The sequence below is a fragment of the Pinus tabuliformis genome, chromosome 5_1 (genome assembly GCF_031772625.1).
Source record: "Pinus tabuliformis cultivar Carrire ecotype Pingquan chromosome 5_1, CPIR1, whole genome shotgun sequence".
In the NCBI taxonomy this organism is placed as follows: Eukaryota; Viridiplantae; Streptophyta; class Pinopsida; order Pinales; family Pinaceae; genus Pinus; species Pinus tabuliformis.
Genome location: NC_142305.1, coordinates 745,537,818 through 745,826,175, shown reverse-complemented (window position 1 = coordinate 745,826,175; position 288,358 = coordinate 745,537,818). Strand labels below are relative to the sequence as shown.

The window sequence follows — 288,358 nt, the reverse complement described above, 5'->3', positions numbered from 1 at the left end:
CGACTCCTTGCACCGAGTTTGTTTCTCTATTCCTTGGCTATCAAGGCATAATAGGTGGAACCAAAAACCGTAATATTCCTCACCAAACAAATGTGGCCATACCAAATTTCATGGCGAGTCTTGTTTTTTATAGCATTATATGGACACATATTCTTTATATACACAACACATAGAACCGCATCAACTCAAAACATCAATTTAACATTCTTGAAAAACATCATGGAAGGTACCATATTTAAGATTGTCCTATTCATTCTTTCAGCGACTTCGTTTTGTTGGGGATTATAAGGCACAATTGTTTGACATTTGATCGCATGCTGGCGAAGATAGTTTTCATATTCATTTGAAGTGTATTCTTTTCCATTATCAGTGCGAATAGAGCTAATATGAGATTGTGCATCATTTTCAATGCATGCATGAAAGTTCTCAAATGTTTCAAAAGCATCAGATTTGTTCTTCAATAAATAAACCCAACACATTTTGGTGTAGTAATCAATAAATGTCATCATATATTTATTACCATTTGCAGAAGGAACAAGCATTGGGCCACATAAATCGATATGAATGAGTTCAATTTTTCTGTGTGCTATAGAATGAGAATAATGAAATGATTGTTTGTTGTGCTTTCCTAAGATACAAGCATCACATTGCTTATGCTTCCTAGGAATTGTAGGCAAACCAGTAGCACAATTTTTATTCAACAAATGAAGGTTGTCATAGTTCAAGTGTCCAAATATAGCATGCCATAAAATACTTGATGGAAATGTACCTTCATCATAGTGATAACTGTATGAGAATTTCTATGCATGAGAAAAGGTTCCTTGTAGCTTCAAAAGTAGTTCTTGTTCTATCCCCGTCATGACAAGTGAGTGATCTGATGTTTTTCTGACCTCAACCTTGCCATCAAATATATGAATGGAGTTCCCTTGCTGGTGGATGTGGACCAAAGACAACAAGTTTCTCCTCAACTCCGGGAGATATAGAACATCATGCAGAAGAAAGTATGGAAGACCGGGTAGTTTGAGCCTGATGATGTCAAGCCATGATGGCTTGAGTTTTGAATTGTCTGCAAATTATACTACTCCATCAACATTGCCAGTGAATTCTTCAAAGAAATGTCTCTTGAAATTCATTTGGCAAGTTGTTCCTGAATCAAGCAACCAATCATCTTTCCATGAAGAAAGTGAATCATTGAATAAGTCTTCAATTACTCCAATGTTGCAATGTGCTACAACATAATGAGAGGACTCAGGTGCCTTACCTTTTCCCTTTGTCACTTGTTTTACCTTTCCCTTCATTTCTTTCTACTCAATTTGGTCCCAGGGAAACTTACAAGTGGAAGCATCATGTCCATCTCTATTTCATCGTATGCAATGAAGTTCATAATTTTCTCCTTGGAACTGTTTACCCCCCTACCTATAAAATTCCTCCTTCATCTTCCTCTTCGGCCACCTCTTCGTCTAGAAGAATATTGTGCATGATTCTTCTCCTTTTGTGTAAGGAATACATGTTCTTTAGTGGACTAAGGAGCTGTCTTCTTCCCAAAATCCTTCTCTCTTTCAACAAACTTCTTCTCAAGGGAGTAAAAGGTAATCACCTTAAGGTTTCCACTTGTTTGCATGACTCAAGATAATGTGAATAGGTGGGATATAGTGCCTTGACATAAGCTATAAGAGGAATATCTATCTCAACACAAGTGGCTTTTATATCATCCATAATGGATCTTACTTCTGATGCTAAGGCAAGAGGGTCATCATTTTTCAACTCAATACTAAACAACTTAATCATCAATTGAACAACTTCAAGTTTAGAGTGTGAGTCATACAATTCCTTCAATTTATTTAAAGCTTCAAAGAAATTTGAATATGGTGAAATATGTTGGCTCACCTTTTCATTTACTGACGATGAAATCAAGGCACAGGCCTTGTTGTTCTTATTGTCCCAAATGATAAGCTCCTTATCTGAAGTGGGATTTTCTGGTGCTTTGTCTCCTTCTCCTTCGCAAACCCATTTCCACAACTCATTGAAAATGAGGGTGTATTTAATTTTCCGGGACCACTCAGGGTAGTTCTCCTTGCCAGTGAGAACTAATCCCATAATAGATATGAGTGAATGCATCATTTGTAATAAAGATGATTGAATATGTCTTCAAAAAAAATATCAATTAAATATGAGGCTCTCAAATATACCTCCATAGTGCTCACATTACCCTACTATATCTTATGTTTTTTATAAAGTAAAGGAGCACATATATACCATAGTCTTCATTAAAGTACCAAAATTTAAAAAACCCTCACTTTATATAGCATGTCACTTCACCTCTTAATATATATTAATGTGCCACTATTTAAAAAAATCTCCTTTATATATTATGTGCCCATCACTCTTTAATATAAATTAATGTGCCACCATCTAAATGATATGTACATCACATATTAATACCATCATGAACTCAACACACTTATAAATTGGCAGCCGTAAGACCTTTTAAAAAACTCAACGAACACTAATTCAACATATTAATTTCATATGCCATCCACACCATATACCATACGACCCCTTTTATAAAAACTCGACGAACACATATGAAACAACCTTCAAAACATCATAGCCCTTCAAAACAACTCAACACCCAATGCAAAAATTCATATGAAACATTCAATTAATACAACTCTTCAATCAATGAAGTTCAACACACGAATTACATACCAGTTCAAATCAGTCGCATCATTAATGGATCTTCAACGGAACACTTCATTCATAGGAGTGGTGTAAATATCAGTCTTCAAAAAAATTGTTAAATGCACAACAACATGTGAACATTGCACATACCAATAAAAAACATAGACTCACTCCTCAAAAGGCATCGATTAAATTTTTTTGATGGAGTTTAACACACCGTTTGCAATTCCTCAACACTCACAGTCCTTCAGAAAAGTTCCAATGTTCAGAGCAACGTACAAATCAAATTGTTCAATGCAAAAGGCAAATAATGCTCTATCCAAACACATAGAAAATAGGGACAAAGGATAGAATATTATAGGAAATAATGGTAGGAATAGAAGTCACAGGAGAAGGAGGATGTTAAAATGGGGCTAGCTCTGATACCATGTCAAGTCAGGAGGTAACTCCACGAATTTGAATTGTATTTTGCATTAAGATGGAACATGAATATATAGATGGAGAGTGATACTATTATGTTTCATCTCCCAATGTATCTTCGTCTTCCAATTATCTTTATTTTCCTATTTAAAATATTTACATGGATTTACCTAATCCCAAAGATTAGGTGTCAACATAAAAAATAGCAGAAAATTAATACTATTTTGCTACAAGGGATTTCCAGAAACTATAGATTTGTGAACTAGTAGACCAGTCCAAGTAGCTCAATGATGAATATTATTTTTCAAATATTTTCTAAGGATGTATCATACTTGTGAATCTGTAAATAACCTATAAAACAACTCACTTCAATCATTTAACCAATGTAACCTACAACAAAAGAAGCATGAATAGTAAACGCAGAAATAAGAAATGCAAGTGAAAAAGACATTCAAAGGAAATAAAGAAATTGTACAAGAGGGTTTTGAGGCTCTTGATATGGGCAAGCCTAAGGAAACTCAGATTCCTATGGAGGAAATCAATATTTAGAAGCTAAAAATGGGAGCGAACTTCATTATTTGAATCAATCCAATTACATCCCTGCTAGAAATGAAAGTGGAGCTATTAAATATAAAGTTTTCTCCACAAAAATACTAAGAAATACATTCCCTTAGAGGCCAATTCGAATTGTTACTTATACAAAATTATGAGGAAGCATTATCATTGAGAGGAGGAAGGTTTCCCCTCTAAAATCCCTCAAATAGTGGATCTGGTTCTCAACACTAGGAATCTGCATTAAATGAGAGGGAGCAAATTCTTAGATTTTATCAATCACTCAAACTCCATAATTTGTGAAATAATTTCATAATATGTTGTTCATTTATTATCCAATCTTGATCCATCCTGTAGTAGGGATCAACTCGCTATATTATCTCATTCAAAATTTATTCCATATTCTCTCAATACTCTGCAAAAATAAATAATATTAGGCACATAATATGCAATTATCTCAAAACCTTCTTAAGAACATATTAAATCTAAAAAAAGAGAGGTTTAATATAGCCTTTATGTGCCTAAGAAAGGTTAGACGAGCCTTAATTTTTGCCTAATTTGGAGGCTCATCATACCCCTACTGAAATTGTTGCTCATCGTTTGAGCAACCTATTCATCCTCCTTTCCCTGTGGTTCTTCATGTATGCTAGCCGATTTCATTGTCTGTTTGTTGGTCCACGTGTTTCTCCTCCCGCTTCTCTTCTTGCTACTCTTATATTTGCATTTCTTCCCTTATCTCAGTTTCCCATGGAACTTATAATGCAGGTTTAGGTTTCTTCTTTATCTCATGTGATTCTTCAATTGTAATGGTTTCTATTTTTGAGGGAAGAACCTTGCTTTTGGTTTGTATTCTTGGTATTCCTCTGACACTTCTCCTTTCAAAAAGAAGAATTCTTGGTATCCATTACCCCATTAATAATTTCATTCACATTGAAGTCCAAGCGTCTTACTGCTGATACAAATTATTGGTCATGGCATATCATACTATCCATCAAATTCTTATGAACACCCTTGACTAGCAATCTGAATTCTCTTTCCTCATTAAATTATGGAATTGAAAACACTTAATAGATAGCTCTTTCTTCTTACATAGGGAGAAATGATGGTCAATAAACTAAATCAAAAGAAAGGAATGATGTGATGACCAACTTACTAACTTGGATACCTTTCACCCTTGGAGAATTTACCATTATACAACCCAGACTATCTGTAGCAAATCCTTTGTAGCTTTGTTGTGTTTATTTGTACCTTGTAGCAATTAATTAATCATTATCCAATGCCCTAGTACATTTTTTTTTGTAGCCCTTTGTTAACTTCATGTGGCACTCTGTCTATCTCCTTTAGTAGCTTTGTTCCTTCCTGTAGCAACTCTCTTTTCTCCTGTATAATTTCTGGTACTCATGTAGCAACCAACCTAAATCTTGTAGAAGCTATTCTTTGCATGCCAAGAGGTGGTGGCTCCACCTTTTTATTCTTTTATTTTTTATTGATTTTTTCATCATTTTTCCTTTTTTCAAAATTCTCTCTATTTTTTTCATTTCATAAAAAATAAACTCAAAGTGATTTGACTTAACTGAGTTGACCCTCACCTACCCCTTCTCACTCCTTGTACTACATCACAACTAAATGATTAACTTTCTCAAGTCCTCTTCACTTATGTCTTGTCCTCTTCCTCATGTGCGGGTGTCTTGGTGTAAAAGTGAAGTTAACTACTAGATAAGGCCGAGGCTTCTTTGCTACTAAGTTTGGCTATAAAAAAACATTTTCCTTCATACACTTACAACATTTTTTTTGAGCTAAAATAAGTCTGTAGGAGAGGTCTTGAGAATTGCATACCTGGGCCTTACCTTTGATGTATTTTTGTAGGTGATATTGGGGTTGTTGATATGACTGTTGAAGCTACCTTTGGTGGTTCTAAAGATTCTAGTGATGATCCTTTGATGGTTGTATGCTACTTCTAAACAAAAGTAATGGCTGATTTGTTGGCTGCTTGAGGTTTCATCTTCTTATGCTCATTTCTCCATGCATTGACTTTGCTCTGAATTTTTTTCTCTTGAAATGTGCTTGATTGATTGTAGCTGTCACTGTAGGTCTAGTTGATGGTGGATCAAGCTGTTGTTTTTGGAGATGATCAATGACCCTATAGTATCCTTGAAAAAGTTTTGTGCCTGCACAAGATCAAGGAGATGATCCCTCAATGCTTCATGTTGGTCAATTCTTCATTCTAGTGCTTCCAAGTGCTTTTGATTGTGGTTCTAGAGGGTTTGTGCAGACTGCTACAAGACTGAAGTCTTTCCAGTAGAAGTCACATAAACCTACATATGATCATAATAACCTTGACAAAATGCATCCAAAAACTATGATAATTCATGTTAAACTCATGGACAAGGATTAGAAGCTTTGGTTGTGGTGAAAATTGTGGGAGAAGGGGTGAAAAATAGGTATTTTTGATGGACAAAGATGATTATTTGAGTGGAGAAGTGGCTAAATGGTGTGGAAAATGGGTGATGGTAATGTGGTAGACTTATTTCATCATTCCCCTAAGGAAAAAATAGGATCTGACCCCTCTCTCTATGTTGATCACACTCCTGTAGCAATTCTGGTCACTCTTGTAGCAGTTTTGGAATGCTCCTGTAGAAAAAAATATTTTATCCATATCTCTCAAACGGTAAATTGGATTAACTTGAAATTTGGTGAGAATGTTTCCATCATCTGTATGCATCTCCCTAAAACATTTCTTGTCCGATGGATGCATGAATCTTGAGAAAAATTAAAAAAGGTTGTAGGTGATGGAGACCAATTTATCGAAAAGTGTGCCATAGAATTTGTTGAAATTCCTTGAGCATGTTACCATCATCCATATGCATCTCCCCATGAAATATATCAGCCAATGGATGAAAGGTTTTGGAGATATGGTAAAAACAATTTCCGCCCTGTGTATTTTGGCCTCCTATGGCAAAACCAAACCTTCTTGTAACATTTTAGGACAACGAGGGAAATGAATGGGAATGTCTTGGAAATGATGGGTGAATGTTGGAAATGGATGAGGGTGATGGATTGGCATGACCTTGGCCCTGTTGGAGCATCTGGGCAAAGGAGGAGAAATCCTATGTTTGACTTCCATTGACTAGGTTTTTCATTAATTTTTTCTTTTGGTGCTAAATTGTTCTTGTTGCTTGCAAAGGTTGAAGAGAACCTACATTCATCAGAGAGAGATAAATGGAGAAAATCATTTTTTTTCCTTTTCATTTTTCATTATTATTATTATTATTATTATTTATTTTTTTCCCTAGGCCTATTAGCTACCTCCATGAGGTTTTCAACTAGTAGGTTTGCCTAGGCGCCTCAAAGGAGGTTTTCACCTATGATATTTTCATTTTTTTTTTCTTTCCAACCCACTAATCCCCTCAAGGAGGTTTTCAATCAGTGAGCCAATCTCAGGCGCCTCAAAAGAGGTTTTCACTTGAGATTTTATTCCTTTCCTTTTTTTCTCTCTTTTTTCCATTTTTTATTTCTTTTTTCTATCCTACTCTACTTGAAAAAACAAAATCCCTTTCAAGTGTAGGAATACTTCCAAAGTAGCCATGTGCATAAAAAGATGACATATAAACTCATGTATAGGCTTGAAACATATTCTTTGACATGTACCTGAACGTGAGAGACCAAATACTTTGATTGAGATGAGATCAAGAATTTTTTAAGAAGAGTGTGTTGCTGCAAATTAATGATTATCTAGAACCATATTTCAATATAGTGATGCCCCTGGTCCACTTGCACATTTGGATTTGTTTCTATTTCCTCTTCTACCATGACATTCAAATCTTCTTATTTTTTCCGATTAGTCTTTTAAACACATAAATAATCCGATGATAAGCATAACATCAATTCTTAATCCTCAGGCTCCAATGGTTGCTCTTCATTGAATGTGGTCCATGATTCCTTGGTATTCTCTAGATCTTGTTCTTCAATGACATCAAGAGAATCTCTTTGTTGCAATATACTTCCATATATATGTTTAATATCATTAACATCAAGAGGAGTTGTTTGGAAGTATTGTACCTCAACATTGTAACTGGGTTGAGTTACTTTGTTGTTTGGATTCAGAAATGTTGGCACATGTAGTTGAGTGAGAGTGGATATTTGAGGTGGATGTGGTTGGAGTTATGGTTGTGGTGGAGGTGGATGGTAGGGATAACATGGATTTGGGTATAGAGGATATTGAGGAAAATAGTGAGGATATTGTGGATTTCTCCCATAAGGTTCTTTCTAACCTTGTTACCAAGATTGTAGAAATTTTGAATAATTTAACACATATTCAATGGAGATTATCCTGATCATGTACTAATGCGGAAAACATACACAATACATAAGCTCCTCTACGTTGATCAAGAATATAGCAGCATCAATAACAATAAAACATCAAGAGCATTCACACATTAACACAGTATGTATCACGGGGAAAGCATCTCGCTAAAAACCCCACACTATCTGTATATTAATGATTGAGTCATGTAACATTACACAGCATAATACTTCTCACAAGTATCTCCACCTCTGTTACACACAATACAGCTCAGATCTGATCTCCAAATCTCTTCCACTGCTTGCCTGCCTCCACTGCTCAATACCTGCTCAAGAACTGATGAGAATTGCTTCCCAAACTCGATTTTCACCTGCAAAATAGTCACTCACTCTTTGTGGACGTGAGAAAAGGCTAAAATGCGGGCCAAATACGTGAGCAAACTCATTGGCATACTCAATCCTTTGATTGTGCAAGATCTGGTGCACAACTATAGTCACAACTGATAGCAATCTGATTCTCTACCACCTGTCCCTGTTGAACTGAACATGCACTGACATGCAACTGAGTTAACTGATGTATTCTTTAGTTGTATTATGAGTTAATAATTAGTTTAACAACTCATCATTAGTCTATCTGCAGTTAGACTAACTACAACCAGTTTAACTAAGTTAAACTGAACACAACTCCATCAACTGTACCTCCAGTCCACTAAACTCAACTCACTTGAGTTCTAACTGAAGTCATGCATGCAACAACTCAACTGACTCATAAGAAAAACGAATTTCCTTCTAACAGCTGCATGTGCCACTTCCGTAGCTCAAACTGAAGTGCTCCAAGATAATAAGATTAAGTTTATAGTCCAAATATTATTGTGAGATAATAATATTTGACTTTTCTATTTTTGACAGCCAGTCTAAAAATAGACTTGATCACTCACACTGTGATCACTCACACTTTCATCAAAAATAGAAGTCCATCTATTTTCCCAACTTGATCAATCATCCATAAACATAAACATGATCCATATGTCTAAAAATAGACATAGTCTAAAAATAGACTTGCGCCAAAAATAGCCTGCGGGCCCACTTAGTGAAGGCGACTCTTTTCACTAAGCTCCATCATCTTGTTGCAATCTCAACAAAGATTGGTTTTGGGTTGAGATGGCCAAGGTTTCCAAGGAAAGGGTGTGTTTCAATTACTTTGACATGGATGTGCATAACCTTGAAATTATGAATTAGGTTCTTGCATCATACCAAGTTGACTAGGCTTTCATGGTCTTCTTTGAGCTACATAACATAGTTTCTTTGGTGATTGACTTGCTCCATTGTCCTCTTGGTAAACTTCCTTCAACCTCAGTAATGATGGGAAATATTTAGTAGCATGTATTTTGCATCGATAAGACAAATATCAACATCCTCGTTTTTCTCATTTTGCATTCTTAACATTTCTATGTGTTCACTTAGATTTCCAAGAATTTGTGTTTTAAAGTTATCAAGCAAATTTCCAAGTTCATCTTGGCTTACTGATCTTGATGTTGATTTACTTACCCTTGCCCTTCCTCTTGAGATGTGCTTGCATGTGTCACAAATTTTTTCAAATGATAATTGGTATACATCACCTCTACTCATGAGATCAAGGAGATGAATCCACTCATCTCGAATTGTTCTAATTCAGAGGGTTTTTATTGTGTTAGATCCTAAATGATGTAGTTTTTCCCTCTTAACATTATAAATAAATATGTCTATTAGATCTTCAAGGCTCTCATCTTATTTTTGATTCATTCTAAATATTTCTTTTTTAGGATCATGATATTTATATTTTTCATATCATCCCATGATCTTATTGAATTAGTCCCTAAATTCATGATCCATTTAAGAACTTTATCCTTCAATGTTTTTGGAAACAATCTCAATTTTTGAGTGTTTAGTAATTAACCATAATATCTAGAAAGAATTTTAAATTCAAAGAGAAATTTTTGTGGATCCTCTGACCTCATACCATGGAAGTTGGGAAGGAAACATGGAGGGATGTCTTCATATAAACATTTCCATTAGTACCTTGAATGGGAAATCCAAGAGGATCTTCTTCATTGTCATCGTCTCCATCCATTTATTCTACCTTCTCTGCCACCTCTTCTTCTTCTACCTGCAAAAGTGGATGGTGATGTGGTTCTTACTACACCACGTCATCAAATGGGGGGGTTTGGTGTCAGAGAAGTAATTTTTTATGTTTTTATAAAAAAATGAATAAAAATGGTAATGCAATGCAATTTTATGAAATGAAATATGCCTAATGCAATTTTTGTTTTTGCAGAAATGGATCAACTAGGCAAGAAAACAATGCATACTTTGACACCTCCCCAACAATGATACCAAAAAGTTATGAGCCTCAGTATTGCAACAAGAGTGCTGCAACTCCCAAGGCTACCAACTTAAATGATCAAATTAGGGTTCATTCAAACTTAATAGGGGTCGACACTATATGTGCAACATGCAATGTGCCCTCCTTTCGTTGGTATGATGCAATTAAGTGAATGCCATGAAATCCAAACCTAAAATAATTGCATAATGGAAATTTTACTCTATTTGAAGAAAGGAAACGTAATTACTTTTGTAGAGAGGAAATCCTAGTAATTTTGTAGAAAGAAAATGCTATTCTACTTTGCATGAATGAAAATGTTCATCCTATTTGCAGAAATGTAAACATTAACCTATTTGCAGAGTGTAAATGGTGCATCAAAAGGAATCCTAGTCTATGCAGTAAAAATATCAATTTTGGAAATGTAAACCATAGATTAAGGTGTATGAAACAAAATGGAATCATTCTTCGATCACTTCATTCAATATTGATTTTGTCAAAATATTTCATCAGGTGCTTCATAAACTAATCATTGTTGGGAAAAATGGTGAGAGGGTGAGGGGGAGGGGGGTGAGTGAATCATTATTTTAACTTTCAATATTATGATTTTCCTTTTCAAACAGTATACACTACTTTACTGAAACCAACCAGCGTATGTCCGCAACTATAAAGAATGAAACCAACGTATGTTCGCAACTATAAAGAATGAAACCAACATATATGTAATAAACAACTAATTCATTGTCTTAAATCAGAGTGTGATGCATTAAGCAGTAAATAGATGCAGTAAGAACATAATAAATCAACACACATGAACACCAAGATTTTTCAGGTGGAAACCCAATGTGGGAAAAAACCACCATTGTTGTCATCTTAGTCTTCAATCTTCTTATAATAAAAAGTGTTTACAAATTTTGTACTGGTGCAAACTTTTCTAGTATGCAGGAATCTACCTACTGAAGGCTACAACCTTCTCTCATTTTCCAGCTTCTACTGGAAGGGATCTCCAACCCCCTAACTCTTGTACTGGCTGATATGTTTACCAGTATGTAGGCGCCAACCTATAGAAGGCTACTACCTTCACTCTTCCTCCAGGGACCACATTTCATAAATTTTCAGACTGGATACTCCTGGTACACAACAACACAATATGAAGGCCACATTTCATCAAATTTTCATACCGGACCCATCAGTAACATTGAAGCTCAAAATAAATCACCACTGCAATACAACCATCAAATTACCAATTAGTAAATCTGAGCAATCAGATCACCGTCACCATGACACAGAGCCAAACCCAGAACACTACATCCACAACCAGAACCAACTGCAACCTCAAAATTCATATGTCAAAATGTAGACACTACTTCAATGAAGCCAACCTACATGTATACGCTACTTCATTAACCCAAACTACGTATACCTCTAAAGATACTGAATCATAAAACCTTTGAACCCCAAACCATACCTATCAATGACATTCTGAATATCTACTGTTAATTTACAGATTTCTAAATAGATAGCAGCAAAGATCACCCTTCTCACTTAATTAATCAATCAATCAGACTCAATCTCCTTATACAGTCAGGTATACTTTCAGATCTAATGAAGACATCATTAATAGACAAAAGTAAAACAACATCACTGATAAGATAGATCAATCATCTCTGAACAACAGGATTTTCTTTTGCATACGCTACTTGGAAGTTCCGAACCAACATGTATACGCGCCTTCACTAACGCGAACCAACATATATATATGCAAATAATAACTTATAACTTCACAACTATTTCAGACTTCAGACAAAGCTAGATCATAACATTTAAAGAATAAAACTTGCGTTAGCATTCAGATCTAGCCCATCCATTATCAGATCATACAATAAGTCATTTCAGGTCTCATGAACCTGATCCAACATTGTATCAAAAGGTGCACAAGATATTTCAGATCATATCATAACCATAGCCCTTACAACATAAGATATACTTCAGATAGAAGTATTCATGAAAAAACCCTTTCACTTGCACACTTAGCCCTTTGATCTTCTCCTCCTTATATAGTTTTAGCCTTTCTCAATACCTCGGACCAAAACAACACTTAGAACATGTGGTATTCTTAGAAGAGATCAAATAACCATTACTCCCCTCAATATTGTGGGCTAATACCATGTCATGGACCCTTGGTATTCATTAATATTAATTTTACTTAATTTTCCATCCCATACATGCTTTTCCTCTTGTGAAAGTGTGTGCATACATATACGCTCCTTTTGTTCTGTGAACCCGCTTGTATATGCTACTTGGACTAGGTGAACCTACATATACAACTTAAAATAAATTAAAACGTTCTTTTTCTACAATTTCTTAATCCTTTGTCCCATCATCCCGTTCTTCTATACCATTACCCTGTTACCTCTGAATTGACATGTTACAAAATGAGTTGCTCTTTATCTTATCTGAACTAACCTGTGAGAATGTTTCCATCAATGACAACACCTGTACCATAATGCCAACAATCTCCCCCTTTTGACTTGATGGAAACCATATTGGTGTTGATTGCTTCAAGCTGTAGAACCTGTTGGATATATCAAGCAACACCCAGATATTCTTCATCACTATTAGACAAGCCATCACTATCTTCAAGAGTATAATAACTTCTTCTATTAACAAATTATTTTCTATTACCTTTTGCAGACTCCTTTCCCTTTTCATGATTATCTTTATAAGAACATTTACCTGCATAATGGCCAACTCTACCACAAGAAAAACATTTGAATGGAAGCTTACCTCTGAATCTTCTGGAACCTTGTTGAAGCTTCTTTACAAAGTTTATCTCATCTTCTTCTTAAATATATCCTGATCCCTTGAGATCTTCCTTTTCTTTTCCCTTTGCTGAAGCTTTGAAAGCGACTTGTCTAATAACTGGTGGACCTCCTTTCCTCATGTGAAAGGCATTTAAAATTCCATGAAGTTGAACAACAGTAATAGATTGAAGATCCTGCTTCTCTTTTATGGCAGATATTTTTGACACAAATTTAGAAGACATAGATCTCAAAATTTTCTCTACTAAAGCAGCCTCCTTTGTTTCTTCACACAGATTCTTCATACAATTTAAAATCTCATCTACTCGTTAAAAGTAACTAGAAATAATTTCATCACTACGCATCTTGAGAGTTTCATACTAAATTATGAGAGTTTGGAGCTTAGCATATTTTACTTGGGAGTCTCCTTTGCAGCTCTGAATGATTTTGTCCCATATTTCTTTGGTTGTGTTGAGATGCATGACTTTGATGAATTCTAATTCTGATAGACTTCCTAATAACGCATTGATGACTTTGGCATTATTTTCATAAGATTTATTTTCTGCTGCATCTGTGGGGACTGCTGCTGGATATTGGTATCCTCCTTCCACAATTTCCAAACATCAGCTCCAAGTGACAGAAGATAGGCTCTGGTTCTTGTCTTCCAATATTCTAAGTTATTTCCGTTGAAGATTGATGGTCTAATAGATCCCATGCCTTCATGATTGTTCTGAAGGACCTGCTCTGATACCAATTGTTGGGAAAAATGCTGGGGGGGGGGGCGGTGAATCAATATTTTAACTTTTAGTATTATGATTTTCCTTTTCAAACAATATACACTACTTTACTGAAACCAACCAGCATATGTCCACGACTATAAAGAATGAAACCAACGTATATGTAATAAACAACTAATTCATTGTCTTAAATCAGAGTGTGATGCATTAAGCAGTAAATAGATGCAGTAAGAACATAATAAATCAACACACATAAGCATCACACATGAACACCAGGATTTTTCAGGTGGAAACCCAATGTGGGAAAAAACCATCGCTGTTGTCGTCTCAGCCTTCAATCTTCTTATAATAAAAAGTGTTTACAAATTTTGTAATGGTGCAGACTTTTCCAGTACGCGGACATCTACTTGTTGAAGGCTACAACCTTCTCTCGTTTTCTAGCTTCTACTGGAAGGGAGCTTCAACTCTCTAGCTCTTGTACTAGTTGAAATGTTTATCAGTACATAGGCGCTAGCCTAGAAAAGGCTACTACCTTCACTCTTCCTCAAGGGACCATGTTTCATAAATTTTCACACTAGATACTCCTGGTACACAACAACACAATATGAAGGCCACGTTTCATCAAATTTTCATACTAGACCCATTAGTAACGTTGAAGCTCAAAATAAATCACCACTACAATTCAACCATCGAATCACCAATCAGTCAATCTGAGCAATAAGATCACTATCACTAGAACATAGAGCTGAACCCAGAACACTGCATCAACAACCAGAACCAACTGCAACCTCAAAATTCATATGTCAGAATGTATACGCTACTTAGTGAAGCCAACGTGCATGTATACGCTACTTCATTTAACCCAACCTGTGTATACCTCTAAAGATACTGAATCATAGAACATTTTAACCACAAATTTTACCTATCAGTGACATTCTGAAGATCTACAGTCAATTTACAGAGTTCTAAACAGATAGAAGCAAAGATCACCCTTCTCATTTAATCAATTAATCAATCAGAGTCAATCTCTTTATACAGTCAGTTCTTCTTTCAGATCTAATGAAGACATCATTAGAAGACAATAGCAAAACAAAAACATTGATAAGATAGATCAATCATCTCTGAACAACAGGATTTTCTTATGCATAAGCTACTTGGAAGTGCTGAACCAAAGTGTATACACGCCTTCACCAAGGTGAACCAGCATATATATCTGCAAATAATAACTTATATCTTCGCAGCTATTTCAGACTTTAGACATACCCAGATCATAACATTTAAAGAATAAAACATGTGTTAGAATTCAGATCTAGCCCATCTATTATCAACTCATACAATGAAAAGTCATTTCAGGTCTCATGAACCTAATCCAACATTGTATCAAAAGGTGCACAAGATATTTCAGATCATATCATAACCATAACCCTTACAACATAAGATATACTTCAAATAGAAATATTCATGAAAAAAACCTTTCACTTGCATACTTAGCCCTTTGACATTCTCCTCCTTATATAGTTTTAGCCTTTCTCAATACCTCGAACCAAAACAACACTTAGAACCTGTGGTATTCTTGGACGAGAACAAATAACCATTACTCTACTCAATATTGTGGTCTAATACCATGGTATGGACCCTTGGTATTCATTAATCTTAATTTTCCTTGATTTTCGATCCCATATGCGCTTTTCCTCTTGTGAAAGTGCATGCATACATATACGCTCTTTTTGTTCCGTGAACCCGCTTGTATACACTACTTGGACTAGATGAACCACTGAACCCGCGTATACAACTTAAAATAACTTAAAACATTTATTTCTTCAATTGATTAATCCTTTGTCCCATCATCCTGTTCTTTTGTACCATTACCCTGTTACCTCTGAATTGACCTGTTACAAAGTGGGTATCCCTTTATCAAATTTGAACTGACCTGTGAGAGGGTTGCCATCAAGGACAATACATGTACCATAATGCCAACAATTTCCCCCTTTGGACTTGATGGAAACCATATTGGTGTTAATTGCTTCAAGTTGTAGAACCTGTGATATATATATATATATATATATATATATATATATCAAGCAACACTAAGATATTATCCCCCTTTGACATCAAGGGCAAAGGGAAAACCAAGATATTCTCCCTCTTTGAGATGCACTATGCTGTCCATGCTCCCCCTGAGTACATGCAGAGTTTGCAGAGATAATTTTCAAAAGAATAGCATGACTCTATAACTCAACTAAGTGAGTATGACCTCCCTATCACCAATGACTCATACATACATCAATCACCCAACCAAGTGGGGATATACCAAATGTTCATACATGACTGAAAAATTGCAATTATTACATCATCCTTCCCATGCATAGTGGGGTTACAAATTACATCATATGTCCAAAAGGACTCATTAATAGACTATGACAGACAGAGACATATAATTACACCATAGGTCTTTACATGACCTTTACATCAAATGATGTGAATATCTGAGACCATAGCTGAATTCAACAACCATGATGCCAACAATGTATAATGTTTTTGAAGGCTAATGCTCCCCCTAAACCTGTGCTACCTGTGCATTGTCAACAAATCATTTATCAAGGCATATTCATTGGTCAAATAAACGAACATGAACAAACCATATCAGCAGACTGTAACCATCAATATCAAACTGAACACCCATGCCAAAAACTAATTTTGAGTCTGAAACATTGTTTTTTAATCAGAAAAACATATATGCTCTTGCAGCCACATAAACTAGCGTATATACACGAATCTGCTTCATGAAACCTGAGTATATGAAACATTCATCTGAAAACTGGATTTAACAACAAGATGATGCAAAAACTACTCCCAATTTTTGTCTGAGATATTCAAATGTTTTTCTGGGAAGGGGTTTGGTAAATATATCAACAAGATGTTCTTTGGAGGGAACATACTCCAATTTAACCTTATGTTCAATAACTTGTTCTCATAGAAAGTGGTACTTAATGGTTATGTGCTTGGTCTTGGAATGCATGACTGGATTTTTCGAAATACTAATGGCACTTGAATTGTCACATAGAATGGAGATGGGTGGAGAACATGTGATTTGAATATCTTGAAATGTTTGCATCATCCAAAGTAGTTGTGTGCAGCAAGATGCAATAGCCAAATATTCTGCTTCAGCTATAGATAAGGCAATCAAACTTTGTTTCTTGCTGAAACAAGACACTAATCGTGATCCCATATAGAATGCATCTCCACTAGTTCTTTTTCAATCATCAACATTTCCTGCCCAATCCGCATCTGTATATGCATGAAGAGTGACATCTGTATCTTTAGGATACCATAGACCAAAGTCTTGAGTTCCTTGGAGATATATGAATATTATTTTTGCAGCCTAAAGATGTGATTCCTTTGGATTGGCTTGGAACCTTCCAACAATTCCTACTTCATGTATGATATCTGGTCTGGTACATGTTGGATAAATATTAAAGTATACTTCCAATCATAGATCTGTACGCTGGTTGATTCATTGTAGGAGATTCATCGTTAGAACTAAGACTACATCCTGTTACCATTGGGGTACATATTGGTTTGGAATCTTCCATTATGTAGTTCTTCAGAATTTGCATGAGATATTTAGTTTGTGAAAGAAAAATGCCATCTTTTGTTTGTTGTACTTGTAGACCAAGAAAATAAGTTAGTTCACCAAGTAAAGACATTTCAAATTCTTGCTGCATAACAAAAGCAAAGTTATGACTCATAGATTCTTCATTGCTGCCAAAGATGACATCATCAACATAAACAACAATAATTCACAGTTTATCATTCTCAATTTTTGTATATAAGTTGTTGTCTGCAGATCCTTTTGTGAAACCTTGTTGTTGAAGATATTTGTCAAGATGATAATACCAAGCCCTTGGAGCTTGTTTCAGTCCATATAGAGCCTTTTTGAGCTTGCATACAAGCTTTGCATCATGTCCTAAAATGAATCCTTCTAGTTGTTCAATATCAACTTCTTCTTCTAAATCTCCATTAAGAAATGCAGATTTTACATCCATTTGATATACTTTGAATTTTCGAAAACTTGAAAGAGAAATAAACATTCTTATGGAACAATGTAAACTTTGAAACGTGAACTATAAACTCAAAACGAGACTCTCGTCAAAAACCCCGAAAAAACATGAAAAACAATGCTAAAAACGAAAAGTGTGTACACTGGAACGATGTTTTTTTTTTTAGGGTCAATTTTGAATATGTTTTAAAAATGATAGTAAAAGCGATTTTTTTGTGCAAAAAACACCCTAAAAATGAAAAGTGTTGATACTGGAACGATGAACTTTTTTTATGGTCAATTTTCAACATTTTTAAAAAATGCCAGTAAAACCGAATTTTTATGTGCAAAAAACACCCTGAAAATGAAGAGTGTTGATACTGAAACAATGAATTTTTATTTTTTTTAGTGTAAATTTTCAACATTTTAAAAATAATGGTGTAAAAGATTTTATCATAACTCTAAAAGACATTAAAATTTCAAAAGAATAATGAAAACATAAAATTTACAATAAAAACAAAAATTAAAACAATGAAAAAAAAAGTTAAAAAAATAACAAAACATAAATAAAAATATATATTAAAAACAAAACATAAAATTAAAAAAAAAAAAATCAATCATAAAAATGTTAAAAAAAATTAACCTATAAAAGATAAGAATTAAAAAATTAAAGAAATATAAAGAAATAAATAATAATAAAAACATATTTAAAAAAAAAAATAACAATTTTTTTAATCTCGTAAACCATAAAAAAATTTGGGAAAAAATAACAAAATTTAAAAAAACTATAAAATTAAGTAAAAATAGGAAATTTTTAAATAGCATTAACAAAAACTAAAAAAAAATAAAAATTAAAAACAAACTAAAAAAAAAAATTAACAAAAACAATGTAATTTTTTTTTTTTTTAATTACTAAAATTAAGATTAAAAATATTAAGAAAAACCCTTAAAAGACAAAAATATGCTGAAATTAAAAAGAAAAATCCAAAAAACAATTAAAATTTTAAAAAACATACATATTTTCAAATATATATATATATATATATATATATATATATATATATTCTTGTTAAAAAAAAACATTTTAAATTTTATATTAAAAAATTTAAATTTAAATTTAAAATTTAGATTTGACATCAATTTACCAAAAAAAAAACCTTTTAAAATTAAGAAAAGCCAAATCTATTTTTTATTTTTTTTAAAACAACATTTAAAATATTTAAAAATATATATATTTTACAAATATATATAACATTAAAAAAACATTCAATTTATTTTTTAAATACAATTAACATATTTAACAAAATTGATTTTTTTATTAAAAAAACAATTTTATTGGTCACCGCCTGGCCGCCCGTGGGGGCGCGGCCTTGGGCGACGGAGCTGTTCTCGGAATCGGATAGTCACCTCCTCAGGCGGTCCTGCGGTGGCTATCTGATTCTCGGCCATCGCCCGTGGGGGTGCGACCCTACACGGCAGAGCTGCAAGCAGCTCCGCTGTCCAGGGACACGCCCCCACGGGCGACCAGGCGGTGGCTATCCAATTCCAAGAATTGGATAGCCACCCCCACAGGTGACCAGGAGGTGATTATCCGATTCTGAGAATCGGATGGCCACCCCCATGGGCGGTCAGGTGGTGGCTATCCGATTCTGAGAATCAGACAGCTACCACCCGGCCCCCTTTGGGGGCATGGCTCTGGTCAGTTCATGACCGCCCATGGGGGTGGCTATCCTATTTTCGGAATCGGATAGCCACCACCCAGCCGCTTGTGGGGCTGCGAACCTGGGCAACGGAGCTGCATGCATAAATATTTTTTAAAGTTTTAATCTTAAATATATGTTTTTTAAAAGTTTTAAATGTTTTTTTTATTTTTTAAAAATCGAAAATATATGGTTATATATATATATATATATTTATATTTATATTTATATTTTTAATTGGTTTTTTTTTTTTTGGGTAAGTTTTTGTTTATGTTTTAATAAAATTTTCTATTTTATAGTTTTTAATTTTAATTTTAATTTTAATTTTTTTCCAATTTTTTTTATTTTTTATTTTTTAATGGTTTAGGAGATTATTATTATTATTATTATTATTTTGTCTCTTATATACACACACATACACACACACACACACATATATATATATATATTATTTTATTTTATTATTAATTAATTAATTTTATTTTATTTTTATTTTTTATGTCAAAAAAATTTGACATAACAATTTTTAAAGTGTAAAAAAATGTAACATTTAAAAAAAAATCCAGTTAATACATTAAAAAATGTAAAGTGTAAAAAATTGTTAAATTTAGAAAATGATTATTTACATTTCATACATTAAAAAATTTAAAGTAAAAAACTAGGTCTTTTAAAAAAAGGGTCTGATGCAGAATCACCACTTTTTAAAATCAACATGCAAATCACTAACATTCTAAAATGTAATGTACATAAAAATTTTAAAGTGCCAAAAACTATGTTCTAAAAAAATATGTGTATTCTGCGTCGCTCCTTTTCAAAATCGGGTCACTTTTTTGCTATCTCTACGAAACGGTTAACAATATCAATGCCCATTTCAAATTTTACATTGTTATGGCTTCAAGTCTGGCAACAGGTGCAAAATTTTCTTCAAAGTCTATACCTTCTTATTGAGCATACCCTTTACAAACAAGTCTTGCTTTGTTTCTAATAACCTCTCCATTTTCATTCAACTTATTCTTGAATATCCATTTTGTTCCTATAACATTTTTATCATGAGGTCTAGGAACTAATTCCCAAGTATCATTATTTTCAATTTGGTCAAGTTTTTCATCCATGGACTTAACCCAACATTCACCTTTGTTAGCTCCATTAACATTATGTGGTTCTATGGAGGATTGTAATGCTAGATAACTAGAAGCTCCTACAACAATTCTTCTTGCCTGTACTCCATACCCTTTTTCTCCTAGAATTTGAGATTCTGGATGATTCTTTTGAACATACTTGGATGGAGCCTTTTGCATGTCAGTTGTATATTCTTCCGATGCTTCATTGGTTTCTTCCTCTATATCATTTCGATTTGATACGGGAAAGCATTCACCGTCTTCATCATTATCATCTTCCTTTGTTGATTTCACCTGTTCTGGATTTCTACATGCTTCATCGATTACAACATCAATGCATTCAACAATTTTTTGAAGTCTCTTATTATAACATTTGTATCCCTTACTTCTAGATGAATAACTAAGAAGTATTTCTTCGTCTGGTCTGGGTTCAAACTTACCAAGTTTTTCATCAGTCTTTTTGATGAAACATTTGCTTCCAAAAAATCTGAAGTGTTTTACAGTAGGAGGCTTACCATACCAAAGTTCATATGGAGTTTTATCACTATTGACACAAACATGATATTTGTTGAGAATATTTAATGCAGTATGAGCATCTTCACCCCAGAAGGTGTCAGGAGTTCCAGATTCATCAAGCATATCTCGAGCCATTTGTTGAACTGTTCTATTCATTCTTTCCACCACACCATTTTGTTGAGAAGTTCTGGCAATAGAGAACTGTCTTTTTATTCCATGTTGTTCACATAATTCAAAATTCTCATCTGATATGAATTCTCCTCCCCAATCAGATCTGAGAGATTTGATTTTTAGATCTAATTTGTTTTCAACTAAAGCTTTGATAATTTTAAACTTTTCAAATGCTTCATCTTTATGCTTTAGTAAACCAATCTAGCACATTCTAGAAATATCATCAAGGAATAAAATGTGGTATTCTTCTCCACGAGGTCACTTTTTCCTTGTTGGCCCACACAAATCAGTATGAATGAGCTTAAGAGGCTTACTTGTTTTTTTTTTCTAAATTAGGCTAATTCTATTAAGTAAGGAAACTATCATACACAGAGGCCGAAGCTTGTACGTAGCTATGCCAGAAGAGAGGCATCAACCAACAAAAAAAAAAACTAGAATTGAACTGCCCAGAAGGGAAACAAGTTCTTAACCCAAGGTTTTCAAAAATATAGTTTTGCTTCCCACGCAGGGGAAACCAGCAAATGAACAAGTTTTGCATCATTGTATCTAAAAAACTAAAAAAGGAAAACCCATATGAAGAGCTTAAAGTGGTAGTGTTCCCCCAAAAAACCATTGAAAGTCAGAAACTGAAACACAAGTCCCAGTGAACCTAAGACACGTGGTGGTTGAGCGGCAGTTTACCAGGCAGGCACATGGCACATTGAAGGTCCGCAAGGTGGCAATCCAAGTGATGATCACAAATCATCGAGGTGGCGGTTAGGGACGTGGTGGCGACAGAGGCTGCTCCTCCTCAATGAAACATCTGTAATCTTCCATGGCGCCACTTGCCAGTGGTTGAGCTTCCGTGTCACCTGCCTGCGTCTCTGGTTGCTCTTCCTCGATGATGCAGTAGTAATCATTGATGACCCAGTTCATCTTCTGAGCCGGTTCCATTTCCTTCCTTGCGCGTCTGGTTGGCAGTTCTGAGCTTCGTTCCCCTGCACCCTGAAGACTGGACTGAGCCAATTCTATTTTGGCCTTGGGTTGGCTGCTTCCCGCAGTGGTGCAACCTCCCACTGAAATGCTAGAGAGCCTCATGGCTTTTGTGCAGCCCTCACCCATTGCTCTGTGATCCTCAGGAGCGGTAATTCGAGCGCCAACCTCAGAGTCTTGAGCCTCTAGATTTTGCTTCTCCTCATGAAAACTGATGGTAATGGTTGCAATGATGAGGCGCTGGTTCAGGGCAGAGCGAAAGGTAAATTGAGCATTTTGGGAGTGTGGTAGAGGAGTTGTCGGAGTGCTACTGGGAGAAGGGCCGGAGGTGGAGGGAGGCGTAGCAGAGGCCCCCAAATGGAAGCGTCCTCTGCCACTGCGAGTATTGGGGTAGCGGCTCGTGTGCTGCTCAGCATGGAGGAGGTGGTCTCCGAAGCTGGCGAGTGCCTGGAGCGGGTCAGGCTACCTCTGTTCCCACCCCTACGGCTGCGCATCCTATGGCGCACCATGCTTTCGGCACTAGAAGGCGGGTTGTGGTCCAAATTGGGCTCAGAGGGCTGCAGCGTTGCAGTGGAGCGGACAGGCAAATCAACAGAAGGATGAGCTACCAGGGCCGAGGGGATGTGAATTTGCAGATTCAAGTTGTGGTTAGAATGAATGCCCGAACCAAAGTCGATGTAGCAATAAAGATAGCATCGTCTACCAGTGGTTGTGCGGGAGTTGGGCGCCACCACTGCATGAGGGCAGAGGCATTGCAGGGGCTGAGGTTGCAGAGGAGGAATTGCAGGAGCGACAGAGGTATTTTCCCAAGAGCCCATCGTCGCTTTGAGTCGAGGTTGAGGTCGGTTATCAGGGTGGCAGCAGTATTCATTCAAGGTGCATTCATTGTTGTAGTTAATGCCATCTTTGAATTTCTGTGTTGCCTTGTGGGAGGCCATGTGTGTTCTCCACATGCCAACCCAGTTGGCAGCCACCTTAGCGACCGCCATTTCCACCCGCATCCAGGGCAAGAGGCTTACTTGTTGATCCTTCTTTGGCATTGAATTGAACTATGTTTTCTTACCGAATTGACATGGTTTGCAGATGGTATTTTCTGGGATGATGATATCTCGAATGTCACGAACCACCTTGAGTCTGTATGTTTTTCTTATTTGAGAAAAGCTTAGATGCCCCAATCTTCTGTGCCATAACCAGTTCTCTTCTGTTTTTCTTAGATAGCATTGTTCTTGACCTCCTTTTAGTATATATAGATTTCTTGGAGTTCTTGTACCTTTGATTATGGCCTTTCCTGTGTCAAGCTCACGAAACACACATTCTTTTGATCAAAACACAACTTCATTTCCTTGATCACACATTTGATTAACACTCAACAAGTTATGCTTTAAACCATCAACATACATAACACTTCCATCTTTAACCTTTTCTTTTAAATAAACAGAACCCTTACCCTTAATGACAGCTGGTGTGTCATTTCCAAAAGAGACATTCTTTTCCTTTTCTAAAGCTTTGTAAGAAAGGAGTTTATCTTTATCACCTGTCATGTGTTTAGAGCATCCGCTATCAATGTACCACTGATTTTCTTGTCCTTCTGCAAATAGATCTATGCCACATCTTTTTGACTGAAATTCCTTCCTTTTCCATACCTTGGAATTTGATGATGTTTTTTCCTTTTGAATTGTTGGCCGAAATTTTCTCCTGCATTCAGATTTTTCATGACCAAAGCTATTGTAAAATGAAAATTCCATTTCATTTTCAAGAGGAAAAAAGTTATTATAAGAGCTTTTCTTGTTTCCTATCACACTCCTTTCTTTTCTTGCTTCTCTAGTCATGATAGTCTTGTAAGAAACACATTGAGCAACTTTATGACCAAAGTTATGGCATGAAAAACATTGTCCAATAAAGAAGAAGTTTTTGTAATCATAAAATATTTTGGTGTTGTTCACCTTTTGATTGGTGCTTTTATTGATGTTCACCCCTGGAGTAAAATGAGAATGATTTACCTAGGGAGTACCTTTAGGCTTTTGCCGAGGATTGATGCATTGTTCACTGGTTTTTGTTGCGTCAAGATAGATTCTGGTGTTAACTGAAGGATTTTCTGGTCGATGTGTCCCCAGTGTATCCAAGACCACTGTTTATAAGCGGAGAACATTGAATCTTAATGATTCCATCTAAGGTTTCTAATCCTTTAGCAATTCTAAGATTAAGAGATTTTGTCTTCTAAAGTTCTTTTCTTAGACCCACTACTTCACATTCTTATTTTTCATTGTGCTTTTCTCTTGCAATGAGTTGATGTGTCAAAGTGTTTATGACCATATTATTTTCTTCCAAATAGGTTTTAAGTTGAGTGATTTCATCAAGAAAATCTTTCTCTTCTAAGGCATCCATAAAATCATCATTGTCATAAGTCATGAGTGGTTTAAAATCTTGTTCAGATTCATCTTTATCACTACTAGACAAGCCATCACTATCTTCATGTGTAGAAATTTTGAATAATATGACACTTATTCATAGAGATTATCTTGATTATACACTATTGCGGAATGCATGCATAATACATAACCTCCTCTACGTTGATCATCAATTTGCAGTATTCAGAAACAATCGCATGCACACATTGAAGTATCAATCACACATATCAACACAATATATCACGGGGAAAGCATACAGCTGAAAACCCCCAACTATCTGTATATTATATTGATTGAGAACATGTAACAATACATAGTACAATACTCCTCACAAGTACTTAGTACTATCTCCACCTGTTACACACAAACTAGCTCAGATCTGAAGCCTCAAATCTCCTCCACTATTTGCCTGCCTCCACTGCGCAATCCTGCATGAGAATAATGATGAATGGCTGAACCAAAATCGTATTTCCTTGGCTGAACCACGCAATCCTCATTTGCATTACTCAATCCATGCATGTGCACAATCTCATGCACAACTATAGTCACAACTGATAGCAATCTCAACCTCTAACACCTGTGTCCACTGAACTGTCCATGCACTGAGTTAACTGATGTATTCTTTAGTTGCTTTATGAGTTAATAATTAGTGAATTAATTAATAATTAATTCACACAACTCATCACTAGTGTATTCTTTATTTAGAATAAAATACAACTAGTTCAACCAAGTCAAACTGAACACAACTCCATCAACTCCTCAATCAACTCTGTCACATGGAATAAGTCGATCTTGCGGACAAGATAGACCTTCCTAGAATCTAAATAAGACCTAATGACAAGCAAACCAACCAGACACTATCTTTCTCTAAATATGCTTTTATAAACAATAGCAAACAAGTGTTTTTAGGGCCTACCTTAGGTCCAACGCTAGCTTGTGGATGCCCTCGCTCCTTCGATCCAAATGAGCTCCTTTTCGTGAATCTGCAAACACAAACAAGGCAAACAAATTAAATAGCACCTGAAAAGCCAATTGCATAAAACATATTTAACATGAAAGTCAAGGAGTCCATGAAACAAATAACATAAGATACTTGTTGAGAAAAATGAGTTTGATTGTATTAATTCAAAAGAAAAAGAACTTTACAACCTTTGCCTTGACGCTGTACAAGCTCCTCCCAGGGTCCAGCAAGAAGTCTCCTCTACTTTGACAAGTTTCACTCACTCCCGAATGAGGCCAAAAAGATGTGTGATCTCTCCTCTTAAGCTCAACTAGGAAGTCTTGATTTCACCAGCATTTACCCTCAAAAATGTTCAGCTTCTAACCTCTCCAGCAACCAGCCCAATGCCTGTATTTATAGTGCAATGGAGGGAGGTTACTAGGTCCTCCTTCAAAGGGATAAAGCCCTCCTTCAAAGGGATAGCTCCTCTCATCAAGGGATTAGCTCCTTCTCTTTTGGGATGCATGAACCACCTCAGAGCGAACAATCCACGTCAAAATTCCTTCTAGAAACCTCTAGAATTAACCCAAAGTGAGTTTTTTAAGATAAAACTTGCGCCTTTTGACTTTCACAGGGGTCCGCACCTACACCGTTAGGGACAGAGCGGGCAGGTCCGTAGTTTTTGTACACATAAGGTGCGGGACCGCAGGTGACCATGAGAGAAAGTGCGGAACCAGAGTTACATTGATTTTTAATGTCTTTCTCTCATTTCCAGAGCTTGATTTGAAGAGCTGAGGTCTAAGACTTGCTTAGGAGGACAGTACAAGTGATGATAGACTCATACTGACTGCAAATAATCATGGTGACGATATTTTTGTGTAACAGATTGCCCCCTAAAGTGCGAAGTCTGTAGTAGATGAGGATTTCTTATCATTTAGGAAGAGTGAAGTACTTTATCATTTCGAGGATCATCTTGTGGAGAACCCGGTTGGAACCTGTAAAAACATTCAATGCAAAATATATATATGAGATCATATCATCGTTGAGGTAGGCATTCCCATGCTCAGATCAAAACTTACTAGAAAAACTAACTACTGCTCTGATACAGGAATGATCTTGTAAAACATCACAAGTATAGACTCATGTGGACACAGTATGGGCGCAGCCATCTGTTTATGAATAGTCCATCATATAATGAATACAAAATTCCTCGTAGCCTGGATTGTGGAAACTAGATCCAGGGTCTTCATTTCTACTTCCCGAAAGAGTACGATTCTATCCATGCGAATGAATGTATTGATGTCGAACATGGTAGAAACCACTTGATTACCAGTCAATGATGTAAACTGTTAACAAGTGTGAGAGAAACCACTAGTGATGTCAATGGCTCTCAAAGTACCCAGTACAATCCATGAGATGCGAATAAATGTGTTGATGTCGAGCATGTCACGGAATCCTTTGATCGCAAGTCAATGATGTAAACTGTTGTCAAAGGTGAGAAACCTGTCATTGATGCATGCAGATCTCAAGGTACTGACGATTCCTAGATCATCTTTCTAGATAATGAGCTGATGTCGATAGAAAGCGATCTGTCGTAGGCAAGCCCACAACACGAAATCATAGATCAAGTTGAAGAAATTTAGTTGCAAGAACTGACTCAGGGATGGTCAAGATGGATGACAGATATTTTGCAGATGAATGGCTTATTGGCAGTGACCTCTTGAACACATAATGACATGACAGATGGTTTGATGACAATTGACCCAAAGTTAATACCCAGAAACCGGCTGAAGACTTTCAATGTGGTTTGATCAACTGTTAGGCAAAGGATTTCCCAACCCAGGTGAATAAAAGTGTCGTGTTCAAGAGTGGTTACAAAGTATGACAAACAGGCTCATTTTTCTCTCTTTTCCCCCACCATTTCTGGCAAGTACCTCTTTATTTTTGACAAGCTTGAGGAGGATAACATTTGCTTGATTATAAGCTCATCCTTCGGACGAGTCCAACTTAGTTTAAATTCGAACCCTAAGAAGGAGTGGTTCGTTCCTGTTTGTAATTGAACAGGTCCTTTACTGTGAAATTTTAACGAGTCCAGTATAGGAGAAACTCGGCGTTTTTCAATTTTAGAGAATCTGAAAAAACTTAAGAAGACTCCATTGCGGGCCTGTGGACCCCGACTTTTTCTCCATTGGGAAAAAGCTCGGGGTCCGCACCTTCCGTGTAGAAAAAGTGCGGTCCCACGCACTGTGTCTAACCCGGAGGGTGCGTACCCCGCCGCAAGGGTTTTGAACCCAAAAATTCTAAAAAATGGACCAGCCAAAATATTTTCTAGCAATTTAATTAATCTTTATACTTGATGCAGAGAGTACATCATGCTAGATTGGCGTGAACGAGAGCATGAGGACGTGGATGCTGCCGCATGGAATCATCAGCCTTCACTTGATGCTTTGAGGGCGTGCGGATTGTACAAATTCTGGGCCATTCCTGGCATGAGGGCTCAAGTGGATTTCTTACAGTGGCTGGTTGACAGATGGAGCATACAGGACCAGTGCTTCTTCATTGGCGGCCACCAGCTCGAAATCGAGTCGGCGGACATTTATTTCTTGACTGGTTTGCCTAAGAGAGGTGAAGACTTGACTCTGCACGGGACTAGGCCAGGTGGCCAGTCTGTCGATAGCCTCCGGCTAGAGTACTGCAACAGCCAGGCTAGAGACAAAGGGATAGACATAAATACCATATCCCTTCCTGAACTCATGGTGATTGCATTTACTTTCACCAGACTTTGCGGAGCTGCCGCATTACATATTGCCACCGGATCCCAGATGCGTATGGCAGTTGATTGCTTTCGAGGCACCATCTTCAACTGGTGCGATGCTGTGTTGGCCAATGTGAAAGGCCAACTGACCAGGGCCAAGAACGGGTGACTAAAGACCTTTGGTTGTGGGGCTTTGGTCGTGAGTTTTGGCCTGGAGAGGGTTCCTATGCTGATCCCACAACACCTTACTGTTGGAGCTGGGCTTCCTCGAGAGCCCAAACTAATGCGATGGGTCGCAGTCATGGCCCGTCACCCGGACGAGAGGACAGAGGTTGCTTGATTCAAACCTGAGTATTTCCAATGGCTGGAAAACCAGGTCTTTTCCATTAAGGACTTCCCTTACACTGGGATAGATTTTCTTGGTGACCCAGACATGGCTCTTCCACCAGGAGAGCAGTGGGACGAGTTAGGTAAAATCCTTTCCAACATTTTTCCTATTTTTATTTTTTTATTTTTCCATCGTCTCAAAACTGATAGTAAAAATTTTAAAATGCAGATGTGGGTCCACAGCGACCAGCCGCTCTCCGGCCTTTCAAGGGGAGGCAACCAGTTGCACCCGCGCCAGCCCCACAGGACGAATCAGCAGAGCTTTTGGCCGAGTTGGAGGGTCATCTCGAGCGCTTGACAGGAGATATTCCTGAGACCACTATAGATGACATTCCTCTTCGACTTCAGCGCTATGTGATTGGAGTCCCGGGACCTTTTAGGAGGTTCCTTTGCAAGGTGGCCTGTGTAGTGGTTTCTTATAGAGATCATCACCAGTGATAGGATGATCGCCTATTGTGGGCACATGTGACATTTTTGTTTTTTGTACTTATCATTTTTGCCGATCATAAGGTGTTTTTCAACGTATGATCGAAGACGATGTATTTTTTGACACACTCCATATATATATATCACTATTACCTGCTTATCTTGTTAATCATGTTATGGAATGATTTTAAATTTACATGTATGATTATTGCAAATGTCTATTTAACATTCGAGAAGCAATTGCATCTGCTAATGCATTTAAAGACCTTGGAATATGCTGATATTCAATATAATCAAACTCACGTTCCAAGAGACGCACTCTCAAAATAATCTTAATAACACTGGATTTCTAATGGCATACACTCTATTAAGTTGTAATACAACGAGTTCAGAATCTAACCTTACTATCAAACTCCGAATCCCAAATGAAATAGATTCAGACAATAACTCAATCACTGCACTGTACTCAGCAATGTTGTTCGTTGTTTGACCGAGGCTTACCCCATGCATAGATACTAACTCGTCAGAGGGCGAATAGATAACCCAAGCTGCGGAAGAGATGTTCCGTGTATTACGACAAGCACCATCAGCAAAACCAATGTATGTTTGGAGAGGCATCGACATCTGCAATATCAAGAGTAAAACCAAGATAAGCAGGAATAATGACGAAAAAACACTCTCTAAGCTAAGCACACTGTTTAAACTAAAACACACCAGCTAGAAAGAAAAACTATCCTAACTAAAAATCTCCATACCCATTCTTTTAAGCATAATACCTCTTCAAGTAAAGGCCATTTCTCGGTTTACCCAAAGAGTCCCCATCAAAGTCTACCAATTCATAAGCCCCTTTGGCTAGCTTTCGCTTGACAACATAGGGACCATGCCACATAGGAACGAATTTTCTAGCGCCTAATTTATCATTAGCTTGATCATAAACTAAGACTAGATCTCCTTCCGAAAAATTTCGAGGGGTCACATTTCGATCATACTGAGCTTTCATCCGTTTTGCGTGAGTCTCGATCGCCAATGCAGCGTCACGTCGATTCTCATCTAATTGAGCCAAGTATAACAAACGCTTTTCCTCTTCGGAAGTGGATGGAAGTAAGTCGATGGCCATTTGCAGTGACGAGATTTCGCATTCAATGGGTAACACAACTTCCAAACCATAGACTAGTTGGAAAGGAGTGAACCCTGTTGATGTTTTTACTGAAGTTCGGTACGTCCAAAGCACTGAAAATAGCATGTTGTGCCAATTCGACCGATGAATCCCAATGATTCGTCGGATCATGATAACTAAAACTTTGTTGATGGACTCAACCAGACCATTCGCTTGTGATAATAAGGGTTTGAACTATCATGATGTAAACCAAGCTGGCCTGTAAGTTCGGTCATCATAACGTTTCGAAAATGACGCCCATGATCAGTTATTATCGCTTGCGGGACACCAAACCTAGCAATTATATGATTGAACACGAAAATTGCAGTGTCTTGCCGCCTGCCTCGAATGTAGGCATCGCCTCGGCCCACTTAGTAAAATAATCTACCGCAAGGATGATATACGCATGCCCCCTGGCCGAGTGAGGGTTACATGTAATAAAATTGATACCCCATTTGGCAAAAGGACCAACGACAATTATAGGGTGGAGAGGAGCAGGTGGAGCGCGCATCTTACGATCAAAAATCTGGCAGTTGTGGCAATTTCAGACCGTTGTAATACAATCTTTAAATAAAGACGGTCAAAAGTAGCCAGCGCGCAATATCTTTTGGGCTGTGGAAAACCCAGACATATGACCGCCACACGCTCCAGAGTGACAGTCATTTAGAACCCTTTCAGCTTCCTCGTGAGTTAAGAAATGTCGAAAAACAAAATCCGCCCCATGGCGATAAAGAGTATCTCCAATAATTCTGAATTGTTGGGACTGGAATCGAGTTTTCCGACGTTCTGACCTTGAAATTTCTGGCCGAAAGGATTGGGTCTGGAGATAAACGATGATATCCCCATACCACGGATCTAAAGTGCTGATTAGAAACAAGGATTCGTCCGCAATGGGCTCCTCCGCCACAGTTTCTGTGTCAGCACGCGGGAAGTCACACATTAACTCCGCAAAAACTAAAGATTTCTTAGACTTAGATTTCTCAAATTCCAAGTCGAACTCTTGCAGGATAACGATCCATTTAGAGTACTTGCCCCCTAGCAATTGCTTGGTCAAAATGTAGATCATAGGGTTGCAATCCGAAATTACCGTAGTTTTACGTAGTAGAATGTAGTGACGAAAACGTTGGACAGCTTGGACGGTTGCCAATGCCAATTTCTCCACATGTGAGTATTTTAGCTCAGTTGGATTTAACGTTCGACTAAGGTAATATATCACATGTTTAGTTCCTGATTCATCTTCCTGAACTAGGACCATTCCAATGGTGGAATGAGAAGCGGCGAGATACAAGAAGTAATCTTGGTTGTAGTTGGGAGGATGCAACAACGGTGCATGGGTCAACGCGTGTTTGAGTGCATCAAAAGATTTCTGAGCTATCTCATCCCAATAGAATGGAGTGTTCTGTTTCAACAACCGGGTAAAACCCTTTGTAACCTCGGCATAGTTAGGAATGAATCGTCGTAAAAAGTTTGCTTTCCCCTGCAAACTTTGGAGTTGGCGAAGACTCGAAGGAGGAGGCAATTTGATGATAGCTTCGACCTTTAAGGGATCAACGCGAATGCCGGCTTTCGAAACTACAAATCCCAACAATCGACCCGTTTCTATACAGAAGACACATTTGTGTGGGTTCAACCGAATATGATAATGCCTACACCTCATAAAGATTTCTCGTAAATGGACAAGGTGATCAGCTCGATGTAATGAATGAGCAGGCAAGCCATCGAGATAGGGTTGCACAATGTGCTTGATCTCATGAAACGCATAAGACATCGCCCTTTGAAAAGTTGCTCTGGCATTCTTAAGCCCAAAAGGTAATTTGCAATAAGCAAATGTCCCCCATGGACAAATGAAAGCCGTTTTTGGTTGATCGGTAGGTAGAATGTTGATTTGATTGTATCTGGAAAAACCGTCCATAAAGGAGAATATTTCGCTGTCGGCACAATCATCAATGATTTGATCGATATAGGGAGTTGGATAATTGTCCTTTGGACAGGCTCGATTAATGTCCCTATAGTCGATGCATATTCTTATTGTTCCCTGCTTTTTGTTAACCGGAACAATATTCGATACCCAATCTGTTAACGGGATCGGATAAATGAAACCTGCTTTCAACAGTTTTTCAACTTCTGCTTTAATTGCAGCAGCTTTTCGCTGGTGAATCTGACGCAAACGTTGCCGAACGGGTTTACCGTCCGGGTAAGTTTTGATCTCATGAACAACAATCGCGGGATCAATTCCTGGCATTTCTTCATAGGACCAGGCAAACACGTCGCGGAATTCTTGAAATAGGGCCTTATATAATTGAATTTTGTCATCTGTACACAAGGCACTTATATGAATGTTCTCAACAATTCTGGGCTTAACCGAAATGTCAATAGGAATAGTTCGAGAGATGTTTCCCAAATTTAACTCTGAATCAGGATGTTTCATTGGATTCTGAGGTTCCTTAACATATTCAGTTTTAAAAATTGATGAGAAATCATTTTCAAAACGATCATCCTCAGGTAAAAATGAAGATTTGTGATGGAGATCTTCCCATGGTAAATCATCTACACATAGGATTTCACGAATTTGCTCATCAGAGCGAACAAGTTCAGAAAACGTAGTTAAATCCGAGGCTGATGTGAAAAGTTATTCCTCACAGACCACATTCATTAAGTCATTTTCGGTTGAAAACAGGTCGGCAAATGACTGCACGGCTTCATAGGCCATTTAATATGGACTCAAAGGCATGGAATTACCAAATGAGTCTATCTCAGATTCAGAAGGAACGATCCAAGGATCATCATAAATAATGGTGTCTGATGTAATCAAATGAATGGTTGCAAATGAAGATGATGCGTTGATTGGAGGAAAAGGAAAAGTTCCCAGTAAACCGACATCTTTAACTAATCCTACTCCAAAATCCTTATATGGGATAGTCATTTTACCAACATGCCGAATACTTTCCGAAGAGGCTGGGTCGGATGAAAAGTAAGCCAGCTGGTCTATTGTTACAATCTTTCCATTGTGGGGAAACTTTATTACTCAAAAGACCGATGAAACGACCGCTGTCATAGCGTAAGACCAACTTCGACCCAAGAGAAGGTTGTAGTCTAGAGGGGCATCAACCACCTCCACATCTAGACTGACGGATTTTCCTTCAACCCCTATAGGAAAATCCTGTAGAATGCCAAAAGGATGAAACCCACGGCCATCAAAGGCCTTTAGAATCGTCGGGGATTGATTTAGTGAAGGAGAACCAAGCGATCTCCAACACTGTATCGACATAATACACGTTGAGGCTCCCTCATCAATTACAGTCCGATGAATAGGCCTGTTTTTTACTATCACTCGAATCTGGAAAGCCATTTGATGAGGCAAACGTGGTGTACTATTTTCTAGATCGAAAATTATTAGGTTCGGGTCCTGAACATCAACAGCTCCTATAGTCGACAAAAGTAACTTACGTTGTGCTGGGCATGATTGCAGCACTTCCAAAGCCGACATTGCTGAGGGTGAAACAGCTAAATCCTCAACAATGTTATAATTCTGATCCGCTGTCGCATGTGGATTGAAAGCTGACTTTCGAAGTATACCCTTGGCGGGCGGTTTGATTACCAAGTCTGGATTAGGTTTCTCGATCTGTAGTGGATCAGAACCGGGAGCTGAGGTTGATGGATTAGAATGAGAAGATTTTGCTTCTTTACCATCAACAGGACTCTTACTACCATAATCTTGCGATCGAGTCGCAATCCTAACATGGGACATCATCAGTATGGGTTCTTCATTGGTACTCGAGGATGAACCTATCATCTTACTGTCTTGAGCCGGAAAAGGATCCTTCAAAACAGCAGGAGTTTGGGAACCCTTGACAATCTTCGCAACCTCTGCACGATGAGGGCAGTCTCTTGTAAAATGTTCATCGTCACAAATGAGACAAGGATAACGAGGTTTGCACTTTTCGTCATTGGATTCCGCCTTTTCAGGTTTCTCCTTTAAACTTTTGTCCGTTTTATTCTTCTTCTTTCCTTTCTTCCTCCCACCGGATTTTGATTTGGCTATAGATGACTCTACAACGTGAATATCGGCGGAAATCTCTGCAGAAGAATCTCCTGTTGGGGAATCAGGCAAGGTTATGATAGGGGAAGAATTCTTGGAAGACTTCTTCTTACTTTTAGTGTTAACTGTGCCAATCATACCATCAGCGGCATGAGATCCCGAAGGAGCTGCAGCGATTTGATTTTGCTTGGGAAGATCGGGGATTTTTTCATGTAACGTACCCGACTGAGTATAGACCAAGTCAAGGTACTATGCTTGAGCATTGACTTTCTCCTCAGTAACCACTCCGGCTTTAGCAACATCTTCAGTGATCTTTGGCAACAAAGATTTTACAAACCACTCAGCCAAGATTTGATCTGGAATAAATACCTTCACTAAATGATGTCGACGTCTCCACTCATTAATATGATCTGAAATGTACGATGATGTCGATTGTTTTAACGAAGTTAACAATTATGTGCCATTGTCATATCGGACTGGCAACTGAAAATGAGTTAAAAACGAGGTAGCTAACTGACTAAAATTATAAAAAGTGCCTCGCGGTAACTCAATGTACCACTTGGTCGCGAGACCAATTAGAGTGCGCTGGAAAAGTCTAAGACAGATTGAATCATCTGTGATGGAGTTAGACGCACACCAGAGGTGGTAATTCATCACATGGTTCGACGGGTCCTCTCCTGATTTACCTTCGAACTTGGGAATGTCACTGGGCAACTTATTCAGCATTGGCGGCCAAAACGGAAGATAATTAATGGGATCGTTCGTTAGGCGCGACAAGTCAGGTAAGTCCAAAGTTGCGATAAACGGTAACTGCCAATTAGTATCCCTAAAACTCTGGGTCATGAGACCAGCCCCAGGAGGAGGATATCCGGGATAACTAGGAATAGGAATCGCGTTCGGGATATTGTATCCTCCCAGAAAACCATGATTAACCGGACCGTACTGGGGTTGTTGAGGTTGTTGATAAGTGTACCCAGGATACGGTTGATACTGATAAACTGGCTGCTGGACAGCAAGACCGAATTGGTATTGTCCCTGGTACGGTTGATAGGTGAATTGTGGTTGACTTGTGACAACCGTTCTTAAACTAGGTTGTCCTACAGGCATCTGAACTGAAGTTTGAATCGTAGATCCAAACGGTGGTAAAGATGTCTGAGGAGTAGATACATGAATAGTAGAAATCGGAGTTGTCGATACTCCAGAAGTAGGTGGGGTAGATTGAACAGATGTAGCGGCAGTTGTAGCAGTCGTTTTAAGCGAAGTACGAGGCGTACTAGGCCCATGCTGAGAAACTACCGAAGGTACAGAAATTTGAATGTTAGACTGGACTGGTTGCTGGGGTGTACCAGAAACTAAGGGTTGTCCAGTTTGAGATGACAACTGTACACTTGGCTGCAACACCTGTTGGGTTTGCGATGGATCCCACACTATATTCATTCCGGGGTACTGACCCATAACTGGTTGAGAATACTGAGGACCATAACCGGGTTGAGGGTAGGATTGATAATTGAAAGGTACATTTCCTGTTCCTTGAACATATGTTTGACCTTGGGATGGTTGGAAACCTTGGTTCGAGTATTGACCTTGGGGTTGATACCCTTGAGGCACATACTGATACTGGGGTTGACCTTGAGGTATAAATTGATACTGGGATTGACCTTGGGGTACATATTGAGTCTGGGGTTGACCTTGAGGAACGTACTATCCCATAGGTATGTACTGTCCTTGAGTTTGCCCCCCAGATGCAAATTGTGTACCTTGAGGTTGCCCCCCAGGCGTTAATTGAGGCTGCCCACCAGGCGGTAACTGGCCACCTTGAGGTTGAGGATTGGGAATAGAACCTGACATCATAATAATGTCTTCTACGCTCAACGACTTTGTACCATTGCTTCTAGTTAATAACCCTTGCTCAATGGGTTGAGGAGATGCTCCCAAAAAAGTACCAGAAAGAGACTGATACCCAGAGGGAACAGAAGGACCGCCGTACAAAAAATATTCGGGTGATTGAGTAAACATGGACGACTGTCCTGACATATTTACGGGAGTATAAAAACCTCTAGGTGTTGAGTGCTAAGGAGCACGAGGTGGTGAAAAACTTAACCCTGAGTTTTCTAAATAATTAGTCAAAGAAAGATACCAAGAACTACTCCTAGGTGGACTGTAAAAAATTGATTCACGCTCCCTTAGTTCGATAATAGGTTGATTTTCAGGGATAGGGATGCCTACTTCTTCTTCTTCCGGAGCAAGTTCTTCAATAGAAATAAGTCCAGAAGGAAGATCTTGAGTGATTACTCTTTCTACCCTAGGTGAACCAGGACCACTAAAAGTTGGAGAAACAAACCCCGATGTCGGAGTAGCAGCAAATTCACTTTCAGGCTCGGATATTTCAGGTTCTTCACCTATATCACTCGTAGATGAAAAGCTACCAGCGATTTTGGAGACAGACACTAACTGTGGATTATATTCTGCTAGTGGCGTTTGAAAATCAGGATGTACTATCAAAGAAGATTCTCCTTCTTCCGGTGACCCAACTCTACTGTCTCTAGGAGTTACGAGGACTTTTAAGCCTTCAAGTTGGCTTGGTACTTCCTCAGGAGGTTGGCCCCGAAGTCTACGGGACTTCCTCAGTAACTCAGCCACGTTTATAATCTCAGGAGACTGGCCCCGAAGTCTATGGGACTGTCTTGGTAATTCAGCCATAGTTAAATACTTTTAACTACTTCACACGCAAACAAAGTAAAATCTCAATAAAAAGAAACTAAGGTCTCTAAAGAACCAAACAAATTTGAATGACACGCCTAAAGAATCTAGGAGATCAAACACACACAAACAGTAACTTTCCGGACCGAAAACACTAGTTGGTGATGAAATCCAACGTCGCAAAGTTCAGTATAGAAATGGCGGTTGGAACAGTTACCCCGACAACTTGCTTAATGAATAGATTGGCACAAGTTCCTCCACTTAACCGTCTCGAGTGAAGTGAACTCCCCAGAAAATCCAAGTGAGTCTAGCCGACGTCTGCTCCAGGTACAGTGGGATCTTCCCACCACTGTCACCTCAGGAAGAGTCCAAGAATATGGCCACTAAGGTTACCAATTGAGAAAAATACACCTGGGGGAACAGTCTATGATCCGATACGCACGCAAGGGCAGAGTAGCAAGCTCAATCCCCTTGAAGGCTCCTTGACATAATCCAAGGTTTACCAACAAGTGACCCCAGGCTCCTCGACAATGGTTAATCCGAGGTTTACCATTTTTAATACGTGAATATCTGGCGTCGTTCCCAATGAGGAAGGATTGATTCCCACACTGGTTCGGACACGATCTCGTGCTTCTCCTCTAAGAGGATCTTTCCCAGAGCATAAATGCAACAATTGGATTTCTTCCCTACCACAAGATACAACTACTTGTTTGTTTTTACTGTCTTGGAGAGTTAATTACTCTCCTACTCCAAGACACTAGCCTAAGCTAAGTTGGTGTATCAGAGCCCTAGAAATAAAAATGTTACTAGGTGAATTTTACTTTAAGCATTAATTTTAGTGGTTTTTGTTTAAGTCCAAAGGTGCGGAGATGAAACTCGTGGTATGAAGACTCGACTCAAAATCACTAAAAATGCACCTAAGATGATCTAAACAATCTTATTCTCTTCGATGAACTTATAAACTAAGAAAGAGTTTGAGAATGCAAATACTTTGTAAACACAAATCTTTCTCAATTAAACAAATTAAAAGAAGAGCTTTTCCTTTCCAAAGCACTCAAAACGAGACAACTAATTATTTCACAAAAATTTCCCTTTTTCGTTTCAAAGCATTCAATCACTACAAAAACAAACTTTTTTCAAAAGAGATTTTTTTTATATTTTGTAAATAAAGCACTCAAAACTATGCAAATGACTAACTTTGAGAGCTACAAATTATAAAAAACCTATTTGAAGTCAAAGCCTACTAAAAGTCCTTTTTAAGGATGTTTTAGTCAGCTAGATGCAAGCTAAGGACTAATTTATGCAGAATCACAAATTAGTCAAGAACAACCAATTTCGTTTTCTTTTTGAAAATGAAAATCCAAACTCTCAAACACAAGCTTTTCGAAGTTTTGTAAAGAGAAAACTCAAAGCGGATTCCTCAAACAAGGGGAGATTTCATTAATGGTCAGACTCATAAGAACGCTGGTAGACACTAAGGTGATCTGAAGTCCCTACAGCCTCTAAGCTCAGAGCCACTACACAACCAAAACGAAAAACAAACCCAACAAGCAAAACTCCTAGGAATTTCACCTAAAACCCTAACACTAACGAAATCAATCCAAGGAAAGCTTCTGACAAGTTATATGCAGGTCTGGGCAGTGGATAACAATTTCTAAAGACAAACTAAGCTGACTGATAGAGGAAATTTTAGGGTTTTCAAAATTTTGACAGGGTCCGCAGGCCCACATTTGGCACAGGTGCGGTTCCGCTCTGTGCTAAAAGCCAAGCTGTGGGTAAGTACGCACTGTGTCAAACGGCTAGGGTGCGGTCCTCTCCCAAAGCTATGAAAAACGAAAAATAACCCTGGATCTACAAACTCTACCCAATTTTCCACACAACAAGCCAAAAACAGAAACAAAAATAAAGTTTCTCAGGTCAAAGTAAAAACAAGGAAAACAATCAAGTCCCCAGTGGAGTTGCCATTTTGTCACACGGAATAAGTCGATCTTGCGGACAAGATAGACCTTCCTAGAATCTAAAGAAGACCTAATGACAAGCAAACCAAACAAACACTATCTTTCTCTAAATATGCTTTTATAAACAATAGCAAACAAGTGTTTTTAGGGCCTACCTTAGGTCCAACGCTAGCTTGTGGATGCCCTCGCTCCTTCGATCCAAATGAGCTCCTTTTCATGAATCTGCAAACACAAACAAGGCAAACAAATTAAATAGCACCTGAAAAGCCAATTGCATAAAACATATTTAACATGAAAGTCAAGGAGTCCATGAAACAAATAACATAAGATACTTGTTGAGAAAAATGAGTTTGATTGTATTAATTCAAAAGAAGAAGAACTTTACAACCTTTGCCTTGACGCTGTACAAGCTCCTCCCAGGGTCCAGAAAGAAGTCTCCTCTACTTTGACAAGTTTCACTCACTCCCGAATGAGGCCAAAAAGATGTGTGATCTCTCCTCTTAAGCTCAACTAGGAAGTCTTGATTTCACCAACATTTACCCTAAAAAATGTTCAGCTTCTAACCTCTCCAGCAACCAGCCCAATGCCTGTATTTATAGTGCAATGGAGGGAGGTTACTAGGTCCTCCTTCAAAGGGATAAAGCCCTCCTTCAAAGGGATAGCTCCTCTCATCAAGGGATTAGCTCCTTCTCTTTTGGGATGCATGAACCACCTCAGAGCGAACAATCCACGTCAAAATTCCTTCTAGAAACCTCTAGAATTAACCCAAAGTGAGTTTTTTAAGATAAAACTTGCGCCTTTTGACTTTCACAGGGGTCCGCACCTACACCGTTAGGGACAGAGCGGGCAGGTCCGTAGTTTTTGTACACATAAGGTGCGGGACCGCAGGTGACCATGAGAGAAGGTGCGGAACCAGAGTTACCTTGATTTTTAATGTCTTTCTCTCATTTCCAAAGCTTGATTTGAAGAGCTGAGGTCTGAGACTTGCTTAGGAGGACAGTACAAGTGATGATAGACTCATACTGACTGCAAATAATCATGGTGACGATATTTTTGTGTAACAAACTCCACCAAACTCAACCACTTGAGTTCTAACTGAAGTCCACCATGCAATAGCTCAACTGACTCATAAGAAAAGCGTATTTCCTTCTGACAGCTGCATGTGCCACATCTATAGCTCAAACTAAAGTGCTCCAAGAGGATAAGATAATGTTTATAGTCCAGATATTATTATGAGCTAATAATATTCGACTGTTCTATTTTTAGCCTGGCAGTCTAAAAATAGAAACCGCCCAGATGTCTAAAAATAGAAGTCCATCTATTTTTACCAACATGACCAATCATCCACAAATAGCATCCTGCAACTCATAGACCATGATCCATATGTCTAAAAATAGACATAGTCTAAAAATAGACTTTTAGCCAAAAATAGCATGCAGGCCCACTTAGTGAAGGCACTCCTTTCCACTAAGCTCCATCATCTTGTTGCATTTTCAACACTCCCTCTCAACAAGATATGGATTATCTGCAACCCTTATCCTGCAACTCTGGAATGTTCTGCATGCAACACATTTTCCCGGTCCACTTGCTCCAACAACACTTGGAACAAAAACACTCCCAGCTGACCACTCTGTTGGGCTAGGAACATACTTTGATGCTGAAGCTCTACCTGCTACTGACAAGTGCTCCCTCTCTGACATCTACACTAATGCAACATCTCCATGCATCTTGCACCATTGCACACTTCTTTGTGCCACCTAGCACTGTGCAAAACAATTGTGCCTCTCGCATTGCTACAGCTTGCTAGCTATGCGCTGTCCTGGGATTCCCTACACTTTCGCTCTCTCTGTCGCTCCATCCGCATCTGTCTCTACCCAATCAGTCAGTTCCTACTACTCCACATCGAGGCTCCCGTAGCAAGGTCTCATCCAAGAGGTTGGGTACCTCAAGGATCCTGCCCCTCCTCCTTGGGACGATCAATCCACATCACCCCACCTCCTACCTGGAGGTATGGCTGCATGCGATCCCTCAGCCCACCTGGCTCGAAGTTTCCCCCTACTGGAGGTCTCTACATGAGTAGATGTCTCTAATCGATCTCCTCTCAGCTTCCCTTGTTGTGGCTACTCCACAACCTCCTGAAGCTACTGCACCAATCATGGCTCCTCCACAATCGTCTGAGACTTCTTCTGGCTCTGTATGTTGAGAGGTAATATACGCTCCCTCTCAACCACCAAGTCTCCATCAGTTGCCTCGCTGCTCAAGGCTTTGCATGCATCTTGAACCTCAAGAGCATACAGGTTCTTGACCCGTGAACCAATCTGCTTCACTTGTCTAGTGATGATGTGTCCAAGGAAAACCTTTCCCTTACTGAAGACTACATCATAGCCTCTGTCTTCCAGCATCGCGATCGACACCAAGTTTCTCTTCAGTCCTAGTACATACTTGGCATCGGTCAAGGTAAGGCGAGCTCCATGCTCCCTCTAAAAAATAACCGTGCCTACACCTAAGACATTATACTTCCAATCATTACCCATCACTATGAGTATTTGGAGATCTTTCTCCTCCAAAGTACTGAACAAACTCTTGTCATCGGTCATGTGGAAAGAAGCTCCACTGTCAAGAAACCAACCACTTCCCACCATGGATGAAACCATGCATGCGAAGAGTGTGAAATCCAACTCAAACTGTGAAGCAAGTGCCTCACCTTCAGATCCTTCCCCGGATCCCTTCTTGGATTTCCTCTGTGGACAATTTGAAGCATAATGGCCCACCTCATGACAACGAAAGCATCACACTTTCGATTTGTCAACTTTCTTCCCATCATTGGAAGATCTGGATTTGAAAAGAGAACCCTTCTCCTTCCCCTTCTTTGCTTTGGCAGCTAAAGCACAATTTTCTTCTTCAGATGCCTTTGATGAAGATCTGTCCCTGTTATTCTGCCTAATCTCCTCTTGCACAAGATCCGACCAAAGTCTCTCCCATCCTAGCAATTTCTCCTGACCATTGACAAAGTCTTGATAGCAATGCCAACTCTTCGAAAGACCAAGGAGAGTCAAGCTCACCAAGTCCTCATCATCGACAGTCACCCCCACACTTCCCTGCTCATCCTGGCATTGGGTGAACTTCATGAGATACTTGGGCATACTGTCTCCATTCTCCATTGCCAAAGATGATATCATCAAAATAAACAACAATAATTAGCAGTTTATCATTCTCAATTTTTTTTATATAAGTTGTTGTCTGTAGATCCTTTTGTGAAACCTTGTTGTTGAAGATATTTTTCAAGATGATAATACCAAGCCTTGGAGCTTGTTTCAGTCTATATAGAGACTTTTGAGGTTGCATACAAGTTTTTATAATTTCCTAAAATGAATCCTTCTGGTTTTTCAATATAAACTTCTTCTTCTAAATCTCCATTAAGAAATGCAGATTTTACATCCATTTGATACACTTTGAATTTTCGAAAACTTGAAAGAGAAAGAAACATTCTTATGGCTTCAAGTCTGGAAACATGTGCAAAAGTTTCTTCAAATTCTATACCTTCTTGTTAAGCATACCCTTTGCAAACAAGTCTTGCTTTATTTCTAATAACCTCTCCATTTTCATTCAACTTATTCTTGAATATCCATTTTGTTCCTATAACATTTTTATCATGAGGTCTAGGAACAAATTCCCAAGTATCATTCTTTTCAATTTGGTCAAGTTCTTCATCCATGGAATTAACCCAACATTCATATTTGCTAGCTTCATTAACATTATGTGGTTCTATGTAGGATAGTAATGCTAGATAGCTAGAAGCTCCTACAAGAGTTCTTCTTGTATGTGCTCCAGACCCTTTTTCTCCTAGAATTTGAGATTCTGGATGATTCTTTTGAAAATACCTGGATGGAGCCTTTTCCCTATCAGTTGTATCTTATTTTGATGCTTCATTGGTTTCTTCCTCTATATCATTTCGATTTGATACAGGAAATTATTTATCGTCTTCATCATTATCATCTTCCTTTGCTGATTTCACCTGTTCTATATTTCTGCATGCTTCATCGATTACAACACCAATGCATTCAACAATTTTTTGAAGTCTCTTATTATAACATTTGTATCCCTTACTTCTATATGAATAACCAAGAAGTATTCCTTTGTCCGCTCTGGGTTCAAACTTACCAAGTTTTTCATCAGTCTTTTTGTTGAAACATTTGCTTCCAAAAACTCTGAAGTGTGTTATAGCAGGAGGCTTACCATACCAAAGTTCATATAGAGTTTGATCACTATTTACATGAACATGAGCTTTGTTGAGAATATTTGTTGTAGTATAAGAAGCTTCACCCTAGAAGGTGCCAGGAGTTCCAGATTCATCAAGCATAACTAGAGCCATTTGTTGAATTTTTCTATTCATTCTTTCCACCACCACATTTTGTTGAGGAGTTTTGGCAACAGAGAATTGTCTTTTTATTCCACGTTGTTAAAAAAATTCAAAAAATTCATGTGATATGAATTCTCCTTCCCGATCAGATCTGAGAGATTTGATTTTTATATCTAATTCATTTTCAACTAAAGCTTTGAAGACTTTAAACTTTTCAAATGATTCATCTTTATGCTTTAGTAAACCAATCCAACAAATTCTAGAAAAATCATCAATGAATATAATGTAGTATTATTCTCCACGAGGTGACTTTTTCCTTGTTGGCTGACACAAATCAGTATGAATGAGTTCAAGAGGCTTACTTTCGTATCCTTCATTGGAATTGAATTGAACTCTAGTTTTCTTATCGATTGACATGGTTTGCAGATGGTATTTTCTGGGATGATGATATCTGGAAGATCACGAACCACCTTGTGCCTGCATGTTTTTCTTATTTGAGAAACGCTTAGATGCCCCAATCTTCTGTGCCATAACCAGTTCTCTTTTGTTTTTCTTATATAACATTGTTCTTGACCTCCTTTTAGTATATATAGATTGCTTGGAGTCTTGTACCTTTGATTATGGTATTTCCTGTGTCAAGCTAACAAACCATACAGGCTTTTGATCGAAACACAACTTCATTTCATTGATCACACATTTGACTAACACTCTTCAAGTTATGTTTTAAACCATCAACGTACATAACGCTTCCAACTTTAAACTTTTCTTTTAAATAAACATAACCCTTACCCTTAATGACAACGAGTGTGTCATTTCCAAAAGAGACATTCTTTTCCTTTTCTAAAGCTTTGTAAGAAAGGAGTTTATCTTTATCACCTATCATGTGTTTAGAGCATCCACTATCAATGTACCACTGATTTTCTTGTCCTTTTGCAAATAGAGCTATGCCACATCTTTCTGACTGAAATTCCTTCCTTTTCCATACCTTGGAATTTGATGATGTTTGTTCCTTTTGAATTGTTGGCCGAAATTTGCTCCTGCATTCAGATTCTTCATGACCAAAGTTATTGCAAAATGAACATTCCATTTCATTTTCAAGAGGAGAAAAGTTATTATAAGAGATTTTCTTGATTCCTGTCACACTCCTTTGTTTTCTTGCTTCTCTAGTCATGATAGTCTTGTAAGCAACACATTGAGCAGCTTTATGACCAAAGTTATGGCATGAAAAACATTGTCCATTAAAGAAGAAGTTTCTGTGATCATAAAATATTTTGGTGTTGTTCACCTTTTGATTGGTGCTTCTATTGATGTTCACCCTTGGAGTAAAATGAGAATTATTTACCTGGGGAGTACCTTTAGGCTTTTGCCGGGGATTGATGCATTGTCCATTGGTTTTTGCTACATCAAGATAGTTTCTGCTGCTGACTGAAGGCTTTTTTGGTGGGGATGTTTCTCCAGTGTATCCAAGACTAGTCTTTATAAGCAGAGAACGTTGAACCTTGATGATTTCATCTAAGGTTTCTGATCCTTTAGCAAATCTAAGATTAAGAGATTTTGTCTTCTCAAGTTCTTTTCTTAGACCCACTACTTCACATTCTAATTTTTCATTGTGCTTTTCTCTTTCATTGAGTTGATGTGTCAAAGTGTCTATGACTATATTATTTTCTTCCAAACAGATTTTAAGTTGAGTGATTTCTTCAATAAAATCTTCCTCTTCTAAGGCATCCATAAAATCATCATTGTCATAAGCCATGAGTAGTTTAAAATATTGTTCAGATTCATCTTCATCACTATTAGACAAGCCATCACTATCTTCATGAGTATAATAACTTCTTCTATTAACAAACTATTTTCTATTACCTTTTGCAGACTCCTTTCCTTTTTCATGATTAACTTTATGAGAACATTTAGCAGTATAATGGCCAGCTCTACCACAAGAAAAAAATTTGAATAGAAGCTTACCTCTAAATCTTCTAGGACCCCGTTGAAGCTTCATTACAAAGTTTACCTCATATTCTTCTGAAATATATCCTGTTTCCTTGAGATCTTCCTTTTATTTTCCCTTTTCTGAACCTTTGAAAGCAAATTATCTAATATTTGATGGACCTCCTTTCTTCACTTCAAAGGCAATTAAAATTCCATGAAGTTGAACAATAATAATAGATTGAAGATCCTATTTCTCTTCTATGGCATATACTTTTGACTCAAATTTAGAAGACATAGATCTCAAAATTTTCTCTACTAAAGTAGCCTCCTTTATTTCTTCACCCAGATTCTTCATACAATTTACAATCTCATCTACTCGTAAAACATAACTAGCAATACTTTCATCACTATGCATCTTGAGAGTTTCATACTGAATTTTGAGAGTTTGGAGCTTAACACGTTTTACCTGGGAGTCTCCTTCGTAGCTCTGAATGATTTTGTCCCATATTTCTTTGGCTGTGTTGAGCTACATGACTTTGACGAATTCTGATTCTGATAGACTTCCCAATAACACATTGACAACTTTGGCATTGTTTTCATAAGCTTTCTTTTCTACTGGATATGTGGGTACTGCAGCTGGATATTGGTATCCTCCTTCCACAATTTCCCAAACATCAGTGCTAAGTGACTAAAGATAGGCTCTGGTTCTTATCTTCCAATATGCTAAGTTATTTCCATTGAAGATTGGTGGTCTGATAGATCCCATGCCTTCGTGATTGTTCATCTTGAGAGATCTCCCTTCAAGCGATCAAGCTTCTTCTAAAGGACCTGCTCTGATACCAATTGTTGGGAAAAATGCTGAGAGTGGGGGGGGGGGGGGATGAATCAGTATTTTATCTTTCACTAGTATAGTTTTCCTTTTCAAACAATATACGCTACTTTACTGAAACCAACCAGCGTATGTCGACGACTATAAAGAATGAAACCAATGTATATGTAATAAACAAATAATTCATTGTCTTAAATCAGAGTGTGATGCATTAAGCTGGAAACAGATGCAGTAAGAATAGAATAAATCAACACACATGAACACCAGGATTTTTCAGGTGGAAACTCAATGTGGGAAAAAACCATCGTTGTTGTCGTCTTAGTCTTCAATCTTCTTATAATAAAAAGTGTTTACAAATTTTGTACTGGTGCAGACTTTTCCAGTATGCAGACATCTACCTGCTGAAGGCTACAACCTTCTCTCATTTTCTAGCTTATAATAGAAGGGGGATTCAACCCCCTAGCTCTTATATTGGCTGATATGTTTACCAGTACGTAGGCGCCAACCTATAGAAGGCTACTACCTTCACTCTTCCTCCAGGGAGCACGTTTCATAAATTTTCAGACTGGATACTCCTAGTACACAACAACACAATATGAAGGCCATGTTTAATCAAATTTTCATACTGGACCCATTAGTAACATTGAAGCTCAAAATCAATCACCACTGCAATACAACCATCAAATCACTAATCAGTCAATCTGAGCAATCAGATCACTGTCACCAAAACATAGAGTTGAACCCAGAACACTGCATCAACAACTAGAACCAATTGCAACCTCAAAATTCATATGTCAAAATGTATAGGCTACTTCAGTGAAGCCAACCTACATGTATACACTACTTCATTTAACCCAACTTGAGTATACCTCTAAAGATACTAAATCATAAAAACTCTGAACCAAAAACTATACCTATCAGTGACATTATGAATATCTACTATCAATTTACAAAGTTCTAAACATACAGCAACAAATATCACCCTTCTCACTTATTAAATCAATTAATCAGAATCAATCTCCTTATACAATTAGTTTTACTTTCAGATCTAATGAATACATCATTGAGAGACATCAGTGAAACAACAACGTTGATAAGATAGATCAATCATCTCTAAACAACATGATTTTATTCTGCATACACTACTTGGAAGTGTCAAACCAGCGTGTATACGTGCCTTCACCAAGGCGAACCAGTGTATATATCTGCAAATAATAACTTAATAAGTTCACAGCTATTTTAGACTTCATACATTCCCAGATCATAACATTTAAAGAATAAAACATGCATTAGCATTCATATCTAGCCCATCCATTATGAGATCATACAATGGTAAGTCATTTCAGGTCTCATGAACCTGATCCAACATTGTATCAAAAGGTGCACAAGATGTTTCAGATCCTATCATAACCATAGCCCTTACAACATAAGATATACTTCAGATAAAAGTATTCATGAAAAAACCATTTCACTTTCACACTTAGCCCTTTGATCTTCTCCTCCTTATATAGTTTTATCCTTTCTCAATACCTTGGACCAAAACATTACTTAGAACTTGTGGTATTCTTGGATGAGATCAAATAACCATTACTCCGCTCAATATTGTGGGCTAATACCATGGTATGGACCCTTAGTATTCATTAATCTTAATTTTCCTTAATTTTCCATCCCATACTCGATTTTCCTCTTGTGAAAGTGCGTGCATACATATACACTCTTTTTGTTCTGCGAGCCCGCTTGTATAGGCTACTTGGACTAGGTGAACCCGCGTATACAACTTAAAATAACTTAAAACATTCTTTTTCTTAAATTCCTTAATCCTTTGTCCCATAATCTTGTTCTTCTATACCATTACCCCGTTACCTCTGAATTGACTTGTTACAAAGTGAGTTGCCCTTTACGAAATCTGAATTATGCTCTTTGCGTCATGAATCTGTCCACTAACAAAAACTGTAGAGGTGAAATGCAATGGATAAGAGGAAAGGATTAAGAGGTTTTTGGTCTTACGGGGTCATGGTTTTGGAGCCTAGGGGCCATTATTCAAGCCTAAGAGACCAAAACCAAGCTTTTGAAGCTGAACTAGTCAAGTTTACACATGCTAAAGGAGTCTTATTGGAGGCACTACAAGAGGCTTTGTTTTGCTATAGGAGTGAGATAACTTGTCGAATTCCCAAGTAAATAAAATGAAAAGGAGATGGGAATTTTTTTATTATTAAATGGGATGTCCTAGGACTCCGTTCCAAGTGGAATCACTCCAAAATACCCTTGTTAACATGTCCTAAAAAATAGCATAAAATTACTATAAATATAAGAAATTCAAGAACTCTTGAGCTAGTTAACCTACCAAATGCCTCACCATATCAAGTGAAAATTCTATGGGGTATTTTTTTTTATTAACTTGAATGTTTTTATGATCTAATACAAGTGGAATCAACTCAAATGAAGATCATTAACATGTTCTAAAAAATAGCATAAACTTGCTACTATTTTGCTACAAGAGATTTTCAGAAATTCTAGATTTGTGAACTCAGAGACCAATCCAAGTAGCTCAATGACGAATATGAATTTTAAAAGAGATTATAAGGATCCACCATGCTTGCGAATCTGTAAATAACCTGCAAAACAACTCACTTCAATCATTTAACCAATGTAACCTACAACAAAAGAAACATGAACAGTAAGTGCAGAAATAAGAAATGCAAGTGAAAAAGACATTCAAAGGAAATAAATAAATTGTACAAGAGGGATCTGAGGCACTTGGGATGGCGAAGCCCAAGGAAACTCAGAGTCGTGTGGAGGAAACGAATCTTTAGAAGCTAAAAATGGCAACAAACTTCATTATTTGAATCAATCCAAGTACATCCCTGCTAGAAATGAAAGTGAAGGTACTAAATAACAAGTTTTCTTCACAAGAAGACTAAGAAATAAATTCCCTTAGAGTCCAATTCGAATTGGTACTTATACAAAATGATTAGGAAGCATTCTCCTTGAAATGAGGAAGCTTTCCCCTCCAAAATCCCTCAAATAGTGGATTTGGTTCTCAACACTAAGAATCTGCATTAAATGACAGGGAACACATTCCTAGATTTTCTCAATCACTGGAACTCCAGAATTTGTGCAATAATTTCATAATATCTTGGTCATTTATTATCAAATTTTGATCCACCTTGTAACAGGGAGCAAGTCCCTATATTATCTCATTCCTAATTTACTCTATATTCTGCAAAAATAAATGATATTAGGCACATAATATGCAATTATCTCTAAACCTTCCTAATAACATATTAAATGAAAAAAATCATTATTAAGAGTAGAAGGAGAGGTTTAATATAGCCTTCATGTGCATAATAAAGGCTAGATGTTGGTGGAGTCTAGCTCACCGCACCTGTGTGCAAACGTCATTGTGTGAAGCAAGCAATGTGGAGAAAGCATGGGTTTAGACAAAAGAGTGGGAAAAATGAGAACCCCACTTAATTAGCTATAGAGACACATTATATATGACTAAAGTATTAACAACAATTGTATAAGTCCGCTTGCTTCGGTGGTATTTCAAACAACAAATATTTATTATTTAATAATAAAATATTGGCAATAAAAGTATTTAGTACCAAGTGCGGCGATTCGCACATTGAAAGCTTCCTTCACACAATGGAATTTCTCCACACTTCTGCACATACGCTAATTTGAAACGTATTTGAACATATGAACATATGCATCCTTTACAATTGAAATATTGTCAATAATATAACCATAAGCCTCTAATGCAAATTACAGATATCCACTCAATGAAGGCTTCAAATATTCCTTCGTACAATGAATCAATTAAACAACAATACTAATTTACAACTAAAATATTATCATTAATATAGCAAATATGGATTATGTTTTGATACTAAAACATTAGCAATGAAAGCATTCAATGCCAAATGCAAAGATCCACACAATGAAAGCCTAAAAGCTTCCTCTGCACATCCCATAAATAATGTTTCTATTTAATGAGATGTCATTTACTTAAATAGGAGTAGTATACACATTTTACAATTAAAATGTTATCAATAATATGTGCATAAACAATGTTATTATTTGCACAATACAAACTCGAAAGCTTCTTCCACACAAGGAACATTTTCCGCACTTTTACATGTCCTAAAAACAAAGCTTTTGCTCAATGAAATGTAATGGTTTTGTACACAACTTTTTGTGCACTTCACACAACTTTTACTCACGTGACTACTGATATGCAATATCTATAACTAAAATATTAGAAATAAAAGTATCCACACAAAAAACACTTTCGCACAAGAGCATAAACAAATGGATATTCGTAATATTATTTACAATAAAATTATTATCAATAATATAAACATAAACAATGTTATTATCTACACAATGAAAACTTGTAAGATAATGGTCATTCTCCACACTTTTGCATGTCCTATAAACAATCCTTCTGCTCAATCAAATATGATTTTTTACACAAGTTTGTGTGCACTCCGTACAAATTTTACTCAACTGACTACTAATATGCATTATTTATAGCTAAAATATTAGCAGTTAGTGAAAATTCTGGAGATCCACACAAAAAACACTTCCACACAAGAGACTAAACAAGCAGATGTTCGATATTCAAAATATTAGCAACAACTTCGTATACATCAACCATTTACTAAAATAACAACTCACTCTAGTGGAGTATCCACATATAACATGTATGGAAGAAGTTGTGGAAACATCGTTGTGTGGACAAAATAGTGTGGAACAAGCATGCGTTCAGACAAAAATGTGGACGATATGCAGACTTCTCAGTGCAACAGAGTTATGTGTCCAGATATAGCGTGTACAAAAGAAGTTGTGCAGTCATTGTTGTGCAGAGCAAGCAGTGCAAAACAAACATGGGTTGAGACAAAAATGTGGATGAAATACAAACATCTTTGCACAATAGAGTTCTTCCACACTTCCACACATATGCCTAATTTGAAAGATATATGGAAATGCGAAAAAATATTCATAAATACAAAAATAAGCATAATTTACACTTAAAATATCACCAATAATATTACATAAGTCAATTTCTTAATAAAATATTAGCAATAAAAGTCTTTAATGACAATGTAGATAACTTATCCCAATGTAGATAACTTCCCCTATGCGAAAAACTTTATACAAAAGAATCAATTAAATAATAATAGAGGCAAGGATGCAGTTATTCCCCTTGTTTTTTAATGATTAATGCATAATATAGATCCTAAGACTTACTATCAGAAAAATTACAACTAATATTGAAAATCTCCTTAATATAGATTAAATATTTCTAATAATACAATTAATAGTCTTTTTATGTTAAATATTAATTTATAATCGATGATATACATATTATCAATATGTAATTATTTATTTTAAGATAATATTTGGTACTTTTAGATTTAATTAGCTAATATTCTCTTTTCTAATATAGCAATAATATTTACATCTTAAAATTCCAAGAGTAAGGATGGAGGCGATGGAGACTGCACAAGAGGGTTACGGTTAGGGTTTTTGATTTTCTGTGGCTAACCATGGACGGCCGTTGAACCTGCTCTGTCGCTATCTTTTGTGTCTCCGTTACTGCATACTACCTGCTGCGGTTTCTCTCCATCGGGGGTTTTTGACCTGTTCGTGTTACTCGGGGGTTTATTCGCTGTTCCATTACCGACCGTCTCTATCCGCGGTCTGCACCTATATCCTGGCTATCCGGTCCGAGGTTTTTGGTATCTTCTCCATTTTCTCCTGCAGTTACGAGGTGCCCTCCGTTCCAAGGAGCAGCTGTCGACATGGAGGATATTGATGCCGTGGACTATTCTGAAGACCCGCTGGAGGGGGTATCCATCTGGTGTTCCTCATTTCCCACGTCGGCTGGACTGTTCAGCTCTAGCTACTCTTTGGCTGAACCCTCCCGGACTCATCCTGTGGTCCTGCCGGACGACCCTCCTACCTGGCCATCGTTATCTACACCCCCAGCCTCCCCGTCATCCCTCGGTTTCGTTTCCGCCTGCCTAAACCCTAACCCTGGTTTAGACCCTCTTACCACAGGCTCCCAAACCCGGATTCCTCCACCGGTGACCGGGGGAACAGTTGTTTTGAACCTACAGACCTCTTTTGCTCCTCCTTCTGGCTGTTTTTCTGCCGTCCCGCCTCTTACCAGTACTTTACCTTATTCGGCTGACGGTCTCCCCCCTCCTCGTCAAACCCTTTCCCTCCCCTTGTTTCTTCGGACCCTCCTCCGAGCCGGGTACAACATCCGCCTCCCCCTCAAGGGACCAAGAAGAAGTACAAGTGCTACAAATCTAAGGTGGACGACATTTTCCTACGACTAGAAGAGGACATTCAGTGGGGAGAAACTATGGATTTCGCTGACAGAGTCTTGGTCGGTCGCATCAGGGGACGGAACTACACGGCCGCCCATTTGAAGGCCTGGGCAGCAGAGGTTTGGGGTCACCATCTGGTTGACATCCCCTTCGTGCAGACTTTTGTGAGGGGATGGTTCACTTTGAGATTCGCTCGTGCCGACCACACAAATTGGGTTTTATCCTCCTACTGGCACTTTGAGCATGCCCCAGTTCTGCTGAAACGTTGGATGCCATGCTTCGATCCGGAGACTGAACAGATTGGTATAGGATCAGTGTGGATTCGGCTCCTGGGTCTCCCATTACAATATTAGCCTGAAGACATATTCAGATGGATCGGCAACGCTATTGGCACCTACATGGAGTACGACAAGTCCTATCTTTACACGGGTATGATGGCATATGCTTGCATCCTTATTAATCTTGACACAAGAGGAGGGCTTCAAGAATTCATCACTATACAGTGGAGGGACACATCCCGCAAGCAACTTATCGACTACGAAGGCATCCCGTATCGCTGCCGCAGATGCCACAAAGTAGGGCACTTGTACAAGGACTGCCCACTCTTGCAAAAGAATAGGGGCTTTGATCAGAGACTGGAGACTGAGCAGATGGGAGGAAGCCCTACTCAGCACAAGGAAGACACTGTACCAGAAAATGCAGGGGAACCTCGGAGATCCCCTGACAAAGTAGCATCGGACAAGTGACCAGCGGACTCCATCCCTTCCTCGCCTCCTCCTCCAACAAGCTCTGGTCCAGCAAAGGAGATCACCTCGACTGCGGGTATGTTATTCCCTGCCTCTCCTCCTGTATCTGGCTTACCTACAGTTTTTGCATCTCATACTTGCATGGGTACTTCCCCCCCTTTCTTCCACCCTCAGACACTTTAGCTCTCCCGAGATCCCTGGGCTTTATCCCTCCCTCCTCCCTCTTTTGCTCCCTCCCCCTTCCCTCCCCCATTCCTTCCCCCAGCATCCCCTCCCTGATTTCAACCTCCATCCCTTCTATCCCCCCTCTCTCCCCCTATAACCCCCCGGTACCCTCTCCGCTCCAGAACAAAGGATAAGGGATTAGATGTGATTGGTCTGGACCCTGTTTTTCCCCCGGCCTCCCTTAAATCATCTAGGGAATGCCCCTCTCAGCTAACAAAAGCCAAACACGCCACGGGTGAAGAAGTTGCCCTTGGGCGGCAGCAAACCATTGACAGGGCCTTTAGAGCAAGGAACGGCCCTCTGCCTCACCCTACATGAAATTATTATCATTCAATTGCAGAGGGGTTGCTAGCCCCCCCAAAAAACTATCCCTCAGAATATTGCTCACATCGACCGAGTTAGATGTCATTTTCTTACAAGAAACCCTTTGCTCGGTTTCTTCCCTCATTCCTACTCTTAACTCATGGCTTTCGAATTGGACCTTCCATGCTATGGATGCGTCCGGGAGATCGGGCAGTACTGCTATAGGTTTCTGTAACAAGTCTATGGAGCTCAGGAACTTATGGGGAGGCAGATGTTTCATTGGTATAGACATATACACCCACTCTCTTGGAACTGAAATCTGTATCATGAACGTATATGGCCCTTGCGTGGATAGGGAAACATTTTGGAGGACCCTTCTCAACTCTGAACTGTTACAGGTAGATAACATCATCCTGGGAGGAGATTTGAACTTCTCGTTGAGATACTGTGAATCCTGGGGTCACTCGGCCTAGGTTGACAACCTATCCGACACGATCTCTACCTTACTCGAAGAGCATCAGTGGGTAGACATTCCTTTTGTCAGAGTCCAGTATACTTGGACTAACAATCGAAGTGGCAATCACAGTCTTGCTAGAAGGCTAGACATATTTCTTATCAAATAAGCCTTCTTAACCCTTCATCCTCGCATTAGGCAGTGGGTTGGTACTGGCGGCATATCTGACCATCAACCTATATTTTTGGAACTGTCAGATAACATTTAGAGGATTAAAAGCCCCTTCAAATTCAATGCCTCCTGGCTCAAGGATCCCTCCTATTTGAAACTGGTATCTGAATATTGGAAAACCAATCCTATCTTGGAATGGGAGGATCATACTGCTAGTTTTATAAGGAAGTTGACAGAACTTAAGAGGATCACTAGAAATTGGGCACACCAGAAATGGATAAACGATGATAATATTTTGAAGGAAGCAGAACGAGCCATAGCCTTATATGAGGACTCATCCAATGGTACCTTCTTATCACAGGCAAACAAGGACCTATACACTTCCCTAGTCTCAAAGCGTTCCCAAATCCTGAAGGAAAGAGAGGAGAGCTGGCATCTAAGAAGCAGGGCAATCTGGCTCACTGAAGGTGACAACAACACTAAGTTCTATCATAAATTTTCCAATGGAAGGAAAGCCATTAATACTATTTGGGAACTTCAAAATGAACAGGGCCAAGTGGTATCTACTCAGCAGGATTTGGCTAGATTAAATGAGCACTTCAAGACCATCTACAAGGAGCCTAGAGAAGTGAAAATTTTGGAAATAATGCGGGTTGTAGAACTCTTCCCCAGGTTCGTGCAACAGGAGGACTCAGAGAACCTGATGATGGTAGTGATGAAGGAAGAGCTTGAAGCTACCATAAAATGGTTCAAGAAAGATAAGAGCCCTGGACCTGACGGGTGGACCATCGAATTCTATATTGCATTCTTTGATATCCTAGGGGATGACTTACTCAAGATTGTGGAGGACTGTAGAAGAAGTGGCAATATTCCCTCGGCCATCAAATCCACCTTCATTTCCCTCATTCTAAAATATGATTCCCCTTCCTCCTTCAATGATTTCAGACCCATCTCCCTTTGTAACTGTCTGTATAAGATTATTGCTAAGATTATCGCAAATCGCCTAAAGCCAATTCTGTCTAGACATATATCTCCTGAGAAATTTGCTTTTCTACAGCATCGACAGATACATGAGGCGATTGCCACTGCTCAGGAACTCCTTCACACTCTGCAGACGAAGAAGCAGAAAGGCATGATCTTGAAAGTGGACCTCTCGAAGGCTTTTGATAGAGCAAATTGGCTCTATATCAGATTATTATTGACTCATCTGGGGTTCCCCTATGCATACATCAAATGGATCATGAGCTGCATCAAGGATGTATCTTACAATGTCTTACTAAATGGGGAAGCCACACCTTTCTTCCTATCCGAGAGAGGACTCAGGCAGGGATGCCCTCTATCCCCTCTTCTATTTTTACTTATAATGGAAGGTTTAAGTAGATCCATCATTACTGCCCGCAACAGAAATTAATTGGTTGATCAAGATTTCGGAGAACTTATATCTGACCCTTCTATTGTTTGTTGATGACGTTCTTATTTTCTTAAATGGAAACATTAGAGACTCCACGGTTTTACAAAATATATTCAAACTCTTTCAGCAGGCAACTGGGATGATAGTTAATGAAGGAAAATCTACAATTACCATTTTTGGATGCTCTCAGCATGAGACCATCTACACTACCTAGCACTTCCCCTTTTCCGCTCTCAATTTGGAAGACGGGCTTAAATACCTAGGCTTCCGGCTAAAGCCCCTTGGATATAGGATTGCAGACTGGACGTGGCTTATTGTGAAAGTGGAAAAATGCTTACAGATCTGGTACCACAAATATCTTTCCCGTGCCGGTAGATTAGTACTCATAAAGGCGGTAATCGAGGCCACGCCTGTGTTCTGGATGACTCTAGCATGGATACCGAAAGGCATACTGAACAGACTCCAAAGTATATGCTGTAGATTTTTATGGAAGGGTAACCAACCGGGGAAAATCTTTGCTTGGGTCAAATGGGATAGAATTGCAATACCAAAACGATGGGGAGGATGGGGCATCAAAAGGCTTGATCTGTTTTCGAAAGCTCTGGCAGCAAAACTTGGCTGGCAACTCATCACCACCAACAGTCTCTGGTCTCGGGTTGCACAAGAAAAATACATCTGGCCCATGAACTTGATGGATTGGTTTAGACAGACACATCACACAAACAACAACATCTCCAACATTTGGAAGGCGATGATGAATGCACTACCTCTACTGCGACAAGGTATCACATGGAGAATTAATGAAGGAAATGCAGTTTGTATAGGCACGGATCCATGGGTGGGCTGTGGTAATGCTCACAGATTGCCAGCTGACTTGATCAGGTTCCTAAACAGCAGGGGCATCATCCACATTAAGCACATAGGAGATCGAAATAATTCTACCTTTCTTCAGCAGGCTTGGAAATCGGCTCATGACTTGGACATCCCCGAGCAATGGCGACTTGACTGGCAGCAATACATTGAAGCTCTCACTCAGGCGCATATTCGCCTGACAGATGAACTAGACGAGATTGTATGGGCATTCGCAAAGAACGGAACATACTCCCCTAAAGAAGGATACATCAGACTCATGGATCCCTTTAAACCTCAGACCATCGACCCGAGCTGGAGATCACTTTGGAAACTCAAGGCTGCCCCTCGTACCCGCCTATTACTGTGGAACATACTTTTTGACAAGATCCCTACAGGTTCCAATCTGATGAAAAGATCCTTTCATGGGCCTTTTCGGTGTCATCTTTCTTGACTTAATGAAGAGAATACCGAACACCTCTTCTTAAGTTTCCCATCCTCTAAAGAGTATTGGAACTGTATCACTGCACACTACCCATCCCTAAATGCCTGGCACGGTCACAACATTCAGGATGCTTGGAATTCTTGGTGCCATGTCCACAAAGGAAAAGCCAGGAACATGCCCCTTCTAGCATGCTGGGCTATATGGATTGCTAGAAACCACTCCATATTCAACCTCAAAGACCCCCATTGGCCTTCTATTCTGCTTCATACCATCGCTGATTATGATCTCCTTCCTGAGGACGATAACGTAGCCCCTCCACACACCATCATACCTGAAATCATAGACAAATCTAAACCGTGGGCATATTTTGATGGTTTTGCACAGGAGGCAGGATGTGGTGGAGGAGCCATACTTTTCCTGAGTGATACACACAGATACAAAATCCAAATTAACCTGGGCAGGGGGACTAACAATTTTGCTGAACTCTGTACAGCAAAACATCTCATATATTTCGCCTTAGAACAACATTGCAGTCATCTTCAGTTGTTTGGTGATTCCAAAATTGCGTGTAACTGGCTCAACAATGCATCTCATTGTAATGCATTTACTTTGCAGCATATTCTTGGAGAAGCTCAAAGATTGATATCCTCGTTTGACTCCTTTGTCTGTCGACATATTTATAGGGAACAAAACACGGAGGCAGATCAACTTTCAAAAGAGGCAGCACATTTACAGGACAATGACTGGCTAATACTGGACGAAATCGATGGTTCCTACCATCAATACTACCACAGACCTTTTGTAGAACATGGAAAAATTGGGCTATAAGCGCAATATTTTCTGAGCTCATTGTATACATTATGTTTTCTTATATTTACTTTAATGGTTTGTATATATGACAGTTTTGGTTTTGGTACATAGTATATCTCTCTCTGTGTAGAGACGATACAATTTTGGACTTTTTTCTCTCTTCCTGTTGAGGGAAGCTTAGACACAATATGGTTGATATTAGACTCCCTGCGTGGAGTAATAGTGATTAGCGGTTAAGCTTTCATATCTTTATCTGGACAGTTTCGTGTACCTTGACAGGCAATCTTGCCTCCATATGCATATGCCTCGGCATCTACAAAATGTAATTTCTTATATATTAATAGAAATTACGAGTTTTTTCCATGGGAAAAAAAAATATTTACATCTTAAAATATAAATTAAATAAATAAATACTAGAAAATTCGCTTTGAAATATAATATAATTTGTTATATTTGTGTTATTTTATATTTTTAATGTTAGTTTTTAAATTTATGTACATTATTATATTATTCGTATATCATTAAGTTAGTTATATTTATATCTATTCTAATGTTCATTTCCAAAATATATGTAATTTTGTTGATTTTTTTTTGTAGATTTTTATTTTTATTTTTAATGATCTCGATATTTAAATATATTATTAACTAATTTAGAAATTAATTTTGTGAATGTTATTATTTAATTAAATTTGATTTTCTAATGGATCAATTTGATTTTTCCATAGGATTTTTTGGAGGATTTATATATTGTTTATTTCTCTAGTTAGATCAAAGTCTCTATCTATGTTCTGATGATGAACCAAATTGGGTGGTTTAAAACATAGACTCAAAAAAAAGTGTTGTGATTAATCTGAAAGAAACAATTATAAAAAATTCTTTCATCTCAATTATAGACATTTTATTTTTTTCCATTAAAAATAGTATTATTATTATTATTATTATTAATGCTGTTATTTATTATAATTTTGTTTTGAATTTAAATTAAAGATAGTCATTTTTTATTACAATTATAAATGGAAATTTAAATAATTTCACTATGTATAATAAAGACATAGATTTTGAATTAAATTTTATATAAAAGAGATAAACATAAATCTTGTGAATTGTGATTGTCTATATATAACCCATGGACATGAATTTATGGATCATATTTTTGTATATTACATAACAACACAAGTATGAAATATATTAGGAAGGCATTGATATGGCAATTTCCTAAAATCAAAACCAAAACCAATTAGAAGGACATCCTTTCATTATTGGAATATTTTTACAAAGTTTCGTGCACTTTGTGTTTATATGAAAACTATTTAAGTTGTTCAAACCACTCATCCAAAAGAGGAATTTTGGATTTTTTTTTTTTGGAATTTCATAATAAGACCATAGGCAACTTAATTGAAATCGTTCCCCGAATAATAGAACATGAGATGAGCAAAGAAAACTTAGCCTCGATGATAAGCAACCCTCATATATTAATATTGCACAAACATTGTTACATATGCATACAACATAGAAAAGGAAAAGGTGAGCTCCCTACTATTTAAATATATTCAAAGACAAAAAAAAATAGCAATAAGACTGCTAATATTTACATTTTGTGATCCAGAGAAGAGGCAATCAAACACTAAGTTGGATACTAGAGATTATTCCTTCCTTCCATTCATGTCCATTGATATTTAGCCAGTGATTAACCAACTAGCTAAGTGAATGAGATATGAAAGATAACTTTTTTGTGTCTCTGCTCTACTTGTTTTATATTTCTTTGATTGCATTTACAAAGATGAATATTCGGCTTTATTTTCTATTTGCTCATGGAAGAAGTATCTTCATGAAGACTTGAGAATAGTCTTAGTTGCTATAATGAAATAAGTTAAACCAATAACTACCAATCAAAGTACACACAACACAACATCAACATTCATATAAATGAATTGGAGCATGATACTTTTTTAACAACTAGATTTCTGGGAATTTATGCCCTTTGTAATAATGTGCAGGATCTTTCCAGAAAATGTAGAATGTTTGAAACAACTCGTAATTATATATGTAACTATATGTAATATCAAGGTTTTAATAAGATTAAAAATATTAATAATTTTATCTATAGAGATGTTGATTTATAAAAAAATAAATAATATTATTAAGAACAAATATAAATCTATCTTAAGAAACTTCAAAAGTATATCACAATGTTTGTAGAGAGGATTTAACAAAATTAATATATTAGACTTCAAAATAGTAAGCAATGTGTATCATCCAAACTCCAGAAATATATCATAGAGTTTGTGAATAAGATCAAGCAAATTTTCAATATAATGTAAACTTCTCCCATATCATTATATATTTCTTAGAATTAAACAAATATTTTTATATAATACATAATTCTCCAAACCTTCAGACGAATTAAGATCCCACTACAAACCTGTTTGAGGCCAAGACAACAATTTACAGCTGCATTGACTTCTTATGTACATTACATAATTAGAATAACACATTGGTGTTTATAGAATTCTATATCACCTCCTCTGGATATTTTGCAGAGCAGCGGGAAGATGGGTTGTGTAGGCTTTAACACTTTACATGTTCTTAATTTTTTTTTCCACTCCACACATATACGCGGTATTTTCTCGTCTGCCTAGAAATATCTGAGAGTAGAGACATAGACATTGTCCGGGTAATCGACGAAACCAAAGTAAGAAGGTGAAGTTCTTGTGTTTGTGTTAGGGGAGGAGACATGCTAAAAAATCTAGTCATCTAAGGAATGGTGTGGCCCGATTGCAGATGTCTTTGTGATCCCCAGATGATTTTGACGGATTAGATGCCCCTCGGTGGCGACTCCTCAAACCACAGGTCAAACATAGAAGATCACAAACAACTTGACAAACAAAAAAAATATAAAAATATATAAAACATTCATAATAAATAACAAAATTATTCTTTCGAAAAAAATAACAAAATTACTATTATATTTTAATTAAATGAAAAATAAATGAAAACAAAAAAATCCAAAAAAATAATTAATATATAAATAAATAAAATATTAAATTTAAATCTAAACAAAAAAAAATATTATAATCATAATATTTATATAACTTACCATGTAAATATAAATATTTTTAAAATAATCAAATCATAATTTTATAAATTTTGAATTTTAAATTTTACTAAGCTAAATTAAAATATAATTAACTTAAATATATTTTAAATAATTAAAAATTAATATTTCAAAATATTTTATCCCTTAAATCCTTGAAAGAAGAGTTAACATAAACTAATGATTTGAATAAAAATTATGGAGTGTTCCTGCCTCGCTGCCACCTACAGATAGCGTCGGCCCAAGATCCTCCTTAGCTGCGAAAATCAGAACTTTCAACTCTCTGGTTTCCTCGATGCCTAAGTTTCAAAAGTAAGGCCCTTCACGCTTTGTGAAAAAGGTAGATGATATTCTAAAGATTGAGATCCATCCCCGCAAGCCCTTTCTAGTGCATTTCATCTCCCCAACCACGACCTCATCGGTTAGTTCATGGGTCTTTGGCCCTCTCTACTCTAGGTCTAGACTTGGGTAGAGAAAAAATGGAAGACCCTAATCAAAGGAGAAGTGATGTCGTCTTTCTGCAGTAAGGGTTTTTTCACCTTTTACTTTGAGAATAGATCATATCATGATTTGGTTTTCAGAAATGATCCTTACTTCATGGGTGCCCAAGGGCTCTATTTGGATAGGTGGAGCCCAAGTTTCAACTCAGAATGCAATGCCCCTTCTTTTTTTCCTGTCTAGGTGAAATTACCATACCTCCCCCTCCACTGCTGGAATGACACAACCTTTCTTTTGATAGAGAACTCACTAAGAAAGTACATTGAATGTGCATAGCCAAAGGATGGACTCTTTTCTTGTGCAAGGATATGTGTGGAACTAGATCTAGAAAAAATATTACCTACTATTGTCAATCTCTATGTGGAAAGATGGTCTAGTGTCCAGGAAGTGGACTATGACCAACTCCTCTTCAAATGCAAAATCTTCCATGAATATGGGAACTTTTCCGAGGGTTTCCCTAAATCCCAAGCCAACATGTTGAAACAACAAGGGGATTCAAATGAGCATTGGCATCAAGTTAAACGATGAAAGGGTAACTCCAAACAAAATAATGTGCTTACTGTCAATGCTTCTGACCCCCCCACTTCAATCAAGGGATCAAGTCAAAGAAACCTAGATCCCCCTCTGAGCACCTCTAGCCAAAGTGGGGGTACTGGTTTGGCCGACAAATGCCTGTTGCCCTTGCAGGTGTCCTGGTCGAAGGAGAATCTTCCCAACTATCCCATGGAAAAGAACTTTGAGATATTGGGGAAGAAAAGAAAGCATCACCTCTGTAACAACAGAAAGAGAACCCTCCAACCATCGTACTACATAGTAGTATAGAAGATTATTTAGAGGAAGAGGAGGATGAAGAATATTTCTTAACCTCCAAAGAAATGACTGGACCAACAATAAACACAAGCTTAGTAGACAAAAAATTAGAGAATGCAAGGGCTAAAGAGAGTGCGAGAAAGGTTCGAAGATCAGGTCGCAAATCCAATGAGGAGATGAGGCTTGAGCAAACTGAAAAAGACAAAGAGTTGGGGTTTCAACACACCATTCCTTGGCAATTAGAAGATCATGGGGTCAAAGGAGGAAAGAAAGGAAATATAGAAGGTCTTGGTAAAGGGACATCCTCTATAAAAAGTAAATAATCAATATCATCTCCTGGAACTATAGGGGACTTGGTTCAGGAAAAAGAAATATGGAAATGAAATCATTAATCCAAAAGGAAAGACCATCTACCACCCTTCTCCAGGAGACTAAGCTAGGAGAGGTAGAACTCTCCTCCACTCAATGAAAAATTTGGGGCAAAAGTCACATGGTAGTGGTAAGCTCACGAGGCGCTTTGGGAGGCCTTTGCACATTGTGGAATCTAGCCTAGGTGCAACTAGTAAGATCTACAAAGACAACCCATTGGATAAAAACTGCCTTTAAATTTTTAGAGTTTCATTAGATCTTCACTATTTTCAATGTATATATGCCATCCCATTTTCAAGAAAAGTAGGAGTGTTGGATGTCCCTTGCGGAGTTGCAAAAATTTGAGTATCGATGCAACTACATCCTAGGCAGGGACTTCAACACTTATCTTGGCCAAATGGAGAAACACAAGGGCTCTGCTGTTCCTGATGCTTCCCAAGAAGATTTGGAGGACTTAATGCTAACCCTTAGCCTTTTTGATGTAAAGCCTCGTAAATTCCTCTACACTTGGAACAATAAATGCTCAGGTCCTAGTCATATTATTGATTGTCTTGATTGTTTCTTGGCCTCTGATAGCCTCCTCTCTTTGAAATTGTGTCTTAAAACTTTATCCTCCCTTGGTGTGGCTCAAGTCACCGCCCCATTTTCCTCCTCCTCTCATCCTCCCAAAATTTGGGCCGTGTTCCCTTCAGGTTCTCCCCCCTCTGGCTGAACTCTATACGGTTCTCTGATTTTGTCTCAAACTCGTGGTCTCAATGGGTGGAGGGAAACTTGATTTCTATTTGGGAAACAAAAATCAAACACCTTAAAGGTGAATTTCGAAAATGGATCAAGGAGAACAAATTGGAAAGGCAGTATCATATAAGGGACATGGAGCAACAACTAGCATCTATTCAGGAAAAAATAGAGATTCCCCCGGTCACTCAGGCAGAGTTCAAAAAAGAATTCGAGACCTTTAAGGCACTCCACACAATCCTCAGAAGAGAAGAAAAGTATTGGCGGCTAAAATCAATAAATACTTCGCTTTTAGCTAGGGATCGGAACACAAAATTCTTTTATAAGCTCACAAAGTTTAGATAAAGTGAAAACAACATCTCCTAGATTAAACATAGGGGGGAAACCATCTCAGAGTTTGAGGACATCAAGGACTCTGCAATCCAACACTTCGAGGCTCTATACCAAGAGGAATTTGTAGTTGACCAAGAAAGTGAGGAGTATACGTTTGAGCATGTTCCCTCCCTTGTCTCTAAGCCAGTGGATGCTCTCCTTACTACCCCTCTATCCACTGAAGTGATTAGAACTGTAGTTTTCTCCTCTCTTCTAAACAAAGCCTTGGTTCCAGACGGTTTCACAACTAGTTTTTATCATCACTTCTGGGACTTGATAAACAAATATATTGGAATGATAGGATATTCCTTCAAATTATTCATCATGGGGGGAGGAATCAACTGTTCCTTCTTAGCCTTAATCCCCAAAGAATCAAACTCCTCCTCCTTTTCCATATTCCGCCCTATATCTCTTTGCGATGTCTCTTATAAGATCATCTCGAAGCTCCTTGCCTCCAAGCTAAAAAAAATCTTTCCGCATTTGATCTCTAGAAATCATGGTGGCTTTGTTCCAGGAAGGAAAATATTTGATAATATAGTTATGATTCAGGAAGTTATTGACTCAAGTTGGAAAATAGGGAATCAAGGGACGATAATTAAGCTGGATATGGAAAATTCTTTTGACAAGGTAAGGCACAACCTTCTCCTAAAGGTATTGAATAAAATGGGGTTTGATGCAACCTTTATAAAATGGATTGCACTATGAATTTTGTCCCCATGGATTGCCCATATGGTCAATGAAAGAGTGGCGGGATTCTTCAAAGCATCAAGAGGATTAAGGTAGGGTTTTTCTCTCTCTCCCTTCTTTTAAATCTTGATGGAAGATTTGCTAAGTAAAAGACTAGAACATGAAAGAGAATCCTCTAGATTCCCAGGTATCAGATTCAAGACGGGGATCAAAAGCATCAATCACAATTAGTTTGTAGATGACACCATCTTATTAGGAGGGGCATATGTGGTAATTTTTAAGCGATTTAAATCTAATCTGGATATTTTTCTTAGGGCCTCTAGAGGGTCCACAAATGATAGTAAAAGTCATGTATTCACTTGGAATATCACGCCATAGAAAACTAAGAAGATAGAATAGATTTTGGGTTTCAAGATTGTTTGAGACTAGAAGGACTTCAAATACCTTGGTATTCCAATATACTTAAGGGGAACAACTCCCAAATCCTGGAAAAGTGTCTTGGATAAAAGAAAAAACAAAATAGTGAATTGGGGAGGGATATGGTGAATAGTGAATAGTGCGGGCATGACCATTTTGGTGAAATCGGTCTTATCGACCATTCCACTCTATCAGTCCTTCATTCTCTAGACCCCTAAGTATGTTATACATCAACTTGGTATATACATCTGGAAATTATTATGGCAGGTAGGGTAGCGGGAAAATAAAAAATATCCATTAGTGAACTGGAAGACTATAAGAGTGCCAAAACAACGTGGGGGGCTAGGAATTTGTGACCTCACACTAGTCAATACTGATATGGGCGCCAAGCTTTATTGGAAGCTTAAGACTCAGCGAGACCAGTGCTAGGTGTAGGTTATGAGAGTAAAACATATGCATCAATATAATAGTAGAGAGACTCACAATGACTCAATCCAAGGCTCTCCCATTTGGAAGCACCTTTAATCCTCCTCATCTCTCATCTTGAACAATCTCTGCAAAATCCCGGGGAATGGAAGCACAATTAACATTTGGGTAGAGCCGATCTTGGAGCACCCCCATTTGGGTTTGGACCCTTCAATTTCCCCTCTAAAGGACCACTTATCGCAGGTTGTCATTGTTTTCTTGGGTTAGATCTCTAGTTGGAATAGGCAGGGCCTCTAGACAAGATGGAAATTGGAAGACATCTCAGCACATTTGGCCCCATTTTTGGGTATTTTGAAACTTAAATTAAGTGGCTGTGTCCCCATTTCTCAATCTACCATAGACCTATGTGGATGGAAAATTTCCTCCTTCTCAGTCAAGGAAGGCTACTCTCAACTTCTCTTTAGTGCGCAAATCGCCCCAAAATATATGATATGGAACAAAATCTGGAGTACAAATGCAATTCCCAAGGTTAAATTTTTATGTTGGTTTCTCTCTCGTAAAAGAAATCTCACTACAGAGAAACTCTAAAAGAGGGGAATTGCAGGACCTTCCACGTGTCCCATTTGTGAGAACTCAGAGGAAAGCATTTCCCATCTCTTTCTCTTGTGCTCATTCTCCAAATCCTTTTGGTCCCTAACTCTTGGTCCCCTTTTCCTTAGAACTAGGTGGTCTTCTAATCTTAAATACTTCTTTGCCTGTTGGCCCAAATTCTATGTAGGCTCCCTTTAGGCCAAAATCTCCTTTAAATAAATTTGGATCGAATCCCTAAATATGTTTGTTGGCATATTTGGTTATCTCGAAATAAGGAGATCTTTCATTCATCATGTCCTCCAACTAGGATCACTGCCCTAAAATATCTCTCGCCCTATTTTAAGTTCCTCCATCCTTTTTTCGATCCTTCTCTTGATTCGGTACAATTGACCTGGCTCAAGCCTTAGACCATGCCCACCCCTTCCCATCCCCTTGTGAGCCATCCTTCTCCTTACCCTCTTTGGACTCTTCGCCTTACTCCAAACAAGTTTGTTGAATGGAAGTAGAGATATCAATCATGTATTCTCCAATTTGACAGTGCCTAAAAAATAAACCCAAGGGTGGTAGGAATGGGAGGGATTCTCTCTAATCCCGAAGGAATAGTTATCAAACAGTATGCTTGTGGCTTGGGAAAGAAGTCCAATAACTAAGCTGAAGCTTATGGCCTCTATCGAGGGCTCCTTTTGGCCCACCAAAGGGGGAGTTACAAATGTCACAATTTTGGGAGATTCCTTCTTGGTCATAAAGCACAGGTGCTCCAACTCTCCTTCCCAAAACAACAAGTTAAATCAACTGCTTTAACGAGCTCATGGAATTATCCCTTTCTTTTTGAACTTTCAATTTTACCATATTTTAAGAGAATTAAAATTTGAGGCATATTTACAAACTAAAAAGGATTTCCAATTGATTGAAGGACAAATGATTTTCAATAGAACCTATGGTTTTTTACTCATCCCTTAGTTTCATTATGCAAGTGTCCCTTATACACCCCCCCCCCCCCCCCGTCTTTTGCTATAATCATGCACATAGAATTTAACCCCTCCTCTATACCATACACCCCCACCATGGTCCCATCGATTCCCCCCACCAACTCTTGTGGACTCTCCACTCTGACACCTAACAATGTTTGAGGGCTCATATTGTATTTCTGTTGATGAGAGGCAATATGAATACATGCCAAGTGACGTCTCCTATGATGAATGACCCAATAAGCATGGGAGCTCTCTTATTCGTCTCTCATATTGTAGGTTCTTACAAGTATTTTCAAGCATTCCCCATGTGAGGTTCCTCTACGAGCGAGCCACATTTAATCCTCTTGGTTCAAATCGGATAGTTCAACTACTCGAAGGCAAGGATGTATGAAGTGAGGGTAAATTCGGGTTATAGATTAATCATGGAGCCACCATGGGATCCTTGGGGCATGCAACCCACTCCTCTGTATCGCGCAAGGCTCCTATATCGCTTATTCTATATAACGTGGAGGTATTGAATTTCTTTATACTGTTGTAGACAAAGTTTGGCTCCTTTTGGGAGGCCTGGGTAGTCCCTGATTGGTCACGACTATTTCACAGGACTCTGCACTGGAATTTGATTGGGGTTGTTCTTCTACCCATCCTTGGGTGTCACTGCATTTGGTGAAGCTTTCCCAGCTGGTCTTGGCTTGTCACGCAATTGGTGAAGCGGTTAGAAGCTGGTTAGCAGCAGTCCAAAAGTCCTCTACAATGGTGTCAAGTTCCTAGGGCTTTCATCGTCCCCACTTGACTTTTGAAATCATCAAAATTATGGTGACATGAGAACACTTATGTGCTTTCCTTTCGATCATAGAAATAAAATAGTAAAGAATATCAACTAATCTCTTATTTTTTTAAGGTCCATGTACTATATTGGTCTTAGTGGATGTTAAAAATCATCATCATCATCATAAATTAATAGCGTGTAGTCTAAATAATAGACGAAATGACCTTTTTCTTAACACTTTTTTTGGTCAATTTGATCCAAAATCTGGTAGAGATTTTTAAAAATCATAAGCTTAAGTTATTTAATCTACAATCCTCAAGTTCCTTAGAGTCTTTTAGGGTGTTGAACCCTTTTATGCATTCAAAAGTGAATTTTAGACAATAAGAAATCACAATGTTCCTAAAAAGTGTATTGTCGAATTTCGACCCAAAAGCCATTTCTTCTATGGTGTAGTCTAACTTATAGATGAAATGACCTTTCTTCACAACAATTTTCTAGTTAATTTTAATCAAAATCAAACACAAATTTAAAAGAAGTTGAGTTTAAGTTCTTTAATCTATAGAATTCATGTGCCATAGGGGTTTTCTAGGGTGTTGAATCCATTTATGTATCCAAAAATGCATTTTAAATAATCAAAAATCACAATCTTAATTGAGATTGTATCGCTAGATTCCGGTGAAAAGCCCATTTCATATATAAGTTAGACTACGTCTTTCATTTATTAGTTAGACTATGCCAAATTATATATATATGTCGGGGGGGGGGGGCACAACTGGGCTAGTTTCATACTTGCCTGACACCAAGTCGATTGAAAATGCTACCACTATAATGTCTTGGTTCTTATATATGCTCCTTGCCCTATGGTAGGCACAAGTGAATGGAGGGGATTTGGACCTCAAACCTCCTCGCACATAACACTTCATTTGCACGCCCATCTCCATTTGAACTCGCTTCAGAAACTAACATTAAAATGGAAATATTATTTTTAGACTCATTAAGTTTGTATATGTTAAAATATATATTATAGAAATATGAAGATATCTTTAAATATATAACACCAAAAGTAAAGGCACTAAATATCGCCTCGCTAACACTAGAAATTTTGAGTATATATATATATATATATATATATATATATATATATATATATATATATATATATATATATATAGTGTGGTTCATGAACATCCTAGTTAGTGAGTGGTCGCTACGTCCACGGAAAAATTTGGGCTAATCGCCCCTTGGCCCACTGGCAAGACCTAACCCCAAGGGCTTTCAGGCAGAATCGACCCTGTAACCTCCTGATGGCGAGGCACAGTTTTTGACCAACTGAGCTAACCCTTGGGGCTTATATATATATATATATATATATATATATATATATATATTAGAAAATATATTAATATTTTAAAGAGAGAAAGTAATTTTTAAATAAATTTTGAAAAATGTTTATGCTCATAAATATGTTTATTTTGGAATAGGGCCTCTAAAATTTTAATTTAATTATTGATAGTTATTAGGTGGATGGTAGGGATTTAACCTCCATAGAATATTGTAAAATATTCTTAGTAGTATACACAAATCAAAGGTTGAAATTAATTTTCAAAGTAGTTATGCCTTTTTTCCCCTTTTAATTAAATTTATTAAATAAAAAATGTCATATGAACAAGTTCCATATAAAATGAGTTATGGTTTTTTGGGGATGTGTTATTGATTTGCCACGGTATTGGCCCAAAAAACCTATTTATAGATTAAGAATCTCCATAATAAAGTGGAAGTGTGTTGAGAAGTGTAGCAAGAAAGGCTCAATTTGGCTTAGCCTTGGTGAAATTGAGAAAATTGGAAATTTCCACATCAACAGACAACTTGGAGTAAATGAATTAAGGTGACATGGCTCTCGTCACTCAGATAGTTCATTAAATTCAAGTTAGAGGGCTTGGAGTTCAAGTATGCATGTGTGATTGCTAGTTCACAACAATCAAGTTTAGCTATTTCCAGTTGTACTAAATTAAACTAGTTCTAACAGTTAATAGAACTAGTTGGAGGTCAGTTGTGCAGTGGGAGAACAATCTTACTCAAAGATCATCTAGTTAACTGATTAATCAACTAAAAATATCTCATGCATGCAAGGAATTTGAATTGATCAGTTGTGGTGTAGATTCCAAGGCATTGTAACATCAATTGTAAACTAGTGATGAGTGTACAAGTGTTGCACGCAATCAATGATCAATCCTTGGGAATTGCACAATGAATTTGGAGGAATTTCCTAAGGAATAGGGGCTAATTTCCTCAAGATTTGAGCAAGGAAATAGGGGCCTTGGTGAGAAAATATTTGGCTAAGTGTTTTCAAGAGCTTGTTCATTGACTAGGAGAACAATTATTATTTTGCAGGTTGAGCTCAAAGTTGGAGCTAAAAATTGTAATAGTGTCTCAATTCATTGATTAATGAAACATGCTTGAGGTATTTTTTCGAGTTGGGTTCTCGTAGGAATCACTATGTATTTTTTGTTTTTCTCATTGCATTTCTATGCATGTTTTTCTAAATTTTGAATTTCATTCCGTAGATCAGTACAATAGAATTGTGTCTCTTGATTTTAGAGCAAGATTCACATTAGAACAAGAATTTTGAAGTTGTTCCTTAGGAGGTTCTAATTTGTAGCTTCAGTATAGCAAAATTTCTTCAAAGTTGGGAGAATGGCTTTCAATGGACAAAGATTAGAGTATACCTTGGAGGGCAGGCCAAATTTCATTTCTTGGAAGGGTCGCATGGAGGCGCAACTTGATGATAATGGGTTGCTAGATTATGTCAAGACAAACATTCCAAAACCATGATTAGTTGATGCCCAAAACCTAGCCCAATGGAGGAAAGGTTTAGCCAAGGTGAGGAGAATAATCTTGGAGGGAGTGAGAGACCACATTGTCTCAAATATAAATGGAAAAGATACACCATTTTCCATGTAGAAGGAACTGATTGAGCTATTCGAAAATAACAATGACCATAGAAAATTGCCTTGAAAGACGAACTTCGAAACATTAAGAATAAAAAAATGCTAGTATTCCACAATATCTCACCAGATTTACACAAGTTCAGGATAAGATTAGAGGGGTTGGTGTAATGTTGCAGAAGATGCCTTGGTGATCCTAGCTCTTCTAGGCCTTCCAAAATACTGGAACAACTACCAAGACTCTGTGAATGAAAGGGGAAAATTATTGAATTGGGAACACTTATGGTCTGATTTGGCACAAGAAGAAATCAAGCGAAATACTAGAGATGGAGGTTCATCCAAGGGATAGGATGAAGATAATTTTGCATTGGTTGTGAAGGGAAAGAAGGGAACAAGGAAAAAATCTCAAACCAAACCATATTCCAGCCAGGGGGGGAGAATGACTTGTCCAAAATAAAATGCTTCAGCTGTCATGAATTTGGGCATTATACTAAAAAGTGTCCACACAAAAAGTCTAGCAATAAGAACTTAAGAGGAGTAGCAAGTGAATAATTGGCTTCACAATTTGAGTTAGACTTCAGCCTGATCACATGCATGGCCAACGTTGTGATGGGAAGTATGTGGTAATTGGACTCAGGTGCATCGTTCCACATGACAGGGTGTAGAGAGTTTTTTAGTTACCTAAAGCCGAAATATCTTCAGATACATTTTGATATTGGGGATGACGAAAGGTAAAATTATACCGGGATTGGTACAGTAACCTTTAAGAGGGAGTCAAGATCCCCTCTTCACCTCAAAGATGTCATGTTTGTACCAGGCCTGAAGAAGAACCTCATCTCCATAGAAGTTTTGGAATATTGTGGCTATGATGTTATTTTCAGTAAAGGGGAAGCCTTTATAAGACACATAGCTATTGGGCAGGTGAAGATCGAGTTTCATGTGAAGAACCTATACAAACTTGATGTGGAATATTGTGCTAAATTAAGTAGTAAAGTAGAGAAAGTGCAGAGTCAAGATGTTGGTGAACTCTGGCATAGAAGACTTGGTCATTTGCACCATGACGCCCTTAAAATTATGCAGCAAATAATGATCCAAGTGGATATTGGTGGCCACCTGCCAATTCCACTTGGACCCCCACCATTGCATCTTTCAGTTTTTTAGTTTCCTTAATTGTAGCACAGTTTACTATTTTTAGCAGTTTTTTCGGGTCCTAAACTTCCGAGCCATTTTGAGGCCCTAAACGAATTTTTTTGGAAATCTACCGTCAACAGTTTTTTGTCTAAAATCGTATTTTCCGTTGTATTCCTCGGAGAGATCTTTCCAATGGGTTATCATGCGTGTCAAACGGAGATAATATGACCAAGTCGTGACCCCGGGAAGTTGGTTGTCCAAATCACCCCAATAGGGCCCATAAACTCATGGTGTTACATCTCCTCGAGTTAGGGTTTTGGTTGTAACTTTAGGGTTTGCTCTTATTGTTCAATAATAAAAAGGCCCTTGAGCCTCATTGTAAGGTAGTTCAGAGGCATGTAGCCTCCACATCACTTCTTAGAGATAAGCTACCATTGCCCTAGCTGGTTTATTTCCATTTCTGTTTGTCAGCATATTTCAGTATTTTACATTAATAAAATGAAGTATTATTTCCACTGCATCTTTGTGTTTATGGTTATCTCTGTAATTTGTTGCGTTCTTATTTAAATCTGGATCAGTGGTATCAAAGCGGTCTACTTTTTTTTCTTTGTTTTTCTTTGCATGTCCCCAACGAGGTTAGGATATAAGGAGTTAGGGCTTGAACTGGTCGAACCTTTGCAAGACCAACCTCGTAAATCTCGATGACCTCCCATGGCAGATGAAAAGAAAGATGAGGGGGTAGGAGATCCTATCAAAATCTTGCTCGAAGAAGCCCTCGAGCGATAAAGGAACACGATGATGGACAGCTTTGCCCAGATCCTTTAGCGGCTACCGAGGGGCGACGCATCGGCTTCCAACAGCTACTCTGGAAATGCCACACCGTTTAAGGTACAAGTTAATTTTGAAATCCCCATATTCGAGGGTCAGATAGACACAGATGTCGTCGATAAATGGTTAAATCTGCTAGAGGGTTATTTTTTTGTTCATGATTTTTCTAGTCGGGAAAAGATTATTTTCGCTCTTCTCAAAGCAACCCCCCACGTCAAGGACTGGTGGGAAACCTACTGCGAGAAAAATGATGAAAGTACAGGCTCACTATTTTCAGCCGTACCCACTTGGAATTCATTCTGGGATGCCATCAAGGAGCAGTACTACCCTGTCGGAAGCTATGAGGATCAATACATAAAGTGGACCACGCTGCGGCAGGGAAAGGACCACGACGTGTCGGAGTTTACCAATATTTTCCATACCCTTCACACAAATTTGGGTATCAAGGATTCAGAGCAGCATTTGGTACTCAAATATCGTGGTTGCCTACACAAGTACATCCAGGAAGAAATATAATTCCTGAACATCTCGCTCGGCACGGCATACCGATACGCTGTCAAGGTCGAGCAAAAGTTTAAATAGCAGAAGTGAGACGTTGGATCTACGAATCCAAAGCAAGGGAAAGGTGCCCCCAAATCGTAGAACAAAGGACAAAGCCAAGGTGGGGCAGCCCAGGACAACCCTCCAAAGCTGCAAGCAAAGAACAGTGTTGCGAAGTCGAAAAAGGACACATGAAAGTGGTGTGAGTTCCATAAGAGCTCCACTCACAACACAAGTGAGTGTTAGGCCAAGTAGTCATTGGTGGCCGACCTAAAGGTTTTAGAATCAAATGCATGTTCTGACTTTGAGTCAGAACCCAACAAGGGGAATGACAAAGGGAAGTAGATTATCGATGCAGAGCCCAATGCCATCGTTGCCACCATGAAGATCCAGAGGAGGAGGAGCGTCTCTTCCACTCCCAAATGTGGGTAAAGGGATCCCCACTACAATTCATTGTCGACAACAGGAGCCAAAAGAACCTCATTTCGGCAGAGGTCGTGAAGCGGCTGGGCTTACCGACCACAGCACATCGACAAACGTACACCATTGGGTGGCTTCACCAAGGACAGGATCTTCACGTGAGCCAGCAGTGTCACCTTCCATACAACATCAAGCCCTTCACGGATGAGGTATTATGTGACATTGCTCCCCTTGAAGTTTGTGATGTATTATTAGGACAACCATACTTGTGGAAGCAACAAGCTATGTATGAATCAAGGCCCCGTGCTGTTATTGTTACTTTGGGAAATAATTTGTACAGGATATCGGAGGTAGCACCGCCTACTTCCATCTCTTTGGTTACTGCAAAACAATGCAGTAAGCTCATTTCCAAAACTAGTAAATTTGTTTTCCTGATGATACGCCCTCAAGGAAAGAAGAAGACGGTGGCCACGACCTCCAGATAGGGCTCCTTCGCACGACAACTATAGATGGACAAGTTCCTGGAGGAGTACGAGGACATCTTCACCTCCCCCGCAGGGGTTTCTTTGCACTATCAGGTCAAGCATTCCATTGATCTGACCCCAGGTGTGCCGCTGCCCAATGGACCAATCTATCTGCGCTCCGCTATGGAGAACGGTGAAATCAAGAGGTAGATTCAAAAGCTATTGCAGAAAGGTCACATCTGTCCAAGTTCATCGCCCTGTGGGAGCCCGATCGTGTTGGTACATAAGAAGGATGGGACTTGGATAATTTGTATTGACTATCGGGCGCTAAACAAGATCACTGTTCATAATAGGTACCCGATCCCATGGATTGATGACCTCCTGGACCAACTAAAGGGGAAAAAATATTTCAGCAAGATCGATTTGAAGTCACGATATCACCAGGTACCAATCGAAACCTCTGATGTGTGGAAGACTGCCTTCAAAGCCAAGGAGGGCCTTTTCGAATGGTTGGTTATGCATTTTGGATTGACGAATGCTCTTGCAACCTTCATGAGGCTAATGGATGACATCTTGCAACCATTCACCAACTCATTTGTAGTCGTATACATGGATGACATCCTGATATTCAGCCAGAGTTTGGAAGAGCAACTCCACCACATCCGATAGGTTCTCGAAACACTGCGGCAACACAAGTTATGTGCCAATTTGGAGAAATGCACTTTTAGCATGACCTAGGTTCAGTATCTAGGATACATTATTGATGAACAGGGGGTGCATGTGGATCTAGCAAAGGTCCAATTCATTCGAGATTGGCCATCTCCATCCACTCTGACAGAGCTTCGCATCTTTCTAGGTCTTGCCAACTTCTACTGCAGGTTCGTGTTGGGATTTTATCATGTCACTTGGCCCTTCAATCAAGTCATCAAGGGAGGAGCGAAAGCAAAATTCTTTTGGTCTGAATCTCAATAGAAGGCATTCACAGAGTTGAAAGGTCGCCTTTGCTCGGCACCAATGCTCACATTACCAGACTTGCAACAACCATTTGAGGTTGAGACAGATGCCTCTGACTATGCTATTAGGGCAGTCCTTACACAACACGGGCATCCAATGGCATATCACAGTGAGACACTTGTTGGTACCATTTCATTGCCATCCTTTTCTTCTAGAAACACCATCATTTTTCTATATTTTTCTTCTATAAACCCCTCATATCCATCGAAATTGATTAATCAATAGCATTATAGTTGTTAGTTTACATTAAAGTTAATTTGTGAATTTTTATGTTAAAAATTAGGAATTTTCAACAAAAAGATTATAGGATGTCATGACTTCCTGTAAATGGTTTATGATGTGACACGTGGCATGATAGGCAAGTCAAAGCAATGGATAGGAACGTGATCTGGAATGTACATGCATGGTGAAAAATCGATTCAACAACAAATCTAACGCTCCTGGATATGCGTTCAATGCTGGTCAAACCCAGCCCTTTTGGTCACAAAGGCAGAAAAAAGCCATGGTTTCCCAAACTGATTTCGTTTTGCTTTTGGAAATCGGTTTAGATTAGAAAGGACAAAAATCACTCTTTTGTAAAAGCAGAAACATCTGCTTAATGTATGTACATTCGATTTAGATAGGAGACAAGCAGATAAAGACTGCGTATTGTATTGTTTCAAAAAAACGATTATTATCTCTGTGTATTGTTCCAGAACGCTGCTCTTGTATGTGATTTCAATCTTCAGAACTTAATTACAGCCATCGTTTTACCATTATAGTGCTTATGCGTTAATATTCTCATCGCTTGAAGTTTCTTAAGTGTGCCAGTGAAGCGTGGACGGGCCCTACGTGGAATTGGTATACTTTTATTTTCATTTCCATAGCGTTTTGAATTTGAATAATGTGCATAGTGTTTAATGTTATTTCCATGTCTATGAGTTTATCGATTTGATTAGAAGTTCTTGCAAATGATATTCATGGTGATAGCTTGAAGATCTGATTGTTAGATCATTGAACAATATCTTGTAAAAGATTTGATCGATCATTAGATTTCAAAGCATCTCCGTAGACTCTGTTTCCATGCATTTAAAATTCAGTGTCCTTTTGATTTTCATGAATGCTTAGTGTGTTAGCTAGAAAGAGCTTTTGTGCATAACATCCTTGTAAGAGGGTTGAAAACTCAGTCTAGCAATACGCTGTATCTTTAGGACAGTTAGATAAACTCGATGATCTAAGTGCTAAAGTGTGAGAGGAAACATATTTTAACCTCCTGTAAAGGAGTGATGTAGCCTGTCACAGTAAAAACTTAGTTTGGTAGACGAGATCCTTTTAGGTCTATAGACTTTAGACACGTGCCTCTAAGTTTACCTACCTTGGTTGATAATAAATCTAGTCTAATCTAGCACCCTAGATTGGCCACTACATTTTGGCGTCGTTGCCAGGGAGGCGCAGCTAGAGGATTTCTAAAAACAAATAAAATAAAATAAAATAAACAAAAACAAGCAAAAACATAGATTTAATTTTAATTCATCATTTTAGAAGTCATGTTTACTTATGCCTAGATCTAGAGATAATAAAGGTAGATTCATAAAAACCCCCCATCCAAAAACTAACCTACCATCAGGAGCAGACCCTTTAGGAAAAGTTGAACACACAACATCAGCTGAGGAAGTCACCATACAAAAATTAGAGGATAAACAGAAATCAGGGCAAAGACTCACACTCATCGAGAGGCAAATTCTATTAGCACACAAATCATAGAAGAAACATTTCCCTGAATCCTCTATAAAAGGAGAAAGTAGCACAGTAACTCAACAATCTTTCCTTGAACTTCTCTTTGAAACAAGTGACACTGAACAAGAAATTAAATCAACAGAGGAACCTATCAAAATGGCTGAAGAAGGACATGGATTAGAAAGAGGACCACCAAATCAAGGTCAAAAGGAAGAGTCAACCTTTAAATTTCCTATTCAAGAACCAGAAGAGGATGACGAAATAAAAATGAAAAACATACCTCCATCTGTGCTACCAAAATTTTATGGCATGGCTTCAGAAGACCCAGATTCATTCTTGTTTGAGTTTGACATTGTATGTCGAACATATGGTTACACAGATGATGCCCATAGGCTTAGACTCTTCCCAGCAACATTAAAAGCATCAGCATTAAGATGGTTCATGGGGCTTGGTGAACATGCAATAACTGATTGGGATGGCATGAGAAGAATATTCCTAAAGAAATACCAACCTTATTGTAGATCGAAATATTCCAAAGATGATATCTTTAGGATGAACCAAAAAGAGGATGAAAATTTAGAGGAGTACTTAGAGCAGTTTGTTTACAATTTACAAAAATCAAAACACAGAACCATGCCTCTTGATCTGATCCGAACAATATTTTTGAAGGGAATTCGAGAGGAATACTTAGATGATCTTAATTTGATGGGAAAATGTGATATTTCCACTTTACCTTTTGAAGAAATTGCTGAGTTATGTGAAAAGTATTCTAGGAGCGAAGCCAAAATTGGAAAAAGAACCATATCATCCAAAGCCACAAAATCTGCTTCAACAAGTGTCACAAGAGCTGAAATAGGAAACCTGTTAGAGGAATTCAAAACAGATCTATTGAGTACCTTGGAACTCAAATTGACATTCTCAAAGCTAAGAAAAGACAAGAAGAGGAAGATCAAATGATGGCTGTCTTTTGTCCAAAATGTCGGAAGAAACATGCCTTAAAAGACTTCCCATTAGAAAACATTCAAGTTTGTGCCTTTTGTACTGAAAATCATGATATATTTCATTGCTCTAAAGTCAAGATTTTGCAGAATTGTAATGTGGCAGCTAACACAGATATGGAAAATGTGTATTTCATGGGCGCAAAGAGACCATGGCAGCCAAAACCTGCACCTCAAGGTATGTTCCCAAACCAGAATTTGCAATTTCCTGCACATGATCAGATGTATGCTTAGAATTCGTTGAATGTACCCATGCCATGGCAGCACCAAAATTACCCACAACAACAATGGAGACCATCTCATCAGTACTCTCAACAATATCAACCATATCCTCAACCATACCAACCATATTCGCATCCATATCAACAATATCATCAGTCATATTCGCCATATCTTCAACCATATCAGCAATATCCTCAGCAGCAAGTTGTTTACCCACATCAACCCCAACCCACTCAACAAGCATTACCTGCTCCTCCACCAATAAATCCACCATAATTACAACTTCCATCTAACCCACAACCTCCTAGACCAACTCAAATCCCTGCTCAACCTGTACCAAATCCAAATAACAGAGCAGAGAGACCAGCTTACAATGTAGATGAGGGACCCTCATATCCCACATTACCCTTGCAAAATATCAATTTAAGGTCTGGTAAGATACTGCATAAAGAATCTCTAGCAGCTGATAAACAAGAAGAAAACAAAGAAAATGAAAATGAAACTCCAATTCAAAGGAAACAAAATGATGACATCAAAAATAAACAAATGCAACCGTTGCATCCACCACCTTTTCCAGATAGATTGGTCCAAGCAAAACTTCCCATGTCTATACCACAGTTTGATGTTTTAGATGAGCTAAAGAATGTCTATATAAAAATTCCACTACTACAAGCCATAAAATACATTCCCATATATACTAAAGCCATCAAAGAACTGTGCCTTAAAAAGCCTACTAGGAAAAGAGTTGATCCACAAACCATTCATGTTATTGGACATTTAGCTAGCCTTATGACAAACACCATTTCAATGGAAAAGTATGTTGATCCTGGTATTACCAGAGTCACTACAATCATTAACAACATATATATTCCAAACACCTTAATTGACCTTGGGGCCGCAATAAATGTGATGACTCTTGAAACGATGAAAACACTCCAACTCACAAACTTGCAGCACACAACAATTGTTCTAGAACTCGCTGATAGGTCTAAAGTGATTCCTGAAGGGATTTTGGAGGACATAATTGTTTCACTGGACTCTTGGGAGTATCCAGTGGACTTTTTAGTTCTTCAGCCAAAATCCAATTTAGGAGGACACCCTATCATCCTTGGTAGACCATGGTTAGCAACTACTGATGCATTCATAGGTTGTCGATCGAGTAATATGATCATTTCACGAGGAACTGAAAGAAAACAAATCACTCTTTACCCATCAGCACAATCACCAGCAGTAGCACACAATTTATGGCTTGACGATAAATACAATGACAAGGAAGAAGTTCAATCTGTTTTCAGCATCAACCAAATCTATGATTTTCAAGAACATAATAATGATGATCTGGTAGAATTGTTCCTTTCTCAACCTGATGTTTCTGAAGAATTGAGAAATGACCAATATCATGCTGTAGATGAACTTTTGGCACAAAATTTTCAGGAAACAATGCACCATTCAATCTTTGCAAACAACATTTCAGAACATTTTTCCCATCCAATCTATCACAAACACACAAAGCAAGACCATAGAGATTAGTCCAGAAAAACTTTGAATATTAGCACTCACCTAGACTTATCTCATGAAGAAAAATTGATTCAATTATTGAGAAAATACCAGAAAGCATTTGCTTGGGACTACACCGATATGCACGGAATTCACCCTGAAACATGCACTCACCATATTTATACGGATAGTAATATCAAACCAGTGAGGCAACCGCAAAGACGAATGAATCCCATGCTTCAGGATATTGTTAGAGAGGAATTACAAAAACTGTTGAAAGTCAATTTTATCTATCCTATCTCTGACAGTCAGTCGGTATCCCCATTGGTAGTAGTGCCCAAGAAAAATGGTAAGTGGCGGATTTGTGTTGATTACATACAATTGAACAAAGCAACCCTCAAAGATTATTTCCCACTACCATTTATTGACCAAGTGCTAGACACATTAGCTGGGAAATCATCATTCTCTTTTCTTGATGGTTTCAGTGGCTACAACCAGATCAGGATAGCCTTAGAGGACCAGGACAAAACCACTTTTACTTGTCCTTGGGGCACTTATGCTTATAATGTTTTACCATTTGGACTTTGCAATGCTCCAACTACATTTCAGAGAGTTGTATTAGCTATTTTGCTGATTTAGTTCATGATTGTGTTGAAGTTTACATGGATGATTTTTCAGTGTATGGTAATTCATTTGAGCATGCATTAGAGAATCTTGAAAAAGTTTTGAAGAGATGTATTGAAGCTAATTTGTCCCTGAGCAATGAAAAGTGTTTTATGATGTTAAATGAAGGGATAGTATTAGGCCACTATATTTCTTTTCAAGGCATTAAAGTTGATCCATCAAAAATCCAGATCATTGTCAATTTGCCAATTCCGAAGAATCAAAAATAGGTAAGAAGTTTCCTTGGGTATGCAAGCTATTACAGAAGGTTTATTGAACATTTTAGTAAAATAGCTTCACCTCTGTTTAAACTTCTAGCAAAAGATACACCTTTCAACTGGAATGAGAATTGTCAGCAAGCATTTGAAACGCTCAAAGAAAAGTTATCAACCACACCAGTCTTAAAAGGACCTAACTGGAACCTACCATTTAACATCTTTACAGATGCATCTGATACTGCAGTAGGTGCCTCACTAGGCCAAAAAGAGGAGTCTTTTCGTTATGCCATCTATTTCATTAGTAAAAATCTAACACCTACAGAACTAAACTACACAGTCACTGAAAAAGAAATGCTTGCAATCATACATGCTGTGAATAAATTCCGACATTATATAACTAGTTATGAGGGTTTTGTACATACTGACCATTCTACCATTAAGTATTTAATGAATAAACCAGTAACTAATGGCAGAGTTACCAGATGGTTGTTATTATTACAGGAATTTAATATCACAGTGTTAGATAGACCAGGTAAGGAGAATCAGGTGGCAAATTTTCTTTCTAGACTGCAAAATCCAGGTGAGGTTGTTCCGATTGAAGATTCTTTTCCAGATGAAAATTTATTTGCAATTTCAATAGTGAATCCTTGGTATGCTGACTTGGCCAACTATTTGTCCACAGGAAGAACACCTCCATATTTTACTCCAAAGGAAAAGAAGAGGCTAATCAAACAAAGTGCTCGATACTCATGGGTTAATGGAGATTTATTTTACACTGGTTATGATATGATTATTAGACGATGTGTAAGAAATGATGAAATAATTGATATTTTAAAATCTTTCCATGATGAACCGTGTGGTGGGCATTTTGCAGCTAAAAGAACAGCATTCAAGATTCTTAGTCTTGGATACTACTGGCCATCTATTTTTAAGGATTCCAATAAGTATGTGAAGAGCTGTGATAGCTGTCAAAGAATGGGTGGGCCAACAGCTACAGATGAAATGCCACTTCAGCCTCAAGTACACTTAGAGCCATTTGAAAAATGGGCTCTTGATTTCATGGGACCCATCAATCCAACTTCTAAAGGTAAAAAGTACATCTTAGTATGTACTGATTACGTAACAAAATGGGTTGAAGCCAAAGCACTAGTTCGAGCAACTGAACAAACAGTGGTAAACTTCCTTTTTGAAGAGATTTTTGTAAGGTATGGAGTACCAAGGGAGATAGTGACTGATCAAGGTACTCAGTTTACTTCAAAGCTAGTTAAAGACATCACAAAAAAATATCAAATCAAGCACAGAAAAAGTACACCTTACCATCCACAGGGCAATGGCCAGGTGGAATCCACAAATAAAACTTTGGAAGGAATTATCACTAAGACCGTAGCAATGAACAGAAAAAATTGGGAAGAGAAGCTCAAAGATGCACTCTGGGCTTATAGAATCACGTGGAAGAACACTACAGGATTTACACCATATCAGTTGGTGTACGGCAAAGAGGTAATGCTTCCTATTGAATTTCAAATACACACTTATAAGATGGCTGCAGATTTAGGAATTGATCTTAATGAAGCCCAACAAGAGAGGATTCAGCAATTGAACCAACTAGATGAAATGAGGCAGCAAGCAGAGGAGACAACACTCCTAATGCAGAAACAAAGGAAGCAGTGGCATGATGCACACATCAAAAAGAAACAGTTTAAAGAAGGAGACTGGGCTTTACTCTTTGACTCTAAATTCAGAGATCATAAAACCAAATTAACCACACATTGGATGGGCCCATATGAAATAGTTCAAGTTTATGAAAATGGATCAGTCAAACTTATTACTATTGATGGAGAAGGCCACCCCTTTCTTGTCAATGGCCATTGGTTGAAACTTTACCATAAGCCCATCAGCAAGGAGAATTTTCTTCAAATTGTATCTCAGCAAAGGGAGGTTGAGATATTGCAGCCTTCAGCTGTGATATCTCTACCTTAGTTCATTTCATTTCAATTTTAAAAATAAAATAAAATTAAAAAATATATATATATATATAAAAATTTAAAAAAATTAATAATGGGTTAGATGTGAAAACCAGACTCTGGCACACCCTAACCCAAAATTCTTACTTGAAAACCAATTCTTTGGCTAGTAAGAATTCCTTGTTCTATTTGTTTACTGTTTGGTTCATCACTTCAATAATGACTTGAGGACAAGTCAAAGCTTTAGTGGGGGAGAAGCATCAGCATTTTTGTCTTCCTTATCCCATCTCCTCATTGTAAATTTCCAAAGAGTTTGTTTCAGCACTTCAGTATTTCAATAAAGAAGTTGTTTTTGTCTTTGTTCTAATCAGAGGGACCTGTTCAAAGTGTAAATGCAGTGGGACCTGTTCAGAAGATTATGTTACCAGCACTAATATTAGAGGGACTTGTTCAACAAACATCAAAGGGACCTGTTAAAGACTGCTATCTCAAGCTACTTCAGCAAAGCTTCAACAAGGTTTCAACAGAATTTCAAAGGTTGCTTATCACCGAGGCTCCATCAACACCAAAGATCAAGAAAGTTGCACACACATATTTCTTTTCCAGATTTCAAAGAAGCTGCACACACATAGTCCTTTTCCAGATTTCAAAGAAGTTGCACAAACGTTCTCCAGATCTTAGAGGGACCTGTTGTATCCAAATTCATCTCAGAAGGGACCTGTTATGGACAATGAAGATTAGTCATATCTGAACAATAAAGATCAGTCCTACCTATGCATGCCAACTCAACTCTTGATCAACCAATAAAGTGTAATGTATTGTTGTAATTTTTATTTTTAACATTTAAATTCTTGGATTATTTTAGTGTTAAATGTGATGACTATGATTGCTTATGATCAATTTCAAAAACACCCCTATACCCATCACCCTTGTCATATTCCTAACTACTATCATTTCCCAACACACTCTAGCCTATCACTATACTCCTCCTACGATTTTTAAATCTTCTCCTACACCACCCTTCAAAACTTGTTATTAACTCCTTATTCTTGAATCGGCCATCCAACCTTATTATCGGTCCAACATTCTCCTAATTGGCCAAGTACCAATGAGCAAGGGACATGTGGTGAATCATTGGAGAACCAAGTGTTCAATGATTTCATTCATTGTTTTTTTTTTTTGAATCGGCCAAGTTATAACATGATCGTTCGACCCAAGTCGACTCATGCAAACAACTATCCGTTATCATCACTCCAGCACTCCATATATGCTTACGATGTTCTCATGATGGTACCTATACAACCCAGTACAGCTACTCCTCTGTCTTTGTAATATGAATACGCTCTGTCATTATCATTATAGTGAATTGGGTCAAGTCGGTTGTTAAAGTTCCATTTCATTCTCAGTTTGTAAAAAGGGCGTTCCATACTAGTAATTCAAACGCTGTGATTTCAAAGAAGGCTGAGAACAACAAGTGCTACGAAGGGAGAGCATAGTAATTGGGCTCACGGGTTTCCACCTCCGCCATAATTCAAGGACATTCATCCGGTCGCTTCCTAATCCATTGAAGAAGCTGACCCCGAGAACAGAGGGCGTTACTAGGTCGGTTGAGTGGAGCGAAAAACAAAGGTAATAAATCAAGAGACCCTTGTTGAATTATTAAGCATAAACGAGGAGGGTTAGAACAGGAGTTTCTTTGTCAAAATGACTAATAGAGCAGAGCCTAATACATTTGATAGTTCCCAGTATCATGATGAATGTATTACAATTTTAAGGGAAAAGCAATGGCTACCCTTCTTGGAGAAGTTTAATGGGAACAATGAAGAAGTAACTAAGCAGTTTGAATTTACATTTAATGGAGAGAAAGCATTAATAGGCAACTTCTCTCTTAGGATTTCAGAAGACACCATATCACAATCCTTGGGGATCAGCCCAGAAGGAGAAAAATATTTCAAAACAAAAAAATTCAAGGAAAAATCATGGACCCAATTCATGTCTAGGTCGAGGGTTTCATCTGTTAACTGGAAAAAGGGTGTCCCTAGGAGCTGATTGATGCACCCATGGGATGAAATGGTGTATATTATTCAAAAATTTGTTACGTGTGAGGGTCGTTACAACATAGTCTATTTATATCACATCAAACTCCTGTTGCACCTAAAAGGGCAATGCACCATCAATTTACCTTACTTGCTCTTACAGAGTTTGACTAAGATGTCAAAAACTATTCAAAAGCAAAAGGGTAATGAAGATAAAAGTTTATGTCATTTTGGGTTAATTAGCATTCTAATTGAATTTGAAGTGCAAAAGAAGGGAAAAACATGGAAGTAATTTATGGTTGCCAATCAAATCAAAGATGGAGAAGATGAACAGGAATAGAAAGAGCACTCAGGATTTATGCTTGATATTGATGAGGAAATCCCTATGCGCAAGACAAGCAATGTCCCTCCACCTAGCAGTAGTGTAAGGACGAGAAAGATGAGGCAAGACGCTGCCCAAAAAATTGAACAAGACAAGATTTTCACTACATATAAAAGAAGATCAAGGAGAAGACAAAAGACCCAGACACAAGAAGATCAACCAGAGTCAAATGCACATGCACCGATGGACATTGAGAGCAGTGCTCATTCACAACCTAGACCGGAAGCTGAAATGGAAGTTGAGAGCAACAACAGACAAGGGAAAGAGTCACCACCTGCAAACAAGAAACAAAGGAGGTTAGAAAAACAAATTGAAAAGTTAAAAGAATAACTGATGGAGGCCAACATGCTAGAGAAGGTCATCAAGAAGGAGAATGAAATGTTGAGAGCTCAAAGCAAGGAGACTCAGCAGAAAAATGAGAAGCTGAAGGAGCAAATCAAAGAACTCGAGGCTGAACAAACTGACATTTGCAAGTGGGCAACCAAATGGTATACTCAAAAGAAAGCTCTCAAAGAGAAATACAAAAATTTGAAACATAAGCTCCACGTTCAGAAGAATGCCCAAGCTCAGAAGAATATAGATGCATTGTTACAAGCGGCAGAGGCATAGGCAGGAACAGAGTATAAAGGAAGTACATCAGGATTAGCATGAGGACATTCTAAATCATCGAGCTTGGGGGAGATGTTGGTACCATTTCATTGCCATTCTTTTCTTCTAGAAACACCATCATTTGTCTATCTTTTTCTTCTATAAACCGCTCATATCCATCGAAATTGATTAATCAATAGCATTATAGTTGTTAGTTTACATTAAAGTTAATTTGTGAATTTTTATGTTAAAAATTAGGAATTTTCAACAAAAAGATTACAGGATGTCATGACTTCTTGTAAATGGTTTATGATGTGACACGTGGAATGACAGGCAAGTCAAAGCAATGGATAGGAACGTGATCTGGAATGTACATGCATGGTGAAAAATCGATTCAACAGAAAATCTAATGCTCCTGGATATGCATTCAATGCTGGTCAAACCCAGCCCTTTTGGTCACAAAGGCAGCAAAAAGCCATGGTTTCCCAAACTGATTTCATTTTGCTTTTGGAAATCAGTTTAGATTAGAAAGGACAAAAATCACTCTTTTGTAAAAGCAGAAACATCTGCTTAATGTATGTACATTCGATTTAGATAGGAGACAAGCAGATAAAGACTGTGTATTGTATTGTTTCAAAAAAACGATTATTATCTCTGTGTATTGTTCCAGAACACTGCTCTTGTATGTGATTTCAATCTTCAGAACTTAATTACAGTCATCGTTTTACCATTACAGTGCTTATGAGTTAATATTCTCATCGCTTGAAGTTTCTTAAGTGTGCCAGTGAAGCGTGGACGGGCCCTACGTGGAATTGGTATACTTTTATTTTCATTTCCATAGCGTTTTGAATTTGAATAATGTGCATAGTGTTTAATGTTATTTCCATGTTTGTGAGTTTATCGATTTGATTAGAAATTCTTGCAAATGATATTCATGGTGATAGCTTGAAGATTTGATTGTTAGATCATTGAAAAATATCTTGTAAAAGATTTGATCGATTATTAGATTTCAAAGCATCTTCGTAGACTCTGTTTCCATGCATTTAAAATTCAGTGTGCTTTTGATTTTCATGAATGCTTAGTGTGTTAGCTAGAAAGAGCTTTTTTGCATAACATCCTTGTAAGAGGGTTGAAAACTCAGTCCAGCAATACGCTGTATCTTTAGGACAGTTAGATAAACTAGATTATCTGAGTGCTAAAGTGTGAGAGGAAACATATTTTAACCTCCTGTAAATGAGTGCTGTAGCCTGTCACAGTAAACACTTAGTTAGGTAGACGAGATCCTTTTAGGTCTATAGACTTTAGACACGTGCCTCTAAGTTTACCTACCTTGGTTGATAATAAATCTAGTCTAATCTAGCACCCTAGATTGGCCACTACAACACTTTCAGGCACAGTTCGAAAGTATCCCACTCATAACAAAGAGATGTATTCCAATGTGCAGGCTTGTCGACAATGGAAGCATTACATTTTAGGGAAGGAAACAGTCATCCACATAGACCACCGACCCTTGCAGTTCATACAGACCCAAGGGAAATTTCAGAATGATCACCATCAGAAGTGGTCCACATACCTGCAACAGTTCCATTTTAATATCAAGTATAAGAAGGGAAACACCAATAATGTTGCAGATTGCCTTAGTCAACCACCGATCATGGCGTTAACCACCCTGCTCAACTCTTGTTGGCACGAGACTTCTGATTGGCCACTTCTCTACAAAAGCGACCCAGAATTCGACCACACATACCAGACACTCTTGGAGGGTCAGCATGTTCCAGATTTTCACCTCGAGGATGCCCTGTTATGCCACTTGGGTCACCTTTGTGTTCCTTCAAGCGAGTGTGCCAAGATGATTTGGGAAGCACACTACAGTCGAGCTGTTGGGCAGGTGGTAGTATTTCAGAAGTATTGCTATTGGCCGAATCTTCAACAGGATGTCAGGAAGTACAACAGATCATGCATTGCCTGCACCATTGCCAAACCGACCATTAAGAAGCAAGGCCTCTATACCCCGCTGCCTACCCCTAGTCGACCTTGGGAACCCATCTCCATGGATTACATGTCAGGCCTTCCTTCCACTAAGCATGTAAATGACTGTGTTTTTGTGGTCGTCGACAGGTTCTAAAAGATGGCCATTATGGCGGCCTGCAAGAAGAATATCACAACAGAAGCCACTGCTAAACTCTTATTTGAACGAGTGTGGGTACACTTTGGGATCGCACAGTCTATCATCTCAAATCAGGACAATAGGTTCCTCAATACATTTTGGTCCAATCTCTGGTCGATGCTGGACACCAAACTCACTAAGTCCACAACCTTCCATCCTCAAATTGATGGCCAGATAGAGGTTGTCAACAGGATGATCATACACATTCTGCGGATGTACAACTCAACACATCCACGCACATGGGATGAGAACCTCCCCTATGTTCAACACAGCTACAACCGAGCTCTCCACAACTCGACTAGCCACAACCCTTTTCAGGTGGGCTTGGGATTCTAGCCACTATGTCCCATTGATGTGGCCATGCCATTTGAAGCTACTCATGTAGATTCGGCTCATGTCCAGTTCGAAACAGATAAGGAAAACAGCTTCATTGAGCACATCCAACATATTCGCCAACAGGTCCATGGAATTCTGGAGAAATCAAATGCCAAGTACAAGCAGCGACATGATCAACATCGGGTGCCACACAAGTTTCAGGTGGGCGACAAAGTCTGGTTGCATTTGCAAAAGGAACACCTTACTGGAGCCTATCAGAAACTCAGACCACTCCGATATGGTCCTTACACCATTACCAAGGTTGTGGGAGACAATGCATTTGAGCTCAGCATTCCCCCATTCCTTGGCCTGCACGTAGTGTTCAATGTGGACCGCCTTCGGTCATAGTTTCCACCATTACTAGACACATTCGACATTGCAGAACAGCTCACACCCACAGAGTTAAATCAGATTGCATGGAATAAGCTGCAACTGATCGGATCATGGACACACAGATCAAGCACACTCGCCAGCAGAATATCCAACTATATCGAGTTGTCAAAGCAGGCCAACTCCTTCACCAGGGCAAGTGGCTCACCAGGGACCAAGTTCAGCAGAAGTTTCCTCATCTCATGGAGGAACTCAATGGAATGGGGACCATTGCTTCCTAAGGGGGGAGGAATGATCTAGGTGGATATTGGTGGCCAACCACCAATTCCACTTGGACCCCCACTATTGCTTCTTTCCATTTTTTAGTTTCCTTAATTATAGCACAGTTTACTATTTTTAGCAGTTTTTTCGGGTCCTAAACTCCTGGAGCCATTTTGAGGCCCTAAATGATGTTTTTTTGGAAATCTGTCTAAAATCATCTTTGTAGTCGTAGTCCTTGGAGAGATCTTTCCAACGGGTTATCATGTGCGTCAAACGGAGATAATATGACCAAGTCGCGACCCCGGGAAGTTGGCTATCCAACTCACCTCAACGGGGCCCATAAACTCTTGGTGTTACATCTCCCCAGGTTAGGGTTTTGGTTGTTTAGGGTTTGCTCTTATTGTTCAATAATAAAAAGGCCCTTGAGACTCATTGCAAGGCATTTCAGGGGCATGTAGCCGCCACATCTCTTCTCATAGATAAGCTACCATCGCCCTAGTTGGTTTATTTACATTTCTGTTTGTCAGCATATTTTAGTATTTTACATTAATGAAATGAAGTATTATTTCCACTGCACCTTTGTGTTTATGGTTATCTTTGTAATTCGTTGCGTTCCTATTTAAATCCGTATCAAATAACCAATGGCCTCCCTAAAGGATCACTTGAGCAACATCATGTTCTCAAGGGTTGTACCATGGGGAAGTATGTAAAATCCACATACCATGATCAAAACAACAAAGCAAATGTAGTCTTGGAGAGAGTCCTCTCTGATGTTTGTGGAAACTTCTTGACAACCTCCACAGCCAAAAATAAATGCTATGTTATTTTTATTGATGATTTCTCAAGAAAGTGTTGGATCTTCCTCACGTGAAGAAGGATGAGATATTCTCAAAATTTGTAGAATTCAAGGCACTAGTTGAGAAAGAGACAAACAAGAAGGTGAAGGATCCCATGAGAAAAAATGGAGGTGTGTATGTTTCAAATGACTTCAAGGAATTTTTTGCCAAAGAAGGATTCGAAGAGAGATGACAAATCCCTAGAACCCACAACAAAATGGGGTAGCCGAGAGAAAGAATTGGAGCATTTTGGGAGCTGCGAGAGTTATGCTACTTGACGAAGGCCTGCCACTACATTTGTGGGAAGAGACATGTAACACAACATTATACTTGCAAAACCAGAGTCCTCATCATATTCTTGGTATGATTCAATGGAGGAAGCATTCTTGTGGAGAAAGCCGAATGTGTCTCACTTCAAAATTTTTGGAGCCTCTGTTTACTACGATGTCTCCTAAGATTCAAGGAAGAAACTTGAGCGAGCAACAAAGTTGGGAGTTTTTTTGGGTTACATCAAAACTCCACACAATTATTAGGTGTACTTACCTTCCCTCATAATGATAGTTGTGCAAAGGGATGTAAATTTTGATGAGGAAAAAGCAATGAGATGCTACCTTGAAAGGGAGCTTCAATTCCCACTAGAAGAGGAGATTTTAGCTCCAAAGGAGGAGCATCAAAAAGTTGTGGAGCAACCAAAAATGGAGGATTAGAGAGGAGGCAAAGTGGAGACATCCACTAAATTAGAACCATCCAGAGAAGGTAGAAATAGAACTAGGCAAGATGAAATACTGGTGCAGGATTCGATGGAGAATGTGGAAGCTCCTTCAAATTTGCACAAGCAAAGGAGGTAACTTGAGAGGTACACTAGCTACATGGCTCTAATGATTGAGATTGTAAAGACTAAGGCATCCTATTTTGACTAAGAAGTTGAGGAACCAATTTGGTTTGATGAAATGGTGGAAGAATATGAATCCATCATAAATAAAAATGTTTGGGAAGTGGTTTCCCAAGACTGGCAGAAAAATCATTTGTGGGTTCGAAATGGATCTTCAAAGTTAAGCATGCAGTAGATGGAAGCATAGAGAAGTATAAGGCCAGATTTGTGGCCAAAGGATTCTCTCAAGTTGAGGGAATTTACTATGAGGAAAAATTTGTTACCATAGCAAGGTATTCATCCATTAGATCAATTCTTGCACTGGTTTCTCAGATGGGGTGGACAATCCACCATATCGATGTAAAAGCAACATTTCTCAATGGTGTTATTGAGGAGGAAGTGTCCATAGAGAAACCATAAGGTTTTGAGACATTTGATCATGAGTCTCATATATGTAGACTCATACAAGCATTATACAGTCTCAAACAAGCACCTCGAGCTTGGTACACTCGGATTGATAATTATCTCACTGAATTGGGCTTCACCAAAAGTGAAGCAGATGCAAACCTATATCATATTTTGGTATAAGGTAAATGGTTTATCATTGTTTTATATGTTGATGTTTAATATTGATAGGTGATGAGCAGTTGATTAACTCTTTCATGGAGGACCTTAAAAGGAATTTTGAGATGAAAGACATGGGCCTTATGCACTACTTCCTCAGGTTGGAAGTATGGCAAGGTTTTGTGTCTCAAGATAAGTATGCCACCACGATACTGCAGAGATTTTGCATGGAGAGTCGTAAGCCCATGGAGACACCTATAATGATCAACTAGAGGAAGGAGAATTCCACTTCAGGTGAATAGGTTGACACTACCATTTACAAGAAGTTATTGGGTTCACTGATGTATCATATGAACACATGACACGATATGTGCTATGCAATCAATCAATTGATCCAAGCTATGGTTAGGCTGACCAAACTATATTTGAAGCCAACAAATCATGTTTTACGGTACCTCAGAGGCACTAACCAGCATGGACTATGGTACAGACAGATAGAGGGAGTGAAGCTGCATGACTTTACAAATGGATATTGGGCAGGGAGTCCATTCGACTGCAAGAGTACATAAGGTGCAATTTTCAGTGTTGGGTCCTGTTGATGGTGCTGGACCCACCAACATTCAAGGGGTATCCTTGATATGAAGTCACAATTAGACCTCACACTGCTTGGAGTAGGAGCCCCATCTAGAATATGGGTTGCCGAAATAATGAGATTTAGTGTTATGCCTTGGTTGTGATAATGCATAGAATAATGTATTCACAACTTTGGTAAAACAAGTATATAGCTTTGTGAAGGGTCAAGTGGAATGCATAATAGTTTCTAAAAAAATGAGCGGAAAGTGAGTGTTCCCCTTAGAATCTTGTACTAGTACGCAGCTTGAAAGGAACACACGAGCATAAAAGGCATGACAAGTTAGCCTGCAAAATAGTTCACAAGTTAACCATGATAGAACTATACAATAGCATGCATTCAACAAGATTCATACTAATGCAAACAAAATAGTTCATAAGTGTTAGCGTAAATGAACTAACATATATTGCAAACATAACAAGAATAGTCCTATAATTAATTTCATGTTAAAATTAATTATATTATATCAAAACAAAATAAAGATTTAAAAACTCATTAATATTATATATTAAAACAAATTAATTGTTAAAAATTAAAAATAAAAATTAATATTAAATTATATAAAAATAAAAATTAAATATAAATTATATAAAAATAAAAATTAAATGTAATAATATTAATCTCATATTAATTAGTATTATATATTAAATCAAATTAATATTAATAATATAATTAATATTAATAATAATTCAATTAATATATTGAGAAATAATAATATAATTAAACAATTAACTAATTAATAATAATAATTAATATAATTAATTTTATATTAATAATAATATAATTAATAATTAATTTTATTAATAATAATTAATCTTATTAATATTAATTAATTTATTAGTAATAATACAATTAATAATAATTAATTAATATTAATTATATATTAATAATATATACTATTAATATTAATTATATATCAATAATATAATTAATGTAACTAATTAATTAGTTATTAATTAATTAATAATTAAGATTAATAAATTAAAAATTCCCTAGGTTAATATCAAATTAATTAATATAATAAGAATATAATGAACATAATTAATTAATAATTAATATTAATAATAATAAAAATTTAAATAAATTACTTAGAATTAATTTCTCCCTAGTTTCATAATTAATTCCATTTTAATTTAAAATTCCCTTAGGTAATAATCAATTTCATTTTAAGTTAATATTAATTTCATGTTAAAATTAGTTATATTATATCAAAACTAAATAAAATTTAAAACCATTAATATTATATATTAAAACAAATCAATTGGTAAAAATTAAATTATATAAAAATAAAAATTAAATATAATAAAAATTATTAATTCAGCCGACAGTAGGTTATTCCAATTGTTTCTTCCTCATCACTATTTATTATTACTTCTTAGCTGCTCTTCTGTCATCATCATTCTCTTATCCTGAAGATGGATCCCATTTGGGATTCGAAACGTCGGTACAAAAATACAAAAACTGTGGACTCTCCGATCAATAATTCAAAAGATTCAAGCCACAGATCTCTGAAATCCATAGTCCTACTATATTCACAATTTATGCATGAAAACATGTTGACTCTGAGCTTTTATTAAAGTGAAAGTCCCAAGGATTCATATAGAATTGACGAACCACTAGTCCTAATAGTGGAACATGAAGCCAACACTTGCTTCTCCAAATAAAGATACGCCTTCTATGTTATTGATCTGAATGGGAAAATTAGTTTTGCTATGCTAAATTCCTCTTCAGAATATGTAAAAGTGCTTAAGGATTCATGAGGTTAATTGCAAGTTTTAACATGAGTTTTTGAGTGTTTTTATGTAAATTTCATGTACAAATTAACATAAACAAATGAATGAACAACACCATATAATAGACATGAACATCATCAAAATAATATCACAACAACACATGATGAAGGAGTTCACCCCGCCTGGGCTACGTTTCCTTGGTCCAGCTTGCAATGGCTTGGCCCTCTCTATTATGCTCAAAATTGTGAATACATGAGTTTACAAAACCCATATAGCTCTAAATCTTGTTTCAATGGCTCCAGAATGCCCAAAAATGGTTGTCTAGGCTCTTTCTGCGCCTGATTTGGTCAAAAACTGAAGAAGTTATGGATTCCCCAAGTCTTTTTGCTAATCACACCTCAGTTTCCCAAAAATTCGGCACCATCCTACAAATTTGCCCCCAATTCCACTAACCGAGTGCTGATTTTGCTGAATACCTGGCTAATTGTCGGAAGGATTTAATGCCCTATAAGGCCTTAAATTTGAAAAATTTCGGCCACATGGGGGCCACGTGCCTGGGTCTAAGGCCAACAGCCTTCTCTCGCCGACCAAGCCCCCACTCTGCTCCACCATGCTTGCATGGGGTGGCATGTGCCCAAGGGCTGGTCCCCGTGGCTAGCCCTTTCCCTAGAATGTGCCAAACTTGAGTTTTAAATATATGCGAAACCATATTATAATAAGAACTAAATGATGGTGTATTGGCAAGGGCTTGGACTTGTTGCTTGGAGGTCGCGGGTTCGACCCCCGTCCATTGCTGCTCGGACCTTAACCCGATTTTTGGTGGCCCTTGGGCTGCCATTTGGCGGCCGCTAGCTAGATCACGTGGCAACCTGTGGTTGGCCACCAACCAACCAATGAAACTCGTCCAAACTGCACCAATAACATCGTGCCACTTAGCACCACACCATTCACCCGAGGTCAACAATCACTTGCACAGTCACCCTACCATGTAGGCATGTGCAGTTAGCGCCATGTTAGCAGTACGGACTGTTGGCTGGGTTGTCTGCATTTTTTGTTAAAAATCACTTGTTTAGAAAAACAAACAGAACATGTTTCTAGGAGCATTCGGAGTCTGTTTCTCACGAAATGAGTTGCATCGGATTCGGGATGACAAGCAATACGTGGTCGTTTTGGTTTCACATCGATCCAATAACTTTGAATTTTAAGCAAATTTTTGAGCACCTGATCAACTATGGAGAAGCCAAGGCTCAAACACTCCTAAGATTTTTCTCCTAAGCCAAACGCCAGGCCAAAATTCATTTACATGTCTAACGAAGGTATATTTATAACAAAAGGGGTGACTATTCATCTCCCTTTGTGACTCTTTGACTTCCCTCAGGACTGTTTGACTTCCTTCAACCATGACCTTTGGACTTCATTTCAAAATGAATCTTCACATTCCAAAATTGACACTTGGAATTTCACTTACAATTAATTACAAAAAATATTACAATATCTCTCATACCCATGTAAGACAAAGTTGGGTAGAGTCAATAAAACAACCTAATGAGACAAAAACAAGTTAAGCTTGAGTTTGGGGAAACTCTAGCTCATTCACCTCAACTTGTAGCTCCTCGATGTAGAAATTCCCACTCAACAGATTATGCAATATACTAAAGCAAAATATAAGATCTTTTTCTACAACAAACTTGCTGAAGCTTAATCAAATTGAGCAAGATCAAATAGAAAACATATAATAGATTAAGAGAAATCAATCACACATGAACACAGAAGAATACTCTGGGGAAAGCCTCAGCTAAAAACTCTTATCTCTGTATTATCATACAAGTGGAAATATGTTCATATTACAGAAAGAATCAACTCACAAGCTATCCTGCTCTTAGTACAATCGAACAATACAACTCACAGACTAAATAGACACAAGATATGCCTTCCCTCAGCCCTCCAAGCCTCCTATTTCCTTACGCAGTTTTCCTTGGGGTCCAATGTTGCCACATGTGTGAATTGGCCTCATCACACACTCACCAAACCCAAAAGAAACTGTGCAATCTCCAAGGAATGAATTCCTTCTGCATGCAAGAGATATCCTCCAATGAATATTCCTGCAACTGATAGTACACTGTCCCATCATCTGATCTCAACTGGGTCTCTATCTGAAAGTTTGACATGCATGAGTTATTTATGAGAGAATATTCAGTTATCTGAAGTGCGGCAATTACATGCATGCATGCATTAACTGTTGGGCCTCCAAATTAGCATACATTTTCACTCCATTTTCACCTTTATCGTCATTTTGTCACCTCATTTCATCACATTATCATTACATAACCCTATATTTCCATTACCATATGGGTTTACATTTTCATTTTCCAAAGTTATTAATTTCAAGTATTTAAAGTGAATTTATGATTAAAAGTTAGAAAAATAGCATGTATTTGCTTATACCTAAAGGTGGAATGAGTTTGGTGACATGTGTAGGTGATTTGGAAGGTTCCAAGATACTCTTATGTGGCCTCAAAGACTCAAATTCGAATTCTCTTGAAGATTTGAAGGAGATTTAGGATAGGGGTCAAGCATATCTCATGGAGAAAAATCATGGATAAAGGAATATGCGTCTCATATTGGTTGTAATCATATGAGGGATTAGCGGATCCCCATTAATGAGTTAGTTGCTTAAATTTTTGTATAAATAGGAGCACCTCCTCCATTCCAAGGAGGGACTCTTGGAGCATGTATCCAACTTATGATGGAATAGAATAAAGCTTCATTTTACATAAATTTCCATTCTATAGTTTTAGATATAAATTGTCTTAATGTAGTATATGGAATAGCTTGTCACTTTGTTCTTAAGAGAATTGAGCTCACTCTGAAAAGATCAAAGAAACATTTTATTTCATAATAGATCTTATTTCATTTAGTTGCCTAGATGTTTGAGGATTTGTTTGTGATTGATGAATGGGTTTTAAATTAAAATCTTATCAGCATATGAGGAGACAACCAAGGGTCTAAGTTAGGCTCCCTCTCTATTTGATTTGCATGATAAATTGAAATTCATTCTTTTGCTTTTAAGTTTCAAGTTATTTCATTTCTTATGCTTATGAATGAATCTTAGTTTAGTTTGGATCAGTATACGAGGGGACAATCAAGGGACTAAGTTAGTCTCTCTCTCTATTTGAATCTGAACAACAATTAAAATTCATTCTCTTGTCTTTATTTCAAGTTTTTGGTTTTATGTAATCAATGATTTCTTTTCAATCTATAATATTGTAGGGAAGGACAACCAGGACCTCCTCAATTAGGAGCCTCTTCCCTTGCATATTATATTGAATAAAAAAATCATTTAGTTAAACATAGAGTTAGTTGCCTACTCCTGCATATATTTTGCTGGCATCATCACAAGCTTACGAGTATCCCTGGTTGATAATTTAATGAAAGCAATTTAAGCAATTAAATTGCCCAACATTTTGGCGCCATTGCCGGGGATGGTGCCAAGGGATTAGGCATTAGGAATTTAATTCAGTACCAATATTTTTCTTTGGAAAAACTAACTCATGTTGAAAGGATGATTTGGTGATAGCAAGATCTTAGTAACATGGGGAAGTATACATAGGGGTTAGCTTTGAATCTCATTTTTAGCTGCATATATAAATCATGATAAATAGGATGCATATATTTCAATCAATATTTTCACTATAAGGGTGTTGAACTAATCCATCCATTTATGGACAGGAGATCTAAAATGATGTTCAAGCATTTGGAGGAGTCAAGAGAATGAGGACTACATTGAAGATTGGTTTCAAAAGGTGACTAGGCCACAACATTCTTCCATTCTTCAACGAATCCTAACATTTAATCCAAATGTGCAATTGATCTCTCATATCCTTGTAAACATTCAGGTATATTTTTCAAATTTGGATGTGAACATACTAGAGACTTTGATCCGTAAATGGCTTCATTGGAAATACTCCTACATTTGAAAATAAAAATAAAAATTTCTTTCTCAAAAGGGAGTAGGATAGAATAGGAAAATAAAACCAAGCTTGGAAAGTTTTTTAAAGTTTTTGATTTTAAAATTTGATTTCATTTATTTCTTGGAAATTTTGGTGGTGCAGTAAGAGCCACCTCATTCACTAACCATTGGCAGGAAGATCTACAATCAAAGAGATATTTGTGAAGAAGGAAAACAAGTGGAGTTTAGAGCGCTAAAATTTGAGGTTTGAGATTAATTCTTACTATGTTTTTCAAATTCAAAATTTCAAATGTATAAATAATTGTCAAAAACTCTGAAGTATGCTCTATTCTTGCGCCTTGTGCGACCTAGAAGATCAGAAAGGAAATTGATTAAGTTATCTTTGAAATTTTGCAATAATAAAAAAAACCATAAATTTGAAAAAATGACTAGGAAATCTAAATTCACTATTTATTCTAAAATTGATTTAAATTTTGATCTTCAAATTTCAAACAAAATTTTCTTAAATCCATTTTTATTTACTTTTGTATTAAAAAAAAACCAAATAAAAAAACAAAAATAAAACAATTAAAAAACAAAATTCAATTAAAAAAAAAAAAAAACAAAAAACAAAAAACAAAAACAAACCAATAATAATTAAAAAAATTAAAATAAACAAGAACAATCAAAACAACAACGGCAACATTAATAAAAACAACAATTCATATAAAATAACATTAAACAACACCTTCCCATAAAAGGACCATGAACGAATGGATGATTAATTTCAATGGTGTTCGAGAGTTCGTACAGTGAAATAAAGAAACTTCAATCTAGTTCGGCCTTCCACCCTCTTTTAACCTGCAAGAGAAAAAAAACAAAAATAAAAAGCTGGGACACACAAGTCTGATCACGACTTGTTTATTGATAAACTTTGTGTCAATTTCGCAAATGGTTATGCATTTGGGGCAAGTGAAAGAGTCTGATTTAAAAAAAATTGAGAGGGCTCAGAACGAACGATCGAGAATAAAATTTTGTGAGGGTTGAATTTGCACAGGCCAAGAACGAATCAAGCCGCAACTGAAATGAGGTAAGAACATGAAATGACGAACCTGACTTTTCATGCTTCGGTGTTGTTTTAAAACTGCAAATAAAAAAATTGATGATTTCCCTACAGATCTAGCTCTTGCTCGAAATTTCTGATTTGAAGAATGAGGATGTCATATTTGAAGAATGGAAAGACAGTGTCAGTTATATAGATCTGTTTTATTTGGGAAAAACAATGTGTTTGAATAAAAAGAAATTGCAATGGCATATTAATCGCTTGACATGTTGCTTAGCAATTATTATTTTTATTTTTCAGTTTAGATTGTGTGGTAGAAATCCAGTGGAAATCTCCAATAATCTAAATCTTGTAACAAATACATCATGATCCTATTGCATGCGTTGATGGAGGAGAATCTTCAACGGATCATAACTCATTTAAAGAAATGTTCGGACTCGATGCTAGTAGTATTAATCACGCCTCTTGAGCAGTGATCAACGTGGGAAGTTGAAGAAATATTTAATAGTGGAGGATTTTGTGCTAAGCTCCAGCAAAACCCATAACTTACGCATCAAATCCCTTGAATTGTGCCGTAAACTCCAGTGAAAGAAAACATCGATCCCCAACAATCTAAAAAAATGATTTTGAAAATCAAACCCCGGGATTTGTTATAAGACTCTAGTTCCAGATTTATTTTGCTTAAAATTCTCTGCCACTTGTAAGAATTAGCAACTTCGCGAAATGCCAAGGTAATATGGAGCGCCACTAAAACAGTCCACGAGTCCAGCAGGTAGCCAGGTAAATGCCGAAAAATCACCATGATTCCAGAAGTTTATAAATGCAAGGTTTAGATAAACAAACAGTGAAGTTAATAGAACTAAGCATAAACGTTCATACATTGCCGATAAAGGGTCTGTTCATAAAGTGTTAATTGCATAAACTAAGGTTTTGAATAAGAATGGAGCACGTAATTTGTGTAAAACAAACAGTTAATTACACCTGTGCGTACAATCAGGCAGTTCGATCAAATCCTAGTTTGATGCATGAAAATGGGTAAATGAAACAGAGTATTTGGGTCTGTCTTGTGTGTTTTTAATACACAAATAGAGTAGGGGTTTGTATGAGCTATTGAACGATGAACAGAGGAGTTTTTTTTTTTTTTACAACCAGGGCAGAGTTGAAAACTAAAAAATTTCGGTTATATACAGTGCTGAAGATTAGGCTTGCATGATGATAACAGGTAACAGGTACAGAAGTCGATGTTATCACAAACTGAATGAAAAATCTTATGCCATGGCTCAGCCAAAGAAGATTGACAAGATTTTTTTAGATGCAGGAAGGGCGCAATCCTACAGCCTAGAAACCTCTTGACAAATTTAATAGCAATTTTGGCCTGAATACTCTTCCCCCGCCCTCCCGAAATAATAAAGTTGTTAATTTATCTAGTTTTTCTTTTTCCCCTTCTATTTTTAGTCTTTTAGGCAAAGGTTTAAACTTTGCCCTTGCCCCTAGGAAAATCCCGGTGGATGACATCATTTGCGGCGTGGAGTACGGGATTAGAGATCTTCCTGATAATATCAAGGACACTATTAGGCAAGATTGTGCCGTTGTCCTTAGAAAGGCTAAGCCCCCTCGGAAAAACCTCAGCAATGAGGAAATCAGAGCCCTTAAGTCCTTAAACCAGAACAAAGATATCGTGGTTCTGAGGGCTGACAAAGGAGGGGCCGCGGTCATACTTAACAGGGAAGATTATCGTATGAAGATGTTAGATCACCTTCACAATAGTGGCAGTTATAAAAAACTGCCCAAGAACCCTCTTAAGAAGGTTTCTAGGACTGTGGCTCGTGCTATCAAGTCCAGCAGCTCGGTGAGTTCCCTTTGCCATAAACTCATTGAGAGCAGTCCTATTACTCCTAGGATCTATGGGTTGCCGAAAATTCACAAAGAAGGGGTCCCTCTGAGGCCTATCGTCAACACCATTGGTGGTCCGACCTACCTTCTTGCTAAGTTCCTTGCCCTTAAGCTTAAACCCCTAGTTGGCTGTACGGAGTCCTTCGTAAAAGACTCTGCATCCTTCATTAATGAGCTTAAGGACATTAAGCTGGATTCTGAGGACATTCTCGTCAGCTTTGATGTGGTCTCCCTTTATACTTGCATCCCTATAAAGGAAGCCTTAGAAGTAATCTATCGTCTAACAGATCCTGATACCGCGTATCTAGTTGAGATCTGTCTCACTTCCACTTTCTTCTGTTTCGAGGGTGAGTTCTTTGAGCAGACCTGCGGTGTTGCCATGGGCTCCCCCCTTTCCCCTGTTGTTGCGAATCTTTTTATGGAAGATTTCGAAGCCAAAGCTTTAGCCTCAGCTCGTCTCCTTCCCAAGCTATGGAAAAGGTATGTTGATGACACTAATGTCATCTGGTCCCATGGCCAAAAGGAACTGGATCTCTTCTTCGATCACCTCAACTGTCAGTCCTCTGCCATTAAGTTCACCATGGAAAAAGAGGTGAATGGTTGCCTCCCTTTCCTGGATATTCTTTTATCTAAGAATAAGGATGGTTCTCTCTCCCACTTGGTTTTCCGGAAGAAAACCCATACTGAACAGTATCTTCATGCCAATTCCCATCATTTCCCTGCTCAAAAGTTGGGTGTTCTTAACACCCTCGCTACTCGGGCCCTTAGGATTTCTGATCATGAGAGCTTTGATAAGGAAAAATCCCATCTCCTTAATGTCTTTGTTGAGAATGGCTATAGTAGGCGCCTTGGTCAGAAGGCTTTCCTTAAAGCCTCTAAAAATGTGTCTATTAGAAAAGATCTAAAGGAGCGGCGTCTAGGGGTCAATCTTCCCTATGTCCAAGGAACCACGGACAAGATTGCTCGGATCCTTAGGAGGTATGATATTCCTTCAACCTTTAGGCCCCTCAACACCATTCGTAAATCCCTCCGATTGGTGAAAGATCCCGTTGACCCTAAGGACATGAAGGGTGTCTACTTGATCCCTTGTTCGTGCGGGACCCCCTATATCGGGGAAACAGGGCGCTCCATCCATCAGAGGATCAGCGAACATGCAGCGGACCTAAGACATGGGAGAACCAAGTCTTCCGCGTTAGCAGAGCATGCGGAAAAGACCAAGCATCAGGTGTGTATAGAGGAGGCCAAGGTTATTGCCAAAGTTGCTCATTTTCATCATCGTAAATTCAGGGAAGCTATTGAGATTGAAAGAAGACCTAACAATCTCAATAGAGATGATGGCTGGAAGATCAGTAGCTGTTGGATCCCTGCCCTTTCTTCCTAGTCTTTATTTTCCTTTCCCCCCCCTATTCCTTTCGTCCTCTCATTATTTTTTGCTCTCTGGTCTCTTATGGTCTTTTACCTATCCTTCTCCGTCTTTTCAATTTGTGTGGGTTTTTTTATTATTATTATTTTTTATTTATTTATTTTTTTTTTTTTTTTTTTTTTTTTTTTTTTTTTTTTTCATTAGTCTTTTTATTTTATCTTTCATCTTTATTTTATTTTTATTTATTTATTTATTTATTTTTATTTTATTTATTATTTATTCATTTATTCATTTTATTTTATATTATTTTTATTTGTTTATTCTTATTCTTATTATTATTATGTAGTTAATCCTTATTTATTTATTTATTTATTATTATTATTATTATCTAATTTTTTAAATTAAATTAAATTTATTTATTTATTATTATTATCATTTATTTATTTATTTATTTTTATTATTCTTATTATTATTATTAGTTTATTAATTTATTAATTTATTTTTCTATTTATGTATTGTTTTTATTTACGTGCATTTTATTTATTTAATTTATTCTCTATTATTTGTGTTCCACTATTTATCTAGTCTAACTAACTATTATATTAAATTTCTTCCGTTTAACTAAATCCCATTAACTTATAATTTTTAATTTTTAATGTTACCTTTTAACTAACTTAAACACCGATCAAATTATTTTTATATATATTTTTGGTATATCTTAAAGGTATGGTCACCGAATTAACTAACTTCCTTTAAATTATTAAAAATGGTGTTTTGACTTTGATCCCTAGGTCAAAATTAGCCGTTGGTCAAGTTAGCCGTTGGAGGCTCTGCACAGACTATTTAACATGCAAAGCTAGATCTGTTTTCTTCAACTCGTCCTGACGATGAACCACACTGGTTGGTTCGAAACGCGTCGACAATGATTTTCTGAATGTGATTTACGCCGAAATTTCTTCTGATAATTTGTTATGGATCACAGAAGCCTCAATTCAACCAAATTTCACTGTTTCACCCAAATTTCAAATAAGCACAACTTTCTCATATGACATCGGATTTCAACGATTCAAGCGTCGTTGGAAAGATCTCGGCGAGATATACACAATGAGAAATCTTTCAAAATAGTTTGAAATAGTTCAAGAATTAATAAATTGCTGACAAGACATAACAGGAAAAATGAGGCACTAGTTTCGAGACAAGTAAAAATTCTTTTGGTTTTTCTATCAAGAATTTGTTTCATTAGTAACAATTCTTAGTTTTTTTGTAAATGTCATATATAGAGAGATTTATCACCTCTCTATTATGATAAACTTACATTTCATTGCAGAAAAATTACTAAGTTTTTGCAGGTTCGAGGAAGATAAACAAAGGACCACAAGCAAACAGTGTCTTTTAAAGACCCCATTTCAAGCATGAGGACATGCTTTTGGGTAAGCCAAGGGGAAGAATGTCATCATATCCATCACATCAACCTCTCAAAGATGACATTTCTTTCACAAGAAAATTATCAAAGCAGCAACAAAGATGAAACATCAATGCATGAACACATGATGTCAGATCAGATCTATCACTTGCAAGCCTTTCAGATGCCAATGTCTCCATTGCATCCATGCTTCTTCAGTTAATAAACATTCACCTCATTTCCCTTTACATTTGCCATTATATTTCTACTCCTTTTCAGTAAATAAAAACTTCATTGCATTCCCACTTCTTTAGTCAATAAATTTTCCATTCCATTTTCCTTTTCATGTTTTCAAATAAAACCTTGATCCATTGTTCATTTTCCTTCACAGTCATTTTCCTGTCTCTTTCACTAACCTGTAGCCCATGAATAAATTCATTCAGCTCCCTTACAAAGCTGAGTCACCCCATTTTCCTTTTCTTCCAAATAAACCCTGCTTCAATGCAAATTTTCCATCTATGGTCCTTCAAAATCATTATTCCATACTCGTATTAGATGATGGAGGATTCCTTAAGGCCTCCCTTCTAACAAGTCTTGACCCATCGACCTAAACACCTTATCTGGGATAAAGACTAGAGTCATTATTAGTACCTTGAGGCTTCTATGCCTTAATGACAAGCTCTCTCGCCAGCAATCATGGAAATACACCAATGTCCCTTGATCTTTGGATCTTGCAAGTGGCTCGACATCAACTCATCTATTCGCACTTCGCAAGATGTACTTAGGTACCTTGGCACTCATTGACATTAATGGTGAGTTTGCCTCACATTGGTTAACAACATTCATCAATGGTCGGTAATCCAATGACTTCTTTCCATGTTTGACATCGACACATTTATTCACATGGAAAGAATTGTGCCACAATATACTATATGATTCAGTAGCAGATTCAGCAGTAATAAAGGATCCACATTTACGACTTTATCCATCATGTATGCAACCAAGACACAAATCACATTATTGTATTCTTCATTCCATGATTCAGCAGCAAGAGCTACACTTTTCTACATATACACAGTTTGTCCACTTAGGTAAGTAAAGGTATGTTCTTTTCTAGCTTTTTATCATACAATTCCTTTAATACTAAAATTATAATTTTTGGAAAATGTTTCACCATGTTCATATACACATTCATACTCCATTATCACCTTCCATATGTCATATATGTCCTTTCTACACATATCATCCTAACCAACATACTTTCTCCAAACAATTACTATTACATTATGATTCAAACGTTACATGTTTTACAAATAATGATCGAAGAATGAATGGTTGATTAAATGTTTTCAAAGTCTTTTGATGCAACATAAAAACAATGAAAGTATTGTTACACAAGAACCAATACTAATCAAATTTTGGTTGTCACACAAGAACCAACTAAAATAATATGTTGCAATCAAATGTTTTTCAAGAAAGAAGACTTTGCAAAAAGGAACAAAGTTGTCAAAAAGAAAATCATGTGAAGTTAAAAAAATCAATATCAGCCAAAGTTCATGTAAAAACAAGACAATTTAAAAGATCAAATCATGATCAATGTAATAGATTGCATGAGGACATGCAATAACTTAAGTTGGGGGGTATGTTGGGTCACCAAATTAGCATACATTTTCACTCCATTTTCACCTTTATCCTCATTTTGTCACCTCATTTCATCACATTATCATTACATAACCCTATATTTCCATTACCATATGGGTTTATATTTTCATTTTCCAAAGTTATTAATTTCAAGTATTTAAAGTGAATTTATGATTAAAAGTTAGAAAAATAACATGTATTTGCTTATACCTAAAGGTGGAATGAGTTTGGTGACATGTGTAGGTGATTTGGAAGGTTCCAAGATACTCCTATATGGCCTCCAAGACTCAAATTCGAATTCTCTTGAAGATTTGAAGGAGATTTGGGATAGGGGTCAAGCATATCTCATGGAGAAAAATCATGGATAAAGGAATATGTGTCTCATATTGGTTGTAACCATATGAGGGATTAGTGGATCCCCATTAATGAGTTAGTTGCTTAAATTTTTGTATAAATAGGAGCACCTCCTCCATTCCAAGGAGGGACTCTTGGAGCGTGTATCCAACTTATGATGAAATAGAATAAAGCTTCATTTTACATAAATTTCCATTCTATAGTTTTAGATATAAATTGTCTTAATGTAGTATATGGAATAGCTTGTCACTTTGTTCTTAAGAGAATTGAGCTCACTCTGAAAAGATCAAAGAAACATTTTATTTCATAATAGATCTTATTTCATTTAGTTGCTTAGATGTTTGAGGATTTGTTTGTGATTGATGAATGGGTTTCAAATTAAAATATTATCAGCATATGAGGAGACAACCAAGGTTCTAAGTTAGGCTCCCTCTCTATTTGATTTGCATGATAAATTGAAATTCATTATTTTGCTTTTAAGTTTCAAGTTATTTCATTTCTTATGCTTATGAATGAATCTTAGTTTATTTTGGATCGGTATACGAGGGGACAATCAAGGGACTAAGTTAGTCTCTCTTTCTATTTGAATCTGAACAACAATTAAAATTCATTCTCTTGTCTTTATTTCAAGTTTCAGGTTTTATGTAATCAATGATTTCTTTTCAGTCTATAATACTATAGGGAAGGACAACCAGGACCTCCTCAATTAGGAGCCCCTTCCCTTGCATATTATATTGAATAAAAAAATCATTTAGTTAAACATAGAGTTAGTTGCCTACTCCTGCATATATTTTGTTGGCATCATCACAAGCTTATGAGTATCCCTCGTTGACAATTTAATGAAAGCAATTTAAGCAATTAAATTGCCCAACATTAACTAACTGGACTCACAATTAGTTCAACAAACTATTTGAACTTATCTAACTGGACTTAACTCAGTTAATTGAGCTAACTAATTACAACTCAAATTACAACTCATCCTTATCTCTTTAACTAAGGGATAAATTCCTCAATCAATGGGATAACTGTTGCATGTCCTCACATAGACTTCATGTTTGATTTTCTCCAACTAATTAATTCAAGATGAATCAATTAATTATTACTCAAACAGCTGCTAAGAACAAATTCGAATTTTACTTCTCAATTTTAGTTCAGGGACTAACTAAAATAGGAAGGTATCCTGAAATGCTATTTACAGCAGTGTTAATTTTAGCACTTCTATTTTTAGCATTTCTTGTTGCTATTTTCAACACTCCCTCTCAACAAGTAAGGGATTATCAGTAACCCCAATCATGTCTCTGTGGAACTCGAACTTGCATTTTGACAATGCCTTATTCAAAATATCTGCATCCTGTTCCTCAGTTGAAACATACAGCAACAACATGATCCTCTTGACCACACAGTCTCGAAGATGGTGACACCGGATATCAATGTGCTTTGACCTGTCATGAAAAACTGGATTCTCAGAGAGTTTGATACAACTCTGATTATTGCAGTAGATCACAGTTGGATCCATCTTCTAACCAAACAATCCCACTAGAATCTTCCACATCCAAATGGCCTCACATGCAGCTTGACTAGCAGCCATGTATTCAGCCTCTGCTAAGCTAAGTGCAACTGATCTATGTTTCCTGCTATACCAGGAAACTACAGCTGAACCAAGGTTGAAGATTCCTCCAGAAGTGCTCTTCTGGTCTAATGGACTCCCTGCCCAATTTGCATCTATGAAGCCCTGAAGCTTCACTCCCTTTGTTCGTCTGTACCACAAGCCATACTGAGATGTGCCTCTGAGGTATCTCAGCACATGCTTCGCTGCCTTCCAAAATAGCTTGGTTTGCTGAACCATAGCTTGACTCAGCTGGTTCACCGCAAAGCATAAGTCTGGTTGTGTGTTCACCAAATACATAAGTGAACCCACAAGCTGCCGATAAACAGTAGCAGCTACTACCTCACCTCAAGTAGCATCCTCCTTCCTCCAATTCCCAGCTAGAGGAGTCTGCATGGGCTTGCACTTATCCATGTGGAACCACCTAAGTAACTCATTGGCATACTTTCCTTGATACACAAAAACTTCCCCATCTTTCTGCCACACCTCCATGCCTAGAAAGTAGTGCATAAAACCCATGTCTTTCATTTTGAACTCTCTTGCAAGGTCCTCCTTGCAAGACTGGATCAGCTGATCATCACTTGTCAAAATTATATCATCGACATAAAGAACAATGATCAATGGCTTACCTTCTACCATGATGTGGTAAAGGTTTGCATCTGCTTCACTCTTGGTGAAACCCAAACTGGTGAAATAGCTGTCGATCCTGTTGTACCAAGCACAGGGTGCTTGCTTCAGCCCATATAAAGCCCTCTTGAGTTGGCACACATGTGACTCACGATCGAAGTTCTCAAAACCTTCTGGTTGCTCAATGTACACCTCCTCCTCAATCTTCCCATTGAGGAATGTTGTCTTCACGTCCATATGATGGATCTTCCAACCCATCTGAGCTGATAGTGCCAACATCAATCTGATAGATGAGTACCTTGCTACAGGAGCAAAGGTCTCATCGTAGTCGATCCCCTCAACCTGTGAGAAACCACGGGCAACAAACCTTGCCTTATGTTTCTCAACACTGCCATCAGCTGCCTGCTTTACCTTGTAAAGCCATCTGGAACTCACCACTGACTTGTCCTAAGGTCTTGGGACAACATCCCAAACACAGTTCCGAATGATGGAGTCGTACTCCTCCACCATTGCATCAACCCAAACTAGTTGCTACACTGCCTCCTCGAATGAAGAAGGCTTAGACTCTACACACTCCCCAACCAAGGCCATGTAACCAGTGTACCACTCGGGCGACCTCCTCTGTCTGCGCTGAGAAGATGGTTGTCCATATTCTCTTGCACATCCAGCATCAACTTGTTAGCTTCCCTTGAGCGTTTCCACCCATCTCTGGAAGATTCAACATGAGTGGATGTCTCCACTCCCGAATCCTCTGCATGAAGCTGCTCCGCATCAATCTGAGGCTCCTCCTCCTTAGGAACTGAAAGTTCCTCCTCTGCATGCAACTTGAGCTCCCTCTCAAGTGATACTCGCATGCTTTCTGCTCGTCAAACTTCATATCTATGCATGCCACTGTCCTCTGACTGGTAGGTAGGAACACTTGATATTTGTGGGGTGTATCTGTGTACCCCACAAGTATTCCCAACTCAGCTGTTGGATCTAGCTTCTTCCGGGCATCTTTGGTCACATGGAAATAAACGAATGATCCAAAGATTCGGAAGTGACTCACATCTAGTCGCTTCCCAAAAAATGCCTCCATAGGTGTATTCATTCCCAATATACGGTGCGGGCTTCTCTTCTGCAAGTATACTGCTGTATTGCAGGCCTGAGCCCACAAATGTAGTGGTAGGCTTTGGTCATGCAACATCACTCGAGCTGCTCCCACAATCGATATGTTCTTCCTTTCGGCCACCCCATTCTGCTGTGGGTTATGGGGTGTCGTCAACTCCTGTTTAATTCCTTCTGCAGCGTAGAAGTCCTTAAATTGTTGGGAGACATACTCTCCACCATTGTCGCTACACAAGGCTTTTATTTTCTTTCCATATTCTCTCTGCCAAGGCTTTAAACTCACAAAACCTCAAGAAGGTTTGATCGTTCTTTTGCATAAAGTAGATCCAACATCTACGAGAAAAATCATCAATAAAAATAACATAGTGCCTTTGTTTAGCAGTGGAGGCTGTAGAGAATGGTCCACAAACATCTGTGTGAACTTGTTCCAGGATTGCTCCAGCTCTACTGTCTCAATCCAGAAAGGAGATTTCGCATACTTACCCAAGGTACAACCTTTGCATGTATTCGTTTGCTCCAGTTTTCTCTTGGGAAGTCTGGTAGAAATCTGTTGCATGATCTTTAGGGCTCCATGGTGTAAGTGGCCCAATATTCTATGCCATAGCTCGCCAACATCTTGGCTCTATACCATCTCAGCTTTGGAACTCAATGCAGCACAATCATCTACCTCCAGCTTGTAGAGATTCTTTACTCGAATCTCGATTTGCTTGGTCTATCCAGTGCCGATATGCCTCAGGGATACCTTTCCTTTACTAAAGACTACATCATAGCCTTTATCTTCTAGCGTTGCAACTGACACAAGATTCTTCTTCAAACCTGGTACATACTTTACGTTAGTCAGGGTGAGAGGAGCTCCATGCTCCCTCTGAAACACAACCATACCTTCACATGAAACATGGTACTTTCCATCATTTCCCATCTCGATCCGCATCTGGAGATCCTTCTCCTCCAAGGTAATGAAAAGATTCTTGTCGCCGGACATGTGGAAAGTGGCTCCACTGTCCAGGTACCAAACACATCCCACCATGGATGAAACCATGCATGCGATAAGAGAGAAATCCAACTCAAACTGTGAGGCCAGTGCCTCACCATTAGATCCCTTCGAGGATCCCTTCTTGGATTTCTTCTGTGGACAATTCGTAGCATAATGGCCCACTTCATGACAATGAAGGCATCGCACTTTAGATTTGTCAAACTTCTTCCCACCATGGTAAGAACTGGATTTGGAATGGGACGCCTTCCCTTTCCCCTTCCTCGCCTTACTCGCTAAGGCTATATTTTCCTCATCATCTTTCTTTGATGAGAATCCATCTCTGGTGCTTCTTCTTATCTCCTCCTGCATTAGATCCGACCAAAGTCGTTCCCAATCTAGCAGTTTCTCTCTTCCATTAATCGAGTCTTGGTAGCTATGCCAGCTCTTAGGAAGACCGAGGAGTGCAAGACTCACCATGTCATCATCGGCTGTCATGATCCCTACACTTCCAAGCTCATCCCTGCAGGTGGTGAGCTTGTTCAGATATGTAGAGATCATGTCGCCCTTTTCACACTTGATTTTCTGAAACTTGTATTTCAGCGCCAGCTTCCTCTAATCGATGTTGTTCTGATATATATCTTTCAATGTTTTCCACATCAAAAACTATGTCTCCTTCCCATGGAGGCTCAAGACAATGTGGTCTCGAACTCCCTCTAGGAGGATTCTCCTTGCTCTAGCCACACATTTCTTCCATTCCGCCAATTCTGTAGCATTAGCTATTGCCAGCTTGGGGACTTCTTGATCAATGAAGTCCTTTAGACCGTTGTCCTCTAATACTGCTTCCATGTGATCCTTCCAGGCTATATAATTTGAGCTACCATCAAGGGCATACTCGAGTCTTAAACCGCTGAATGCCATTAGTGAAATTGAGATGTGATAAGAACTCAATTTCTATAATCAAGAACTTGAAACTTTGAACTTCTCCCTTCTTGTACATTGTTCTTCACTTTGATCACCTTTGCTCTGATACCATGTATAAATTCCCACTGTAGATCAACAGATTATGCAATATACTAAAGCAAAATACAAGATCTACTTCTACAACAAACTTGTGGAAGCTTAATCGAATTGAGCAAGATCAAATAGAACACATATAACAGATGGAGAGAAATCAATCACACATGAACACAAAAGAATACTTTAGGGAAAGCCTCAGCTAAAAACCCTGATCTCTGTATTATCATACAAGTGGAAATATGTTCAGATTACACAAAGAATCAACTCACAAGCTATCCTGCTCTCAGTATAATCGAACAATACAGCTCACAGACTGAATAGATACAAGATATGCCTTCCCTCAGCCCTCCAAGCCTCCTATTTCCCTGCACATTTTTCCTTGGGGTCCAATGTTGCCACCTGTGTGAATTGGCCTCATCACACTCTCACCAAACCCAAAAGTAATTGTGCAATCTCCAAGGAATGAATTCCTTCTGCATGCAAGAGATATCCTCCAAGGAATATTCCTGCAACTGATAGTACACTCTCCCATCATCTGATCTCAACTGGGTCTCTGTCTAAACTGACATGCATGAGTTATTTATGAGAGAATATTCAGTTATCTGAAGTGTAGCAGTTACATGCATGCATGCATTAACTAACAAAACTCACAATTAGTTCAACAAACTATTTGAACTAATCTAACTGGACTTAACTTAGTTAACTGAGCTAACTAATTACAATTCAAATTAAAACTCATCCTTATCTCTTTAACTAATGGATAAATTCCTCAATCAATGGGATAACTATTACATGTCCTCACATAGACTCCATGTTTGATTTTCTCCAACTAATTAACTCAAGATGAATTAATTAATTATTAATCAAATAACTACTAAGAACAAATTCGAATTTTACTTCTCAATTTTAGTTCAGGGACTAACTAAAATAGGAAGGTATCCCGAAATGCTATTTATAGCAGTGCTAATTTTAGCACTTCTATTTTCAGCATTTCTTGTTGCTATTTTCAACACTTGGTCACATAGTGGTGCCAAGCCTTGTATTGTGCAATGACTTCCCCAAATTGTGTGATGGGATTAAGATGGAAGAAAACTCTAGACTCCATTGCATCTAGGTAGACTGATTTGGAACTGGTTTGAATTTCCTTCTTCAACAGGAGCAACATGGTGTTGATCTGTACAACGCCACCAATGTACTTCTGCATATTGTCCCTGTTCAACTCCAAATCTTACTTGGTGGCGATCTATCTGAGTTGGTCCAAGTACTTTTCAACCTCCTGTCGGACTTGATTCCTGCATTTGGCTTCATTGGGTGTGCCAACTGAATGGATCTTATGTGATTTTCCCATTAAATCCATGCTATTGTATAATCATGCATATAAGGCCTACATGTTTGCGATGAAGGAGGTGAGTTGTTTGCTACATTTTATGATCATATAAACTTGTGCTTTCTCCAACTCTGCCTGTTGCCTTGTTTTATTTTCCAATTCGAATGGTGCCCCTTTGTGTTTCATTGACCGTTCATGCATGACAACGATGGATGTATGGATAACCTTGAGGGCTTTAGCATTATCCTTGCACTTCTGCTGCAGGTCGTGCAAGTTTAAAATTGTATTACGCACGGTGACAAGATCCTCATAAAGGTTCTGCATGGTTTCTCCCAATGTCGATACTTCGTCAAGTATGGACACCTTAAGATATTCCAGATATACCTATGCAGGACCTGCTTTACAGACCTCTTCTTGGAGCTGCTCAATTTGTTGCCTTGCATGTTGCGAGTTCTTTGCCATCAATCTATTCTTGGCCATGAGATACTCTGTGTTTGACTTGGTAGACTCTGCGAAGGCCAAGTTGGAGGCAACAATGGCCTTTGTATTTCTCCTGGTATCCATTACAATCACCCTTTCTCTAATGAATGCAGGACATGTAATAGCGTCTGGAAAATGTTTCTTTCTTGCTTCTACAATCTTCTTATGAAGCTCATCATAAGTTTGATTGTACATATCCATGACCATACCATCATCAAGAGGAACAATTTCCTCTTCTTCGCTTGGAGCTTGCTCTGCTATCGGAGGAGGGGGAGACTGAATGGTGACCTACTGAGTGCTCGACATAAGATCAACATCTTGGTTTAGCGGCTCTGATTCCACCTCCATGTCTTGAATCACAATCAGTTCTTTAAATTCTTGAGCAAATTCCTTCTCCTACAACTGTTTTCTCTCCTCTTCTAGTAGTCGGTTTTACTCTTGTTCTTCAGCCTGTTTTCGTGCTACTTCTTCTTCTTCTATTCTCCGCCTTTCTTCTTCTTCTTGTTTCTGCCTTTCTTCTTCCAATATTTTCTTCTCTTGTTCTTCCCTCTGCTTCATCTCTTCTTCCTACTTCCTCTATTTCCTCCTCTTTTCTTCTTCTATGTCCACTTTCAGGATGATTGGATCTAATTTCATCTTGCAGCTCTGCTCTTCCACTGGACTATGTGCAACTTTCCTCTTGCCCTTTTCACGCATTGGATTGTGCCTTTCTATTGGTTCTTCCACTAGAGTGACATTTTTCCGAGGATTAACCTATGATGTTCCTGAGAAGCTAACTGATTCGCGGACTTGGAGGCATTATAACGATTCTTCATCTCTTCCTCCTCGGGCCTGTAAAATGTCATTCTTGGCCATTGGAAATGAATCATCGCACAGTGTTATTTGCAAATATTCGTATGGTCATACCGATAAAAGTCCAAACGACCAAATGAAAATTTCTCTATCTCTTTGCCTTCGGTATCTATAACCTTCAAATTCTTGATCTCGTACAATCCAATTTGTAAAGGAAGAACGGGTCAAGGTGCCTTCTTCTTCCTATGCAAAACTCTTGATAACCTTGTGGAGAGATGATAAGAAAATTATTGCATGACCAACTTGTCGGTGGCATACCTCGACAGAATATGTGGAGGCTTATGACCACCAAACACACTGAGGAAAGTGCCATCCAATGAGGCAAACCAATCTGCTAACTCTAACACTGCTTCCATTTCCCCACGGGACATGCAAGGTGGCTCTTCCTAAAATATTAACCCATACAGTGGAATGAGGAAGTGATCAGTAAGATTTTCCATTACTCCCTTATAACCGCACTCTGAAAGAAGCTTGTAGAAAATGTGCACAATAGGTTATTTTTGTGACCAGGTCCAACTCATGCCAGGAAAAGAGTTCTAAGAAAAGATTTCATCCAGCAAGTAGGAAGACATGTACAAGGTGGACTTCTTACCCTTGGGAGGGTTTTTAACATTATTTACATGGGTCCTCAATTGTTGAGCCAACAAATCCGACCAACTAGTTGAATGGTTTTCCTTCATTCACAACTTGATTGAACAAGAACACCCATCCTTCTAGAAAGGTCTCAGTACTGCTTTGGCCATAGATATGACAACATAAGATTATCAAGTATTGATAAGCCTTCCTAAAAGATTTGGTCTTGTAAGATTTTCCGAGTGTTTGGCGGAATTTGGAAGGATCTTTCATCCAAATTTTAACAATATCCTTTGTGTTCAAGTAGGTGGTGACCGCATAAAAGTGGGAATCCATGTAACATTATGGCAACGACAAATGATACATACTCTAAAAATCATGTGCCATAAAGGATGCAAGCCTTTTTCCACTGGCATTGCTAAGATTCATGGTCTTGTTATCCGTATATGACATTATCCAGCTGACAATGTCTGCACATGGAAAAATCGGGTACTTGCATGCAATCTTGTGTAATCCTGACTTTTGGACATTGATGTACACCTGTCAGTATTCAAGATATGCTTTGAAGCTCTTTGTTGAGAATACCTCATTCACCTTATGCCATGTAATGTCTGACTCTTTTTCTATCAAAAATTGAGTGTCTGAGAAAACTAGAAAATTCACTGGAGTACTCTCAACTTCCTCCCCGTGCTGCTCTCTATAGTGTCCTTTGAGATAGATCTCTTGGGAGCCATAGTGATAGTAACTAATCAAGAGAAGTGCTAAAAAACGGTAGTACCTATAAGAGAAAAATTCACTCATGGAAAACATAAGTTAGCTCAAGCAAACTGACTCTCAAAGCAAGATCAAGGCAACAACCATGAGAATAAGAGGGAAAAATGCACAATTCTTGTAATGAGGGAAGAGACTGGCCTCATTAACTATGTATTGTGTAGTCTCAGCAGTCAAGGGAGAGGCTTGAGGCTTGAGACTGCACAATGCACAATCTTAGCCTGGGCAACCTAAGGGAGACACTGCACATTGCGCAATCTCAGTGGCCAAGGATGCAGCCTGAGCCTTGGAACTGCAGAATGCATAGTTGGGAAAGTCAAGGATTGCACATAGCAAAGTCTCAAAGGCCAAGCATGCAACTTGAGCCTTGGAGTTGCGCAATACCCAGTTGATCATGGCAACTGTTGGCCAAGTTAATGGAAGATCTGCTCGGGAAGAGGATGGGAAATTGATAGATCTGAGTGATGGTGCAAGTAAGAGAGACAATCAAACTAAGAGAAAGATATATCAGTCAAAATCAGGTGCAAAATTTCAACATGCAAAAGGAAAAACAACATGCACAAGGAGTTGCCGAAACGATGACCACTAATGGGTAAAAAAAGAAGCTAATGCGACATTTGTAAAAAGTGAACGATGGAACGAACAAACACTTGTACAAGCTAATATAAGATAAAATTCCAACAACTATGAAGAGAATCAAGTGAAACAACATTCATAGAAGTGAAACAACAAAAAGCGACAGAAAAAGTGACAAAATAAAAACTCACCTAGAAAAGCACTGCAAACTACACCGAAGGTTCCTTGATCTCCTTGGGAAAGCTAGAGCTCCAAGATCGAGTGTGAAAATGAGCTCTAGTGGAATCTATTATATAGATCTAGGTTGGTTAGTGTTTCTGACGCACATGCCTAAAATCAAGAAAAAAGTGCCACTTGTTTGAAAGTCATAAATAATAGCTTAGTGGATTGAACTAGACATCAATTGGGAAACTCCTATTTTTTAGGGATGTGAACTCTACTTTTTCACACTAGCAAAGGAAATTATGCAATTCCCAGGCTCAAGGGGTTGGGCAATTCCTTGCCTTAATGATTTGCATAGTTTCTGAGGGGTGGGATAGCTTTACGCAATTTCTAAGCTCAAGGTCAGGCTGCCCTCCAGGATTGTGAAATTTTTGAGCTGAAGGTTGGCCTACCTCTCTGGATTGCACAATTTAGTTCCTCAAGGCTGGATTTGCTCCCAAGATTGTGCAATTTATGAAGGGAAGACCGACAAGGATGTAAAGTCAAGGTAAGAGATAACTTGTGTTTGAAAAGATTTCGGTCAGGATCAAAACAAGGCATCAAAACCACTGCATGAAATGTATGTCTTTAAGATATCATGAATACTTGAAGACAACGAATGATGAGCTCCTGTGGACAGAAGGGAGGCTCCAAAATCTAAGAATGGGAAAAAATTTGGAGGGTGATTGTAGCAACTACAACAGGTCCACAAAAATTTCCTAGTATAACAAGAAGCAAAGGTTTGTGGTGCTCAATTCAGCAGAAGTTGAATACATGGCTGCAAGTCAAGTAACATGTGAGGCAATCTGGATGAGAGAGATACTTGTGGGACTGTTTGGTTAAGAGATGCATCCAACTGTGATCTATTGTGATAATTAGAGTTTCATTAAGCTCTCTGAGAATCTAGTATTTCACAATCAATCCAAGCATATAGATATTTGGTATCATCATTTACGACACTGTCTGCGGAGAAGGATAATGTTGCTACAATACATTCTGGTTGAGGAACAAGATGCTGATATCTTGACAAAGGGTTTGTCAAGTGGGAGTTTTGAATTCCATAGGTACAGGATAAGGGTGGTTGCTAATTCCTTTCTTGCTAAGAGTGAGTGTTGAGAAGTGTAGCAAGAAAGGCTCAATTTGGCTTAGCCTTGGTCAAATAGAGAAAATTTGACCTTTCCACATCAGTAGACAACTTGGAGGTAAGTAATTGAGGTGACATGGCTCTTTTCACTGAGTTAGCTGAATAAATTTGAGTTAGAGGGCTTGGAGTTCATTTATGCATTGTGATTGCTAATTCATAGCAATCCAGTTCAATTATTTCCAATTGTACTCAATTAAACTAGTTCTAACAGTCAATAGAACTAGTTGGAGGTCAGTTGTGCAGTGGGACAACAGTGTAACTCAGAGATCACCTAATTAACTGATCCATTAGCCAAAAAGAGCTGATACATGCAAGGAATTCGAATTGCTCCACTGTGGTGGAGATTCCAAGGCAATGTAAGATCATTTGTAAACTAGTGTTGAGTGTACAGGTGTTGCATGCAATCAATGATCAATCCTTGGGAATTGCGCAATCAATTTGGAGGACATTCCTAAAGAATAGTGGTTAATTTCCTCAGGATTTATGCAAGGAAATAGGGTCCTTGGGAGATATATTTGGCTAAGTATTGACCATAGCTTGTTCATTGAGTAGGAGAACAATTATTCTTTTGCAGGTTGAGCTCAGAGCTGGAGGTAGAAATTGTAATAATTTCTCAATTCATTGATTAATGCAAACAGGCTTGAGGGGTTTTTCCCAGTTGACTTCCCCAATAAATCACTGTGTATTTTTGGGTTTTCTTATTGCATGTCTATTCATGTTGTTCTAAATTGTGAATTTCATTTCGCAGACCAATAGAGTATAATTGTGTCTCTTGATTTTAGATTAAATTTCTTGAGTAGTTGCAACTCTATCAAATTTCTGCAAGGTGAATGTCCATGGTTAAGAATCTTGTTACATGTTTTTTTTAATGTGTATTAAATCTTCTTTTTTTTTGTAAGCTTAATCAAACCTTTCATTCATTCATTTTCAAAGTAGGTTACAACCATAAAGGACATTTCGTGGCCTCAACCTACCCAATGGGAAACCAGGTCTGTTGGCCACCAGAACACATTATAATCCATCCAAAATATGAGGTTCTTAAGTCTATCATATTCAGCCTTATAGGCTTGAATGTCTAAAAACCAATTCACCCTTAACATGCTAACAAAATTACAACTAATCGACATATACATACTCAAAATTTGACAAAAAGAAAATAACTAAAAACTATTCATCAGAGGACTCCACCAGAGCTAGGTCCTTTGCACTGGAACCTGGTAATTCAAATTGAGGAAGGCACATAATGTGCTTCTTAATATGACCCAAATGAACATTCTGCTATTTAATTTGAAATTGGACAAGTTGGAATTCTTTCTGAATTTCCTGGCATCAAAGATCAACTTTGATGGAACATGTTGCATTCATTATAGCTCTGGCTACTATGCTATTCATCATCCAAGATAGATGAATTATCTACTTGTATTGGGTGGGTCGACCTTGGGTGTGGCCAGGATCAAGGACCAACAAGCACCAATCCTCCATCTGAATTTCCTGTTCAGCCTGTTGGTTGAGGTCAACCTCCCAACCCGCTATCATTTGTCTTACCTGCTCAGGAGTACTTGTTGTATATGCATGGGCCATATCGGTGATATGTTGAGCATCTGATTTTCATCTGCTTCTCCTTAACGACTTCGATGACGATGCTTCTCGTCCTCCCCAAGACTCCCTATTATGGCTGTTTCCACGACTTCTAGTGCCTGACTGGCCTCTGCTCATGGATGGTCTTGCCATTTCCGTCAACCTCTTATGAGTTATAATATAATTAACTAACCAGACCACCGAATGAGCATATACCCTCGTCTCGTCGACTAGGCAGTCTCTCCAATTAATAACACCCGGAATAATTATAGATAACAGGAGCAAGAAACAAGAAATATTAAATCCAAGCAAAGTGAAAGCATACCAGGTCATGCATGTCATCCTCCATTGGCTCTTTCTTCCTATACCCGTAGTTTGTGCTCAGACATCACACAGAATATATAAAAGACAGAGAGGGTTTGGCTCCACCAGATGGAAGAACTACCCACTGGTGCCTCAAACCACTTCCCATATATATAAACACCAACACATTGTAAAACCAACATTGACGACAAGAAGAGAGTACTCACAAACCAATTTAACCAATTATAGAAACAACCATTCCAACCAGGTGGTAATTTCTTCCCACATAGATAAGGAGCCCAAATTAAACAATACATTCCCATATGGAGCAATAAGATACCATAAGAAATGGATATAGGCTTAGAAACAACTATTTCAAGATAAAATTGAGCCACACAAACATGCTCTTCAGACGAACAAACATTGCTAAGACACACAATCACCCATTCGCAAGAGGGGGCGAAAATCCTACAGGCAACATTCAGAGTACTAGTATGTCACGAGCAAGGATGGGTGGAGAGAAATGATACATACCCTATTACCAACACTATAGAGCCGACCCGAATGACCTCCTGCAACTGCTGCCTCCCTGCCAAGGTTGCCAACAGAAGGGAGCCATAGTGTTTCGTAACAACTCTCAAAACCTCACTGTACCACAGCTCAATTGCATGAAATGCGATGAAGACTTCCACCACCTGGACCATTATATCACGACAACAATTAACGCCCACCTTAATACCTCCCATGCCTCCTCCCATCACATCCACCCAATCACACATGTCGTTCGTCTGCTGAAGCCGCCCCTCCTCAATGCCTTTGATCTAATCACCATTATCGTGAGTCTCGAGTGGGACAATGACCTAACACGCAGCTCGATCGGGGGCATCTTTTTATTGTTAATAATAATATTTTTTGTTTGTTTGTCAAGTTGCCTGTGTCCTCTAGAGATGACTACAAGCTTAACTTTTGGCTTGAGAAACTACGACCCAGGGGCATCTAAGCCGTCAAAATCACCTACACCCGACTTGACCACACCAACCCTTAACATAACTAGATTTTTGCCCACGAAGTTTCGAACCGATGACCTTCACATCACAAAGTGACTTAACAATACACCCTATCACCATCTATTCTACGCCCAATGAGCAATACTATTATTATTTTAAATAAATATGTAATTTAGTAAATTCTTATGATTTTTATTTTTATTTTTTACAACTTATGATATATAATGAAATGCGTTTGATGCTTATTATGAATCGATGTCTATCAATATTTATCAACTATTTAATTTATATAACTCTACTAATAAATATTTTAGTGATCAAATATGAAAATTAAAATATACTATTTTATTATTTAAAATATTAACCGATATTTATTTGTTGAATTGAGGCTTTTGTGATCCATATCAGGTTTACGAGAGATTTTTCGGCGTAAATCACAAGATCTATCATTTGTCGACGTGTTTCAAACCAACTAGTGTGGTTCATCGTCAGGACAAGTTGAAGAGTCAGATTTAGCTTTGCATGTTAAATAGCTTTGAGCAAAGCCTCCAACGGTTAACTAGACCAACGGCTAAATTGGACAAGGACCTTAAATAAACCTAAACATAAACCTATGTTAACATAATATATCTCTAAAACGCATAATATTTAACCGTCGAAAATATTATTTTATGTCTAATCTATATTCAATATTATTATTCCATGCAAGATAGAATGATTCTAAATATTGGGAGATTGCAAATGGAGAGGACTACAAAATCAAGACCAGGGTGGTCATGTGGTTGTTATAAAAACAGGTCGAATTCAAAATTGGAAAGTCATAAAGCGTAATAATAATGATGTATGATGATTGAATTTAAATCCTTTTGTATCGCAGAGTGGGCGTGCCATAAGTGGAACCCGCAATAAAGTGGAATGATGGACACGTCAACGTCAAATATGGGGAGACATAAAAGATTTGGCGTTTTCCACTTTGGTAATTCCTTTACGGTGTTATGCGAGTAACATACATTTTTTGGAAATTGTAATTTTTTCTGGGTCTATTAAGGTAAAATTGTTGTTTGATTTTTAATATTGTTTTTTTGACTTTTGTGTTTGCTAAGCTGTGTGAATTTTGAGATAATTGATGTTTAATTTTTTATTTGAGAAATAATAATTTAGGGATATTTAATTTGTCAAAATTACTCAAGGATCGTATTTGGTTTGGATCACATTAGTTCTTAAGGTTACGGCTAAGTTAGATACTACATTGGTGGGACCCACTTCTACGCAGTGATTTGACTGCTAAGTCTATGAAGACATACATACTCTACCCCCCTCAGGTTTTGAACTTGTGACCTCTTAGGAGGAAACACATGCTCTTAACCATTAGGCCAATGATCTTCACATCACAGATTGCCTTAACCGTCTATTCTACGCCCCGTGGGCAAAATTGCTTTTTACTTTATTAGTTGAGAGTTTGTTGCTTATAAATATAAATTCATTGTTAAGATTTAAAATTATTTATTAAAGTTGAAAATTTTGTTTTTATAATGGTTAATATTTTTTAATAATTATGATAAGTTAATATGCATTAATGAATAATAGTTAATGAATTAATTTATATTGGTAAATATTATTAATTTTACATACAGACTAACTAATAGGTAAAATAACCCTTTTTCGGAACACATTTTTTTGGGCAATTTAGTCCAAAATCCAGTACAGATTTTTAAAAATAGTAAGTTTAAGTTGTTTAATCTACAAAGATCGAGTGTCTCAAGGGTTTTTTAGGGCACTCAATCCATTTATGATTTCAAAAGTGCATTATCACAATTTTACTAAAAAATGTATTGTTAAATTGACCAAAAAACTATTTCTTCTTTAATTGAGCCGAGAGACACTCTCCATCCCATTATGGTTGAGATTTTGTAATTTGAGGGATTTTTGCACTTCGGTCTCGCTGTTAGATTCTGCTTTTATCTTTTACCTATGGGCTCTGGTACAACATGGCATACATGAAAGACGGGAAGCTTAACACAATCGTGTTTTGATTAGGTTGGTCCTTTGCTTCTGGTTTTGGAGGGTCTATTTTTCTAGTCTGCGTTGTAGGGGTAGGGTGGCAAAATTTTCCTGGCGGCTCTCTTGAAATTTTTCGGTGACCTCAATCTAGGAGATGAACCCCATCCCGAAATATGAGATAATTCAAATTGTGGGACTGATTTTGAGTGCGATATATATCCTATATCTTACACTAGTCGCAACTTTCCAAACGTCCCGCCGTAAATCCTAATGTGTGGGTTGCAAAAGTTTAGAGAGTTTGTGTTTATCAGCGAAGGCAAGGAAGTTGAGGTAGAGCCAAAGAGGTTTGTTTACACACATTTGTGGCAAAGGTTGAGTTTTTCTATTACCTTCACCAGATCTTTTAAGGATTTTTTTTTCAATGTTGTCATAGATGGTGGCAGTGCATGGGGTGTCGGTGTTGATGGTGTTGTTAGCAACCTTGTATCCCCTCTCGGACCTTGTTATATGACTTTGTGACTTTGGGTTCGATTGTTGGTCCTCTGCTTCTGGTTTTGGAGGGTCTATTTTGCTGGTATAAGTTGTAGGGGTAGGTTGGCGAAATTTTCCCAACGACTCTCTTGAATTTTTCCGGTGATCCGGTGACCCCAATCCACATTTTCCTATGGTGTTCTTTTTATTGCTTCTCTAAATGTGTGTGACTCACTATGTCTGAGGCTGCCATTTGGGGTTCATTGATTTTTCTTGGGAATTTTCTATTCCGGGGTAATGGTGTACGTCTCCAGTTTTTCTCTTGGGAGGCATTACATAGTTAATTTCTCTCGTATTGGTACCTCAAATAAAGATTATGGTGGCAGGTGATCTCACCTACCTTCCTTTATGACACTTTGGATGGTGGGTTTTTTTATCCCAAGTGACGATATTGGATTTTGGTAGATCACTTGTTAGTAGTGGGGATCAAATATTCCCTTTACTACTCGTTGTTCACCTAACATTCCTTATGCAACCTTTCTTATCTTAAACTGTATCTCCGGTGATGGTTATATCCTTATCGGGTTAGTGGTATCTTGTCAGTACAGTTTGATCATTGTAGATTTTCTTTAGATTCTTGCTGGTGGATTTGGTACTATAGTTCGAGTGTCAGTGAAGGGGAATATGGACCATGGGATTGACGTGCTGGACATTAATGTTTTAGTTCATGAGGCTTTCATCTAGGCCATGCTAGCGGCTGAGCTGGCATACTCAAAAAATAACCCTAGCATGACGTGCTGGCACCGACAGATTGTTTTCAGCATCTAACGTACTTTGATCTGCCACCACGAGACTTTCTCTTTGCGGAAAATGATATGTGTCTCCCCCAAAAGAATTTGTGACGCCTCAGAACGAGATGGGATCGGGGAAAGGTTATCAAAACATCCTCTAATACCAAACTTTTGAGTTTTGGCCACGATGTTTTGTGGTATCGGTGATTAGCCTTCAAAAAAGGGCTTTGGTCAGGCGTTGAGTTTTCATGGACCTTCCTGAATACAACTTGCAAGATTAGCTGAAATCACAATGGACTTCTATCTTGGGGCATACCCCAAAAGTTAGCAAGTTGATGAATTCCTAGTATAGTTTTCATTTTTTTACACTGGGACGAATTCGATCGTATCCTTCGATCCCCCTTGGTGTGAGGATGCAACTTCCTCCAACTAAGTAGGTGGTATGTCAGTTTCAATCCTCTTTTGGACACTTCAAAGAATTGACTTGTCTAAGTGAAACTACCTGATTTTCCACTCGAATTTTGGATGCGCCAGATAATGATGTAGATTGGGAACTCAATTGGTCGTTTCATTTACATGGATCCTAGTTATTTGGGGGCTCGGGACAAAAGAGTTTTGTGGATCATGGTTGAAATCAAATTATCTGGTGGTCTCCCATAAAACATTGATTTGGCTTGGGGTCCAATTCATCTCCATCATCACCTGGATTATTGGGGAATTCCTTTAATATGCCTCCTATGTCATCATATGTGACACATTATTGATCGATTCCCTCAAAGAAACCATGTTTTAGTTGGAAATTTTAGGTGACGGGGTGGGAAAGGATGACATGGACTGGCGCCCTCTCATAATTAGTGACACAAATCTGAAAAAGGTATTGTTCTTATGTTTGGTGATGCCACTTTGCAAAATAATCTCTCGCTTTCACCCTTTTCCACATCTGCCCACTCCTCACCCACCTTTTCATCTAAACATTTGTTGGGGTCGAGTTATTATTCTGTGAATATGGGGGGCCATATTCCTCTGACTTCCTTGGCCATGTAAACTGAACCTCCATTATCAGCTGCTCCACCTCCATCCTCTGAGTCCCCTCAGACCTCTACAAATACGTTAGACATCCATGATGCTCCATGTCGCCCCGTGGACCATTCTCATGAGGTGTCGAGCCGCCTTCCCCCTCCGAATGGGATGTCTATATCTCAAATTAATATCCCTTCCCCTCCTTCCTCGATTGCTCTGCTTCAACAATCCTTCGCCCATAATTTTGTCGGTAGAAACCTCGATTTCCTGATGTTAAACCCTGTGATGCATCTGTTAACTCTAACCATACATAAGGATAAGGGTCATCCGAGTTCCCCAGTCATTAGCCCCAACTCTGATTGAAACACCACTGTTCGTAGGCATGGAGGAAAGGGGAGCCGACATTTTAGAGGTAGATTAACGAAAAAAACTCTAGTTTTCCATGGTACTTCTGATTTGCAAGATGTCCCATCATCTCGACCTTCAACTCCCGGGACATTAGAGCAGATGTGCCCGCAAACAAGACTCTATGATGAAAATTATCTCTCTCAACCTATGTGGCTTGGGGGATGCCACCAAGCCATTATCCTTGAAATATATTTTCTCTTCTATTTTGCCTTTCATTATCCTTATTCAGGAGACGATGGCAGATTCTGTCAAGGTTCTTGCATATTTCCAATCTATCTGTCCGGAATGGCATATGGTGGTTGTGAGTTCCTGTGGTATTTCGAGAGGACTTGCAGCTTTATGAGATCCTAAATGGGAAAATATGAGTGCCCACAAATTATTTGCAGGAATTTTTTTGTTAGGTCACATCCGGGTGGTAGCTCATCATGTTCATATCTTAAACTTGTATGCTCCTTATATGGAGAGATTTTGTTTTTGGTATCAGCTAGAGGCTTGTGATTTAATGAAGATAGACTCTCTTATTATTGTAGGGGACTTCAATGCCACTCTGTCTTTGGAGGAGTGATGGGGGGTTCAACATAGAAGAGACCCCTTGGAAAATCGATTACAAGCCCTATTCACAGATAATCATCTCATGTATATCTTCCCTTACCCTCTTTCTCCTACATGGCATAATGGATGAGTGGGAGAAGACCATATGGGAAAAGGTTAGACCGATCTATGGTTGGTAAGAATATTGTGGAGTTAGTGGGAAATATGAAGTCCTGGGTGGAAAGCACCTTTGACTCTGATCAACTTTCGATAGTGCTTCAATGGCGAGGGAGTATTCTTACCAACCATAAATCGGTCTATGGTTGGTAAGAATACTCCCAACCATAGATCGGTCTATGGTTATTTTGGTGACCAGGTCCAACTCATGCCAGGAAAAGAGTTCTAAGCAAATATTTCATCCAGCAAGTAGGAAGACATGTAGAAGGTGGACTTCTTACCCTTGGGAGGGTTTTTAACATTATTTACATGGGTCCTCAATTGTTGAGCCAACAAATCCGACCAACTAGTTGAATGGTTTTCCTTCATTCACAACCTGATTGAACAAGAACGCCCATCCTTCTGGAAAGATCTCAGTACTGCTTTGGCCATAGATATGACAACATAAGATTATCAAGTATTGATAAGCCTTCCTGATAGATTTGGTCTTGTAAGATTTGGCGGGTGTTTGACGGAAGTTGGAAGGATCTTTCATCCAAATTTTAACAATATCCTTTGTGTTCAAGTAGGTGGTGACCACATAAAAGTGGGAATCCATGTAAGATTATGGCAACGACAAATGATACATACTCTAAAAATCATGTTCTATAAAGGATGCAAGCCTTTTTCCATTCGCATTGTTGAGATTCATGGTCTTGTTATCCGTATATGACAATATCCAGCTGACAATGTCTGCACATGGAAAAATCGGGTACTTGCATGCAATCTTGTGTAATCCTGACTTTTGGACATTGATGTACACCTGTTGGTATTCAAGATATGCTTTGAAGCTCTTTGTTGAGAATACCTCATTCACCTTCTGCCATGTAATGTCTGACTCTTTATCTATCAAAAATTGAGTGTTTGAGAAAACTAGAAAATTCACTGGAGTACTCTCAACTTCCTCCCCGGTGCTGCTCTCTATAGTGTCCTTTGAGATAGATCTCTTGGGAGCCATAGTGATAGTAACTAATCAAGAGAAGTGCTAAAAAATTGTAGTTCCTGTAAGAGAAAAATGCACTCATGGAAAACATAAGTTAGCTCAAGCAAACTGACTCTCAAAGCAATATCAAGGCAACAACCATGAGAATAAGAGGGAAAGATGCACAATTCTTGTAATGAGGGAAGAGACTGGCCTCATGAACTATGTATTGTGTAGTCTCAGCAGTCAAGGGAGAGGCTTGAGGCTTGAGACGGCACAATGCGCAGTCTCAGCCTGGGCAACCTAAGGGAGACACTGCACATTGCACAATCTTAGTGGCCAAGGATGCGGCTTGAGCCCTGGAACTATACAATGCGCGGTTGGGAAAGTCAAGGATTGCACATAGTGAAGTCTCAAAGGCAAAGCATGCAACTTGAGCCTTGGAGTTACGCAATGCCCAATTGATCATGGCAACTGTTGGCCAAGTAAATGGAAGATCTACTCAGGAAGAGGATGGGAAATTGACAGATCTGAGTGATGGTGCAATTAAGAGAGAAAATCAAACTAAGAGAAAGATAGATCATTCAAAATCAAGTGCAAAATTTCAACATGCAAAAGGAAAAACAACATGCACAGGGAGTCGCTGAAACGACGACCACTAATGGGTAAAACAAGAAGCTAAAGCGACACTTGTAAAAAGTGAATGATGGAACGAAAAAACACTTGTACAAGCTAATGTAAGATAAAATTCCAACAACTATGAAGAGAATCAAGTGAAACAACATTCATAGAAGTGAAACAACAAAAAGCAAAAGAAAAAGTGACAAAAGAAAAACTCACCTAGAAAAGTGCCGCAAACTACTCCGAAGGTTCCTTGATCTCCTTAGGAAAGCTAGAGCTCCAAGATCGAGTGTGAAAATGTGTTCTAGTGGAATCTATTATATAGATCTAGGTTGGTTAGTGTTTCTAACGCACATGCCTAAAATCAAGGAAAAAGTGCCTCTTGTTTGAAAGTCATAAATAATAGCTTAGTGGACTGAACTAGACATCAATTGGGAAAATCCTATTTCTTAGGGATGTGAACTCTGCTTTTTCACACTAGCAAAGGAGATTATGCAATTCTCAGGCTCAAGGGGTTGGGCAATTCCTTTCCTTAGTGAATTGCGCAGTTTCTGAGGGGTGGGATAGCTTTACGCAATTTCTGAGCTGAAGGTCAGGTTGCCCTCTAGGATTGTGCAATTTTCGAGCTCAAGGTTGGCCTGCTTCTCTGGATTTTGCAATTCAGTTCCTCAAGGCTAGCTTTGCTCCCAAGATTGTGCAATTTATGAAAGGAAGACCGACAAGGATGTAAAGTCAAGGTAAGAGATAACTTGTGTTTGAAAAGATTTCGGTCAGGATCAAAACAAGGCATCAAAACCACTGCATGAAAGATATGTCTTTAAGATATCATGAATACTTGACGACAATGAATGATGAGCTCCTGTGGATAGAAGGGAGGCTCCAAAATCTAAGCATGGGAAAAATTTTGGAGGGTGATTGTAGCAACTACAATAGGTCCACAAAAATTTCCTAGTATAATAAGAAGCAAAGGTTTGTGGTGCTGAATTCAACAGAAGTTGAATACATGGCTGCAAGTCAAGTAACATGTGAGGTAATCTGGATGAGAAAGATACTTGTGGGACTGTTTGGTCAAGAGATGCATCCAACTGTGATCTATTGCGATAATTAGAGTTGCATTAAGCTCTATGAGAATCTAGTATTTCACAATCAATCCAAGCATATAGATATCTGGTATCATCATTTACGACACTATGTGCGGAGAAGGATAATGTTGCTACAATACATTCCGGTTGAGGAACAAGACGCTGATATCTTGACAAAGGGTTTGTCAAGTGGGAATTTTGAATTCCACAGGTACAGGATAAGGGTGGTTGCTAATCCCTTTCTTGCTAAGAGTGAGTGTTGAGAAGTGTAGCAAGAAAGGCTCAATTTGGCTTAGCCTTGGTCAAATAGAGAAAATTTGAACTTTCCACATCAGTGGACAACTTGGAGGTGACATGGCTCTTTTCACTCAGTTAGCTGAATAAATTTGAGTTAGAGGGCTTGGAGTTCATTTACGCATTGTGATTGCTAATTCATAGCAATCCGGTTCAGTTATTTCCAATTGTACTCAATTAAACTAGTTCTAACAGTCAATAGAACTAGTTGGAGGTCAGTTGTGCAGTGGGACAACAGTCTAACTCAGAGATCATCTAGTTAACTGATCAATCAACCAAAAAGAGTTCATACATGCAAGGAATTCAAATTGCTCCACTGTGGTGGAGATTCCAAGGCAATGTAACATCATTTGTAAACTAGTGTTGAGTGTACAGGCGTTGCATGCAATCAATGATCAATCCTTGGGAATTGCGCAATCAATTTGGAGGACATTCCTAAAGAATAGTGGTTAATTCCCTCAGGATTTATGCAAGGAAATAGGGTCCTTGGTGAGATATATTTCGCTAAGTGCTGACCATAGCTTGTTCATTGAGTAGGAGAACAATTATTATTTTGCAGGTTGAGCTCAGAGCTGGAGGTAGAAATTGTAATAGTTTCTCAATTCATTGATTAATGCAAACAGGCTTGAGGGGTTTTTCCCAGTTGAATTCCCCAATAAATCACTGTGTATTTTTGGGTTTTCTTATTGCATGCCTATGCATGTTTTTCTAAATTGTGAATTTCATTTCGCAGACCAATAGAGTAGAATTGTGTCTCTTGATTTTAGATTAAATTTCTTGAGTAGTTGCAACTCTATCAAATTTTTGCAAGGTGAATGTCCATGGTTAAGAATCTTGTTACATGTTTTTTTTAATGTATATTAAATATTTTTTTTGTTTTTTGTTTTATAATCTTAATCAAACCTTTCATTCATTCATTTTCAAAGTAGGTTACAACCATAAAGGACATTTCGTGGCCTCAACTTGCCCAATGGGAAACCAGGTCTATTGGCCACCGGAACACATTATAATCCATCCAAAATATGAGGTTCTTAAGTATGTCATATTCAGCCTTATAGGCCTGAATGTCTAAAAACAAATTCACCCTTAACATGCTAACAAAAGCACTACTAATCGACATATACATACTCAAAATTTGACAAAAAGAAAATAACTAGAAACTATTCAACAGAGGACTCCACTGGAGCTAGGTCCTTTGCACTAGAACCTGGTAATTCAAATTGAGGAAGGCACACAATGTGCTTCTCAATATGACCCAAACAAACATTCTGCTATTTAATTTGAAATTAGACAGGTTGGAATTCTTTCTGAATTTCCTGGAATCAAAGATCAACTTTGATGGAACATGTTGCATTCATTATAGCTCTGGTTACTATGCTTGTCATCATCCAATATAGATGAATTATCTACTTGCATTGGGTGGGACGACCCCGGTTTGGCTAGGATCAAGGACCAACAAGCACCAATCCTCCATCTGAATTTCCTGTTCAGCTTGTTGGTTGAGGTCAGCCTCCTAGCCCGCTATCATTTGTCTTACCCGCTCATGAGTACTTGTTGTATATGCATGGGCCACATTGGTGATATGCTGAGCATCCGATTTTCATCTGCTTCTCCTTGACGACTTCGATGATGATGCTCCTCATCCTCCCCAAGACTCCCTATTACAGCAGTGTCCGCGAACCTCCAGTGCCTGACTGGCCTATGCTCCTGGATGGTCTTGCCATTTCTGTCAACCTCTTATGAGTTATTATATAATTAACTAACTAGACCATCGAATGAGCATATACCCTCGGCTCGTTGACTATGTGGTCTCTCCAATTAATAACACCCGGAGTAATTATAGATAACAGGAGCAAGAAACAAGAAATATTAAATCCAAGCAAAGTGAAAGCAAACCAGGTCATGCCTATCATCCTCCATTGGCTCTTTCTTCCCATACCCGTAGTTTGTGCTCAGACATCAAACAGAATATATGAAAGACAAAGAGGGTTTGGCTCCACCAGATGGAAGAACTACCCACCGGTCCTCAAACCACTTCCCATATATACAAACACCAACACATTGTAAAACTAGCATTGACAACAAGAAGAGAGTACTCACAAACCAATTTAACCAAGTATAGAAACAATCATTCCAACCAGGTGGTAATTTCTTCCCACACAGATAAGGAGCCTAAATTAAACAATACATTCCCATACGAAGCAATAAGATACCATAAGAAATGGATATAGGCTTGGAAACAACTATTTCAAGATAAAATTGAGCCACACAAATATGCTCTTCAGACGAACAAACATTGCCAAGACGCACAATCACCCATTCGCAGGAGGGGGCGAAAATCCTACAGACAACATTCAGAGTACTAGTATGTCGCAAGCAAGGATGGGTGGAGAGAAATGATACATACCCTATTACCAACGCCATAGAGCCAACCTGAATGACCTCCCGCAACCGTTGCCTCCTTGCCAAGCTTGCCACCAGAAGGGAGCCACAGTGTTTCGTCACACCTCTCAAAACCTCACTGTACCACAACTCAATTGCATGAAATGCGATGAAGACTTCCATCACCTAGAGCGTTATATCACAGCAGCAATTAATGCCCACCTTAATACCTCTCATGCCTCCTCCCATCGCATCCACCCGGTCACACACGTCGTTTGTCTGCTGAAGCCACCCCTCCTCAATGCCTTTGATCTAATCACCATTATCGTGAGTCCCGAGTGGGACAGTGACCTAGCACACACCTCGATGGGGGGAATCTTTTTATTGTTAATAATAATATTTTTTGTTTGTTTGTGTCCTCTAGAGATGACTACAGGCTTAACCTTTGGCTTGAGAAACTACGACCCAAGGGCATCTAAGCCGTCAAAATCACCTCAGGATGCACCCGACCTGACCACACCAACCCTTAACATGACTAGATTTTTGCCCACTGAGTTTGAACCGATGACCTTCACATCACAAAGTGACTTAACAATACACCCCATCACCATCTATTCTACTCCCAATGAGCAATACTATTATTATTTTAAATAAATATATAATTTAGTAAATTCTTATAATTTTTATTTTTTATTTTTTGCAACTTGTGATATATAATGAAATGTGTTTTGATGCTTATTATAGATCGATGTTTATCAATATTTATCAACTATTTAATTTATATAACTCTACTAGTAAATATTTCAATCATCAAATATAAAAATTAAAATATACTATTTTATTATTTAAAATATTAACTTATATTTATTTTTTATCTCGTTAAAATAAACCTATGTTAAATAATATATCTCTAACATCTAAAATACATAATATTTAACCCTCGGAAATATTATTTTATGTTTAATCCATATTCATTATTATTATCATTATTATTTCATGGAAGATGAAATGATTCTCCCCCTATTAATTATTGAGAGAAATAAAATATTATTTTATGTTTAATCCATATTCATTATTATTTCATGGAAGATGAATGATTTTCCCCATATTAATTATGGGGAGATTGCAAATTGAGAGGACTCCAAAATCATGACCAGGGTGGTCATGTGGTTGTTATAAAAACAAGTCGAATTCAAAATTGGAAAGTCATAAAGCCTAATAATAATGATGTATGATGATTGAATTTAAATATTTTTGTATGGATAAGTGGAACCCGCACGAAAGTGGAATCATGGACACGTCAACGTCAAATTTGGGGAGACATAAAAGAAATCATAGACACGTCAACGTCAAATTTGGGGAGACATAAAAGATTTGGCGTTTTCCAGTTTGGTGATGGATTCCTTTACGGTGTTATGTGAGTAAAATAAAATATAAGTTTTTTTTTTTTGTAGGGGTGGGGGGGTTAAAGGTAAAATTGTTGTTTTGCTTTTTAATATTGTGTTTTTTTAAGCGGTGTGAATTTTGAGATAATTGATGTTTTTTTATTTGAGAAACAATAATTTAAGGGTGAATTTTGAGATAATTGATGTTTAATTTTTTATTTGAGAAACAATAATTTAAGGGTATTTAATTTATCAAAATTTCTCAAGGATCGTAATTGGTTTGGAGTACATTAATTTTTAATATGATTGGATTTTTGCCCATAGAGTTTCAAGCCAATTATTATTATTATTATTATCTAATTTTAAGGTTATGGATAAGCCAGATACCACATTGGTGTATGAGACCCCCTTGTTTGTGGGACAAGAGACCCACCTCCGTGGAGTGATTTGACTGCTAAGTATACCACATTGGTGTATGAGACCCCCTTGTTTGTGGGACAAGAGACCCACCTCCGTGGAGTGATTTGACTGCTCAGTCTATGCAGGCATACATACTCGACCCCCCTCAGGGTTTGAACTCATGACCTCTTAGGAGGAAACACATGCTCTTAACCATTAGGCCAATGATCTTCACATCGCAGAGTGCCTTAACCATCTATTCTACGCCCCGTGGGCAAAATTGCTTTTTACTTTATTAGTTAAGAGTTTTTTGCTTATAAATATAAATTCATTGCTAAGATTTAAAATTATTTATTAAAGTTGAACTTTTTTTTTAATGGTTAATTTTTTTAATAATTATGATAAGTTAATATGCATTAATGAATTAATTTATATGTGTAAATATTATTAATTTTACATATAGTCTAACTAATAGGTAAATAACCCTTTTTCGGAACACATTTTTTGGGCAATTTAGTCCAAAATCCAGTAAAGATTTTTAAAAATCGTAAGTTTAAGTTGTCTAATCTATAAAGATCGAGTGTCTCAAGGGTTTTTTAGGGCACTCAATCCATTTATGCATTCAAAAGTGCATTATCACAATTTTACTAAAAAATATATTGCTAGATTGACCAAAAAAACTATTTCTTCTATTAATTGAGCCTAGAGACGCTCTCCATCCCATTATGGTTGAGATTTTGTAATTTGAGGGATTTTTGCACTTCGGTCTCGCTATTAGATTTTGCTTTTATCTTTGACCCGTGGGCTTTGGTACGACGTGTCATACATGAAAGCTAGGAGGCTTAACACAATCATGTTTTGATTAGATTGGTCATATGCTTTTGGCTTTGGAGGATTTATTTTGCTAGTCTGCGTTGCAGGGTAGGGTGGCGAAATTTTCTGGCAGCTCTCTTGAAATTTTCCGGTGACCCCAATCTAGGAGATGAACCCCATCCCGAAATTTGAGATAATTCAAATTGTGGGACTGATTTTAAGTGTGATATATATCCTATATCTTACACTGGTTGCAACTTTCCAAATGTCCTACCGTAAATCATAACGTGTGGCTTGCAGAAGTTTAGAGAGTTTGTGTCTAGCAACGACGACAAGGAAGTTGAGGTAGAGCCAGAGAGGTTTGTTTATACACATTTGTGGCAAAGGTTCTTTTTTTCTATTGCCTTCACCATACCTTTTAAGGATTTCCGTTTTCAATGTTGTCATAGATGGTGGCACTGCATGGGGTGTTGGTGTTGTTAGCAACCTTGTATCCCCTCTCGGACCCTGTTATATGAATTTGTGACTTTGGGTTCGATTGTTGGTCCTCTGCTTTTGGTTTTGGAGGGTCTATTTTGCTGGTATGCGTTGTAGGGGTAGGTTGGCGAAATTTTCCCAACGACTCTCTTGAATTTTTCCGGTGATCCGGTGACCCCAATCCACATTTTCCCGTGGTGTTTTTTTTATTGCTTCTCTAAATGTGTGTGACTCACTATGTCTGAGGCTGCCATTTGGAGTGCACTGATTTTTCTTGGGAATTTTCTATTCCGGGGTAATGGTGTACGTCTCCAGTTTTTCTCACAGGAGGCATTACATAGTTAATTTCTCTCATATTGGTACCTTGAATAAAGATTATGGTGGCAGGTGATCTCACCTACCTTCCTTCATGACACTTTGGATGGTGGGTTTTTTTAATCCCAAGTGATCATATTGGATTTTGGTAGATCACTTGTTAGTAGTGGGGATCGAATATTCCCTTTACTGCTCGTTGTTTACCTAACATTCCTTATGCAACCTTTCTTCTCTTAAATTGTGTCTTGGGTGATGGCTATATCCTTATCAGGTTAGTGGTATCTTGTCAGTAAAGTTTGATCATTGTAGATTTTCTTTAGATTCTTGTTGGTCGATCTGGTACTATAGTTCGAGTGTCATTGAAGGGGAATATGGACCATGGGATTGACATGCTAGACATTAATGTTTTAGTTCATGAGGCTTTCATCCAGGCCATGATGGTGGCTGAGCTGGCATACTCAAAAAATAACCTTAACATGACGTGCTGGCACCGACAGATCGTTTTCAACAACTAACATACTTTGATCTGCCACCATGAGACTTTCTCTTTGTGGAAAATGATATGTGTCTCCCCTAAAAGAATCTGTGACGCCTCAGAACGAGATGGGATCGGGGAAAGGTTATCAAAACATCCTCTAATACCAAACTTTTGATTTTTGGCCACGACGTTTTGTGGGATCGGGTGATTAGCCTTCAAAAAAGGGCTTTGGTCAGGCATTGAGTTTTCGTGGGCCTTCCTGAATACAACTTGTAAGATTGGCTAAAATCACAATGGACTTCTATCTTGGGGCATACCCCGAAAGTTAGCAAGTTGATGAATTCCTGGTATAGTTTTCATTTTTTACACTGGGACAGATTTGATCATATCCTTCAATCCCCCTTGGTGTGAGGATGCAACTTCCTCCAACTAAATAGGTGGTATGTCAGTTTCAATCCTCTTCTGGACACTCTGAAGAATTGACTTGTCTAAGTGAAACTACCCGATGTAATTTGAGGGATTTTTGCACTTCGGTCTCGCTATTAGATTCTGCTTTTATCTTTTACCTGTGGGCTTTGGTACAACATGGCATACATGAAAGACGGGAGGCTTAACACAATCGTGTTTTGATTAGGTTGGTCCTTTGCTTCTGGTTTTGGAGGGTCTATTTTGCTAGTCTGCGTTGTAGGGGTAGGGTGGCAAAATTTTCCTGGCGGCTCTCTTGAAATTTTTCGGTGACCCCGATCCAGGAGATGAACCCCATCCTGAAATATGAGATAATTCAAATTGTGGGACTGATTTTGAGTGCGATATATATCCTATATCTTACACTAGTCGCAACTTTCCAAACGTCCCGCTGTAAATCCTAATGTGTGGGTTGCAAAAGTTTAGAGAGTTTGTTTCTATCAGTAAAGGCAAGGAAGTTGAGGTAGAGCCGAAGAGGTTTGTTTACACACATTTGTGGCAAAGGTTGACTTTTTCTATTGCCTTCACCAGATCTTTTAAGGATTTCCATTTTCAATGTTGTCATAGATGGTGGCAGTGCATGGGGTGTCGGTGTTGATGGTGTTGTTAGCAACCTTGTATCCCCTCTCGGACCTTGTTATATGAATTTGTGACTTTGGGTTCGATTGTTGGTCCTCTGCTTCTAGTTTTGGAGGGTCTATTTTGCTGGTATGTGTTGTATGGGTAGGTTGGCGAAATTTTCCCAACGACTCTCTTGAATTTTTCCGGTGATCCGGTGACCCCGATCCACATTTTCCTGTGGTGTTTTTTTATTACTCTCTAAATGTGTGTGACTCACTATGTCTGAGGCTGCCATTTGGGGTGTATTGATTTTTCTTGGGAATTTTCTATTCCAAGGTAATGGTGTACGTCTCCAGTTTTTCTCTTGGGAGACATTACATAGTTAATTTCTCTCGTATTGGTACCTCAACCAAAGATTACGGTGGGAAAAGGTTAGACCGATCTATGGTTGGTAAGAATATTGTGGAGTTAGTGGGAAATATGAAGTCCTGGGTGGAAAGGACCTTTGACTCTGATCAATTTTCGATAGTGCTTCAATGGCGAGGGAGTATTATTACCAGCCAAAAATCGGTCTATGGTTTGTAAGAATACTCCTAACCATAGATCGGTCTATGGTTATTTTGGTGACCAGGTCCAACTCATGCCAGGAAAAGAGTTATAAGAAAAGATTTCATCCAGCAAGTAGGAAGACATTTAGAAGGTGGACTTCTTACCCTTGGGAGGGTTTTTAACATTATTTACATGGGTCCTCAATTGTTGAGCCAACAAATCCAACCAACTAGTTGAATGGTTTTCCTTCATTCACAACTTGATTGAACAAGAACGCCCATCCTTCTAGAAAGGTCTCAGTACTGCTTTGGCCATAGATATGACAACATAAGATTATCAAGTATTGATAAGCCTTCCTAAGAGACTTGGTCTTGTAAGATTTGTCGGGTGTTTGACGGAGGTTGGAAGGATCTTTCATCCAAATTTTAACAATATCCTTTGTGTTCAAGCAAGTGGTGACCACATAAAAGTGGGAATCCATGTAAGATTATGGCAACGACAAATGATACATACTCTAAAAATCATGTGTCGTAAAGGATGCAAGCCTTTTTCCATTGGCATTGTTGAGATTCATGGTCTTGTTATCTGTATATGACAATATCCAGCTGACAATGTCTGCACATGGAAAAATCGGGTACTTGCATGCAATCTTGTGTAATCCTGACTTTTGGACATTGATGTACACCTGTCGGTATTCAAGATATGCTTTGAAGCTCTTTGTTGAGAATACCTCATTCACCTTCTGCCATGTAATGTCTGACTCTTTTTCTATAAAAAACTGAGTGTTTAAGAAAACTAGAAAATTCACTGGAGTACTCTCAACTTCCTCCCCGGTGCTGCTCTCTATAGTGTCCTTTGAGATAGATCTCTTGGGAGCCATAGTGATAGTAACTAATCAAGAGAAGTGCTAAAAAATTGTAGTACCTGTAAGAGAAAAATGCACTCATGGAAAACATAAGTTAGCTCAAGCAAACTGACTCTCAAAGCAAGATCAAGGCAACAACCATGAGAATAAGAGGGAAAAATGCACAATTCTTGTAATGAGGGAAGAGACTGGCCTCATGAACTATGTATTGTGTAGTCTCAGTTGTCAAGGGAGAGGCTTGAGGCTTGAGACTGTACAATGTGCAGTCTCAGCTTGGGCAACCTAAGGGATACACTGCACATTGCGCAATCTCAGTGACCAAGGATGTGGCTTGAGCCCTAGAACTGCACAATGCGCAGTTGGGAAAGTCAAGGATTGCACATAGTGAAGTCTCAAAGGCCAAGCATGCAACTTGAGCCTTGGAGTTGCACAATGCCCAGTTGATCATGGGAACTGTTGGCCAAGTAAATGGAAGATCTGCTCGGGAAGAGGATGGGCAATTGACAGATCTGAGTGATGGTGCAAGTAAGAGAGAAAATCAAACTAAGAGAAAGATAGATCAGTCAAAATCAAGTGCAAAATTTCAACATGCAAAAGGAAAAATAACATGCACGGGGAGTCGCTGAAACGATGACCACTGTTGGGCAATTTATTTGCTTAAATTGCTTCATTAAATTATCAACCAGGGAAACTCGTAAGCTTGTGATGGTGCCAGCAATATATATGCAGGAATAGGCAACTAACCCTATGTCTAGCTAAATTATTTACAATTCAATATAATATGCAAGGGAAGAGGCTCCTAATTGAGGAGGTCCTGGTTGTCCTTCCCTACAGTATTATAGATTGAAAAGAAATCATTGATTACATAAAACTAGAAACTTGAAATAAATACAAGAGAATGAATTTAATTGTTGTTCAGATTTAAATAGAGAGAGAGACTAACTTAGTCCCTTGATTGTCCCCTCATATACTGATCCAAACTAAACTAAGATTCATTCATAAGCATAACAAGTGAAATAACTTGAAACTTAAAGCAAAAGAATGAATTTCAATTATCATGCAAATCAAATAGAGGGAGAGCCTAACTTAGACCCTTGGTTGTTCCCTCATATGTTGATAAGATTTTAATTTAAAACTCATTCATCAATCACAAACAAATCCTCAAACATCTAAGCAATTAAATGAAATAAGATCTAATATGAAATAACATGTTCCTTTGATCCTTCTAGAGTGAGCTCAATTCTCCTACGAACAAAGTGACAAGCTATTCCATATACTACATCAAGGCAACTTATATCTAAAACTACATAATGGAAATATATGTAAAATGAAGCTTTATTCTATTCCATCATAAGTTGGATACATGCTCTAAGAGTCCTCCCTTTGGAATGGAGGAGGTACTCCTATTTATATAATGAGATGAGATAAAAAACTCATAATGATGATCCACTAATCTCTCTTTAGTTCCATACATTTCTCAACCATATAGACACATAACCCTATCCTCCATGATCTCCTCCATAAGGTCCATGATCTTCTCCATGAGATCATGATCTTTTCCATGAGGCTTATCTTATCAAATTCGAATTTGATCATTCAAGGCCACATAAAGATGCCCTGGAAGCTTCCTTGTACCTACACATGTCAACAAACTCATTCTAATTGTTAGGTATAAGTATAAGCATATTATTTTCTAAAGTTTAGCCATACATCCACTTAAAAATGTTAAGAATTAATAAACTTTGGAAAAGCATAGTTATGACCCAATAATGAGGTAAATGTAATGATGTGGAGGTGGAATGGAGGTGACATGAAGGTGAAATGTGAAGATATTGGTGAATAATGGAGTGAAAATAGGGACTATTTTGAGGCCCAACAACCACTAATGGGTAAAACAAGAAGCTAATGCGACACTTGTAAAAAGTGAACGATGGAACGAACAAACACTTGTACAAGCTAATGTAAGATAAAATTCCAACAACTATGGAGAGAATCAAGTGAAACAACACTCATAGAAGTGAAACAACAAAAAGCGACAGAAAAAGTGACAAAAGAAAAACTCACTTTGAAAAGTGCCGCAAACTACACCGAAGGTTCCTTGATCTCCTTAGGAAAGCTAGAGCTCCAAGATCGAGTGTGAAAATGAGCTCTAGTGGAATCTATTATATAGATCTAGGTTGGTTAGTGTTTCTAACGCACATGCCTAAAATCAAGGAAAAAGTGCCTCTTGTTTGAAAGTCATAAATAATAGCTTAGTGGACTGAACTAGACATCAATTGGGAAACTCCTATTTTTTAGGGATGTGAACTCTGCTTTTTCACACTAGCAAAGGAGATTGTGCAATTCCCAGGATCAAGGGGTTGGGCAATTCCTTGCCTTAGTGAATTGCAAAGTTTCTGAGGGGTGGGATAGCTTTATGAAATTTTTGAGCTGAAGGTCAGGCTGCCCTCCAGGATTGTGCAATTTTCAAGCTCAAGGTTGGCCTACCTCTCTGGATTGCGCAATTTAGTTCCTCAAGGCTGGATTTGCTCCCAATATTGTGCAATTTATGAAGGGAAGACCGACAAGGATGTAAAGTCAAGGTAAGAGATAACTTGTGTTTGAAAAGATTTCGGTCAGGATCAAAACAAGGCATCAAAACCACTGCATGAAAGATATGTCTTTAAGATATCATGAATACTTGATGACAATGAATGATGAGCTCCTGTGGACAGAAGGGAGGCTCCAAAATCTAAGCATGGGAAAAATTTTGGAGGGTGATTGTAGCAACTACAATAGGTCCACAAAAATTTCCTAGTATAATAAGAAGCAAAGGTTTGTGGTGCTGAATTTAGCAGAAGTTGAATACATGGCTGCAAGTCAAGTAACATGTGAGGTAATCTGGATGAGAAAGATACTTGTGGGACTGTTTGGTCAAGAGATGCATCCAACTGTGATCTATTGTCATAATTAGAGTTGCATTAAGCTCTCTGAGAATCTAGTATTTCACAATCAATCCAGGCATATAGATATTCAGTATCATCATTTACGACACTATGTGCGGAGAAGGATAATGTTGCTACAATACATTCTGGTTGAGGAACAAGATGCTGATATCTTGACAAAGGGTTTGTCAAGTGGGAATTTTGAATTCCACAGGTACAGGATAAGGGTGGTTGCTAATCCCTTTCTTGCTAAGAGTGAGTGTTTAGAAGTGTAGCAAGAAAGGCTCAATTTGGCTTAGCCTTGGTCAAATAGAGAAAATTTGAACTTTCGACATCAGTAGACAACTTGGAGGCAAGTAATTGAGGTGACATGGCTCTTTTCACTTAGTTAGCTGAATAAATTTGAGTTAGAGGGCTTGGAGTTCATTTATGCATTGTGATTGCTAATTCATAGCAATCCAGTTCAGTTATTTCCAATTGTACTCAATTAAACTAGTTCTAACAGTCAATAGAACTAGTTGGAGGTTAGTTGTGCAGTGGGACAACAGTCTAACTCAGAGATCATCTAGTTAACTGATCAATCAACCAAAAAGAGTTCATACATGCAAGGAATTCGAATTGCTCCACTGTGGTGGAGATTCCAAGGCAATGTAACATCATTTGTAAACTAGTGTTGAGTGTACAGGTGTTGCATGCAATCAATGATCAATCCTTGGGAATTGCTCAATCAATTTGGAGGACATTCCTAAAGAATAGCGGTTAATTTCCTCGGGATTTATGCAAGGAAATAGGGTCCTTGGTGAGATATATTTGGCTAAGTTTTGACCATAGCTTGTTCATTGAGTAGGAGAACAATTATTCTTTTGCAGGTTGAGCTCAGAGCTGGAGGTAGAAATTGTAATAGTTTCTCAATTCATTGATTAATGAAAACAGGATTGAGGGGTTTTTCCCAGTTGACTTCCCCAATAAATCACTGTGTATTTTTGGGTTTTCTTATTGCATGTCTATGCATGTTGTTCTAAATTGTGAATTTCATTTCGCAGACCAATAGAGTAGAATTGTGTCTCTTGATTTTAGATTAAATTTCTTGAGTAGTTGCAACTCTATCAAATTTCTGCAAGGTGAATGTCCATGGTTAAGAATCTTGTTACATGTTTTTTTTAATGTATATTAAATCTTTTTTTTGTTTTTTGTTTTATAAGCTTAATCAAACCTTTCATTCATTCATTTTCAAAGTAGGTTACAACTATAAAGGACATTTCGTGGCCTCAACCTGCCCAATGGGAAACCAGGTCTATTGGCCACCGGATCACATTATAATCCATCCAAAATATGAGGTTCTTAAGTATGTCATATTCAACCTTATAGGCTTGAATGTCTAAAAACCAATTCACCCTTAACATGCTAACAAAAGTACTACTAATCGACATATACATACTCAAAATTTGACAAAAAGAAAATAACTAAAAACTATTCAATAGAGGACTCCACTGGAGTTAGGTCCTTTGCACTGGAACCTGGTAATTCAAATTGAGGAAGGCACACAATGTGCTTCTCAATATGACCCAAACGAACATTTTTCTATTTAATTTGAAATTAGACAAGTTGGAATTCTTTTTGAATTTCCTGGCATCAAAGATCAACTTTGATAGAACATGTTGCATTCATTATAGCTCTGGCTACTATGCTCGTCATCATCCAATATAGATGAATTATCTCCTTGTATTGGGTGGGTCGACCCCAGTTTGGCTAGGATCAAGGACCAACAAGCACCAATCCTCCATCTGAATTTCCTGTTCAGCTTGTTGGTTGAGGTCAGCCTCCCAACCCGCTATCATTTGTCTTACCCGCTCATGAGTACTTGTTGTCTATGCATGGGCCACATTGGTGATATGCTGAGCATCCGATTTTCATTTTCTTCTCCTTGACGACTTCAATGACAATGCTCCTCATCCTCCCCAAGACTCCCTATTACGGCTGTGTCCGCGAACCTCCAGTGCCTGACTGGCTTGTGCTCCTGGATGGTCTTGCCATTTCCGTCAACCTCCTATGAGTTATAATATAATTAACTAACTAGGCCACCGAATGAGCATATACCTTTGGCTCGTCGACTTGGCAGTCTCTCCAATTAATAACACCCGAAATAATTATAGATAACAGGAGCAAGAAACAAGAAATATTAAATCCAAGCAAAGTGAAAGATGACCAGGTCATGCCTGTCATCCTCCATTGGCTCTTTCTTCCCATACCCGTAGTTTGTGCTCAGACATCACACAGAATATATAAAAGACAGAGAGGGTTTGGCTCCACCAGCTGGAAGAACTACCCACCGGTGCCTCAAACCACTTCCCATATATACAAACACCAACACATTGTAAAACCAACATTGACGACAAGAAGAGAGTACTCACAAACCAATTTAACCAATTATAGAAACAACCATTCCAACTAGGTGGTAATTTCTTCCCACATAGATAAGGAGCCCAAATTAAACAATACATTCCCATACGGAGCAATAAGATACCATAAGAAATGGATATAGGCTTGGAAACAACTATTTCAAGATAAAATTGAGCCACACAAATATGCTCTTTAGACGAAGAAACATTGCCAAGACGCACAATCACCCATTCGTAGGAGGGGGCGAAAATCCTACAGACAACATTCAGAGTACTAGTATGTCGCGAGCAAGGATGGGTGGAGAGAAATGATACATACCCTATTACCAACGCCATAGAGCCGACCTGAATGACCTCCCCCAACCGTTGCCTCCCTGCCAAGCTTGCCACCAGAAGGGAGACACGGTGTTTCATCACACCTCTCAAAACCTCACTGTACCACAACTCAATTGCATGAAATGCGATGAAGACTTCCATCACCTGGAGCGTTATATCACAACATCAATTAATGCCCACCTTAATACCTCCCATGCCTCCTCCCATTGCATCCCCCCGATCACACATGTCGTTTGTCTGCTGAAGCCACCCCTCCTCAATGCCTTTGATCTAATCACCATTATCGTGAGTCTCGAGTGGGACAGTGACCTAGCACACACCTCGATCGGGGGAATCTTTTTATTGTTAATAATAATTTTTTTTGTTTGTTTGTGTCCTCTAGAGATGACTACAAGCTTAACCTTTGGCTTGAGAAACTACGACCCAAGGGCATCTAAGCCGTCAAAATCACCTCGGGATGCACTCGACCTGACCACACCAACCCTTAACATGACTAGATTTTTTGCCCACTGAGTTTCGAACAGATGTCCTTCACATCACAAAATGACTTAACAATACACCCCACCACCATCTATTCTACTCCCAATGAGCAATACTATTATTATTTTAAATAAATATATAATTTAGTAAATTCTTATATTTTTTTTTTTTGCAACTTGTAATATATAATGAAATGTGTTTTGATACTTATTATAAATCGATGTTTATCAATATTTATCAACTATTTAATTTATATAACTCTACTAATAAATATTTCAATCATCAAATATAAAATTAAAATATACTATTTTATTATTTAAAATATTAACTTATATTTATTTCTTATCTCGTTAACATAAAGCTATGTTAAATAATATGTCTCTAACATCTAAAATGCATAATATTTAACCGTCGGAAATATTATTTTATGTTTAATCCATATTCATTATTATTATCATTATTATTATTTCATGGAAGATAAATGATTCTCCCCATATTCATTATTATTATCATTATTATTATCCATGGAATGATTCTCCCATGGGGAGAAATAAAATATTATTTTATGTTTAATCCATATTCATTATTATTTCATGGAAGACGGAATGATTTTCCCATATTAATTATTGGGAGATTGCAAATTGAGAGGTGGTCTGTGGTTGTTATAAAAACAAGTCGAATTCAAAATTGGAAAGTCATAAAGCGTAATAATAATGTATGATGATTGAATTTAAATATTTTTGTATGGATAAGTGGAACCCGCACGAAAGTGGAATCATGGACACGTCAACGTCAAATTTGGGGAGACATAAAAGAAATCATAGACACGTCAACGTCAAATTTGGGGAGACATAAAAGATTTGGCGTTTTCCAGTTTGGTGATGGATTCCTTTACGGTGTTATGTGAGTAACATAAAATATAAGTTTTTTTTGTAGGGGTAGGGGGGGCAAAGGTAAAATTGTTGTTTTGCTTTTTAATATTGTGGGTTTTTTTAAAGCGGTGTGAATTTTGAGATAATTGATGTTTTATTTTTTATTTGAGAAACGATAACTTAAGGGTGAATTTTGAGATAATTGATGTTTAATTTTTTATTTGCGAAACAATAATTGAAGGGTATTTAATTTATCAAAATTTCTCAAGGATCGTAATTGGTTTGGAGCACATTAATTTTAATATGATTGGATTTTTGTCCATAGAGTTTTAAGTCAATTATTATTATTATTATTATTATTATCCAATACCACATTGGTGTATGAGACTTCATTGTTTGTGGGACAAGTGATTTGACTGCTAAGTCTATGAAGGCATACATACTCTACCCCCCTCAGGTTTTGAACTTGTGACCTCTTAGGAGGAAACACATGCTCTTAACCATTAGGCCAATGATCTTCACATCGCAGAGTGTCTTAACCGTCTATTCTACGCCTTGTGGGCAAAATTGCTTTTTACTTTATTAGTTAAGAGTTTTTTGCTTATAAATATAAATTCATTGCTAAGATTTAAAATTATTTATTAAAGTTGACTTTTTTTTTAATGGTTAATTTTTTTTTATAATTATGTTAAGTTAATATGCATTAATGAATTAATTTATATGTGTAAATATTATTAATTTTACATATAGTCTAACTAATAGGTAAATAACCATTTTTCGGAACAAATTTTTTAGGCAATTTAGTCTAAAGTCCAGTAAAGATTTTTAAAAATCGTAAGTTTAAATTGTCTAATCTACAAAGATCGAGTGTCTCAAGGGTTTTTTAGGGCACTCAATCTATTTATGCATTCAAAAGTGCATTATCACAATTTTACTAAAAAATGTATTGCTAAATTGACCAGAAAACTATTTCTTCTATTAATTGAGCCGAGAGACGCTCTCCATCCCATTATGATTGAGATTTTGTAATATGAGGGATTTTTGCACTTCGATCTCGCTGTTAGATTATGCTTTTATCTTTTACCCGTGGGCTTTGGTACGACGTGTCATACATGAAAGCTAGGAGGCTTAACACAATCATGTTTTGATTAGGTTGGTAATCTGCTTCTGGCTTTGGAGGGTCTATTTTGATAGTCTGCGTTGCAGGGTTAGGGTGGCGAAATTTTCTGGCGGCTCTCTTGAAATTTTCTGGTGACCCCGATCCAAGAGATGAACCCCATCCCGAAATTTGAGATAATTCAAATTGTGGGACTGATTTTGAGTGCGATATATATCCTATATCTTACACCGGTTACAACTTTCCAAATGTCCGGCCGTAAATCATAATGTGTGGGTTGCAGAAGTTTAGAGAGTTTGTGTCTATCAGTGACGGCAAGGAAGTTGAGGTAGAGCCAGAGAGGTTTGTTTATACACATTTGTGGCAAAGGTTGTTTGTTTCTATTGCCTTCACCATACCTTTTAAGGATTTCCGTTTTCAATGTTGTCATAGATGGTGGCAGTGCATGGGGTGTTGGTGTTAGTTAGCAACCTTGTATCCCCTCTCGGACCCTGTTATATGAATTTGTGACTTTGGGCTCGATTGTTGGTCCTCTGCTTCTGGTTTTGGAGGGTCTATTTTGCTGGTATGCATTGTAGGGGTAGGTTGGCGAAATTTTCCCAACGACTCTCTTGAATTTTTCCGGTGATCCGGTGACCCCAATCCACATTTTCCCGTGGTGTTTTTTTTATTGCTTCTCTAAATGTGTGTGACTCACTATGTCTGAGGCTGCCATTTGGAGTGCACTGATTTTTCTTGGGAATTTTCTATTTCGGGGTAATGGTGTACGTCTCCAGTTTTTCTCACAGGAGGCATTACATAGTTAATTTCTCTCATATTGGTACCTTGAATAAGGATTATGGTGGCAGGTGATCTCACCTACCTTCCTTTATGACACTTTGGATGGTGGGTTTTTTTAATCCCAAGTGATCATATTGGATTTTGGTAGATCACTTGTTAGTAGTGGGGATCGAATATTCCCTTTACTGCTCATTGTTTACCTAACATTCCTTATGCAACCTTTCTTCTCTTAAATCGTGTCTCGGGTGATGGCTATATCCTTATCAGGTTAGTGGTATCTTGTCAGTAAAGTTTGATCATTGTAGATTTTCTTTAGATTCTTGTTGGTCGATCTGGTACTATAGTTCGAGTGTCAGTGAAGGGGAATATGGACCATGGGATTGACATGCTAGACATTAATGTTTTAGTTCATGAGGCTTTCATCCAGGCCATGATGGTGGCTGAGCTGGCATACTCAAAAAATAACCCTAACATGACGTGTTGGCACCGACAGATCGTTTTCAACAACTAACATACTTTGATCTGCCACCGTGAGACTTGCTCTTTGTGGAAAATGATATGTGTCTCCCCTAAAAGAATCTGTGACGCCTCAGAACGAGATGGGATCGGGGAAAGGTTATCAAAACATCCTCTAATACCAAACTTTTGAGTTTTGGCCACGATGTTTTGTGGGATCGGGTGATTAGCCTTCAAAAAAGGGCTTTGGTCAGGCATTGAGTTTTCGTGGGCCTTCCTGAATACAACTTGTAAGATTGGCTGAAATTACAATGGACTTCTATCTTGGGGCATACCCCGAAAGTTAGCAAGTTGATGAATTCCTGGTATAGTTTTCATTTTTTACACTGGGACAGATTTGATCATATCCTTCAATCCCCCTTGGTGTGAGGATGCAACTTCCTCCAACTAAATAGGTGGTATGTCAGTTTCAATCCTCTTCTGGACACTCTAAAGAATTGACTTGTCTAAGTGAAACTACCCGATTTTCCACTCGAATTTTGGAGCCACCAGATAATGATGTAGATTGGAAACTCAATTGATCGTTTCATTTACATGTATCCTAGTTATTTGGGGGCCCGGGACAAAAGAGTTGTGTGGATCATGGTTGAAATCAAATTATGTGGTGGTCTCCCATAAAACATTGATTTGGCTTGGGTCCAATTCGTCTCCATTATCGCTTGGATTATTGGGGAATTCCTTTTATATGCCTCTTATGTCATCGTATGGGACACATTATTGATGGATGCCCTCAAAGAAAGCATGTTTTAGCTGGAAATTCTAGGTGACGGGGTGGGAAAGGATGACATGGACTGGCGCCCTTTGATAATCAACGACACAAATCTGAAAAAAGGTATTGTTCTTATGTTTGTTGATGCCACTTTGCAAAAAAATATCTCTCTTTCACCTTTTTCCACATCTCCCCACTCCTCACCCACCTTTTCATCTAAACATTTTTTGGGTTCAAGTTATTATTCTGTGAATATGGGGGGCCATATTCCTCTGACTTCCTTGGCCAGGTAGACTGAACCTCCATTATCGGCTGCTCCACCTCCATCCTCTGAGTCCCCTCAGACCTCTACAAATACGTTAGACATACCTGATGCTCCATGTCACCCTGTGGACCATTCTCATGAGGTGTCGAGCAGCCTACCCCCTCCGAATGGGATGTCTATATCTCAATTTAATATCCCTTCCCCTCCATCCTCGACTGCTCTACTTCAACAATCCTTCGCCCATAACTTAGTCAGCAGAAACCTCGATTTCCCGATGTTAAACCCTGTGATGCACCTGTTAACTCTAACCATACATAAGGATAAGGGTCATCTGAGTTCCCTAGTCATTAGCTCCAACTCTGATCGAAACATCACTGTTCGTAGGCATGGAGGAAAGGGGAGCTGAAATTTTAGAGGTAGATTAACGACAAAAACTCTGGTTTCCATGGTACTTCAGATTTGTGAGATGTCCCCATCATCTCGACCTTCGACTCCCGAGCCCTTAGAGCAGATGTGCCGGCAAAAAAGACTCCATGATGCACATTCTCTCTCTCAACCTGTGTCTTGGGGGATGCCACCAAGCAATTATCCCTGAAATATATTTTCTCTTCTATTTGACCTTTCATTATCCTTATTCAAGAGACGATGGCAGATTCTGTCAAGGTTCTTGCATATTTCCAATGTATCTGTCCGGAATGGCATATGATGGCTATGAGTTCCTGTGGTATTTCGAGAGGACTTGCAGCTTTATGAGATCCTAAATGGGAAAATATGAGTGCCCACAAATTATTTGCAGGAATTTTGTTGTTAGGTCACATCCGGGTGGTAGCTCGTCATGTTCATATCTTAAACTTGTATGCTCCTTATATGGAGAGATTTTCTTTTTGGGATCGGCTGGAGGCTTGTGATTTAATGAAGATAGGCTCTCTTATTATTGTAGGGGACTTCAATGCCACTCTGTCTTTGGAGGAGTGTGGGGGGTCCGACGTAGAAGAGACCCTTTGGAAAATCGATTACAAGCCCTATTCACAGATAATCATCTAATATATATCTTCCCTTACCCTCTTTCTCCTACATGGCATAATGGATGAGTGGGAGAAAACCATATGGGAAAAGGTTGGACCGATCTTTGGTTGGTAAGAATATTGCGGAGTTAGTGGGAAATATGAAGTCCTGGGTGGAAAGGACCTTTGTCTTTGATCACCTTTCAATAGTGCTTCAGTGGTGAGGGAGCATGTGCATATGGGCATCCCTTTCAAATTTAATAGAGTGTGGATGGAGGATGAAGATTTTAATAAATTAGAAATTTTCATTTGGCGAATGGTTGAGGTAGTACCCGCGACATCAGCCATGCACGTGATCACATAGGAACCGAGTCTACTAAAGAGTCAGGTCAAGACTTGGGAGTGTAGAAAAAAATTCTACTGTTTTTGGATTTGAAGAGGGTTGTAGAGGAAATTGCTAGACTTGGAAGATGTATGGAATAGGTGAAACCTTCTCATACAATCATAGAGAATTTGAAGGAACTAGAGGGTAAGAAGAGGCATATCTTAGGGATTCAAGAAACTTCATGATGCCTTAAGAGCAGGGATTTATGGCTCTGTTCATTTCTTTCACCATTTTGCAAAACATAGGAGAAATATTAATGTGATTTGGCACATCAAAGTGATAAATGGGGAGAATGAATATTCTACATGTGAGATTTAGAGAGAGGTAGTCTCTTTCTTCGAATACCTTTTCAAGGCTCAGATGGGGGTTAACATTGAAGACCAAATTTAGGGATCGAAAGACTATCCTTCCATGTTTAACACATAATCAAATGAGGCTCATTTCCATTCGGTTATGCTAGAGGAGTTCCAACTAGTTTTAATGTCTTTTGCGAAGGATAAATGTCCATGTCTAGATGGTTGGATGGTGGAAATATTTTTACATTTTTTTGATCTGATGGTACAAGACCTCTTTTATTTGTTTGAAGAATCCCAGACTATAGGACATATTACAGGAGATATTAAATCCACCTTCCTCACTCTTATACCAAAAAAATAACCCCCTTCCACCTTATTGGATTTTAGGCCTATATCACTATGTAACATTACATACAAGCTTATCTCCAAGGTTATAGTGGAGCACATCAAGAAAACCCTCTCGGTATTCATCTCCCATGAGAAATGTGGCTTCCTGCATAATCGCTTGATTCATGATGCTATTGCCACAACACATGAATGTATACATTCCATTCACACTAAGAATCTAGAGGCGGTAGTTTGGAAGGTGGATTTACAGAAGGCTTATGATTATGTCGACTGGTCCTTTTTGCACATTGTTTTAACAAAGAATGGACTAATGTGGATTGGATAATGGCATGTGTTTCCTCAGTGTGGTTTGTTGTTTTTATTAATGGCTATTTATCAAGTTTTTTTCGGGCAAGAAGAGGTTTGAGATAGGGTTGTTCTCTTTCACCCATTGCTCTTCATCCTAGTAATGGATGATATAAGTCTGAAATTTAATGCGGCAAAATCCTTGGGGATTTTTAGTGGCCTCAGAATGGGAAACAGAGTCAACATTTCACACTTTTTTTTTTGTGGATGACATTCTTACCTTCAGGATGGTCTCTAGAACACAATATATGGTACTTCATTATATTTTTATGTGATATGGGGAGGCATCTGGGCTGGTGGAAAATGGTTGTAAATCGTTGCTTCTTTTTTGAAAGGGTGACTGAACGAAGAATGATTTCATTGCAGGTATCTTTTGTGTAGGATCCAAACCACTGGTTGAGGGATTCACATACCTGGGCTTTAGACTAAAGCCAAAAAATTATAGACTAACAGATTGGACATGACTACTGGACAAATTTCAGCATAAATTAAATGGTTGGACACACATGTGTCTTTCCTTGGGAGGGAGATTTACCCTTATTCAGGATGATCTTCAATAAATTTATGTATATTGGGCCCATCCTTTTGCACTTTCCTCATATATTATTTTGAGAATCCGATCTATCCTCTCTCGCTTCCTATGGTTGGGCGCTGGCGAGGCACAAAAATATCATTTGATTAATTGGGAAGCAATCAATCAGCCGAAAGATTTTGGAGGCTGGGGCATCTTGGATATGAGAGTCCTTGGGTGGGGTCTACTGATTAAGTCTCTTTAGAGGGCTCTATTTGGTGATGGTATATGGAAGATATCATTTTGGAAAAGTATTTGAAAAGGAAGAGCATCACTAACTGGTTCAAAGAGGGTAATATTGGCACAAAATCTAATTCTTACTTTTGGTTGAGATTTGACAAAGTAAAATGTTGGTTTTTACAAAGGCTCAGATGGTATTTCGGCAAGGGAAATAACATATTAATAGGTATTGACCAAATTATGGGTGTCAACTCAACGTCCCGACTTTCGAAGGATACCATTATTGCTCTCCATGCCGGGGGTTACATTTTCTTGGAACATATCATTCGACAATGGAGCAAACAATATCCATTATGAAAAGAAGTAACATAAATAGGATTAGATGACCAAAGAGCGATTGCATGGAATTTTTTTGTTCTGAATCTATGATAGACAGGTCTTTGCAGAGCCTAGAAGGGGGAATTTCTCACCTGGGTTGGGAAACTACACCAAGGAGTCGATGTGGTTGCAAACATTTACATGTATTATATGTGCACAAAAATTTCTTTAACTAACCCATGTTGGTTTCAGAATGTAGGGAAGTAGAGGTTTCCCCTGAAGATAATCCTCTTCAATTGGTTGGTTTGGCATAATAAAATTCTGACTTGAGAAAACTTCTCCAAGAGGGGGTTCCAAGGTCCAGGATGGTGCCCACTATGCTATGAGTCAAATGAGATAGGATTATATCTCTTTCTCCAATTCATGAAAACATTACAGGTATGGTTACAGGTTCTCCAGTTATATCATATTCCATTTAGACAGTTTCCCTCGGTAGAACAAAGCCTCTATTGGTGGGTTACAAGGGGGGTTTGCATAAATTAGTTCCTTTATACTTGTTCTGGAAGGTCTGGCGCACAAGGAACTTCTACATCTTTGAAGGGATTCTTATAAATGTACACAAAATTTGCTACACCATTAGGATATGGATGCACACATATGAAGATCACATTCCGGCCAATAAGGATCTATTTGTTTGCAATACGTCCCCGCATATACAGTTTCCTACAGGTTGTTTTGATGGAGCTGCATAGGGTGGTTTCTGTGGTTGTGGGGCATGGCTTAGAATTTTCAACAAGACAAATTACAAATTAACTTAACATGTAGGGAGCGATACAAATACTAGTGCTGAGATATTGACACTATGGGGATTGCTCTGGTTCACCAAGGAGAGGTCATTGGAATGCATACATAGCTATGGGGATTCAAAGTCTCTCATTGATGGTATTTTGCAGCACACTAATTTTGCTCCACCTGATTTGTGCTATTGGATGGATCATATCAGATCTCTTAAACTGTCTTTCTAGAAAATCACCTTCGAATATATCTTTCAAGAATCAAACATAGTTGCTGATGCTCTATTAAAAGAAGGTCTAATTGCTACTGTCGATATTTTGAGTTTCGGGTACTTTGAGGATAACATAATTAAACATGAGGGCTTGATTACTCTCCCATAGGTTATGTTTTCAAATTTATAATGAAGAATAGGGATAATGCCCATTTTGTCTTTATCAGTTGGAGGTAATGTGTTTTTCTTAAGCACTATTATACTTCTCGGCAAAAGCGAAATATGCTTTTCATGAGATAATTTGTTTGGACAATGATGGAGTCATCCCTTTAGCAAAGGTATATTACTATTTTCATAATAAAAACTAGTGTTTTTTTCATCTTAAAAAAAAAGAGATGTTGTAATATAAAGTTTAACATTTTCACTAAGTCAAACTAGATCAAAATAAAAATAAAATAAAATAAATTAAAAGATTAATGTAATGCAACGTAAACACCCGTTTCCTAAAATCTCCAACAAAATAAAAATAAAAATAAAAATGACCCATGGTATTCAAACCAACCTACCTCTATCGTAACTCATGATCTACCAAGTGACTAGAGGGATCAAATCTTATGTAAACCTCTTTTAGAGTCAAAAGAAATTTGATGTCTCTCGCGCTTGGTAGATCCATAGCGCTTGATAGATCCATAGTTAAGATAAATCTAAAATGATTAAACTATACATTATTTTATATTAAAATTAAAATTCCTACGTTTCAAAATATTTATTTCTTCTAATTTTAATATAATCAAATGTAATTTTATATTAAAAATAAGAATTTTGATGTGATTATCGCCAAAAACCTATCTAAAAAACTTGATATAGATCACAGAAACCTTAATTCAAAGATTCTTACATTTCAAAATATTTATTTCTTATAATTTTAAATACAATAAAATATAATTTCATCTCTATAAAGTGTTTCACTAATAAATATATTAAATTCATACTTTTATAAATAAAACTACCACAAGTTTAATTATTATATATAATTAAATCTTTGTTTTTTTTTTATAAAAATAAAATTTAATTTCTATAATATATTTAATAGTAATATTTAAATAATAAAATTTAATTTTACTATATTTAAATCATCTCATACCTTAAAATGAAAGAATTTTGTCATACATAAACATTATATTTAATTTAATTTTCAATATAATATCAATCATATTTACATTTCTTCTTTCATTAATATTTTGTTTTTAGCAGTAACTAAAGCCAGGGACCTGATAAGGAATGGTTTGACTTGGAAAATTCGATCGGGATCCCTAGTGCGCATTGGAGAGGACCCATGGGTGGGCTGTGGCAATGCACACAAACTCCCCGAGGAATTGAGACTCCACCTAGCAGATCAGGGGATATCACATCTTAGTCATATTGTAAACAATGAGCGTTCCTCACTGGCATAGCAGGCATGGAAAATGGGAGCATCCCTTAACATCCCCCCGTAGTGGCAGCAAGAATGGAGGCATTTTACTTCAGCATTAACAGAGGCCCACATCAGGATAACTGAAGGGGAAGATGAGCTCATCTGGGCTTTTGCAAAAAATGGTTACTATGCGCCCAAGATTGGATACCTGGTTCTAATGGATCCCCTCAAGCCGCCAGACTCTAAGACAAGATGGAACCTTATATGGAAACTCAAAGCTGCCCCCAGAACAAAGCTACTTCTGTGGTCTATCTTGAATAACAAGGTTCCAACAGGGGCAAATCTCATGAAACGATCTTTCGTTGGACCGTTCTGGTGCCACCTTTGTAAGAGCAACAATGAGGACACAAAACACCTTTTCCTGGGCTGTCCAATTGCGTAAGAACTATGGAATGGTATCCTGGCAACACTCTCCATTCGGATCAGATGGCATGGGACAATAGTCAAGGAGGCGTGGAATACCTGGTGGAAGGATTCCACTGGGAAGGAAAGGAACCTACCCTTGTTAATCAGCTGGGAATTATGGATAGCAAGGAACCATATTATTTTTATGCAGAAGCCTCCTCACTGGCCCTCCATTCACAACAAAATTATAGCAGAATACCACTTGATCCCCGAAGAGCCCCAAAAAAACCAGTCAAGGAATATTGAGACAGAGGTCATCAACAAATCCATCCCTTGGGCCTATTTTGATGGTTCAGCTCAGGAGGTGGGCTGTGGTGGTGGAGCGATCCTGCATATATTCGAAACCCATTCCTACAAAATTCAAATGGGTTTAGGCAGGGGAACCAACAATTATGCCGAGCTTGTTACTGCAAAAAACATTATTCTTTTTGCTTTACACAAAACATTATTCTTTTTGCTTTACACAAACATTGCTCAAACCTGCAACTATTTGGTGACTCAAAACTGGTTATAAACTGGATCAACAAAAAATATTCATGCTCTGCTTACACATTGAAGCATATTCTGGATGAGATACATAGACTTGTCTCGCATTTTGACTCTTTCATTTGTCATCACATTTACAGGGAGCGGAACACCGCTGCTAACTTCTTATCCAAAGAAGCAGTGATCAGGGACGACGACTCTTGGATGCTCTGCGAGGAATTCGATGGGGTCGCTTATCAGCGCTACCACAGTTCTTTTGTAGACCCTAAAGCACCATGAAAGCAGCACTAGAAAGGGACAACTTTTCTTCAGTTTTGATGATAAATCTTTTTTGACTTATTTTATATAGCTATTAGTACTTATCATATCCCATCTGAGAAGGGGCCAGACAGTTTAATTATTTTTTGACATTTTCATGTACTCCTTATGTGGAGGAATGCACAGTTTCATCTTTTTTTGGACAGGCAATGCCTTATCAAAGTAATGTGTTTGCATATACAGAATGCAATTTTCATATTTTAATGGGAATTACAACTTTTTCCACGGGAAAAAAAAATATTTTGTTTTAGGAATAATTTTAATCGTATTTATATTTCTTCACAAGTAAATATAAATACTAAGGCATAAATATATATTTCTTCACAAGTAAATATAAATACTTAGGTATAAATATGTTTTGTTTTTTAGAAAAATAGTAATTCCATTAGAAATTACATTATTTTGTTTTTAACATAACTCTAATTATATTTAGTAATTCTATTGGAAATTACATTCTTTAGATATACTTATAAGTATTCAAATATCAAAAAGAAAAACCATAAAAAAATTGGGTTGCCGCAGTCATGCAGAGTTAGCGCACTCGTATCACTAGGAGTCTATTTACATGATGTACAACCATATATATGTTGTGGGGTCAAAAAAATATATGATTTAATAGTTATTTATCATAAATGTATTTAATTATATATTAATTAATATAGATTTATTTTAAATATGGATCTAACATAAATCGAGAGGGATTTAATTTTTTTATTTGTAATTTTTTCTATGAACTAATATTATTTAAATATTTTGTATAGTTATTTATTTATTTATTTTTATTTTTAAATTTTTTATTTAGATCAACATGAGTCAAATTTCAACTTTGATGACGTACAGAAAAAGCTCATTAGCAAATTTTTTTATGAATCAACATTATTTAAATATTTTGTATAGTTATTTTTTTATTTTTTATTTTTATTTTTAAAATTTTTATGTGGATAGACATTAGTAAAATTTCAACTTTGATAATGTATAGACAAAATCACACATCACACTAAACTGTAAAATAAAATTCTCCGCTCAATAATATTATTTTCCATTTAAATTATTAAACCTTTAACATATATTAAATAATAAATACTTTACCCACTAACATTAAAATTAACTTATTTTTAAAGGAGTAGTCTACGGAGGCAGTAGAATGGCCCCTTTTCCGGCACCGGCCGGAAAATCGTCCGGCTCCGGCTGCCGGAAATCTCCCCCTCTTCCGCCACCATCGCTCCTCCCGTTCTCCGCCAACCTCCCGGTCCGCCCTGACATTCCCTGACATTCCTGACCGATCGCTGATCGCCTGACATCCTTCCTGCACAAGGGAATGCGCTGGCCGATCGGGGAGTAATTCATTCATCCGCGATCTTTCCCTCCATTCGAATTCAACACCCGCGCACTGTGCTCCCCTACCCTTACTCTGGAGCCATTCTACTGCCGCCATTGTGGTTTCGCTGTGCTCTGATCCTCTGCGAACTCCTTTGGCCACGTACTCCTCGCAGGTAAGATATCCCTTTATGGCTTGATAGCTTGACGACCGCCTTTTACTCGCAGTGAGAAAGCGATTAAGCCAATTTTCACCTTTGGATGGTGGCATATTCGCTAGATAATATTCTACTGTGATTGATCCTGCTCGCAGATTTTTTTTCTCGATTCTTTAAATGGCAGGGTTAGGGTCGATACAGCGGCGTTCGTTTTATTCTGCGATCGATTCTTTGTGTGTGAAATTGTTGAGGGTTTCTGACTCTATATTTGTTTTCATTTTGTTCCCATTAAGATTCATCCATTTTTTCTTTCCCTAGTTTTAATGAAGCACGACGCATCTTTATAATTTTGGATTTTGTTTTCTGTATCTCTGCAGATCTCTATTGAGATTATGTTGTTTATCGCGGTATTGTTCACTAAAAGCGAACATCGGGCTGTGGTTTTAATGGATCCGCGTTAAAGGACACTTTTTCGCTGTAGAATGTATTATAAAGCTTGGCACGGGGTTCGATCTGTGGTCCTTTTTCGCTGTAGAATGTATTATAAACCTTGGCACGGGGTTCGATCTGTGGTCCTTTTTCGCTGTAGAATGTATTATAAAACTTGGCACGGGGTTCGATCTGTGGATCGAGTTAGCTATAGCTGTAATGTTTTTTAATTGTGTAATTTAAGCCCGTGAGAGGCCCTGTGAGGGTTTGTGTTCGCGGGTTTACATGATCTTTCTTTTTCGGGTGCGCTTGCAGGCGGATCTAAATATTAATAATGTAAACCGGTTGTATTTGTGTATCTGTTTGGGTAGATGATCGAATGCTCTGCTCTTTTTTTTCTTTTGTTTTTCTTTTTCTTTCATCTTCTGCAGATAATAAACACATACACAGGACGATTGCTATCAGCATTATGAGGGTTTTGGGGAAAAAGATTATGCATGCAAAGCCTCAAATTTATCAGTGGAAGGAGGGTTTTAGATCATCTACTCAGACATTGCATTTATACATTCATGGTTACAGGTTATCCTGGAAAATGATTCATTAAAATAAAAAAAAGTATGAAATGGAATAACCATGTTACCCTCGAAAATCATTTCATTAGAACAAATAGCGTATGGAAGGGAATGTTTTTGTAAACTGTAGGTTTGTAATAAAATATGGTAAAGCCCCAAAATTTAGGGATACAAAAATCTAAAGTTGAAAGACTGGTAAAAAAATTAAATGATGGGAGTGAAAATGAAGTAATTGTAATTTTTATACTTTTTAGGGATACAAAAATCTAAAGTTGAAAGATTGGTAAAAAATTAAAGTTGAAAGATTGGTAAAAATTTAAAGTTGAAAGTTGGTAAAAATTTAAATGATGGGAGTGAAAATGAAGTAATTGTAATTTTTATACTTTTTAGTTGGGTAAGAAAACATGGTAAAGCATGAAAATTTAGGAATATAAAAATCTAAAATGGCAAGATGGTAAAAATTAAATGATGGGAGTGAAAATGAAGTAATTGCCTAGGAGGATGTAATGTTATATTAAACTCACAATTTTGTAATGTTTTATTAAATATTTTGACTAGATTAAATGTGAGAAAAATAAAATAAAATAAAGAAAAATAATAATTATTAATAAAACATTTTCTTTTTCAATTTACATAAAAATAAAAATAAAATAATAAAATAATAATTATATTTATAATTATAATTAATAATTATATTTATAATTATAATTATTACAACAAACTAGTTACAACATGATTATGGAAACTTCCACACATTTAACTAGAAAACCGATCGTTCACTAAATCATTTTAATTGAAATCTCTTAACAACTTAACCTAATTTTACATATATAATTTTTCATTTTAAATATATTTTGATAATAATATTATTAATTTGATATTATTTTATTATAAAAGAAATATAAGTAAATAATCTACATCAATTTTTTTTAATTAAAAAAATAAATGAATTTAAATAATAATAAAGAATTATATTTATGTGTAAGGATCTTTCTTAATAATAATTTTTTTTTTTACAAACCAAATTCAACTTAATATCAGTTAATTTTTAGATGCAAGAAGTTTTGATGAAATTTTATTAACCAATAAGTAATGTCATTTTAATTATTGTATTGCAAATAATAAGCAAATAATGATCTTCATTTCAAGCTAATCATTTATTAGATGCAAGAAGCTTTGATGAAATTTTATTAACCAATAAGTAATGTCGTTTAGCAAATAATGATCTTCATTTTAAGCTAATCATCCATTAGAAACATCCATTACGAGTCACACAATAATTAAGACACATCAATAATAGAAGCACATAATAATTTTAAGACATATACATCAATAATCCATAAATTTACAATCCAAACGACAATAAGCATCTAATATAAATTTATGAAAACATGAGGTATCGTTCACCAAAGGGGTGGAGATTCGATCTCAACTTTTTTCCTTCTTGCACTCGTTAGTTGTTGTCCGCGTTCACTTGTGAAGAATGATGTGTGATGATTGAACGTCATTGGCTCAATAGTTGACCTATCAACCTACTCTTTGGGCACTCTTCCTCTCCATGAGCCCCTGAGATGCAATGGGGTTTTAAAGTAAACAAAGAATGATAGCTGATGGAGGAGAGCACTTTTGTCTCAAGAGTTCCCTCTCTAATTACCTCCATTACAACAAAGTCACTATAGACTTTGTATTCACTCATAATAGCATAATGTAATCGATCCATTAGTAGGGAAAAAAATGATCCCTCTACCATATATTACTCCTTCTTTTATAGGAGGCTTCAAAAGTGACACTTTTCACTTCATGCAAAAATAATTATTTTTACAAATCTAAATTTTTTATTACTCACCCAATCATGTGTCAATAACTCACCAAGAATCTGCTAAGTTATTTACTTAAATTCTTATATGAAAATATTGTTTCCATCACCCCAACATGACTCGCTATATCTTATCCTAGTTGTCACTTAATCCCCCTTTTATACTCCTTGTTTCATGTTCATAATTGAAGTGAAATGGTAGGTGTCATATTCAGTTCCTAAAATACACCCTACATTATCTCAAATAGAATCATAGATGGAGATCGTTGTGTTGTCTCTTACCACATGGAATTTATACCATGAAGTTAAATTTCTTTAATTTAAATTATTACTCTTTATTTTCATTCACTACCTTCTCTTCATAATGAGGTTAAATTATACTAGGGTTAATGTTTCTAACTACCTCTATGTCCTTTTCTCATTTCTGCTTATTTAAACACTTACATACTTTGGAGTTATTTTATACGCACATTATCTGCGTAAGGTTTTCCAAATATGGGAAGGTTAGAGTCACTTAATTTATTCATTTTTTTATTTCTTCCTATTTTCACTTTATTCCATGGTTTACTCTTGATTTAGTTATCTTAGTTCTAAAATGTCACATACTACATCATGTGAATTTGTATGATTATCAAATCTTATTTATATTTCAGTAGCTTCTTTTTTATGCAAAGGGTTCCAAGTCAGTTGTTCCCTTTAAGAAATTTCGTTTAAGTTACAATGGTGCGACACCAATTACTTTCTTCTTGATTCCAAGGGTTCCAAGTTGGTTGTGCCCTTCAAGAAATTCCCTTGAAGTTCCAAGGGTGCCACGCTACTTTCCATTTAGAAATTCATTGACTACAAGGGGAAAAACTAGGTGTGACGATGAAGATCATTGTCCTCTCCTTGCCACCCTCTGCTGTGAGATTAGTGATGCTAAGGATCAAGGAATTCACCTTGATGTTCACCCCTAGATGAAATCATTGTGAGTGAACCAATTTGGGGTCTTAAGATGGCATTTTCCAAACACCTTTCAAGCCGATTCACATAGGGCATGCGAGCGGGTAGTGTCACGGATATTTTCCCACCTCTCCCATGAAGTTTCATCTATATGTACAACCCCATCACTCATGTGTGAGTTTTTTGTCCAAGCAACTAACTTGTGTCTATAGCCAATAACCTATTATTAGAATTCAATGCAAAATTTTAAATTGACCATTAATTGTCTTTTAGGAAATAGTATGGAATTAAATTCAAACTATAGGTCACCAACTCATCACATAGAAGTGCATATGGGTAATATCCTAGTACACTCAATAATACTTAGTAATATTTGTTCATAATATTAGTGACCAACATCATTTTTTATGCTAGATCATCATCATGACATAATCATCAACATCTTCATAAATGTGAGAAAGAACTAACATAAGAATACAACATAATTAATCCATCACATGATTAGAGATAGTCATAAAATGTTTCCATCACAAGTACTATCATCATAACATAAAAATAGAAAACAATTATTATCACATCCACTAAATGTAAGAGTCAAATATCTAGATCCTCAACTTGAGGTCCTTAAAGAATACTATATGATCGTTAAGGCTATATGAAGGTTAATGTCATATCAGGGTCAGTTAACCAGAGTTGGCCACTATATACACCACCTCTTAACAATAGAATTCCTCTCAAAGACTGTAGAATAGGAAAGGAAAATAGGATAGGTCTCCTCGACACCCTCCCAAGTGGTTGAACTCGGACTATAACTGTCCCACTAGACCTCAACTTGGTCAACCAATCATTGTATAAGCTGCAAAATTTGTTGGTCCAGTATTTTAACTAGTTCAACCATCATTGTGCTCTCGTCCAAGACTTGCAAATGACCCAAATAAACAACATGTGAAGCATGTCAAATATATTGATGTAATATAAACACGTAGAACACATCATGCATATGTGTTAGTGATTTAGGTAAAGAAAATATACATGTTACCAAACATTTCCTTTCTATGACTTCAAAATGTGCCACAATTTGTGGAGACAATCATGCTCCCTTCCCAAACCTTATGGAGTTATTTTGGGGTCTTATGCTAAAAAACACCCTATCTCCTACTTCATAGCACTGATCCATCTGATGAGCATCAACATAGATTTTTTTTCGATCTTATGCTTCTTTAATCCTTCCCTTAATCAAGGTAATTTATTCTTCCATCTCTTGTAATAATTATAGTCCTATTAATACTTGGTCCTCTAGTCGATCCCAACTAAGAGGGTTTCTACAAGGCCTCCCATACAAGAACTCAAATGGTTCCATCTTGGTGGCACACTAACAAATTTTATTGTAAGAATATTCTACTAGAAGAAAAACCTCCTCCCATCTATTTTTTGATTCATCACATACATTTGTATCATGTCTTGAAGTATTTTATTAGTCTGCTCTATTTGACCATTTTTTCAGGGTGCTAAGTAAACATGAATTTTAACTGGTTTCTCAAGGCTTCTTGGAAACTAGTCCAAAACTATCCTGTTGACATTGCTCCCCTATTTTATATGATCTTACTTGGAACTCCATGTAATCTCATGATCACAACAATGAAAATTCGCGTTATCTCTATTTCCTTATAGGTAGTCTTAAGTGGTATAAAATTGTCACTCTTGGTTAATGTATCTACAACTACAAATATGGCTTCTTGTCTTCTTGTGGTCATTGATAGTCCTCTGATGAAATCCATTGATATAAATGTGCCATTTATACTATAGTATCTTATGGGGTTGCAATAACCCTACTAGATGTTTGTGCTCATCCCTTACTCGCTAACACTCTAGAACTATTGCTACAATGCTTACAATGTACTTATTTATTCTCTTCCAAAAGAATATTAATCTTAGGTTTCTTCTCATCTTTGGAACACTAGGGTGTGACATGTATACTACTTGATGTGCTTCATTCAAGATTAGTTCGCATATATCTTCATTTTATGGCCCATGTATCATCCCATGGAATCCCTATAGCCTATCACTATCGAGGGAGTATCCTTCATACTTTGTATCATCATTTCATCATTTCATCATTTCATCATTATAATTATATTTATAATTATAATTATATTTATAATTATAATTATTAATTATAATTATAAATATAATTATTAATTTATTAATTTATTTTTATTTTTATGTAAATTGAAAAAGAAAATGTTTTATTAATAATTATTATTTTTCTCACATTTAATCTAGTCAAAATATTTAATAAAACATTACAAAATTGTGAGTTTAATATAACATTACATCCTCCTAGGCAATTACTTCATTTTCACTCCCATCATTTAATTTTTACCATCTTGCCATTTTAGATTTTTATATTCCTAAATTTTCATGCTTTACCATGTTTTCTTACCCAACTAAAAAGTATAAAAATTACAATTACTTCATTTTCACTCCCATCATTTAAATTTTTACCAACTTTCAACTTTAAATTTTTACCAATCTTTCAACTTTAATTTTTTACCAATCTTTCAACTTTAGATTTTTGTATCCCTAAAAAGTATAAAAATTACAATTACTTCATTTTCACTCCCATCATTTAATTTTTTTACCAGTCTTTCAACTTTAGATTTTTGTATCCCTAAATTTTGGGGCTTTACCATATTTTATTACAAACCTACAGTTTACAAAAACATTCCCTTACAGTTTACAAAAACATTCCCTTCCATACGCTATTTGTTCTAATGAAATGATTTTCGAGGGTAACATGGTTATTCCATTTCATACTTTTTTTTATTTTAATGAATCATTTTCCAGGATAACCTGTAACCATGAATGTATAAATGCATGCAATGTCTGAGTAGATGATCTAAAACCCTCCTTCCACTGATAAATTTGAGGCTTTGCATGCATAATCTTTTTCCCCAAAACCCTCATAATGCTGATAGCAATCGTCCTGTGTATGTGTTTATTATCGGCAGAAGATGAAAGAAAAAGAAAAACAAAAGAAAAAAAAGAGCAGAGCATTCGATCATCTACCCAAACAGATACACAAATACAACCGGTTTACATTATTAATATTTAGATCCGCCTGCAAGCGCACCCGAAAAAGAAAGATCATGTAAACCCGCAAACACAAACCCTCACAGGGCCTCTCACGGGCTTAAATTACACAATTAAAAAACATTACAGCTATAGCTAACTCGATCCACAGATCGAACCCCGTGCCAAGTTTTATAATACATTCTACAGCGAAAAAGGACCACAGATCGAACCCCGTGCCAAGGTTTATAATACATTCTACAGCGAAAAAGGACCACAGATCGAACCCCGTGCCAAGCTTTATAATACATTCTACAGCGAAAAAGTGTCCTTTAACGCGGATCCATTAAAACCACAGCCCGATGTTCGCTTTTAGTGAACAATACCGCGATAAACAACATAATCTCAATAGAGATCTGCAGAGATACAGAAAACAAAATCCAAAATTATAAAGATGCGTCGTGCTTCATTAAAACTAGGGAAAGAAAAAATGGATGAATCTTAATGGGAACAAAATGAAAACAAATATAGAGTCAGAAACCCTCAACAATTTCACACACAAAGGATCGATCGCAGAATAAAACGAACGCCGCTGTATCGACCCTAACCCTGCCATTTAAAGAATCGAGAAAAAAATCTGCGAGCAGGATCAATCACAGTAGAATATTATCTAGCGAATATGCCACCATCCAAAGGTGAAAATTGGCTTAATCGCTTTCTCACTGCGAGTAAAAGGCGGTCGTCAAGCTATCAAGCCATAAAGGGATATCTTACCTGCGAGGAGTACATGGCCGAAGGAGTTCGCAGAGGATCAGAGCACAGCGAAACCACAATGGCGGCAGTAGAATGGCTCCAGAGTAAGGGTAGGGGAGCACAGCGCGCGGGTGTTGAATTCGAATGGAGGGAAAGATCGCGGATGAATGAATTACTCCCCGATCGGCCAGCGCATTCCATTGTGCAGGAAGGATGTCAGGCGATCAGCGATCGGTCAGGAATGTCAGGGAATGTCAGGGCGGACCGGGAGGTTGGCGGAGAACGGGAGGAGCGATGGTGGCGGAAGAGGGGGAGATTTCCGGCAGCCGGAGCCGGACGATTTTCCGGCCGGTGCCGGAAAAGGGGCCATTCTACTGCCTCCGTAGACTACTCCATTTTTAAATACAGATTAACTCATTACTTTCGCGACTTGTATCCATAAATCTCATCCCAAAGTCATTGGATGGTATCCCACATATTGGGTTGGTTATTTAAATTACAAAAAAGATATAATCAGAAGTCACAATGGTTTTCCATATATTAGATTGGTTTTAAATGTTTTTTTATATAATTAGATTGGTTTTTTGTTAATTATAAAAGGTGAAACAATGCCATCAGAAGTTACTAAATGGTTTTCCATATAATAGGTTGGTTTTAAATGATTTTTTTAATATAATTATGTTGGTTTTTTAATTATAATGGGCAAGAGCTTTAATATATATGTACATATGTATATGTATGTATATCTATCTATCTTTATATATATAAAAGTTAAAATGTAATGTTTTATAAAATATATAAATTTATATAGATAAATGTTTTTTTTGGAATTAATCATATTTTTAGGATTTGATTAATTCAAAAAATATTTATCTATAAAAGTCTCAGATATAACATATAAATTTATATTTACTTTATATTATTTTTAATAATAATAATTTAATTTTAAAATTATCTCTTAATATACATAATTGATACATGATTTTTTTGAAATAATATTTTATATAATAAAATTAATTACTAAAGTATAAAAGTTTAATTATAATGAGCGAGAGCTCCAGAATAAAGCCCTTGGGGTTAGGCCTTGCTAGTGGGCCGCGGGGCTAGATTCCCTTCGAGGTCGATCAACCCAGATTTTTCCGTGGACGTAGCGACCACCCGTTGACCAAGGTGTTCATGAACCACAGCTAAAAAAAAACATATTTATACTTTATATTATTTTTAATAATAATAATTTTATTTTAAAATTATCTCCAAGTATATTATAATAATTTAATTTTAAAATTACCTCTAAATATACATAATTGATACATGATTTTTTTGAAATAATATTTTATATAATAAAATTAATTGCTAAAGTATAAAAGTGTATTTATAATTTATTACTATATTATAGTTATATATTTTTATGATATTGATGATTAACGCTCACTTAAATTTATATGGTCTAGTGCACTTTAATAAAGTAATAGATTAATGGAACTTATTTAACATCTTATTTTTATGTTGGAAAAGAAGTGAGAAGAATATTTCTAAACCACAATACTTTGTTGACTTAGAAGGTTAAGAAGATTGGCCATAACAAACATTTTGAAAAGTTAAGAGGAAGTAATTTTTATCTTCAATTCTCTCAATATTGTATTTTGTTATATATATATAAATTCATTAATTAAAATAAGATCATATTTGTTTGATACTATGTCAATTTCAATAACTATCACTATAACTTCTAAATATACCAATGTTATACTCACCTAATATAAAACTGATTTTAACTATTACTATAATCTCTAAACATTCTTTCATAATATGTATATGGCTAGTCAAAATTTGAATTAACTGATTTATAAAAATAATACTTAACAATACACCCTATCTCAAACTAATCAACACTTAAAAAAATATTATATATTCATTTAAAAAAACAAAAAACTCTCTCTCTATATATATCAATCCAATCCATATTTTATTTATAATTTACACAAGAATGTCAACAACAATTACATTGCATTTGTAAATAGTTTTAAGATTTTTTTAAAATATAATTTAGATATTAAAAAATATATAAACTTTACAATATTTTAATTTTATAAATTTAATTAAAACACAAAATTATCCTAGAATATTTATTTTTTAATTATATAAATTTAATTAAAACATAAAATCATCCCGGAACATTTTTTACTTTTATAAATTTAACTAAAACAGAAAATCGTCGTGGAACATTATTCAAGTTATGGAATGAAATGGAATATATGAAGACTTGTTTGGATTAGGATTAGTACAAGGGAATCTCTTGGACCATGGCCCATTCAACATGTTCTTGAGATTAAAGATAACATGTAACACTTTAATTGCACATGCATAAGATACCAAAATCTCTGGATAAAATACTCTAATTTTAGCATTACAACATTATCTGATGTGATTCTAAATTTTAAAATAATACATCGTTTGACCCCACTAAGGATAATGTTTTATCTGATGTGATTCTAAATCTTAAAAGAATACATCGTTTGACCCCACTAAGGATAATGTTTGCACAAGGTAAAGTCCGTTGGAGTCTAAATTGTACCAAAATGTCACAAAATTTCTAAAACTTGAGATGACTTAAGATAATGTTGTGCTCCAACTAAAATTGAGAAGTAATAAGCATAATTTTAGTGAAGAAATTTGCAAATTTCTCCAACATGACTTATTTTAAAGTAATATTGTGATACAATTAAGTATTCAAAGGCAAGGTAGTGTCTCAATACCTTGCCTTAATGTCATAAGGTAAAGATTTGGTATATATATTTCAAAAGGTGTAGTTTAATTTATAGATGAAATCATTTTTTGCATTGGAATCTGGTGATACAATTTCAAGCAAAAATGTGATTTTTTGTTATTTAAAATGCAGTTTTGAATGCATAAATAGATTCAAAGCCCTGAAAAACCTCAAGGCACTTGAACTCTACAGTTTAAACATCTTAAAATTAAGTTTAAAAAAATCTCTGTCAAATTTTGGTTAAACTTAACCAGAAAAAATATCATGAAAAAGACCATTTTATCTATCAGTTAGACTACACCTATTTCAAGATAAGGTTTTTTTTTTTTTTTGATAAGTAAGAGATGATCCTTCTATTAATCTAACCAAATTACATCGTTTACAAGGTGTCCCAGTCAGCAGGGACGACAAAAAACCCGGGACCTAGGCCCACAAAAGCCCTACAAGCATCCCACCAGGGGTCCACAAAGGGACCCACAGTGGATCACACTGCACCCAACAAACTGACCCGACATCAGCTATAGAATAAGTTCACTAAACAAATTCGGGTCTACAACCCTTAAGCAACAAGCATGACCAATCCTCGTCGTTGAATACACAATTCCGATCCAACAACCAACGTGGATATCGCGTGGACGAGAAGCACAGAGGTTAACCGCTTGATGAGGGCAGTTTTCTCACACCTCTCATTGCAACGTGTCACGCCATGGGTTTGATCGGAGGCAACTTACATAAAACTAGATACCATTCTTTTCTCGCGCGAAATGCCATTTATGGTTTTGCGTTCGAGGTTTCGTGGAAAACCTGAACGCTCAATCGCTAAGCGAAGAACATTTGACCATTCTCGCAGACAATTCTGAGCCTTCCACCTGGAGTCTCCATCTAAAACCCGCTGAGCCAAATGCACACAGGCAGCTAGAACTGAGGCGCTGCCCGATTCGTTACCTTCATCCTTCAACTAAATGTGAACAGAGTTGCGGAGAGCAGCCAAAACCAAAATCGTAGACTAATTAGGTGATACCATCCTCTCGCCTGTCTCCTGAATCCCTTCGATCAGTACTATTCATCCATAGTTCCAAGTCTTTGGTTGCCAGTAAGAAACAGTCCTCTTGCAATTTTCCAGCAGGTAATGACTCCCAGGCATGCCGAGAATCCCTGTCCTTATTGGTCACTCCTTTGTTGGCCAACCAATCCGCTAACATGTTTTCCTTCCTTCTAAGGGCTTGCAAGTGAGTGTGGATACTGTAAAAAAACCTACGGTAGCTTCTAGTGCTTGGACACTTTATCTGGCGAAGTTCCATTGTGAATTTTCTTGGCCGCTTTAATGATCAATTCCGAATCTGCTTCAATGATAGCATTATGTAAATTTTCCTCCACCAGGATCTCCAAGCATTGTTCTAATGCCAGGAGTTCAGCCATATTATTGGTACCCTTTCCCAAGTGGCCATGGAAGATGAATTTTGTTTGCCCCTGATGATCTCTTATGGCACCCCCAAAGCCAGCTACCCCGGATTGCCCTTAGAAGCGCCATCAATGTTTACCTTGAAGAAGCCTTGTGGAGGGGGCTTCCAACCACTGGCCCCTTTATTCTCATTCCGTTTATTCTTCCTTGAGGACTGATGGACTGTAGTCCCAAATTTAGTATGATATTCTCCTCGTGAGGTAGAGGAGGATCCTTGGGAATTGACCTCAAAAGGATTTTAACTATTTCTTTAAGCTGTTTTAGAATTTGATTGATTATGTGCTGGGGCTCACTAGCTTTATTTTGGAAGATCCGCCTATTACGCTCTTTCCAAACATTCCAAATGACAAAGCCTGGTACCAGCATCCAAGCTCTGTTGATGATCTCATTCCCTGAGAAGTTCTTCCTCCAGTTTTTTAGTGTGTTGGATATGCTGAGACTGTCCCTGTCAGTTTGTCTGAATATTGAGGCCACCCAATTCCACACCTTAGCAGAGAAAGGGCAAAGGTTGAGAAGGTGTTCAATTGTTTCCTCATGTGAGCCACAAAGGTGACATTTGGAAGGGCCAATGAAGCCTTTCTTTAGTAGGTTCTCCCAAGTTAGGATCTTTCTTTGATGCACAAGCCAAATGAATAACTTTATTTTCATCTAGTGAGGAGTTTGCCAAAGCTCCTTCCAGACTTGTTCTGTATTCATAAAGTTAAAACCTATGACTGCCTATTTTGCTTCTTTGAGGTTAAAGTTACCTTCATTATTCTTCCCCCATCTTAGTTGGTCAGGTGAGGAGGAAACCAGAATCCACCTATGCTCTAAATCCTGGGTAAGAGCATCTGCCTTGGCCTTCAAAGGACTCTCATCACTGTAACCTAGGTCCTTCCATTTTCTCCATTTTACATTATTATTTCCCTGGTCCCAGAAATCTTTTACCAATAACATACCTTTGCTCTCTGTGTCTCTCTTAAGGGCTGTTAGGTCATTCCTGTTCAGGATGGGTTCCTGTTGCCAACTGTCCTCCCAAAATCGAGCACGGTCCCCTGCTCGAATTTCCCAGAAACAGTGTTGCTGAACAATGCCTTTATTCTCCCAAGAAAGTTTCCAGATGTGTGAGCCCTTAATCTGTCCTGACATTCTGATATGATCCTTTTCCTGCCAATCCTTGGCATACTTTTGTTTCCAAAGTTTGGCCCAGGGTGCATTCGGCTCCTTGATCCATCTTCGCCAGAGCTTAGCTCCCGAAACTTTGCTAAGAGTTTTCGGGTCATGCAGCCCCAAGCCGCCATGGCTTTTGGGCTTGCAGAGCTTGTCACGGACCACTAAAACCCACTTCTTCTTCTCCTCCCCTTTGTCCCACAGAAATTCCCTTTGTATGCTCCTTATCTGTTGCTTAATACCTTGAGGAGCAGGGAGAGCTACGAACATGAAAATGGGAATGGCCTGTAGGACTACCTGTGTGAGCACAAGATGCCCTACTAGGTTTAAGGATCTGCATGTCCATTTTCTGATCTTGTCTTGAAGTTTATTTAAAATTGATTCCCATATTTTCTTGCTTAGAGGTTTGTCAGTAAGAAGAACGCCAAGATATTTGGACGGTAGCTGTTCCCTTTGAAAACCAAGAATCTTGGTAATGTTTCTTTGTATAGCTATATTGGTATTAAAGAAAAAAGATTTTGGTTTGTTGAGGCTTACCTCTATTCCTGCTGCCATAGCAAAGTCATTTAGTATGTTTTTGATTGCTCTTGCTTCCCTAACTGTGGGTGTGCCCTGCAGCATAGTATCATCCACAAATTGTTGATGAGTGTTAGCCTCTCCATCCTGGGTGAGCTTGATACCCTGAATTCGACCTTCAACATTTGCCATTTTGATTGCCCTACCTAGCCCTTCCATCATGAGGACAAATAGGAAAGGTGAGAGCGAATCTCCTTGTTTGAGCCCTCTGGAAGGTGAGAAGGGACTTGAAGGAGCTCCATTAAGCAGAATGGAGAAGCTGGTTATGGTAACTAGTGCCATAACCCATCTAATCCAGTTTTGGTCAAATCCATAGGCTTTTCGAATAGCTCTAATATAAGACCAGCTAAGTTTGTCATAGGCTTTTGCCAGGTCCAACTAAATGATCATGCCTGCTTGCTTGTTGCATTTAAGAGATTGTACCACCTCATATGCTTGGATGATGTTGTTGAGAATTTGTCTTCCTTCCACATAGCTTGTTTGCTCTACTGAGATGAGGGAAGGTAGCAGGGGCTTGAGTCTATTAGCTATCACTTTGGAAATTATTTTATACACCACATTACATAACTATATGGGTTGAAATCCATCCAGAGTCATAGCATTTTCCTTTTTGGGGATTAAAGCTATGAAGGAGGCGTTCAATGCTTTCAGAACCTTTTTGGATTTTCTCGAGTCTTCCACAACCTCGAGGATGTCCTGCTTGACTATATCCCAACAGGCTTTGAAGAAGTCTACATTGAATCCATCCGAGCCTGGTGCTTTTCCACTTTGCATTTCCTTAATCACCTCACTGACCTCCTCTTCTGAGAGCAGTCTATTGAGATTGTGGTTGTCCTCTCTAGTGACCAACTTGGGAATATACTGGGTGAATTGATCAATGAACCTAGATCTATCCTCCAATGGCTCCTTTGCAATATTGGAGAAGTGTTGAACTAGACTCGATTCCATGTCCATGTGAGATACAAGCTCAATACCTTGAGAATCCTTAATCTTTGTGATTCTATTGTGTGCCCTGTGTGCCATAGTGGATTTGTGAAAGAACTTTGTGTTTCTTTCTCCCTCTTTGATCCATTGAATTCTAGATTTTTGTCTACAGAAAATTTCCTCTTGCAGATAGCGATCCTCTCAATCTTCCTACAGAGAGTTAGTTAGTTTTTGCCTCTCTTCATTGAAGCCCTCTGTGATATTGATATGATTTATTTCCTATAATTTCTGCTTAGTTTCTATTCTGGCCTTGAGGATATCACCAAATTCCTTTTTGTTCCAAGCTTTAAGTTTGGATTTAATATGTTTGAGTCTCTGCTGGAGCATGAACATTTTGGTACCCTGAATATTTAAATCCTCTTTCCACCATTTGTCAATGTTACTGATGAATTTAGGGTGAGAGAGCCAGGCATTTTCGAATCTGAAGGGCCTGTTTCTCGGAGTGCCCATAAAGGTAGCTTCTAGCTGAACTGGCCAGTGATCTGAACCTCCAAAGGGCATAATGGTAGCGGTGATGGTTGGTCCAGTAAGGAGCAGATCCTCAGAAATAATAAATATGTCAAGTTTGGAAGCCACTTGAGAAGCCCCTCCCCTTTTATTATTCCAAGTGAAGGTTCCATTTACAGTCTCAATGTCCACTAGTCCCATGTTCCTAATGAAATCTTGGAAGGCTTCAGAGTCTCTACCTAGTTGTCTGGTGCCTCCTTTTTTTTTTCCCGATAGAGATCTTATCATATTGAAATCACCTGCAACTATCCAGGACATATTGGGATGTCTTGCCCTTTGGCCTTCCAGAGAGGTAAGAAGTTTGAGTTTATCTGCTTGCTTCTGAGGTCCATAAGCATTTGTTATCATGTAAGTCTCCTTATCACCTATAGGACTACACACCAAAGAAAGATAGTTTCTTGATGCTTTAGCCTCTGGGATTCCAAATTTCTATGGATCCCACATCGTTAGAATCCCCCCTGCCGAGTTATTTGCCTTAACCTCTAAGTACTCATACTTGATTAACCATTTATTATGAATTTCTCTTATTTTATCCATTGAACATTTAGTCTCCTGAATAAAGACCATATTTGGTTTTTCTTCTTTTATTCTGTTACTCAGATTCCTTTGTTTCCTTCTACTACCTAAACCTCTAATGTTCCATGTTGTAAGCTTCATTAAGAAAGGTTAGTAAAGGAATAGCTGGTAAGATCTTTCATCTTACCTGAGTTAATCAGTAGTTTTCCACATTCGTTTAGCAGTTCATTCTGTTTTTTCCTTCCTCTTTTCCTTCTTGAGTTCTTAGGAGATTGTGCCTGTGAGTTCTCCATCATTTTGACCCCACTTTGCTCATGGCCTTGTGGTTTCTCTTGACACTAGTTGCCTTTGATTGTGCCCTACATAGAAAGAGTTGTTGAACTCAATCATAGTCTTCTTTTGGCAAGGAGTCCATGCCTTTGTTCCTGCCTTGTTCCAGAAATAGTTCTAGATCCAGATTTTCCCTGTCTAGAATCTCCTGTAGTTCATGGTCCTCTGTTCCTGCATCACTTGGAGTCATCTCATAGTCTTTACTGATCTCCATGCAGTTAGGTAGATCCTCCTTCTGCTGGTTGTTAACTGTGATATCCTCCATTTCAGCTTCTGTTTCCTACTCCTTAGATGTGTTCTCCTTGTCCTGAACTGTCTCCACGTTCTCCTCTACCTCCTCTAGGATTTTGAAACTATTGTGTCTTGTATTTTTGTCTTCACTGCTTTTCTTGTGTGGCCGTTTACTCCCTTTCCCTTTGGCCCCAACTTTGGTAAAACCCTCATGATCTCTATCCAAAGAGGTTTTCCCATTGCCTTCCATATTGTTTGTTGGGTAGTCACTAAATAGATGGCCGTGTTCATGACATTTGCAGCACCTGAAAGGTATGTGCTCATAGTCCACCGTTTGCATGCAATCTTCATCATATACCTCTAAAATTATTGCTTCTGGTAGGGCTCAGATAGATCCATTTCCACACATATTCGGGCAAAGGAGGTATATTTACCTTTGAGAGTTGCCTCTGATATCTTCAGAAAATGCCCCAGCTTGTTGCCTATAGTTTTCAAAGATTCTAGTAGCCAATAATCCAGAGGTAGTGAATATAGTTTGATCCAAACTGGTACAGATGTAAATGTTTCACATTCCGGGACAAATTTCATCATCCATGGCCGCATGTAGAGTCCTGCTGCAGTATAGAAATAAGGCCCCCCTTCAAACACTTTGTCTTTGTCCTCTAGGTTCGCGAACACCACCATGAAGAAGCCCTTAGAACCCAAATGTAAATGTATTTCTCTCTTTGGCTTCCAATGGCTCCTAATCCAGATGTGTAATGCCCTCTCCATTGGCCATAACCCCATGAACTTGTAGATGATCGCATGTTCTTTCATATGGTCCCTGTGTGCTTGAATTGCTGGATCACTCAATATGAACCGGGGAATGATGCTCGATTTGGGTTTGCAGACTCCCGTGGTTCTTGTGGAAGTCATTTTTCCGTTGCCGCCTCCCTTCTCCTTTTCTTTTATTGTTTCTTTTTGATTCCCTTCCTGATCCTGCGATTCGTTTCTTCCAACTGTCTCCTTGCCTCTTGCTTTTGAAATCTTTTCCGACGGTTTTTTGAAATGCTTCCCTTCTACTTCCTTGCCTCCTTCTGTGACTACCTAACTATAAGAGGGAGCGATGCCCCCCCTGCGCGTCCCTCCATGGAACCCTAATGCAAAATCCTAGCGTCAACTTCGATCCTCGTTCAAGTTGCAGACTTCCACTTTCAATAGAGTCGTGGGAAGGGACTATGTTGTTTGCAACCATTTTTTTCAAAAGGTGAGCGGGCTTGGCCCAGGAAAGTCACTCCTCGTGACTAGCCAATGCCCTCGCTCAGGTTTGAGCACAAGACCTCACCGTCTTTACGAGTTTGACTTTACCAACCAGTTGCCTCCGTCAACCTTTATTTCAAGATAAGGATTTATTTGCACTCAAAGATTTAATAGAATCATGATTTAAACCAATTTACAATTAAAAGAGAAAATTTATTAAATGTTATTGGTAATAATGAAAAATTATGGAGAAATTTAACATTATAATTTTGATTTTTTTTCCAACAGAACAAGTACTCGTTTTATTTATAATGATTGGTTTTCATGGTTAGTACCATTTACGATCCACTGTGACATCAGATGCCTCAAAGTTACAATATAACCATGACATTGTTTTCTTAGTACCTCGGGCCTTTTGAAGTATTACATTACATTGAAATCACTTGTATATTCTATAAAATTTACCCAAAAACAGTTCATACTTGCAACACATTAAACGAAAATCAATTAATTTCCCCTAGAGGGTCATGTGTCCAGAGTACCACCATGCATCTCTCGCTTGTCGCAACCTCATCCATCCTCTTCTAATGTTTCTGAATTGCAGCTTCCTGTGGGCTCATAATTGGAATCAAGAGGTCTTGGGCCTCTGCTTCTTCGTATTCTTCCCGAGAGTCATGACCCCGAGTCTTCAACAACAATAATTCAATTTCCATACCAAGTAGTCTCCTTTCCATGCAGGTGTGCATCCACTCTAATTTGTGGTACACCATTTTCACTTTGTCATCTCGTTCCTTCTCGATGAATTCCAATTACCTATTCTCCAACTCATACATTCCCATCAATATTTTGAAGAGTTTCTCTACCAGCTTCTTCCACCGAGCCAAGTCATTCACCTAGTCCAGTCCCTACATGCAGGAAGAATTCCTGACTCTTCTCTGTTCACTCAAGTTCACTGAAGCTATGAAAAACCCAACATCACTACCTCCAAGCTTATATAGTAGAGCCATAGGCCACTGACGTAATTGCTCCTCGAAAATGAGTATTAACTCTGGACTCAAGAGTTTCCTCGAGATAAATTCTCCTACCATCCTATTAGTCCTCACGTAGTGAATTTGCATGAGGAATTGAATGCACCCAGACAAAACATTCTTCAGTGATACCCTTTTTCTTGTGTGAAGGGTTTGATTCAAATTTAAAACTCGTCTCTTTCTAAGATGGTTCCTCTAAATGTACAGGATCACTTGCATGCAATGCCAAACAACTATTGTACGTCCAAGACACATGTGTCCTCTTTCATCCTTTGACCATCTTCGATTAAGATCCACTTTGATTTTCTCTTTAAATTCTTTTGAAATTCGAACCCAGTGGTTCAATTTGATTGAACTTGTAGATATTATCATTTTTTATTCTTGCGGTCATGGGATTGGGGCCCGAATCCTCCCTTCATCTGCCAATTCGATTATACTTTGCTCCAGCTGGGAGCCCACATTAGCAAGTCTATCTATATTAGCATTTAAATGTCGAAGAATATGGAGATAGGATATATCATCAAATTGCGAGGATAAGAGGGCTACCGCAGACATAATCGGGGGAACCCCTTCACATTCTCCAGCTAGTGCCAATGAAATTTTCCTTATCACCACCATGGAATCTCCTAGAACTATTAGTTTTTTGATGTTGTTGCTCCTGGTTACAGTTTCTAAACCTTTCCACAAGGCCCAATATTTTGATTGGTTATTTGTTGTGATTCCTAGTCCACAAGCATACCTATATTCCTATTGTTCATCAGGGTTATAAATCATCCCTCCCGCTCCTACCACCCCTATAATTTTGATTTATTATTTTACATTATTTTGATGTTTCTTTGTCTTTATTTTGTTTTTTTTCAGTGTTCTTGGTTTATTTTGTCTTTTGGGTTCAATAACTTTGGTCTTTAAAGATATTTGTGATAATAAAGTTGGATGTTGTTGAACTTTAAAGATTGGTTTGCATACAAATTGATAAAGCAGTTTGAAGGTTTTCCTCCCATCATGGTTTATGGTTTATGGAGGACTCACAATTCAATATTTTTAGAGACATGGATATTGCTATTGAAATTACTGCAAGTTATATTCTCAAGATTTCTAAAATTTTTATGGTTGAGCTCAAAGTTAAAATTTTGAGGGTCTTGGTTATGCTTGAACTGGACTTTGAGATCCCTCAGGGATTTTACAATGGAGCTAGTCAAGGCCACCCTCTTGTTTGCAAGGTGGGTTTTCTTATTTTCTTGAATTGGAATCATTATGTTCACAGAAGGTATGCTCTAGGCTAAGGTTTGAACAATAGAGTTGAATTTATCGCTTTGAGGACCCTTCTGGAGGTAGATTTAGAAAAATGGATAAAAAAATTACAAGTGATGGGAGACTTAAACTTTGTTATCAACAACACATCTAAAAAAGTTTCAATGGTAAATGTGCATCTTAGTCCTTTGCTTCAACATGCTATGGTTTCTTTTCAATATTTTGAATGGATTTCCCTCATACACATATGTAAGGAACTTGAGGGGAAAGTGGTCGAGCTATCAAAGGAAACCTCATCCCTTCGTGTTTGGTACTTTGGTTTCTATGAATTATTTTATGGGAAGGAGACTAAAACTATGGAGTTCCAATTATAATAGTTTCCAAGGTAATGTTGATGATGCATTCTATTGGATTGTTATTTGCTTTTTATAAAGGAGAGAATGACGAAAGCTTATAAATGCATAAATTAGTGGATGGTTAGGCTATATTTGGTGGAAGAATGGTAAAATTTTTATACGCTGTAATTAGTTTTTGGAAGGGAAAGGTGTTAAGTGATGTATTTAAAGAGTGGGATTTTGATTGGGATGAGTTGTGAAGCCAAGTCCAATCCTTTTGAGAAAATAAGTATATTTTCTTCTTAAAAATATAAATTTTCTTCTTTGAGAAAAAAAACCATTTAACTTATTTTCAAGTACAATTTTTAAATGAATAATTTTGCAATTTACAACTTATATTTTTTCACAACAAATTTCATCATAATCCACTATATTATTTACATATATATAATGAATTTCTAATTAAAATATTTTAATTATAAGAGAAAAACTAAAAGAAAATAAAACAAATACACACACATAGATATAGATATATAATTTTAATAAAAAAATTATATTTTTCATTATATATATATATATATATATATATATATATATATATATATATATATATATATATATATATATATATATATATCTATTTGTATGCTTGGTGGGACCTTCTTCATTCATTCATAAAAAAGAGAAAATTACATCCATGATTAGATGTCAAGGTGGCCTCAATGTGCCCAGTGGGAAACCAGATCTGTTAGCCACCTTATCACATTATAAGCCATCCAAAAGGAAAATAATTTAAGACTATCTTGTAGAGATATATATGTCTTAGTATCCTTAACTCACCAAGTATCTAAATATCTAAGACATAGTATCAAAGTTTGCAAATTTTGCATTTATACATAACAAAGATTGAAAAATGCACTAGGCATGACATACTACTAATCATAAGAAGAGTCCACATGAAATGGTTCTTTCATGCTCGAGCCAAGAAGTTCCTTTGAGAGAGACACATAATATGCTTTTATATACGACTGAGGTGGGCATTCTATTGCTGAATCTAAAATTGGATAAGTTGGAATTATTTATGAATTTATGAAAGAATGAGACCAGCCTTGGCTGGACTAGTTGCGGGAGTTGACAGGGCTCTTGCCACAATACTTTTCAGAAGCCAATATAGGTAGACAATTTGTTTATACTGTGAGGATCAACCTCTAGTATGACCAGGGTCTGGTACCAACTCCATCCATTCCTCAACATCTAGATTTTCTTGTGTTGTCTGTTGATTCAGTTCGAATACCCACCCAAATATGAGCTGGTGAATTTGAGGCTGGGTTCCAGTTTGGTAAGCCTGAGTCGCTTCATGAATAAGACCAGAGATCGACCTACGACCTTGACCCTGAATAGAAAATGGCTGGGGCTGACTTCCTCCATGTCAAAGCCCCGCGCGACAACTTCGACCCCGAGCCTCCACTGTCGTGGTGCCTCTACCAGCAGAAGGTCACGCCATACTGAGAATTTATTCGCCATGAAAATGAGTCGGTGCCCTAAAATGACAACCCACAAATCTCGTCTCGGTGCAAGTATCTAGCTTAAGGACCTTGTATGTGCACCAAGCGTTGAAACATGAAGGAGTATTCAAAAAGAAATTCACATAGCTATAAGCAACCAACCAATAAAACAAACGTTTTACACTGAATATGACATGGATATACTGATAAAGGCCAGAATCATCAACCAGTGGCTCCCTGAGCCTTTTAAGAATAAAACACAAAATCCATTCAAATCAATACTCTCTCAGAGGAGCTCTTCTCTTACAAACCAACAGGAGTAACAAGAAAACAGGAAATAAAACCCAAACACCCATGTGAAGAGTACAGACTGAGTTCTAGTGTGAAAACCCCAAGTACATTCCCATCCGAGAGAGTAAAATACCATAAATAATAGAAACAATTCAACCAAAATGAGGCTGTCCATTAGAAAAACCAACGCTTTCCTTCCAATATTTATGGAATGTAGTCTTTCTAACTCGAAACATTGTCTTAGAGACTCGTTTCCCATGAATTATTATAGAGAAATTAAGCGAAGGGATAGGAAAGGGATAATACACTGATAAAACATACCCATAGATGCTGGCCACTAGATATCGGGAGAGACTTGCTGCACTTGGTAAACAGGCTTCGAGAGGGAGCTTCAAGAGAACACCCGAGTATTCCACTTAACATGTAACCAAACTAATTACACGGTCTCCAACTCGAACCAAATTTGCGGCATAAAATCATAAGCAGAAGTTATCACACTAGTCTCCCTGATCTTCATGAATGCCTTGCATGGATATAGCCAACTTGTAAAAATTGGCAAGTGTGTGAGGGTTGATACAATGCGCCTGACTATCCTTCTGTCTCGATATATTAACCATGACATGGATCCCGAGAACTTTAGTTCTCTACTCTCACCCCAATCAAGGAAAAAAATTAAAATCTTTTAATTATAAAAAAAAACTAAATTTATATTTTTTATTATAAAAAATTAAAATCTTAAAAAAAAAAACAAACAAAACAAAAACAAACTTACAAGTAAATATAACATTTTATATACATTTATTACAAAGGTGCCAAGATACATAATTTTCATTTTATATATATTTATAAAAAAAGTGCCAAGATATATAATTTTCATAAAAAAAAATTATGTATTTATTTATGTTTAAAAGGTTTTACTATAAATTTTATAAATTTAAGAGGGTCTTTTGGGATAAAAATTCATTAGAGAACAAAATTATGGAATATTAATAATAAAGTGTGGATTACCTATAAAAATTTTGATTTCAAATTTTTATAATTTATATTATTATTGACCATGTTTTCCAAATAAATCACATTATTAATTATTAATGATGTGATTTATCTTTAAAAAACATTCAATTATGTAAAAAAATTAAAATATATATATATAAACACTGGTTTAGGTTACTAAAAGGGATTAGATATAGACTTTTTGGTTTCTGTACTTTTTAGTCACGTTTGCACAAAGCGAATCTTTGAAACCCTCGTCCATTCAACATGTTTTTGAGTTAAAAATAATGTTGCCCCCTTAGCCCTTACACTCCAATTCCACGTGCATAGAACACCAAAAGAGGCCCTAATTTGACCCATTCATAACGCCACTAAATCTTAAAAAGATGGTAACTTTTGACTCTATTAAGAATAAAGTTTGGAGTTGTGTAATGAGGAGGAGGAATTGTCCGATATATAAAAATGGTTGGAATTTGGGTAAATAAATTTAATTTTTTTTTGTAGAGTCAGTGTTTGAATCGTGTTTTTGATGGTGAAAATAGATTCAACACCATCAAAAACGTCAAGGACACCTAAAATTTGAAGTTTGACAACTATAACTTGGATTTACAAAAATACTTGCCAGATTTTCTCTAAATATAACTTGAATTTCCATAACTTTCCGAGCAACTCCTCCACCTCGTTAAACTACGCGATAAAATTTGTCCAAATAACTCTAAATTGTACAAAGGAATGTTTCAAAAATTTTGAAATTTTGAAATTTTGAAATTTTGTAAGGTTAAATATTGCAAAGCGAAGGAGTTAGGTGTTATCTCATTTCAGTGAGAAAATTTGAAGTTTTCTAAAACTTGAAATATACTTTAAAGCACCGCTATGGTACAATTATGCAATGAAGGCCAACAAAGTGTTATATGGATAGTGAGAAAATTCAAATGTTCGCAAACTTCAAATGCTTTAAAATATGTTATGGTACAAATAAGTAATGATGGCAAGGTGGTAGTTCATGATTTGTTCATGATTACAAAGCAAAAAGTAATGAGAGGCAAGGTGGTAACCAAGATTATATTGCAAAAATATGGTGTTAAGGTGAGGTTGTTTAATTATGATTTAATAAAATACATAATTATTATTTTTTAATTAAATATTATAAGTAATAATGGAGTCATAATAATGAAAAACTACTATAAAAAATTATAAAGGGATTTAAGAATGGATTTTTGGTTTACATTGTTTTGGGGTTTTTTAATTTTTTTTTGTGTTAAGATAATTATAGACTTGTGCTTGTCATCAAGGAGGTTCAAGATTGAGCCAGAGGGGTTGTCACTAAATTTTTAAGCTTAAAGTAACTACCCACAAGCACATTAATGTGAGGAAATTTGATATAATATAGAGTTTATGTAAACTCAATTATTTGTTGCATTATTTGTCGATGAGATGATGAAATCAATACTTGCTCATCGTAATTGTCTTAAAATCAAACCTATGATGTTGTTTCTTCTGCCCAAATCCATGTAATAATTCTCATTACCCTTCCTCACTCTGCATTCTATGTTATCACCATGACCCAACATTGCTAGTTTGAAACAAAATGACATAGCTACTTGTTGAAGGTTGACCTTATGCTACAATTAAAATATGAAAGTTGTTGGGAAAATTAGTTGTCTTAATAAATCAATTCATTCACTCACGTAAATTATCAATCAGGGTAAGTTTGCTTATTTCATGGTTATCATGCACAGTATGTGCAAGCAACAATTGCCCACTGACATTGACTAGTTCCTAATTATTGCTATGATTTCCTTCAACAAGAACTTTTCCCTTAATCAAAACCCAAGGTTACTGTAACTATTCACAGTTGTAGGAATGTAAATCAATTCAAATAAAGGTCTCACTATCAAACCCACACTTGCATGAAAAATGACTCTCTGCACACAACTCTAGAAATGAAAATCACACTTGCAGAAATGGAAGAGCATTCATTTATTCTAGGACCACTCTTGCAAAAAAAGAAGTAACACTCCTTGAAATCAATTCCTCACTTGCAAAAATTCATTCAACCACAACCGCAACAATCATCAACCCTTCTGCTAGCAATAGAAAATAAAATCAACTAATCAATTGCATAATAAACCGTATTAACTTGTGACAACAACTAACTAATAATATGTAACAACAATGAATTGTAAATCTGTAGCAACAATTGCACAACAATAACAACACACAATTAATAAGGATTGATCCAGTAATAGTTTTGATGGCGTACAAGTGACCTGTATTCAAATACTTTGCAAACTGACTCAACCAAGTAGTAACAACAATATATCAAGCAAGAAATATGTACCAACAGTAAATTGAAATAACAAGAATTGAAACACCACAACCTACAAGTGAATCAATTAAATTAACTATGTTAACTCTACAAACATAGCAATCATTGCTAAAGAGGACCCTTCATCCTTAGCAGTGAGTTGACAAAATTACAACACACAACCTAGCATAATAGATCATAAAATGAACCATGAACTCATAGAAGATTGCATTAACTCTAAAACTTAAATATAAATATGAAAAGTATGAAAATAATGATGTTGGACCCCGCACGAGGCATAGAGATCCCTTCTTATATGTTTACCTCTTGTATCTAATATTGGTATCATAATCATGAATAACAATGAGAATCTTTTGATTCTAAGGATGTTCAAATAATAATAACTAGAAGTATTTTCTTGAAACAAGTTACAACAAATTATCTACAAATAAAGTCGATGCCATAATGGGTGCCTTGTTTTGGCGAGTAGCTAAAATATGGGGAATTATAACTATTGTGGCCAAATTGGTCACTTTATCAAGAAAAGTCAATCTTGTTAGCACAGTGGTCTTGGTTGACCTTGCTAAGTAATAGTGTACATATAAGCCCTTGAAATTATCACCGAGAATAGTTTTATCACAAAACATAGTATCAACATCGAAATAACATTAGAGCTACAACATCTTCAAACCCTGAAAAAACAACATCACATTGTTTGGAAAAAGTGTGTAACAAAGTCTTAACTAACTGGGTCATGTTGTAAACATTCTTCTTTATAATTTTGTTAGTAAAGACACGCAAAACAACTATCCTCTCATCAAATGCAAGAAAAACTACATAAATTAGAGTGACATGATAGAGTGGCATACCTTAGTAAAAAATATAATCAATTGGATAAAAGGATGTGGTTATGAAGGAAAAATTGTTAAATGGTAAGGAAAAGAGTGGTGAAAAAGGATGTTAATTCTTGGGCTCAACATCTTCCCCAACTGAAGAAATTGCATGTCCTCATGCAGACCCATAAGTCATTCTTTAATGCATGATGTGAGTGTAACTCAATGAAATTATAAGGCATCGTTGGATCATCAATGTTAGCCCTAAACCCCTAAGAATTGATCAAATCTAGCCGCCATATCTTTCTATCCATAGGATTAAATTGAAAATAATGTTGATACTTAGGCATTGGAAGCCAAATAAGGGAAAAATCAAAACTTCAATTTGAGCCAGTTAGGCCCACAATGTCTGATACAACTGAGATACACTGGTACTCTTGAAAGGGAATGTAAAAATTTTTGTAGCAGTATCGGTCTTTATCCTTTAGCTTCTTATCACACACTTCCCATCTTAATTTGTTACCTTCGATTGCACCCTATTTTAGCTCTCAATACTTCTAGAATAGAGGTCCAAGACTCTTCTTCAGACATCACACGTTGTGTTGAAGAAAGTGTAACTAGGTTCGGTATTTACAAATGTAATTTTGATCTTTGTACTTGTCAAGAAAAAGAAATACTATTTTTGTAAATTATAAGAATGGGTTTCTTGCTCATTTCATAGGTCTAGGAAAGTCAAAGAGTCAAAGACATGTATAAGGAGCTCTTCTTGAGCCAATCTATAAATGTATACTAGTCTAAAAGGCCCTCCAAGACCAGCACAATCCTCCTGAAGACGTCAGCTAGTAAAACAATGAAGAGAACAACCATGTCAGCTCAGAATAAAGACAAACAATCCACTTGCACACGTCAGCTTATTATGGAGACATCACCATTATATATATGCGGCTAAGGGTCACCACAAAAAAGAAAGCAACTCAGATTCCTTTGTATATATCGATGGGCACAACTAAGAATAGGAACTCGGATTCCTCTGTATATCTTGATGGGCACAACAAAGAATAGGAACTCAGATTCTCTAAATTAATATGGATGGAGACAGGGGTCTCAAATGCGCATGATAGGAGAACACAATCTCGGGTACCTCTGAGTAATTATAATCTCAGTATAATGATGATCTTGGTGCAATAAAAGGAACTCAGTCATGATGATCACAGTTCTAATACTAAGATCACTAAAGCAAGTTCCTCCGTCTCGGCATGCTTGTGGACACACTCTCAACATACTAACAGTCTCGACATAGTTATGTTAATAAAGATCTCGTTGCAAGGAAGGAACACACTCACTGTCTCAGTATATTTATGATCTTTGTCTCAGTACAATTGTGATCCCACAGTAGTGCATTCGCATCATACTCTGTCTCAACATATTGGTAATGAACAAGTCATACCACCTGAACGAAATCATGATCTCGGTCTCAATATTGATCATGAAAAGATTTCGGTGCAGTTGTCATATATATAAATATCGAGATCTCAGTGTTATAGTTATGATTTCAGTAAAATTGTAGATATGATCTTAGAAAAGAACAGTGAAGATCTCAGTGAAGATGTGACAATGAAGCAACAATAATGATCCTGCTGTTATAATGAATATCTTAGTGAAGGTGTTGTAATGATAACTTTGATGAAGCGATAGTAATGATGATTATCTCAACAATAACGAAGAAGAGGATTTATGTCTTGGTCTTGGAGTGGCCTAGTAGGTCAAGGGTCATGGTCTTGGTATTCATCAATTAGAATCTCTATAAGAAGAATTTCGTGCGGGTTTTCCTCTCCAAGAGGGAGAGGTTTTGGCCCTGGAAGGATGCCAACACCTTGTGTTCTTGTCTCTTTTTTTTGGTAGATATTTGTTGAACTAAAGAAGACACACTCTAATAATAATATGTGAAGATTGGAATAAGAAGAAAAATTTAAAACACCTCACAAATAGTTATCATGCAAGAAGAATCTAATTAACTCTAACTTCCCTAGATTCTTCAACATGGTATGGAAGCTAAGGTGTTGAAGTCGAAGGAAGGGAAACAAAGAGACATTCAAGGATCAAGCTCTAATAAATAACATCAAAGCAATTTGAAGGGTTTTGTCAAGATTGAAGGATCAAAGAAACAGTCTACAACAACAAGAACCTTTTCTCCACAGTCATCATTAAAAGGCCACGAAGACTCCCATCAATATGTCTACAAAGAAATATAACTCAAAGGACCTCAAAATAAAGATCTCATCATCTTGAAAAATATTGAAGCAATCTTGATCCACTCCATAAAAGAAGGAAGAACATATTGAAGGCGAGAAGGCATTGTCATTCTCAAGATTATAATCAAGCAAGGATCATCTCCTTATCCAAGAATAAGATCATCCGAGAATGAAACAAATCATCCTCATCAAATGGAGCAACCTTTTCTATTGAGGAAAGGTTCTCTCATTTGCAATAAGGTCATCCAAGAAGAAGCCCTCATATATCTTTTTCAACCATCATCAAAGAAATCAAGGTGAATATTTCATCTTCACATGACAAGTAAGTATCTTTTCATTCTATAATCAAGTTTGGTTAAATGACTTCATGATTGCAAGGACATCTATAAATTGGATGGGTCATGAATATTTCTTGCATGAAGAAAGAGGATAGATATAATCCTCTAAGTAGTTGAAGTCATCAAAAATGTCTCCTCTGAATGCATGGAAAGGGATACTTATGAAAGATCCCCTCATATATCAATATTGGAGACATCAAAGAAAAAACCACCCTATGAAGGTGCAATGAAGAAGGTCACATGAAATCTGATCTACATGAAAGGAAAGGGTATCAAAGGATGTAGGATATCTTCATAAGGTTCCATCTACAAGATCTAGGAAGAAATATAACCATCATTGATGCACTAACAGATAGGAAAGGTAACAAATTTCCATGAAAAAGAAGGTTACCACATTCAAAAACTTATGGTCTCTGTGCTAAATAGATAAATACTAGTTGATGGCAAAAGTATTAAAGAAATCAAACATGTGCAGAAAGGAAAGGCAAGTTTGGTCCTCCAATAATATAACTAAGATTCAATACTATGAAAATATTGTGAAAAGAAAGCTCAAATCATCAAAAAGATGGAGGAAGCTGAAGAAAAGAGCCAACAAAAGAGGGAGTAACAAATCTCTCCTATGAGTAATATAGTATCCCTCACAAAAGGATTCTATCATAAGCTTTTGTTATAAGATATGATCATGATATTAAGATGAATTGTGGCATCATTAAAGCATGAGAAGAAAGAGCTTGTGACATCACCATGGGAATCATGAAGTACAAAATCCATGATCGACAAAATATGAAGGATTTAGCTCTTGGGAACCTCAGTGGACATTGAAGGAAAGGAAGAAGTCATCTAGGATAGGCTCATCATACATCAAGTAAAAAAGGAAACATCTGCCAGTTGGGGATATACAAGATCCTCAAAATTCTTTGATGGAATCCTCATTTTAGGGTTCACTAATCTAAAGAGGAAGCAAGTGTTTCAATAGGAACTCCAAATTATGGAATCCATGAGATGATGATGTGATGACATGAAGCAGATCAAGGGATTGAAGATCTTTTCAATCAAGGAAGTTGTTGGAAGAAGCTTCGATGACCTGAAGATAAAATAAGGTATGTATGATTGTGTTTAATATTATAATGTCATGTCATATGGTTGCAGGTAACATGGATCATTGCTTCTATCTTTAGAAGCATGATTAAGAGAAAATGATCTCCTCCTCTGAAAGGATGCAGGAAGGCATAAGTCACACTAGATGAAATCAACATAATATGTCCTCATATGAAGTATGAGGTGGTTGAATACAATTTAGAAACTCTGATTGAAATCTCCTGGGAATGGAATGTGTGAGGAAGGAAGAGATCTGAGATACGCAACAATGATGAAGGAAATCAACATCCAAAAGACCAAGAAGATTTGACGAGGAAATCTCCTGGAAAGATATGAAGGCTCTGATGGAAAAGATGAAGACCCCTGACAATAGATATCTTTGGGAGATGTGACAACATGTATGCAGGATGTTGATAACTACAAAAGGATGTCATGATGAAGAAGCCATCTAATAAGGTACGATTTGATTCAATGATATGTTTTAATTTCTTGAATAATATCTGGATGAGTTCATGAAGGGATAATGAAATTGCATATCTAGCATTCATGTGGTGGAAGCATGATGAAGAAGTAGCCATATGATGAAGGTTCCAGACATGAAGAATGCCACTTTCCATGAATAAAGGAATGACATGACAAACGAAGGAGGAAAGTGATCGATGGATGTTTCCGTACAAGGAAGAAGCTCAACTGATTTTCATAACATCAAGGAGAGAAGTTGATCAAGCAGCTGAAGGACCCACGAAGAAGAATTTGCTGATGTATAGAAGAGTCCCTAGTTAAAAAAGAGCTTTGACAGGTCCTTGATTAAGAGGGAGCTTGGATTGGATCACCCCTAATTAAAAGGGAGCGACAATTGTGTTTTTCTATTTCATGTGTCATGCACTAGACAAGGAATAACAACCATAAGTCTAGGTGAAGGCCATGAAGAGAAATGTAGACACATGATATCCTCCCTAGTTGAGAGGGAGAGATTGACACAAAATTCTTGTCATCACTTTGGAAGAAAGAATGGAGGATTGGGTAATCATCTGACATCCGATGCTCTTTGAGGATGTGTAGGGCATCCAAGACAAGAGTAGGCAAGAGGACCAATATTCTTTGAGGCCTGGGAACCCAAGATAAGAATATTCCTAGAAGGTCATACTCAGTGAACACCTGGGTGGGTATGTACCTTGAGAGACAATGATGAAGGTGTTTATAGTCATTAGTCTCACCAACATTGTGCTCTGATCTAATAGAGATGTCATTCAAGGCCTTGCCGTGGAAACAATGTTGGTTACTATGATGCTATATAGATGGGTCACCAATCTGATTCTTCTTATGAGAAATTATTCAAACTGGGAATGACCAAGGATGATTATAAATACCTCCCTAGTTAAGAGGGAGTATTGAAGAAAGTGTAACTAGGCTCGGTATTTACAAATGTAATTTTGATCTTTGTACTTGTCAAGAAAAAAATATTATTTTTGTAAATTATAAGAATGAGTTTCTTGCTCATTTCATAGGTCTAGGAAAGTCAAAGGGTCAAAGACATGTATAACGAGCTCTTTTTGAGTGTAGAAATTCTCCTGTAGATTAAAATGATAATGCAATGTAACTAAAGCAATATACTTAATCTACTTCTACAATCAAACTTGCAGAAGCTTAATCGATTTTGAGCAAGATCAAATAGAACACATATAACAGATGAAGAAGAAACCAATCACACATGAACACAGAAGAATACTTTGGGGAAAGCCTCAGCTAAAAACCCCACTATCTGTATTATCATACAAGTGGAAATATCTTAGGATTACACAAAGATTTAGCTCACAAGCTATCCAGATCTCAGTACAATCCCTCATTGCTGCTCATAGACAGAGTAGACAACACATATGCCTTCCTTCAGTCCTCCAAGCCTCTTATTTCATTGTGCAGTTTCTCCTGGGTCCTCAAGCTGCCACATGTGTGTAATTATTCCTCACACACTGCTTAGACCTCTGAAATAATTGTGCAATCCTCAAGGAATGAATTCCTTCTGCATGCAAGAGATATCCTCATGGGAATATTCTTGCAACTGATAGTACATTGTCCCATCCTTTGATCTCAACTGGGTCTCTGTTTGAACTGACATGCATGAGTTATTTATGAGAGAATATTTAGTTATCTGAAGTACACTAGTTGCATGCATACATGAATTGACTAACTGAACTCACAATCAGTTCCACAAACTGTTGGAACTAATCTAACTGGACTTAACTCAGTTAACTGAGCTAACTAATTACAACTCAAAGTACAACTCATCCTGATCTCCTTAATTAAGGGATAACTTCCTCAATCAAAGGGATAAGTGTTGCATGTCTTCACATAGAATTCATGTTTGATTTTCTCCAACTAATTAACTCAAGATGAATTAATTTTTTTTTTTTTTTTTTTAACAAGTTCGGTTGCTATGTATTAATCTGAAAAAAAGAAAAGGGCATATTGCCATACATGAGGTGCTTCTTGAGCGTTACAGATCCAAGGAGATACAAAATAGTTCCATTCCTTGGTCCTGATCCTATTGCTTCTAACTATTAGACATCTATTGCTACTATAGATTCGCACAAACTGGAGACACCAAAACTTACACCTGCAGCACATAGCTAATCAATTTCGATATGGCTAATCTTTCTTGCTGTTGAGTCCTCCGGGTTCTGATCAGCTTCGATTGGTTTTGCACTGGAGGAGGATGAAACATCCTTGTGTTTTTTCTCCATAATATCCCTTAAAATTGAGAGTGATTCCTCTGCATGTGCGCAGCGATTGCTAAGACCGCTAAACTGCTCGTGAAGGGAATGAACTCGATGAAGAAACAAGTTCATCTCTGCCCGGTATTTATTGTGGAGGATTTTGCACTGCTCATCAAATTTTGCCTCCAGATTCCGAATTTGTTCAGCATGTCTGGCCTCCATGCTATGGACTTGGTCTTCCAGAATCCTTTGCTGCTCACGAACCTCTTCAAACTCTTCCTGCAGGTCGCGGCAATGGAAACATTGCTCCGGGCGCTCCATGGATTTCACTTTTCGAATGTAAATTCGCTGATGGGCTAGCTCTCTGTTCTTTACTGCTGTCGCCTCTCTGTTACAGAGACTTTGGAGCTTGTCTCTGGTGATGCCCTCTGAGTCCCCTGGAGGGAGATTATCGACACCGTTTGCTATTCGAATAGAGGAGACACTGAGGGGAAGAGCGTTAGCACAGATAGCTTCTCTAGAATGGTGAATACTGTGTCTCGGGCCAGGTATAAATAGCATTTCTACACCAATGGGGCGGGAACCATCCTGTGCGTTTCCATGGCTGATCCACGCAACCCAATGCGTATCTGAAGTGGAGCTGCTATTCTGATTGGCAGGACGATTGCTTCTTGCAGTTCGGCGGATTCCCATGCTTTGATCGGATTTCTCAATCCAATTTCTGAATGGATTTCCTTCCTTCATGCCTGCTCTGCTCTGTGCGAGTTGACTGTAATCGTGTGAAGGGTGAGGTCCGATGAGAAGGGAGGGCTGAATTGACTGCCCAGTCTGTCTCCTGACATAATTTCTTGCTTCCATACCCAGATTGTCTTCTGTTCTGTTGATATTCCTGCAAATGCGGATTCTGTTGATTGAAGTGCCGCATGCTTGAGCTGAGTGTGCGATCATGGTAATAAGTGGGTTGATACTCTGCCATTACAGCTGAGGTGGCCTTTGGGTCGGTCACATGCCTTGTTGGCGTAACTGTCCGCCTTTTTGTTGAGACCCCGCAGAATGTGATAATAACAGACCTCCTCCATCGAGTCATGAAGAATCTGATTTCTATTGTTGATTTGCTGAAGAAGAGCGTTAGGCGAGGTCTGCCTAAGCACCATTAGTCGTATTATAATTGCAGAGTCGCCGAAGATGGTTGCCTTTTTAATGCCTAGCCTGATCAGTTGCGTGAGCCCTTGAAACAGGGCCAAACCTTCAGCCCTGTTGTTTGATAATTCACCTAACCCCCATTCAAATTGAAGGATCAACTCACCATTGCCATTACATATGAATCCTCCTGCCCCTGCTTTACCGGGATTAGACTTTGAGGCTCCATCAAAAAACATGTGAAACCTATTGCAGTTGCTCAACCATTGAGCAAATTCTTCCTCTGTGTATCTCAGTTTCCAATCATTACTTTTTCCATTCTGCTGTAAATTCTCATTTCTCGTTATCTGGCCACTGATAGCATTGTCATGCCCATAGCTAAGCAAATTTCTTTCTTCTATACTGAGATAGTGAGCCTCGATCTTGCCTTGAGTGCGGGTGATGATTGTTTCCACTGCTAAGCTCTTGGCTTTGTGACAGATAACCCTTAAGTTATGATCCTTGTCTTGAAAAACTTTTTTATTTCTAGCCAACCATATGTTCCAAACCAAAGTTAAAGGAATTGTGTTCCATATCCTCTGAGTTAGATTGCTCTTCTTACCCTTCCAAGGGCAATTTTTCTTCCAACTAAGAGCAGTTTCAGCTATAGTTACCTTTGGTTCCCATGCCACCTCCCCTATTGAGGCCATGTTTTCCCAGCACTTTTTAGCTATTTGACAGTCAAGGAACAAATGTTGCATTGTTTCTTCAGCTTGACAACAGATTGGACACCAAGAGGGTCCCATTATACCCCTCTTTTTTAAGTTCTCTGAGGTTAGGATCTTACCTTTCAGAAGGAGCCAGAAGAAGAATTTTACTTTGGGAGGGGCTTCCGCTTTCCAAGCCAGTTTCCAATGAGCCCAAGTGGCCTGTGGAGAAACGCTTTCACATAATCGTTGATACCCTGCTTTGACTGTATAGAGAGTTCCTGTAGGATCCCAGCGATAGCCGTCTTTAATTCCTCTTTGGACCGGAGCTTTGCTGTGCAATAAATTCTTCAGGGCTAGAAAGCTTGTTTCGAGTTCCCTTGGGTAATCCGGAAAGGACCAGCCTGTCCAAGCTTGAGTATGATTTCCCCACTGCGTTATTTGAGCTAGATTCCATATTCCTCTGTTATTGAGCCAACTGATAGCTGGGATTGCCTCAATATTGGATCCTATAGAGCTCTGGCCTAATATTCTGTCATTAGAGATACTGATGCTGCTGCCTTCCCCGGGAATTTTTGAGATATGTTGGGCCATGAGGGGGATGATTTTCTTGCACAATTTCCAAATGTTAGTGCTGTCCCTGTTGGGAACATTAGTGTCTAACAGTTGATGCCTAGTACTATTTAGATATTTGGCTTCAAGGACTGTTTTCCACCAAGCTGAATCTCCTGTAATTAACCTCCAAACCAATTTTGCCCCAAGGGCTAAGTTTAGCAGATGAGGGGATCTTATTCCAAGTCCTCCTTTCTCAAGGGGCTGGATGACATTCTTCCACTTGACTAGGTTGAACTTCTTTTTCTCCGTCTTACCTCCTTGCCAAAGGAAGTGTCTGAGAGCCTTTTCCATTTTGTTATGTAAAGCCATTGGAGCTTGAATCAAAGAGAAGCGGTAGATGGGCAGAGAAATCAGACCTGATTTTAGAAGTACTAAGCGGCCTGCTGGATTCAGCCACATAGATCCCCATTGTTGAATTTTCCTTTTAATTTTGTCAAGAATTCCACTCCAAATGTCAATCTTCATAGGGCCAATACCGACTGGCATCCCAAGATAAGTGAAATGGCTCCATTCCAGCTTGTGTGAGACTCCAAAAATGTTTGCAATGTTGTGTATGATATGATGCGTTGCATTCCAACCATAGACACAACTTTTAACTTGATTAACCTTTCCTCCCGAATATTCCATAAATTGGTCGAGAATTTTTTTGAATCTCCTTGCAATGGTGATTGATGCACCACCCATCAAGAGGGTGTCGTCTGCAAATTGTGAATGGTTGATGTTTTTTGTGCCCTGCTCAAATTGGATGCCCGTGATGAGGCCAACTCTTCGGTTGTAATCCAAGGCTTTGCTGAAGGATTCAGCCATAAGAATAAATAAATACGGGGACAGAGGGCAGCCTTGCCTAAGGCCTCGGGAAGATTGAAAGGCATCACAAGGTCTCCCGTTGACCAAGGGGGAGATCCAAGGTTTGGAGATGCAAGCTTTAATCATGCTTATAAATGAGGCGTTGAATCCCATTTTGTGTAAAACTGCAAAAAGAAAGGAATGTCTGACCCTGTCAAATGCATTGGCAAGGTCAAGTTTTAGAACAAAGCCTTTTTCCCCTCGACTTTTGCTAGAGTGTATAGCTTCTTGTACAAGAAGAATGGAGTCTGATATATGCCGATTAGGCAGAAATCCACCTTGATTTTCTGAGATTAAAGTGGATAGGTGAGGCTTGAGTCTAGTAGATAGGATTTTAGTAATAATTTTGTAAGCAGAATTGCATAGAGATATGGGCCGAAATCTAGAGAAGGTGGAAGGCCTGTTTTCTTTTGGGATAAGAGCAAGGTAGGTTGAGTTGGTGAAGCCCCCCAATTTGCCTTTTCGGAGGGACCAGCGAATCATTTTTAGAAGGTCTTTTTTTATCAGATGCCAATATTCTCTATAAAAGCTTATTGGAAACCCATCGGGACCTGGAGCTTTGTCCGGATGGAGGCTCCATATTGCTGTTTGTACCTCATCTTCTTCTATTTCTTGCGTTAGCTTACTATTCATACCTTGTGTGACATTGCTCGTCATGTGCTGTAGTAGGCTTGAATAATCCTCCTCGCTTTTGTCCTCAGATAGCAAATTTTTAAAATGGGTGGTTGCAGCTGCTTTTATGGATTCTTGAGTTTCATGGCTTATTCCTTCACTATCTTTGATTTTACTCACAGCGTTTCTTGTCTTCCTGACTGTGGCTTGCTTGTGAAAATATGAGGTATTCTTATCTCCATCACGCAACCACAACTGTCTAGATTTTATCCTCCATTTAATCTCCTCATCTCTAACTGTTTGTCTAAGCTGGGCATACAAACTTATCTCGTCTTCTTTTGCTTGCTGCGTTAGACCCGACGCCTCTATGTTTTGCTGGACTGTCTCAAGACTTTTTTTTAAGTCTTTTTTGATGATCTCAGGTTCCTGATAGTTACTCTTTGCCCAAGATTTGAGGGCCTGCCGAGTTTGCTTCAGCTTGGATTCCCAAATATAAGCTGGGGAACCCTCCACGTGCTGGGTCCACGCATGCATCACTGCGTCTCTGGCTGTAGGGATTCGATTCCAAAGGGGAGAATATCTAAAAGGTAGGGGTCCCATCTGGCCGTGATTGAGCAGAGTGAGAGTGATTGGGTAATGGTCTGAAGCAGAAATGTTGAGAATATCAGACTGACCGAAAGAGAAGGAGGAGAGAAAAGCAATGTTAATGAGGAAGCGGTCAAGTCTTTCCATTATGTTTCCTGCTCCAAGACGCCTGTTGCTCCATGTATATCTTCTATTCTTAGGCTTTATATCCACTAATTCTTTCTCTTGCATAATATGCTCAAGCTTGCTTCTGAAAGGATCTGAGTTAAAATTTCCTCCTCTTTTCTCATTACTGTGCATGACCAGATTTAGGTCCCCGGCAAGAATGATATTGCTGTCCTGATCTTCTTCTATACTTGTGTTCAAAGTATTCCAACAAACTTCCTTTTCCCTGTGATGGTTTGGTGAGTACACATTATAAATTTTAACCTCAGCTCCATTGTCCTTACTTTCTAGTTTAACACTGATCCAGTTCTGATGTATTTTAATGAGGCCGCAGTTCCATCTGCTGTTGTCCCACATTGTTAGAATGCCTCCCGATGCTCCTCTAGCTTCACTGGCACATCCACTATATTGTTTTTGCTGGGAAATGAGTCTGTTGATTTCTGACTAGTCTAGCTTTGTCTCTTGAATAAGAATAATTTCAGGCTTTTCACTTTGTATCAGCTCCCTAAGGGCTGCTTTCTTGGAGGGGTGCCCTAATCCCCTGCTATTCCAAGATAGCAGCTTCATCATGATTTACCTGGGTTATGGAGAGGTGCCCGCCTCTCTTTGCCTTTATTGTTGTTTTCCTTATCCGAGTGTCCGAGGATATAGGATTCAATAGGGGTCTGGGATCCCATTGCTATATCTTTCTGAGCATTTTCTTCTCTGTGCTGCTTTGCTGATTTCCTGCCAGGTCCATGCTTTTTTGGAATGTCGCTGGGCGCTCCATGATCCTTTGAAGAACTTCTAGTGATTCTTATGGGGTTTGAATCAGGAGAGGGCTGGGAAGATTGAGGGGGAGAGGAGTGAGGCTGCGGATCAGATGAAGTGAGGTCCTGTTCGGGGTCTTCCTCAGAAAGGGAAGCAAAGGGATTGTTTGATGGGGGAATGGAGGGGTCTGAGCGTCGAGGGGGGGAGGAGGGTATGTGAGGATGGGGCTGCTGAGGGGATGAGGGCGGGTGCTGAGGCGGTGAATGAGGATGTGAAGGAAGAGGCTGGGAAGGCCCAGGAATTTCAGTTTCAGCTTGCTTCAGGGGGGGGTTCGATTTTTTTCTCTTTACCGTTTCCCACTGTCCTTCTTGCTCTGTTGAATCTACATTTATAAGTTTTGGGCATCTATTAGCAAAATGTCCATATTCGTGACATACCTTGCACTTGAAGGGGATCTGCTCGTAGTCCAGCTGTTGGATATGGCACCAGTCGTCCACTTTCAGTTTGATTGCCTCCGGAAGTCCGCGACCCAGATCAACTTCCACGCATATTCGCGCACAGGCCTGCATGTTATCCTTGGGTTCACTTCGGTCTATGTATTTTCCGACCGCGTTCCCGATAGCTTTGACCGAATCATCTCCCCAGCAGTGAAGAGGAAGATGAGGGAGTCTGACCCAAACAGGAACAACACTTGGGATGTCCAGCTCGGGATCAAAGTCCGGAGTCCACTTGTTGAGGTAGAGACCTCTGGAATCCATGAAGTAAGGTCCGTTTCGAAAGATTAGATCCTTGTCCTCCTTGGTTTCAAAATGAAAAGTAAAGTATCCTCTGCCACAAAATCTTATAGCTATTTTCCCTTGGGTCTTGTCTGCCCAGTTACACTCCACCCATCTTTGCACAGTTTTGGGTGAGGGCCATAACCCTGTAAATTGGCCGATTAATCCTTTCTCAGCAAGCGAGATGGCTGCCATGCGAGGAATAGCCGGAGGCAAATGTACTTCCTGTAGCACATCTAGTTTCTTTACGAACTTGGTTGCTGTAGGTCTTTTCCTTTGCTGAGGCAACGATTTCACCAGGTTGGAAAAGGCCTGCTGCAAGTCCGGATCCCCTCTGGGAGGATCCGGAGGATCCATGGGACAGTTCTAATGGCAGAGACGCAGAGGCGCAGTCGCAGAGAGGAGCCAGGGGCCGAGAGCAGGCTCAGGCGCGCGCACGCAGAGCAACAGCTAGGTCAAATTACATTCGATTCGCTGCTGTTGAAGTTGGGAGAGGAATTAATTAATTATTTTACAAACAACTGCTGAGATCAAATTTGAATTTTAATTCTCAATTTTAATTTAGGGACTAATTAAAATTGGAATGTATCCTGAAATGCTATCTATAGCAATGTTATTTTTAGCATTTCTTGTTGCTATTTTCAACAATCCCTCTCAAAAAGAAAGGGATTATTTGTCACCCTGATCCTGTCTCTGTGGAACTCAAATTTGCATTTTGACAATGTCTAGTCAAAATGTTAATATTAGATCATCAACATAAAGAACAATGATCAATGGCTTACCTTCTACCATGATGTGGTATAGGTTCACATCTGCTTCACTCTTTGTGAAGCCCAACCCAGTGAAGTAGCTGTCGATCCTGGTGTACCAAGCACGAGGTGCTTGCTTCAGCCCGTACAAATCTCTCTTGAGTCGGCACACATGTGACTCACGATCGAAGGTCTCAAATCCTTTTGGCTGCTCTATGTACACCTCTTCCTCAATCTTGCCATTGAGGAATGCAGTCTTCACATCCATCTGATGGATCTTCCAACCCATCTGTGCTGATAGTGCCAACATCGATATGATAGATGAGTATCTTGCTACTGGAGCAAAAGTCTCATCATAGTCGATCCCCTTGACCTGTGAGAAACCATGGGCAACAAATCTTGCCTTATGTTTCTCCACACTACCATCAGCAACTTGCTTTACCTTGTAAAGCCAACAAGAACTCACAACTGACTTGTTCTCCGGTCTTGGAACCACATCCCAAACACTGTTCCAAACTATGGAGTCATACTCCTCCACCATAACATCAACCCAAACTGGTTGCTGCACGGCTTCCTCAAAGGAAGATGGTTTGGTCTCTACACACTCCCCAACAAGGGCCATGTAACCAGTGTGCCGCTCAGGTGACCTCCTCTATCTACACTGAGAAGATGGCTCTCCTACATTCTCTCTAGCATCCGATAACAATCTGTTAGCCTCCCTTGCGCATTTCCACCCATCTATGGAAGACTCTGCATGAGTGGATGTCTCCACTCCTGGAACCTCTGCAAGTGGCTGCTCTACATCAGTATGAGGCTCCCCCTCCTTAGGAACCAAAAGTTCCTCCTCCGCATGCATCTTGAGCTCCCTCTCAAGGGAAACTCACATGGCCTTCAGCTCATCGAACTTAAGATCTCTGCGAACCACTGTCCTCTGACTGGTAGGAAAATACACCCGATAGTTGTGGGGAGTATCAGTGTACCCCACAAGTATCCCCAACTCTGCTATTGGCTCTAGCTTCTTCTAGGAATCCTTGGTCACATGGCAATAAACCGATGAGCCAAAGATCCTAAAGTGACTCACATCTGGTCTCTTCCCAGAGAAAGCTTCCTCTGGTGTCTTCATCCCAAGTATGCGATGAGGGCTTCTATTCTGCAAGTATACCGATGTATTGCATGCCTCATCCCACAAGTGAAGTGGTAGGCCTTGGTCATGCATCATTGCTCGAGTTGCTAACACAATCATTTTGTTCTTCCTCTCGGCCACCCCATTCTGCTGTGGGTTATGGGGTGTCGTCAACTCTTGTTTAATTCCTTTTGCTGCACAGAAGTCCTTAAACTCTTGAGAGACATACTCTCCACCATTTTCGCTTCGCAAGGCCCTGATATTCTTTCCTGATTCTTTCTCAACCAAGGCTTTGAACTCAAAATACCTTGAGAAGATTTGATCCTTCTTCTGCATGAAATAGATCCAGCATCTATGAGAAAAAGCATCAATGAAAGTAACATAGTACCTTTGTTTAGCGGTGGAGGCTGTTGAGAATGGTCCACACGCATCTGTATGAACTCGCTCCAAGATTGCTTTAGCTCGACTGTCTTGATCCTGAAAGGAATATTTTGCATACTTAGCTAAGGTACAACATTTGAATGTATCTACTTGCTCAAGTTTACCTTTGGGAATTCCGATAGAGATCTGCTGCATGATCTTCAAGGCCCCATGATGCAAGTGTCCCAACCTTCTATACCATAACTCGCCAATATCTTGGCTTTGCACCAACTTTGCTTTAGAACTCAATGAAACACAGTCATCTACCTCCAGCTTGTAGAGATTCTTCACTCGAATCCCAATCCTCTTGGTCTGACCCGTGGCGATGTGTCTCAGGAAAGTCTTTCCTTTACTGAAGACTACATCATAGCCTTTGTCTTCCAACATTGCGACGGATACCAGGTTCTTCTTCAGTCTAGGCACATACTTTACATCAGTCAGGGTGAGAGGAGATCCATGCTCCCTCCGAAACACAACAGTGCCTTCACCTGAAACACAGTACTTTCCATCATCGCCCATCTCTATACGCATCTGGAGGTCCTTCTCCTCCAAGGTATTGAATAAACTCTTGTTGCTGGTCATGTGGAATGAGGCTCCACTGTCCAGGTACCAAACACAACCCACCATCAATGAAACCATGCATGTGATGAGGGTAAAATCCAATTCGAACTATGAGGCCAGTGGCTCACCATCTGATCCTTTCGAGGATCCCTTCTTGGATTTCTTCTGACAATTTGTTGCATAATGGCCCACCTCATGACAATTAAAGCATCACACTTTAGATTTGTCAATCTTCTTCCCACCATGGGAAGAACTCAATTTGGAATGGGAAGCCTTCCCTCTCCCTTTCCTCACCTTATTTGCTAAGGCTAGATTTTCTTCATCATCATGCTTTGATTAAGAACCATCTCTGGTGCTTCTCCTGATCTCCTCCTGCATCAGATGCGACCACAGTTGTTCCCAATCTGGCAGTTTCTCTCTTCCATTCACTGAGTCTTGGTAGCTATGCCAACTCTTAGGAAGACCGAGGAGAGAAAGACTCACCATGTCATCATTGGCTATTGTGATTCCTACACTTCTAAGCTCATCTCTGCAGGTGGTGAGCTTGTTCAGATATGTAGATATCGTGTCGCCCTTTTCACACTTGATTTTCTGAAGCTTGTCTTTCAACGACAACTTCCTCTGATCGCTGCTGTTCTGATATAGATCCTTCAATGTCTTGCAAATTGAAAATGGTGTCTCCTTCCCATGGACACTCAAGACAATATGGTCTCGAACTCCCTCCAGAAGAATCCTCCTTGTTCTCGCCACACATTTCTTCCATTCCGCCAATTCTTGGGCATTAGCTGCTGCTGGCTTGGGGACTTCTTGATCAATGAAGTCCTTCAACTCGTTGTCCTCTAATATCGCTTCCATGCGATCCTTCTAGGCTATGTAATTCGAGCTGCCATCCAGGGCATACTCGAGTCTCAAGCCATTGAATGCCATTGGTGAAGTTTGAGATGTGATAAGAAATCGATTCTATACCTACAATCAAGAACTTTCAAAATTTTGAATTTCTCCCTTCTTTGTATATTGTTCTTTGCTTTGATCACCTTTTCTCTGATACCATGTAGAAATTCTCCTGTAGATTAAACTGATAATGCAATGTAACTAAAGCAATATATTTAATCTACTTCTACAATCAAACTTGCGGAAGCTTAATCGATTTTGAGCAAGATCAAATAGAACACATATAACAGATGAAGAAATCAATCACAAATGAACACAGAAGAATACTTTGGGGAAAGCCTTAGCTAAAAACCCCGCTATTTGTATTTTCATACAAGTGGAAATATCTCAAGATTACACAAAGCTTTAGCTCACAAGCTATCCAGCGCTTAGTACAATCCCCCACTATTGCTCATAGACAAAATAGACAACACATATTCCTTCCTTCAGTCCTCCAAGCCTTCTATTTCCTTGCGCAGTTTCTCCTAGGTCCTCAAGCTGTCACTTGTGTGTAATTATTCCTCACACACTGCTTAGACCTCTGAAATAACTACGCAATCCTTAAGGAATGAATTCCTTCTGTATGCAAGAGATATCCTCATGGGAATATTCCTGCAACTGTTAGTACACTGTCCCATCGTTTGATCTCAACTGGGTCTCTGTCTGAACTGACATGCATGAGTTATTTATGAGAGAATATTCAGTTATTTGAAGTACACTAGTTGCATGCATGCATGCATTGACTAACTGAACTCACAATCAATTCCACAAACTGTTGGAACTAATCTAATTGGACTTAACTTAGTTAACTGAGCTAACTAATTACAACTCATCTTGATCTCCTTAATTAAGGGATAACTTCCTCAATCAAAGGGATAACTGTTGCATGTCTTCACATAGACTTCATGTTTGATTTTCTCCAACTAATTAACTCAAGATGAATTAATTAATTATTTTACAAACAGTTGCTGAGATCAAATTCGAATTTTAATTCTCAATTTTAATTTAGGGACTAATTAAAATTGGAATGTATCCCGAAATGCTATCTATAGCAATGCTATTTTTAACATTTCTATTTTTTGCATTTCTTGTTGCTATTTTCAACATTGAGCCTATGTGTAAATGTATACTAGTCTAAAAGGCCCTCCAAGACTAGCACAATCCTCCTGAAGACATCAGCTAGTAAAAAAATGAAGAGGACAACCATGTCGGCTTAGAATAAAGGCACAACAGTCCACTTGCACATGGCATCTTATTATGGAGACATCACCACTATATATAGGTAACTAAGGGTCAACACAGAAAAGAAAGAAACTTGAATTCCTCTGTATATCTCGATGGGAACAATGAAGAATAGGAACCCAGATTCCTCTGTATATCTCGATGGGAACAACAAAGATAGGAACTCGGATTCTCTAAATTAATATGGATAGAGACAGGGGTCTCAAATATGCATGACAAGAGAACACAATCTCGAGTACCTTTGAGTAATTACAATCTCAATATAATGATGATCTTAGTACAATAAAAGGAACTCAATCATGATGATCACAATTTTGGTCTCCTTATAGTTTCAACCTCCTAATTGTCTCGACATTATAATACTAATATCACTAAAGCAAGCTCTTCTGTCTCAGCATGATTGTGGACACACTCTCAACATACTAACAGTCACAACATAGTTATGTCAATAAAGATCTTGGTGCAAGGAAGGGACATACTCATTGTCTCGGTATATTTATGATCTCTGTCTCAGTACAACTGTGATCCCATAGTAACACATTCACAGAATACTCTGTCTCGACATATTGGTAATGAACAAGTCACTCCACTTGAACGAAATCATGTTCTAGGTCTCAATATTGATCATGAAAATATCTTGGTGAAAATGTCATATATATATATATATCAAGATCTCAATGTTATAGTTATGATTTTAGTAAAAGCGCGGAGATGATCTTAGTAAAAGAAAAGTGAAGATCTCATTGAAGATGTGAAAATGAAGCAACAATAGTGATCTTGTTGTTATAATGAATATCTCAGTGAAGGTGCAATAACGATAAATTCGATGACGCGATAGTAATGATGATGATCTCAATAGTAACGAAGAATAGGATTGTTGTCTTTGTCTTGGAGTGGCCTAGCAGGTCAAGGGTCATGGTCTTGGTATTCGTCAATCATAATCTATATAAGAAGAATTTCGTGTGGTTTTCCTTTCCAAGAGGGACAGGTTTTGGCCCTGGCAGGATGTCAACACATTGTGTTCTTGTCTCTTTGTTTTGGTAGCTATTTGTTGAAATAAAGAAGACACACTCTAATAATAATAAGTGAAGATTGGAATAAGAAGAAAAATTGAAAACACCTCACAAATAGTTATGTTGCAAGAATAATCTGATCAACTCTAATTTCCCTATATTTCTGAGATATGGTTCGAAGAAGTTATGGTTTTTTGCATGCTCCAGAATTTAGTCTCAAACAGGTGACCTAGGTAAAATTGTCATAACTTTCTCTATGAGAATCAGATTCGAATCTCATAAAAAGTGACCGAAAGAGCACGAACTTTAGTTTTTCTTGTATCATTTTCATGGCTAAATGTTGAAACAATGACACGTGGAATTCTGTACAAGTTTGATCTACTGAACTAGTCCATAACTAGGTCATTGTGGGAGATTGGGCATAAATTTATCTTGAAGAATCAAATCTTAGTATGAATTGTGGAGTTGGAAATAAGACTCAGAGGGATACCTCAAGAAAAGGAATTGGTGTTGTTTTAATGCAAGAAGGAAGACCCATTGGTTTTGAAAGTCATCCAATCAAAGGAAAGTATTTACACAAACCTATTTATGAGAAGGAAATGTTGATAATACTACATGCACTAAAGTAATGGCAATCTTAACCAATGGGAAGACACTTCAAGGAAAAAACAGATCATGATAGTCTTAAATACTTTTTGGAACAAATATTATCTTTAGAAGAGAAACAAAAATGGGTCACAAAGATGTTGGAATATGACTTTGAAATCATCTACAATAAGGGAATTAAAATGTTGTTGCAGATGCACTCTCAATAAAGGATGAGGATGTGGAAGGATTGGTTTGTGCGATTTTTATTATCCAACCTGAATGGATAACTGAAGCAAGGGATGAATGGAAGAATGACGAAGAAGTGTGTGTTGTGGCCAGTAACAACCCCCCTTCTTATTTAGTTTTCTCACTAATACTAAATAAGTGGGGACCCTTATCCATAAAATTCAAAAAAATAAATTAGGACTTGTATTCTTTTTTGAATAAATCTTACTATCATAAACTTAGGAGAATACCCGAAAAATCTAAAAAGACTTAAGTTTTATGATAAGTTCGAACAAAACCGTTCTCTCAATAAAAAGCGTCGCATCGCATCACAAAAAGGTAATAGATGCTTTCCTACAAACTGAATCCTAAGATTGCGAAATCACGATGCGAGATCACATATTAAAGAAATTCATCGCATCGCAGTTTTGATGTGCTTCAAGTATCACTTAAAGTGAAATACTCAAACTGCCGATATGCGATGGCGCGTCTCGCAAATCACATTTCGCAGAAATCATATGGTAATGGATGATTGCCGCACATAATGGATCAGCGATATTGCGAAGCAAATCACAAAATCGCCTTATCGCAGATCTACAGGGCTCGTCGTTCAAAAAAGCTTTTCCACAAACCGATGCCCAATTATGCGCGTTAATGTTAATTTAATGAGTTAGTTGGCAATCATTAATGAAATATGGTTTTGATCTGATCGAAGAGCCATTTCACGTAAGGTGATATATTTTATATGATTTCAGCATTTAAAGCTTTCCCGTCACCTTTTTCTTATCATTACTCTTTCCTCATTTGCAAAATTGCAGGAGCAAAAAGCAGAGAGGTATACATAGTAGTGTTCAGAATATTATGGGAAAGAAAGGAAAGGCTCCGAGTTATGAAGACAAAGAAATGACGCCCTTATACACAGACACCACCTATAACGGAGATGTCGACATTACTACTTGGGAAGGCATGCACAGTCTACTCGAGGAAGAAAATCCCAGAGTCATGGAGGTTACAGCTACTGCAGACTCGCGTGGGTCATCTGAGGCATCAATTATAGAACTAGCATGCTCATTCTTGCAACGGATAGCGGCAAGGCCCAAGATTGTTCCATACACGGACATGGTCAAATGGGTACTAGATAGCGCTGAGATAATAGACCGATAATTTAAGACTCAGAGCTAAGAACTCATGGAATCATTCTTTCCACAAAATATAAGGTTTACATCCTCTAACAAAAAGCGCGCAAGAGGCAAAAATTAGCACCAGGGAAGCCCGGATCAAGAAATCGAGGCAGTTTTCGATGCGCGATTAGCGCTAATCGCGCATCACCAGGAAAAACCTCTTGAAAAGGAAAGCCTCTAATCACTCAGTCACTTCTAAGCCCGGAAAATTGTAGTAAAAAGTACTAAAGGCGAAAGGCAAAACCTGAGCTCTAAAACCAGTAGTATTTATCAAAGATATCTTCAAGTGGTATGTAAATTTCTACCAAATGTGCAGCATCTACAAACAGGTTGGAGACAAAAGGCTCAAGAAAGAGTAGAGTCCATTAAAAGGTTAACCAAGTTAAATTAGAATTCTTATTAGCAGTACTTGGTTAAACCACACAGTGAGTGCATGACTCTCAAGTGTCTCACTAATTCTGCCGATAAGATGGTGCCAGCACTTGTCGATTCCATTTTTGCAAGATAGCTAAAGTCGGAGGTCGGCCAACCAACTCTCCTCAAGCCAATGCTAGATGCTTGCGACTACAAAGATCAGATACATAGATAGTTAATTGCCAGTTTTACTTTTAGATTCAGTTTTAGTTTTAGTTTTGCTTTATTGCCTGAAGTAAGGACGGTCATTTAAACCGCCTCCTATATTTTTGTAATAAACTATTTTTAGATTTAGCTAGTGGTATTTAAACCCTTCTCATGCATTTAGAGAAGGGTCCTGAAATTTATCAAAAACTTGTCCTCAGAACATGCACTTCTGCACCCTCCGAGGAGGTTTTGATGAATGAATGGAGCAAGATTTATTGATATATGTGTTTAATATCTACTACTGAAATTGCACTTTTGTACTCTTAGTAGATGTTGAATTAAGAAGAGATAAATCATTATTGCTGGAGCTTATGAGTAGAACTCGTTATAAATGGTACTTTTATCTCTTAACAATTTCTGCTTATGTGTTACGGTGATATTCATGTTCAGTTATTTATGTATGAATGCTTGAGTTATCATTTGGCACTTCTGTACGGTGATAGCCATTTATTTATGCTTAATATATGAGTGATTTATTATGCGATATGTTTTTCACAATTGTTTTGTCTAACTTTTTATACGAAATGGTTTATCTTTATTGAATTATTTTTTTATAGCAATTGAATGATCTTTATTACCACTTTCCATTAGAAACTATTTTAGATCGCATAACGGAAAGATTAAATCTGGGGTTAGTTTTAGAATTAGATATTTCTGTTCATTAGAATACAATTGCATGTTGTTAAATTAGATTTAGAATAAAAGCATTTACTTAGAAGTTATTAGGAAGGAAATATCAATTCTCAACACACACACACATAAATTGGGAAACTAGTCCCATATCCCCAGTTGGACCCAATACACCAAATGGAAAAGGAGCTGCTAACCAAGGTCCGGATGGGTGGGTATCCCCCTTGTTGTAGACCCGATTTTTGGGGCTTCAACATATTTGGCGCTAGAAGGAGGGCCCCAAACTATGAATGGCAAGTAAATCTAAATCTAAATACCATTCTAAGAGTAAATCGCCCTCACCATCTCCCCTGACTTCTCCATCGCATTTAGAATCTTTAAATCTTGAGCGAGAAGTCGATAAAACAACAATCACTGCCACAAACCTGAATATTTCACAGAAATCTACTATTGAACCTCCTGAAGTTGAATCTTTGATCCATAAAATTCAGTGATTTTCTATATCTCCCCAAAAATCTGAAAAATTTCAAGGTAGTGTGACTTCGCAATATAACCCTTCTCATCCCCTTACTAGATTGTAGAGTGAAAAGTTTGGTATCGAACCAACTGAATTACCTCTACCTACAAGGAAAAGAGCAAGGAAATCACCTAAAGGGTCTGATAGTGAGACTCTTTCGTCATCATCATCCATCTCAACCTCTCCATCGCAAAGTCAACCATCTACTCCTCCACTTCAAATTATTGTCCACCAGACCACTGGAACTTCAACATCTCCTTCTCAATCATCTGGAACAGTAATATCCTCATCTTCCCAATCGCAAGGATCATCTTCTGCACTTTCCTCTGTTAGTAGTTCAACGATGGCCCAAACTCCATGGAATAACCCAGGGGCAGTCTTAATGCCTGCGCCCTTGAGTCAATTACCGGCCCATCCTGAAAAATGGCCACCTAAGTTTAATCCCGAAGCAGGCATGCTAGCAGAAGAACACATAAACAACTTTATGTTATCCATAAATCTCAATGGGGTTACTAATGAAGACGCTGTCATCAAGATCTTTCTTTACACTTTGCAAGGAGCAGCTGGATCATGGTATTTCTATTTACCATCCGGATCTATCACTAGTTGGGATATTTTCCAAGAACAATTCTTGACTAAGTTCGGTGATGAAAGGTCTACTGCGACACTGATCAATGACCTGTCTAACCTTAGAGCTGAATCAAGGGAACCTGTCAAAGATTTTAACTCGTGTTTCAATAAACATTTGAACAAAATTCCTACTGCCTCTAAGCCTAGCGAAGAAGTTTGAAGTGAATGGTACATATATGCTCTACCATCAAACATAGCAATCTTCATTGATAGAGCTAACAAAAGAACTTTAGCTAACAACATGAAGGAAGCAATAGTGGTAGAGAAACGTATCATAGCCTTAGAAAAGAAAAAGCCATCGATGAACAAAAATATAAGAAGGTTACTTTTAAAGAAGATCCCAAGAAAAAACAATCGAAAGACCCATTTGATTTAGAAGGATTGCAGAAAGTTTTGAAAACCATGTCTAACGAAATGATTGAAATTAAGAAACAAGTAGCAGAGACTTCTTCTAAAAAGCCTTACAAGCCTTATAGAAGAAATCCTTCAAATGATCCAAAGCCTCCCAATGCTATTACAAATGTTGAATCAGAAGAAGAAGAAGAGGAAATTTCCAACGAGGAGCCTATTGATGAAGAAGAAGTTGTAGAAGTACAGGAATGTGGGATTTCATCCTCCCAGATGAAGAGGATCAAGAGGCATCACCAGTCAGTACTAGAAGTAAAAATCAACTCGATCCTCCTCAACCTACACCTAAGCCAAAGAGCGCAAGCTCAACGTCTAAGGATAAAGTCACAGGAAAGAAAACATCACCCAAAGCGGCTCAAACAAGCCCAGTCCAAACAGATTCACCAAATCCATCTAAAACATTGATTGTTTATGATGAGATGGAGTATAATATCGTAGAAGACATGAAGAAAACTAGGTCTAACATTACTTTTTATGAATTGAGCAAGTTAAAACATCAACAAAAGCTACTTTTGAAAGAGTTACACGCAATACCAGTTGCACCTCTGCTTGCCACTATAATCTCGCAAGCTTCTCACAAAATGGGAAGACCTCCAACTAATGTGATTAATAAAGTTGATCCAAATGATATCGCTCTAATTGGAGGAAGGTCAAGATCTCATAGTCCTCCGTTTCTTCTTACTTATGAAGTTTTCAACAAAAAATTGCATAATTGTTTAGTTGATTCAGGAGCTTCGTCTAATAACTTACCTAAATCAATATGTGCAAAGATAAATGTTCAACCTCAAAAATTTGCAGTACGCATAGTTCAGCTGGACTGGTCACAGGTTGAAGTGATTGGTGAACTAAATCAGGTTACTATAAGGCTGTCATCTAACCCAAAGGTATGTCAAGTTATTGATATTTTAGTTGCAGACATTCCAGAATTTTATGGCTTAATTCTTAGCAGGGATTGGTCTGAAAAGCTTCATGGATATTTTGCAACCAACTGGTCGCATATGTGGCTCCCTTTGTAGGAATTTACAGGGTAAGTTCCTCAGAAAGAATACCAAAAGGACACCGCTCACAACCAGATCACAGATCAATACACCATTATTTTTGACGTGGTTAAAACCCTCAAAGAGGGAAACAGTCCACGGCCTGTCCCAACGTGGGTACTACAGGCAATTTATTAATCAAAGAATGAAAATTTACATAAGCTTCTCTCATGCACAGATTACCCGAACAATGACCCTCCATGCGCTTTAAATAGAACTCATGGACCAATCGGGTGTCAAGCCACGGATCAAGTGTCGGTAATACCAAGGAGAGAATGAACCGTCGGATCACTACATATTGTGACCGTCGGATTGTAAGTTACAAAATGTACAACGGTAAAGAAACACACTTTACCTAACTCTATACTAGACCAAGTTGAACTTAACTATTTCCTATGTGTCGGAATATCCTAACATCCCCCCTTAAGAACAACTTGGGATAGGATTGAAGGATTTACAAATATGACACAATAGGAGAAGGAAGGAGGCACTAGAGCCTATCCCCCCGTAGTGACAACTTCCTGAACTCCAAGCATATATCGAAGTTTAGTGAACTTCGCCTCTGTGAGAGCCTTTGTGAAGATGTCTGCAACCTGATCATCTGTTGAACAATATTGCACTTCAAGAACATGGTCATGAATGAGCTTTCTGATGAAGTGCATGTGTAGTTCAATGTGTTTGCTGCGCTGATGCTGGACTGGATCTTTGCATAGCTGAATGGCACTTTGATTATCACACCAAAGTGTGGTTGGATGCTGCTGCTCAAAGCCAAACTCTGATAGGATCTGACGAAGCCACAAGGCTTCCTTACTAGCTTCCACGGCACCACGATACTCTGCTTCTGCTGACGAAAGAGAAATGGCAGCCTGTTTCTTACAAGCCCATGTAATAGGTCCTGAACCAAGAGTGAAGACATAACCGGCAGTAGACTTCCGATCATCAGGGTCACCAGCCCAATCAGAATCAGTGAAACCAACTAACAGAGGAGCTGCTTTGGCACTGTAATGAATCCCAAACTGTACTGTACCTCGAACATAACGAAGTATTCTTTTAGTTGATTTCCAATGACTTTCACGGGGGTTTTGCATAAAACGAGCAACAAGGCCAACAGAAAAGGAAAGATCAGGACGAGTATGGGTTAAATACAAGAGTTTTCCTACAAGTTGACGGTATAAGGTAGCATCAACTTCAGGAGAAGTACAAGAGACTGAAAGTTTGACTCCAGACTGAAAGGGAGAAGGGGCTGGCTTACAGTCTTCCATGTGAAAATGATGAAGAATATCACAAGCATACTTGGACTGGGAAAGGAAAATACCCTCCTTGGATTGCAAGACTTGAAGACCGAGAAAATAGTGTAAGTGTCCTAAGTCTGTCATTTCAAATTTCTTTTTAAGGCTGGACTTCACATGGTTTATAAGGTTGGGATCACTACCAGTAAGAATAAGATCATCAACATAAAGAACAAGGATGATAAGAGAGTTGCCCACTTTCTTGGTGTAGACAGTATTGTCAGAATGACATCTAGAAAAGCCAGATTCTAAAAGAAAGCTATCCATTTTGGCATACCAAGCCCAAGGAGCTTGCTTGAGGCCATAAAGGGATTTCTTAAGTCGACAAACAAGGCTGGAGTCTGTTTGTATGAAGCCAATGGGTTGTTCCATATAGATTTCTTCCTGCAAGTCCCCATGCAAGAAGGCAGATTTAACATCCATCTGATGGACTTCCCATTTTAAAGAGGCAGCAAGGGAAAGAACAAGGCGGATAGAGTTCATTTTGGCAACAGGGGAGAAGGTTTCAGTGTAGTCAATGCCTTCAACCTGTGAAAAGCCCTTAGCAACAAGACGAGCTTTATGTTTGTCAATTTTCCCATCTGGTCCATACTTGGTTCTGTAAACCCATTTACATCTAACAAGTTTGCGTCCCTTTGGTAGAGGAACAAGATCCCATGTATCATTTGTCATCAATGAATGATATTCTTCATTCATAGCTGCTTCCCAATGTGGATGGCCTGAAGCTTCTGCAAAAGTGTCAGGATCATGATTTACTGGAGCTTGAGCCAGTAAAGAAGAGGCTCTTTCAAACTGAGAACGTGTACGTTGCTGATCTGTAGGATCACCGGCAAGATCACCTGCTGCATCCCGAGTAGCACGGACCCATCTTGGAAGTTGAGGATCCTGAGAAGGTGGGGGAGGATTATCATCCTCGCTTTCATCATCTGAAGAAGAAATGTTTTCAAAAGTAGAAGAGATAGGAAGAGGTGGCACATCCGCCGGACTAGGCTCGCAGGCCGATTTATTTTCATCAAATTTTACATCTCTTCTAATGATAACATTTTTGGACTTAAATGGAATAAGTCTATAACCTTTTACATCTTCAGAATATCCAACAAAAGTACATTTCTCACTCTTAGGTTCTAAAGCTTTATGCTTTTCATCTGGAATATGGGCCCATGCTTCACTTCCAAACACACGAAAGTGACTTACATCTGGTTTAATGGAACTCCAAGCTTCTTCTGGAGTGATATTCTCTAGAACCTTAGTAGGAGTGCGATTGATTATATAATTTGCACAATTAATTGCTTCGGCCCAAAAACTAAGACTGAGTCCTTTAGATTGCAGCATACAATTAGCCATTTCCTTTAAGGTGCGATTTTTCCTTTCAGCTACACCATTTTGTTGTGGAGTGTATGGAACAGTATGTTGCATTTGAATTCCATTTTCGGTGCAAAAGTTGATGAATGTGTTTTTAACATATTCTCCACCATTATCAGTTCTTAGCTTAAGAATTTGATGTCCAAATTTTTTTTCAACAAAGGCTTTGAAGGCCAAAAATGTGTTAAATACTTCGCTCTTGAGTTTTAAGAAGTATACCCAAGTGCGTCTGGAGAAATCATCAATGAAAGTTAAGAAGTACTTGCAGCCAGAGAATGAAGCAACAGGAAGAGGACCACATAAATCACTGTGCACAAGCTGTAAAGGGGCTGAGGCGTGCCAAGAGGCACGTTTGTCAAAACTGTCCCGATGATGTTTTCCGAGTACACATCCGGAACAAACACCATCTCTGCAAGATACCATAGGAAGACCTGTCACCATATTTTCTTTACATAGATGCTGAAGGGAGCGATAGTTTAAGTGACCAAATCGCTCATGCCAAAGTTTGCTCACTTCATCATTATGAGCAACAAATACTGAGGGAAGATTTGATGACCCAAAGTTGTGAAACTTATACAACCTTGTGGAATCATCAGCAAGACCAGTAGCTAGAATCTGTTTAGGATCTTTTAGATCCTTGATTACAACATCATGAGGTGAAAATTCAACAATTTTACCTTCACCTGAATGAGTTATCTGATAGACAGATAGAAGGTTGCAGGATAAGGTTGGAACACATAATACATCATTAAACTGACCATTGTCTAGATGAACAGTTCCAGTCCCTACAACATTAAGAGATCTATCATCACCAACATATATATTTTTGGTGTTACAATCATTTAAAGAAGAAAACATGGCTTGGTTTTTGGCCATGTGATAAGAGGCTCCAGAATCAATGAGCCACTCATGAGAATGAGAAGAAGAAGAAGATACATTTAATGCATAACCAGACTGAGATGATTGACAACGACATGCAGAAAGTGCCATTCCGGAAGTTGAAGTTGAAGTAGGCTCCACATGGATGTTATGTTTCTTCATTGCGGCTTCCAAGGCTTCCATCTTCTTAAAGCATTTAGATTCTAAGTGGCCATCTCGATTACAAAAGTTACAATGTCTATCAGTCTTCTTCCATTTGTTTTTATTGGTCTTATCATTTTGCTGAAATGATCTTTCATTTTGAGGCTGAGTTGGTTTAGGACCATTCTTTTGAGGATATGACTTCTTAGGATTCTTTGAATTTGGTTGCTGCTGGGCGGCTAACGCTTTCGTGGAAGAGTTTCCAAGATTAAGAAGACCAAGGTGTAAGAGTTTTTCTTGTTCTCTTATTAAGGAATCACAAAAGGAGTCAAAGGAAGGGGCCTTGTAGTCTTTTCCTTGACAAATGAAAGCTTCCCTTGTAGAATGGAAAGTGGAAACAAATACAGAGTAGGCTGGTCCCAACTTAGTAAGGATGGAATAAATAAGGTTACCATCTTCTTTCTTAACTTTAACACCTTCCAAGAGATATCTAAGGGTCTTGAATTTGGACAAGAAATCTTCAATGCAAGAAAAATTATTAGGATCCAAAGTAAGCAACTCATTTTCAAGTTGATGGGCTCTAATTTCATTTTTAATCTCAAAAACTTTAGCGAGTTTTTCTAATGCTTCATGAGGAGTCTCAAGTTCTGCAATGTGGAATCTAAGATCAGGAGAAATAGACATCCCTATCAAACCACGTGCTTGATCTTGTCTATTTTCCCATTTTGCAGCCTTGTCTTCATCTTTTGGTTTCTTCTCTTGGTCTGTGGCTATTCTGAAGAGACCTTTACTTCTAAGTAAATCTTCCATGTAGGCTACCCATTGGAAGTAGTTAGTGCTGTCAAGAATGACTTGGCATGGACTTTCCATTTAAAAAAAAAACTGAAGCTGAAAGTAAGTGTTCCAATGGATAGATCTCAAAAAAATAGGCGGTTTTAAAAAAAACGGCTCTGAAAAAGGCTTCCGGATGAAGAAGTTATGGCTTTTTGAAAAAAAATTGTTGACGCTGCCGGCAAAGTGCGTGAATGTGCGGGAATGAAAAAATCCGCCCCCACAAAATGGAGACTTGAACCCAAGACCTCTACTCTCTTAAAATAGCTTTGAACCAATTGATCTATACAAAAAATTTGAGAGAGAGAGAGAGAGAGAGAGAGAGAGAGAGAGTTTGAACCAATTGATCTATACAAAAAATTTGAGAGAGAGAGAGAGAGAGAGAGAGGGGGGGGGTGGTTGGTTTGCGTGCTTGCCTTGAGAAAGCTCTTTTTCCCTACAAAACACAAAACACAAAACCCAACACGAATATGCAAAGAAAAACGAACCTTGCGGCTCGAAGTTAGCTTTAGCCAAAAAACTAGAAATTTTTAAAAAAAATCTCAAAGTTAGCTTTAGCCGAAAAACTAAATATTTTTCTCAATGTTTCTGATTTTCCGAGATCACACTAAGGTGCAGGGAAAAGAGCATACGCATGAGAAAAATCCTTCCTTTCTGTTTCTGATTTGCCCAGATCGCACAGAGTCGCAGGGCAAAGAGCATACGCAGAAATGAAAGGTATAGATCCGGTTAAAAAAAAGGGCTAAATAAACTGAAATCGAAATAAGCAGAGAGAAAATAACAGTAAACTGCAAAAAACACTGTATACCTCCCGATCTGAAAAATGACGCAGCTAGGGCTACCGGAAACCTTTTCGCGTGAAACGAAAGGGGTTCCTCACTGGAACAGATGCTCCGAACGCAACAGAGCAGTCCTCTCGGCCCGAAAGCAGTCAGAAACAGTAGATCTAGGAAACGACAACCGCATGCAGTTCTACCGGCTTCAGATTTGGATCACCAACGGACGCGGCCCTCAAATAGCTCTGATACCATGTAGGAATTTACAGGGTAAGTTCCTCAGAAAGAATACCAAAAGGACACCGCTCACAACCAGATCACAGATCAATACACCAGTATTTTTGACGTGGTTAAAACCCTCAAAGAGGGAAACAGTCCACGGCCTGTCCCAACGTGGGTACTACAGGCAATTTATTAATCAAAGAATGAAAATTTACATAAGCTTCTCTCATGCACAGATTACCCGAACAATGACCCTCCATGCGCTTTAAATAGAACTCATGGACCAATCGGGTGTCAAGCCACGGATCAAGTGTCGGTAATACCGAGGAGAGAATGAACCGTCGGATCACTACATATCGTGACCGTCGGATTGTAAGTTACAAAATGTACAACGGTAAAGAAACACACTTTACCTAACTCTATACTAGACCAAGTTGAACTTAACTATTTCCTATGTGTCGGAATATCCTAACACCCTTACAATGGTAAACCAAATCAAATAAAGGTTGAGCGAGAAAGGAATAAAAAATACATAGTAACAGAATTGGAAGGAGAAAATGAACCTATAGCATACAGCAACAATATAATTGGCAACTATTTTGTTGACTCTTTCTTAGGAAATTTCAATGCTCATACTTCGCCTTAGAACATTCTGTTTTATCTCAAGTAGAAAACTTTTCTCAAACAAATAGTTCTAAATTTGTTAATTTCATAGATAGTCCTGTAAATAAATCTTTATTTTGGAAGTTATTTTTTGACGGTTCTAAGTCTAACGATGGAGCAGGAGTAGGATGCGTATTAGTTAGCCTAGAGGGAAACAAAACTATGCTAACTTGTAGACTCGAGTTTGATTGCACCAATAATACTGCAGAATACGAGGCTTTAATCCAAGGATTATACAAAGCAATCAGACTAGATATCAAGTATTTACAAGTTTTTGGAGATTCTAAAATTGTAATTAGACAGGTATGAAATACTATACATTGTCTATCAAGTCATTTAAAGCATTATCAATATTTAGTACAAGATCTGACTGAACATTTCATAGCATTCAATATTTCATCAATTCCTAGACTCCAAAATGCTAGTGCTGACCTCTTGGCAAACGTAGCTTCCAAGCTCATTCCCTCAGAAGATTATAGCCCGGATAGATTCTCAATTGAATTAATTTTTAGACCCTCGATTCCTGATAACATTACCAATTGGAGAATTTTCAACGATGATCTTGATATTGTAAGCTTCCTCACATCAGAGGGATCTTACACTAATCAGATTATAGATGAAGCCCAACATGACAAACAGTTGCAACAAGATCACACTAATAATGCTATGCCAAAATCAGTAGTCAAATTGGAATACCTATATGATTTGAAACACTGATTCAAAAGATCTACCAATTCAAAACTTCAAAGTTCAACTCTGAACTATGAATTAGTAAATCTAGGAACTGATACCAAGCCGCAGGTTATCAATCTAGGTCTTGGCCTAGCCCCTGAAGAAACATCAACATACGTTCGTCTCTTGAAACAATACAGAAGTATCTTTGCCTGGAACTATGATGAACTTAAGACTTATGACACTTCTATCATTCAACATACTATCCCAATGATAGACGATGAAAAACCTGCCTAGCAAAAGCTGAGAAAAATCCACCCTAATTTGGAAAATCAGATTAAGTTTGAGCTCAACAAATTATTGAAAGCCAAAATCATTCTTCCCATTCAACATTCTAAATTTGTTTCCAATATGGTTCCTGTTAGAAAGACATTAGAATTTGCATTAACTTTCGAAATCTTAACAAAGCTTGCCAAAAGGATAATTTTCCTTTGCCCCCCATGGAGCAAATATTACAAGAAGTTGCAGGATCAGAATTAATGTCCTTTTTGGATGGTTTCTCTGGCTACAAACAAGTTTTGTTCCACCCTGATGATCAATTAAAAACCACGTTCAGGACCAAATGGGGTACTTATGCATATCAAAGTATGCCTTTTGGTCTGATTAAAGTTGGCGCCACATTTCAAAGGGCCATGGACATCGCATTTAAGGGATTAGTAAACAAATCAGTAGTAATCTACTTGGATGATATGACTATATATTCCAAGAAACGAGGTAATCATCTCAGATATTTGAAACAAATCTTTCAACGTTGTCAAAGGTATGGAATTTCACTTAATCCAAAAAAGTCCTTTTTTGCATTAAATGAAGGAAAACTTCTTGGATTTATAGTGTCAAAATCTAGAATCCATATTGATCCCTACAGAATCAGGGAGATTTCCGAAATATCCTTGCCTCACAACAAGAAAGCTATGCAATCCTTCCTTGGCGAGATTAATTTTGTAAAGAGATTTGTTCCAGACTTTTCAAGGATCGTATCTCCCTAACAAGCAATGATTAAAAAGAATTCAATCTTTAAATGGGGCCAATAAGAATATGAAGCATTCAATCTGATTAAAAAAGTGATTGTAAACACCCCATCTTTAGCCACTCCAAATTTCTCTGATCCTTTCATTTTGTATACATTTGCCTCTGATAGATCATATGCTGCGATACTCACTCAAGTAAATCAAGATAAGGCGAAAGCCGCAATTTCCTTTTTCAGTTCAAATCTACAAGGGGCCGAATTAAATTATTTTGACGTCGAGAAGCAAGCTTATGCTGTTTTCAAAGCAATCAAACATTTTAGACCCTTCCTACTCAAAAACCATACAAAAATCATAGTGCTGTTTCCAGCGGTAAGAAATCTTTTAGTACAGAAAGATGTGGGTGAAAAGAGAGCAAATTGGGTTACTGCTTTACAAGAATACGATGCTGAAATTAAACTAGAAAATATTGTAAAAGGTCAATGCTTTTGTAAAATGCTGGCTGGAGCATCGCTTATTTCCAAAATATCGTCTTCAGAAGTACAAATGTATGAGGTAAGCCTAAACGATATTGAATCATTATACGCTGATACCATATTTTATCTAAAGAACAGATATGCTCCTTCAAACCTAGAATATACAAAGAAAAGAGCCCTAAGGTTGAAGGCTAAGCAATATCAACTCGTAAATGATGTAATTTTTAGGATGAATTATGATTCTATTCTCCTTCGATGTCTCAAAAAATTTGAAGATGAAAAGGTGTTGCAGGAACTCCATGATGGACCAGCAGGTGGACATTATGCTGGAGATACTACAACACATAAAATCTTGCGCGCATGATACTATTGGCCTACACTATTCAATGATGCGCATAACTACGTAAGGAAATGTCAAGTTTGTCACACTGCTGTTGGAAGACAAAAGAAATCATCATTACCTTTGCAACCAGTCAATATCGATCAACCTTTTGATCAATGGGGATTGGATATAATAGGTGAGATCGTTCCTCATTCTTCTAAACAACATAGGTATATCCTTACAGCTACAGATTATTTTACTAAATGGGTAGAAGCAGTTCCTCTGAAGACAACTAATGCCGAACACATCATTGATTTCATAGATCAGTTCATAATCACCAGGTTTGGTTTACCCTCCGCTTTAATGCTTGATAATGCATCGTATTTTTTTGGCAATGCTATGACTGAATTCACACTCAAAAGAGGTTTTAAGCTTAAATACTCTGCCAATTATTACCCACAGGGGAATGGGTTAACTGAATCAACAAATAAAAACTTAATTAGAATCATTAAGCGAACCATTGATCAAACTCATAAGAATTGGCACAAATCCTTAACATATGCTCTATGGGCAGACCGAATAACGCAGAAAGCCTCCATTGGCACTTCTCCCTTTAATTTGGTTTATGGGAAAGAAGTGGTCCTTCCAACTCATCTAGCAACTCCCTTGTTGGCCTTAGTTCAATTTATTGACGAAACGCCAACTTCTTCCTTACAACTAAGGCAGCTGCAAATCCTTAAGCTAGAAGAGCAACGAGAACAAGCTAAAATAACTCATGTGCATCACCAAGCATTAGTAAAAGCTTCTTTTGATTCAAACATGATATCTAGAAAGGACTTTCGGATTGGAGATCTAGTTTTAAAATGGGATAAGACTCACAAGGAGAAGGGCAAACATACAAAATTTCAACGAATGTGGCTTGGCCCATTCCAAATCGTAGAAATCATAGGTCCATCTACTTTTATGTTACAGGATTTAACAGGAAAAAGAAAATCTTTACCTATTAACGGGAAAATTCTCAAAAAATACTTTCCATAGGAGAGCATTCTTCTATTTTTGTAAAATTATCTTTTCCTTGATTTTGATAATAAAACCAATTGTAAATGGTTACATTTGGAATTCACGAAAAAGAATAGAATTTCTTTTAAATTTTGTTGTTTTGCTTGTATAAATAGGACTGATTTAGAAAATTGGACATTATTATTGAAAGATACAGTCAAAGGCTATCAACTTGAAAATGATACTAGTTTCAACCTTGTAAATTTTGATAAAAAATGACCTTTAGTGGGAATTTGTTTTATATCAGTCAAATGAAAAGTATCAATAACAAAACGAAGGTTCTCTGTAGAAAATCTCTTTCCAAAAACTCTAACATTGTCGTCCAGAGCTATTCTTAAGGAAACAATGACTTCCTCCCCACCTAGGGAATTACGAGCTTCAAAGAATAATCCAGCGATACACTTTAACTTAAAGAATAAGAGGTCTCATCACGAGATGACTTATCATGATCATAGATATTATAGCTTGCTGACATTGCCAAAACTGCATATCACAACAGGGCAATGACTCGAGATTATTGCAATCAAAAGACAAGGGGTCTCATCACGAGCCAACTTGTTCAGCAAAGTTATAAATCAAGTGAGTGGCAATGTCATAATTTGGCTACCAAACCAAGACATTGTTTTTTAAGGATTAAAAGAATATAAAAGCAATAAGTGTGGATATGGATTTCCCTTTGAAAATCTTATATTTCTCCAAGTAGGATACAGGATCATTGCTGGGTAACAGGTAACCCTGTCGAGGCTATAAACGCCTTCTGGAAGCAGAGGCTCTACCTACGACAAATGAGCATATTTAAAACTGATTTACAGAGAAGACTTTGTTTTTATCTTTATAAACCAAGTAGTAGCTGATGTAAATACAATGACTAGATCTAGGAAGTAAATAACCAAAGTTAACATAGAAGAAACAAACTATCCTCAACAGCTGAAAGTATGATGTAATTTATCTTTCTATAATAAAGTTTGATTCTCTAAAAAAACCTTCTATTTTCGAAGTTTAGAAAATTCAAAAGAAAAGCAGAGATAACTGGTTCTTCCAAGTGAATCGCCAATTGTTGTGGCCAACAACAAGCCCCCTTCTTATTTAGTTTTCTCATTAATACTAAATAAGTGGGGACCCTTATCCATAAAATTCAAAAAAATAAATTAGGACTTGTATTCTTTTTTGAATAAATCTTACTATCATTAACTTAGGAGAATACCCGAAAAATCTAAAAAGACTTAAGTTTTATGATAAGTTCGAACAAAACCGTTCTCTCAATAAAAAGTGTCGCATCGCATCGCAAAAAGGTAATAGATGCTTTCTTACAAACTGAATCCTAAGATTACGAAATCACGATGCGAGATCACATATTAAAGAAATTCATCGCATCACAGTTTTGATGTGCTTCAAGTATCACTTAAAGTGAAATACATCAAACCGCCGATATGCAATGGTGCATCTCGCAAATCACATTTCACAGAAAACATATGGTAATGGATGATTGCCACACGTAACGGATCAGCGATATTGTGAAGCAAATCGCAAAATCGCCTTATCGCAAATCTGTAGGACTCGTCGTTCGAAAAATCTTTTCCACAAACCGATGCCCAGTTATGCACGTTAACGTTAATTTAATGAGTTAGTTGGCAATCATTAATGAAATATGGTTTTTATCTGATCGAAGAGCCATTTCACGTAAGGTGATATATTTTATATGATTTCAGCATTTAAAGCTTTCCCATCACCTTTTTCTTATCATTACTCTTTCCCCATTTACAAAATTGCAGGAGCGAAAAGCAGAGAGGTATACATAGCAGTGTTCAGAATATTATGGGAAAGAAAGGAAAGGCTCCGAGTTCTGAAGACAAAGAAATGATGCCCTTATACACAGACACCACCTGTAACATAGATGTTGGCGTTACTACTTGGGAAGGCATGCACAGTCTACTCGAGGAAGAAAATCCTAGAGTCATGGAGGTTACAGCTACTGCAGACTTGCCCGGGTCGTCTGAGGCATCAATTACAGAACTAGCATGCTCATTCTTGCACCAAATAGTGGCAAGGCCCAAGATTTTTCCGTACATAGACATGGTCAAATGGGTACTGGATAACACTGAGATAACAGACTGATAGTTTAAGACTCAGAGCTAAGAACTCATGGAATCATTCTTTCCACAAAATTTAAGGTTTACATCCTCTAACAAAAAGCGTGCAAGAGGCGAAAATTAGCACCAGGGAATCCCATGATCAAGAAACCGAAGCAGTTTTTGATGCGTGATTAGCGCTAATCGCGCATCGCTAGGAAAAACCTCTTGAAAAGGAAAGCCTCTAATCACTGAGTCACCTGTAAGCCCAGAAAATTGTAGGAAAAAGTACTAAAGGCGAAAGGCAAAACCCGAGCTCTAAAACTAGTAGTATTTATCAAAGATATATTCAAGAGGTATGTAAATTTCTACCAAATGTGCAACATCTACAAACAGGCTGGAGACAAAAGGCTCAAGAAAGAGCAGAGTCCATCAAAAGGTTAACCAAGTTAAATTGGGATTCTTATTGGCAGTACTTGGTTAAACCACACAGTCAATGCATGACTCTCAAGTGTCTCACTAATTCTGCAGAGAAGATGGCGCCAACTCTTTTCGATTCCATTTTTGCAGGATAGCAAAGTCGGAGGTCGGCCAGCCAACTCTCCTCAAGCCAATGCTAGATTCTTGTGACTACAAAGATTAGATACATAGATAGTTAATTTCCAGTTTTACTTTTAGATTCAGTTTTAGTTTTAGTTTTGCTTTATTTTTCCTGAAGTAAGGACGGTCATTTAAACCGCCTCCTATATTTTTGTAATAGACTATTTTTAGATTTAGCTAGTAGTATTTAAACCCTTCTCATGCATTTAGAGAAGGGTACTGAAATTTATCAAAAACTTGTCCTCAGAACATGCACTTCTGCACCCTCTGAGGAGGTTTTGATGAATGAATGGAACAAAATTTATTGATATCTGTGTTTAATATCTGCTACTGAAATTGCACTTTTGTACTCTTAGTAGATGTTGAATTAAGAAGAGATAAATCATTATTGCTGGAGCTTATGAGTAGAACTTGTTATAAATGGTACTTTTATCTCTTAACAATTTCTGCTTATGTGTTATGGTGATATTCATGTTCAGTTATTTATGTATGAATGCTTGAATGCTTGATTTATCATTTGGCACTTCTGTACGTTGATAGCCATTTATTTATGCTTGATATATGAGTGAGTAGGCTAGTGCTTTACATTTTTCCAACTTACAACATTTTTCCAACTTACAACATCATACACCTGCCGCAGCAGGACTCGAACCTGGGTTGCTTTACCATTACAATCATGTGCCATATATGAGTGACTTATTATGCGATATGTTTTTCACAATTGTTTCATCTAACTTTTTATACGAAACGATTTATCTTTATTGAATTCTTTTCTTATAGCAATTGAATGATATTTATTACCAATTTCCATTAGAAATTATTTTAGATAGCATAACGAAAAGATTAAATCTGGGGTTAGTTTTAGAATTAGATATTTCTGTTCATTAGAATACAATTGCATGTTGTTAAATTAGATTTAGAATAAAAGAATTTTACTTAGAAGTTATTAGGAAGGAAATATCAATTCTCAACACACACACACACATAAATTGGGAAACTGGTCCCATATCCCAGTCGGACCCACTACACCAAACGGAAAATGAGCTGCTAACCAAGGTCCGGACCGGGTGGGTATCCCCCTTGTTGTAGACCTGATTTTCGGGGCTTCAACGGTGTGGACTTTCATTCAAAAATTGCAGCAAGATCCCAGTACATCTAATACATTTAGTTGGAAAAATGGTTCATTATGGTACAAATATCACTTATATCTTTGTAAGATTTCCCAACTCAAACAAAATATTCTTTTGGAATTTCACGTCTCCCCCTTAGGAGGGCACTCAGTGTTTTTAAAAACTTACAACAACGCCAAGAAGGAATTTTTTTGGGATGGCCTTAAATTTGATATTCAAAAGTTTATGGTAGAATGTTTTGTTTTCCAACAAATTAAAGTTGAGACAATTAAGACCCCAGGTTTGTTACAACCTTTAGCCATTCCAAGTTAGTGTTGGGAGGTGGTCTCCATGGATTTTATCATAGGTTTACCCAAGTTTGAAGGAAATAGTGTCATCATGGTGGTAGTTGGTAGAATTACCAAGTATGCATAATTTTGTGCATTATCTCATCCTTCTAAAGCTAGTACAGTTTCTACTGCATTTATGGAAACAATTCAAAAGCTACATGGAAACCCAAATATTATTGTAAGTGAAAGAGATCCCATTTTCACTGGAAATTTTTCAATGAAATTATTTTCTTGTCTCGGTACTGGATTAGCTCATAGCTCATCTTATCATCCTAAATCTGAAGAGAAAACTAAGATAGTGAAAAAATATTTGGAAGGTTATTTTCATTGCTTTGTATCTGATAAAAAAACACAATGGGTCAAGTGGTTATCTCTAGCTGAATGGTGGTATAACACATCCTTCCATACTACAACAAAAATTACCCCATTTATGGCACTTTATGGATATCATCCACCATCCTTAACATCATCTTTAAGAGAAAATTCTAAGGTTCAAGCAGTGGAAGATCAAATAGAGCATCAAAAAGTTCTCCAAATCTTAAAGGATAACCTCACTCTAGCACATAATTGAATGAAACAATAGGTAGATCAACATCGCACTGAAATAAGTTTTGATGTAGGCGACTAGGTATTTTTATGACTACAACCATACAAACAAATTTCCCTCAAGAAAACTAATAAGGATAATAATTATCACCCAAGTACTATGGTCCTTATAAGGTGTTGCAAAATATTGGTACTATGGCATACACATTAGAGCTGCTTGCATCTTCCCAAGTACACCTAGTTTTTGGTGTTTCATGCTTAAAGAAGGTTATTAGTGACAATCTGCTAGTTCAAACAGCATTGCCAGAACTTGACGAAGAAGGGAAAATCATATTTGAGCCTGAAGCAGTCATGAAAACAAGAACCCGATAGCTACGAAATAAATTGATTTCAGAGTATCTCATTAAGTAGAAAAATTTACCTGTTGAAGATTCCACATGAGATGATGATAATTTTATACAAAATCATATGAACCTACTCAAGAATTGAGGACAACACTTTTGTGAAGGAGAGGGGCATGTTAGATCCCTAAAATAGTAGTGTACCCCCTTATTGTTATTGTTAGTGTAGCCCCCTATTGTTATTATTGTGCCCCATAGAAGCCCACTATTGTTATTATTGTGCCCTTAACTTATTATTGTTATGTAGGATATGATTATATTGTGACCCCTTAGACTCCTATATATACGGTCAAGGAGGTCCTATCATTTGTATCGTCCAAGAATTATTCATTTATGTATAGTAAAGGAGGTTCCCCCCTCGAAGAGGATAATTTTTAATTTGTTGATCTATCTTTTGTTTTGTTTTGTAAGCTAGTTGCATAACATTTTTTTTGGGAGCTGAAGAAACTCCTTTTTCCTCTAAGATTCCAATCCATAAATCTTGAGGTTCCAAGCGGGAAAAATCTTCCACATACTCTGAAAAAATATTTATAAAATTATCATTAAATACATATTAAAACTCAAAACAAAAATCATATCTAAAAACATTTGAAACTATTCATTCTAAGAAAAACTCAATTCTTGTAAATTAGAAACAAATTCCAAAATCTGAGCCAAGTTGTTTTTTTTTTTTTAAATTCAATCCTAATAAATGGAAAACATTATGATGAAACAAAATCAATAAAATGTTTTTGGCATCAAGTTTTATTTCCCAAAATCAACTCAAAAATCTTGGTTTTACTAGATTTTGTAGCGATTTTTCTGCTAAATTTTTGGAGTGTTTAGCTTGTATATTTTTCAAAATAAATGTTCCCAGATTGTTCTCATTGATTTTTCCCAAATGTTCCCACATGGAGTGTATAAAAATAATAATAATAAGTGTGGCATACTAACATATAAACCATATGCAGAGGATTAACTTATAAACATACTTGGAGTCCTTCAACACCTTCTCGGACTGCACCTTCACCTCAAAAAATACTTAGAAACCCATTCCAATAGCACAAAGAAACTCATGTTAATTTGCACCATTGCACCAAATTTGATTGCGCCAAGAAATAACAGTGAACTATGGAAAGAATTCAAGATGCTATGGCCTATTATGATTATGTGGCATCATCATAAAGGTTCCACATGGAAGTGACATGGAAAATGGTGTTGATTTGTCGACCACATGGAAGTTCCATGTGGTGCATGGAAAATCATGCTTAGATGTTGATGTGGCCAGGATCCAGTGACATGTGGTGCTGACGTGGAAGCGCCTCTTGCAATTTTGTGCCATGTGAGCTAATCCCATTCAGTGTGACCATGTGAACATTCCATGTATGATTCCAGGTACCATCATGCCACCTCATTAAAACAATGAAGCAACAAAAAGCTTCAAAAGGTCATAAATTTTTATCGAGAGTCGAAATGAGGTAAATTTTATATCACCAAAAAGCTCTCGAAGAGACAAAGATGATGGAAATGTTAAAAATGGAAAATTATGAAAATTAAAATAACTCAACATAGGCAACCAAATTCAAACCAAGTCGATATTTCCAAAATTTATATGGGGGCCCCATTATTTTGGAGGAAAATTAAGGAAAGTCGTTGAGGCCTCAACCATTAGTGACACATTGGGACAAAGAAATTATCTCTAGTGTTAATGTAATGGACTTAAATTTATTAAAAAATGAATGAAAAATTTCACAAGATTCTCCTAAACATTGCACTATATACTATGGGTACCACATAAGAAAAATCAAATAATAACAATTCTAAAGGTTTGAGTACTTGATATATACTCAATCTTTAATCAATGAATCCATAGATACAAAGATTTATTTTATATTTTTCTCGTACTGTTGAATAGAAGTAGGACTCATGGGTTTTTATGAACAATGAACATCTATTATATGCATAATTTATTTCTTTTTCTCAACATTTCTTTGATGCCTACGAACATCCATAGCCTCAAAAAAGATGTCTTAGTACCATACATGCATAGAATTGTTGCTAGCGAGTGTCTATAGCCCCGACGAGTTTACTTGTACTTCCTACACTTTGTAGTGCTTTCAACTCTCTTATGTTTCTACCCTTTAAATATGCTTGCTGAATATTGAACTTTTTGTAATTGGGTGAAGAGAGTAGGATGGTACAAGAGATGTTCCTATTTTCTAGCGAAAATATATGCAATGGACTTATTTATATGTGGTGGGATAAGAGGCGGTGTTATTTTTTCATAGGGATACATTTTTCTTTTCTTTGATAATTTCATTTCATCATTAATACATTAGGTTCACCCCATATCATCATTACATTATTCATATCTACATGATTATCCATTATCATATGAAATTATATAGAAAGAATAACATCATCATCATCAATGCAGTGGAACATAAAGGAACAATATAAGAAAAGCATGCACACACACAGAGACACCGAGATTGGTCTGAGACCAAGGAAAAACCCACTATGGAGAAAACCCTTGCAAATATTCTTCTTCCTAGATTGTCATCAAATGATACAACAACAAAGGGTATAATGATCCATAACTCTATGCAGCTAAAAAGCTATGATATCCATGAAACAAATCTAATCATACTTATAATCAAAACCCTTATTCCGATGGTTGTAATGTGATGTCATTGACTGTAGTCAACTGTTAGATACTGCTGTCACTGAGTGGAATCTTCAGAATACAAAAATACATAAATCTCATCCATGAGTCTCGGACGCATGGAGGAGGAGCTATGCAAGCATCTATAACAAATATGGATGCTCTCTACATAACTGGATGACTGCGTCCGTAACAGATTTGGGCGCTCCCATGTGAACTGGATGAGGGTGTTAGAGGTCAAACATACCTAGACCTACTTCAAGCCCTGAATTCTCTCGTAAGGCTACTGTGTGAGCATCTATGGCATCCCGGATGCTCTCAAGACCACTCTGTGTGAGCGTTTAGGGACTAATACAGCTTGATCTGACCCTCAAGGCCTTGACGCTCCCATAACTCACTGTGCTGGTGTCCAAGGCTCCTTCTATGCTCCCATAAGCCTGTGTGCCAATGTCTACGGGATAAAATGTCCAGTTCTGTGCCAGCATCTAGGGATCAAAAAACCCTAAGTCAGAGCAAACCTTACACCTTTGATTTCAGACCCTTGTGCGAACTCCTTATGTCGACCTTGTGCGAGCCAAGACAATAAGAGAAGAGAAGATAGATTGATTGAATGTGTCCAAATGAGCTTTAGGTATCTTCTACTATAGGATTTCATGAGGGTCCACTTGTGGATTAAGGCCGACCTAAGCAGTTACTCATGTGGTTAGGGCCGACCCATTCCATAATACATGTATGAATAAAATAATTCAGAACTCAACTTCTGCTTGACCAAATTGGGTGATATTTAGGTCGATTTTGGTCCTCTCAAAAAGAGGAACCTAATGCAATAGTTATCTCCATAAGATGAGTTGTCTAAAGTGGAATTTGAATGCAGTTGTAAAAATTAACACTCCCTCTCAACTAGGGAGAATTCCACGTGCCAATATTTTTCCATCGATCAATATGCCATTTTGTAATATTCAAGTGTCATCATGTATCATCATAGATCATCTCTATCATGTAGTAATCATGCCATGTCCATCTCAAACATCTCATTATCACAATTCATCAATGTACATATCGATCTATCCTTTGATTATTCCTGCTTATCTCTTGATTGTTCCTGCTCGTATGCTGAACATTATAGGATTTAGAAGAATAATAATTTTTTTACTGGAGGGGAGCTTAAGCTACCACTCTTTATCCATCAGGTTGCTACTTGGAATCTATGCAAGTGGGTTTCTACCTGGAATATCATCATCAATCGTCATCGGAGAGCATATCATCAATGGGCACATCTCAACTTGGAACCACATCAAGGAGCACATCTCGACCTAGAATATCATGGTGGAGCTATACATATACAACCCCATATCTAGAAATAGGATATCCAAACACACAGGGGAGCATATCTCGACCCTGGGATCTCATCGAGGAGCTTACCCTCAACCCAAAATCTCAAAAGGGGAGTAACTCTCAACCCAATCCTATTGCCTACTGATCTTCCCAATAATGGCTCTCAGTAGTCATGTGGTAGAACACCTGCATCATAACCACCTTGGGTTGTACACCCCCAATTATACTCTCAACTTGTTGGCCAAACGAGGAGCGATATTCCCAACAAGACCTGCTTGTGGGTATGATGCCAACTAGGGTATACTCTGCAAACACCAAACAGGGGAGCAACATTCTCTGACCCTATAAAGATAGGGGAGAAACATCCTCAACCCTATGTGTAACAGATAGGTGTAACACCCTATATTCCAAAGTTCCCTCAACCCCAGGAGCCCTCCATCTCAATTCCTCACCCTGGGAGCTCAAATGGGGAGGAAGAGTTGGCTCAGTGTCCTCGATCAACGCTGCTCTCGTCATACTCGAACCTGGTATCAACTTACCTCAATAGCAGCTATTTATTGTTCATACAGAACATCAAATCAAGTATCATGTCAGATCATACATAATCCTATAAATCACAAAATGATCTGAGTTGACTCAACTACTGGATTTAACCAAGATCTTTTACTTTCGTGATGTGATTAAAATTGCAATTAAAATAGCATAAAGGAACACAAATTCATGCTATAAAGAAGAAGGAACATGATAATCTTTACCAACATAAAATAACAAGACGTTGATAACAGAGTTCGTCGGAGAGGGACTACGTCTCCGGGCCCCAGTGTCAAGATGGTGTAGGCTGCTACATTAAGTGCTATCAATAGTGATGATGTACATAAGAGGTTGTACAATTTTGTAGAATTTTTCTACACATCAGCTAGCTCTGATACCATGTAGAATTTTTTTGCAAATCAACTAGCTCTGATACCATGTAGAAATTCCCATTGTAGATCACCTGGTAATGTAATGTACTAAAGCAAAAAACTTGATCTACTTCTACAAACAATTTAGTGGAAGCTTAATCGAATATGAGCAACATCAATAAGAACACATATAAGTGATAAGAAGGAATCAATCACACATAACACAGAAGAATTTACCCGGGGAAAGCCTCAACCTAAAACCCCAACTCTGTATTATCATACAAGTGGAAATATAGTCCAGATTACACAAAGCCTTAGCTTGGAATCTATCCAGCTCTCAGTACAATCCCTTTGCTACTCATAGATAGTCAAAATCTTCTCACAAACCTTCTCCTCTGCCCTCCAAGCCTCCTATTTCCTTATGCAGTTTCCTTGGGGTCTAGTGTTGCCACCTATGTGAATTGGTCTCTTCACACACTCGCTAACCTCTGATCTAATTGCACAAACCTGAAGGAGATAAATCCTCATCATGGATGAGCTTCCTTTATAGGAAAAATATTCATCCAATTGATAGTACACTGTCCCTTCTTTGATCTCAACTGGGTCTTTGACATAACTGACATGCATCAGTTACCCATGAGTGAATACACAGTTATCTGAAAATAATAGTTGTCACATGCATGCAAGCATCAACAAACTATATCTCATTAATTTAACAACTTATTAAATTAATCTAACTGAACTTGACTAAGTTAAACTAAGTCAACTGATCCTCTCAATATAGAACTCATCCTTAATTCCTCAACCAGTGGAGAAAATCAAGGACACATTCCCCAATCAGTGGAGAAATAATTGCATGTTCTCACAAAGACTTCAAGTTTGCTTTTCCTTAACTAATTAACTCATGTAGAATTAATTAATTAATATTCCAAATTGCTGGTAAGACCAAATTCGAATTTTACTTCCTATAGATAGACTAGGGATTGCTATAAATAGGAAGGGACCCATAAATGCTATTTTTAGAAGATGTTATTTTTAGCAATTTCACCTCTCACCCAAGGTGGCCAAAATGCTCATTGGCCAAACTGCTATTTCTAGAAGTGTTATTTTTAGCAGTTCTATTTTTAGCAATTTCTAAATTTACATTTCTTGTTGCACACTTTTCAATAGACGTGACATCGCTATCATACAAGGAAAATACCCTCACGCAGGAGTGGCTCAAAGAGATGTTCCACTGCAGGAACTCTCATTCAAAAAGGACTCCTATCAGTATGACCTAAACTCATGCCTGATGATAATGAGCATCCTGCCAACATGGCATAAAAGGGATGTCAATGCAAACATACATGGCAACACATGAGTATCCCATCAACATAACAACAAAGGGATCTCAAACAAAACATAATGAATCATGACAACAAGTACATCCCACAAATGATTCGCATCACATCAAGAAGGAATCATGAAACAAGTAAGAAAATAAGATCCCACATCAAACATCAAAACAGGGATCTGTGCAGCACAATGCATCTCATAGCAAAAGAAGTACATGAACACACTGCATATACCTCACATCCTAGGGCCATCTGAAGAAAAGGATGTCAAACAACTGAAGCTGGTCATACCATCAATCTCACTGTGTTGAATATCATAGAATGACTGCTCACACGTTGAATGCTGACACCTGCACTCCACTTTGAAAAGTGGCTGAAAAATGAAAAGGTCAAATGGAAAATCTGAATGCACCATTAGATTTGTGGTGTCGAATAGTGAAAAATTGACACTCAAATTTTTGAATTCTGAGAAAGTGAAATCTGGGGCTTAAGGAATATTTTAGATCCCCCCTAGATTCCTCAAAGATTCCCTCCTCCAGGTCATCTGAAGATTTGTTTCTCAGATAAAAATTTTGACTATGCTGTCAAGTTCGTGTCACTGAGAGGTGTAAGATTGACATAAAATTTGTCCAATTTGGACAATGGGAGAATTTCGTCCTCTTGAGAATTTGGCTCAATCATGGTTCTACCTGCTCTTTTCCCAAGTTCATGGTTCCACCTGCTAAAAATTAATTAAAATATTGTATCAATTTCCGTGCCACGCCCTTGCCTCCATGCACAAAAGAAATGGGTTTATATCAATTTTCCTCGGTGGAATTTACCACATGAGTTGGTTGGGCGTAGTGATAAACTTGGAAAGTGGTTGAGGAGAGGTCGGGGGATAAAATCTCGATCACTCTAAAAATACACGCATATTTATCTTTTTTAACCAACGGTTATAATGTTTTGACGTGTTTTGGTAATATAGAATTGGATTAAATAGGCTGGCGGTTTGGTAATCGTGCAACACATTTTATGACTTGAATTTGGGTTGGTTACGATTTGCATTAAGGTTGGTGTATGCCACCATATGGGGCCACCTAGTGGGGGCTGGCCTAGGTGGGCCACGCGGGTACAATTCTCGCCGGCCTCACATTAACATTTATTGTTTTGGTTTATCTATAACCCATATATATTTAGTATATGGTGAGTGCAATGGGGGTGGTGGGGGTCATGACCTACCACCCGTTTAAATATTTTGTTGTTGTTGTTGTTTTTTATGTTATAAAACATATAGCCAGTTTTTTTAAATTTTCAAAATTTGACCATAGGAGACATTTTAATGAGGCCAAAATTTCGCCTGGAAGTTGGCCAGAATCTGATGGCTGAATTTCGGCAAAATTGTGCCTTCCTTAAGCTTGCCAAGTCACTCGGTCAACCCTGAACTTTGACTGCCTCTAACTTTCACATACAAGCTTGGTTTGATGAACCGTTCACACTGTTGCAATTAGGACGATGAGATCTGCGCTTTGGTCCTAGTTTGAAAATATTATGATCACTTTGATTTTTGCCCCTTTCTGAGTCCTCTTGGACTTCTACATGTGTCTGGTGCCACTTGGATCAATCCTCCCCATCGAGAATCTTTTGGTCCTCCAAAAGCATGAAAAATAATCTACAACTTCTTTGTACCTTGTCTGCATCACAAGCATCTTGAGAGGTCTCGCTTCTATCTCCTTCACCTTTGTTCTTCAGAGCCTTAAGCGATGAGCTGGTACCTGCAACATCTGCAACGTGTAGTACATTGTTTTTGCAAATTACATGCTTAAATTTCATGACCAACTAATGACCCAAGCATCCCATACTTGCCATGAGTTTATAACACATACTCGGTGGTCAAGTTTACATCAAGATGGACACAATACCCCAGCTATGAAAACAAGGCCAACATATCATTGTTGCATCAACAAGTGATGTAAAACACATCATCACTACAACACATGATTTACAACAATAAGACCAAACACTATTTTTTGCTTTGACAAGTGATGGAAACATGACATCACTTTCACAGTTTATCATGCAACTCAAAATAAGACCAAACATCATTGTTGCTTAACAAGTGATGGAAAACACATCATCACTTTTTACATTTTAAAATGCAACAAATGATTTACAAAAGCACGATCATGAAAAGCTAACATATCTAGAAGCCATTTTTCACTTATCGATGTGAACAGGTCATCCCCCTGTGGTGGTTTTCTTGTCAAACAACTATTTCACCTGGTTCATGCACTGATGCTTTGTCTTTAAGGCACTGCTCTGGATGGAGCCTCCAACAAGTGGCTCTTTGATGGCCACCTTTGTTGCAATGACTGCAATACATCTTCTTCCTCTAGATCTGCTTACCATGTTTCTTTACCTGCTGTTGAGAGGGTCTTTCATGCCTCCTCCTTTTGGGTGCTGCTATTCTTTTCCAACACTTAGAAAATGTATGGTTATGTAATCCACAAAAGGTACATGTTTTTCGATGCCATGTTTTACATTCATCATTAACAACATGATTATAATCGAAATGAACATTTGAATATCAAAACTGGTTATACCTTTCCTTGCTACCTCTGGTGTCATTATGGCAATGAGAGCTTGCCTCAACTCTTTCCTTGGAATGGATACTGCCATGGGATGATGGGGATGTGTTCCCATCATTCTCTTTCCTTGACGATTTTGACAATGTCTCGGAAGAATCTGACACTTTCGAGCATGCTCCCTTGGTGTATCTCAAGCCTGCAAACTGAGGTCTCTGCACAACCTCCAATGGTTGAGTTATGCCTTGGTTATTAACACTAAGTTCTTTTTCCTCCTTGTACCTCATCCTGGTAAGGAGCCTCATGTTTGTCCCTGTAATTGGTATCTCCACGTCTCCAACACAAATCATACTATGTGAAGATGAAACTGAAAGAAAATCAACATCTTTTACCTCCTTTGTTGATTTGGAAAGAATTTATGAGAACTTCTCATCATCTATTGTTGGCAGTTCACTTACTGTTGTGGCGCATTCCCCAACTTCCTTTCTGACATACCCAAGTCCTGCCTAACGGGGTAATTCTTCTACTTTGATGGGGTTGACAATGCCTTGGCCATTAACACCCAAGCCTTTTCCTTCATACCCCATTCTTCAACAGTTTGGAGCCAATTCCTATGGTATGATTTTAAAAAAAGAGAAATCATCATTAGGAAACTTACATGAAGATGGAGAACTACTTTTTACGTCACATGGGTCACGCTGCAGCGTTTCCAAGACCTCGTCCTTAGCTTGCAGCTGTCATAGCAAACTTTGTTTTTCCTCTTTCTCTTCATGTTGAAGCATCTTCAATTCAACGTTCTCTGTTTGAAGGTTTTGATTGTTGTGCTTTAGTTCTTCCAGGGCCTCTTCTGTGGCTTGCAACTGAAGTTGCAATTGCTCCTTTTCCTCTGTCTCTTTTTGTAGAGCTTCATACATTATTTTCACCATTTTGGAAATATTTAGCATGGTATCGTACATCACTTTTTCATCCTCTGTCATTGCACATTCCATTGTTCATGCTTGCAATACACATCGACGCAAAAACTACTATGATACCAAACTTGATCCGAGTTCAACTCTCGGATTTAACCAAGATCTTTTGCTTTCGTGATGTGATTAGAATTGCAATTAAAATAGCATAAAGGAACATAAATGCATGTTGTAAAGAAGAAGGAACATGACAATCATCAGCAACATAAAATAACAAGACGTTGATAACGGAGTTTAGGAGGGACTACGTCTCCGGGCCTTGATGTTAAGATGGTGTAGGCCGCTGCATTAAGTGTTGTCAATAGTGATGATGTACATAAGAGGTGACGTCGCTATCATACAAGGAAAATTCCCTCACGCAGGAGTGGCTCCAAGAGATGTTCCGCTGCAGGAACTCTCATTCAAAAAAGACTCCTATCAGTATGACCTAAACTCATGCATGATGATAAGGAGCATCCCGCCAGCATGGCATAAAAGGGATCTCAATGCAAACATACATGGTGACACATGAGTATCCCATCAACATAAGAACAAATGGATCTCAAACAAAACATGATGAATCATGACAAGAAGTACATCCCACAGATGATTCCACATCACATCAAGTAGGAATCATGAAACAAGTAAGAAAACAAGATCCCACATCAAAAATCAAAACAGGGATCTTTGTATCACAATGCATCTCATAGCAAAAGAAGTACATGAACACACTGCATATACCTCACATCTTGGGGCCATCTGAAGAAAAGGATGTCAAACTGCTGAAGCTGGCCATACCATCAATCTCGCTGCGTTGAATCTCATAGAATGACTGATCGCACGTTGAATGCTGACATCTGCACTCCAATTTGAAAAGTGGCTAAAAAATGAAATGATCAAATGGAAAATATGAATGCACCATTAGGTTTGTGGCGTAGAATAGTGCAAAATCGATTGTCAAATTTCTGAATTCTTAGAAATTGAAAATATGGGGCTTAAGGAATCTTTTAGATCCCCCTAGATTCCCTCCTCCGAGTCATCTGAAGATCTGTTGCTCAGATCAAAATTCTGACTATGCTGTCAGGTTCGTGTCGCTAAGAGGTGTAAGATCGACATAAAATTTGTCCAATTTGGACACTGGGAAAATTTCACCCCCCTGAGAATTTGGCTCAATCATGGTTCTGCCTGCTCTTTTCCCAGGTTCAGGGTTCCACCTGCAATAAATTAATAAAAATATTGTCTCAATTTTTGTGATGTGCCCTTGCCTCCATGCACTGAAGAAATGGGTTTATATCAATTTCCCTGGGTGGGCTTTACCACATGAGTTGGTTGGGCGTAGTGGTAAACTTAGAAAGTCGTTGAGGAGAGGTCGGGGGATCAAATCCCGACCACTCCAAAAGTACACGCATATTTATCTTTTTTAACCAACGGTTATAACATTTTGGCACATTTTGGTAATACGGAACTAGATTAAATAGGTCGACGGTTTGGTAACCGTGTGGCATGTTTTATGACTTGAATTTGGGTTGGTTACAGTTTGCATTAAGGTTGGTGTATGCCACCATATGGGGCCGCCCGATGGGGGACGGCCCACGTGGGCCAGGCGGGTTCAATCCTCGCCAACCTCACATTAATGTTTAATGTTTTGGTTTATATATAACCCATAAATATTTAATATATGGTGAGTGCGATGGGGGTGGCGGGGGTCATTGCCCGCCACCCCTTTAAATATATATATATTTTTTTGTTTTGTTTTTTTGTTTTTTGTTTTTTGTTTTTTTGTTTTGTTTTGTTTTTTTGTTTTTTTTTTTTTGTTTTTTTTTGTTTTTTTGTTTTTTTTTGTTTTGTTTTTTTTTTTTGTTTTGTTTTGTTTTTTTTTTTTTTTTTTTTTTTTTTTAATGTTATAAAACATATAGCCATTTTTTTTGATTTTCTGAAATTTGACCATAGGAGACATTTTAATGACGCCACAATTTCGCCTGGAAGTTGGCCAGAATCCGGTGGCCAGTTTTCAGCAAAATTGTGCCTTCCTTAAGCTTGCCAAGTCACTCGGTCAACCCTGAACTTTGACTACCTCTAACTTTCGCATATGAGCTCAGTTTGATGAACCGTTCACACCGTTGCGATTAGGACGACGAGATCTACGCTCTGGTCCTAGTTTGAAAACATTATGATCACTTTGATTTTTGCCCCTTTCTGAGTCCTCTTGGACTTTTGCATGTGTTTGGTGCCCCCTGGACCACAAAAGGATACAATAATCATCCTCCCTCTCAAGGAGGTGCCAACCACAAGCCTAAGCTTGTTTCAAACAACTGCATTGTCTCAATATATGAGAGTATCTCGATCCCGACTACAAATATGGGAATTTATGATATTCAGATCACAATGTATCCATGTCATATCTATATCAAGCTCATACAAGTCTCTAAGGAGCTTCTTCATCCTGCCTCACAGCTAGCCATGCTAGCAATAACGTACTCATGCTCAATCGTACTATGGACCTCTCGTACAAGATATCATGGAAGATCTCATACTAAAGAAATATTCAAATGTGCTCAACAATAATCTCTATCAACAACAATGCATCCATGTAGTCACATATCATAGGAGAAATATCTCATTCTAAGAAATAGAACACCTCATGTAGATATTTCAAAGCATGCTCGATGGAAGCTCTTTGCGAATGAAGCTACTCAATCATGAATTTATTCAAGTTTTATTCACATCATATATATGTACAAATGGATGTTCAAAATGGAACATCAATGCTTCAAACAACTGTGGGATTCCATTTCAAGTTCAACAACATATTTGAACTTCAAATCGAAGTATCTAAGGATTTGAATTTTCATTATTCAAAAACATTTTCCAATATATTTGCAATATGGAATTTATTTCCCAAATTACAGAAATCGATTCATCATGCCATGATACACCATTTCGGGCTTCAGAAGCCATATCCATCTAATTTAGATCACCAGAGGATCATCACCTGTCACAAGTAGATCATCAGTATATAAAACCAAAACCATAATCAATATCAAAGCCATATCTTGGAACTCATCATCCTGACTTCATAAGATAACTGTCAAATATCGAAATATCTGGATTGCAATTCTCTAAGCATAATGCCTTGCTAAGCTAGCATAATCAACGTTACATAAATCAATGTTGTACCATCACAACAACAAAGTCAGCTCATTAGAGTTTAGAAGCTAGATCATGACCATTATCAAAGTCATCAATATCATAGTATCAATTCTTTCAACCAGGAGACAGGTGGAGCTCATATCAAATCATGACTTCATCATGCAAACAAGTTGTCATCAACCATGCATTATCAATCCAAACTTGATCAAGTCATTCACATAATCATAATATAAGTAATTTATCTCATTAGGTGCAAATTCATACAGTAAGGATGAGTCATGCAGGTTCCGTTTTCATGATGAATCACAACTATCATTACCTCAACCATTGTGCTAGGAACAAGGAGGCCAATACAAAATCATTTTTCCAAATATTCACATAAGTCATTATGCCCATATAGCATAGACATCAGGGAAAATCAACAATGGTCAAATCAGATCATTAGACATAAGGTCAAGTCCAAATTTGATATCATAGGGAGATCTATAGTCAAAGCATATCTCAATCATCAATTCAAAGTTATTGTCAAGCATCATGAAAAAAACATTGTTCATCTATACCAATCTGTCAAATCATGCCAACCTCTTGTAGCACAAATATAGTGACATATTTATATGTATGCCCCGATCACCTACAAACACAAGTTCAATCTAACTGTTCATGTTATGGCAAACTTTCAAGCTTTTCCCTCTTGTAGATCTTGTTGTTATCTGCAACACATATGTGGTACAAACATCTTCTAGGTGAACATCTTGATTTCAATAAATATACTTTATTTTTATGTGATCAGAAATTTAACCCAACAACTTTAGAAATCAAATTGCAGTGGGAGGATATGTCTGAAACATCTTGATTCAGAGTTCAAACAGCTTTAGAAAGCTTCAAATGATGGTTAACTATAGTCAAGCCTCTGGACGCTCCCTTCAGGTTAGCATGGGAGCGTATTTAGCTATCTGGACGCTCTCTAGGCCTTAGCATGCATGTGCATAGGGACAAGATCTCCTAAATCTGTGACTGTGTATGGAGCATAACCCTAATTTTTGTATGGGCTTCAGATCTTAGATTCTGCAACAGATCAATACTGTCAGATGCACATAAATCATACTTCATATATCTTCATTCATGTCATCAACCTAGATTTATGCAACAACAGATTTGTTAGATCGTAAAAACATATGTATCATGGCTATCAGCGTCATGACATCAATATTTCATCAAAGATTATGCTTAAAGTAGAATATATATGCAACATCATATCTTAGAGATTATTAACACAATACCACTTTCTCTCAAGTCACTTCATCAAGTTACAACATCCATTTTAACCATATTTCATGAAGAGATGACCATAATTAGTAAGAGATCTACTTATCAATCTTACACTTATATTTCTCACTTCAAGGTTACCATGCTCTTCATCACCAATAAGATCAAGTTAGGTAATTCAAAAACAAGAGTGTTAATCTCTCTTTCCATATGATTTCATCATGCTTATCACAAGCATTATCATCAGATTCGTGTATAGGAGTCAATGATCTATCCTTATATATGAAATCCATCATAACAAGTATCAAGAGTATCATTTACTAGAGTCAAGGTGCTAGACTTATTTATAGGATCAAGATGTCCAACGGTAGGATGTTAACCAATCATCAAGTGTATCAATGTCTCAACATTAGATAGCCTCATAAAATTCAAGAAGATCAAAATGTTCAACACCACATGCATCATTTAATCATAGGAAACATAATCATACCTTAGGGCTTACCGAGCCAATAGCTAAAACACAACATACCATGCATATCTTGGGGTATTCAAATACTTGTGCACCTTCTCATTAGACATAAGCTGCTTGAAGCACTTTTTCATCATCAAGTACTTCTTTATCTCTTTCCAGATCCACATCTCAAAATGATCCTCAAGAAGGATCTACTCCTCACATCTCATCCAGGAGGTTAGAAATATCCATATACTTAAATACATATGCAGGAAGTATAAGCAATAAACATAATCATCAGATCTATAAGTCTAACAAGTAAGAAGCATCATAAGTCAAGAAATACTTATCTTCAATGAGAGGTGATCCTCTCTCTCTTGAACCAATCTTCAAGAACCATCGAATTCCATGGTCCATATAACAATGTTGCCTTCAAGAATCCAACCAGGTCTGCTAGGGATTATCCCATATAGGGCTTCATCAAATCTCCCACAAGTGCTTGAGAATCTTCACATTGAACAGCTAGGTTCCATATATCATATAGTTTCCATAAACCAGGGTTTACTCTATAACCCTAACCTCATAGGATCCATCAAACCCTAGCAACTAAGCTACCTAGGGTTTTCTTCAAACCCTAAAAGTCTCTCCTTGCTTCCATCAAAGGTGTCATCATCAGGGTGATCTCCATGGCTTTTCTTCAGCGCAACTCTAATACCATGTTAATTTTTCATAGGGCTACATTGTTCTTTTCTTTGATAATTGAATTTCATCATTAATACATTAAGTTCACCCCCATATCATAATAAAATTATTCATATCTACACCATTATCCATTAGCATATGAAATTATATGGAAAGAACAACATCATCATCATCAATGCAGTAGAACATAAAGGAAGAATAGAAGAAAAGCATGCACACACATAGAGACACCAAGATTGGTCTGAGACCATGGAAAAACCCACTACGGGGAAAACCCTTGCAAATATTCTTCTTCTTAGATCGTCATAAAATGATACAACAATAGAGAGTACAATGATCCATAACTTTATCTATGTAGCTAAACAACTATGATATCCACGAAATAGATTTAATCATACTTATAATCAAAGCCATTATTCTGATGGTTGTAATGTGTTGTCACTGATTGTAGTCAACTACTAGATACTGATGAACAATGTTGTCACTGAGCAGAATCTTAGAATACTTACTTAAGAAATTACTCATGTGGTTAGGATTGACCCATTCCATAATACATGTATGAATAAAATAATTCAAAACTCAATTTCCACTTGACCAAATTGGGTGATCTTTAGGTCAATTTTGGTCCTCTCGAAAAGAGGAATCTAATGAAATCATTATCTCCATCATATGAGTTGTCCAAAATGGAATTTGACCAAAGTTGCAAAAATTAACAGGTGGTATTCAAAGAAAAAGACTAGTGTAGACTATTTCCTCTTTAAAGTGAACCATAGCATTTAAAACATGCCCTGGTGTTCCTCCATGATTACTAGCTAATTCAGGATAATGGAAACTTGATAAATATGTTCTTAGATAAATAAAAACCCTATTTATAATGATAGAGTATAGATTCCTTTCGTCACCAATTTGTGTTGCCTTGAAGAGATTCCCATATGAAACTTTGGAAACATCATGAAATCAAAATCTAAGTGAAATGAAAAAAAGCAAAGAAATTGTACATAGAAACTGACCTAAAATGAAAACATTATGAAAAAAATAGTAAATCCCATCTATGATGAAATAAAATAACATTCTTGAAAGCATGGAAAAAGAAAACAAAAACAATGATAAGGTGCAAAACCAACCCTCAATAAAACAGGATTTTAACAAGACAAAATGTGTGAAGAGATATCTTATTAATCAGGAACTTATTCTTGGAAATCAACAAAATGAAGTTTCAAAAACCATAATTAATATATAGTTATGATTGAAATATGAGAGCTTCATCAAATTCTTTTTATTTTGGTCTCTTTAGATATTCTTGCTTACTAATTGCATTAAATCTTTATTGACTAAGTGTTAGTAATCAAAAGTGAAAGAAAGGTTTAATGGAAGTAAACATGAGAAAGACTGTAAACGATGAAGAGAGGGAATAGTTAAAGTGGACTTCCCTTAAGGGTCGTGTTACCCACCGTTTTGTGGGTAATAACCTTAGAAGATTTTTTTTTCTCCAAGATGGTCCTCAGCCGATAACTAGCAACCCCTTGCAGCCACCAGCTAGCTCATTGTGCCATTTCTCCACCACCTGAGCCAACCATGTGGTCCCTTGCCCATCTGCCATGATCATAGTATTGAAGGTGGGCCTCCCGAACCTAAAGGTATGCTTTGTCATTTGGAAATTGAGTATTGTAGTTTGCTTATCATGGACACTTATGGCAATGCATTAATGGAGGGATTCAGTGGAAATAATCGGCTAGGTATGTGCTCTTGTCCCCTAGAATCCTTGTAGGCATTAACCTTGGATTCTAGTCCCGTGGGAACTCTTTTACTGACCATTTGGATCTAGGGATGGTATTTCATGGGAAACCTTGGTTTTGGTTGCATGGACCCACTGCATTATCCACTTATATTATCCTATTTCCATTCATTATTACCCCATTCATCATTTCTCCCATTTGGGTCCACATTCCTCCACTGGGTCCACATAGGGTTAGCATGCCCCTTCCCCTTGCCCACACCTTGGGTCATGGCCTAGAATGAAGCTTGAAGCTTGATGCAACTAAAAAGAAAGATAAAAGCATAGATGGCCACATTCAATAGGAAAATGTACCACGAAATGCAAACGATGGTCAGGTTAAACACATTTAGCATGTGGGAAAAAGCCAATACATGAGCTCTACCCTGTCATCATGGCCATCACCCTGGTTCCTGCAAGTTCTATGAACCTCCTTCCATCATATAGGAACCCATGATTTTCCCAAACCTTGGTGGGCAATGAACCACCCCACTTTAAAAGGGGGTGTTCACTGCTATATCTTATACATCATGCTTTTAGCCCTTGAGCCCCGAGCAGTTAATCAAAGAAAATCATAAAAATGCAAAAGACATATAAAGAAGGGTGGAAAAATCAAGGTCAGGGCACCTCGTGTACCACGATTGATCCCTCTTATACTTTATGAACCCAAGTGTGGGCTTGCCTCTTATTAGCTACCCTTGTACCCCAGCATGTGACCTAGGGCTACCCTTCTCATCCCCTACTTCATTCACCTATTTGTCACATTCCACCACCTTTTGAAGGGTGTACCTTGACTACATTATCCCCTTTAGAAGTAGAAACAACCTAATAGGATTATTAGTTAACCCCATTTGGAGTTTAAGAGACATTGACACATCCCAAAGCCCATTATGGAAGGGCATGCCATTATGAAGTCCCCACTTGTGGTCCATGATTGGTAAGCTCATTTACTCAATTTCTCTAATGACTTATTGTACTGGAATGTTAGGGGACGCATTGGATCTTATGTAGGATTGCAGATGGTCTCCATTTTGGGTTTAGTCTCCCTATATGGGGTCCTAATCCTCTAGAAGGATATATTGGCACATGTAGAGTGTGCCCTGAGATCCATGAGCCTCCATAATAGTAGAAAACACTCCATGGATCCCTAGAGCCATTAAGATATTTATCATGGTTCACTTATTGGACGAGGAAGAAGCACCTGATCCATCATGCCCAACTGGCCCCATATTTTAACCATACACTTGGAATATGATACATGAATTGCATGATGATTTGGCATCACCTACACCATCATCCTAGCCCTTGCAGGTGATCTACATGCATCTTCGATTTGTTTGGAGACCCAGGAGGACACTTGTGTGCCCCCATATGTCATTTGGAGCACCACAGGTTATTACAAAGGGCCATTCCCTTGTCCATTGCTTTTGAGGGTCCTATTCTTCATTGTGGCACCCATGGACCTCATTAGGCCTCTTAGAGAGCCCAATGACATGCATAGATTATTATTTGACCTCTTGAGAGGTTTACTCTTTCATTTATGAGCTAGTTTGGTTGGATTATCACCAAAAGTTGAATTATTATAACATTATTCTATTTTTGGGGCTTATGTAGGCCAAGGAGGCTAATTCAAACTCCTAATTTGTGTATAAATACAAGTGAGATGATCTCATTCGCTCATCATCACTTCAGTTTGGATCACTTATCTCTCTTGAGATTTTCACACTTTTCCTAAGGATGAATTGGAGATTTATGGATGAGTTTTGATGTATGTATATTGGTCTATCTTCTCTTGGAGCTTCTTTATTGTCAATTGTGAATGGCTGGATATACTCTATTACATGTAAGTATGCACGCTTGATGTTATTCTTGTTTACTTTTTTCATATATGTTGGATTGGGACTTTTGTTGTTCTAAGGCATAATTGCTGCATGCATTTACTACTTAATATTGTAGAATTTATCTTTATTATAGCATTTAGTTCAATGTATGGGCCATGTAATAGGATAGAAATATCCCAGGGGTAAAATTTGACTTTGACAAGCCATTTCTCTTTCACATCGAAGTATAAAAGTTGTAGGGATCTTGAGGCCTCCTTGACTGGGAACCAAGAAATCCTATTCTTACTCAACATATACTCCATTCTCCCAAAGATTAAGGCACTAATCTACCAAGGGTGGTCACTAAAATCAACATTTTCTTAGATTCTTCCGGGACTAGCCACATTGGGGTGACTAGGGAATCAGTTTCCTAACAAGCTAGCCATAAAAAAAATTCGATCTCCTAGGGTCTCCTGCGCTGGTATTTCCTCTTTCCCTCCTCCAATTTTGAAGCCATTCCGACGGTGGAGTCGGAAGAAAAGTCAAGCCCTAACTTCGGGATCAAAACTTTCCATGTCATCCCCAAGGCTAGTACCTCATAGGGTCAAGACAACATATTCAGGTGTAATTCTTCTCTTGATCCTTTTCCCCACCTTGTCTAGGGTAATAATATCATTGGTTGCTTCATATCTTCCTCCTTTCTAGATTGGTTCCACTTGGCCCCGTGTGGTCTCGCTCCTTCAAAAGACTATTCTTTAAGAACCATCTGTGATACCAATTCTAACAACGATTTTAGGATTGGGAACTCCTTCACAAGCCTATTCCCATAAACCTAACCCTCAAAATCCTCTCATCCTTTCCTTAGAAACACATAGTATCTTGCTTAGAAAGCAAGCAAGCTCTATCCTTCAAACTTTTTGGGAAAGGGTTTGGGTCACTCATATCCATTGAATTATCATTAGTGACTCCATACATACCAGGTCTCCTCCCATAGGTGAAATCCCGTAAATAGAATGGAGCCTTAGCTGAGGTGACAATGGGCTAAGTCTCCATTTTTTCCCTTGGCCTAGAATTTTCCCTTTAGGGATCTCCCTTAGGTCCCCTGCTCGTTTAAGCGGTAACAGGCTGGACACCTGCTTGTCTCCATAACTTTATTATTTAAGTGAGTAAAAAGATAACACAATCAAAACAAAACTATTCCTAAGCCTAATCTAATTTATAGAAATAATCATAACTAAGTAAAATCAAATTTCTAATGGATCCATTCATGTTTCTTCAAGCCTACAAACATATGCACATAAAAAATCAATAATATAAGTTAAAAAAATACCAAACAATCTAAGGAAAGATCAACAATATTGACACTTACCTTTAGTATGTTTAATAAAAGAAAATTATCATTTATGCAAAATGTTGCTCAAAATGATTCTTGTAACCATATGTCAATACTATATTGAAAGTCAATATGGTGAATAAGAAATCATTGGGAGTAAAACATAGTCATATCAGAAAGTTCCTGGTCAATCTACATAATGGTGTTAGTGTTGGTCGTATTTACATCATGAACTGTATTAACATTGTTATACCATAAAACCTCTCCAGAAATGATTCTTCCATCCATTTTTCAATTCAACCATCAAGATCAGGTTGGAGTTTTGTTAAATATTGTAAAGTATTTATGGATGGATGCAAGATCCAACGAGTCATATGATACAATATTGAGTATTGGAGCTGGTAAACTATGATGATAGTTAATGGTATTATCAATTCCAAAAGATAGATCATGATGATAAGGCATAATCAATTTTTGAAATGGTAATGCTTTATTACCTTGATTAATCCTTTGGTACTCATAACTCAAATTACCATCCATTTGGAGAACATTAATTAATTTGATTGATGCATATTTCTCCAACTCATAAGGTAAGCTACTATAACTAGAATGACAACTAAAAATAATTAAAAATGAATTTATGTTATTAATTACACTAAATACACTATTGTTACAAGACAATGGAAACTTATTGGTAGAAAAATAATTTTCACAAGTCTCACTTGAGATGTCACTATTAAGATCAATACTATTATCTACCTATGAAAAATGTTCAACACTATCACAAGGTTCAACATGAACATGATCTATAAATTCAAAATCTATACAAAAGTGCATGGAAAAAAATGGCTCAATGTGCTCTCTAGAAAGGTGTTAAGGAAGACCACAAATCAAAAGAGGTGGGAGAACTTCAGGTCTCTACTGATGGTGTTTTAAGGCTGACCACCAGTTCTAGAACTAAATCTTGATACAGTTCCTATAACAATTCCAAATATATCTAGAAGTTGAAGTCTTCTACTAGTGGAAGTGCTCCCTGATGCTCGTTTATAGTTAACCATAAAGTGATGTAGCAGAAATTGAAGTATTTTGTAGGTGGTGGTTTAAGGCAGGCCACCAACTAAAAGCATGCCCATGGAGCATGAATTTGTCTCTAGCTACAACTTTGAATTTCGATGTGGGTGAAACTGGCTCTAGGCTTTGATTTAGGTTATGGCTCAGGATCACTTGATTTGGCTTCGAATTTAGTAACTGACCATCAATTCCTCCCTGTAAGATATAAGGCGATAAGATGAAGAAAGCTATACTACAAGATGTGTCAATACTTGAGAGGAAATTCTCTGGTATGACTGATATATCTTCTTAGCTATTGAAGACCATTTCCAAGAAGCGATCGATCCAAGGTGAGACTTTTCTCTTGTATGAGTCTTATGTCTAGAGAATTTATCTGAATGGTGAGTGTGTTTTCCACAATGCTCATAACGGTGAAGATTAAAGCACTCTTCTTTCACATGGGCAACTTGATTACAATGTTGGAATTTGACAATATTTGGCTATGGAGGAGGAGTAGGATGTTGAGCAGGTGAATATGAACCATTCTGAAGAAAACCAACCTCTAAAACTTGATGGATTTAGAATAGTATGGAATATGAAAGGACACATCCCTTTCATATCCAATATTGTTTCTGTTATTGTTGTTGATAAGTTATTCCCATGGTTAGATGATGGGATTGGGAAGTGAAACCAAAACCTCTACATTTTAATGCAATTTTTCTCCTGGAGTGGGCACTTGATTTTAATCAACCTCATTTGTTTGAACAATTTTTGGTTGTTAATGGGAATCAACTTTAAAAAAGGAGTTGTTATGAACAAAACCCATTTCAGCATGATGACTATTTTATTGTATGCCATCTTTCTTTATTTGTGACTTAAGACCCAAAAATTCAGTATTGTCTTGAGCACTTTCTAAATAGGTTTGGATGTCAGAGTGAGTGTGTAAGATCCCAAATTGTAAATTTTTTTTTTTTTTACCAGAACATGAAAATTTGAAAACTGAATTTGAAAGATTAATCTAATGAATACTAACCTGTATGCTTTGCTACAAATCTGTCCACTTTGCTGCAATTCTTGTCCGACTGCATTACTTAAACGGCAAAAAAATCCCTGTCGAATTGAGTGCAACCTAGGTACTTAGTCTCAGAAAGCTTTCCAATTGAAGCAATTTGATTCCGCCGTGCCCAAAAACTTCAGTATAATCAAGACTTACAATATCTAGAAATTTCTCTTAACTCTGCTGCCCCCCTCCCCCCCCCCCCCCCCCCCCACCAAAATGGTTTTTCCCTTCTCCTTTTATTTCTTCATCCACCGCCTTCTTTTCATCTCCATGTCAATATTTTGGTTACGTGTAGCTTTCATGAAATCAAATCTCATTTGATTTCGTTGATTTTTATTTGGATACGTAGTTTGAAATAAGATTTTTTTTTTTTGAATTAATTAAATTTTTAATTTTAATTAACTTATTTTATTATTTTATTAATTTTAAATTGTAAATTTTAATCTATACTTTAAAATTAATATTTTTTACTAGTTTTAAGGACTTATCATATTTATGATACTTTGGTGAGGTATTACTTTATTACCTTAATTTATATCTCCTCCTGTAGTAACTAGTTTACATATAGTGCGATACATGCAGGTCCATGCATACATAGCTATCATATGGAGGTATCATATGTATGCTAATACTCGTATCTTATTTATAGATGGGTCATTATAGAGTGTCCTTGCTAATTTTGACTGTGCTGTCAGCAGTAGACAAGATTATAGTGCTTGATAACTATAACAAATCATCAAGTCTGTCCATTTCTCCAGCTCAAGTAAATGAAAGGTGCTCTAATCAACTAAGAATACACTACTATCAAGCATCTACTTCAACAAATTTTTTCCTTCAAGTTATCATTTTTCATGCTTTGTTTAGTACGTCCACCCAACACAGTGAAATTAAACTATGGACAATTAATTTTTGGTGATTCTCCTATGTCAATCTCCTCAACATATCCACTCAGCCAAGCTTCAATATTTTTCACATGAAGTGCACAACCGTTTGTTCAATTGGACTCTAAAATAAAACTTGCCTAAATGGCATGCAACCCATAAGGTTCACATGTCCCACATCGCCCTACTTAGTTACAACTATCTCTAAGAATCAATGGGTTCAAATACCTACCTCCACTAGTGCCCCATCCAAAATAATCTTATTCAGTGCCAAATTGATTCTCCATGCAACTCCACAAAAGCTTATTACAATAACATAGGCAACAATTACAAGGTCATAAGTTCCACCCATCTTTCTATATTCTAATGTTCCTTTCAAAACTTCATAAAGACTACCTGGTGCAGATCAGATAATGGTATGAACCAAATTATCGAATGAATGTTTATCAAGAAAATATGTCAAGGTATTTCCCTTTTTTCACACCCACAAATAGTAGGAAAGCATTTCCAATCCATCCAATGAGTGGTGTAACTGATTGGTATTAGTAAAGAAATATAAGTATGAAGCTCTCATTTAAAAACTCGAGGCTAGAAAGACACATAAATTTCCTGTCATGGTGAGATTTTATGGCGACCTAGCTCAAAGAAGAGAGAAATGGTGGAATCCTTTTGAAGAATGCCTGACCATGACCTCCCGTTGTTTGATTCATGGAATCTCTAAAACCTTGAGATTATTTATTAGGAGGAATAAACCAAACAAGAAAACATGTCATACCATTCAAGGGAATCTTATCACCGAACTTATAGGTCATGGCTTTAACCTAGTTGCTATATAATTTGGTATTGCTGCTAGGAAAAATCCATCCTGTGCTTCTGCCCATGTCATAGTTTGTTGTTGTCTCTGGTGTAGACTGCTTCAACACATGAGAATGATAGCTAGGTTCGTGAATTTGAATTCCTACATACTGGAACAACAAATTTTCTTGTAACTTCAACACATAACCACTATTTTTTTTATATTTTCTCCATGTTTTAGTACTTTAAAGCTTCAAACTTTCATAAAATTTGCATGAATATTTTCACCATGTTCAAATGCTTTAGTTCTCAGAACAAAAGTTAGACACAAGGGATAACTATGTCAAATTATAGGCACTCTAACTCCATTTTTAATTCTTCAAAACTTAGAGCTTTCGAATGAATTATAGACACTTCAATCCATTTGCAATTCTTTAAACGCTCAGAAAATCATAAACTTTGCTCGAATAGGCCATATCCCAGATAGTCTTGCAACCAAACTGTTAGAAACTCATTACTAATTTCATAGATAGTCCAAAATATACACATTTGCATCTCTTTCACCATTCAAATGCTTGTAAAAATACATCAGGATTTGAATGACCAAAACTTGCTCAACAGTGTCGAATTACATGAAACTTTTCTTCATTTTGCTTCATATTCACCGTTCGAAAGCTTCCAAATTCCATAAGAAATGGCAGAAATATTTCAAATGGTGGACCAAAAATTAGGGTTTTAGAGAAGTCTCATTAGGGGTAGCAAAGTCAAAGCTTCACCACACTGGAAAAAGTGGGAGCAAAAGAATTATTTCCTTGAGTAATAGGACTAACAATAGAGAATAGTGGAGATGTTTATGAGCAAGAATAGTGAATATGTTGCACCTTATTATTAAGAGAGGGAGAGGAATCATATACCTAGAGAAATGAAATAGGAACTCATTATTTACGAATGGTACACAGATAAAGTGTTCACAAGGGTTACGATTTTGGACATGACTACAATTGGCCCAAAGGAAGCATTATGGTTCCAAGAGAATAGTGAAATGGTGAGGTTTATGGTATTCATGAGAGAATGTTATAGAGCGGGACTAGAACTTTACAAATAAGAAAGTTAGAGTGCCCAAGTATAGAGCCTAGGGAGGCAATACTGATAACATAATTGACATGTAGAGAAAGGCCAAAAAACTAGTGGCTCAAACTTGAGTAGGGTAGGATTATGCCTACTTTGATACCATGTCAAACACTCACATAAATACACAACAACTCATATGAATGTGAGATTGATTTCCATTCACATGATTTACATATAAATACATATTATCTGACCCTTGGTTTCACATTCTAAGAGGTCTCTTGGACTTTCGTGACTGGTCGCACTCATCCACACCAACCCTAATTGATTAGGTGTCTAAAAAATTCATAATTCAATTTTGATCTCAGTCAAATCCATCATAAAAAAACAACTTTCCATTAGTTTAAACAAGACCTCTTATATATAATCATATAGTTCAATTGAAAAGTAGAAGTCTATTTCATGATAACTTCATGAAGACTTGTTTTTGATTTTTTGGGAGTTGAAGGATCCTCTTTTCCTGTGGATTCCAATCCATAAATCTCGAGGCTCCAAATGGTAACATCGTTCCACAAACTTTGCAAACATATTTATAAAATTATCATTAAAAACATATTAAAACTCAAAGCGAAACTCATATCTAAAAACATTTGAGACTAATCATTCTAAGAAAACTCAATCTCTGTAAAAGCAACAAATTCCAAAATCTAATCCAAGTTGTTTTTTCTTGTTGCAATCTTGATAACTAAACAATATGATGATGAAGCAAAAGAAGCAAAATGTTTTGGAATCAAGTTTTATTTCCAAAAGTCAACCAAAAAATATAGGGTTGACCAGATTTCATAGCCCTTTTTATGTTGATTTTTTGGACTTGATAAAAAAAAATATGATTAAAAAACAAACTTGTTATCATTGTGACTTCAATCAATCCATAAGACAAAACATATCTATGAATTATCAATCATCATGTCAAACTTTAAGACTACTCATTTATATTAAGACAGGTCGAATATTATCAAACCCTTGCAACTTTTACCAAATCTTTTCATATACTAGTTCCAATGATCAAATCAAGAAAAATAACCTACTGGTATGAATATTCCAGTCCCCTGCAAACACAATATTAATTAGGACATTCATATTCTTTGTAATAAGTCAAACATTAGGTAAAACTTCCCTATTCATAGAACTATCTATCATCTGCCTCATGACTGTAGGACTGTCATATTCTTGTTGCGGTCCTGGGCTTGTGCATAATATTTTAGTTTTTGTGTCCTATAGGCTCAACCACACCCATCGACCTTCTTTTGTGTGGTTGGGAGGCTTATAACCAGACCCTTAAGCCTTTCTCCTAGCGGTTGGGGCTTAGACTTGGAGAAACATTGTCTGCTCAGATCGGAACTTGCCACAACCTCTTCAACAACATCAGATGTTTATTCATGACCAAAATTCTTCCTTCAACTATCAAGTTTCTTCTATACATTTTCTGCAAATAATAACAAGTGTTGAGATTTCATGGAGAGTTTATCCCTCTGAGTAGGAAGCCACTTTAGTCAACATTAATAAATACATCAACCCATCTATCATAATATTTTCATGCATCAACATAACCGTTAGATCATGAAATTAAACTATATTCATCATATTCATAACATATTAGAATCAACTACTTCATCATCACATATGAACATGACATCAAACTTTCATCAAGGGTTAGTGTCATATAATTAGAGCAGTTGACAAGTGTATCTTTATACGCAAAAATCCTAATGACAACATCACTTCTTTATCAACTCAAGGCATCCATTCATATTTTATAAGCTTATCAAAAACTAATCAAGGTCAAAAAGAATATCTTGAGCATCAATCTTATTGTTACCATGCTTATCATAAGCATTAATAATATCAAATCACAATATATTAAAATAAATGCATATAGGAAATTCATCATGTTTAAGATACTTTCCAAATATCAAGTGCACCAATATATCACATGTAATAGAGATCAGACTTACTTTTCATATGCATGCATGAGCCATTTTCAACATACCTTAAGGCTTAACTTGCCTTCCAGTCTTGTAGGTAAATCATAACATTGAAACAATACACTATACATACCTCGAAGTATTCATATACCTTAGCAACTTTTAGCTCTTATTTGTTCTTTATAGCTGAAGCACTTGCATATTGTAAAAACTTGGTAAAAACTATCATCGGGTACTTCACCAGCTCTTTTCTTCCTGCACTAGGTCTCTTTTCCTATACCTTAGATGATCCTCAAGAAGGATCTACTTGTTAAATATGATCTAGAGGTTAGAATCATTATAAACTCAAATTTTCATGCATGAAGTATAAGTAATAATCAAAACAATAAACCCAAATAAGAATAATATCACAAAGAGTTAACATAAATCTAAAAATTAATCTTTTAGTGAGAAGGGATCATGAGTTAGTATTTTCCATTATCTATGTAACAATGTTGTCATATTTCCATCGACTTCATCAACAACCAAGGCCTTAATGAGACTAGCCCAACTAGGATTATACTAAATCTATCACAAAAATTCCTCATTGATCATGCCATGGTTTCATGACTACATAACCCAAGCTTTTATCATATTCCATGGTTTCTTACAAACCCTAACCTCATGATATCCATTGAATCCTAATAAACAGATTTCCTAGGGTTTCCTTCAAACCCTAGTATTCTTTTAGGTCTCCTCTGTCTTCTCTTTCTCTCATGAGTGGTGTCTTAATAGGAGTGATCTCAATGACTTTTCTTCAGCCCAACTTTGATCCCATGCTAATTTTTCTTTGGGCTATATTGTTCTTTGCTTTAGATAATTTTGTTTCATTATTTATATATTGAATTCACCCCAAAACAACATAACATCATTTATCAACATATGTAACTATATAGAAAAACAATATCATCATCAATGCAACATAACATATAGGAACAATAAGAGAAAATCATTCAGACATTGAGACACAAAGATTGGTCAGGGGCTAGGGAAAAACCCAACAAAGGGGAAAACCCTTTCAAATTTTTCTTCTTATTATATTGATATTGAATGTTTCAACAAATAGAGAGTACAATGATCCATATCTTTAGCCACAAAAATATCCACCAAAATAAACTAAAAAACATCCAAGAGATGAACCCAACAATGCTAATAATCAAAACCTTGATTCAGAAGCCTGCGGTCAATTGTCATCAACTGTCAGATTATGTAGGAAACTGCGGTCAACTATCCCTCGAGGTGTCCAACCCCCTGAGCTAACTCTCTTTTTCACCCTAGGTTCCAACCGCATGGAGAGAGATATGTGTGTGCAATTGGAACCATCCAACCACACTCATAGGCTTGCATTCTTGCGGTTGCAATAAAAAATATCTTGTAGCATCCCTGCTGTTAAGAATGAAAAAACCCTAATCACACATGTGAACTTTGGACCCTGCAATTTCGGACATGTGTGAACCAAATTCCATGAACCAACCTCAAACCTATGCAAGCCAAAATAAAGAAAGAAGAATGATTGATGATATCCAAATTAGGTTCACTTGACTTGTACTTATATCCATCCAAGGTTGTCCAATTTTCTTTTGGGCCGACCTATCCTTTTTGTGCACATGGGGGTTTCCATATTAAAATATATGTTTGCTTAACCAAATTAAATTATTCCAAGGGATAGTAGGGGTCTTCCTTGATGAGGAAGATTTTCCAAAGGAGGGAATTTGTTCTCGAGTTGCCAAAATTAACACCTAGTGATTCTTGTAACCATTATTTTCAAAAACCTTCATGAAGTGGGATTTCTTAACGTCGAAATGATTTTTATTAGAATTTATAAAAGCTTTAGTCAGTAATATGTTTAAGACTCCAAAATTTGATGCATAGAGTTAAACCAAATTCCTTGACAAAAGACCGTCAATTTGTCCCACTCAATTGACAACAATATCTCATGTGATCATAAATTTGAAAGATTGTACCCACTCAAGAACTACTACAAATATGGTATAAATTTACAATTAAAGAAGTTTTATCATATTGTATGACGAAAAATATATAGTAAAACGATGAAGAAATTTAAGGATAAATTTTTTGTTTTTTTCAATTATAAGTTTGTTTATTTTTTATTTTTATTTTGTGATAAAGATTTTGGAATGTTAAGATTGTTATAATAAGAAAATTTGATATATTTCTTTTTTTTAAAGTGTTTACGATTTTATATGAAGTAGTTTAGATGATCTTAAATTAGTTTTTTCAATTTAGCTTAATATAAATTATTTATATATAGTTTTAGAATATTAAAACTTTTATAATTTGTAGAGGAATTATTTATCAAAGTGATCCATAAACTATCGTAGGTGTTTCACTTGATGGTTTGTCAAAATAGATATGATAAAATTATGTTTAAAATATGAAACCTAAACTATGAGGGTTTATTTCTCCTTAGATTTCCGGATCTATAAATTATTGTTTATTGTGTATGTATGAAAATTATAATTATGCAAAAAATAGAGAACGTTGAAACAAAACTCACAAACGAAAAATTAACACAAGATATAACTTGGGAAACTCTTTCCGGAGAAAACCCAACTAGAAGGTGAGACTACTCTGCTCTCTTTCTCTAAATGAAAAATGAATGTAGGTACAAAGAAGTGAGGCTTGTGGTCCGTAGGCTACTACAATGCACCAATCCTCTCTGTATTCCCTCTCCCTATCCAATATTTGGCTACATTGTTCATCTATGGAAAAAAATGCATTCAAATAGAGTGGAACCCCTCTTCCTCCTAGTGGCTCAGTCATACACAACCCAATAGCCTATTGGTGGTAAAGTTTGACTCCTTTAGCTCTTAAATAGAGTTACAATATGGACTCTTCTAAAGTATTCTTCATCATTATCATGTGGAAAGCCCCTTTTCCATGAGTACTGGAGGTTGATGTGGCATCCTCTCGAATTATGGTGGTCAAAATAGGAAGGTAAACTTTCAAGTGGCACAACTTTCGCACATCGACTCTAATTAAGGAATTTTTTTGCGTTGTTGGAAATGACTATATGTGTAGAATACAACAAGGTTTTACCCCCAAAAACATCATTTGATGCCTCAAACTACTAAAGGAAGCTTTCATATTCCAAATTTCCAAATTGGCTCTCAACGGTGAAATGGTCATGTGAGTTTATTCCTCCACTTTTTCCACTCTGAAAGCATCAAGATAGATGTCAAACAACATAATGATCTAATATGGTTCACATCTCCCAATTTTGGGAGGATTTTGGTCCCAAAAATCTTATACTAAATGAAGTGAGTAAAATTTTCCTCCACCTTCACTCGAGTGTACCATTTATCCTTACCTAGAAGGTTCCCTTTACACCCAATCTATCGAAGGTCATGTTAGCCTTATCTTGTAGTTCTGGACTTCTTCTGCAAAATTGTATCCTCTATCAACTATACCTAAGTATCTAGTTCCAAATCCTCTATAGAATGTAGGATTTATTCCTCTTATTGATTTAGCATTGAATCCTCATAGATTTTCATATTCTCTACATTCACAACTACGCAAATTTGCATGTATGTGTGTAGACTGAGTCTATAGGCTTTATCTCCCACCTCTTCCAATATCTTAAGGTGACCATATCACAAAGCCTTTATTTTATTACCAAGACCCTGTAGCCTCTCCTTTTTTAACTATAACCATACTTTATCTCCCACCTTGAAGGATTTCTTTGTTCTATGTTGATCATGTCTAGCCTAATATTTTTCTTGTGTTTTTTCCAGTGTCTCTTGTACCTATAAATAGATCTTCATGATTTTCTCAACAAATTTTCTTGCCTTTAAGGCATCCCCTGTAATATCCTCCCTCACTCATCCTTTCTTCCCATATGAAATATCCAAAGCTGAATTAGGAAAATATCCAAAACAAGTTTCAAATGGTGAATTACCAATAGAAGTGTGGACTACTATATTATAAGAGTGTTATATATATACCAGATTTTCATCCCAAGTCTTCAAATGCTTCTGATTTTAAACCCTAAAAGGCTACACCAAAGTATTGTTGAATACTTTTGTCTTCCCATCAGTCTGTGGATGGAATGGTGTAGAATTCTTTAACGTTGTGTCCATCTTCTCCCACAATGTAGTTCAAAATTGAGAAATCTCATGTCCCTTTTTGAAACAATGTTTTTTGGTATCCCAAAGTGCACCTAGACCTATTCGAAGAACAAGTTCATTAATTCTTATATGTTGTTGGTATTTTTATAAGGAATCTAAACACACATCTTGCTAAACATGTTAACTACCAAGAACAGGTAGTCATGTCCCTTCCTAGTCGTTGGTAAACCTCCGATAAATTCCATGGAAATATTTCACCAAGGACGAGTGGGTACAAGTAAGGAATGGTATAGACCCTCTTTCTTATCGCTATATTTTCTAGTACAACAAAGCATTCATCCTCTTATGAACATATCTACATGTTTTTGCATCTTCAGCCAATAAACATACACTCTAAGTAGGCCATTTTATTTCCTACACCAAATTTCCTTGCAACCTTGGAGGTGTTAGGCTCTTTAATTAGCTGAAATCACTCACATTTAGGAACACATAACTTATCCAATATGTAGAGTAACTTGTCTTATAGATGGTAGTAAACTGTGTTGTCACCATCATGCATATGAATCTGGCTCTACAACTATTGAAACACCTACTTGAAGTCGTCATCCTTTGAATATGCCTTTTTGTATGCATCATGGGTGAATGGTTCCATGTTCATTATAGTTTCCAAAGTTGTGATATTTGATGTGGATGGAATTGAAAGCATGTCATCCAACTTTTTTGTGATGCCCTTCTTGTACTTCATCACTAAACAGAACTATTATAAAAACCCCACCCACTTGTAATTCCTTATTTGTTATATCTTACTTTAGGTCTATAGATACTGTAGTGGTTGGTGATCTGTGTGGATCAATATTTCCTTTGTCATTAGATAATGTTTCCACTTTCTCACAAATCTCACCAAGGAATAGAGCTCCTTGTAATAGGTAGTGTAGTTAAGAACTGCTCATGAATTTTTTTAGAATGGTAATATAGGGGCCTTCCTCCCTGCTTCAAGACCACTCCTATAGCATACCCACTTGCATATGTCTCCACTTTGAATGGTTGTTGCAAGTTTGGTAATGCCAGTAATGGTACTATTCTCCTTCTTTAACGTCCTCAAAGGCCATCTACTGACCCTTTCCCCACTGGAAACTCTTTCCGCTTGTTGTTATGGTGTGGAGTGGTGCTACTACCACTAAAAATGAGGCTATGAATTTCCTCGGGTATCATGTTTCCCCAAAGAAACTCCTAACCTTAGAAACATTAGTAGGCACTGACCACTTCAAGATTTCTTCCATTGTATCAATGTCTATCTTCAACTCTCCTCCACCTATCGCATACCATAGATACACCAAATATTGTTGTGCAAACTCAAAATTCTTGAAATTTTCTAGTAGTTGGTGATTCTTAAATGTCTCTAACACTGATATCAAATGTGAGATGTTCTCCTCCTAGGTAGAAATTTATACCAGTATATCATTCAAATAGACAATAACAAATGAATCTATAAAAGGGTGTAATATATCATTCATTAACCTCATAAATATAGCCTGCGCATTGCATAGGCCAAATTGAATAACAACTACTCATATAAACCTTTCCTAGTTTTGAAGAAAATCTTCAATGTATCTTCTTCTCGAACTCAAAATTGGTGATATCTATACTTGAAATTGATCAAGAATATCATCTATCATAGGTATGGGTACCCATTCTTAAGCATAATATTGTTCAACGTTGTGATAACCCCGATTTATTACACTCATATGTACAATGTAAATATTTTATAAATGGGTTGAGTAATGGGATACAAATTATAAAGACTGGGAAGGTTTATTGTCTGGGATGGTGTAATTTCCTTGAGGTGGGGAAATATGAATTGTTGGGAAAACCATTAAAGGTTGGTTGTTGATTTTCTTAATAGACTAGGTCTTGAACTTAATGGAACTACAATAAGGTACGCAAAAACCATGTTCTCTTAGATAGTAATGCAAGCAAGAGAGGAAAAAGCAACAAACGAAGTTGATTGCATTGTTAAGGAATTACACCCAGAGCACGTGAGGAAGAGTGAATCGCTGAACCACATTAGCAAACCGATGACAAAGGAATATGTGGCTCACTTGTAATTGGTTGGAAAGATTTGTTGGTAGTGTCATTGTAAGATATTATGCAGAGGAGAAGACAAAAAAGAAGGTAGAGAGAGAGAGCAACACAAAAAAAAAGATGAGCATAACCATGGAAGAGAAGATAGTCGTAGGAGAAAGGAAAGAAACAAAGAAGAAGAGAACGTTGAAGGAAGAATGAAAAAGAGAATAAGACATTATTAGCTAGTAAGAAGTCAGAAGAAACCCTTCCAGGTGGGGAAGTAATTGCATCTCGAGCCCCCAATGGCTAGAGGGTGGAGATGGTGATTCTTAGAAAATTCTAGAGGGCTGGGGTGGAGGAAACATTCCTAGGAAAATTCATGGAAGGCTCCTAGATGGATTTCTTGTTGTTTATTTGATTTTTTGTGGTTCTGGAGTCCCTAAGTTGGGTGGAACCATGGTGCTCAGCTGAAGGGTGGAGATGATGAGCCTCTCGATTCCCTATGCTTTTTTTGTTTGCAAATCAACTAAAGGGTGGAGACGGTGAGTCTCTTAACTCCCTATCCATTTTTTGTTTGCAACTCAGCTAGAGGGTGGAGATGGTGAGTCTCTCAATTCCCTTTGCATTGCTATTGCAACTTAGCTAAAGGGTGCAAACAGTGAGTCTCTTGATTCCGCACACACTTATTGTTTGCAACTAATTTAAGGGTGGAAGTGGGGAGATCTCTGGAGTCCTTGAAGCAACTATAAGTTGTGGTTATCCCTTGAATAGAAGACCCCTTAGTATCTGTAACTTGGCTCGAGGGTGATAGATACATATGAGACTTAGCTGCAACTATCTATAATTGGGTGAAGAGTCACAGTCCCAGACTAAGTTTCCCAATAATTTATAAGATAAGTATTCATATGTAATTTTTATGATAGTGAATGTATGTTACATTTGGTTTCATCAATGCTTAAGACATGGTTATGTAAATGATATTTCACAAGATTGGCTAACATACTATGTGGTTTCTTATGGCTTTGGGACAAAAAATAACAACGTTGACATGTACAGTAATGTTTAACATGGGGGACCTTTTCTTTTGCAACATGGTGAATATTTGATCATCAACTTCTACTGTATTGTTTGTGCTTACACTAGGGAATGTGGAGTTTCCTCCTCGTTTATCATTATTGACCTATTATTTGGTATGTGATTCTTCTTCTTCCAATATTAGGATGCATAACCTGGTGTTGGGTATACATAATCATTGCGTTAAGGTCTTGAACCAACCGCTCCATATGTTGTGGTGTGTGGTGCATGACCAGGTGGGTTAGTTGACATGGTTTCATACCCCATGCTCCTGGCGAGGTTGCACTTCTATTATGAAGGCATCGACGATTAAATTCTTCAAGACTAGGAGTCATAGTCTATATTTTGTCTCAATGTAGGAACATCTTAGTAATATTTGTTTGAATGGTTGGTTATAGTCAGGATGATTTACTTGGTTGATGTCCTATTTGTGGGAGAGCCTTTACAGGTCCTTGCTAATAGCCAAGTTTCCTATAAACCTTCCACAAGTGTTGCATCTTTGTTTTTCATGTTGGAATTGCTTGGATATGTGAGTATAACCATTTGTAGGGTTGTCACATGCCTCGGGTTGCACGTTGGCATGAGGCAGGAGCATTAAAGTCCCTTCAAGAGTCACCAAGTCAATGAGAAAGGGTATTGGACTTCCACCGATGTAGCTCATGCATGGAATTCCCATCCATGATAAGGGGATGGCTATAGGCTCATGGTATTATTAACCATGTGCCTACCTATATGGTTCAAGCTTATGAATGAACTTGAAAAAGGATCCTCCTCCTTTTTCGTGGAATGTCAATCTTTTTACTTCCCTTCTTAGCACCTTATATTCTTGATCATGTTTATCAGGTTATGGTGTCTATTAGTTTTGAAGAGAGGCATTTGTGCCTCTGGGAAGGAATGAAATGCTCATGGGATCTTAGTGTAGACACTCATGTATTCATATCCATGGCATGTGCGTGTGATTGACCTCCAAAGGAGGGATTCCTAATGATTTGGTGTGTGCTGACCTCACTGTGGCCTTTTTGGCACCGTATGTCATCTACAGACCAAGGAGGGAAAACATGGTTGTAAGCTCAAAAGGGATATCACCTTTATGTGCTTCACATAACCCCAAGGTTAAGGGTCAAAGTATATTGCAAGTCTAAGTGGTTATAGAACCACCATGTCCAAGTCATGGTCGAGACCTTCATGTAACGCCCTTTATTACTTGTAAGGCTCATGTTAGGTTGAAATTGATGTTATCACGAAGAGCATATATCATTATCTACATAGTAGAGTTTCTTTATCTTATTTTCATACTAAATGCATAATATCACAATGGGACATGAAGCATGGGATGAGTCTTTATAGGAGGTTTTCATTCATTAACCATTTTTCCTTCAACCCTCATGACCAAAGACATCACTGAGTCCTTGTGGAAAAGGTCAAGGTCATGGAAAATCTTATGTCTTCTCCAAGTGACTTGAGGTCGGGGCCGACCTTGTGACTTGAGGGAAAGCAACAATTGTGGTTAGAACTAGCACGGTGGAACAAAAGTTGTGTCAGAGTCGGGGCTGACCTCTGACTTGGAATCTTGCATTCTTATGAGATCGGGTCAGACCCAACAAAATGGATGTGGGAGTTGTTACCAAAGTAATGAGTTGACCTCTGACTATGAATATACTTTTGGCCTTGGAATCATGATTTTCCTTGATAAAGGGTTACATTTATATACATATGGAGAATGGTAAAACCCCAACCCATGAGAGGGTCAACAGTGAATACACCTATGCTATGTGGAACTGAGTGAGTGGTTGGGTAGGACATGCGGGTGCCACATGGTGATTTGATGATGTGGTGTCATCAATTTTCTGGAAATTCAATTGGCCATAGTTTTAGTCGAGATATTAGATTGTGATGAAATTTTATATCACTAGGAACGTCTCTCTAAGACAAACACCACAATGATATCCAATGATATTTTTAAGTACAAAAACAAAAAATCAATTATCCCATCTCTCTAACTAAACAAAGGATATTGGATTAGCTAGTGAACGTTTCCCACCCGGGATTGGGGTAGGGAGGGTGTTTACAAACGCCTTGTAATCTATACACATTCGCCAAGTCCCATATTTCTTTGGCACAATGATGATGGGTGACCCACGTGGTGATGTACTTGGTTGAATGGCACCCTATTCTAGTAATTTCTACATTTTATTCTTCATCTCATTTTATTTTATAATAAACTGCATGTATAACCCAATGTTTGCCAATGGGGAGTATGAGAATAGTTGTATCTCATGCTCCACTTCATTCTTAGGTAGTATCCTTTTATACCCTTGGAAAACATCCCTATATGCCTATAACGACTCTTCTAGTTGTTGTTTTTTCTTCTTCGTACACCCCTACAAATATTCCTTTGCTCTTACTGACTATTCTATAGACTAATTAGTTTCATGGGTTGGTTGACACTTATTAGAAAAATTTGAGCTTTCCCTTGTGCACATTGAAGCGAAGGATTTCTCATCCTTAATGAGGTGGTATTGGTTGGTTCTATGCATTAAAATTTCATCTCACACGTACATATAGGGACTTCCAAACACCACTCCACATACATCAAGGGGAAATATGTCTAGTTCTACTTCATCAATAAAATCAACACAAATAGAAAATCTAATTTTGCATTGTTTGGTTACTTTAATTTATGGATCCTTATTTACCCATCCTAATGGATATGGGATTGGATGATCACAAACTTCCAATCCAAAATTGTTGACTATATTTTCTACAATTATACATATGATCATGAGTCGAACAAAGCATCAATATTTGTCTTCTTGACCTGTATCTTTATGTCGAAGAGTTTGGTCTTTTTGTTTTATTTCTATTGATGAAGGCTACTTATATTCACATCCTTTTGCACTGATGTAAAAATGATCTACTTATCCACATCCAAGCATATTTAAGGCCAATTTCTCAAATCAATGGTCATGAAGTTATTCTCCTTATTATCTTTCTTTTTGTTCTTTGGGTTAAGCTATGGATGCAACTTCAAACACTTTTCCTATGTATGACTATCAATGTTACAATAGTTGGAGTGGTTGTTGGGATATTTGCACAAGTGTTTATGGCTACCATCTTTTTATCTTTCCCCCTTTCCACCTCTTCTTCCCCTCCTTAGAAGCATCTAGGTGCTTCTTTTGCTTCGACCCACCTGATTTCCCTTTCTTTTGGCCTACGTTCTTCAGGTATTATGCCTATACACAACTCTAATCCATCAATATAGGTTTGAACAACATCACTTGATTTTGCAAATGGCTATATATACCAACTAGATATTTGAGGAGTATGTTTGGATTATTTGGGGAGATACCATACATTATGGCCATATTTTTGAACTTTGTTATGTACTTCTATAAAAAAATTCCCCTAGTTCTACCATAAGTAGTGCCACCTAGATCTACCGATCCTCTACATACTCGATAGGGTAAAATTGTGACTTAATGAAGGTTTTAAAATCCTTCCACTTAATCATTGGAGGATATTCCTCACACCTCAAGGTCTTTGTGTGTATTTCCCACCAGGTTAGGGCATGGCCCTCTAATTTTAGTTCAGTGAAACAAAATATTTTATTTTTACTCCATATAATGGACACTAAAATAAACTTTTAGTTACTACAACCAAGTGATTTAGCTTCTGTTGGCTTGATGGGTCATGGCCTAGGTTCAATGTTAAGTAGCCAAGAAAATCCCTACACTACTGGCCCTTTCAGCATCAATCCGCGGAGTGCGGACTGAAGTCTCACCCGAAGCAGTATGTGGGGATGCAGGAATCAATTTTCCACACCTTGAGATGGTTGTGATGTCAGTTATATGCCCTACCCCTTCATTTGCATAGACTGATAAGCCCTTTAGGGCTTATCAAAGTACTTGTATTATTCATCCTTTAAGCCTCTACAAAAGTCTCTGATCATCCTTCGCAGACCCTAAATAGATAGATCAGGCACTTACGCGCCTTTGTAATTACTCTTACTTCTGTATTTATTCAGATTCACTTAAGCATTGGTTAACTTTAACATGAATTACAATTATGTTCGTGTAAACAGATATTCTTACTTGCATTCATATGACAAAGTAAAATACATAGATTCACACATCAATATAGCATTAATTCCTAACCCTAGCATTTAACATAAAATAATCGCAACATTCATAATAGAAGTAAAATAACGAATACACAGATAATTCCATAATACTTCTCTTTATTGATAACCTAGATTTCTAGTACAGACTTTGACTACCTTGCTCACACTGCTGCAGGGATCCGCACAGTCAATTGCATATTTCTACCATAGGTCTCTGTGCACTGAGCTGCATATCCTCTTCCTACGCTAAGACTCTTCGCTCTTCTAAGACTCCCTTTTTATATAATCCCATGGTCCGCGGACCAAGGGTGGATCTCATCAATCCAACACAAACTATTTAAACTAAGTGCACAAACCCTTTTTGACTGCATACATCTTCGTGCTCCACGACCACAAAATGCGGAGACTTTACATTCTTTACACAAAACTTGGGCCTTTAGCCCCAAAACTTGGGCTTTTAACCTCAAAATTGACCCCAAGGGACCCATTCCCAACAGGCCCCCAACACAAATATGTTTACTCGCCCCCAAGTCACTCTGCTGGCATGAAGATCTTGTCATGAAGACTTCCCAACTCCACTTGTACCACTGCAACTTTGGTGGTGCACTGTGTTGTCGCCTACTTCACTTTCTCGACCAGCTGCTCCGTCGCTGGCTCTATGCTGTCTGCTTGTATTTTATGTTGTGTCACTTGCAGATTGGCCAATTTCCCTTCAATGGAGGTAGTGATTACATAGACCTCCTCTAGCCAAGGCCCCAATATAGCCTTGAGTATTGTCTCCTTGCGCTAAGATGCATCTACCTGTTCCTTCATTTGCCTGGCGAGGTCGCGCTCACCTATCTTTCCGCCAAATACCATGGCTGGATTTAGCCCTGAACGCAGTAGCCAAGTGATCCTATGGATCAACATGTCAGTGATCAGTATTGGTTCTTCCAATTACGGGCACCCATTGTGCACTAAGCACAACAACTGCTTGATCACTATCATGGTTATGGGCACGAAGTTGTAATGCAACACCCATAACATGTTTAGCAGTCCTGCCTTGTCCACCCCCTTTATCCATTTCCTTGGCTCCAATGCGGTCACACTAGTGTCCTTATATAAGACATGACACATGAACTGATCAATCGCTAAGTGGGGAAAGCACTCCGTATTGGCCAAATCCCAATCCTCTAGCTTTAAAAGGGGATGCGTGTCAGGCATGGTCCGTGAAATGCAATCTTGTCAATAGAAACGGTGTATGTAGTGTGACCTTGCTCTCATCAATATCCTTGGGGACCTTTGCCTTACCTCGGCGTGGAGGAATATATTCAGGTAGTTTAGAGATAGGGTCAGACCCTTCGACATCAATGTCCTCGAACCCCATGTCAATGTTGTCCCCATCCATATTGATTTCTTCACTATCTTCTTCAAGTTCCAGGTCAACTACCTTGCCCTTCTCTTACGCGGTGGGATTTTCTTTTGTGGGTGCTTCCTGGGTGATGCGCACACTAGCAGTGTCGCTTTCTGCTTATCTTTCTTTGTTTTTAGATCCTCTTTGGTCAGTGTAGACCTCGGCCTAGGCGTCCTCAGCAATTTGGGCACCTCTGTAGGTACTTCGCCACTTGCAACCTCGAGGCATCTCCCTCAGTTGCCATTGCTACCTCGAGGGCAGCTCCCTCAGCGGCCACTGCCTCTTCAGCACTCACGGTTTCTGTGGGCGCCAACATGATACTAGACAACAACTCCTGGGTTTCATTTGGCAACTTCTCAAACATTGAACTCGCTATCAGAGCTTGAAAGTACTCACAGTTCATACGCGCCTGAGAACACCTCAATTCTCAAAATGCCAAGTGTTATTCGCTGGGAAGCCAACTGTAATTTATATGTATTTTCAAATTCAAATCCAGCTGTTCCCCCAAAATTCATTCATAAATGCTGGATTGGCGACATATTTTCAAAGATCTTGCCCTTAAATTCTAACTTAAATGTCACCCCCCACTCCATTTAGCCGTTTTCCCACTGTCAAGTCATGAACAGTGACCATAACGGTAACTTTCCGACTTCCCTGCATGGTCCCTTCTTCGATAGCACATGTCCCTACCCATTTCTGCTGACACTATGAAATTCCTTCGTTCCGCGCAGTTGCCCAATCGCATAGCTCCACAACTTGGGCAATGTGGTTTATAGTCTCACGCTTCCTTTTAGCTGCCTAGAGCGCTAAGACTGTGCTTCCACCATGTAGTCATCTAACTAGATCGCGATGTATGGCTTCAATATGCTACCATTCACCTTCCTTGGGAATGTTCTCCATTCAAATTTACCAACTGAACTGCTCCACCATCGGTAATCTCCTTGATGACATAGGGCCCCAGCCAAAGCATCCGAAATTTTCCTGGAAAATTATCAAACTTGTTGTCATATAATAGAACTAAATCATTTACCTTGAAGGTGTGCAATTTGATGTGCCGATCGTGCCATGCCTTTTCACGCTCCTTTTGAACTTGTTGATGGAATCCAACAAGAAATCTATCCTCTTCAAGCTCTGTTAGTTGCATGAGAATCTCCACTAGGGCTCTGTGATTTGCCATTCTTGTGAATGCCACTATGCACAGACTAGGTACAATGTATTCCATTGACATCACAACTTCCATGCCATAAACCAGTGTGAATGGTGTTTTTCTAGTCAAATTCTTGTAAGTCGTTCTATAAGCCCATAGCACCGCAGGCACTTACACATCCCAATCGTTTCTTTGAGCATTGCAAACCTTTTTAGCGCGCTCTCTAATATTTTATTAAATGCCTCCACCATCCCATTAGCATGTGGATGATATGGCGTGCTCTTCTAATGGTAAACCTGAAATTCCTCCATCATCGCGCTAATTGTCTCATTAAGAAAATGCGTAACATGATCACTCATTAAAATTTTTAGATAGCAAAACCTTGTCAGTATATACTCAAAGATGAATTTTGTTGTTGTCACACTTGTATAGTCCTTCACAGGCTGCGCCTCCACCCATCTGGTTAAGTACTCAGTCACGGTGATGATGTACTACGCACCCGTCTGCTTTCATGGAGGCTGGGTTGGTCCCACAAAGTCAATTGCCCACTTCTCGAAGGGCTGTAGCGATATTTTTAGATTCAGCGGCAGCTCATCCCTGCACGAGGGTCTGCCAGTCCTTTGGCATATGTCGCATGCCCTACAATACGCTTTTGAATCCTTATGCAAGGTCGACCACCACAACCCAGCGCGTATAATATTCTGTGTTGTTGCTTTTCCTGCATAATGACCTCCCAGAGCTCCGCCATGAGCCTCAGCGAGGATGCTTTTTCGTTCAAACTCTAGAACATAACATCATAATATTTCATCTGATCCCATTTTGTACAAGTTCCCTGCAATGACAAAAAATTCTGTCACGTGCACCACTGGTTCCTTCTTCTATTGACTTGTATATCCTTCGGAAGCCATACCTATCATCATGAAGTGTATAATATCTTCAAAGTGGATGTTTGTGATGCATACTGAAAAGAGCGGTGCATTAGGTAGTCCTTCCTCGAAATTAGTAGGCTCTTCGTCGGTTTCAATGCGCGACAGATGATCAGGTCCTGCATTCAATCGTCCTAGTTTCACAATGACTTGAAAATCATATTCCTCGAACAACAACAACCACCTGCATATCTTGCCCCCCAACACAAGCTTGTGGACAAGGTATTTCAATGCAGAATGGTATGTATACATCTTAAAATGTCCACCCAACAGATAATGCCTAAACTTCTGGAGCACGTACACCATAGCTAATCCTTCACGCTCTGTCGTGGAATAATTTTTCTCAGCTTTGGACAGCTTCCTACTTGTGAATGCTATAGGGTGATCCAAGTCCCCTTCACTAGCCTATGTCAGTGCTACTCCCAGTGCAATACATGACGTGTCCACATGTACATGAAATTCCTTCTTCTAATCCAGGAAGACGAGGATCGGGGCGGTGACCATTTTCTCCTTTAGCACATCCAAGCTCTTCTGGAATTCTTCATTCTAATAGAACGTAACATCCTTCTTTAGTATTTTTTCCATTGGCGCGGTGATCTGGGCATAGCTCTTGATGAATTTCCTATAGTATCTCGTATGCCCCAAAGTTGCGCATAGCTATTTCACACTCCTTGGCATCTCCAAATTGATTATGAACACGATCTTCGCAGGGTCTACAATCAAGCCTTGTTTGCATACCACATGACCTAGTAAGATCCCAAAAGGGACGCAGAACAAACATTTCTTCAGATTGAGTGCGATCTAGTACCTACAACAGGTATCTAGCATCAAGTGCAGGCTTGCCACATGGTGCTTTACCAATCCAAACACTATCCCATCATCAAATTATACCTCCAAATTTTTTTGAATGAAATCCTCGAATTCCGCGATGACTATGCGCAAAAAGATCGTTGGCGCGTTCTTCAGCCCAAAAGGCATCACCATATACTGGAAGCATCCACATTCAGTTGTGAAGGTCATCTTACTTCTATCCTCTGGTGCGATCTTGATCTGATGGTACCCAAAGAACCCATCAATGAATGAATATGCTTCTTGGCTGCCAACATTATCAAGGACCTCATCGGTGAATAAAGTCGGGAAGGGATCATGCATGCAGGCATCATTCAACTTCCTGAGATCTACACATATCCTTATTTCTTCCTTTTGCTTCTTTTCCTGAACCACTATTGGGTTCACCCAATCAAATTCTTCCACCAATTCAATAATACCTATCGCGAGCATCTTGTCTAACTTTAAGCGGACCCTTTCTTTGTACTTCGGATTAAGGCGGTAAGGTCTTTGCTTCACAAGTTTTGCATTCGGTTTTAGGGTGATATTCATGACACCCAGGTCCCCTATTATCCCTTTTAGATTTGAAAAATTCATGGGAAACAGATCCTGATATTCGCGAAGTAGTTCAACAACCTTATATACTGTTGTGTCGTCCCAGTAGTCCCCATCTTTGCAAACTTCAGCTCTGCCTTCGTGCCAATGTTCACTTGTTTGGTTTTGAGCAGCTCGGTTATGTCTAGGTTCTCTAGTTGCGGTCTTTCAACTTCATGGTGACCTTCAGTCTCTGGAACATTAATCTTCCTCAGGTCTTCGTCTTCTTCTTCTTCCGATGTTACATTGTAGCACTCCAGTGTGTGGCTCAGTTGGGTAGTTCAATCAGGTTAAATCAAATCTAGAGGATCCTGTGGTATCCTGAAAATTGCTACCTTAACCTCCTGCAATTATTCATTGATACTTTCAAACCCATCCTCAAAGCTGAACATCATAAAAAATCCTTGGCACAAAACATCCCATTCTTCAATGCCACAGCGCAGTTTCGTCTCCAAGTACCAATTCATCGGTATAACATCCATGGTATGAAAAAATAGATGGACCCACTCCGACTGAGGCTTTTCTCCATACACTTCAGGCCATTTGGCGAAATGGTCACGTGGATCATTTCTCCCATCATATTTTTCTGTTAGCTGTACTTGTGGGTGACCAAACCGCACTCTCATCATTTTTCTGTGTACGCACCAATCATCAAAACTGTCCTTGTGGGTGCCCCACCATCTCGTAGGTGTAGTGCACAATGCCCAGTCCAAGACCTGGAAGCGATGTTTCTCTGGAACTTATCTCTCAAATGCATTCAAAAAGTGATCAACATCAGTTAAACCATCATAGTAAGGCAGATTTATTACCTCTGATGATACACAACGCAACGACTTGGTCATCATATTACAACACAACGTAGATACTTCATGTAGTCGATTCTGCCTGTGCTCCAATTCTGCATCTAAATCTGATTTGCAAGAACTTTCACGGTCCTATGCAATACGTCCATCTGCTGTTGGATTCACCCAATCCTGATCTCAGTCGTTATCATGTAAATTTGGTCCAAATCATCATCACTTTCATAATCGCGCACTGGTTCAGTATAGCGTGGTCCTTCTGTAGGGTCCAATGGAACCACTACACGGAGCGATTTCTTCTCAAATATTATCTTTCGCTTCTTTAGATTTATTACCCCATTCATGTCGGTTGCCCAATCGATCCCAAGGAGCATGGGGTAGGGATTGCTGTCATCCACACTCTCTATCACTTCAAAATTAGCTAGTGCGATCGCGCCTTCGATATCAATTGTTACCCCTTGCAACCTTCCCATTAGGATGATTTTCTTATGATTCACCATCCTTAACTGAATCGGAGACCACTGTAGCGTAGGTCTCCCCATTATTTCCCATGTTTGTTTCGGTAAAACGTCGTGTCGGACCCTAGGTCCAAGATAACTTGGTCCATTTCATATTCTCCTATCTGCGTGGTGAGTCTCATCTCACATCCAATTCTTGCCTTATGCTTACCAAGATTTCTAACTACGCATGGTCTGTCAGTAGCGTTTTCCTTGCCAACGCACCTATTTATCTGCTCTTGTAGTCCCTTCACAACCTTGCTATCACGGAGCAGTTTCAGGCAGGTCTCCAAGAATGTGGTAATCATGGACAGGTCCATTTCTTCAGCCAGCTTCTCTTGACTTGATGGGCCCTGACCCAGGCTCAGTGTTATGTAGCCATGAAATCCCTACACTATTGGCCCTTTCAGCATCAATTCGTGGAGCGCGGAATGAAGTCTCACCTGAAGCAATATGGGGGGATGCAGGAACCAAGTTTCCGCACCTTGAGATGGTTGTGATGTCAGTTATATGCCCTAACCCTTCATTCGTGTAGACCGATAAGCCCTTTAGGGCTTATCAAAGTACTTATCTTATTCGTCCTTCACTTCCATTTTGAACATGGACTATGTATGGTTCACAACACTCGAACTGGGTTTATCTTTTTTAGGTTCTTTCTTTGTCTCCTTTTATGTTTCTTCACGATTTCTTGATCTCCCCTTTGATTGAACCTCCACATTAGAACCTCCATATTCTTCAAATATCCCAAGCTTATTGGTTAGGGCGACCATGAGAAGGTTCACATTATTGTTTATATATATAACTTGCAATTCCAACAACGCAAACCTCTCCTATGCAAGATCATGTCGTTATTCAAAAATTTGTCGACCATGACTAGGGTTTTTTGTCTTTTGGCTTAAACAATCTGGATGCCCTACAACTCCCCAAAATATACAAAAGGAAGCCTATTTTGATACCAATATGATCCATAAACTACTGTGGATGTTCCACTAGGTAGTTCGTCACAAGAGATCTAATAAAATTATGCTTAAAATATGAAATCTACACTATGAGGGTTTGTTTCTCCTTAGATTTATAGATCTGTAAATTATTATTTATTTTTTATGCATGCCAATTATAAGTAGGTAAAAACTAGAGAATAACAAAATAAGGTTCAAAAATTACAAATTAACACAAGATATAACTGGGGAAACCTTTTCAGGAGAAAACCTAATAGGAAGGAGAGGTCACTTTGCCCTCTTTCTCTAAATGGAAAAAGAATGAAACTACAAAGAAGTGAGGCTTGTGACCCATGGGCTATGTCTAGTCAATTTAACGTCTTAAATTGCTCTACATAAATTATCAATCTGGGTATCGTAAACTGATGAAGTGTGGTGCACCATATGTGCTTAGTTAACCTTTTTATTACTTCGTTGTTTTATAGATTTTATTTTGTTTTGGGGTTTTGTTTTTGTTGGCTTCCTAAAGTGTCTAATGCAAATGGAAATCCTATCCTAAGGTCTTAAGAATACTTTTATAGGTCAAGTATGGGTAGAGATTTCAAGACAAGGTTTATGTCCCTAATGGTAACTTCCAAAACTTAGCACTTCAAAAGATCTCAAAACATGCTATTGATCAAACCAGTACTTGAACAAAAGTGTAAATATGCAGCTACTTAAATCAAACAAAAGATGAAATACTGATCATGAAATCACTGTCTCTGCTGCTTGTCTAAATATGGAAATAAAAGTTAAGCTATTGCACTCAAACAAATAAAAAATTGCAAACTAATAAAAGTAAAATCAAACCACATTATTAATAGTTTGATTCCTCACTAGGTAGTCTAAGCTATGGCTTTCGGAGATAATCGTCAATGATATGAGCAAGTTGATATCTAATTGCAGGAAACTAAAACTAAAATCAAATCACATCATTCATAGTTTGATTCCCCACCAGGTAGTCTAAGCTAAGGCTTTCGGAGATAATCGTCAATGATATGATCAAGTTGATATTTAATTGCAGAAAATTAAAACTAAAATCAAATTACATCATTCATAGTTCGATTCCTCGCCAGGTAGTCTAAGCTATGGATTTTGGAGATAATCGTCAATGATATGAGCAAGTTGATTTCTAATTGCAGAAAAGTAAAACTAAAATCAAATCACATCATTCATAGTTCGATTCCTCGCCAGGTAGTCTAAGCTATGGCTTTCGGATATAATCGTCAATGATATGAGCAATTTGATATCTAAACTAACTGACAAAGAAAATGAATAAAACTGAAATCAAAGCATAACTGAAATTGGAAAGATAAAAACAACAAAGTCAGCAGAGAGGCAAATCTCATGTCACTATTTGATGCAAAAACATGTAAAGAAAAACTAATCTACAATCAACCGGTTGAACGCACTTACATGAATTAAAATTGCATGAATGGAAAATCTAATCTATCAAACTTGAAAGCAATCAAATGACATAATGAAATCAAAGCAAAATTACAAAATGAAATCTACTCTACCTTACATTCTAATATGATCCATGATATCTACTTGACATCTCCTTTCATGATGAGAACATCAGAGCTTTATTCAAATTCTTCAAAATTACAAAGTACAACAAAGCTCTCCAAAGCTTTCAAAAGCCATCAAGGAAGAACTACAAACTCCAAGCTAAGCTAAGACTCACAATCTAAGCTCTAAACTCTAAGCTAACAAATTAAGGAGAAAGATCTCTTATTTATACAAAAAGACGAGAAGCCATCTCATTAATAAGAGTCTATGAATCTCTCCCTCTACCTCTAGAGTCCTAATCAAAATAGGAACTGATAAGACACATGTCTTCTTAGAGTTTCAATACAATTAGAAGATGTGACACATATCCTCATGATCCCATTATTCTTTCCACTCAAATTCGAATTTGGTCTTAGAGTGCCACATAAGGGTCTTCTAGAAGTCTCCTTTTGACCTACACATGTCAACAATCTCAACCCACTTGTTAGGTATAAGCATATGCACATTATTTTCTAATTTTTAACCATTAATTCACTTAAAAAGGCTAAGAATTAATAAAGTTTGGAAAAACATAAATGTGACCTAATGATAATGAAAGTGGGATGAATATAGTGACATAGTAGTGAAATGGAGGTGATATAATGGACATAATAGTGAAAATGTAATGGAAATGAATGACATTTTCAAGACCCAACATACCCCCCAACTGAAGTTATTGCATGTCCTCATGCAATATATATTACATTAACTCTTTTGATCATTGAGCTTTGGCTTAACTTTGCATGATATCATTTGATAACTTCATATTTCTGCAAAGTGTTTTACTTGAGTTGCAACATGGTTGGTTCTTGTGTTACAACCAATTTTTTTATTTTTGTTGCATTCTATTTTGATCTTTGAACTTTGCATAATGATATTTTGATTATTTTTTCAAAGTATATCTTTATTGGATTGCATGATGGTTGGTTCCTGTGTGACAACCACGATTTTGTTTGTAACCAATTTATCCTTTAAGCACTTTTTTTGAAAAGCCATTGTATGCTCATAATAACAATGTAATAGTTAATATATGTTGGAAGTATGTGGGCTCCTGAGTATGATATGGACATGGCAAGATATGAAGATGAATGTATTCCCCCCCAACTGATGGTATTGACAATTTTATGAAATGAGGAAGAGAAATTTTTTTCCAACAATTATCATTCTAGCTTTTTATGGAATTCTATGGTCAAAAGTTAGAAAATGATGTACCTTAACTTACCCTTTAGAATGGATGAGTTGTATGTGTGGTGGCTGCAAAATTTTGATCATATTCTTCTTCAAGTGGCTGAACAAGAGGAGTCATGGATAACGAGATAAGATGACTTTTTATTGCTTCTACTAAAACTTGCTGAATCTGCTCCAAAATGCTGAAAATAATAGTCTTGATGTCTTCAAAACTCATTGGCACAATTCCTACTATGAGAAAATATGTTCTGATGTCAAACATAGTAGGAAATTGTTGACTTAGTGGCCATTAATGGATGCCACTAGTCAACACGAGAACTCTCACCATTGATGACAATGAGAGTCAATATGCCCAAACACATCTTGCTAGGTACAAATGATTTTGCCGATGTCGAGTCACCTAGAAAATTTGACGAACAAGGGACATTAGTGTATTCCCATTGTTTGTCAGCATGAGAACTTGCCATTAAGGCATGCAAGCCTCAAGGTGTTTTTACGAAGAACTTAGACTCAAAGGACTATGGACTCAATAATTTGCATTGAAGCAGGGCTTATTTACGAAATGAAAATGACAAGAAATGGAAGATGAAAATGGAAGATGGGAAATGGAGAGAAGAAATGGCAATGAGCAATAAGCGTGTAAATGAGCCTCTTGCTTTTATTTGTGGGTTATGAATGGACAAAAAGAGATGGAAAGTGTATGTGAATGTAAATGGAAAATATGGAGTGAAATGAGGTGAATGGTTTATTATGAAGTATGGATGTGATAGAAACAATAGTATCTGAAAGTTTTTTTCAAGTGTTTGGATTTGATTTTGCATCAACATATTTCCTCTTTGTTGCTGATCATACTCTTTTGAAACAAATTGGTCTCTTAGAGAGACACTATTCTCTTGTAATCATTTGTCCTTCCTCTTGGAACCTGCAAAAAAAAAACTAATACTTCCTCTGCAATGGAATGTAAGATTATCAAAGGAGAGAGATGGCCAATCTCTCTAGTTATGATATTTACACACAAAACTAAGATTTTATATTAATGAAACAAGTTCTCAAAGGAAAAATCAAAAGAATTTATACCTGCTTTGGAATTGGTGCCCCAAGTTGAATGTTGCTTCTTTTCAGCAATTTATTTCATTATTTTCCATTTCAAACTCTAATGATGGATTTCTCATTGTGTATATCTTGTTGAAATATTTCCAACGATACTTGAATCATCAAAATATGATTTTGTATGATAAAGTTAGGTTGATTTGAACAATGAGGCTGTGGAATCAGGCTGCATTTCACAGCTAAAAGACAGTCAACCATCAGTTGTTGTTTTTTTTTTTTTTTGTATGTATAGAGGATTATTTTGCAGACCAACTACTACAACACTCAAACTTGTTTTGGATTTGACAATTCTCAAGAAACCATTTCCCAAAATTTCATAGTTGTTGAATGAGATAGCCATGGTTTTTTTTTGTTTTTTTGTTTTGTTTTGTTTTGTTTTTTTTTAACATTTCCTTTGATAGAGTTTAGCTATTTTTGGTTCAGGCATGCATATACGTGCCTTCCTTAATATGCTTTTCAATTGTGGATACCCCTCCATGAATTTAGGCCCGTCTGGTTCTGCTCTTAGTAAAAGACCCATTCCTTCCTCCTGCCTTAAAATACATCTGTGAGTGATGGACTGTGAGTAATAATCATATAATACAAATCCATTGAACATAGATTTGGCTGTCTGCGTGTGACATTTATAGTTTATACCATCAGCCAAAAGAAAGTCAAGGTGCTGAAGTCTTCCTATCCCATGACCAATGATCAAATTTAACCTCCACAAATCTCAAACATATTTTAGTTTCAAGATGCTCACATTCCAAAATCGTCAAGAGAAACCTATCCGTGTGGTGAATTTAGAGCAGATGACAGTCTTACTATGCACTCCATAGTGCAGACAAGGAAAAATATTGTGAAGGCACTACAGAAGCTAAAATTCAATAAAGCTGAAATGCCTTAACCAATCATCTGAACTTGAGAGAAGCTCAAATAGGACAGATAGGGAAACCTATATTGTTGTTTATGAAATAGGACGGATAGAACGACCTATATGATTGTTGATGTCCCAAACGATCTCACTATCGAACTGACTCTTTCAGCAAAAGCACGTGAGGTGATAACAGTTGTGTTAGTGGGGAATGGAGAAGGTTTGTGGAGAAAAACCAGTAGTTATAAACGGAAGAGCAGAGAACAGGTAATGAGAATGAGTTCATGGAGATGTAAACAGGCCAGAAATAACAACTGCAACTTCAATGGGAATGCCACGTCGATTGGTTGGTTGCGTATCCAATTAATATTATTGTTAACAGGTGTTATGTATATCAGAAAAGAGACGTATCCAATTAGAACTGCTGTTAACAAGTGTTACGTCTATCAGCAAAGAGTTGTATCCAATTAGAACTGCTATTAATCGGGAAGTGGCAGAGAAAATGTTAGACGGGTGGAAAAATATGTATAATCAGCAAACGGTTAATCATCAACATGCCATTGATTTCAAATCGAAAGCAGCTGAATTAAATCAACTGTCAGGTAATTAATTCAAATCCAGTTTTTTTCTCGCGGCCTGCAAAAATGGGCTTCAAAGAACCGAGAAATTCTCCTAGAACACCATGAATTTCTTAAAACGGTTTCTGGGTTATCTAATTGACCCTACTGGAGAAAAAACCCATGTTTTATTTTGTTCAAATTCGCCTCCGTTTGGCAAAATCGTGCATTCAAAGTTTGACATTTTTCTCTGTTTTGCGAATTTTTTTTTTTTTTTTTGCTGTGGTTGAATTTCATTTGCAGGTCTGCTGTTTATGCTTATTGATTCCTAATGGTCGTGGTTTTGACATTGTTTATAGCAAATGAAATCTATTTTATAGGCAATGTAGTACTCGTGTGCATGATCAGTTGACAAACCCAGGCAGCGACTTCCTTTATCTGATCAAAACTACTTTTCCACTCAATATTCTTCAGGTTAGTATCGGAATCATGGTTTCTTATAGCTAATTTTGCACCAGTTGAATGACAAATTTACTTAGATTTTACAGCACCTTTCCAAATTAAAACACCAGCAAGTGCAACATCGATATTTATTATTTTCTTGTAGTTGCTGAAGCACCAAATGTAGCTACAGCTGCCATACTAGGAGGAGTAACCTCACGATAGCCAGGACGACCTCCAGACTTTCTATCTAAGCCACCAACTAGGAACCTACTGCCAAAAGGTCTTGTTGCTAGATCATCTTTAAGATTGTGTGTTACTGCATTTACCTTCCCAAGCTCCTTTTCACCATGGGCAAAATGGCACTTGTACCCAAATCAACATCTAATATCAGTACCAAAATTACCACAAAGAATGCAGGTTTCTATTGAGACCATAGTGGAGACTGTAATTGAAGATAGCCATAGATTTTTTCTCTTCTCCGAAATTGTGAAATTTTATAAAAAGGATTAATGATTTTCAATTTCAGGTAGCAAAGTCTTCAAAGAAAACATGCTAAAAACAGGACTTTGACTGAGGTCTTAGGCTAGTTTTTTTATTGATCTGAGCTGGGTGAGTAGGATAGGATCCATGTCGGGACAATTCTGGAGATGCCCATGTGGTCGGTTTCTTCATTGGATGCCTGTAACCTGCTAAACCTTGAAATCAGCTGCGGAATTCTCAACTAGCTGCGGAATCAGGCTACATTCCGCAGCTAAGTTGCAAAACCTTATTAAAATAGGATACAGTGTTTTGAGGACCACTACAAACCATAACCAGTCAATCTTGGACAGTTGAACCTATCAAAGTAGTTGGGTTTCATTTTTTTTTTTTAATTGAATCAATTGAAATGATGAAGTTTATTTTGTCTCCTCTTTTTTTATTTTTATTTTTTAATTTTTAACATAACAATTCTTTTTCTGATCCTCCAGATCACACAAAGTGCAGGAGGAGAGCATATTCAAGAATTATTAATTTTTTTTTTATATGTAAGAAATAAGGTCCTAATTACACTTCCCCGGCAACGGCACCAAAATGTCTAGTCAATTTAACGTCTTAAATTGCTCTACATAAATTATCAATCCAGGTATCGTAAACTGATGAAGTGTGGTGCACCATATGTGCTTAGTTAACCTCTTTCTTACTTCGTTGTTTTATAGATTTTATTTTGTTTTGGGGTTTTGTTTTTGTTGGTTTCCTAAAGTGTCTAATGCAAATGGAAATCCTATTCTAAGGTCTTAAGAATACTTTTAAAGGTCAAGTATGGGTAGAGATTTCAATACAAGGTTTATGTCCCTAATGGTAACTTCCAAAACATAGCACTTCAAAAGATCTCAAAACATGCTATTGATCAAATCAGTACTTGAACAAAAGTGTAAATATGCAGCTACTTAAATCAAACAAAAGATGAAATACTGATCATGAAATCACTGTCTCTATTGCTTGTTTAAATATGGAAATAAAAGTTAAGCTATTGCACTCAAACAAATCAAAAACTACAAACTAATAAAAGTAAAATCAAATCACATCATTCATAGTTCGATTCCTTGCCAGGTAGTCTAAGCTATGGCTTTCAAAGATAATCGTCAATGATATGAGAAAGTTGATATCTAATTGCAGGAAAGTAAAACTAAAATCAAATCACATCATTCATAGTTCGATTCCTCGCCAGGTACTCTAAGCTATGGCTTTCGGAGATAATCGTCAATGATATGATCAAGTTGATATCTAATTGTAGAAAAATAAAACTAAAATCAAATCACATCATTCATAGCTCGATTCCTCGCCAGGTAGTCTAAGCTATGGCTTTCGGAGATAATCGTCAATGATATGAGCAAGTTGATATCTAATTGCAGAAAAGTAAAACTAAAATCAAATCACATCATTCATAGTTCGATTCCTCGCCAGGTAGTCTAAGCTATGGCTTTCGGAGATAATCGTCAATGGTATGAGCAATTTGATATCTAAACTAACTGACAAAGCAAATGAATAAAACTGAAATCAAAGCATAACTGAAATTGAAAAGCTAAAAAAACAAAGTCAGCAGAGGGGCAAATCTCATGTCACTATTTGATGCAAAAACATGTAAAGAAAAACTAATCTACAATCAACCGGTTGACCACACATGAATTAAAATTGCATGAATGGAAAATCTAATCTATCAAACTTGAAAGCAATCAAATGACATAATGATATCAAAGCAAAATTACAAAATGAAATCTACTCTACCTTACATTCTAATATGCTCCATGACATCTACTTCACATCTCCTTCCATGTTGAGAACATCAAAGCTTTATTCAAATTTTTCAAAATTACAAAGTACAACAAAGCTCTCCAAAGCTTTCAAAAGCCATCAAGGAAGAACTACAAACTCCAAGCTAAGCTAAGACTCACAAGCTAAACTCTAAACTCTAAGCTAACAAATGAAGGAGAAAGATCTCCTATTTATACAAAAAGATGAGAAGCCATTTCATTAATGAGAGTCCATGAATCTCTCCCTCTACCTCTAGAGTCCTAATCAAAATAGGAACTGATAAGACACATGTCTTCTTAGAGTTTCAATACAATTAGGAGATGTGACACATATCCTCATGATCCCATGATTCTTTCCACTCAAATTTGAATTTGGCCTTAGAGTGCCACATAAGGGTCTTCTAGAAGTCTCCTTTTGACCTACACATGTCAACAATCTCAACCCACTTGGTAGGTATAAGCATATGCACATTATTTTCTAATTTTTAACCACAAATTCACTTAAAAAGGCTAAGAATTAATAAAGTTTGGGAAAACATAAATGTGGCCCAATGATAATGAAAGTGGGATGAATGTAGTGACATAGTAGTGAAATGGAGGTGATATAAAGGACATAATAGTGAAAGTGTAATGGAAATAAATGACATTTTCAAGACCCAACAGGCTACTACAGTGCATTAATCCTATATTTTTTTCCTCTCCCTATCCAATCTCCAACTACTATTTTCATTTATAGAACAAAATTCCTTCGAATAGAACTGAAACCCTCTTCCTCCTAGCGACCCAACTATAACACAACCTAATAGCCTGCTGGTGGTTAAGTTTGACTCCTTCAACTCTTAACTATAGTTACCATATGGAATCTTATAGAGTATTCTTCAACATTATCATGTGGCTACCCCCTTTTCCATGAGTAATGGAGGATGATGTGGCATCCAATCGAATTATGGTGGTGAAAACAAAAAGGTCAACTTTTGAGTGGCATAACTTTTTCATACAGACTTTTTTGAGGTAATTCTTGCACCATCTAAAAGGTATCTACATGTGTAATAGCACAAAAAGGTGTTATGTTTAAGCATAAAATTTCCACCCAAAAAAAAAAGTCATTTGATGCCTCAAACTGCTCGTGGAAGATTTCAGACCCAAATTTTCCAAACTGGGTCCCACCAGTAAGGTGGCAATGTCAGTTAATTCCTCAAATTTTTCCACCCTGAAAGAATTGAGATGGATGAAAAATAATGTAATGATTCAATATAGATCACAGAGTGCGGTAATTTCAGGAAATTTGTTAAAATATATAGTTTATGTAAGCTTAATTTTTGTTGGCTTATTGGCTAATGTGGTAATGAAGTCAATACTTATTCATCATAGTTGTATTAAACTAAAACCATTAATGTTATTACTACTAGATATGTCTAGCTAATCACTCTCATTACCCTTCCTCACTCTACCTTATCACCATATTGTTATCGGGAAATCTAGTGTCTATGCAGAGCTGCTAGTCCCACTAAGACGAGTAGCTATCTTAGAAACAAACAAATTAAAGTTACTTTCATTTTCCTTTATGAGAAGTAGATAGGAGAGGATCAAAGAATACCAACCTCGATCTTTCGCTCGGTTCTTTTCTTTTTCATTCTCCTCACTGACAGGTCTTTTCCGCTTCTCCCTTGACCACTCCACTGGAAAGAGTACCTGTAAAGTCAAAGCAGCACACTACCTTCAAAGTGCAGAGATCTACAATCATAAGCAATATAGGACCAGATATATATTGACCACACAAATGCATATACTATCTGACATACAAGAATGTGGAGGAAAACTTGAATAGCTTTATTGATGTAAAGATTAGAAGAGAGGATTGCAACCCATTGATCTGACCCAGCGTCATCCTCCCAGCATGAAAGCCCTTCTTCACCTCATGAAAAGCTTAGATCACCCAACACTATGATATTCCACCAGGAAACCAACAACACTTCCTTACAAGATACAAAATTCCAGCCCTTGGATCTCTAGGATGAGGGATCCATATATAGATGATTGCAGGGAGGTAAGTCAGCTTCTGGGATTTTGATTAGTGTCTTCTCTCTGATAGTTCTTGATTCCTCTTGGAGATTGATGATCTCTTACTCATCCCTCGGCGAATTTAGAGAGGCAAGTGTCACAGGAGAAATTTATGGAAGATTCCATGATCATCCACCTCACAAACTGTCTCTGCCATTTGTCCATTCTCACCCATCGCACCCTACAGAAGGTCTTTTCAGTATGCATCGCACCCTTTACACTGGGTAGGTGAGATGCATCGCACCCTTAGCACTGAGCAACCTGTATGGTCCAGTTTTGACCAAATCTGAGCAATTTTTTGTGGAGAACTTCTGGGAGATGATGTAATCAGCTGACCTTGTTCCTTTAGGGCATGAAACAACACTTTTAGGGACTCAGAAGCCCTTGGTTTATGGACATATATGATTGGGGTTGCAGTGCCAAAAAATTCTATAAGAGTTGCTCCCTAAAGTATGAGGTCGTTAATCTTTTGATGTCGGGTGAAATGCTTTATCATGAGGATCCAAGGTTTTTCGAACTGGAAGGTGACCTGTAATAAGATACAATACAATACATTATCTTCATAAAGTTTTCATGATCTAGCTGAGGTGGGCATTCCCATGCTCAACTTTATAAATTCATTTTCATGTACATAGGACAGACAACCGTCTGTGTGGCAGACTGATGATTCTGATAGAGCCATCATCCTTTGATTCAGATGATCATCTATGCAGCAATGATGTACATTTTATGTCTTTATTTTTCCTAAATATATCGCAACCCGGATGGATGAAACTAGATCCGGGGTCTTAAAACTCATCCAATCTTCGCCCGAAGTACAAGTCGATCCATGTGAAAAATGTTTTGGAGTCAAACATGGAAAGACATCGCCTGATTACCAGCCAATGATGTAAGCTGTTAACAAGCGCGAGAAGAGTCACCGATAATGATGGTGACCCTCAAGGTACGATAGTACAATTCGTGTGGTGTGAAAATGGGACTTGGCATCGAACACCATGCAAAATCTCTCGGTCGAAGGCCATTGATGTAAACCTGTCACCGAAAGTGAGAAACTTGCCATTGAGGCATGCAAGCTTCAAAGTACTGAAAGGGTTGTTCCTAGGTCGACTTCTTGGATAATGAGTTGATGTCGACAAGAAGTGACCCGTCGTAGGAGGGCCTTAATGAATCCCACATCTATGACACGGAACGGAGCAAATGACTTTTGGAGGTGAAAACGATCTGATGATACAGGGTTCAGGGTGGCGGTCATGAAAGAATGAAGCGTAAAGGTGTTGCAGTGGATGAGACACAAGATGGGTTGGTGAATTCTTTGATCGACTTCTCTTGAACATATCGGTGACACTGAAATGGATTGGTAGCGTTAACCCAAAAGATGGATGGTATAGTGGACCAATGGTAATATGACCGGTGAACGGAATAACCCAACTCGACTAAATCATGGTGATGGAGTGAAAGTGTCATGTTCAAGAGCGACTCGCTACCAATAAAGTTTCTTCAAGTTTTCTTCCCAAATTTTCCCTAGTCATTACTGACCAGTACCTCTTTATTTTTATCAAGCTTGAGGAGGATAACATATGCTTGTTCTATAATTTGCCCTTCAGGCAAACTCGTCGCTATGTTTTAACGAGCCTAACGACAGTGAAACTCGTTCTTGTTTGCATGGACAAGTTTGTCGGTATTGGTTTTAACGACAAAGACAACTCGGTACTTTTTCAATTTTAGAGAGTCTAAAATGGGACGGAAAGGAAACTCTAGTGATCCTTTTTCATCATGTAATCCCTTAAGTCCAAAAAAGTATAAAATAATACGAAAGAGATGAATTTTCGATAGTTTTAACAAGCCGAACAAGACAAGCGCTCGATCTTTTTGTGTAATAATCCCTCAGGTCCAAAAAGATTAAAATCTAGAGGAGGAATAGCACTCCCGGTAGCTTTAACGAGCTGGAGAGGCCACTGCTCAGCAATCTTTTCATATTTTATGAGTCAAACGAAAAGAGCTTAAAGGAGACTCGCTTCTTGAGGAACGAGTGATATTTTCAGGTAGCAGCTAATTCCAGGTAAGGTTTGGAATTTTAAAATCATGACAGTGTCACAAGGATGGCTAACAAGATCACTCGTCGCAGATGTTCCTCAAAAGGGTAAACAATTAAATGGAGGCATATGATCGGCTAAAACAGAGTGGAGGTGATGATGAGAACACGACCAAGGCTCAAGAGCTGATGATAATGCATTCACAATGGTTATTTACCGGAAATTGGTTCATTTTTTAATGAGCTTAAACTCTGGGGGGGAACATTTGCTCATTGCTTAGGTTTAATTTTTAACGAGCTTGAACTTCGCATAAAAACTGCTCGTGATAATGGTCATCAATTATTTGATTTCACTGCTAACACTTTGTTCTTTCGACGGTCGTACTGCCTGTTCAATTGCTTCATCAAACCAATTAGAAATGAGCAATACATGCTTGACAATGTAGGGGCCCATCCATAAAGACTTGAACTTACCTGCTCCCAACTTATTGGACTCCTGGTCGTAAAGTAAGACCAGGTCACCTTTTGAGAAGACACGGGGTTTGACATTCTTGTCGAACTACGCCTTGACTCATTTCTTATGGGCTTCTTTAGCCAAAGTGGCATCATGACGGGTTTCATCCAATCGGATTAGTTCCAAGAAACGAGCCTCCTCTTCTGAAGTTCCGGGGAGAAGGTCAACTGCGAGCCTGAGGGACGAGATTTCGCACTGAACTGGTAAGATCGCTTCCAGGCCATACACCAGTTGAAAGGGTGTAAACCCGATTGCATTCCTCATCGACGTCCGGTATGCCCACAAGGCCGAGTACAGGATCAGGTGCCAACTCCATTTATGGACTCCGATCATCCTTTGCAACATGTGCTTCAGGACCTTGTTGATTGCCTCAACTTGTCCGTTAGCTTGCAGATAATACGGAGTAGAGCTGTCGTGGGATAGTCCTAATTTGACCGCCAACACAATCATCATGTGATTGCGAAAATGCGATCCATGATCTGTAACTATGGCTTGTGGAACGCCGAATCTGGAGACTACATGATTGAAAAAGAAGAGGGCAACTGTTTCGCCGCTGTTGTTTAATGTAGGCATCGCCTCGGCCCATTTGGTAAAATAGTCTACTACGACTATGATATACCCATGCCCCCCGGCCGAGGTGGGGTTACATGTCATGAAATCTATGCCCCATTTGGCGAATGGCCCAACAGCAACTACTGGTTGCAGAGGTGCGGGTGGTATTCTGGTTTTACGATCGAAGATTTGACAGGCATGGCAACTTCTGACTGTGGTTATGCAATCTTTGAACATTGTTGGCCAAAAGTATCCTGCTCGTAAAATATTTTGCACCATAGCGTAACTAGATTGATGCCCCCCACACGCGCCTGAATGGAAATCATTCAGGACTTTTTCGGCCTCCTCGTGGGTGAGGCACCTCCGCAGAACTGTATCGACACCACGACGGTAAAGCGTATCACCGATGATCATGTAGTCTTTTGCTTGGTATCGAATGCATCGTTGTTCCGAGTGGGAGGTATTAGACCTATATGTTTGGGTTTGGAGATATATTATTATGTCTCCATACCACGGATTGCTTGAAGATATCAGAAACAAAGATTCGTCCACGATCGCTTCTTCTGATGTTGCATCGTTGGACGACGATGGGAGATCACATAGTAACTCCGCGAAAACCAGGGCTTTCTTCGATTTGGATTTTATGAATTCCAGATCAAACTCTTGTAAAATTGCTATCCATTTTGAATATTTTCCCCCCAGCAACTGTCGCGAAAATATATAAGTCATGGGGTTGCAATCTGAAAAAATGGTAGTTTTTCGAAAGAGGACATAGTGTCGAAATCTCTGTATTGCTTGAACAGCTGCGAGAGCTAGCTTTTCAACGTAGGAGTATTTGCTTTCCGTATCATTTAAGTTTCTACTCAAATAATATATAGGATGCTCAATTCCATTGTCTTCTTGAACTAAAACCATTACGATGGTCGTATCCGCTGCAGCCAGATATAGGTTAAAGTCTTTTTGATAATCAGGAGCATACATTAATGATGCTTTTATTAGGGATTCCTTTAAAGCATCAAAGGAAGCTTGCGTGACCTGATCCCAGATGAAGGCTACTTCTTTTTTCAATAGACGAGTATAACCTTTAGCAAGTTCGGCGTAATTTGGAATGAACCTCCTCAGAAAGTTTTCTTTCCCTTGGAGTTTCTGAATCTGAAGCAAATTTGAAGGTGGAGGCAAATCAATGATTGCCTGAACCTTACATGGGTCGAGACAAATCCCGTCCTTTGAGACCACAAAGCCAAGTAAACGACCAGAACTGACACAAAACACACATTTGTGTGGATTGAGTCGTATCTTGTAGTGTCGGCAATGTAGAAATATCGCTCTCAAATGCTGTGGATGATTGGTCCGCTTTCGCGAATGAGCCGGAAGATCGTCGAGATATGGTTGAACGATGTTCTTTATGTCATGGAAGGCATAATTCATTGCCCTCTGAAATGTTGCCCTTGTGTTCTTTAAACCAAAGGGTAGCTTGCGATATGCGAATGTGCCCCACGGACAAATAAATGCAGTCTTTGACTAGTCTTGTGGGCGGATGTTAATTTGATTATTCTCAGAAAATCCATCCATAAATGAAAAGATTTCACATCTGGCGCATTCATCAATTATCTGGTCAATGAACGGTGTAGGGTAGTTGTCTTTCGGACAAGCTTTATTTACATCCCTATAATTGACGCACATTCTAATCGTTCCTTGTTTTTTCATTACATGAACAATATTCAATACCCAAACGGTTAGAGGAACCGGGTAAATAAAACTAGCATGGAGAAGTTTTTCAACTTCTGCCTTGATTGCAGCGGCTTTCTTGGGGTGCACCTGCCGTAGCCATTGCGTACCGGTTTGACATCTGGATACATCTTAATTTCATGTTCAACTATTCTCGAGTCAATGCTTGGCATTTCATCATACGACCAAGCAAAGACATCTCTGAACTCGCGAAAAAGAGCGTAATATATTTCCAGTTCTGAAGAAGAACAAGATTTTCCGACATGAATATTCTCTACAACATCTGTTTTGGTCGAGATATTTATGGCGATAGTCTCTTCAATATTGGACAAGTTTCGTTCGGAATCCACCGTGTTTACAATATTTGATAGAAAATCAAAAACTGAGGGATGATGAAGGTCACTGGAACTATCTTCCTTGTAATCCAGAAGATGGGAACGATGGTGGTAATCTTCCCATGGTGCCCCATCAATCATCATTGACTGAACAATTCCTTCGTCTGTAGAATGTACTTGCGACCAAGGATCTGAAGGGGTGCCATATTCCTTAGACCTATCTATCCAAACGCTTGATGAGCATTGATTTGGGTTTGCCTCCCATGCCGAAAACATTGATTGCTACAATATTTCTATTGGGCTTGGAGGCAATACCTGCAGATGATCCATGCTAATATCATTTTCGGACATCTTTTGAATAGAAGATATCATATTGCAGGTTCCCACCATTGCCACTTCTGCCAGATTGATTGGAGGCGGTAGGGAAAAAGTCCCCATTAATATAGGGTCTTTTAGTAGGCCTACTCCGATATTTTGAAGCGAATGAGGGCTTCCATGGATCATCGGAATGCTTCCCGTAACTTGTGAACTGTTGGGGAGAAATGTTTGCTGGTCGACGATTGTAATACTTCCTTGGAAGGGAAATGCAATCTTCCTGAAGTAGGTCGACACAATGGTAGCCATAGCATATATCCAGGGCCTTCCCAGTAGGATTTTGTAATCGAGGTTTCCGTCGATCACTTCAACATCAATTTCTACTATTTTGCCCCCCAATTCGACTTGCAAGTTACTTAAAATCCCATATGGGGTGTATGTTCGTCCATCAAATGCTTTTAATGTCGTCGAAGATCGTGACAAGGGTGGAGATCCTAAAGTTTTCCAGCAACTCATTGACATAATACATGTAGATGCCCCCTCATCAATAATTGTTCGATGAACAGTTTTGTTGAGGGCTTTCACTTGAATAAGGAAAGCTAGTTGAGCTGGTAATTGAGGGTCATATCCTTTATGATTAAAGGCCACAATATTGGAATCCGTTGGGTCAATCCCACCTATTGCTGATAATAAAGCCTGCTTTTGAGAGGGGCAATTTTGCAGTACCTCAAATGTCAAAATAGCGGATGGAAATTGGGCCAGATCCTCCACTATATTATAATGCTGTGCTGCTCTGGCACGAGGATTAAATGTCGATTTGTGTACTACTCCCTGCGGTGGCTTTATCATTAGTTCAGGAACGATGGGTGGTACAACTCCGGTCGAAGTTGTTGTCGAATTACTAGGTTGATCATTAGCCTTGTTGTCCGACAGCTGTGGATTCCCGTAATCTTTATTCCTTGTCGATATCAAAGCATCATTTTTCTGCTTCAAAACAGACAACATTAGCACTTGGGATGGGGAAGCATTGTCACTAGCAACCAGATTTGTTCCTAGATTCAGAAACAGATTAGTCAATACCGTCGAGATTTTTGAATTCTTAAAGAATTTTCTAAGCTCGACTTTATGTGGACAATCTTTCGTCCAATGATCCTCATCACATATGAAGCATGGATGACTTGGTTTCCTATCTCCAGAAAGGTTTGCAAAAGATTTTTCAGGAGATGACTCCTCTTGTTTTTTCTTCTTCCCTTTCTTTTTCTTCTTGCCCCTTGGTTTCTTTGGTTCTTTGCCTTTGTCAGTCGACACGGCATTTACCTCTGAGGCGAGACGTTCCTCATTTTCATTTTGACTTAAAACTGTATGAGCCTTCTTTGATGTAGCTTTTACGGTTTTCGTGATAGTCACACTTATCACGCCATCACTGGCATGAGAGTCTTTGCTTGATTTAGGAGGGGGAGGAACGGAGAATTCCAGTCTAGGAGCATCAGGGATTTTATCATAGAGCGTGCCAGACTGAGTATATATCAAGTCTATATATCAAGTCTAGATATTGCGCACGAGAAATGACTTGCTCTTCAGTGACGACTCCTCCCTTTGCCACATCTTCCGTAATAGAAGGTAATAATGACTTAATAAACCATTCAGCTAGCAGCTGATCAGGAACATATGTTTTTATCATTCTACGACAATGTCGCCACTCATGAATCTGATCAGATATGTGAGTGGCTGTTATCTGTTTGAAATTGGTAAGAAGCTCTGTTCCTATTTCGTACTTTATGGGTAACTAAAAATGGGTTAAAAAGGTTGTGGCTAGGGTGCTGAAGTTATCGAATGAAGCTCTAGGCAATTTGATGTACCATTTTGCTGCCGGACCAGTTAACGTTCACTGAAAAAGGTGAAGCCTAATCGAATCATCATTTAGAGTGTTAGATGAACACCACAGATGAAAGGTCATCACATGATTTGATGGGTCTTCTCCCAGATTTCCATTAAATTTAGGAATATCCGACAGAAGTTTATGTGGAATCGCTGGCCACCAAGGGGCACAAGCAATTGGATCGTTTTTCAGCTGATTTAGATCTGGTAACTCTAAAGTTGCCACGAAGGGCAACTGTTGATTCAGGTTCGGCGAAGCATACCCAGGATAAGATGGGATTGCTTGAGTAGTGGGTCTTTGCATACCAGCATAGTGCATTTGATGCTGATAACTTTGGTAAGGTTGATGGGCATAACCACTATGAAATGGTTGATGTTGATCATTTTGAATATACGGCTGCCCATTACTTGCAAAGATTTGGTGCTCAGATCCTTGGTAAACTTGTTGGAATTGTGGTTGTTGATATTGCACCAGCCATGGTTGTGAAACCATTTGCTGTTGTCCAATACTGGCTGTTTGACCAAGATGAGAGGTGATGGTACCCGTTTGAGCCTGGGTCACTCCAGTTAAGGAGCCACTAATCGATGATTGTGGTGGCGTCGTAGAGACAAGAGGCTGTTGTATTACGACCTGAGAAGCTTGAGGTTGGGATACAACAGGCAACGCTTGTACTTGTGACACAGTCACAATAGCCGACGTAGTGGGGATATTTGACACAGGTAGACTTTGTTGCATTGAGTATACAACTCTTGGTTGTTGAGGCAATATCGGCACCCAACCGCTAGATGTAATTCCAACATAACTTGAATTCTATTGTGAACTCTCGTATGTTTGTTCTCCTGGAGGAGACAATGAAAGGGTATATTGCCCCCCATACGGCGGTAATCCAGTGCTCAAAGCAATGATTTTCCTTTGAGGACTGGACTGCCCAAATTGACACCGTGAAGGATCAATTTGTTGAGACTCAACATAAGAGATTCCAAATATTATTCCGGACGAACAAACGGGAACAGACCATACTGTTGAAACAGCCCGTGGATGGATTCCATCTAGCGATTGAGAGCTAGTTGGGACAGATGGTACGCCAGCGAACATTGTTGGAGTAACAGCAGGAAGTTCTGTCGCTGCTGTGTCAGATGACACAGTCCTAGATGTCAATGGTTGTTCAGACATATCTAGTCTATCCAAAAGATTTCCTAGCGATTCTACAGGAACTTCCAATGATGGGAGACTAATTTCTGACGAAGAAGGATATAGGGTGATCCCAACTACAAAATGCGATGGAGTACTAGAGGGAGGATCCTCCACAATCTCTTCTATAGCAATCAATCCAGGTGGAAGAGGTAGACCATCAGGTCCGTAAAATAATTCCGGTGCCGAAGAAGGTATAGATTCTGCAGCGATAGATGTTTGGGGAATAACACCTTCCGAATTAGCTGTAGATGGAGCCGGTTCAAGAATAGAAGTGTTTACCGTCACACCAGGATCAGTTCTACTGTCCTCTTGTGGCTGCGGAACTTCTTCTGTAGAGGCAGGGATACCATAAATGTTTGGAGTAACCGGAGTCTATGAGGGTGTTGAAACACTTGTTCCAACCAAACTAGGGGACTTTGATCCAGCTAAACGAGTTCGCTTTGTCCGGAATAGTTTTGTTTCCAGAGACAAAGTTGGTTGACTCGTAAGTCTCCGTGAATGACGGGGTTTCTATTGAATTTCCTCCACGATTGCGGAATACTCGATCAACTAAAAATAAAGGGGAAAATGATTCCAACTTAAATGAATTTTAGATGCTTTGACACAACTTGCTTTTTCAATTTTTAAGAGTCGAGAAAAAACAAAAGATGAATCTAGTCGCCTTCGATTTTTAATGAGCCTGAAGTAACAAGTGCCCAGATGGACCTTTTCCTTTAAGGAGTCTGAAAAGGAATGAAAGAGACTACTCTGGAAATCTAGACAGAGGGATTACCAAACCAATCGCAAAATTGCAGAATAATTTTTACGGTACGGCAATCAATCTTACCGAATGATGTGTTTAGTGCATTGTGATCGATAGGGCGACAGACACGGCTTCCTATGGATAAAGGATATAGCCTATTGTGGTCTCCCAATATATACTCGACGGTACGTGGGAGCACAAGTCCGTACTGGCACTTGTCGTCTCAAAGAGGAGGAATCACCCAACCAACAATGAAAGCGATAGTTACCAGGCTTTACGACACCAGAATACGTCTCTAGCCTAGACTTCTAGATGTTGTGCATTAGGTTCCAAAGTGTTTTTATGTTCATTGAATTTATTTTATAGTTGATCTTTCTTAAGAAATTTTCCTTTCAGGTTCATCGTGTGATGTAGATATATAATTCCTAAAATGCAACCTAAGATGATAAACAATCGTTTAATCTTCTTTTTGCAATGAAAATCCTAGCTACTAAAGAAAGAGAGATGATATTCTTTCAACATAGAGCATAGAGCACACACTAGATGCACTGTCCTAAATCAAACCAACAGGCAGTCTAAATGAAAATGCACATGCATGTATTTTTTTTCTGCTTTCTTAAAGTGTGAATGACATAAAGAATGCTGAGTACAAATCTGAATTATCTTTTCAAAGCGACAGTACTAACAAATTTCTCTTCAAAAACGAAAGGAAGATAATGACGACACTTTGTGACTTTGAATTGAAAACTGCTTTCGACACTTGAAAAACTACTAATTCAAATCAAATACAAGAGTAACTGTATAATCAACCATCAAGAACGATAGGATTCTTTTCTTTGACTGAAAATGACGCTTGCGACACTTCCAAATCAAAAGATGACAATTTGATTACGCTACTTTTTGTAAAAGAGAACTGTAAATGGCGCACAATACATAAAAAAATTCACAATTCTTTGTACTATGGAGGTAGAATCATGAAAAGGAAGGGAGTTTCCATAGTGGTATACTGATCACAGATAGCAAAAATCCTGAATAAAGCTGAAGAGAGTGAACAAAGAAACCAAAATCTGGAAGCAGAAGAGGTCTTATCTGATCAGCGCACCTGCAACACAGGGAAAGTGCGATGCAGCGCACCTACTGCACACAGGAGGTGCGATGCATCCAGATTCCCAAGAGGAGAAAGTGCGATGGTCCAGGGACAAGACTTTAACTTGGTTCTTAGTCACAGTTTGCAACTTAGTTCAGGGATTTAGGTCAAGCTAATGATAGCCAGTAAATAGAAATCATGGGGGCTGATCTAATGAGGTTACTAGAGCCACCACTAGGGCAATTAGGATGTTTGCAAATCGATTGTTTAGTTTATAAACAAAACCTGGAGATAGACTGAAGCAGCATTGATCTACTTTGCACTTGCATAGCAAATGCAGTTCGAAGGCTAGCTGGCTTAACTGCAGGCTCTGTCTGTAAGTTTATGAAGCAAACAAGCTATTCGCTCCCCAACGGAGTTGCCATTTTGTTATCGGGAAATCTAGTGTCAATCAGAGCTGATAGTCCCACTAAGACGGGTAGCTATCTTAGAAACAAATAGATTAAAGTTCCTTTCGTTTTCCTTTATGAGAAGTAGATAGCAGAGGATCAAAGAATACCAACCTCAATCTTTCGCTCGGTTCTTTGCTTGTTCCTTCTCCTCACCGACAGGTCTTTTCCACTTCTCCCTTGACCACTCCGCTTCAAAGAGTACCTGTAAAGTCAAAGCAACACAATACCTTCAAAGTGCAGAGATCTACAATCATAAGCAATGTAGGACCAGATATATATTGACCACACAAATGCATATACTATTAGACATACAAGAATGTGGAGGAAAACTTGAATAACTTTATTGATGTAAAGATTAGAAGAGAGGATTACAACCCATTGATCTGACCCAGCGTCATCCTCCCAGCATGAAAGCCCTTCTTCACCTCATGAAAAGCTTAGATCACCCAACACTATGATATTCCACCAGGAAACCAACAACACTTCCTTACAAGATACAAAATTCCAGCCCTTGGATCTCTGGGATGAGGGATCCATTTATAGATGATCGTAGGGAGGTGAGTTAGCTTCTGGGATTTTGATTAGTGTCTTCTCTTTGATAGTTCTTGATTCCACTTGGAGATTGATGATCTCTTACTCATCCCTGGGCGAACTCAGAGAGGCAAGTGTCACAGGAGAAGTTTCTAGAAGATTCCATGATCATCCACCTCGCAAACTGTCTCTGCCATTTGTCCACTCTCGCCCATCGCACCCTACAGAAGGGATTTTCAGTATGCATTGCACCTTTTACACTGGGCAGGTGAGATGCATCACACGCTTAGCACTGAGCAACCTGTATGGTCTAGTTTTGACCAGTTCTGAGCAGTTTTCTGTGGAGAACTTCTGGGAGATGATGTAATCAGCTGACCTTGTTCCTTTAGGGATTGAAACAACACTTTTAGGGACTCAAAAACCCTTGGTTTATGGACACATATGATTGGGGTTGCAGTGCCCAAAAATGTCTATAACACATATCATAACATTGCTAATTTAGAATCAAATGAAATAGTTGCTTGTTGTAGGTTAACCATATGATATAGTTAAAATATGCAAGCTACTAGATGTTTATAATAATTTACAAAAGGATTTTAGCTAAGGCCCACAACTATATAAGGGACCATAACTTCTAAGGAAACCTAAGGGAGCGAGCCCCTAGAAAGGCTTAATGAATCTCATAATTAGAGATAAGTGATCAGGTAAATATTAGTTTTAAGGTCTTTCTAACATATTTAAGGCCCACAAATTATCAAATTTGTGACTTAGACCTCTAGAGTTATAGTAGCTCATTGGCGAGGTATTTAGATATTTAGGAGTTAGGTAAGATCAACTTCTCCTATTGTCTTTTTAGGTAAAAGTGGGTTCCTTTATTATGCATTAATTACATTGCAATCCAATCACCATGGTATATTCTAGACATAAAGTGATTTGATGACTCATATTATCCTTATTAATCCATTGATTAACACTCGATTGGTCCATGATCTCTATTTAAATATAATGGAGGGTCATTGTTGATGATAAAGTGTGAGAAAGTCTCATGTGCAAATTTTCTTTTACATTAATAAAATTTCCTTTGAGTAGCCAAATTGGTTATGGTGTGGACTTATCACCCTTAGATAGTTTTAATCATGTAAAAATACTAGTGTGATATCTATGATCTAATAATTTGAGTGGTTTCTTAATGTGT

At 37.7% G+C, this 288,358-nt stretch overlaps 1 long non-coding RNA gene across 1 annotated transcript; it reads right to left on the bottom strand.

The window, feature by feature from the left end:
- Nucleotides 1-161,840: 161,840 nt before the first annotated feature.
- Nucleotides 161,841-162,961, bottom strand: LOC149167095 (uncharacterized). Its single transcript, XR_016260527.1, has 2 exons — nt 162,609-162,961; nt 161,841-162,250 (listed from the first exon to the last, which is right to left on the bottom strand). It is a non-coding gene; the product is annotated as an uncharacterized LOC149167095 (long non-coding RNA).
- Between the last annotated feature and the right edge of the window lie 125,397 nt (nt 162,962-288,358).